The following is a 288,358-nucleotide window of genomic DNA, read 5'->3' on the forward strand; positions in this document are numbered from 1 at the left end:
ATTATGGAGTCAAACAGACCTGTGTTGAAGCCCTGCCTCTACTACTTAAGTCACTTGTCCTTCTGTACCTGCTTCTTCATCTTTAAATTGGGACTAATGATAGAGTTGTGAGGATTAAATGAGAATTCAAAAATGGTAGCTGTTACTCATAACAAGAAGACAAAGCTGAACTGAGTCTGTTGATCAAAGGAGAAAGCGTATAAGTTATACTGCATTTCAAGGAAGACAGAGGGACCATAGAGTGAACCCCTCTGACCTGGTTGTCCCCCACTGCTGTTCCCCATTTGTAAGGTAACCATACAATGTATCATCCAAGCTGGGACACTTTTTTTTTTTTAAAGAAGATGTTGGGGGTAGGAGTTTATTAATTAATTTATTTATTTTTGCTGTGTTGGGTCTTCGTTTCTGTGCGAGGGCTTTCTCTAGTTGTGGCAAGCGGGGGCCACTCTTCATCGCGGTGCGTGGGCCTCTCACTATCGCGGCCTCTCCCGTTGCGGAGCACAGGCTCCAGACACGCAGGCTCAGTAGTTGTGGCTCATGGGCCTAGTTGCTCCGTGGCATGTGGGATCTTCCCAAACCAGGGCTCGAACTCGTGTCCCCTGCATTAGCAGGCAGACTCTCAACCACTGCGCCACCAGGGAAGCCCACAAGCTGGGACACTTTTGAAAGTAAAAATAGGCTATTAATTATTACACCATGAATACAGGTATAAACTGGGACTGGCCCAGGGCAAACCAAGGTGTATGGTCACTCCACCCACAAGGAACATGGTATAACATAAGATAAAGACCCCAACATTGTAAAGATAAAATCCATATGGTTTGAATCCATAAATCCATGGTCTTGTCTCCTGGGACCTTGGGAAAATCATTTTGCCTTTCTGAGATTCAATTCACACATCTTTAATTGCAGACTGAAAAATCCACTTCACAGAATTGTGGGTGAGGATTAAGTTCCTTGAAATTTTATGTAAAGTAACTGACAGTTCCAGGTGGCTAACAAATGCTAGTTCCTTTCCTCTTATTTTCCCTATGCCCTCAGGACAGGGTCCCAGTACCACTGTCTCTCCAAGCCCCAGTCTCAACTCAAAATGCCCAACTGGCCTCCAGCCTCATAACTCTGGACCCAAGTCCTACCCATTCAGAAAGCTCAGCTGTTAGCAACCCAGTCTCCTTTTGCCTGGCCAAACTCAAAGGATCTGAGGCTAATTATCATGATCCTATCTGCCCATATGTGCTCCCAGTCTTGCAAAATATTTTCTCATGCAACATTTCATCACTATATGTCCATGCCACTCTCTCACTTCATCCCAGCTTGGTGCTTTGTGACCACCTAGAGGGGTGGAGAGGGACGGTAGGAGGGAGATGTAAGAGGGAGGAGAGATGGGGATATATGTATATGTATCACTGATTCACTTTGTTATAAAGCAGAAACTAACACACCATTGTAAAGCAATTATACTCCAATAAAGATGTTAAAAATTTTTTCATTAAAATTAAATCAGTATTCCTACCCTTAACTCACCATGAAACTCAAGAATGGTCTTAAATGGGGACATTTGAAACCATCAAAAAGAATACATGTTACTGGCTATCAGCATGACTACAAAATCCTGGGCCAGTATTTCACAGTATTCCTGGGAGAAAGTGATGAAATGTTGGATAAGAAAATATTTTGCAAGACTGGAAGCACATATGGGCAGATAGGATCATGATAATTAACCTCAGATCCTTTGAGTTTGGCCAGGCAAAAGGAGATTGGGTTGCCTTTTCTCCACACCCTCTCCAGCATTTACTGTTTCTAGATTTTTTGATGATGACCATTCTGACTGGTGTGAGGTCATACCTCATTGTAGTTTTGATTTGCATTTCTCTAATGATTAGTGATGTTGAACATCCTTTCATGTGTTTGTTGGCAATCTGTATATCTTCTTTGGAGAAATGTCTAGTTAGGTCTTCTGCCCATTTTTGGATTGAGTTGTTTGGTTTTTTGATACTGAGCTGCATGAGCTGCTTGTATATTTTGGAGATTAATCCTTTGTCAGTTGCTTCGTTTGCGAATATTTTCCCCATTCTGAGGGTTGTTATTTCATCTTGTTTATGGTTTCCTTTGCTGTGCAGAAGCTTTTAAGTTTCATTAGGTCCCATTTGTTTATTTTTGTTTTTATTTCCATTTCTCTAGGGGGTGGGTCAAAAAGGATCTTTCTGTGATATATGTCATAGAGTGTTCTGCCTATGTTTTCCTCTAAGAGTTTTATAGTGTCTGGCCTTACATTTAGGTCTTTAATCCATTTGGAGTTTATTTTTGTGTATGGTGTTAGGAAGTGTTCTAATTTCATTCTTTTCCATGTAGCTGTCCAGTTTTCCCAGCACCACTTATTGAAGAGGCTGTCTTTTCTCCATTGTATATCCTTGCCTCCTTTATCAAAGATAAGGTGACTGTATGTGCATGGGTTTATCTCTGGGCTTTCTATCCTGTTCCATTGATCTACATTTCTTTTTTTGTGCCAGTACCATACTGTCTTGATTACTGTAGCTTTGTAGTATAGTCTGAAGTCAGGGAGCCTGATTCCTCCAGCTCCATTTTTCATTCTCAAGATTGCTTTGGCTATTCGGGGTCTTTTGTGTTTCCATACAAATTGTGAAATTATTTTGTTCTAGTTCTGTGAAAAATGCCATTGGTAATTTGATAAGGATTGCATTGAATCTGTAGATTGCTTTGGGTAGTAGTATAGTCATTTTCACAATGTTGATTCTTCCAATCCAAGAACATGGTATATCTCTCCATCTGTTTGTATCATATTTAATTTCTTTCATCAGTGTCTTATAGTTTTCTACATAGAGTTCTTTTGTCTCCAGAGGTAGGTTTATTAATTTTAATGAAATTTGATGTGTCATATTCTGATTGTCAAAGAAATACATGCTTCATTGTAGGATACTTGGAAAACACAGAACAGTGTAAGGAAGAAAATTAAGAATCCCCTGAAAGCTACCATTCAGACACAGCACTGTTTCCTTCCAGACTTTTCTAGTAGTGTGAATAATAGAGTAATAACTAGTAATATTTAGTGAGTACTTACTATGTGCAAGCACTATACTAAGGGTTTTGTATTTATTATCTCATTTCAGTATTCACAACAACCCTATGAGGTACATAATAAACTGAGGCACAGATAGTTTAATTACTTGGCCAAAGTTACCACAACTATTAACTATTGACACTGTAGTTTGAATGCAGAAAATCTGCCTCTGGAGTCCAGCGCCTACCCCTATGCTATGTAGCCTTGTATGTTAGATATTTCCTACCTAATGCTTCCTACAAGAAGGCAGACAGAACATGCAAAAAGTAAATTGAAACTTTGCACTAACCATTCTTTGCCACATCTGTTCCTTTTCTCCAGAGCTGTTCCCCTTCTAGGAGATGGGCTAGAAGCCACAAACTGGTCCAATACCATGCAACAGGAGGAAAACAGAGGAAGAAAATGAAGGTCTGGATGAGGTGGCCTGCAAGTTGAAGGAAGCCAGGATCAGACAGAGTAAACCACAAGAAGCCTATCCTCTATGAGCTCACACTCTGTGACAAATACTTTTGGCAGGCATTCTCCTATCTTCTTGCTAACAGAACCCCAACATTGATCAAGTCTCCAACAGAGAACTCTTGACCTCAGGGAGGGTGGGCCAGCACTAGGGGATGAGCCTGTGATTGGTTTATGAAAGTTACAGCAGCACTCTTTTCCTTGACCAGTGATTGGTGCCAGTTCTGGCCAGTGAAGTATAAAAGGATGTCAGCTAGGAGACTTCTGGGAAAAGTTTACATCCCTTTCCTAGTGACCCAGATGCCTCCCTAAAGACTTCCCTGTGTATAGCATTAGGGACAAGAGTGAAAAGTCATCAGGGAACATGAAATCCGTGCAACTCTGCAGGACAGAATATAAACACTACTAAAGCCCAAGGTAAAGCCTTAAAGGATGGGAGGGGTTGAATGGCCAGATCATGGAGGGAAGAAGGATTCCAGAAATATGATAAATGGCAGGGCTGAGCACAGTGAGCTTAGCCAGGGGATGAGGTACCATGATCTATTCAGCTTGGATCGTGTGTCCATCATCCTTATGGTCCAAGAAATAGAATCTATTACCAGAAAAAAATAGAGACAAAAGGTAGTAGACAGAAACAATCGATGACCATTATTGGGATCATCCACTATTTATATTTTTTCAATAATTTCTCATACATTATCTGCTTTGAGAAGTCTGCCAAACCCACCAACCCCATTCTTTGACAACTGGATCCTTCCCCTCATAGGGGTAAGGTCCTGGCATCCATGTTGTAATCCTGACTTCTGGGTCAAGCTGATTGAACCGTACAGGATCCCTGATCCAATCTGGGACAACCAGATTCCATCCTGAGAATTTGGAACTGGAATACAGAGATGCTAGTCAGTCTCTGCTGGTCACTTAAACCTAGGACTTGTAAACCCAATAGGGAAGCCCTATTTAGTCAAGTTCATGGAAAAACAGAGAAGTCAGGATTGACTTCTGACTGTGAAGTGAAGACTGAAGCAGATATGGAAAGACAAAGACCACATGGACTGAAAGCATTATTAAAAGAAACAGAGAATTACCTTGATTCCTGATAACTTTCTAGTTCACAGATTTAGTCCCTCCTGAAACATGGTTGCACTTAATGACTTTGTGTTCCATGACACTCCCTATACCCTACAATCAATGTCTCCCTTTTAACTAAGCTAACTTAAGTAGGTTTCTCTTGCTAGCAACTGGAGGAGCCTTGATGAAGATATATTGTTTGCTCTTCAGACCAAATGAAGTAAGGGCAGTTAGTCATCATCCTCATTTCACACATAAGGAAACTGAGGACTCTCAGAGGTCAGCCATATAGTTTCCACTGAGGCAACTCACAGAACCTTTCTGAACGTAAGTTTGTGGAAAATGTCTGTGAGTAATGTCTGTATCTCTTGAGTTCCTTCAATTAAAGACCCATTGTGTGTGTGTGTGTGTGTGTGTGTGTGTGTGTATATATATATATATATATATATATATATATATATCACAATTTCTTTATCCATTCATCCATCAATGGACACTTTTGTTGTTTTTGTATCTTGGCTGTTGTGAATAATGCTGCAATGAACACAGGGGTGCATGTATCTTTTCAAATTAGTGCTTTTGTTTTCTTCAGATGAATACCCAGAAGTAAAATTGCTGGGTCATATGGTAGTTCTATTTTCAGTTTTTTGAGGAACCTCCATACTGCTTTCCATTGTGGCTGTAGCAATTTACATTCCCAACAACTTTCTGAAGAGAACATAGGAGAAAATCTTTGTGACCTTGGGTTAGAGGAAGACCTCTTAGATATGACATCAACAGCAGAATCCATTAAAAAATAGATACATTAAACATTTTTATTTTTTTAAAAAAATTTAAAGTCTCCTATTGTATTCCCATCATTTTAAAACTTTTTTTAAATTAAAAACTTTTTCTCGGTGGGAAAACCTTGTTAAAAGAATGACAAGACAAGCCATCAACTGGGAGAAAATATTTGCAAATCCCCGATCCAACAAAAAACTTGTACACGGAATATATAAAGAACGTTCTAAAATTGAACAATAAGAAAACAAAGAATCTGATTCAAAAATTGGCAAAAGACTTGAACAGACACTTTACCAAAGAAGACGATATGGATCTAAAAACACATGAAAACATGTTCAACATCACTAGCCATTAGTGAAATGCAAAGTAAAATCATAATGAAATATCACTACACACCTATTAGAATGGCTAACATGAAGAATACTGACAATATTAAGTGCTGACCAGAATGGAGTAATTCGAACTCTCATAACATTCCTGGTGGGAACAAAAATTGGTAAAGCTACTCTGGAAAACACTCCGGCAATTTTGTACTATAGGACTCAACAATTGCACTCCTGGGTATTTATCCTAGAGAAATGTAAACTTATGTTCACACAAAAAAAAGTGTAGATGAATATTCAAAGCAGCTTTATGTGTAATTACACAAAACTGGAAACAACCCAACATCCTTCAGTGGATGAACGATTAAACAAATTGTAATACAGCCACCCAATGAATTACAACTCAGTAATAAAGAGAAACAAGCTGCTGATACAGGCAGCAACAGGGATGGATCCCCAGGGGCTTATGTTGAGTTAAAGAAAGCTAATCCCTTTGTGATTCCATTCCCTTTTGAGAATATAAAATTCTCAAAAATGACAATATTATATATAGAGATGGAGAACAGCTAAGAACATATAGGGAATGAGAGGAAATATATAATTATAAAGTAGCAACATTGGGAGTTCCTTTGTTGTGACAGAACACTTCTGTCTCTTGATTGTGGTGAGGGTTATATCCATCTGCACGTGTGATGAAATGTAATAGAATTATACACAAAGACATACCCCAAAAATGAGTGCATGCAAAAACTAGTAAAATCTGAGTAAGAGCTAAGTCTAGATAATTGTTTTGAACCAGTTAATTTCCTGTTTTTGATATGCACTTTAATTATGTGAGATGTTACTGCTAGGGGAACCTGGGTAAGGGGACACAGGACCTCTCTGTGCTAATGTTGCAATTTCTTGTGAGTTTATAATAATTAAGAAATGAAAAGTTTTTTAAAAAGAAAGAAACCTAGAGTTGGTAGTTAAAGCTATGCCCTAATTTTCTAACACTCACATGGCCCTTGTTTTCTAAAGACTATTTGCCCAGGGGTGACTTTCCAGGATATAAACCTTGCCACCAGTGTCTCTATAGAGCCCTTGATCTTGGGGAACTACCAGACTGAAGAGATGGAACATTAAATATTTGGGCAGGCTCTTTCCTCTAAAACAAATGTTCTTAACCTGGAGTCCATGGACCAAGCTTTTCAAGTCTGTCAGTGCCCTCTTTGATATTTTAGAATGGTATTTTTGTTTCTTTAGAAGCTATACACACATGATAAAATATTTGTAATGTACAAATAGTTAAAATCTTAGATTAAAAGCTCTCCAGGGGACTTCCCTGGTAGTCCTGTGGTTAAGACTCCACGCTCCCAATACAGGGGGCACGGGTTCGATCCCTGGTAAGGGAACTAAGAGCCTGCATGCCATAGGGCACAACCAAAAATACCCAACTCTCCAGCCTCAAAACCCTAGTCCTTCTATCCAAATGTAATTTTACTTTTGACAATTTTGTGTATTCTTCCAGGAAAAAGAAAGATACAAGTGGTAGCATACTATAGTCACAGTTCCTACTTTTCACACTTAAGAACAAATCATTGAGATCATTCCACATCACTGTAAACTGGTACAGCCACTATGGAACCAGTATGGAGTTTCCTCAAAAAACTAAAAGCAGAGTTGCCATATGATCCTGCAATCACACTCTTGGGCATATATCCAGACAAAACTCTGATACGAAACGATACATGCACCTCTATGTTCATAGCAGCACTATTTACAATAGCCAAGACATGGAAGCAACCTAAATGTCCATCGACAGATGAATAGATAAAGAAGATGTGGTACGTATACACAATGGAATATTACTCAGCCATTAAAAAGAATAAAATAATGACCTTTGCAGCAACATAGATGGACCTAGAGATTATCATACCAAGTGAAGTAAGTCAGACAGAGAAAGACAAATACCATATGATGTCACTTATATGTGGAATCTAATGAACACAAATGAATTTATCTATGAAACAGAAACACACTTGTGGTTGCCAAGGGGGGAGTGGGGAAGGGATGGATTGGGAGTTTGGGATTAGCAGGTGCAAACTACTATATAGAGAAAGAATAAACAATAAGGTCCTACTGTATAGCACAAGGAACTATATTCGATATCCTGTGATAAACCATAATGGAAAAGAATATGAAAAGGAATTAATATATATGTATAACTGAATCACTTTGCTGTACAGTAGGAATTAACACAACATTGTAAATAAACTATACTTCAAAAAAATAAATTTTTAAAAAAGATCATTCCATATCAGCACTACAGCTCTACCTCTTGGTTTTAAATAGCTGCTTAATGTTCTCAGAATTAATAGATGAACCACAGTTTATTTAACCAAACTTCAATGATGGGTTTTGCCATTATGAAAAATTCTTCAGTATCTTTATATGCTTACACCATGACATGCTTTTGAGTATATATACATATGGTAAATTCTTAGCAGTAGTCTTGATGGGTCAAAGATACATAAATGGTAAATGCTGATGCACGCTGCAAAATTGCCTCCAGAGAACCTGTACAAATCATCCATCAACAGTGGAGGGTAGCACCTATTTCCCCTTATGCTTGCCAACCATGAGCATTATCAAACTTTAAAATATTTGTTGTCATTCTGATAGACCACAAATGGCATCACTTGTTTATTCCTGGAGATAACTAGCTTTGGATGATTATGATTCTTCTGCAGTCTTTCTCCGAACTTCCCTCTTTGTCTGTTGTCCTTTATTTTTAATTAAATAATTGTATCTCTTTTTGTTAGACAAGTGCTAAATAACATTCATTGTATAAAGACAAATCAAACAATAAAGAAGTATAGAGAGCAAAAGGGAAAATCCCTTTTCTCCTCCCCAACCCCATCAGTCCCACTCTGTCCTCAGAGCTGCAGAGACACTGCTGTGTGCCCATGAGTTTCACTCTGCTAGATGCCAATGCAACAGCACTCATTCTGAGTCCTCTCATTTGGGACTGGAATGCTTGTGCCGGGGCATGGCTGAGGTTCAGCTTTATAATATCCAGAAAGAAGTGGGGCTGCTGAGCACTTCAATGTTAATAAAGACTGCAGAGAATGGCTAAACAATGTATGTGAACAAAATGGCTTAAAAGTCCTTCAAAAGCTTTAGAAGCACCATTTCCCTACAGCAAACCATAAATAATGTGTTTATGAAAGCAGAGTCCAGAAGCACTTCAAGGAACCAAAGCTTAGTTAATTTATTTCCTATATGCTTTGAAAGTAGTGAGATGGTTATTTAAACAGAGAGGGAGAGAGAGGAGGAATTAGTAAGAAAAGACAAAAGCATAGTCTACATGTATAGAGACAGACTGGGGTAAATTATTTGACCCTTAATTTCCTCACATCAGATGGGAATAATTAGAAAATATCTAGCTCATAGGGCTATTATAGTAAATAATAATCTACGTAAAGTGCCTAGCACAGAGTTAGGCATAGAGTAAGTACTCTTAGCTATTAGCTACCCTTAGCTATTCCTAAAACCTGTCCTGGAAGGGGGAAGGTATTGTGGATAGGAAGCACGGAATGAATCAAAGCTTGGATTCTGTAATGGGGATAATGTTCTTAGGACAATGATGAGACCTGACCAGAAGTGGCAAAACTGTTGTGAATTAAGATGAATGGACAAAGAAAATGTGGTATATACATACAACAGAATACTATTCAGCCTTAAAAAAGAAGGGAATCCTGTCACTTGCAACAACATGGATGAAACTTGAGGACATTATGCTAAATGAAATTAGCCACTCACAGAAAGACAAATATAAGTGCATGATTCCACTTATATGAGGTATCTAAAATAGTCAAATTCATAAAGAGTGGAATGGTGGTTGTCAGGGGCTGGGGGGATGAGGAAATGGGGAGCTATTAATGAAGCATAAAATTTCAGTTAAGTAAGATGAATAGGCTGTAGAGATCTGCTGTACAACATTGTACCTATAGTCAACAATACATACATACAATATAACAATATCATACCCTTGAAAATTTATAAGAGTAGCTATCATGTTACATACTATCACAATAAGTTTTTAAAAATAAAATTTAAGAAAAGAAAGAATCCCCAGACCCTGATGCCTAACTATTTAAGGTATTAGGAAAGAAGGGAGAAGAGAAAACTATACTTGTTTGCTGAATGGCTAGACGGCTGGTTTTACTCTAGGTGGAGAACTGAGGCCAGCAGTCTGTTCCCTACATATTGGGTATGTGTGCAGTGACTGCAGAAGACTCCAATTAGTAAGGTTTGCCTAGAGGTAAAATCAACAAGGCCAAGGTCTTCGGGTCTCCTTTCCGGAATTTCTGGCCTCTAAACAGTTCTGATTCAGAATGGCTGACACGACTATTACATGTAACCAAGGTTGCTAATTTAGAAACACTGACTATCCTCCTCAGACATTGTTTTTCACATGCAGATTTCAGCACTATTCCAAAACCCCAGTCCCAGGCCTGGTGGACCAGGGGTTTGCTACATCAAGAAGGCTGCTTTGAGGCCTGACTCCAAAATGGTGCCCATTCCAACCTATGGTTTCTCTGGCCTCAGACTGGTTATAGTCCAGAGATCTAGACCCTTGCTATTTCAAGTGTGATCCAAGGACCAGCAGCACTGGTATTACCTGGGAGCTCATTAGAACTGTAGAATCTCAGGCTCCACCCCAGACCTGCTGAATCAGAATCTGCAGTTTAACAAGGTCCCCACATGAAAGTCTGAGAGACACTGACCTAGAGCATGGTTTTGGGAGTCTGACAGGTTTTGGATTCTTTGGGGGCAGGATGGGGAGAAAATGACTTTGAATGCAAATGTAAAATAATGTTGTGATGAGTCCCAATTTCAGAAATTTGAAAAAGATACCAAACCATAGAATTGAGGAAATGTGGTAGTTATATATTCAATAAATATATTATTACTTCTGTAACCCAGCTAGATGATGATATTAACAGTTAACATTAACTTTCATTGAGCACTTACCTTGTTTCAGGTACTATTCTAAGTACTTTCCAGATAGGTTCTCATTTAACCTTCAAAATAATTTTATGTCTCACAACAAACCTATGAGACAGGTACTGTTATCATCCCTATTTAACAGATGAGGAAACTGAAGTACAGGGTATTTAATTGACTTGCCCGAGTTCACATAGCTAATAAGTATTGGAGCCACATTTTCAAACCAGTATATCTGACTCCAGAGGCCACAGGCTTAAATTCCATATGTCAGTTGACAAATTTTCCCCTATCCCAGACCTGGGAAGTTGGACCGTCTCTCCAAGATGTCTATATTCTCAATGTCACTTGATCACTTTTGGCTCGAAGAACCCGCTGTTACTGAAGTACTCTGCATCTCACTTGTATCTTACCTCCTGTGGCTGATCTCTTCTCCTTTCTCTGAAGCAACCCCTCCATGAGACTCAGTCCCCTTTCCTTAATTTCCCCCAAAATCACTCACAAAAGACATCTGCGTATGTAGCAGACTTTACTGAAAGCTCCGTTCTTCACTTTTGGCATTGATCATTGGATCATTATTAACCTTGGGTCTTTCTTTTTTTTTTTTTAATTTTTTTTTAAATTTTTTTTAATTTTTTTTTTTTTTTTTGCGGTATGCAGGCCTCTCACTGTTGTGGCCTCTCCTGTTGCGGAGCACAGGCTCTGGACACACAGGCTCAGCGGCCATGGCTCACAGGCCTAGCCGCTCCGCGGCATGTGGGATCTTCCTGGACCGGGGCACGAACCCATGTCCCTTGCATCGGCAGGCGGACTCTCAACCACTGCGCCACCAGGGAAGCCCAACCTTGGGTCTTTCTTATCACCCAGTGCCCATTTGCATTCTCTTGCTCCCACGCCACAAATCATAGCCTATGGCTCTCGTGCTATTGCTGTGCTTTAGTAAAAATGGGCTTGAATTTGTGACTTAAGGGAGTCACAGATTCTGGTTCACTCCTTCTACCTGTTCCCAGAGCTGTCATTTCCTCTCATCTTCCCCAGTGAGGTTGCAGGTGAAAACAAAGTTATTGAACAGTCACATGACCTGAGGCAAGTCCACAGGGGGCAAACCTCCTTTGGGCTTGGAGCCAGGGCCTGAAACAGGCTGAAGCTGGCTCAGAATAGGCTGGAGAACAGGAAGTCAAAAGCCCAAGAGAGAAATCATTCTGGAGGAAAAGACATCTGTGGAACGCAATCTGCTCTAATAAATATTAAATGGGAGAAAGAAAGAATATAAGGCACTATGAATCAGCATCACTCTAATTCTGTGTGTGTATGTACAAACTGTCATATATAGAAAAATACTAAAAATAAATTCACCAAAACCTCAACAGTGGTATCTCAGAGAGAAGGAATTATAGATAATTTTACTTTCTTCACTATGATTTTCTATATTTTTTGACAATGATCCTACATTTTATAATCAGAGAAAACGGAACATTATAGTTTTAAAAAGCAGACTGTTGCTTTTCACATGTCCCAGTGTCATCTGTTGAGCAGTTGGGAACTGAGAGAGGTGGGTTCTGATCACTAGATTCTAAGAACTTTACCCAAGGAAGGTGTATTAGTCAGCTCAGCCAGCCATAACAAAAAATACCATAGAATGGGTGGCTTAAACAACAGAAATTTATTTTCTCATTGTTTTAGAGGCTGAAGTATGAGATCAGGGTGTCAACATGGTCAGTTTCTGATGAAAGCTCCCTTCCTGGTTTGTAGACAACCACCTTCTCATTGTGTCCTCACATGGATGGCCTTTCCTCAGTGAGTACACACAGAGGGAGCAAGAGAGGGTGAGCTCTCTGGTGTCTCTTCTTAAAGGGACACTAATCCTATTGGGTTGGGTCCGGGCCCCACCCTTACAACCTTATTTAACTCATTACTTCCTTATTCCAATTACAGCCACAATGGGGGGTCTAGGGCTTCAGCATACGAATTTTAGGGGGACACAAATAGTCCATAACAGAAGTAAAGGGACAGGATCTACATAACTACTAAAGACCAGGCAGTTTAACAAATAATCTTACAAAATTCTCACAAAAATCTTGGAAGACAAGTGTTGTTTTTCCTCTTGTATATGTAATAATAGCAACAGTAAAATTTATTAAGTATTTACCATGTGGCAGGCACAGGGTTATGGGGGAACCCCTGTTAAGTAGTGGAAAAAAAGCTTATTGAAATTGTTGCCTGAAGTTAATGTGGAAAGTAGAACACGAAAGTGATAAATTTGCGTATTTGCTCAACAAGACTTCCAAGCAAAGTGTTGAAGGTGTGGCCTGGTATTTTCTTGCTACCCATAGTAAAATGTGAGAGGGGAGAAATAAGTTAAGAAAAGAACTGTTAAAACTAGAAGGAACCAGTACATGATTGATTCTCAGCCTCTCCAGATGGCAGAAGATGCAAAAATTAAGAAATGGCAGACTTCCCTAGTGGTCCAGTGGTTAGGACTCAGCACTTTCACTGCTGTGGCCCCAGGTTCAGTCCCTGGTCGGGGAAGATCCACAAGCCATGCGGTGTGACCAAAAAAAAAAAAAGAAAGAAAGAAAGAAAGAAAGAAAGAAAGAAAGAAAGAAAGAAAGAAAGAAATGGCTTCCAAGCACTCTTAAGAAAGCATGGCATTGAGAAAAGGCTGAGAGAGTGGCTGTACAACCTTTTGTTAAAACCTCAGAAGGATCAAAGGATCAGAGTGGTATCCACTCATACAATGGGCCCTTTCAAGAGGTTAAGGGTATGCCTCCCGGAACCTTTCAAACAATAGGGCCTCTAGGAAGCTTAAGAGCTATGTACCTAGCCATCTCAGGAGTCCAAGGTAGAGGAGAGTTTATCTTGAACAGATCTGTGTGTATGTATTTTTTCTAATGGAGTGAACCTCAGTTAAATCCACTGAAGATTCCTAAAGCTTTTGAGAAAGTTATTTCAGCAGAAACACTGTTAGCTTGGACTGAGACAGAGAGTACAAAATTAAAGAAATTTTGGACCCCCCAAAATTCTATTGGCAGGAAGCAGTCTGATAAAACTACTCAGCTGCAAACTTGTGCCACCTTTCATGAAAAAGGAAGGTTAACTCAGAGGGCAGAACCAAGTGATTCAGAACTAATCAGGGAATATTTAACATTTGCCCAGCTGGATTTCAAAATTGCCATGGACTCTTTGATGCCTCCCAAGACCCCCTGCACCCTTTTCAATGGAAATGTCTATAGTGGGTATTCTATGCCTCCCCACCATTTTCTGTTGGTTGTATAGGGGTAGATTATTTGTCTCTTTAGTTTTATAGATCATCATATTGAGAGGAATTATACTTAAAGGACCACATCCACACCTGGACCTGATTTAAGTGATGAGACTCTGGACTTTAAGCAGATACTATAATGGGATGAGACTTCAGGGAATTTTGGGAGGGAGTGAATGTATTTTGAATGTGTGAGGGATGTGAATCATTGGAAGTCAAGAGGTGGACTGTGGCAGGAAGACTCTAACATGGCCCCCAGAACCCGCATCATCACCATCCCTTTGAATGCGGGCAGGACCTGTGACTTTCTTCTAACAGAATATGGCACTAGTAGCAGGTTAGCTCTTCTGTGGTTATGTTGCATAATCTTGTAAGAACCCTCCTGCTAGGACACTCTCTTCCTTACTGGCTTTGATGAAGCAAGTGGTCATGTTGGGGAGGCCCACAATGGCAAGTGTAATGGTTAGTTTTAAGTGTCAACTTGGCTGGACCACGGTGCCCAGATATTTAGTCAAACATTATTCTGGACGTTTCTGGTGTTTTTGTATGAGATTAATATTTAAATTGATGCCTTTGAGCAAGGCAGATTGCCGTCCATACTGTGGGTGGGCTCCATCCTATCAGCTGAAGGCCTGAGTAGAACAAACGATTGACCTCCCCAGAGCAAGAGGGAATTCCTGGACTTAAACTACAACACTGGCTCTTCCCTGGGTCTTCAGCCTGCTGGCCCACCCTGTGGACTTTGAATTTGCCACCTCCCTTATCACATGAGCAAATTCCTCATAACCTCCTCCCTCTCTCTCTCTCTCTCTCTCCCCTGCTCCCTCTCACTCTCCATATCTGTACACACACACACACACAATTGGTTTTGTTTCTGTGGCGAACCCTAACTAATACAGCAAAGAAGCAAGAGTGACCTCTGGCTGACACTAAGCTAGGAACTGATGCCTTCAGTGTGGCAGCCCACAAGGAATTGAATGTTACCAATAATCATGTGAGCTCGGATGTGGATTCTTCCCCAGGTGAGCCCCAGATGAGAGCCCAGCCCTGGCCAATACCTTGATTTCAGCCTTGCAAACAACCCAGCTAAGCTTTGCCAAGACTCTTGATCCACAAAAACTGTGAGAAAATAAATGTGTATTGTTTGAAGCCACTAAGTCTGTGGTAATAGTCTTACACAGCAACAGACAACTAATAAAAGAAGGTATGGAAACTTGGAGATTCCTTTCTATTTAATGAGTCCTATTTTTTCTTTCAAGAGCTCTCCTAGGGGGCTTCTGTGGTGGCGCAGTGGTTGAGAGTCCGCCTGCCGATGCAGGGGACACAAGTTCGTGCCCCGGTCCGGGAAGATCCCACATGCCGCGGAGTGGCTGGGCCCGTGAGCCATGGCCGCTGAGCCTGCACGTCCGGAGCCTGTGCTCCGCAACGGGAGAGGCCACAATGGTGAGAGGCCCGTGTACAGCAAAAAAAAAAAAAAAAAAAAAGAGCTCTCCTAGCTTTCAGTAAGTCAGTCCTGTGTAATGCTTCCTTAGCAAAAATAGCCTATGGAAATATTGAAGCATCGTGGTATTATAGAAAGAGGCTCGGGAGTCATACAGACCTGGACTTGAATTCCACCTCCACCACTTCCTATCTGTATAACCTAGGACGAGTCACTTCACCCTCCCACCAGCATGAGCATCCCTTTCCTGAGCTTACATAGGGTATAATAACAATATGTGTTTCTCAAGGTTGTTGTGGGGATTAAACAAAATAATAGATGTAAAGCTTGGAATCTACCACTTCAAACAAAGCAAGCACTCAATACGTGGAAATTTTTTAAATGCTAATTTGTGGAGGGTTCCTAAGCCTGCAAGACCCCAAGGATGAACACCATTGCCTATGGCTGCCCCAGATGCAGGGCTACTTGGTCATCTCAGGTAACAACTGGTAGTGGCATGATGTCACCATTCTCTCTAAATAGCAAAAGCCTGGAAGTACCAGGCCCAATAAATATTTGCTGAAAGAGTACAAGGAAAAGAAACAAAAAGTCTCTACTAGCCTGTAAGCCCTGTGAAGACAAGGACCATGTCTGTGTTGTTGGCCACTGTACATCCAGTACTCAACACAGTGCTTGGGAAAGAATTGATGTTCAATAAATAGTTGCTGAATGAATGAACGAACAAATGAATGAATGACTACCTCATAATGGGGCATGAAGGGAAGTAGCTTGGGTGTTTATTTCCAATGTGTGTCTTCTCCACCTGAATGGCTCCCCAGAGATCCCTGATACAAGTACTGGGGCCATCCAGGGACTCCCTTTAGACCAAATTATTTCTACTACTGTCTTGGGGAATGGTTAATTTCCCCCAAAGAGAGGCAAATAACTGTGAGAAGAAGGGCCCTGGTTATTTAATTAGAGCGAAATAGAAGTAGAATACCTTTTTTTTTTTTTTTTTTTTTTTTTTGCGGTATGCAGGCCTCTTACTGTTGTGGTCTCTCCCGTTGCAGAGCACAGGCTCCGGACGCGCAGGCTCAGCGGCCATGGCTCACGGGCCCAGCCACTCCGCGGCATGTGGGATCTTCCCGGGCCAGGGCACAAACCTGTGTCCCCTGCATCGGCAGGCGGACTCTCAACCACTGTGCCACCAGGGAAGCCCCTAGAATGCCATTTTTTAAAGCATTTACTGGGTACCAGGCACTGCTGAGGTTTTTACACACATTACCTGTCTCATTTATTTCTTACCACAACTCTCTAGGTTAGGTATTAACATTATCTCCCTTTGGCAGAAAAGATTACCGAGGTACAGAGAGGTTAGGTGCCTTGCCCAGGATCACACAGCTAGTAACTGAGAGCTAGGACATGAACTTAGGCCTGTCAGACTCCAAAGCCTATGCTCTTTCTACTACAGCAGTATTGGGATCTGGCAGTAGCCACAGACTTTTAGAAAGACAGCGGGCAGGGACCCTATCTTATTTGCCTTTGTGCCTCGAGTTCTGTCAGAGTGGCTGTCAAGTAGTAGAGATTCAATAAATGCTTAATAAACAAATCTATCAGTGAAGAACTCTTCCTATTCATTTGATCATTCATTCAATAAATATTTATTGAGTGTCTATAGTGTGCCAGGTACGTCTAGGTAGAAGCTGGGCATATAGTGGTGGACAAAAATCCCTATGGAACTTACATTCTAATTGGGGGAAATATACTATAAACACATAACTAAGAAAACCTCAGATGACGATGACTACTCTGAAGAAAAAAGAGCATGAAGTAATTAAGAATGACTGGGAGGGCTTCCCTGGTGGCGCAGTGGTTGAGAGTCCACCTGCCGATGCAGGGGACACGGGTTCGTGTCCCGGTCCGGGAGGATCCCACATGCCGCAGAGCGGCTGGGCCCATGAGCCATGGCCACTGAGCCTGCGTGTCCGGAGCCTGTGCTCTGCAATGGGAGAGGCCACAACAGTGAGAGGCCCACATACCGCAAAAAAAAAAAAAAAAAAAAGAATGACTGGGAGGTGAGGGAAGCCTTCTGTAAGAGAGGTCATTTAAACTGAATAATAAGAAGGTACTAATCATGCAAAAGTCTGAGGGAGGTACATTTGAGGAAAATGAAACAGCTAGTGCAAAGATCCTGAGGCAGGAATAAACTGGGTGTGTGAGGAACTGAAGAAAAAAAAAAAGGTAGTGTGCTGGTAGCAAGTGAGAGAGAGGCTGAACACTAAGAGATGAGGTGTATTAGGTTGTTGGGGCTGCCATAACAAAGTGCCACAAACCAGGTGGTTTAAACAACAGAAATGTTTATTGCCTCAGTTCTGGAGGCTAGAAGTCCAAGATTAAGGTGTTGGCAGGGTTGGTTCCTTCTATGGCTGTGAGGGAGAATCTGTTCGTGCCTCTCTCCTAGATTCTGGTGGTTTGCTGACAAACTTTGGTGTTCCTTGGCTTGTAGACACATCACCCCGATCTCCACCTTCATCTTTACCTGGCATTCTGTGTGTGTGTGCATGTGTGCGCGTGTGCATGCACGTGCACTTGCTTCCAAATTTCTCCTTCTTATAAGGACATCAGTCATATTGGATTAGGGCCTGACCTACTCCAGTATGACCTCATCCTAATTTGACTAATCACATCTGCAAGGGCCCTATTTCCAAATAAGGTCACATTCTGAGGTACTGGGGGTTAGGACTTTTAACACATGAATTTTAGGTGGACACAATTCAATGCATAACATAAGGTTAGCAAGATAGGCCAGATGAAGGTCATGGAAGGCCTCAGAGGCCAGGGTAAGGGGTTTGGATTTGCTCTGGATGTAATGGGAAGCTACCAAAGGGTTTCAAATCAGGCAACTGACATGATCTGATTTATCTTTGAAAAGGATCATTCTGTCTGCTGTGTTAGAATATGAAAGAAAACAGCCCCTGTGCCTGCATGAGTCATATGGCTCCCCTGCTGGGGATGGGAATTCTCATCATAACAACCATTTACTGGACCTGAGGCTTTAATTTTCTTTATTTATCATTAGTTTGCAAGAAAAACAAATTTACCTTCCAACTGATGAGATGAACACATATTTATAGCCACATATAAAAATAGTTTTCTTTCCTGGATGTTTACTTTTAAAAAATTATAAAAGTGACATATGCTCCCAGTAAAAACTTCAAATAATATGAAGGGAAGTCAATTAGTAAATACAGGCCCCCCAGACACTGCTCCCCAACCCCAATCCATCCCCACTTCTCACTTTTCTACACAAGCACATTTGAAAAAAAATCTCTTTGGAGATCCCCTTCCTAGGATTGCTTCTGATCACCTCTGCACACCTCTATACAGATTCTTACCCACAGTAAATTTTTAACACTAGGCCAACTGTCCAACCAGGCAGGCTCCTGTTACTCTCTTCCCATCAACTGGCCTAGAAACAGTCAGGATGAACAGGAGCACATAGCCATAAGATTAGTCTGGACCTGGGGTCAAAAACACTGAGTTCCAGCTTCTGTTACAACACTTCCTGCCTCTGAGATACTGAGCAAATCACAAACAAGTCTTAGTCTTAGTATCCTCATATTTTGCCTATCTCACGGGGTTGATGTGAAGTTCAAGGGTATTTGTGTAACAAAATATTTCTAAGTATATTGCTGCTAGTGTAGACAACCCTCCTCTCCACTCCCCATATTCACACAGCCACATCTGTTGGTATTCACCCACATACGAGGGAGTAACTAGAACTAGAAAGAGAAGTTATGCTGGAGGAAAGGGTACAATCGACTTTCTCAGTCTGGGTGATACCTGGGGTAGGGAAGGGTTCTCTGGGTGGCTTTGCAGGCTTCAGTTGTGGTCAAGTGGGGGCTAGAGCTAGAGGGAAAAAATGTAGGTGCATCCCTCTTGACAACCATAGCTGACAGATTGGTTTGAGTGTAGCTGGGATGCCCTGATTCCAGAGTCTCAGAGGCAGAAATAATTGGAAACCATTTTGGTGGGAGAGGAGGTGCCAAGATTCTGCTAATACTCAGCAGAGGCTGCTAAGCCCACAGATATCGGACTTGGAAAAAAATCTCTTTGTCATTAGAATAGACTGCTGGTTGATGCCACTCTTAACTGACTGTGTTTTGGATTGTCATCTCGGGAATGGGTCTATTTTTTTCCTTTTATTGAATCTCCATTGTCTAGTGGTGCTCAATAAATACTGGTTGAACGAACTGACTATTCTCATACATTACCTCCTTTAGCCCTCAGGACCAAATGAATAACAATGATGTTTGTGTAGCCAACTTGTAAAACCCAGTTTTCTTACCTAGTTTCATTCATTTCACTGTCCAATCAGGCAGGTTTTATCATCATTACTCCTTTACAGATGAGGTTACTGAGGTCACAGAGGTCGAATCACATGGTGAATAAGTAGCAGAGCCTGAAATAAACATGCTCTTCATCACTTACAGAGGGTTGTATGAGATGGTGATTATCAGGTTGTGACTTGTAGTATAAATTATAAGAATTGCTTGGGGGCGGGTAAGCCTGGTGTCCCTGGAAGGTGGTATACATCTAGGGAAGAGATATATCTTCAGGCAGGAAACAGGAACTAAGAGGGCAAGTTTTACACAGGCTGCTGTTCTACCAGTACTGCATTTTCAGAGGTCTTGCTCTGTGCTGGGCGCTCTATCTGGCACTTGGGATACAAGAGTGAACAAGAGGAGGAACAATGAATTCTCCCAGGTGGTACTAAGTTGATGCCCACCATGTAGAAGTCTGATAAGGCTTCAGGGCAGGGTGAAGCCTGTAATATCCCCCATATGGTTTTTCAAATACTAGTCCAAGACCTGGCACCAAACCACCAAGAATCTATATTTTAATACCCATTTCAGATGATTCTGCTGCACAGTCAGGGTCAGTCCGATGAGTTCATTGCACATCACGATGGCTTCATTTTCCTCAAACTTTTAAATTAAAAGTTCTACCTCTGTCTCGGCTGTGCTATAGAGGCACTTTCAGACTAGAATATTTAAAAGGAGTGATCTCCACTACACCCCAAGGCCAGTGAGGTAACCAGAAAGATTGTCTCAACAGGAAGGAGAATCTTATGGAACACACAGCTGCACTGTGTGGTCCAGGAGCCCCTTTTCAAGAGAAGACTCTTCCTCCAAGGCCAATCTCAGAGAGCCTGAGTTTTGTTTGATGGAGAAAGGTAGCAATTCCTTTATAGGAAGCCTGAAGCCCAGGTCCCCTGGCTCCAAATTCTATGCCTTTTCCATTCTGTCCATCTTCTATTCTATCTGCAGCCTCCTGAATCAAGATCCTAAAATGTCTACTTAGAGACACTAGCAGTGGGTAATGTATAGACACAGAACTTCCTCAACCCAACAGCTTGAAGAGGCCTAAAGGAACCCAAAAGCCATAAGTGTCTTTTTCTTACCCTGAATGTTGCTCTCTGCTCAGAGTCCTATTATTACTTTTGAGAATAAAATTTTATTTTTTACTTGTGGTTGTCTGAACACCTCTCTACCCCATGTCCCAGTAGCAGTTAAGATGAGATTGCTTATTATGAAGGAGGGAAGAGAGGCCAGGAGAGGGGCTTTGGGAGCTCAAGGGAAGGGCAGAACCTTTGATCCTAGGGAAGGAACTTAGGAGCCCTGGAGCTAGAGACCAAAGGACAGGAGCTGGAGATGCCTCAGGAAGAGGGCGCGACCACACTTCTTGGTTTGCCAGTGTTATCACTGGATGTTTGTGTGGCCCCAAATTCATACATTGAAATCCTAACTCTCAATGTATTTGGAGGTAGGGCCTTTGGGAGGTGATGAAGTCAGGAAGGTGAAGCCTGAACATGAACAGGATTAGTGCCCTGATAAAAAGGACCCCAGAGAGCGCTCTAGCTCTCTTTCTGCCATGTGAGGATACAATTCTGTAGTCTGCAACCTGGGAGAGGGGGTCTCACCAGAACCCCACCATGCTGGCACCCTGATCTCAGACCTGCAGCCTCCAGAACTGTGAGAAATCAATTTCTTTTGTTTATAAGCCACTCTGTCTATGGTCATTTGTTATAGCAGCCTGAGCTGACTAACACACCTGGGATAGTCCCAGGTTGTGCCTGTTGTCCCTGGGTAATTATTAACACCACCATCCCACCGTCAGAAGTGTCTTAAGTCACACAATAAATTATATGGCAATCCTAATGAAGGAAGAACTGGAGTCCTTTCCTCATTGTTTTTATCTGAGGCACTGCTTCTAAAAAGAAACTACAACTTTCAGACACCAGGACGATAGGCTCCTTAAAGGCAGGGACTGCCATGTGATTGACTTGTTTTAACAATAAGAAAAACACAGTTTATTATATACGTTAAAAAGAGAATATCTGATCAACTAAGAAATACCTTGTGATTGAATTTTGTATTCCCAGCATCTAGCTGTATGTATGAATTAACGCTTTTTGCCCTGCCTACCCTCAGACACATTTTTTTTTTTTCTGACCAAACCAGAGCTATACCAGTACTTTAATGATTGCACTGACATCTGGTGGTCATTTCCAGGTTCTTCTCTGGGCAGCTCCTGTACTAGGTGATGGATTAATCTGTACCTTGTACTACATCAAAGCCATTTTTATCTGAGCCCTACAGCAACTAGTCCTGATACTCTAATTCTTCGCAAGTTGTTGAGAGCTGGTAAGAGCTAGATGCAGTGTTTTTTTCTTAGAAGGTATTTAGATTAGAGGCAGGGATGACGATAAGTGTGGAAGGGGTCCAGTAAAATGATAAATAACATCAAAAACTGAAGTTTCCTTGTGGAATTTCAGGCTTATGAGGGAGTTATTTATACATACAGGTGTCCTTCCTGAAATGATACCAAGTAGGCCAAAGTCATTAAAGTCCTTGGTAGCAACAAGGTATCAAGTCAACACCAGTGCAGATGTAATCAAATGTCAACGGAAGAAACTCTTAAATGAAAACTTGGACACACAGTAAACTGCCTTCCTGGTGGTCTGGCTAACAGCGAGAGGGAGGGAGAGGGGAGGAGAAATCAGATGCAGGAAAAATAGAGCGAGAAAGTAGGAAAACCATACTTCAAAGTATAGCTTTCCTTTGTTTTCTGGGTTCCAGAGAGGTGTGAAAAGGAAATGTTTGCATATTCAACCACTTCCCCGAAAAGCCCCACTCCTCAGTCACTTCATAGGGTTTCCCACAGAAAACATTTTAATCCCAACCCACCATAACGAGGATACTACTAGCCCTACTATTCATTGGAGGAACATTTCCATCACCCATCCTACTCCTTGTAAGAACTGACGATAGGCAAGAGGCCTGTCAAAGCCCATAATCTTACATCATTAAAAGCTTAAAAAGAGAGAGAAAAAACACAGCTCCAGCTAATCCTCATTTCATCAGGAAAGGATCACCAATGTATGAGACAGGAACATTTAAGTAGCCATAATGAATGAGGTATCTGGAATCTCTCAGAAAATACAAGGTGCTCCTCATTTGTCTCCTTATGGTAGAAAGTATTACTCGATCTGTAAAACTAATTAAGTCTTTAATAAATCATTTTAAGAAGTGAGCCTACTAGCAGGAATTTGCAGGTACCTTTTACACTACCCTCCCCCAACCTCCACACCGAGCTTTTATGATCAGAAATCAATAGCTACAAAATTGAGGGTCTTCAGAAACACACCAGACACCAAGTTGAATAAGGCTGTGCTTTATTACATGCATAATTACAAATCTGTGCTAAGTGAAAAGTGTATAAAGCAATGGCGACCTGGGTTTAAGCCACACAGAGAAAGGGCTGGACAATCCCATTAACCTTTCTGCCAAAGTCCATTCCATTGCCTTTAACGTGATTGTTTCCTTTTCTTACAATTTGCATAGCACTTACTTGTCAAAGTACTTTCCTTTCATTGTCTCAGTTTATCCTCACAACAACCCTGTGAGGTAGGTAGGGCAATTAACACTATCCCCATTTTGCAGATGGGAACACTGAGGCACAGAGCGGTTAAGATCTCGAGGCTAGTTAGTAGAAGCATAGGGAATAGAAACCAGGTCTCCTAACTCCCCAGCCCACATCTTCCTTTTTAGACTATGTTGCTATGCTTGACCAGGGAGCAGAATGAACTGTGCAGTGAGCCACAGCTTTGGTACAGGCTGTGCCTATGAACAGGGACAAATGTCTCTAAAAGTTAGAATAAAGCTAAGAAAGCGTGGCTAAAGGGTTGGCAACACTCAGATAAATAATTGCTCTGAACAGCTCAGCACCAAGTTTCCTGTGGAAACTCTATTAGCTTTAGTTGACTCTAGCTTCTGGATGCCTAGCTACTGCTAATGTCTATACCTTAGCTTCAGTTGAACTTTTACCAACTCTCAGGAACTAAAATGTCGAGTTAGACAGGTTTTCTTTGGCTACTGCAGTTGGAGCCGGCCCTACAAATGAGCTTATTACAGAGACATTCATATAGTGGCCCATGGGCTGGAACCGGCCCCTCTGACCCTCCTGGCCTCACTGGCTCACCCGACAGGTGGTATTTTTCCCACAGCCAGAAATGAATGGACAGAGGTAAGAGCAGGAGGCTGGCCTTGGTCACATGAAGAAGAGTCACCATCATTACATCAATGGCATCCTTAGGTGACATGACCAGGGTGCTGTCCGTCAAGCCCAACTCCTTTCTGGCCTGTACCTGGTTAGCAGCATAGCTTCAAAAGACAGTTTAAAAGAACAAAATATTAAACACGTCATTTTTTACCTAGAATGAAATTAATTCTTAATCATTATATAGTCCCAAGGGACCAAATATATAATAAAAAGTAAATATTTATTAAAATCTGAGTGCTAAAAAGGCAGGACAATGGGAAAGAGAGAGAAAGGATAAAGTGAAATGGAGGAGGGAAAAGGAGCACTCTTGAAGGACCATATATTTGAGGTACACTCAATAAGATAATGAGGCTAAACATTCCTACCCTGACAAAACCATCTCAGGCCATTCCCTCATCTCCATTCTGCCAGGTGGCATTTCACTCATCAAACCCTAGACCACCTCTGACTTTCAACAGATTTGGACCCATTAGATGATAAGAAGGTTTAGCAATGAATACTTCACATGTCTGCATTAAGATGCTAAAGCCCTGGACACCGCCAACAGATACCATTGGCTTTAGCCCCTACAGTGGAGCAAAGCCCCACTGGCCCCATCAACTCAGAAGTATCTTCCATTCTCTACTCTCAGAACTATCCTCTCCCTCCCCAAGGTCCACATTCAAAACAATACACTTAAGAGTAACTGAGAAAATTTTGAATTCAGGGTATTGGGGTGAGGAGAGAGAGACAGAGAGGCAGGGGTGGGGAGGAAAGAGGAGGAGAGGCAGAGATCATTTATTTAAACCCTCATATTTTTATACCATCACACACTTTTTTCCCCTTAAAAGGCCAAACTTTAGGCAAGGCATTCATTCAATGAGTGTGCACCCAGAGGCTGAAGACCCTTTGGCAGGAACTTAGAGGTAGGAATTTATGACTGCGGGATTGGGCTGGATGACCTGATAGGTCCCATCCAAGAAACACAAACTCCGCACATCACAGACCTTCTTTCTTTCTTGGGTGATTTGGCAAAATCAGACTACAAGGTGGAAAAACCGATTTTGCTCCCTACGTCACTTCAAAACTTTGCCGAGATGCAGATGTTTAGAAATGAGACTGTGACCAGCAAACATTTAGGGAGTAACTTGAAGTTGCTAACACCTACTAGTCCAGGAACTCCTCCCCTTGGGGCAAGCAACCAAAATTGAGGCTGAGCACAGCTCAGTGGTTACCACAGGTCCACCAGACCAACTTCAGTTCAAATTTACATAGCTCCCTGAGCTCTGAGAAATCCTCACTTTTTTCTTTTTAATCTACAATAAGTACCTACCAGGGAGGCTAACAATATAGACTTTTAAAATATTTTGCTATCAGAATTCAACATAAGCTACCTAAAGCTTATCACTTAGGCAATGGCAGTAGAAGCTGTCCTCCTCCGCAAGAGGTCTGGTCTTGGGTCAGCCCTCTCCACAAAAGTAGACTGCCTCCACCAAATGCTGCTTTGAGCCTCTTGGTTGCTTGGTCTTTGGGAGACTACAAAAAATTTTCTCTCCTTGAGGCACATGATCAAGCAGTTTATAAATGTTGGGGTGTTTGGCTTGGGGCATGGAATGGCCTTCCTCCCACCATCTTACAAGAACTCGTATACTTGCTTACTAGGGTTTTTCCACTGCCATAACTTTCCATTCTCTCTCCAAAGGGAATCCAGGTTATCCCAGAGGTGGTTAAAAAAAAAAATCAAGGTCATAGGACACTGAAGTTCAGACCACATATTTAGACATCTTTTTTTTAAGGACTCAATATTTCACCTCCCCTTTACTTTCTGAACTCCTAATTTTTCTCAGAGTTTTTAAGAGCTCAATACTCTATGCACCACCATGAAAGATGCTCTCCTGCTTTCTCTGAACAGATGAGTGGCCTGCGTTTGGCTCTAATCCAGTGAAAGTAAACCAGTTCCTCACAATACAATGTGGTCAGTCATCAGTAAGTACTCTGGCAATATAAAACACACTGGTCATGTCAAATTTTCAATTGTTTTCACTATTATTTATTAAAAACTCAACTTCAAAAACTGCACTCCTTGTGATTTATTAAAAAACAAAACCAAGAGATACTGTGGGGTAACAAGTACACCTTCCTACTCATCACCTAACTAAACAAATCAAGGTCAGGATCCAACCAGGACAGGTGATCCAAATACTTAAAACATACAGCAGTGATTACATTCCCTGATCGACTCTCTTGCACACTGTTTTAAAAAACATATTTGCTCCCCCAACACCTGAATGGGTTCATAAATTCATAGTTAAGAATTACTTCACAGCCTTAGACCACACAAAGTCCCCATTACTTTATTATTCTCGTGTTCAAGCACAATTGAAGACTTGCTAGAGACATTTATGCTTCTTCTCTGCTCTTCCTGTAAAGGGTTCAGATTCAGCCTCTGGTGCCAAAACAATGGAACTGCTTTGCAGTTCCATCAGCAAATTAATCGACTGCTCTGCCAGCTGGCAAATCCAAAGTACCATCAATGTCAGATTATCCACCAGAGGATATCTGCTCTGTGGATTATACCACCTCTACTCCACAGCTGGGCTGAGCCTGAAGGACACCAGAGCCAGAAAAGAGGGGGAGTGTCTGAACATACATCCAAATAGAAGTGATCTTAAAAGTAGCCATTATTTTGCTTGTTCAGTCCCCTGCTTCTGCCAATGGCATAACTAATCATGCCTTAACTATTTCGGCTTCTTTAATTCTTTACATCACAGATCTGAAGATACAAAATATAGCAGTTAGACTTTTACAAATCCATAGACTTTCATTCCTTTCGTGGCCTGGATGCCTACCAGATATTTTGCCTTGGAAAGGCCTAACTCACTCTCTCGAAGCACTTATTGGCATTCTTTTGTAAATCCTTTCCGTGTGTCGGGAAACTTTCTTTCTTATTACCAGAATCGACTGGTCTCGGCTCATACTAATTTTTAAATCACAGATTATCCAGTCTTTTGCCATTGAGGTATGTGGCTATTTGAGATTACTGACAGACCCCCCTATATCAGCTTTGTTGGTTTAAGTATGTCCAACTGCTGAATTGGCAATGGCAGAAAGAACATTTTCCTTTGCCTCAAGACAAGAAACTCTGAGTGTTAAGGTGCTGAGCTAGCAGTCTAGCAGAGAGCTCTACCACAATTAGCCAAACTTGGAGCCAAACCATCGGACTGGACATATAATGGATACCATACACTACAGCTACTTCTAGCATATGAGTTACAAGGATTCCTGAGAAGCTGAGGTTAATGAATGAGATTTATCAGGAGTGAGGTATCAAAGGGATATTATTCTCTGGAGGGCCAATCGGTGCTTAGTATCTAGAAAGTATACCTTGGCACAGTGTTATCTGATTTCTTGAATTTATTCTCTGAAGTAGCACCTGAACACTGGCTCATCTGTCTCAAATCAAAAACAGAGCCTAGAAGAAACACAAAGGCAAACTTAGACACCCTCCATATCACTGCTGTACTATGAAATGCGACCAAGCCTTTCACCATCATCAAATACCAGAAATACTAACATTTCCTGTTTTGCAAACTTTAGTTGGACGGCTGATAAGAAAAGACAGGTAGTGAACTAGAAGTACACACATAAGAACTTTGATTTGTGCACAACAGACGCGGTGGTCAGGCAAATAGCCTCATCTCGTGTGAGGGAATCAGTGGTACAGAAGGGACAAAAGACGTGAAGTTACTGAGTCGTGACTATAATATAATATAACCTAGGGAGGTTTTTGTCTTTTTCATTAAAATGCTAGAGTGATATACTTAAAAGGAGAAACTCTGGTGACTGCCTTGATATTTTAGAGATAAAAATCAAAATAAGCCTTGGCTCTCCAGTTCTAGGCAATAAAAGAATTTCAGATTTTGGAAAGATAAGAAACTAGGGGTAAAAAGTCCTAGAATTGGAGATTGGCAACTTTTAAAATGAGGTACGCTGAGGTGCTTGGAGTGGGAGGAGAGGCTGTGCCGCGTGACTGCTGATTCTAGGCTAGAAGGATGGTGGGAAGCGCTGGGAACAGACTTGTAAAATGGGAAAGGCTCAACTCCTACCCCTAGCATTTGAGTCTCACTGCTGTGGGCGTCAGCGTGGAAATGGAGCTACTGGGCTATAGAGCAAAGCAAGTGGTTGTGCGTCACCTCTGGTCCTTAGGCTGTAAGATTGTAGAGGCTGGGTTTACAATTTAACTAGCCCTGGGAGTTATTTTTTTTGTAACAGGAATGATTAACCGGGCACACTACTCAATTCCAAAGACAGGACTCAGGACTGAGGCGTGGGAAAGGGAGAATGGAGGGGGAACAACGGCACGGGGGGTAAAACTGTAGAAAACGAAACAGTAGTTGGAACGATGATGGTGGCTCTGTAACTCCACCAGGTGTCCCTAGAGTGTGATGTTTTCTACTGCAGTAAAGGTGGTAGGAAATTGAGACAGGCACCTTTTCAGTTGTATACAAGCACCTTTGGTGTCACCAAGCCTTGTCCACACCCCTGGGTCTCAGGATGGTTCTGCATTTTATTTAGAATTCTAAGGAGCCTCAAGGGAGTCACAGCTGCCTATCCTGTTCCAATGCCTTGAATATACCTGAAAGTACCCCAAGCCTAAATTCATGATCACGGGGACAACACTGGCCTGTTATATATATGTACTTAACACTGGGAGGAGGCATGAGTGCCCAGTCATTTTAGTACTGGTGGTTGTTATGAAGGAATGCATGAGAACGCAGATACAGCTCGGGATCTTCCCTGGTTTACCAGTATGAAGTCTAGACTTGGTTCCCTTTACTATTCTTACATATTCCAGAAGCCAAAAGCACCATCACTCATGGAGGTGGCATCTGGGTAAGAGTTGGGACCTCACAAAAATGTGAAAGTCCTGGTCATTGACTTTGCTTAGAACTTTACTAATCATTCGTTTCAAGGAAGATGGAGAAATCATTCCTTGCTACTAACAAATTCATGGAGAAATCATCCCTTGCTACTAACAAATTCATGGAGAAATCATTCCTTGCTACTAACAAATTCATGGCAAAGTCCTTGTCTACTAGCTAACAAAGGCCATCTGGAAAATTACCCTTTTTGCAGACAAGGAGAAAATTCTATAACTTATCTTTTGTGCACTTCAAAAGAGTACCAGGAACAAGCAAGCTATAAAAGTCAACCTCTCTACATTCATTTAGAGGAGATTAACCAAAGCAGCATTGTCTTATAATCAGATATTAAAATTAACATACACATACACACACATAAACTAATAATGCTAAATATTGTAACAAGAACAAGATAACATTTGAACTGAATTCACAGTCTGGAAAATACCATTACTATTTTCCTTCTGGCTTTCCTTTCTGTGGTTGGAAAAGCAAAGTCCCTGGTTTACACTTCATCTTCCACCAATGACAGAGTCCAAAAAAGTGACTTTTTCATGAGCTTCCTGCAGGCTATAGGTCAGGACGGTTGGAATTTTTCTTGCATAGTTTTCAGTGATTGCATATTGGCTAACATTTATGTTTTAAATTAAAAAAATCTTTAGAAAAAGAAAGAAAAAGAATTAAACCATAGCAATCTTGTTTACTCTTTCATGAAATCTTCCTAATGCAATATCACAGAAGCCTAACTGAATTTTCTCCTAAAGAGAAGATTAATTTCCAGAGATTATGTAGTGCAACTGGTTAACTTGTAGGAAAGAGACAACACACTAATATAACTTCACCATCCAAATGTGGGAAATGTTTTTTGGGTACCCAGTTAATAAAATATATCCATGGTCTGCAATGTCCTTCCTGTTTTATATCCAGTACAACCCTGTGATTCTAGTTGAAGAGAATGGAATCAGGATCTTGGTTCGCCATCTGTGCTATATGCTTTAGCACATCCTTTTTGGTAATGATTCCAAGCAATCGCCTAAAAGACAAAACAAGACAAGACAAAAATTAATCTGTAGTTAAAATAACATTCTCAAAGGTGACACTTTTTGTGGTCTTTTTAATCTTTGTCTTTGAATACTATCTGTACTTACAGAATGATGACAGGACTAGATTACATGTACCAGGTAAATGGGACAATGCATGGGTCCCTAAGCATGCTCTAAGCACTTCTTCCTCTAGGTCTTAAATCCTGCTATTTCCTGTGGTTTAAATATTCTTCTCTATATATACAAATCTTACCTTTTGCAACCCAGTTCAAATGTCCCTCTTCCAGAACACCTTCCCCGATCCTACGAGCCAGTAATAACTGTGCCTTCCTCCTGGGAACAGCATGTTCTGTGCACACCTCTTCCGTAGCATTTGTCCAGTTTGCTGTGTTCTCAGCTTCCCTATAAACACTGTATGCTCCTTGAGGGCAGAGAAGGGTCTCATTGCTTTTTGCCTCTCCCCGGAATCTAGTGGAATGCCTTCTTACATGAAGTACAGATTCAGTAAAGGTTGAATGGATCAGTTAGGAAAAGTCCCTTACTGATCTCAATCCTGCAAGACATCTGCTATGCTATTCAGAAATTGTAGAGGGCGAAATTCTTTTATAATCACTAGATTAACATACCAGGGTCAACAACAACAACAACAAAAACAAAAACACCCACCCTTCTCCTCAACCTCCTTTCTTTTCCGATAAAAATAGCATGGCTTCCTTTACTGGATAAGAAATATCCCAGAAAGAAAGAGCCTTAGCCTTGGAAGTCAGAAGACTTGTGTTTAGGGAGTTCCCTGGTGGCCTAGTGGTTAGGATTCCGGGCTTCCACTGTGGTGGCCTGGGTTCAATCCCTGGCCCGGGAACTGATATCCCGCAAGCTGCGTGGCGAGACCAAAAAAAATAAATAAATAAAGCCTACCACTACTAGACAGTAACTGGGGGTCCTTGTGCAAATCTTTAAACTTCACTGGAACTTGGTTTGCTCACCCTCAAATACTATACATATACTACCTAATACCATTATAATTTCAGTGCTGCCTGTTCATGAGAACATAGTTGTTTCCTTTGTGGGGGAGGAACTGAGTTATTTATAATGTGCAACCAGCAGTTCACATCTCTCAAACCCACTATCTTCCCCAAACTCCTTTTCTATTAATTATGACAAAAAAAGAAACACATTCATCTTCATCTCAGAGCTTCAAAAAGGTCTATAAATGTTACAAATATTCATGTGAGTTGGGTTCTTCTTTCTTTATCTCTCTACATTCTCTTTTCCTCCCAAATCCAATTTGCCTTCACCAAAGAGCTCTCACCCATTGTGTGTAACCAGGCACTGCCGCAGTCCCAGCTTGCGGAAGATATCTACCACGATCTCCATGGGTGTAAGGTCAGTCACAGTGAAGGGGCTGAGATCCAGGATGTTCCGAAGCTTGAGGGTAGGTGGGGTGTATGGTGGCACTGGAGGAGAATGCTCGGTGAAATAAATGACAGAAGTGCTCACAACTCCATCCTGTTTTTTTCGAGCATTTTCTATTTGAAAAGTAGAAAAAAAAAAGGTTGAAAAAGGAAGGACTACTTCTAAACTTCTGACCCCTAACCAGTCCCCTCTCCACTCTGTCCTTCCCCTTTTCACGCATGCGTGCATGCTTAGTGATTGATTGACAGCTGATTTACAATGTTTTGTTAGTTTCAGGTGTACAGCAAAGTGATTCAGTTTTATATATATGTATACATATAATTATATATATATCAATATATATAAACATTCTTTTTCAGATTCTTTCCCATTACAGGTTATTACAAGATACTGAATATACTTCCCTGTGCCATACAGGAGTTCCTTGTTGCTTATCTATTTTATATATAGTAGTGTGTACCTGTTAATCCCAAACTCCTAATTTATCCCTCCCTTCCCCTCATTCACATTTATTTATTTCCATAGTGGATTCCCTTATCCCATTTCTGAAATCCTTACCAATTGAAATAATGAGGTCTCTTCGGAGGACAAAACCCACAAGTCTTTGGGACTCCCGGGACACCACAACTGGGAAGCCACTGTAAGTGGTTTCACTGATTATGGTCTCTACGTCTTCCACGGTCATACTGTCCTGAGTAAGGACAGTCAACAAAGGATCATTTCTCCGGGGTTTCATCACATCCATTGCCAGGGTCTTGTGAGCAAACTCTTCTTTGGCTTCAAGAAAGGGGTATCCATTGAGACGGATGTGGGCATCATAGATGCCCTCCCGCCCAAGAGCATCTGCCACCCACTTGCTTGTCATGGCTGCGGCCATCAGAGGCACAATGTATTCCAAGCCACCAGTTAGTTCAAACATTATGACAACAAGAGAAACAGTCATCCGAGTCACCCCGCCTGCAAAAAACAGACACAGGCTACTTACTGAAGGGAGCAAAAGTATAGAATTCATTACAGTTATGGGCCTGTCACAGGCCCCATCCAGAAAAAGCTACTTACCAGAAACATCACTAAAAGGAGGCCTCACCTATAGACCCCTGCAACTGCATTCAAGCAAGTTTACAATGAACATGAGTCAGACTTCTCAAAATAATCTCTACAAAAGTACAAGATACATCCTTCATTCTTCTTCTTTTTTTCATTCGTCTGTTGCTCCCCACCCCCCAATTATACAAGTAATTGCATAAGATCTCTATGATTTGTGTAACACTACAGATACGAGAGGTTCTCTGGGATGTGCAGGCCCACTGTGGAAAGATCAGAAAATACATATATTTTTAAAGTATATAAAGGAAAGCCATTATCCATAAGCTCACTGTCTAGAAATATGCTGAGTAAAAATTTCAAATGACTTTTTTCAAAAACGTATGTTTTTATATAGATGAACTTGTATTATACGTTTAAATTCCCCACCATGCTTTTTCTCCTAACTTTATATTAGGAATACTTTGTATATTAGTACAAATGTATTTAACATTGTATTTAAAGATATTAAACCTATTAGCATCACATTCAGTGGTTGCATGGTATGGTATTATATGGAGGTACTATACCATAATTTATTTAACCAGTCCCTTATTGTGCTTTTAGTTTGATTCCAGTTATTTGCTATTACACATAATACCATGATGCACATTCTTGTGCAGATCATCTTTGTCCAAATTTCTGATTATTTCCTCAATATGACGGAATTTGAGAGAAGAATTACTCCCAAAGGGGAGGAATGGAGATATACGGTAAAGAATGCTTTCTTAAAGCACTTGAAAATGGCAAGCCCAACAAGAAACGGATAGTCATCTTTAAAAAAATCTACAGTCAATTGTGTTTAATATCACTCATCTTTATAATGCCACCTGGGTAGCAATCTCTTTGAAATAAATCAATGCAAACAGTACTCACCCAAGCAGGCTGCAGCCCCAACCATTGCATAAAGGCCAGGGGTGATACAATCCGCTCCTTGACTGCACCAGCTATTGAAGATGGCCCAGTCATGGTGGTAATAAGCCAGCTGTTCCATCCCTACTCCCAAAAGCCGACCCGCTATAGCACCAACAGCCATGCTAGGGATAAAGAGGCCAGAAGGGATCTGCAAAGAGAAAGCAAAAGATGGTCGGTGAGAAGTGACGTGATCGTCCGGCACATGGTAAGGGCTAGAGGACTGACCCTCTGCAAAGCGAACAGGCCAATGACAATTTAACTATGCACTATGCGAGCAAGTGGCCGCAAAGATTTGTGTAACACTACAGGGACTAGAGGTTCTCTGGAACGTGCAGGCAAGGACGACTGCAAAGACGCTTACCCTGATTCGGGGTCCATCAGGCAAGAGCCTGAACTCTCCAGACCAACACAGAACTGGAGGCAGAAATTAAGCCTTTCCCAAAGAAAAAGGAAAATAGATGGAGTTTCTCATATATGCAGACATTTTCCCCAATTTTGAATTCTAATCAACAACAATTACCCTTTATTGACTATCTACAATGTTCTATGCTGGATGCTCTATGGACCAGATTTCATGGGTTCTTTACAACCACCCCAGCAGGCAGGTGTTATAATTCCCAACTCGCAAAGGACCTAAGGTGCAGAGAGGTTAAGGAACTCACCCAAGGCCAAGATTTAGTAAACGCTGGTGCTGCGGTTTAAATGCAATGCTTGTAACCACTCTCATGTATTGAATCTTGACCCATTGCTCACACAAAAAGGATGGCACATGAGGTTTCAGTTTATTTTAACAGTATAAAGAAAGAATAATTAAGTTTTCTTAATGAGATAGTGACTATGGTTGCATGACTGTCCCAAAAAGGAACCCCCATCTGTCTCCCCACTCTTTTTTTTAACACCTTTATTGGAGTATAATTGCTTTACAATGGTGTGTTAGTTTCTGCTTTATAACAAAGTGAATCAGTTATACATATACGTATGTTCCCATATCTCTTCCCTCTTGCGTCTCCCTCCCTCCCACCCTCCCTATCCCACCCCTCTAGGTGGTCACAAAGCACCGAGCTGATCTCCCTGTGCTATGCGGCTGCTTCCCACTAGCACTCTATTTTACGTTTGGTAGTGTATATATGTCCATGCCACTGGAAGCAACCTAAGTGTCCATCATCGGATGAATGGATAAAGAAGATGTAGCACATATATACAATGGAATATTACTCAGCCATAAAAAGAAACGAAATTGAGTTATTTGTAGTGAGGTGGATGGACCTAGAGTCTGTCATACAGAGTAAAGTAAGTCAGAAAGAGAAAAACAAATACCGTATGCTAACACATATATATGGAATCTAAGGGGAAAAAAAAGGTCATGAAGAACCTAGGGCTAAGACGGGAATAAAGACACAGACCTACTAGAGAATGGACTTGAGGATATGGGGAGGGGGAAGGGTAAGCTGTTCCCACTCTTTTTTTGACTCCTAGGATACAATAGTGCATTCTCAATTTTCTGTGCTAAGAGACAGAAAATGATGACAGAGATAATCCAAACAGCAGATTATTTTAAAATAGCTTGTATTCAATTCTGGAATATATTTGAATCAGGGTGTGTCTGATGGTCTGAAAATTCACTTTAGATGAAAGAATGAAGCCACGAGGTGAAAAGTAACTCAAGAAGCACTGCAAATCTGTCCAGGGTGTTGAGGAGGATGCATATCAATTCAGAAATTACAGTACTGCCTAAACCGACTTGCTGGCTCTTATTTTCTGTTTTGAATCTCCATTTCCCTAGAGAATAGAGGAAATACCTTGGTAGCTGAGTGCTAAAGAAAAGAAACAAACAAATGAAAACCAAGGAAGAGAAGGAAAATACTTTACAAATTTTCCTTCCTGGTTTCTTCTGACACATGGAAATGATAACGGGTATTGAAAATAAAAGATGCTGGCCTAATACCAGCTGTTGATAATCTAAATACTAATTTAGGATCACCTGTGAAGTTCTTGATAATTGGACACTGATAACTGTAAAAAATACATTTAGCTACATATTGGGTTGAGCCATATGAAATTGCTATTTTAGTGGTCAAAATGGTTGGCAACTTCTTTTGGTTCAACCTACTATTTTGCTTTATTCGTAACTCTAAAGCCACTTTATAAGGACCAAAAATGTGTTGGTCAGATATTGTTTTGATATAAAATGCACTGGAATAAATACCTCAGCATCCTTTTTGAGAGGCAAAATATGTTTTCCACAGAAAAGGAGAAAATGTTTCTACTTGAAATCTCATCACTGAGGTTTGCATTTGGCCTAAAACTGAGCTTGCACAATTTTAGATAGAGGTACAATCATCTAAGAAGTTATGAAATAAAAGGGCCTTGGGTCTTTCAAGTTGGACACACCACACGAACTATGAGAATTGCACAATATCTTGGCTTTGCCCTCCAAACTTACAGCCACACAAATATCCACCAAGGACCAAAAGAATCTCCTCACCTTCATGCCAAAGGTGAATATAGTGATGACAATTTTCAGTATGAGTGTCAAGGCCAGCTGCCACATTGCGCTGTAGACTCCCACACCAGCCGGTCTGTCGGGCAGCTCACCCGCCTTGCTTGTGTTGAAACGGTTCTCATAATCACAGAGCTTAGAGGAGTCCAGAAGGCCACAGTCATTGAACAGCTCAGAAATGAGCTCACTTGTGCTCATACGGGTGTACTCATTGGGGAAAGCCAGGATGGCAGTGATGGCCGTCATGACAAGTACCTCTATGACAGGATACTTGCCCAACTGGGTGGTCTTACGCTTCCGACACCAGGCGATGTTGGCGCGGATAAACAAAGCTCCCCACAGACCACCAAATATGCCCAACAGAATGAAGGGCACGAGCTCAAAGAGATGCCACGGGGTATGAAACTCCACATAAAATAGAACCAGGCGGCTATTCCCAAACGGATTGATGGAGCGTAGAGTGAATGCTGCCACTAAAGCAGCAAAAAACGAACGCCACAGTGTTTTGAGGGGAAAGTAGTAGCTGACCTGTAAGAGAGAAAATGAGAAAGTAAACTCAGTCAACATGCATAAACTGGGGTGAAAACTGGTGCTGCAGGAATTAGAGTTGAGGATGAAAATGGCCTGGAGATCTCCGGCCCCGTGGCAAAGCACTGGAGTTGGGCAGAGCACTTTGGGACTGCAATGTACACAGACAATGGCCAGAATTCCTGGCACAAAATCATGTGCGTGGCTCTACAGACAGATAAAAGTATTACCTCTTCTAGGCTGAATAATACTCCGCCAATAGGTGCCCCAAAGGCTACAGATACACCGGCTGCAGCTGCAGCTGACAAGACCTACGATGCAAAACCCAAAATTAGTGAACAGATCAAGGCCACTTTCCTACCTTCAATCACATTTTTAAAAGGAATGTTAGTGGTTACTAAACATAAAAAAACAATTTTATATGCTTCATATCCAGTTTATCGAAAATGAAGTTCAATGTATACTTACTTTGAGAGCAAACACTGTATGCTGAATCTTGAACACATGGTTCACATGCTGGAACATGTAGAGGGCCTTCCTTCATAATTAATTTAGGCATGTACTTGATCTCAAATTATGCCACCATCCCCAACACTCCCAATTCCGTAACTGATTTTGAGTCTGCAGACCTATTTACCACCGAAATGAAATACTTCCAGTGATGTATTTACATAGCACTTTCTTTACAAAGGAAAGCTTTTAAAATGAGATTTTAAAGGCTCTAATGATACAAAACTGAAGTAATGATTGGCTCACAGCTAGTCAGAAGTTGAAAATATTCAGACAATAAGTATTTAGAGTTTCCTGTACTATGTGCCCTACTCCATGCCTAGTGACCTATGGAAACAGAAGTAGGGGGGGCGACTAGAGGCAAAATTGGGGATAGATTTTGAAAGGAAGAGAAGACCTAAATGTGTTTAGGTGTGGCAAGGAAAAGGGTGAGGAGGGAGAGGAAGTAGAAGAAGCTGTCAGAGAGAAGTTAAAAGGGACAAGGAGATGGGGAAAGAGAGCAAGTGATATTTTGAGAGCACCATCTTTTTATGTCATAGGCATTGGCGTGTGTATGTAAAAGGTGCATGACAAACACACCAGAATTAATAGAAGGATAAAGTCCTTTCATTGGATTCTGGTTGCTGTGGGGTGGTATATAATTTGTGGTAGTGAGGAACTATTTTTAAAAGGAAGTTGAATAAAATTAAGAGTTTTTGAAGAAAAAATGGTTCTCGGCAAAAATAAATAGGCAGGTTTCTCTGGGAGTTCAGGATGGCCAAAGAAAATGAAGGGGGTGGGGGGAAGAGTGATCTCTGGTGCTAGCTGGGGAGGACTTTGAAATTCAAGGCTAGAATGACTTTCATCTGAGAAGGATGAGGACATTCAACATGGAACTTGAGAAAGGGGATTTCAGTGACTTTGTTTAGGATGAATTATGAGGGAGAAGAAAGAATCGAAGTGGCCTGTTTGCCTTCATATTATGTTGTAGAGTAGGGTCTATCTACACCCTACCTTCTCAAATCTCTATTTTACTCTCAACCATCTGGTCACTTTGACAAGGCCCTGGGACATAAGAGGGTTACTGCTGATGGTGAGAACAACAGGAAAAAACAACTGCAAAGTCTGAATAAGCGATAGGAACTGAATGACATATTCAAGTATTCATGAGTTTAGTTAGAAATATATATGACATCTGTACAGAGCAACAGCCAGATCAAACTCCTCTCTTATTTTATAAAGAACTATTTGAACAAAAATGCCAATTTTTATGGAATGAAAGTAACCAACAATCTACAGTTTCAAAGTTACCTCTACCTATGCAAAACCAGCAACAATCAACACTTTACTCTTGACAGTTAAAATGTTTTTTTTTCATGTCTTTAGCTTCTGTTATACATTACTCCTGTCTAACAACCTCACTAATTTAATACTGCCTTTATGTCCCTCTAAATTTGACAGATAGCTAAACAACCTACTCAGATATCCCCCTCTCTCTCCTGCTAGCCTAACTCTCCTGCCAGGAACTTTCCCCCTTGAACTATCAAAATGTATTCCATATTTGAAATTTCAACATGTTTGAGTTTCCTTCTGAGTCTTACAGTGAATTTTGTTTTGTTTTGTTTTCAGAACAAAATCATTAGGTTCCAATTTTGTGAAAAATCCTTTCTAATGAAATGACCTTGGTCTCGACCCATTCCATATGTGATTTCTTTGTAATTCAAGGAAAATAGAGCAAGAACCATTTTCTTAAATCCTTAATTATAGCAGGACAAAAGTAACCAATGACTTGGAACTTTTTAAAAAATGTTCTTCCTCCTCAAAATGACATACATTAACAACTGTATAAACACGAGAACAACTATAGAGATGCTGCAGCGGGGTTAATTTAGCGGGGTTGAGCCAGAAGACAGGGAGAGAGAGATCCAATACAGAGAGAAACCAATGCAGCGTGCTGTTATGTAGAAATAAAAGATGGAAAAGCTGGCATCTGAAACACATGCTGAATTTTATATTCTTTCACAGGGATAAACAACTTTCTTTTAAAATAATCTTCCATTAGTTTTGTACTTATTTTGTACTAGAAATAGCACACGCTTGTATAGAATTATACATAATAAAAGTTGACATCCTTACTTCTCCCTCACTTTCCCCCTCACCAGAGGTAGACATTTTTTAACAGTTTGGGGTGAAACCACTTTCCAGCCATTTTCTTTCTAGGTGCATATATACCTACTTTTCAAAAACACTAACTGATTTTTACTATACACATTATTCTGAGATTGGCTTCTAAAAGTTTAATGGTATTTTATAGCCATCATTCCATGTGAGTATACATAGCATTATCTCATTCTTTTTAACAGTTGCACAGTATTCTAGAGTATGGACAGAATATTGTTTATTTAATCAGTCCCCCATTGATGGACATTTTGATTGCTTCCGTTTTTCACGATGTTGACAGATGCTTCACTGTCTATCCCTATACACCTTTGTGCACACATGGTAGGATGTCTGTAGGATAAATTTCTAGAAGTGGAACTGCTGGGTCAAAGGGCATTTGCATTAACACTGGTAGAATCCTTCAACTCTCATCCCTAATGTTGTACCATTTATGCTCTCACCAAAAAAGAGACTATTAAGGCCGTTTGTTATTACCTCTCTGCGTTTGGCTTCATTCTTCCTGTATTTGTTGAAGCAGTGGCACAGGATGTTCCCACAGCAGCAAGCCACGTGCACTAGGGGGCCCTCTTTGCCCAAGCTCAGGCCAGATGACACTGCCAGCACCAGTGTTATGGTTTTGATAATCAGGGTCCACTTACCCAAATAGCCCCTAATAATGAAACCACTCAAGATAGTTTTTATCTGCAGGTCAAACACAGAGAGATTGAATACAGACTAAGTAAGGAAACAAGGCTAACAAGCAATAAATCTGGTCCTCGTTATAGAAACTGCACCTTTTGAAAACAACTGATATATAAATGCTTGACCCACAGTGATCCCAGTTTGGGAGGGAGCCCAGCAGCCCAAGAAAGTGAGAAATGTTCTTTAAACTTTCATGTTCCTTTTTTTCTTTTTGCCCATGTGATAGCTGGGCAAGGTAGTATTGTAAGTATGAGAGTGCACAGTATGGAGAAGGGGCGGCAGAGATGGAGGGTGGTTCCCTTACTTAATCCTGACAGGCTAGTATAGCCTTGACTCTCTACCAAGGAATCTGTAACTATGACTTGGTCAGGAAACAGAGAGGAGGCAAGGTCATCCAGGTAACCTAAAATCTCTGTGGTTTCAGTCACTGTCAAGCAATCTAAACCAAAAGTACTTAGAAATAGGGTTTTAGTCACCCTCCTTCTAGCCCAAATCATATTGCAGGAAATGTAGCAAAACAGTTTTATTTCTTCTGCTCTAACAAAGTTGACAATACCACTATTTTTTCAGACCAGAAGCCTGGGATCTACCCTAGGAGCTTCTTGGTTAGGGAGTCGGGGAGGTCTTCAGGGGCCTGGTTCACCAGGAACCCGGAGGAGGCTAGGAATCAACTCCCTCTATTTATTTATTTTTAAAATATTTATTTATGGCTGCATAAGGTCTTTGTTGCTGTGCTCAGGCTCTCTCTAGTTGCGGCGAGCAGGGGCTACTCTTTGTTGCGGTGCACAGGCTTCTCATTGTAGTGGCTTCTCTTGTTGCGGAGTATGGGCTCTAGGCGCACGGGCTTCAGTAGTTGTGGCATGCGGGCTCAGTAGTTGTGGCTCTCAGGCTCTAGAGCGCAGGCTCAGTAGTTGTGGCACATGAGCTTAGTTGCTCCATGGTATGTGGGACCTTCCCGGACCAGGGATCAAACCTGTGTCCCCTGCATTGGCAGGCGGATTCTTAACCACTGCCCCACCAGGAAGTCCCTCAACTCCCTTTAATGTCCAGGTAGCCCAGCCTGGGAGGAGACTTAAGGGAAGATCTAGAGAGGCCCTAGATTGCCTCGTGATCTGATCCTGCTTGATAGTCAACTGTGGTATGTGCTGGAATACATATTAAATCATTTTAACTAAAAAGGATTCATTATTGTTACCATTTATAAACCATTTTAGAGACTCACCTCAGGGATTCCGGAGCCACAGGCGTACGGTGCGAACACCTTGACAAGAGATACGGCAAGGAAGGCAAATAGGAGAGCCCAGAGGACATACATGAAGTAATTGACTATGTAAGCAAAGGCTCCCTGGAACAGGGGAAAAAGAAAGACGCTTGTTTTAGCTCAGACAGCCTCAGTGAGGCATGCAGCTCTTCTGAGTAATGGGTTTTCAGGAGAGGAGGTCAGAAAGAAAAAAAAAAACAGTATTAAATTGCTCAAGATGTTCCTTCCCAGACTGTCAGCAAAGCAACTGTCAGCCCACTTGCTACTGAAAATGAGAGGCTTTGTTACACCCAGAGGACACTGACAATGCCTTCTAAGGATGGACAAGAACGAAGAAGCAAATTCACTTTCTATATGAGTGCTTTGATAGATTTTGTAGTCAAATATATATGATACTATGTCAATTTCATTAAGAGTCTTAACAGCCCTTTTATTGGAATGGCTGAACCTTGACTACACATTAGAAGTGAAGACTGGCTCCAGAGTTCCATTAAATTCATCCTTGCCTACTACCTACCTTGGTGTCAAATTCTCATAGGTTAGAGTATCTAAAATTCTTGGGTGTTTTTCTTAAAATAAGCAATGACATTCTGTAGAGACGATCACATCTTTGAGAGAATTTTGCCACTGTTGTAGCAAAGGTGTAGTTGCTGAGTGGCAACAAGAAAATGCAGTAGAAAGTTTTGGGCTTTGACCATCAAACAAAATCCGTGAGATGTCAGATATCGCAAAGAATAAAACAGCAACAGCTATTTTTAAAAATGGAGAGAATATACTTATGAGACTATCCCCCTATTATAATGAAATCTGCCAGAAATCTAATTTTGACCACTAGCAAGCATTCACCAACATTAAAGGGCTCGCAAAATAGCTATGCCTTACAAAAAAAGATATTTTGAACACTACCAGATGATGCTTGCTCATAGAAACATTTGAAGTTGAAACTCACTCAAATTACATGAAATACAAAACTCAAGGGACTTTCGACTTTTTAAAACCTAAAACACTATCAAAATAATTCATTGACCTAGACAAGGAGAACCAAAATGCTCAGGTTTTTTCTGAGTTATAATTTTGACACAGGTTTCCCATTACTTTAGTCCCTCAGAGGAACAAATAATTGCTCTCTCTTGGCCTTTAGAATGTAGCTAGGGAGGAAGAATACTCTAGAAGTAGGAGACAAAGAGGAAAAGGGAGGGAAAGGGGAAGTAGCTGAAACTGACTAGAGGCAGAGACCAGGAGGTCAAGTTCTTGGCAGGAGAACTCTTCTTAAAACCTAGAAGACTGTTTCCCCAGGCAAGAATTTCATTCATTAAAAGGAGGGCCAGAGAAAGTTGTCACTTGTGCAAATCTCCAGCTCGTTTGAAAGTTATGGTTGGAACACTTAAACACATGCACACAGCTCTCAAGGAGTAGCATGGGGGAGCCTTGTTGTGATGGAACAGTAGTTCTGCATCTTGATTGTGGTGGTGGCTACACAAATCTACGCATGTGCTAAAACTGTGGAGAACTACACACACACACACACACACACACACAAACACAGACTCACCCTAAATCTGGAGCTTCTCAAACTTTTCTACCCAAGTACATACTTCTAATCTAGGAGAGAGGATAGGGGGTGGGGTACCCAGAGCAGAGCTGAAATAGATATTCTGTTTTATCTTAAACATAGGACTTTTGCATTCCTTTTTAATGATTGTTTACATTTAATTTTTGAAAAAATTTTCTTCCAAATACTGATCAGGAAAAAATGATATTCTGGGAAAGTACATAGCATGTATCCTGAGGTTTCAACATACCCTCTGGTACGCTGACCTAACCCCAGTCTGAGAAGCACAGACTTAAACCCTCTCACACATATAGTATGTAGCTAACCCAAGCCAATATGCACAGTCAGATATATGTACATAAACACTCTTATTTCTGACTTTATTATTTTCTTATCCTTCTTTTACCTTCACTGAATCTGTGGGGGGTGTGCCATTTCAAATTGTTTGTGGACCAAAGTCGGTACGAAAATAAATTTTAAAAGTACAAACAAACATCCTAGTCTTCTCCCCCTCACTTAACCAACAGAGCAGATGAGGAGTGAGCTGAGATAGTACCTGTTTTAGTTGGTGGAAGCCAGAGTGGAATTGGGAGTTGAGAGTTGTTTTGTGTGCTTTCGTGTTTAGTAGGAGAGATCTAACATGCAAACCAAATGGTAAGAGAAAGGTAAGGAACCAGAAAACAAAGTTACTTTTACATCCAAAAAGATATGCTAAAAGACAAAGACAAATGAAAATTTTAATTTAGTCTCAAAATGTATGGTCAATTTTATTCCTGGGTTTCTGTTATTTTGCTATGGAATGTATCATAATTTTTTTAATGTTCTAATGCAATGCTCAGGGAAAAATCACCTAAACACATTTTTAACCCATTTCGTCCTTTGTTAAGAAATGATAGCTTACCTGTTGGCTGACTCTGACATTTCCACAGAAAAAACTAGAGAAAGATTCAGTCACACGGTGTACTAATAACTAAGAAGAAACATCAGGCTTGTTTAAAACAAGCAAAACATTTTAAGTTGTTGTGTAAGCATCAAACAACTCCACATGTCAGAAGAGATAGAAATAGGGCTGCACTTAAACCACAGAGAAAGGCAGCTGGCACTGGTTCCCCTTTTTATGAAAAGGAAAATAAAGGAAGATTCCACAATTGCCACGAGGACAGTATTAAAAATGAAGTAAATGTATGAATAATTAAATCAGTGGTTCAGAAATCTTCACTACGTGTTACCTCATTCGTGCTGATGATAAGCTGGGACCAGCTATTCCACTCTGGGCATTTGTCTCTGTCTTCAAAGGTGACGTGCTGGGAGTTCCAGCAACAGTGTTCATGGTTAAACCAGATTCCCCCTGTGCATATACCTTCTTTTAAGTCTGTCATCCAGTGAGCAGAGATGTCTATCAAGCCAGCTAGGGAACCTGATTTGAGGGGAGGGAAGGAAAGGCCACAGTTGTAAGAGAAAATAAGGGAAAAGGAATCAAAATGATGGACAAGTATATGCTTTCTCATTCTATTTGCAACCTCCTTCTGATTCTCTGTCTGCTTGCTTTTCACCTTTTATCTCTAATGGATTTTACCTGTTATTAAATGCCTGTTCAAGAGGGGAAAACAACAACAACAACAACATTGTCTGCATTAAACACTGTGTGTGCAGGATCTTTATTGTATATGGGAAACTTAGAGGAGAGCAAAGTGGTTGGGTGGGAGCAAGGGGCGAGTGGATTTGACTTTTAGCTGCTTCCCGTGGCAAAGACTCTGCTTTGACTTAGAGTTGATGAATACCGGTCCATAAAGACGGTCAAGTTTCTTAAAGTTTATTTTATTATCACTTTATACATAAAACTGAGAAACTGTGAATTGCCCATGTTGAAGAATATTATATGATATTTATTTGAGATGGCTTGCCAAGGGCAGTTGATGAAGACTATGAGGAAAAGGGCTCAGTCTCCATACTAATTTGGCTCCAGTGGCGAGGGAATTTGAGCGGTGGCAGGAAGGCATTCTAGGCTAAGGGAACTGAAGTTATAAAAGCACAAACTGTGATGTACATGGAAGATTAGATGAAGCTGTAGGTAGGCTGAAGCCTCCTGAGCCTAGGATGTGAACATCCTGAAGTTTTCTTAGTGACAAGGAGCAAATAGTATTTTATACAGAACGTTCCTCAAAGAAAATCATGAGAAAATGAATGGGGACTAATGCACTGCGGCTAATAGACTGATAGGGTTAAGATAGTTATAGTACTTTCAATTCTGCCCTTCTCATCATTTCTGCCGTCCAGATGAAGAAACGCTGGCATAAAGAAATTAAATGGTCTAGAATCGTGCTTTAGGGAAATAGCAAAGACATCATAAAATTCACAGCCCCTGAATTCCGAGACTGTTCCTGCATTCTGACACACTGCTTCTATTGTTGCTCTCCAATGCTTAAAAACAAAATACCCTGTGTGTATGAGGGAAAGAAAAATATTCGCTGACCACCTAGTGACAAGACATACATTAAAAAGTTGAGGATATTACGCCTACGTTCCAACAGGCTGGAGGCCATGTCATGTGTATGTTTTGGTAGGTGCTAAGAGTGCTAACACACTCTCTTAGTTATTTACATATTTGAATAACCTAGTCAAATCTAACAAATTGTTTGACACCTACTCTTTGCCACTCCAGTTCCCGCCGTCTCTTCCTTCTAACTCCTATTGCACTTACTGCCTGGATTCAGAAAACTAACACGATGTTAAAGAGTTTGGCTAATTCTCTGGTTGTTTCACGCGTGCATGTCTTATTCTACCTAACACTGGTACCCTCTATCCTATCTTCCCGTCTACATCTCCTTCTCCTTCTTTTCCCAATTGGCTCTTTCCTCCCTGGTTACAAATATTAGCAGGTTTCCCCTGCCCTAAAGAATGAAATGCTTCCCCTTGTCCATGCTACCATTTCAAGCTTCTGTTCTTTCTCTCCTTCCAGTGACTACCCAGTATCCCCAAAACTTCTACAATGGTTGCCTTCCCTTGAAATCTGGCTCCTGGGTACTCCCTGGTAATCCAGTGGTTAGGACTCGGCGCTTTCACTGAAGGGGCCTGGGTTCAATCCCCGGTAGGGGAACTAAGATTCTGTAAGCCGCATGGCGCAGCCAAGAAAAAAATAAGAAAGACATCTGGCTCCTCATATTTATCTGAGATGCTTTTTCAAGGTCACTGGTATCCTCCTAACTGCTAAACTACATAACCTTTTCTCAGCCCCCTTCCTTCTCGTCGGCTTCTGTGCAATACTTGACATTACAGGCCACTCAGTCTACTATGAGCCAGCTCTAAATTGTCCAGACCACGTCTCTCTTCTGTGTGAGCCAGAAAAGGGACATCATTAACACCCTAGACCATGGGTTGGCAAACTATGGCCCGAGGGTCAAATCTGCCTCTGTGTTTTTAAATAGAGTTTTTCTTGGTCACAGTCCAGCTCGTTTATTTTCCTACTTTCTATGGCTACATTCTTGCTATACAGACCATTTGGCCCACAAATCCTAAAATATTTACTATTTGGCCCTTTACAGAAAAGGCTTGCTGACCCCTGGCCTAGATAATCTTTGAAAACTCTGCTATGGATGAACCATTTCTCATTTGCTGTGATCATTTTATACTCCATGGCTCATGAATTATCTCTAGGTAGCAACAGCATTGTGAACAACTGGGCACTGTGTTGAGTGCTGTATCGCTGTATTTCATTCAGTTCTCGCAACAAACTTGTAATATAGGTACTCTTATTATCCCCATTTTACAAGTCAGTAAACTAAAGCTTCCAAGGGTTAAGAAACTTGCCTGAAGTTACAAAACTAGCAAGTGGTGGGGCTGGGATTCAAATCCAGGTAGCCATAAACTAGAGCCTGTGCTATTAACTACCATTCCATCCCAACTGCCATCCAATTTCCCACCTTTTATTTTAGCTCAATATTCTAAATCTTCCTAGGCCCATCTTCTAATGCCACAAGGATATAAGTCTCAGCATCTCTGCCTGGTATTCTTGGCTTTCTGCTTTCCCCATGGGAGGGGAAGCCCGCTTGGGAACCTGCTTTAAAGCTGTATTGCATAGCAAGTGTGCTATTCCTGGTTAAGATTATATATTATTTGGAGTGGCTTAGGAGGTTGATGGAGAAGATAGGAAAAGGTGGTACCATCCCAGTCCTCGGCCACCATGAAAGAGTAAGAATTTAGGCCCCCTAAGGGTATAAGCCATATCTTATATGCTTTTCTTTACTCCCAAATGAGAGAGTGTATATTTAAGAAATAGCTACAAAAATCTCTCAGGAAGTCCTCTTCTACATGTTTTTTCCTAAACCCCATGCTTACTAATATGTTAAAAAAAAAAAAAGGGAATTCCCTGGCTGTCCAGTGGTTAGGACTCAGCGCTTTCACTGCTAGGGCACGGGTTCAATCCCTGGTCGGGGATCAAGATCCTGCAAGCCACGCGGCACGGCAAAAAAATAAAAACAAAAAACAAACAAAAAAAACCTGTCTCTAATAGAAAGGTTCTTCCTCAAGACAAGCACCAAAAGGCAGTACTAACAGCACCTTAAACTGGATACAATATTTTATAGCATACAAATGCACTTAAATGCATTTCCTCATTTAACCTCATTTATTTAAGGAAGGAGATGAGGTATTAGTATCTCTTTATAGACGGGGACATCAAGCTTCCCAAAGGTCCATGAGCAATTCCGTTCATGTAGGAAAACAGTAAAGCACAGCATTCAATTCAGTTCATGACGTGGGAGAAGGGCACACCACAATTTTAGGAGATTTGTTTAGAAAGCTAACATGGTTTACCATACCTGATAAAAGCCCAATAAGTAGCATCAACAACCAGCCAGAAAAAGCATCGCTCACACTGTGAATTAAGGCCCATGTTGACTCCTTGCTTTTATTGGTAATCTAGGGAGAAATGAGAAAACATTGATACATTCTACACACACTTTTGCTTTTTTACCTCAAAATGTGCGATAAAGAAACACAAAGACAAACCTATTCATTGGGAACAGAGTCCAATTTAGAGTTACTTCTCAAATCTTTGGCTGAACCAACGCCACCACGAACTTTGAGCTTTATTGAACCCTGTCTTACTGAACCCCACCTTCATCTCCAGTATTGCAATGTCTGCAAGTACCTTATTCAGGACTTCCCTATTAGCTGCTAAATTCTTATAACATCAATCTGTTTTGCTTACTGCAGCGGTTTCTTTCTAGCCTGGACATCAGAGTCCAAAGATGGTCTCTTGACTCACAGCAAATAGTTTGATTGTTTTTCAAAGAATAAACAAACACGGGCTTATTTGAGGGGTTAAAAGTACAATTTGTGGTTTTCTACCTGGGGCTGTGCTTCAGGTCAGGCAAATTCCAAGACTTGATACCACAAACCTCTTACTGTACAGTGATCACAGATGCTAAATGATATCAGGGATGATCTCTTTCATTTTCAAAAACCTGCTGGGAATATCTGCAGCTTTCAAGAGGTGCAGAAACTTTTACCTTTTAGGTCCTAGTCTTGTCAATTTAACCCTTCAGTGCCCACACTTCAAAACCAAGCATTGTAATAGCTTTGTCATTAGTACTTCCTCCTTCTCTGTACCTCTATTTCTTTCTTTCTTTCTTTTTTTTTTTTTTTTTGCGGCACGCTGGTCTCTCACTGCTGTGGCCTCTCCCATTGCGGAGCACAGGCTCCGGACGCGCAGGCTCAGCGGCCATGGCTCACGGGCCCAGCCGCTCCGCGGCATGTGGGATCTTCCCGGACCGGGGCACGAACCCGTGTCCCCTGCATCGGCAGGCGGACTCTCAACCACTGCGCCACCAGGGAAGCCCTGTACCTCTATTTCTTATCTTTGAAACTGTAAGTTAGCTACCCCATCTTGATCTGCAGTGACATCACAAGTAATAAATTATTATAAAATTTTAAAAGCAGTTTAAAATTTCATTTTGACTTATGACTTTAAGTTTCCAATTTAAGTGCTGAAAGTGGATGAGGTGACACTTTTCCCTATGACAGTGTTTCCATTCAGATGATGAACAGTTAATGCTAAAAAAAGGTCACCTTTGAACATTTGATTAACACATTTTAATTGATTTTAAATTATTATTAGCTGATATAATGTGTCTCAGATGCAACCATTTTGATATAATGGGAAATGTGCCCTTGTCATATCACAGGTGGCTTTCACAATCTGAGTAACATGTTGAATAAGCAAATGGTGACAAACTGAACTCTGAATACAGATAGCAAAAATTCTAAAGCTGTAAGATTCTATATTTTAAAGGCTGCCTGATGAATTGATATAACAGAAAGAATATGTGTGTATGTTCCCAAACAGCAGGAATCTTATAAAAAACAGAATGTTTTATAGAGATCACCTTTTTGAGTTAGGAGAAGAAAACTCTATGGGATTATGACAAATCCAAGGACTACAAAGAAATTTCCCAAAACCTGTACCTGGGACAACCTGACTCCTGGGTTTAGGTGGTCTTGAGAAAGCCAGTCAGGAGCTCGGAAGGGAATGAAAAATGATCTGAACCTGACTGCTCAGGAGATTCACTCAGGTCTGAGAGGAGGAAATCATGAATTCAGGAGAGAATGGAGTCAACTTAAAAATCGAATTTTAAATTTGGAATCAAAGCAGAAATAGTAAGAAAGAAAAAATAATCATACTTACTGTTGGCTGAAGAAATGTTCCCTACTGAATCAGGATGACTGGGGCTGGGGCCCTACCTTTTGAATAAGCTCTCTATGTGCTCCTGACACAAACTAGAAATTGTGATTCCCTGATTTAAATGATACACAGCAATAAGTTAAAGGCAAATGACCTTGGCGGACTGCTCTGAGAAGTTTTCACAGTACTTTGAAAAGAGAAAAGTAGGGAGATTCTCTTGTCATATTCAAAACAAACTGGGCCATTGCTATAAGTACCATCTATCACCTAACATATTAATATCATTGATCTGAATTTGATTGGTCTTGTGGTTTCGTGTGAGTTGAATGCATAAATTTGCTTTGGTTTTATGGTTGTACAAGAGCTATAATCACGGGTTTACCCTGTAAGCTTCAGTAAACACTACAGCTCTGAGATTTTTTTCCCTTTATTCCTTTAAAAAGAGCCCATTTACTTTTCTTAGGTGTAAAAATCCTGCTTCAAGGGGAAACCATAAAAGAGAGATGAGATGGGGAAGGAAGATCTTTGAAATTTAATTTGGTTCCTCCCACCAACTTTGTTTTCACCTCTCTGCACAGGCATTTATACCCAAGGATCCTTTTCAACCACTTACTATCAGGAGATAAATCAGCATTAAATATAAATTCTTTTCAAAATCATATATAAGATACCTTAAAAATAAAAATATATTAAAAATAAACCCTACATGTCCAACAGAAAACAGATTCAGCCACATCCAGGGTTGAGGGAAAGAATACGTATAAAGAATCTATATCTTCAACTTCTTCTCCTGAAGTTTCCTAACACTCACTCACAATGCATCTTTCGTCTTACCTCTCGGTGCCTATCCCGGTCTCGAGACTTCTCTCTCACCCAATCAATTGTATTGAAATCATCATAGGTCCCCACACCAGGGATTGGCTCCTCCAAGAAGTCCATCATCCTATTTGAAGAACCTATTCCTCCACCATTGTATGACTTGTCCTCTGGATTGAACAGAAAACAGACATTAGTACTTCAGACACTCTGGACATTTTTAATACCTCTTTTCTGAGCACCAAGAGGTGAGTCCTTAAACTATCAGATGACTACTGTTAGGGTGTGCTGATAAATCAGAATAATCACCTGGCAGGAACATCCATCACACTCAGAAGTTTCTGTGGCTTAGGCACAAAATGATGAGCATCTCGAGGCAGTGTGAATGGAAAGGGACGTATGAGAGCCACAGTACAAAGGGAGAATTGACAGGGGTTGAAGTTCAGTGGGAAACGATTTGTGAAACAAAAAACAGGAGCTTGGAGCAGCTTAGGTATTTCAGTTTCTGTTCTAGGATGAAGACAAAAGGGTCAAAGGTCTTTGCAGACAAATCAAGTCAGAAACCATTTTACATTTATAAGGCAGTAATTCCATCCTCAGAGGTGGCTTTTGCCTGAGTGGGGACTCCAAAGAAAGCATGTAGGTCTCTTCTAGAGTTAAGCTGGTTGGAATGTACATATTTCCCTTCCATAGATATAAGACTTTGATTCCTGATGCCATGGGTTTGTGGAAACTTTTACTGAGTATGCCAGGACAGTCTTAAGATTTCCAAGTAGAGATTTAAAGAAAAGTGCATGGCTCAGAGATGACATGTCCCTCCCTGATCCTTCAACTGGAAGAAACATATCCTTTTGGCCAAAAATCACAGTCCTTCACCTGCTTCGTTTTTAGCACTTCTACTCTAATTACTTAAGCAAATGCTTTATCTTCTTTTCTAAACTATAAGCTCTTTGAGGGTAGCCCTATTATCTGATTTACCATTGCCTTCTCCAGTGTCTAGCACATAGCCACGACCCAATAAATATCAGCTGAACCCAGGTTTGTTTGATGAACAGTTGGGATGAGGGAGGAGTGTTCAAACTCAGAAGTTGCACTTACACAAGGTTCCTTAGTATTGCTTAACAAACTTCTTCAAAATTTCCACAATCCTCTGGTGGAACAAGATTTCACTATTAAACATAAAATGTAAAATCGTATTCAGGAATGCATGCAAATGCACAATGAGGAAAAATGCAGAGTAATGCCATCAATGAACTCAACCAGCCACAGCTCACATTTGCAGCATCAACCTTGGCAGGGACAAAGTTCTATCGAGACTGGTGATGAATTCCTCTGTGAAGAAGGCCAAAGTGGGCCTGAGCTGACCTCCTCTTCCCCCATCCATACCCCCACCTTCACTCTAAACTCCTAACAGACAACTTGAGCACCCTCAAAGGATAAGTTTGAATTAACACCCAAGTTGTACCTGGTTTACAAAGTCTAAGTCTCCTGAATACCTACCTGGTTCAGCGTACCTTTCGCAAGCAACACACACACATGAAAGGAAAAGCTCTGCAGAATCCAAGTCATAGTAAGGGTGGGGGTGGGGTGGGGGTGGAGTGGAGGAGATGAATAAGTTAATCTTAAAACCCCTAACCAAAGTCCTTTCCATATCTTCAAGCATACCTGGCTGTAAAATGGTTGACTGCTTAATCACCAGCCCAGCATTTCCTATCATGTCAGTGGCATACTGATAAAGATTAACGCTGGTGTGTTGTTTGAGAGCTTGGAGGGAAACAGCCAGCCGAGAAATGAGGGCAGAAAGAGACTAAAGTATGTGGGGCAGGGGGAACCAAGCTGTTTCAGTTCTCAAGACAAATGCTGACATGAACACAGGACACCAACCAACCAGAAACTGACTTTTTAAAGCAGGTTAATGCTTCAGTTGAATTTGGTCTGGTTTAAGTGTGCTCCTTTCAGGAGAAATTTTCAAAGGATTTTGTGAAGCTGATTTTTAAAAGCACCTAATAGTTACCTAACGTTACACTATATATCAAATGAGGCCCCCAGCTGGAAGAATATTAAGACAAAATGAAGATCTGCAACAAGCTTCCTAACAGGAAAGAAAAAATTCTATTACATCACTAGGTAACATGAGCACTGCATCATCCTTCTTTGTAGATAGTCTCCTATTATAAATGCAAATTGTCAGGCAGCTCTAAAAGAGCAGGCAGTGATTAGAATCCGACAACAGACTGCTTGTGATTCTCCAGATCCCCTTCTCCCTGGGGTCACGCTTCGGTCCTTGGCCAGGCTCAAGTCTGCTTACCTTCAATCACAGCTTTCTTTTTTTCTGCCTCAAGGAAGAAATAACCTTGGCAGCCCGCATTAGCTCATTTAGGTTGAGGAGCTTTTACAGAAGGAGCCCCTGTCTGAACAGCTTTAGAAGGGCACTTGCTGCATTTTCTGCCTTTCACAGGAACAAACGCCACCTAAAGAACCACCAGTGTTCCCTGGCGGTCAGAATGTGATGTCACTGTTGGAATCACGTGACCAGACCCTTGGACCAGCCTTGGAGAAAGGAAGATTTTTAACCGAGCACAGAAGCCTTAAAGATGTAGTCTCATCTAAACAAATGTCATCAAACTTGGGGCAGTCAGGTCAGTTCAGAAAACTGGGATCCAGAAAGTTTTAGTTTTCAGACCTCATTTAGAAGAAAATCTATGAAGGCAAAGTAGAAATATCGGAAAGCATTTAGAGTTACAGGGACCCTAAGTTTAAAAAAAAAAAAACGAGGCAGGGGAGACAGGCAAATACAGAAAGGCTTTTTAAAAAAGGGCACTGGGGGATTCCCTGGTGGTGCAGTGGTTGAGAGTCCGCCTGCCGATGCCGAGGACACGGGTTCGTGCCCCGGTCTGAGAGGATCCCGCATGCCGCGGAGCGGCTGGGCCCGTGAGCCATGGCCGCTGAGCCTGCGCGTATGGCCGCTGAGCCTGCGTGTCCGGAGCCTGTGCTCCACAACGGGAGAGGCCACAGCAGTGAGAGGCCTGCGTACCATTAAAATAAATAAATAAATAAAAATAATAAATAAGTAAATAAATAAGGGCACTGGATACTAATAACAGATAAAATCTCACAAACGTAACAAGCTAAATAAGTGAAATGAGTGACAGATGCCGGACACAAGAGAGCACATAACATGATTCTATTCATGTAAGTTCAAAGTCAGCCAAACCTAAATTATATCGTTTTAGGACACAAATATAAGTGACTACATTCTAAAGAGAAGCAAGAAAATGACAGAAGTAAAGACAATAAAGCCAGAAGTAAAACCAGAGGAGAGAGGGGCTCGCCATCTGGATGGAGCACATGGTGAGGGTGGGGCTTCTGGAAGGCTGGCAATTTTTCTTAATCTGGGCAGGGGTTACCTGAGTATTCACATTATAATTATTATTTAAACTGTACACACATGTTTTATGTCTTTCTATGCACACATCATAGAGAAAATTATGAAAAACTGAACCACATATGAATTTACTATACAAAGTCAGTTCTTTAATACCACCTAGTAATTTTGAACACTCAGAAAGCAGTCAAGAAAATGAGGTGTGTTAGTGGTAGTGCTCTAGCTAGAAAGCAACATCAAGTCTGATCTCATTCATCCAACCTGAGTAAAAGTAGCTATTTCAGCCATGAAAATTAATTCACTACTACAGTCGCATTGTTTCAAAGGCTTTCCCTTCTCTTGTCTTATTCCGAAGGCTATTTTTAAGCAGGTTTTAATAAACTGTGCAGTAAGGCTAGTCCAGTAAAGAAGAATGAAATTGCCACCTCTCACTATACCTACCACTGCTGTATGATATATAGGAAAGTTGTTAAGAGAGTAAATCCTAAGAGTTCTCATCACAAGGAGAAAACTTTTTCCTTTTTTCTTTTCTTCTTTCTTTTCCTTTTATTGTATCTATATGAGAAGATGGATGTTAGCTGAACCTACTGTGGTAATCATTTCACAATATATGTAAATCAAAGCATCCTCCTGTATGCCTTAAACTTATACAGTGATGTATGTCAATTATTTCTCAATAGAACTGGAAAAAAGAAAAGAAAAAAACTGCCATCTCCGAACTCCCTACGTGAATCCACAGGACAGCCACTGTTGAACATTAATCTAGTCAGTGTGCTCCAATAATCAGACTTGAATGTAGGGCTTTAAAATGTTGTGATTACTCTCATCAGTTCTTAAGGCCCAATGCATCCTGAAATGTCAGTACAACAAAACCTTAGGAAATGTGAGGTGCTTCATGGAACCTGTATGCTTTTGGTCTGTCCATCACTATGATGACATCTCAGTCTCTTGATGAACTAACCTAGCACTAATGAGAAGTAAAATGAAGTGGCAATGGAGAGTATTGTGGCAAAGAACTAAAAAGCTTAAAAACAAAACCTATGGCCCAAGTGTGACTGTCTTATACAATTACACTTTTAGAAAAGTATGTATATCTTACATAGAGAGGATGACAGGGCCAACCTCACAAGCCTCCTTCAAAGTTATTCTTTACTCAATAGGATTCTGCCTATAGTATCTGAAGACGACTACAGAATTAACTTACTTTAATAAGATTTACTTTATCTTTTTAGATTATTTTATACTTTAAGATACTATCTATCTCTTTCGGTACTTAAAAAGTGTGTAGTTCTTCAATGTACAGTGATTGGATTGCATAACCAGTACCACATCAATAACTTTTGATGAAAGTTCATGTGTTTTACAAATACTCCATCAGTGCTTCTAGGGGAGGAACTTTCTTATTCCATGTAAATTTACCTCTTTTGAAAACTAGAGGGCTGATAGCCATGACACAGTCCTCATACTAAAATGAGATTTAATTACAATTCAGATTAAGAAATGAGGCACTAGATTTGCAGCAACATGGGTGGACCTAGAGATTATCAGACTAAGTGAAGTATCTCAGAGAAAGACAAATAGCATATGATATCACTTATATATGGAATCTAAAAAATGATACAAATGAATTTATTTACAAAATTAAAACAGACTCACAGACATAGAAAACAAGCTTATGGTTACTAAAGGGGAAGGAGAGGGGGATAAATTAGGAGTTTGGGATTAGCAGATACACATTACTATATATAAAATAGATAACCAACACAGACCTACTGTGTAGCACAGGGAACTATACTCAATATTTTGTAATAACCTATAAGGGAAAAGAATCTGAAAAGGAATACACACACACATACACACACACACACACACACACTAAAATTACAATGAGAATTGTTGTATTCAATTTTTTGGCTGTAATTTATGCAATTGCTTTTTGTGATTTTTTTAGAAGAGGAGGCACCTGTGTTACTTCATTACTGTAAAATTTTCTTAGCCAAAATTTGGTGAATTTTAGTAGTCAGTCTACCCCACTTTTTGCTTATGATTCTAAATTGTTTTAAGTTGTGTTTACAGTATGTTCTTGTCCTTTAGCTTGGTGAATGTAGTAAAATTCTCTCCCATCCCCCCCCAAATATATATGAATCACTTTGCTGTACACTAGAAACTAACACAACATTGTAAATCAACTATACTTCAATTTAAAAAAAAAAAAGAAATGAGGCACTGGTATTCAGAATTTGACATTATATTTCTTTTACTCTTTTCTACCCCTCTATTCCCTTCTCTGCCAAATTTGTAATCTCTAGCACATGTTTCTTTATACAGACTGCCAGGTCAACATATTATTATGGAAATAAGAGAAAGAAATGCTTACCAATTTTTAATGCATCCTATGACAAAACCACAATGATAAAGTTAATATTTGGGGACAAACAGAGTTATCTTTGTGGAACACAGATCTGATCAGATCATTTTCTGTTTCTAACACATTAGTGGCTCGTACAACAATGTTTTTAAAACTTTCAACATAGGAAGACCACTTAATGAGCATTTGGCAGAAGTGTGGACTAGGAATTATAAGATATTCATTATAATTTTTAGAATAGGAAAAAATTATTTTATTTTTTTAAATAAGTAAATTTTTTTTAAAAAGAGAGCAGTGTTATTTAAAAAACAGATTTTGAAATATTTTTCCAACCACTTTGGAAAAAAATATTTTTAAATGTATAATAAGGATGATGACAATGACACTACTAATTTTTTAAGGTTTTACCAATGAGAGGGATGAAACTGCACTCTTTCACAGAGGTATCTATATCTGACTTGATGACAAACAGCTTAAGCTGTGGCTCTTATTCCACATCCAATTGGTTTCCTTTCTTACCATTTTTATTACTTAGCAGAAAGAAATATTAATGTCATAATACTTAGTTGTCAGGAATGGCAGTAGAGATTATTCCATTCAGGACCAACTACTGAGGTACAAAGAGAGTAGTAAAACGCAAAAGGCTTTTCAAAAAACAGTGTATTAATAGTTAAGCTTCTTTAGATAAACAAGGACCTACTGCATAGCACAGGGAACTACAGTCAATATCTTGTTATAACCTATAATGGAAAAAAATTTGAAAAAGAATACACACACACACACACACACACACACACACACACATATATGAATCACTTTGCTGTACAACTTGAAACACTGTAAAACAACTATACTTCAATTTTAAAAACGGTAATTAGGGGCTTCCCGGGTGGCACAGTGGTTGAGAGTCCGCCTGCCGATTCAGGGGACACGGGTTCGTGCCCTGGTCCGGGAAGATCCCACATGCCGCAGAGCGGCTGGGCCCGTGAGCCATGGCCGCTGAGCCTGCGCCTCCGGAGCCTGTGCTCCGCAACGGGAGAGGCCACAACAGTGAGAGGCCCGCGTACCGCAAAAAAAAAAAAAAAAAAAAAAAAAGGTAATTAAAATAAAAGATTTAAGCTTCTGGTGTGTAAATACTCTACCAAGGGAAGAAGAGTAAAATTAAACAACGACCCTAAATATCAGATTGGGGTGCTTATTAGGCAACTCTAGATTCTTGACTCTATACAAAAAAAAAGAGTAAAACTTAGGTAAGTTTTGAAGGCATAGTGTGCCCTTCAAAGTAAGTTATATTTAAAATGATTTAATGCTCTAGCAGGAAAATGATTCAGGTTAAAGTACATCTAGCTCTTAAATGATAAAAGTCGCCCGAAAGCTAACCTGGATTGCCTGAGTCTGGGAAAAAATGTACAAAAAACAAGTCAGAAAAATAAGTCAACCTTGAAACAGCTTTCCCGGTAAGTTACACTTAGGTCTAAAAACTTAATTAATGGGTGTTTAAAAGCACACTGCTTGAATGAGGAGGCATATAAATGAATGTATTTAGCTCATTTTCCTTTATGGAAACCACTTTCTAATTTTTTTCTAAAAATCACATGATGCTTAAAACTGGAAAACCCCTTAAAATACAAGAAAAGAAACTCCAATTTGAGAATAATGTTTATTTCAATCCCTAACCAATATGCCATTAGACATTTCCCTGAGGAGCTGAACAGTAACTGATTAAGTGAATTAGTTAAACACTAACAAAGACACAAGGGGAAAGAGGATAGAAGGAAACCTCGTGCACCCTGAAGTACTGCTTTAATGATAACCACAGCTGCATGAGGGCTCACTTATTGGCAGCAGCCTAAAGAAAGAAATAAGCACTCAAAGAAATGGAGCAGGGATATTGGTACGTATCACAGGACTTGAAAGTAGTTCCATTTTTAGAATGTATTTCAGTTTTTACAGGGATATATTGTATTTTTGCAAGGCTAAAAGCACGTATACAAAAAAGTCAACACTTGACCTAGCACACATCAGCAGATATTCATCCTGCAATCTTTTAAACTGTACCTTCATTCAACAGCAAGTACTAAGGGTCTATTATGAGCCACTTCTCACTTCCATACCTGCGCCCTTTTCCCTTCTTGTATTGGTTCATCCATTCCAGATCTCCCAATAAGCCATGAACCCTTTCACATTCCATTCATCTCTACGTTTGAGAATACATTACCGTTGAAGCCCCAATAATTAGTCAACATTTTTAGGACCTTTCTATATATCAACTTGTGCCTCCATTTTGCTTCCCCACTTACCGAAACCCAGTGGCTGAAAAGCAAATGCTTTTTTTTCTCTCCCGGCCACACCGCCCTGCTGCTTACAGTATTGAACTCAGGCCCACAGCAATGAAAGCACAGAGTCCTGACCACTGGACCGCCAGGGGATTGCCCAGAAAAGCAAATGTCTTCCTGTGTAAGCCCTGGAGAATGTCACAGGACCATGTTATGTTTTAATATACTATCTTAGTTTGGCCCTGGAACACTTATTCAGGGCGACTATTCCATTGATACACATCTGTACAGCCATACTGGTTGTTAAATAGTGAAATACCTGTGGCTTGTAGATAAATAACTACTCTTTCCCAAGGACTCTCCTCCCCCACAGCCATCCCCCAGAGGCTCCTGAACTTTCCCATGATGCAGCAGCTGGAACACCAGGAGGCTCCAGAACACTACCCGCAGCTATATCTGACATCCAATCTGACGGGTCAGTGCCTGTGTTGTTTTGACTGTCACCCTGCACCCATTTCATTTAAGGACTGACTGCTTGGTTCCTGCTCACAGCACGTTGAAATGTGAAGCTAAGAGGCAGGAAGGACAACAAAGAGGAAACTCTCTATCCCAGCTCTGCTGAGCTAGACAATCAGAGAGGTGGTGAGAGAGGTGGGGAACGGGACTGCAAAAACAATAATGAATCTATGATATGTACTATTAAAATGAAGTGTGAGGGCCATGAGAAGTATATGGGAAGGTGGGGCATGGGAGAAAGGGATAGGGAAAAGGCTTTCAAGATATGCGTGAATCTAGATTCTTATACCACCTTCAGACTCCTTGGTTCCCACTGGATACAGCTCTGCCCCCACTGGGTTGTAGACATTTGCTTGACAGTGTACCTTTTGTGCCTTCTATTGCCAGCATCTGCTCTAATGCGGAAGTTCCCCACCCAAATCACTTTCATTACCAGTGGAGCCAGGGTGCTAATTGCCAGAGTTACCAATGTTATGAAAAATAGCTTGAGGAGTATGGCTTGGTATCTGCAGACCCCCACTGTACAAAATCAATGTAGAAATAGAAGTAGAGGGGATAGGTTTGAGAACGTTGCTGAGAGGGTTGTCCACATAAAGAAAATAGCCCTCTGCTCTATTACTTGCTCTTCATTCCTTCCTTCTCAAATTTATACATAAAAGGGACTGACAAGAAGGCTGGTAAATGTAAAGGGTAGGGAAACCCTGCTCTAAAATGCACATTCCATACCAGAGTGTTGAGAAAGCCTTTGGCTAGCACGATCCTCCTGTGTGACTACTTGTGCTTATTATTTTAGAAGCAGCATTTCTCCAGTTCTTCTATATTGAGTCTGCACTGGTTTCTCTCTATTAATCTCCAAAAGGAAGTTGGGGACAAAAGATTAGCAACTATTCTTTAGCAGGGGAAAAAACTTCAAGAGAGGAAATACCAAGTAGGAGATTCTTCTTGGATTCATGGGAATAGTGTGATGTTGTGGACAAAAAAAAAAAAAACAGTTAAACACACACATACACACACACACACATATAATCTAGGAATTGCTCTTAAGGAAACACTTGTATCTGTGCACACCAATGTATGTATGCTATTCACTGCAGCACTGGAAACAATGAAAGAGTTCAGTAATGGGGGAATAGCATAAGGAAAGAAGTAGACTGATGTGTACTGAAATAGAAAAATCTCCCAAACTTACTATGTGATAAAAGCAAGTTACAAAATAATAAGTAGATTTTTTTAAAAAATTAAAGTGTGTGTCTCTGTGTTAACTGGATAGAAAAAGAATTGAAAGGGTCATAACTGAGTTATTTTGAAGGGTTATCTCTGGAGTGGGAAGTAGTGAGGGGACTTTCACATTTTATATACATGTGTATTGTTTGAATCTTTAACAGTGAGGTGTATTTATGTGTTATATAAGTGTTTCTAAAAATAAAAATAATGATAATGCAGCTAGAAGAGTAGAGACAAGACATTGCAAAGGGAAGACTTCCATTCTGAGAGGCAGACCACTGGGGTATTTAGAAACAAAGCAGGTGACAGTTTCTGTAGAACATTGGGAGGAAAGCACCAAGAGGAAGATGACTTACTAAATTTTTACATGAAAGTCAATGGGAGGACTTCCCTGGTGGCGCAGTGGTTAAGAATCCTCCTGCCAATGCAGGGGACACAGGTTCCATCCCTGGTCTGGGAAGATCCCACATGCCCGTGGAGCAACTAAGCCCATGTGCCACAACTACTGAGCCTGTGCTCTAGAGCCCGTGAGCCACAACTACTGAGCCCACGTGCCACAACTGCTTAAGCCCATGCACCTAGAGCCTGGGCTCCACAACAAGAGAAGCCACAGCAATGAGAAGTCCACACACCGCAACGAAGAGTAGCCCCCACTTGCTGCAACTAGAGAAAGCCCAAGCACAGCAACGAAGACCCAACGCAGAAAGGAGAGAAAGGGAAGGAAAGGAAGGAAAGGAAAGGAAAGAGGGGAGGGAGGGAGGGAGGGAGAGAGGAAGGAAGGAAGGAAGGAAGGAAGGAAGGAAGGAAGGAAAGAAGGAAGGAAAGAAGGAAGAAAGAAAGAAAGAAAGAAAAAGTCTTTGTGATCAGACCCATTGTCCAGCAGTGAGAAGATACAGATTCCAACCCTAGCTCCATAACTCACTAATTGTGTCACCCTGGGCAACTGTCTTAATCTCTGTGGGTTTCAGATTCCCCATCTGTAAAAATGAGGGCATATCAGCATGTATGATTTTTACGGTCCTTTCCAACTCTCATACTCTAATTTTAGCAATGGTTATTTGTGGGTCATTCGTACATTGTGTTGAATGACTTCTGAGAAGATATTAGCTTTGAGGAATTCCAAATGGTATTTTGATTGCATAGTTATCACAGAATACCCTTCTGGCAAGATCAATAAATGGTACTACCAACCCTTAGAAAAGTAAGATTCAGTTGAGCAGTGAAGTAGAGCACAACCTGGGACCCAACACTTCCAGTCTGTGCCTAACTAGAGCTATACCAACATGGCCACGGTACCTCTGGAGTACCTGCTAGCCACAGACCCCGGAAACACCCAGCACACATTCCTGAAACATCACAGCAACCCTCTCCTCTACCACATAATGCCATAAATCAGAACAAGGTGAGGTTCATAATAATCCACTCAGGATTTATTAGAGGCCAAATGCCCTCTAACTTCTTTCTCCCTTTGAGAGGGGACCAAAGTGGTCTCACTAATTAGAAAATAAACGGGGAGCTTCCAGATTCAGCTCTGGCAAGTAAAAAGCTCAGAAATTGTCTTGCTGTACACTTGAAACTAATACATTATAAATTAACTATACTTCAATTAAAAAAACAAAAAAAAAGATGTTGCTCCCATTCGTACAGCAAGAAAAAGCTAGACAAACTGAAAAATCAATAACTTTTCTTGGACCCACCGGAGAATTGCTGCAAGGGAAACTCTGACCCCCAAATCTGAAGAGACAGGCTTATCCAAAAAACACAGAGAGATCTGCTTACCTGGAGTAGAAACCGCTAGAAACATAACTGGTAGGGCTACTTAAACGGCAACTTTGACGAATAGCTGAAGGCTGTGTGTGGACTTCTGTGAGAGTAAGGAACTCCTGAGCCTATACTTCGGTGGGTTTTATCTCCAGGAACCCTACCAAGTTCTCAAAATGAAGAGCTAAGAAACGTGTCCTCCTAGCTCAGAGGAGGAGAAGTGAAGAGCTATCATTGTGAAATAGGCCAGACCTGTCTCTGTAACAAAGGCCTATGCTCCAGGGGAAAATACTTTGCCTGAGCCTTATCCCAGTTGGGGGAAGGGCATTCTTCCCTCTCCAGCCCCAACCCGACCCTTCTAGTCTCACCTACGGGGAAAAAGCAAAGTCAGTAGGGGTCTGGGCTTCCTGGAAATGGGCTGGGAAAAAGCAAAGTCAGTAGGGGTCTGGGCTTCCTGGAAATGGGCTGGGAAAAAGCAAAGTCAGTAGGGGTCTGGGCTTCCTGGAAATGGGCTAGGAATGCTGAGGTCAGAGACAGGAGCAGGGGGCAGGGAGAACAAAAAGCTATACCACCGGATTACACTTTGTGAAGGTCAAAGACACAAGACACAGGTCCAACAGACACTGCAATTTAATCAGAAGATTATAAAATAACCTGCTCCCCCATACCATACAAGCACACCAATGGGGCTCCCATATCTTATTAACAGTGGATTACAGCTGCAAGACACAGAATCTCTTTCAAGGAATTGTACTTAAGGAAACTAAAAATCAAGAGGGGAGACAAAAACAAGGACACTACAGGAATTTAACCCCTGGCACCAATAATGACCCCAAACATTAAACAAAGCCCAACTCCTAGCCAGTTTAACATAAATCCTAACACAAGGGAATTAAACTAGAAACCAGTAACAGAAAAACAGCTGGAAAATGACCAAATACCTGGAAATTAAGCAACATACTTCCAAATAACCCATGGGTCAAAGAAGTCTGAAGACAAATTTTAAAACATTTTGGAGTAAATGAAAATGAAAATACAACATAACAAAATTTGTGGGATACAGCAAAAAGCAGTACTTAGAAATTTATAATATTAAATGTATATATTAGAAAAGAAGAAAGAGCTAAAATCAAAAGATCTGAACATCACCAAAGAAGACATACAGATGGCAAATAGCAAATGAAAAGATGCTCAACATCATTTGTCATTAGGGTAATGCAAATTAACAACAAGATCCCACTACACACCTATTAGAATGGCTAAAACCTAAAACACTGACAATACCAATTGCTCACAAGGATGTGGAATTACAGGAACTCTCATTCATTGCTGGTGGGAATACAAAATGGTACAGCCACTTTAGAAGACAGTTGGGCAATTTCTTATAAAACCAAACATAGTCTTACCATATAATCCAGAAATTGCATCTATATATTTACCCAACTGACTTGAAAACTTACGCCCACAGGAAAAACTACACACAGATGTTTGTAGCAGCTTTAGTCATAATTGCCAAAAGTTGGAAGAAACCAAGATGTCCTATAGTAGGTAGGTGAATGAATAGACAAACTGTGGTATATCCGGACAATGGAATATTATTTAGGGATGAAAAGGAACGAGCTATCAATCCACACAAAGACATGGAAGAACCTTAAATGCATACTGCTGAGTGAAGGAAGCCAATCTGAAAAGTCTATGTACTGTACGATTCTATTTATAAAGACATTCTGGAAAAGACAAATTTATAAAGATGAAAACGGATCAGTGGTTGCCGGGGCTCAGAAGAAAGGATGCTGAATAGGTAAGACACAGGGGATTTTTTAGGGCAGTGAAACTATTCTGCATGATACTGTAATAGTGGATACATGTCACTATGCATTTGCCAAAATCTATAGAGCTTTACAGCACAAAGAGTGAACCTTAATGTATGCAATTTAAAAAAATCCCAGGATGGAATGCAGAATGTGGCAAAAGAATCCAATTATATTACAAATTTGAGAAACAGCCTCACTAAAGGGGTAAAGGAAAAAGATGCTGACCCAAGTAACTGGAAATGAGTGGAGTTTGTAAGACTAAAGGTAAAAGAATTTTGTATAAGCACTTTACTATAGTTGATAAAGTAGTTTCCCATGGAGGGTATGGGTTAACAATTTGAAACCATGCACGTACACTGGAAATGAACAGTTAAATATTGGATGGTGGATGGTGGGAGCCACGTTTCTCACGACCTGGAGGGGAAGGTTACAGACAAGCAAGGGGAGGAGGCAAGAATGATCCATGTGGTAACGGATTACAGTTAGAGACACCAGTATGATCTCATGTTTAGCTTCATATAGATGCAGATAGTTACATACAGATAATCTCTTTACAGGTATGTGTAAATACGTGGGTCAGAATACACATATATTTATATTTCCTTACTGAGAGGGCCTAGAAGCAACAACGCCCCAACAGAAAAAAGCACACCTCATGCCCAGATCTTGCTTTCTTTTTTTTTTTTAAGTTTTACTTATTTATTTTTGGGTGTGTTGGGTCTTCGTTTCTGTGCGAGGGCTTTCTCCAGTTGCAGAGAGTGGGGGCCACTCTTCATTGCGGTGTGCGGGCCTCTCACTGTCGTGGCCTCTCTTGTTGCAGAGCACAGGCTCCAGACACGCAGGCTCAGTAGTTGTGGCTCACTGGCCTAGTTGCTCCGTGGCATGTGGGATCCTCCCAGACCAGGGCTCGAACCCATATCCCCTGCATTAGCAGGCAGATTCTCAACCACTGCGCCACCAGGGAAGCCCCCCAGATCTTGCTTTCTAATACTAATCTCTGCTGAAAGGAACTAGGGCTCCTTGGAGAAATGGCTGATTCTAGGACTGAGGCAGGAAATATATAACATGGGCCTGGAGCATACTGTAGTACCAGAAAGTAAATAAGTGCTCAAGAATCCTGCACAGTGACAGGGGTATATCAAAGGGAGACAGAGCCAATTGAAAGAGCTCCAAATGCAAAGTTAGAAAAATTTGAATAAAATAAAGTAATAATGGATTATAGCCCAAAGTATTAAACAGATGAGTCCCTACTGATATAAATAAGTGATGAATAAATAACTGAGAATAGAGAAATCTCCAATGAAGAACAATTCCAAATAGTGTTTGTAGAGACTTCACCCTCAAGGAGGTAGAGAATAACTTCCTTATTCTTAAGTGTCAGCTACGCAGTGACTTCCTTAACCAAAGAACACATTATGGAAAGGATGAAAAAAGAGTAACTTCACAGTGGAGAAAACTGACAAACACTACCTCAGCCACGTGATCAAGGTGCAGTGATGAGTCATATTGATGGTATATACCTTTGATATGATGTGGTAAGAATGACACTTTACCTCTAGTCTCCTTCCCCCAAGCCCCAGTCCAATTATGAGAAAAACATCAAACAAATCCCAACTTAGCAACATTCTACAAATACCTGGCCAGTAATCCTCAAAACTGTCAAGGTCACCAAATACAAAGAAGGTCTAAGAAACCATCACAGCCAAGAGGAGCCCGAGGAGACAGGACGACTAAATGTAATGTGGTGTCCTGGATGGGACATTAGGTAAAAACTCAGTAGACCTGAATAAAACATATACTTAAGACAAAAATATAAATATATAAATGGGGGAAAGAGTAGAGGGCATACATTCTGAAATCTGACCAGGTATTTTCCCATTAAGGAACCTAAAGGAAGCCTTTACAGCCTGTGGACCATCACCATAGGCCTCATTTTATGGGGTCAGCATATTAAAACAGGTGAGGTTTACGGCCCCATGGAGCTTTTGATAAGGGCTACTTTTTCTTTTTTTCAAGCTCAAAAAGCAGCGATAACAATTGCCATTCTCCTAGGCTGAGCGTTTAGGGAAGTTTGAATATTATGAGGGTGACGGTTCCCAAATTCCCTTTCCTTCTCCTCCTGGCACCATCCACACAAATGAGTCAGTTTGGGAGAGCCTAACTGAGATGATGAAGGGAGGATTCTCCATGAGCTGAAGCCCAAGATGGTTTTGTTTTGTTTTGCGGTATGCGGGCCTCTCACTGTTGTGGTCTCTCCCGTTGCGGAGCACAGGCTCCGGACGCGCAGGCTCAGCGGCCATGGCTCACGGGCCCAGCCGCTCCGCGGCATGTGGGATCTTCCCGGACCGGGGCACGAACCCGTGTCTCCTGCATCAGCAGGTGGACTCTCAACCACTGCACCACCAGGGAAGCCCCCAAGATGTTTTATGTTTCCCTCTGAAGGAATACTATAATCTTTCTTTACAGTGGGGAGGAACAAACAGAACTGTTTCACAGCTTCCATGGTGGATTTCATGCACTGTCATGTTTTTCATTTTAAAAGTTTTTTCCCTTCCCTGGGACATCGGGAGGTTATGCTGAGGCTGGCAGGGGTGGTCTGGGCATGTTCTCACACGTGAGGGGGAAATGGCCTGCTCATACTCCACCTGGGCTTTGAAGTCATCTGTGACTCTTCTGGTTTATTCTCCATGTCTAATTGGTCCTATTGATCCCCACTCTGAAATTTCTCCAGAACTTATTCTTTCCCCCTCTCCATTTCCTGCTGCCTTAATTCAGGCCTTTGCTTTTTTGCCTAGATTGTTCAAAAATAACAGTTTAACTGGTCTTCCAGTCTCCAGCATACTCTTCCCCTGAATCTATCTTCCACACTGCCATAAATTCTCTAAAACACCAATCTGATCACATCATTCCTCTGCTTTTAAATCATTTGGTGACTCCTTGGTTACAAGATGAGGTCCAAAAGCGCAGACAATCTGGACCCCACCTAGATTTCTAACTAGATCTCCCAACCTATATCCTGCTCCAACTCTCACCATCCCCACCCTTGGAGTCTCAGGCCTCAGACACACAGACTCTGTTTCTTGAACAGAGGATGCTCTCTCACGCTGCTGTGTGCCTTTACCTGTGCTGCTCTTTCTGCCAGGAATGTCTCCTCATTCTGCAGTTAGGGAGTAGCAGCAAGGCATGCTAGGTAGAAAGACAAGGAAGCGAGGGGGAAAAGAGAATCGAAGAACATTACCAAAACAACACAGTTCGTATCTGGGTGTTCCATAAATGAATGAATTGCTGAATTGCTGACCAGGAGTTCCAGGCTGCGGAGGCAGGCGAGTGAGAACAGATGGACTATGAGAATAGCTCTGAATTTTTTCCTGTTACTCAAACCCTTTTTCTATTTGCCTCCTCCTCCCCTTCTTTCAGATCTCTGTGTTTATGTTTCTTCTAATTTACAGACTACTATAACACTACCTCAGATGCATTTAACCATGCCATGCATAATTTATTTATTCATTACTCATAAATCAATCCCTCCAGCCATCTGGAAAACAAGGACCACTTCTACTGCCTTTCAAGCTCCTTTTAACTAATCTTTTTAGTACGTGCCATTGTGCCTGGTACAAAATGTAATATTTTATGCACAGTTTCACCACCAAATATCAAGGACTTTATGACCTTTTTTTCTGTTGTTGTTGTGTTCACTAGGAAATCCCATGTGAAAACATTAAATAAAATAAGAACAATTAAAAAGCAAAGCAAGAAAATTATATCACTACGGAGTATTATAAGTGGACTGATTTTTGTGTGTGGCTCATGGAAAACAGCCTCATTATTATACGGTCAGACCTTGGAAGCCACAAGTAGTAATTCTCTTGTAAAGGCTAGTGAAAAGTGGTGAAGGACTACTCACGTGAAACTATATTCCACAATCATAAGCAATGTCAAAATCTTGTCTGCCTCAGTTTTCTAGTTTATTAAATAGGAATAATGGATACTTGCCCCAATCACCTACCGAGAGCAACGTGAACACAGAAAAACTACTTTGGTCATACAGATGCCATATGAAATCATTTTTCATTAGAAGCAATGATGATAACTAAGCCAAACCACTCTGGTTTAGCCAGAAGGCTTAAGTAGAGGTAGCCAGTTTAAGCTAATGGATACCCTAACTGACCACTTCACTAGAGCCAGTAATTGGTATGACTGACTCACTGTGGTTGTAAGTACTCATAAATGGACATGATACGCACATGTCCCTTTTATATTAGTAGGCAAATAGGAAAACCCACTAAATACCAAACCATGAGTACCTTTCTTTTATGAACTTTAAATTCAGGGGCTCTCTTCTACTGTCACTGCCCTGAGGTACCTTTACCAGGCAAATTTCTTGTTATCCTTTTGAACCTGTGGTTTTCTTACTTGTATATTCATCCCAAGTTGGGCACCTCCCCTCAGAGGAGCCTCCCCTGACCTTTCCAACTACTGTGGTATTCCCCAGTTATCATCTATTGTCATTCAGTTTATTTCCATCCTCTACTTATCACAATGTGTAATTAACTAGGGAATCTGTTTATTTCCCCAACTAGATCTAAATTCCAGATCGGCTTGGATCTTATCTATGTTAATCCTGCCACTGTATTCCCAGTGCCTACAGCAGTACCTGGCTCATACCAGGTGCTCGAAAAGTATTTGTTGAATGAGTATGTGAAGGAGTTTTGTCCTCACAGTGATAATAAGGTTAATTCAAACTTCTTAGTATGACATTCAGGCCCCAATTTACTTATTTGGGCTTATATTCTGCCTTTTTATACCTCTGTATATTATGCCTGTTGCTATCTCTGTAAAAGCTTGCTTTCTGCCTCAAATGCTCTTCCTCCTTCCAAATAACTTACCTTTCAAGGCCCTTCTCAAACACACCTTTTCTGTGAAATTTTTTCCAATCCTACACACACACACACACACACACACACACACACACAGAATGCGTCCTCTGCTAAGTCCTTGTAATATAGGGTTATAATAGACATAATAATGATGATGATTATGATAGCTAACATTTTATTGAGCATTAACTCTATGCTGGGTACATAAGCACTTTATATGTTATTATCTCATTTAATCCTGAAAACAATTCTTAAGAGGTAGGTAGGTACTATCATAAGTACTTAGGTGTCTGTTAGGCTAGCTAGAATCAACTTCATGAAGGGACGGTGACTTAAAGCCTTGCTAATTCCCAGAACCTAGCAAAATATCTGTAATGTCATAGGCCCTTAATACAAATTTGCTAAATAATGAATTCTGACAGTAGTTTCTTGTCCCCTGATTTCACTTTGAGAATGGCAATCCCAATCACTTAAAGAACCAGACAATAAAGTATATAAATTCAACCTTAAAGTGATACAGTCCTTTCTAATTATAACAAGAAACACAGAAGTAATAAAAGAAAAGGGTTATATACCTAGCTATACAAAAATTTTAAAAATTTGTAGATTAAAAAAACAAAGTTAACAAAGGCAAACCAGAAATAGAAAATATACATATTCAACCTATATTAGACAAAAGATTAATAATAATAATATAAAGGGCTCTTATAAAAAAATAAGAAAAGATAAGCAGCCCATTAGAAAGACAGGAACATCATATGAACAGGAAACTTCCAGAAAAAGAAATTTTTTTTGGCCAGACCGCACAGTTTGGGGGATTTTAGTTCCCTGACCAGGGATTGAACTCGAGCCCTCGGCAGTGACAGTGCAAAGTCCTAACCACTGGACCACCAGGGAATTCCCCAGAAAAAGAAATTTAAATGGTTAATAAACATGAAAATATGCTCAAGCTCATTAATTTTAAAAAGTGAAAATTAAAACAATAATAGGGATGCATTTATTTATTTATCATATTGTAAAGATGAAAAAAGAATTATAATATTTAGCACCAGCAAGGCTGGTGAAAGGGGAAATAAGCACTCTTACATACTCATGCCACAGAAATGCTCTCATACACTTAAAAGATACACACACACACACACATACACACACACATGCACATGGTTGTCCATTGTGGCATTGTTTGTAATAGCAAGAGATTGGAAGCAATTGAAATGTGCATCAATAGAAGCTTGGTTAAGTAAACTATGGTACAGCTATACCATGAAACTGTATGCAGCCAATGAAGAGAATGACGTTACTGCATAACCAAATAATAGATAAGGGGAATTCTCATTTTATAAATATATTCCAGATAATAAGAAAACAATTATAAAAAGGGGAAAGGATTTGAACAGACACTTCATCGAAGAGGATATAAGGTTGGCAAATAAGCACATGAAATGATGTTCAACATCATAAACCGTTAGGGAAATGAAATTAAAACCATGATGAGATAACACTACATAGCTGTTAGAATGATTAAAATTAAAATTACTGAAAATACTAAGAGCAGAACAAGTGGAAGAACTACCATACATGGCTAGTTCAGATGCAAAATGGTACAGCCACTCTGGAAAATGGTTTGGCAGTTACTTACAAAGTTCAGCATACATTTATCACACAGTCCAGTGATCCCACTCCGGGGTATACTACTCAGCAAGAGAAAGGAATGAACAACTTAAATGAATCTCCAAGGCATTAAGCTGAGTGAATGAAGTCAGTCTCAGAAGTTGAAACTATGTGACTCCATGTATATGACATTCTCAAAAAGGAAAAACTATGGGACAGAGAACAAATCAGTGGTTACCAGGGCTTGGGGGTGGGGGAGGACTGACTGCAAAGGGTAATAAGAAGGAATGCTTTGGGGGTGTTGAACTGTTCTGTATCCTGTCAGTGGTGGTGATTACAAGTATCTACGCATGTGTTAAAATTCACAGGACTGTGTGCCAGGAGATAAATAAATGTTATTGTATGTACATTGGAAATAATTTTAAAAAAGATAAATTGTCATCAGCAGTAATGATACCTTCTATTTCTCCATCTAAGGGAGGAACATCATCTCTCATGGAGAAATCCATAGCTGTCCCTGGTATGTCCATCAAGTCCTCATCACTGGAGCTGCTCTGGAAGCTATTGAAACTCCCCTGCTGAAAGCCTCTGTTATCCATGGCTCCTGTACAGAAAAAAAAAAAAAAAAAACAGGAGGCTTATTACAATGATTTCCAAGCCCCTTACCACTTATTCTTTTTTTATTGTGGTAAATACACATAACATAAAATTTACCACTTAAACCATTTTAAACTGGCAATTCAGTAGCATTTAGCACATTTACAATGATGTGCAATCATCACTATCAATTTCCAGAAATTTTTCATCATCTCAAACAGAAACTCGTTACCCAGTAAACATAACTTCCCATCTCCCTTCCACCCCAGCCCCTTATAACCTCTATTCTCTTTCTGTGTCTGTGATTTGCTGATTCTGGATATTTCATATAAATGTAATCATATAAGATGTGGGCTTTTGTGTCTGGCTTCTTTCACGTCTCATAATTTTTTCAAGGCTCATCCATGCTGTAGCATGTATAAGTACTACATTCCTTTTTAGAACTGAATAACACCCATTGTATGGATATACCACATTTTATTTATCCTTTTATCAGTTGATGGACATTTGGGTAGTTTTCACCTTTTGGGTTACCACTTATTCATATGTCCTCTTTCGTGCTCTTATTTTGACAGTATAGACGTACAAACTACTTAGCATAGTCAGTTACCCTCCAGATATAACATACCGTTACCCTTACCATGTAGTTGATATTGGGTTTTTGAGAACCATTGCAAATAAGCAAATCAAATGAGGACATGGGTACAAAACTCATGGGAGTTCACAATAAATAAAAATTTGAAATAAAAACTAGACAGCAGTATTCAGAAATGTGCTAGCCATCTGGGAGTGGAAAAATATTATTTTATGCCTCTGGCTCTCCCAGAGTTCTTAACACAATATAGATGCACAGAAATACTGGGAAAAAGAGGCATACTGTGCTGTTCAATGTTGTTCTCTGCTCAAGAATTTAATATTAAAGATGAAACACTTTCCACATGCCAAGTGGGAATCCTCAGATCATAAAATTTTATTCAAAAAAATCTTAGTATATTGATCTTTAAAAAAAAAAAACCAAACAGCATTACAGCCAACTTTATCTAGCCCTGCAGCACAACACCCCCAGTTTTTGATGAAATCTTGATCAAGTTTCATAGTCAGCAAAGTTCTATTCGATTAGGCAAATAATACTCTTTTTTAAAAATTTCATTCATTCATTCATTTTATTTTTGGCTGTGTTGGGCCTTTGTTGCTGTGTGCAGGCTTTCTCTAGTTGTGGCAAGTGGGGGCTACTCTTCATTGTGGTGCACGGGCTTCTCATTGTGGTGGCTTCTCTTGTTGTGGAGCATGGGCTTCAGGAACGCAGGCTTCAGAAGTTGTGGCCAGCAGGCTCGGTAGTTGTGGCTCATGGGCTCTAGAGCACAGGCTCAGTAGTTGTGGTGCACAGGCTTAGTTGTTCCATGGCACGTGGGATCTTCCCGGACCAGGGCTCGAACCTGTGTCCCCTGCATTGGCAGGCACATTCTTAACCACTGCACCACCAGGGAAGCCCTAAATAATACTCTTTTAAGAAACTTCTTACTCTGGGTTAACAGAATTATGTGCAAGAATGTGGTAAAGACCAAATACGTTAAATTAAACTTTAGGGGGACTTCCCTGGTGGTCCAATGGTTAAGACTCTGTGCTCCCAATGCAGGGAGCCCGGGTTTGATCCCTGGTCGGGGAACTAAGATCCCACATACTGCAACTGGAGAGCCCGTGCGCCACAACTAGAGAAGCCCGTGCACTGCAACAATGACCCTGTGCAGCCATAGTTAATTAATTAATTAATTAAAAATTAATTAATTAAATGTTGGGCCTCAAAAATTGGAATCACAGCAGTTAAATTAAATATTTTAAACATTAAGCATAAAGGAGAAAGAACCAACATTTACCAGGACTTCAATTAATTTTCAGGCCCTGGGCCATGCACTTAAAGTGAACTCTTTCACTTAATTTTTCCAGCGTTCCTAAGCTGTGGCATTAGCACTCCTAGTGCAGATGAGGAAACCAAAGCTCAGAGAGACTAAATAACTTGCCCAGTTAGTGTTTTTAGAAGAAGGTAAGCTCCAAATCATGTGCTCAATTTCACAACATCTCACTTATGATAAAGAGGTCAGCCTGATGGAGGAGGTCAGCATGAGTGACATTTATGAACCACCTATTATGTATGAAGCATTGTGGGATAGTGGGACAGATACAGAAATGATGCTGAGTAGGCCAGATGAGATGAAGATTGAGAGGCAAAGACTTGGGAGTTATCAACATCAAGGTGATGACTGAAATCAAGAGAACAGATATTCTAAGGGAAATCTGCCATTCACTTATGGATAAGGATGAATATAAATAAAAGAAACACATTCTCAACAACCTTCTTTAGTATACACCAACAGCTTGAACTCTGTGCAGACATGAATCTAAACAACAGGTTCTCCAGGAACATTACCATGCTTCCATGGTGACATATGGTCAGGTGGAGAAGGTAGGGTCATTTACCCAGAGGTACTAATAATTTAGAAAATCATCTATCATAAAACCATTCCCTCAGCTACAAAACCTCTAACCTTCCTATGTGGATCAAATGTTTCCTAGGATACTAAGAATCCATGCTTTGCATCTTCAGCCCAGCTCCCTCGCTTCCAGCCAATCCTTCATCCTTGCTAGACTCTTCCTCCTGCTCTATCCTGCTTCCTTCACGCCCCTTCTCTGAGCACACCTGCAAAAATGCACTTACACGAATTCCTCTGAATTATGATTCTAAGCAAGAAGGTGACAAAAGCGGCCTCTGCCGCTGCTCCCAAGTCTAACCTGACTACCATAGGATCCTTAGGCAGGTTTTTCCTATTACCAACGACACATAGGAAATTCTGAAACTCTCAGTCTTCCCTCCTGTCATCCAGGAAGAAGTGTCTTTAATCTTTAAGAAAAAAATTAGTCTCTCTACTTTGCTCTTGATCTGACTAAGATAACAGATCCTTACCTGCCTTACTCTGAGTTACTTTATCTTATCCTTTAAGGAAACCTACTATCTCTAGCCCTCATCTCTATCTCAAGCTCCAGTCCTTAATTCCCAAGAATTCCATTTGACACTTCTGTTGCTGCTTCAAACTCAACAGGATGAAAATGAAAAACAAGCAGAAATAACATTAGCCTAAACACAAATAACAAAATCCAAACAAGGCATGTTTCCTGTCCTCACATCAACTTTCCCTTTTAAATGTAGGTGGCATCAGAGTCATTAGTTGCACTTAATATTTGTCTAACTCTGGGATTTACTACATTCAACGAACTTATAAAAGCAATCTCAAAAGTAGGTATTCCAGGTTTCTAGAAATCTTAATGGAAAACAAGCACCATTTTAGCTGATGAGAAGAACTTGAGAGATTTTCTTTCTGTTTAAATTCATCCAACGCCCGTGAATTCCAGTGACTAGCACTGAACGTAGGCAAGAAAATTTGCAAAATGATGCAGAATCCTTTCCCTCTCTCTTCACTGGTTATGTGCTTCATTCAGGAAATGATTTAAAATACACAGTTCCAGCAACTCTACATTAGCCACACAAATCATAGGGAGAAAAAGTATGGGGAGTCCAAAAATAATTTATATTTGGCTTTGGAATATGTCCTGTAGTCATATTTTCAGAAGGTGTACCTATTGTTCTGGGAATTCATTAAAACAAAATAATGACGCTACAAGATGAAGACTCAACAAAGGAGAAGCTGGAAAACTCTTCCGTTTCCCCATTAGGACCTTACAAACTCCTTCCTGTAACCCACTGACACAGAACAATCCAGCTAAATTGAGCTGCCTCATTTCAAACATTTCGTGGAACAGTTATCTGGCTCAGTGTTTGGGTTATAAAGTGCTTCCTTAATAAGTACATAGAAATAAAGGGTCAACAAAAGAAAATTAGAAGCAGCAAGCAGATCAGGCAAAACAGATGCAACAAACGAGTTCAACAAAGAAAAAGGACATAATCAGTAAAACTCAAAGTGATATTTTGCCCGTGGATAATCCATTCTGGTAGTCGTTGGTTTTATTTTGCAGATATAAAAAAGTTCCAGACAAAAAGTTAAAGCAGCAGAATAATGAGGAAATAATTTAAAGTTCCTCAAAGTTGAGATTTGATCCTGCATTTAGTTGAACTCCAAGCCTATTGCTCTTTCCATAACACTCTGGGGCTTCCCTATGACATGTCAGTCCAGAGAATGGCACATCTGGAATAAATCAAACCTCTAGATGGTCACAAGCCTGAGGTCAGCCAGAATTTAGGGTAGACCAGGAACAAAGTAACAGGATTTGATTTATTATCCCAACTAGTGGATTACTATAGGGCTTGTCATACATTGAAGGGTTATGGGGGGAGGGCAAACAGGGAAAAATGTTTGGTTGATATCTGCATTACATAGCTGACACTTTCAGTGCCTTTTGTCACCTTCTTGCTTAAAATCATAAGCTGGTTCCCCATTGCCTTTTGGGTCAAGTTTACATTTCTCTGTATGGTATTCAGAGCCCTATCAAATCTAGATCCCATCTACCCAGACAGACTTATCTCCTGCCATAGATTTGTTATACTCCACATAGGCCATGTACTTTTACACCTCCATACCTTTGCTCAGGCCATATATTCTATCTGAAATCCCACCCAGCCCCCATTCTCTTTTTAGCCTGGTGAAATCCCCTTCAATCCATCTAGGGCCAGCTCAAACAGACTTTCCCTCAACACCCCCTTTGTTCAGACATCTATGCTGATTGCATAATCTCTTCCACTTGAGTCTTGTGACTACACCATATCCTTCTCATTTTTGTGGTCTTAACAACTCTAGTGTTGTTCCAGAGAAGGTATTCAATAAATGCTTATTGAGGAGGATTCTAGTTGGGGAGGAATGGTTAATAGCCAGTCAACACATTTATATAGCCAATACTCAATAAATCTATGCCTTGCACTATGAGGGTAGATGATTAAGGATACAAAAAGCGTTTGTTACCCTGTCACTGCTCTCAAGAATTTATGATCTAGTTGAGGAGGAAACTTCCGCATAATGTAATTATACAACAGCTAAGTGTTAAACTGTTAGAATAAAAGTGAAACTGGCATTTAGAAAATGGAAGGGAGGGCCTCCCTGGTGGCGCAGTGGTTAAGAGTCCGCCTGCCGATGCAGGGGATACGGGTTCGTGCCCCGGTCTGGGAGGATCCCATATGCCGCGGAGCGGCTGGGCCCGTGAGCCATGGCCGCTGGGCCTGCGCATCCGGAGCCTGTGCTCCGCAACGGGAGAGGCCACAACAGTGAGAGGCCCGCATACCGCAAAAAGAAAAAAAAAAAAAAAAAAAAGAAAATGGAAGGGAGATTGTAAGCTAGAGAAGGCTTCATGAAGGAAAGAAGGTATTTGAGGACCAGGAAACAAAATGGCCAAAGGCTTGAGATGAGACTGAGGCTGGCATCTGTGCTTCACTAGAGGACAGGGTAGCTGTATGTGAGCAAATGGTTGGGAAGCCAATGGAGTCACTGCAGTTTTTGAGGAGCAACATGATAAAAACATAATTTTAGGAGGTAAGTGTGGCAGCAGTGGACTGGAAGAGAGAGGATGAAAGGCTAGGAAGGCAGTTCACCACTTCCAGTTTCAATGTAGGTCACTTAGGATGGAGGAAGAAGGGGGAAAAGGGGAAGAGGAGTGCATATTCCCAACAGCTGTACTGAAAGAGCCAAGTGGGGATGGGGTGGGATGGTGCTAATTTGTGGTATGGCATACTAGCATCTTGTTTAAATAGTGACAGCAACACATGTTGGTACAAACAAATTAATACCTCCATCTCAACTAGCCCATTTGGCAAAAGCAAATGTATAAACCAATGGGCATGCTGATACACATGACCCTTCAAATAAAAATATAAAGTATATCACATATTCCAATGCTAACAAGCACAAAGAAGCAATAAACTTTTCTATTTCTTATTTTGGTTCAAGAACGATAACTGTTGACCTGCACATGGTATTCCGTGTACGTAACATATGCCAGATACCACAAATGTGGAAAAGGGAGGATGCAAAAGGAAAAAAAGGGTAAGAGAGGCATTATACAACCTACCAAGATACGAGTATTGTTTTATCATTTAAAAGAAAGAACATTAAGTCAATCCTAAGTGTAACATTGAAGGTGATAAGAACTGGCACATACATAAAATCACCCTTTCTCTACCCACTATACTTTGAGCTACTTGAGGACAGGGTGCCTTAAATCTGTGTTCCTAAGTGCCTGACACAAAGAGCGAACTCAGGGCTTCCCTGGTGGCACAGTGATTGAGAGTCTGCCTGCCGATGCAGGGGACACAGGTTCGTCCCCAGTCCGGGAAGATCCCGCATGCCGCAGAGCGGCTGGGCCCGTGAGCCATGGCCGCTGAGCCTGCGCGTCCGGAGCCTGTGATCCGCAACGGGAGAGGCCACAACAGTGAGAGGCCTGCGTACCGCAAAAAAAAAAAAAAAAAAAAAAGAGAGAGAGAGAGAGCTCAGTAAATAATCTAGTTTATACTCCAATTCCAGTTTTAGTTACTTTATTTTGAGAGGCAGAAATGAAATGCAAATCTTGGACAGTAGTCTCTGAGGTGCCTTATTTCAGAGGTTTGGGCCAATCCTTAGCCCAAGGCACCTTCTCTACCTGTCATAATTTCAAGTAAAAAGTCCCAGGAGGAAATAACAGTGCTTCTTCTCACAGTGTGGTCTTCATCTGGGAGTCATCCTCACAGACAAGTAGGGGTTATGAGAAAAAACAGAACTCAGAGCAGGCAGTACGAGAACAGCAGTTCTCAAACTTTTTGGTCTCAGGATCCCTTTAGCCTTCAAAATTATTGAGGGACCTAAAGAGCTTTTATTTATATGGGTTCTATCTATAGATATTTACTGAATTAGAAATCAAAACCCAGAAATGTTCAAAATAAATATTTATTAATGTATTTAAATATAATAATACTCATCCCATTATATGTTTACGTTAACTTTTGGAAAAAAAAAATCTATATTTCTCCCCCAAAAATTCGTGAGCAGCATTTTGCAAATCTTTTTATTTTTTAGATTTTTAATTCTTTCTTTCTTTCTTTCTTTCTTTCTTTCTTTCTTTCTTTCTTTATTAGCCTCACCATGCTGCTTGCGAGATCTTAGTTACCTGACCAGGGTTCGAACCCGGGCCCCCTGCAGTGGAAGCTCAGAGTCCTAACCACTGGACCACCAGAGAATTCCCACAAATCTTTTTAATGTCTGCCTTAAGAGGACACATATTCCATTAGCCATCAGAGCAATGACATCAGCACCTGTCATACAGCCTCAAGAAAACTCCACTGCATATTCATGAGAAAATGAGAATGAAAAAGGCAAAGAAAGTCTTAATATTAATATGAAAATAGTTTTGACTTTGCAGACCCCATGAAAGGGTCTTAGGAAGCACAGACCACTCTTTGAGAATTGTTAAAGGAGAGAAAGAACACAGAATGGAGAAACCATACTTGGGCAACACTCATGAGTGGTAAGAAGGAGGAAGAGGACAAACCAGTCAGATGAGACCGTGTTGACAGATGAAGGAAGTGGAAGTGAAGCAAACGACAAACTAATATTTCCTATAAATATTTTTCCAAAGGAGAAATAGCCTTGATATATAAAGAGATTGTTCAAATCATTAAAACTGAATCCCAACAGATGAAAGGGCAAAAGATATTGGTAAGTAGATAATTTATTAAAGAAAAGGGGGAAAGGGGTTTTAAAAATTCAGAGAAATTAAAATTGAAACAATAATATGCTATTGTCCCTTAGCATTTCTTCCATTTCATCTCAGAGATTGATTCTTTTTTTTTTTTTTTTTTTTGGCTGTGCCACATATATTGCAGGATCTTAGTTCCCCAACCAGGGATCGAACCCAGGCCCCTGCAGTGAAAGTGCCAAGTCCTAACCACTAGACCACCAGGGAATTCCCTCAGAGATTCTTCAAATATGATAACACTCTGATAGAAAGGCTTTCAAGAGTGACAAATAAGATGGCTAGAGAAGCACCCTGAAGTTCAAGGACAAGAGCCTGCCAGGCCTGACAAAGACACCACTCATATTTTATAGATCACTTTCACTTTGGAATATATGAGTAAAGCACCAAAATAAACTTTAGGAAACCGAAATATAGCATTACATTGAAAGATTTGCCTACTATAAATAAGGAGAGTTTATTCCAAGAACACAAGACTGATATCACAAGGAAAATTGTCGACATCATTTATCAGACTAACAGATAAAATTTTAAAAGCCATAATTATCTCAACAGATGTCAAGAACAGATTTTAAAAGTTTATATTTATTCCAGATTAAAATATTTAAAAAATATTCCGGGTGGAAAATTTGTTTCTTGACATGATACAGAAAATTTAAATTAAAACCAAGAAGCAAAATCTCATTCCCCTTAATACAGGAAGATAATGATGCCTCCTGTTGCCTATTATATTTAACATGGTAAAAGAAAACTTTAAGAGGAAAAAAGTGAAGAATGCATATAGGAAAGGAAGAAATATATTTTGATGTTTGGATTGCATGAATACATATCTATACAGCTCTAAGAATATTAACTAAAAATAACTAAAGGTAATAAATGAATTCAGAAATTATAAGGCAAATAGACAAAAAATAACTGCATTCCCATGGACTATCATAGAACTAGAAAATACAATAATTTATTTATGATAGAGACATACACTTGAAACACAATATTACTGTAAAATTTATAAAGTCCAAGTAGGAGGAAAAAAAGAATGACATAAATCAACAAAGAAGAATCATGCTCTTGGATAGAAAGTCTAAATATAGTAAGAACAAAACAGACACTAATCTGAATTGTATTACAACTATATATTAATCTAGAGTCCCTATGGCATCCTTTAGATAACTTGAAAGATTGATAGTGAACTTCACCTGGAAGAATAAGTAGGCAAGGATACTAGTGTATATATTTTCTTAAGTAAATATGGCAAATATAACCTGTCAGATTTTAGTCTTCTACAAAGAAACAATCATCAAAACCTTATGGCACTGGAGTAAGAATAGAGATTCTAGCAGTGGACACACACTATTTTACAAACTTAATAGCTGATAAACCAGAAGCAACACAACTATAAGGAAAGAATCAACCACTTTTTAGTAAATAGTTGAGGAACTGCTAGATATCAAAATGGAAAACAACGTACAATTACAACATATACCACATTGTGATAAATTCCAAATGGGTTTTTTTAGGGTTGATTTTAAAAATAACACAGAATAGTATATTCATTCCAGATGTGGTGAACAGGCAAAGTTATTTCTGACCATGGACAGATACAAAATGGATTAATTAATATGTACTAAAATAAATAACTTTTTGCATCAGGGAATGTATGCAATAAAATGAAGTGAAAAGAACAGAGGAACAAATCTGTGTCATCATTGATAAAGGTAATAACAAAGGTGGATGCACATATTCTAGTAAAGATTAAAGGAGGATTTCTGGTCAAGAATGTAATAAGGAACTTGGAAGTTCTCAGTCTCATCCTCACAATGAGAAAAAACTGAACAAACTGAAAATCAACAACTCTCCTTAGATCCATCAGAGAACTCAGATTACAGGACAAACTACCGTCCCCAAACTTAGGGAGACAGACAGGCAGATACAGAGAATCATAGCTTACACTAGCGGAACCCTCTTTGAGAACCAGTGCCAGGGTAGGAGAACCTAAACTGTAATTGAAGAATAGCTAGAGGCTTAGTGTGGACAAATTTGAGAGTTAAGAACTCGAAAAGGCCCAGTGAAGACCAGAGAAAAATCCCCTCGTGCTTCCGGTAGGGGCAGGAAAATAAACAGGGCCTTCTCTTCTTTTCACAAGGCTGGCCCTCAAGAGAAACTATTTTACCAACACTTAACCAACTTAGCCGAAAGGAAAACTGAAGTCTAGCTCCATCCAGCCTTCCTGTCTCACGTAAAGGAGAAAAAAACAAAAGAAAATAAAACTGAGAGGCACTTGTGAAGTTCAAAGCCAAGGGGGCACAGGCTTGCTAAAAGAATGAAACCTAATCATAGGACTATAGAACACATCCCTTCCTCCATGGCTTACTAACACATCAACGGGGCTCATGAATAACAATAGGAGAATACAACTATAAGAACTGCAAAACCCAAATACATGTGAGAGACAAAAACAAAGACATTAGAGAAAATTTTAGCCTCTGACACATACAGATACAGCAAACAGTAAACATATCCTAACCCCCATCCAGATAAACATAAAATCTCACACTAAAGGCCTATTTACTTTAGTTAGTTTTACCCAGCATATCATTGTCCAGCTTTCAAAAAAAATTCCAAGGCATACTAAAAGACCAGGGGGAAAAATAAACAGCATGTAGAGACAGAGCAAGCATCAGAACCAGAGTCAGATGTGGAAGGAATGTTGGAATTTTCAGAACAGCAATTTAAAATAACTATGATTAATATGCTAAGGGCCTTGGAAAAGGTGAACAACATGCAAGAACAGATGGGTAATGTAAACAGAGAGATGGAAACTAAAAGAAAAAATCAAAAGGAAATACCAGAAATGAAAAATGCTGTAAAAAAAAAAAGGTGAAGAATGTCTTTGATAGATGCATCAACAGACTGAACACAGCAGAGGAAAAGGATCAGCAAGCTTGAAGAAATGTCAGTAGAAACTTCTAAAACTGAAATGCCAAGAGAAAAGAAGAATGAAAAAAATGAAAAGAATATCAAGAGCAGTGGGACAATTACAAAAGGTGTAACAAAAAAAAAAAACAAACAAAAGGTGTAACATACACATAACGGGAATAACAAGAAGAAAAGCTGCAAAAGAAATATTTGAAGCAATAATAATGAAGCAATAATGAAGCAATAAAAACCACAGGTCCAGAAAACTCAGAGAACATGAAGGAGGATAAATATATACATACATACATACTACAACTAGGCATATAATACCCAAACTGCAGAAAATCAAAGACAAAGTCTTGAAAGTAGCCAGAGGAATAAACACCTTACCTATAGAAGAGCAAAGATAAGAAATACATCAGACTTCTCTTCAGAAACCATGCAATCAAGAAGAGAGAAGAGTGAAAAATATGAAGTATTGAAAAGAACCACCAATCAAGAATTCTGAATCCAGAGAAATTATCCTTCAAAACTGAATGAGAAATAAAGACTTTTCTCAGAAAAGCAAAAATTGAGGGAATTTGTCAGCAGTAGACCTGCCTTGCAGGAAATGTTAAAAGATATTCTTTAGAAAAAAGAAAAGTGATAGAGGTCAGAAACTCACATCTATGTAAAGAAAGGAAGAGTGCTAGAGAAAGAATAAATTAAAGTAAAATAAAATATTTTTTAATCCTTAATTGATCTACAGACAACAGTTTGTGCAAAATAATAACAGCAACAATATTCAGTGATGATATCTTATGGATAAGTGAAATGAAAGACAGGAATGTTATAAGGGACAGAGGGAGGAAGTGGGAATACTCTGAAAATAAGGTACTTGCATTATTACTCATGAAGTAGAATTGTATTATTTGAAAGAAGACTTAGATTAGTTGTAAATGTATATTGCAAACATAAGGGCAACCACTAAAAAAAGTAAAAAGATAAAAAGGAAAGGAAAAAGTATGATTAATATGCTAAGAAAGGAGGAAAAGTGGACTCATACAAAATGTTCAATTAAAACTAGAAGGCAAAGAAAGAGTAGAAGATAAAATAAGAAAACGACAAGGGCAACAAATAGGAAACGGTAACAAATATGGCAGATAGTGTGGACTCAACACATAAGTAATCACTTTAAACATCAATAGTCTATTAAATATACCAATTAAAAGGCAGAGACTGCCATAGTGGATAAAAATACAACACCCAACTATGTTGTCTACAAGAAACCATGCTAACACTAATTAAAAGGAAGCTAGAGTAGCTATATTAATTTCAGAAAAAGCTAACTTCAGAGCAAGGCAAATTATCAGGGATAAAGAGGTACATTACAAAATGATAAAGGGGTCAATTCTCTAAGAAACCATAGGAATCCTTAATGTGTATGTGCCTAACAACAGAGCATAAAAATACATGAGGCGAAAACTGACAGAATGGCAAAGAGAAACAGATGAACCCACCATTATAGTTGGAGACTTCAACAGCCCTCTACTGGAAATGGACAGATCCAGAACCAGAAAATCAGTAAATACATAGCTGAACTAAATAGCACCAACCAACTGAATCAAGTTGGCAAATATAGAATCCTTCATCTAACAGCAGCAGCAGAATACACTTTCTTAAGCTCATATGGATCATTCACAAAGACAGATGACATTCTGGGCCCTGAAATACACCTTAACGATTAAAAAAAAAAACAGAAATCATGCAAAGTTTGCTTTCAGATCATAATGGAATTAAACTAGAAATCAACAACAGAAAGGTAGCTGGAAAAACCGAAAATACTTAGAGATTAAAGGACACACTTCTAAATAACACATGGGTCAAAGAATAAGTCACAAGAGAAATTAACAAACATTTTGAAGTAAATGAAAATTTAAAATCAAAATTTGTGAGAAGCAGCAAAACCAGCACTTAGAGGGAAGTTTATAGCATTCAATGCATATATTAGAAAAGAAGAAAGGTCTAAAATCAACCCTCTAAGTTTCCACCTTAGGAAACTAGGAAAAGAAGGGCAAATTAAACCCAAAGTAAGCACAAGAAAATAAATAATAAAAATTAGAGCAGAAATCAATGAAACTGAAGACAGGAAATGAATAAAATAAATCAACAAAACCAAGAGTTGGTTCTTTTAACAGATCGATAAAATTAATAAACCTCTAGCCAGGTTAACTAAGAAAAAAGAGAGAAAAGATACAAATTAATAATGTCAAAAATGAAACAGGAACCATCACTATTCATCTTATGGACATTAAAAAGATAATAAAGGAATATTATTAGAAAATCTATGCTCACAAATTTGATAACCTAGATGAAATGGACTAATACCTTGAAAAATACTATCTACCAAAACTCACACAAAGAGAAATAGATCAGTGAATATGCTTATATCTATTAAATAAGTTGAATCATTAATAACCTTCCAAAACAGAAAGCACCAGACCCAGATGGAATCACTAGTGAATCCTACCAAACATTTAAAGAAGAAATTATATCAATTCTCCACAATCTCTTTCAAAAAATAGAAGCAGAGAGAATACTTCCTAACTCATTTTATGAGACTAGCATTATCTTAATACCAAAACAAGACAAAGACAAGAATAGAAAACTACAGTATCTCTCATGAGCACAGTTGCAAAAAGCCTCAACAAAATATTAGCAGATCGAATCCAACAACGTATAAAAAGAGTTATATGCCATAACCAAGTACGATTTATTTCAGGCATGCAAGGCAGGTCCACCATTAAAAAAATCAATTAGTATAATGCATTACATCAACAAGGCTAAAGAAGAAAAATCGTAAGAACATATCAATCGATGCAAAAAACAAAAAAAGCATTTGACAAAAATCCAACATCCATTCATGATAAAATCTCTCAGCAAACCAGAGAACTTCCTCAACTAGAGCTAACATTTTAAACTTAATGGTAAGAACCTAGATGTTTTCCTGCTAAGACCAGGAATAAGATAAGGATGTCTGTGCTCACCACTCCTATTCCGCATCATACTAGAAGTCCCAACTAATGCAATAACAATTAAAGGAAACAAAAGGTATACAGTTTGGGAAGGAAGCAATAAAACTGTCTTTGTTCACAGACCACATGATTGTCTACATAGAAAAAAACTCCTGGAACTAATGAGCAACTCTAGCAAGGTTGCAGGATACAAGGTTAATATACAAAAGTCAACTACTTTCTTGTATATCAGCAATGAACAAATGGAATTTCAAATTAAAAGCACAATGCCATTAGAGCTGTAAAATGTGCAGCTGTGGGGAGGACTAAATGAACCAGAAATCATTACTCCTTCTAGCCTGGAAAATCTCCAACATTAGTTTACACCATAGGAAACTATCTTTTTTGCCTGTATCATGAACAGCCACTCTGGGGTAGTTGAAAGAGTTTATAATGAAGTTTTTCAGTTGGAGATTGTGGCTATAGAGATACTCATCAGAGAACTATAACAACGTTAGTGATTCCCAGAAAGTCATCGGGCTTGGAGGGCAGGAAGCTTCTCCACGATGCATGTCATCTAGGAATAGATCATGTCATGAAGTCTCTTTCTACACCACTCTTATAGAGAACCTGGCAGTGTTTTCCTAAACAGATGCCCTAGTATCAAAAGCTCAACTGATGGAGTGAGATGTAAACCCCTAGCATAGTAGGAAAATACACATAAAGGACTGGAGAGAAGGAAAGAGTTCAGGACTGGTTGTCAGGAAACCCAGTCCTGTGTCCCTTCCTCCTCTGCCTCTCTAAATATCAGTTTTCACATTTGTAAAATGTGAGGATCAAGCTGCTCCCCCACCCTACCCACCAAGGATTATAGACTCTTTGAGGGCAGTGCTAAGTCTTAGCTCCAGAATCATACATCTAGGTTTGGCCAAGAATAAAATTGTAAAAAAATAAAAAATAAACACAGTGCCATTTACATTAGCAGCAAAAATATGAAATAATTAGGTATAAATCTAATAAAATGTGTACAAGATCTATATGATGAAAGAAATCAAAGATCTAAATAAATGGAGACATATTCCATGCACATGGACAGGAAGACTCAATACTGTCAAGACGTCAGTTCTTCCCAACTTGATCTATAGATTCAATGCAATCCTAATCAAAATACCAGAAAGTTATTTTGTGGATATCAACAAACTGATTCTAAAGTTTATATGGAAGGGCAAAAAAGTCAGAATACCTCACACAATATTGAAGGAGAAGAACAAAGTCGGAACACTGACATTACCCAACTTCAAGACTGATTAAAAAGCTACAGTAATTAAGACAATGTGGTATTGGTGGAAGAATAGACAAATTGATCAATAAAACAGACTAGAGAGCCCAGAAATAAACCCACACAAACATAGTCAACTGATCTTTGACAAAGAACAAGAGGCAATTCAATGGAGAAAGGACAGTCATTTCAACAAATGGTACAGGAACTGGACATCTACATGCAAAAGAGAAAATGAATCTAGACACAGACCTGCAACTTTCACAAAAATTAACTCAAAATGGATCATAGACCCAAATGTAAAATGCAAAACTATAAAACTTCTCCAAGAAAACCTAGGTGACCTTGGGTTTGGAGATAACTTTTTAGCTACAACACCAAAAGTATGATCTATGAAAGAAAAAAGTTGATAAATCGGACTTTATTAAAATTAAAAACTTCTGCTCTGCAAAAGCCACTGCTAAAAGAATGAAAAAAACAAGGCACAAATGGGAGAAAATATTTGCAAAAGACACACCTGATAAGGGACTGGTACCCAAAATATACAAATAACTCTTAAAGAAGTTTTTTTTTCTTTTCGCCGCACTGCGCAGCTTATGGGATCTTAGTTCCCTGGCCAGATACTGAACCCGGGCCCTCAGCAGTGAGAGTGCGGAGTCCTAACCACTGGACCGCCAGGGAATTCCCAAGAACTATTAAAAGAGTTTACACATAAGGAAATTTTGACTCTTAAAAATCATCCTGTGGAACACAGAAATCTGTATTAAAGTTATTTAAACCAGTGGTTCTCCAAGCACACCGTGCATCAGAATCCCCTGGAGGGCTTATTACACAGACTGCTGGGCCGCCTACCCGAGCCCACCCCCGATTTTCTGATTCCCCAAGTCTGAGGTGGGACCTGACCATTTGATTTTCTAACAAGGTCCCTGAGAATGCTGATGCTGCTGGCCCTGTGCATCAAAAAAGATGTAAAGTCTGAGAAAAATAAGAGCAAGGCCGAGCAGCCACCAAAATGGGGTTTTAGAGTACACAAAAAGTTACAGGGCACATATTAAACAAGTTGAGTCTTTTTTTGCAGAGTATATTAGGCGAAGTTGGGAGAGAACAAGTCCCACTTATTTAAGAGCTTGAGAAAGAAGACTGAAATGTTGTGTTTGTCTTTTCCTATCATACTCTTTCTCTCTGTGTGTCTCTCTCACCATCTGTAATACTGTATTGCTATACTGACCTGAAATCATAAATCTGTAATGGGCAATGGGCAAAGGCACTAAGAAAGGTAGGAATGAATAGACCAGCCTAGCTGAAATGGAGAGTGCACTGGAGAATACTGCTAAGGCCACCTAAAAATGCTAGACTAAACCTGCATTCTCCATCCCCTCCCTCTTTACTCTTAAAGATTGATCCTAGATAGCATAACTCATTGGACTATCCCTCATTTCCAGGAGACAAAACAGGCTGCTGATAAGCAACTCTGAACTCTGGCACAATACCCTCTGCCTCTCTCTACACCCAAACATGTACGTAGTCAAAAGGTGGATGGAGAACATAAGAAGAGTTTCTAAGAAACTCCTAAATGTGCCCACAAAGCCAAACATCCAATGCTGTCTATTACATTCACCTCAGTTTTTCTAGCAACCAGCATAGTGGCTGGCACATAGTAAATGCTCCCTAAATAATTGCTGGAAGAGTGACCAAATCTGAGGGAAGTGATGTAAAGCTGAACGGTCCTCCTATATGATCACAATGCACACTTTCCTTAGACCCAGGCATATAGATGATGGGTTCAGAAAGCCCAGCACCTACATGCAATGAATATGAGGGAGGGAGCCAATCAGAAGGCTCAGGTATGGGAACAGTGTGTGTACATACACGTGCAAGCACTTCCACCTACCTGCAATGACAAGGCCCATCCCGACACACTACACGTGTACATAACAGATAATGATGAAATCTACTCTTCCATATGCTTCCAACAGTCTGTTAAAAAGAAGATTCGCCTTTCTGTGCACTGAGAGGATGAAACACAAGGCTTATTTCCTTGCACATTGAGCATGCAGACATAATGATAATAAAGATGTTTATTCTCACACAAATCCCCTAGACAGTAAGGCCACTGCATCCCCCCCAGAAGCCACTCAATAAATATTTACCAAAGAAATAAATGAATGGGAGAGACTGGTAATCTAAGGGCACTCTGCACTTGTCCATGTCAGGCAAGGCTCACCCTCTTAGAATCCTTGTACTGGGGCACTGCACTGAGAGTACTCGGGCCCAGGTACCAAGGACAGGAGAGACGGAGTAAATCCGAACATGCACCTGCATGTCCTAGGTGAGCCAGACAGGGACACACAGACAGAGACAGAGAGAGATGGAAATAGACAGATAGTATGATAACATAAAAATCTAGGCTGTTCTCATCTCCATACTGTGTGGTATGCATATAAGATGAGCAATAAGAAGGGCCCCCTGCCCCTGTCCCCCACCCAATACAAGAAGAGTCTGTGGTAGGCATCTTAAGGAAGCTTACAGTCCTGTCTGCAAGTCCTGGGAGATAAGGGACAGCTTATGAGTGCAACTCCTACACATCCTATAGGCAGGAAGCTTCTCCACAACTGTGCGCACCTCTCCATCCCCAGAGGAGAGGGGGTGAGGGTGCCCTCGTGAGTTGGGGGAATATCAAGACTCACTCTTTGGCACCCCCAACATTCATGCCCATCTGCACTGTGGATCTGAAGTTCGCTCTCCTAAAGGTGCTCACCAGAGGGCAAGTCCGGTGATTCTGCCTGTCTCATTCCTTACTGTATCCTTAACACTCAACACAGTGCCTGACACGTGGCAGAAACTCTGTACATATTCAGGAAGGCAAAAAGGGAGACAGAAGAACGAACTCGGTCCTGCCCTATGTAGGCAAAGCTCCATCTATGTGAAGCCCTGACTGGAGACAACACTTGAGGTAGCGCTCACTTCTGGGCTGAAAGGGAGGGAAGGAGGGAGGGAGGGGGTGGGAAGGCTCTGGTCCCCGCCCACCACCCCGGGTGGAGAAGGCAGGAAGGGAGTAAAAGGGAAGCTCACTCTCTAGCACTCTGCACCTCTGAGCACATAGACATTATTTAATAGGACATTTCTTCTAGAACACTGGCAAGCCCACTAGACAGAGAGCCCCAAGTCCCTGATTATTCTGTTTTCCTGTGCTTTCCCGATATCCACCAGTCACTCAAAAACTCTTACTGGGAAGGAAGAGGGGAGGGAAGGAGGGAAGAAGGGAAGGAGAGAAGGAGGGAGGGAGGGAGGGAGGGGTGATTTATAGACTGTCCTTCTTGGTGCAGTTCAGCCCACCCTCTCTGAATCCTTGCTCAGGTGCATTGCATCAAGACAGCATTAGCACCCAGATAGCAAGGATTAGAGAGGGGGAGCAGGGCAGAAGGCTCAGGCACCTGAGTGCTCAACACGGAGAAGGCTCTCTATTACCTAAGTCTGTGCAAGAGCAGGAAGCAGAAGTCTGCACACTGTGTGCCCTGGGAGGGGGATTCCTAAGAAGCCCCATTCCGCAGCTCACCCAAACTCAGCACGTGCAGGATATTAGGTGGCACAGAAGTCCACTCACCTACGCACATCCTTTGAGACAAGGACCACATCCATCTTCTCAGCCCATTGCTCAGCCCAGTGTCAGCACACTTGCTCAGTAAGTACTTGAGGAAGGGAGGGGGAGGGGAAAGGGAGGAGAGGTGATTCACAGGCGCTTTGTCCTTCCACCTGTAGAAAAGGGCCCCCGCCTGGGGTCCTGGAGTAGGTGCTAGCACTCACATCTGGGGCTCAAGGGAAGTGGGAACAGAGCAGAAGGCTTGGAACGTGCACACCACAGGCGCATCTGTGTGAGGGGATAAAGAGAAGCCCAGTCCCCGCACGCTGAGCCTGTGTATCCACAGGCACTGTCGTGAGAAAACCGACTGTCCCAGGGCCCTCTAGACAGTGAGGCTGGAGTCCCTGACCAGCTAGCTCACCGTGGCACCCCCAAAGAGCAGGAGCTCAGTAAATGTGTTAAATGGATGAACAAAAAAATGCACACACAAATAACCGACTGAAAGAGCATCAAGCACAGGAAAGCAAGTGCTGTACAGGCTTCGTCCTACACGGAGACCAGGCTCCCCATCTCGCATCCCTGCGCAAGCTCAGGGCACAAAGCCGGCACTCAGCCTAGGTTGCGAGGAGACGGGAGCGGAAGTGAAAATCACGGTGCAGGCAACGCCATACGTGCTTTTGAGTGTGTGTGCACAACAAGGAAGTTCGAGCTTCTACAGATAAGTGTAAATACTAACAAAGTCTCTCTCCTGCCTTTCAGTTTGGGGCAGAAATGTTGTCTCTACTTAGGTGTGTCTGTGTGCCTGTGCACGGGGGCACGTGGGTACGCACGGCACAGTGAGAGGCCTCAATTCCTGGCACACCCTGCGTGCCTGTGTTCTAGGCTTGGGGAAGTTTATTCACCACACACCTCCACCTGACAGGAAGTCCTGTAAAGAGAGAAGCTATCCCGTATTCAGCAGGATGCTCCCAGCCCAGTTCATGGCACATAGAAAGGGATCAATACACATGTAATGACTGGATTGTTCAGCAGAAGGTGCACGATGACAGGGCTCGCCCTCCTGTAATCCATGCACATAGGAGGTGCTTTGAGAATTCACAACTCCGATATGCAATGGGTATGGGAGAAGGAGCAGTTCGTTCTTCTGCACACCATGTGTGTGTGTGTGTGTGTGTGTGTGTGTGTGTCTAGTGTTAAGTGCATACCCTGAAAGGTAATGATAAGGCTCTTCCCTGATAAGTCTTGGCTGTGACTTCACATAACCTCCTCTGCTCGCCAAGTGTGTGGCTCTAGTCATGAGCACATGTACCCTCTGCCACAGCTCGCGGGGACACAGCACTGGGCACATACATGAGAAATGGGGAAACGTGTTCCCTTCCACCCTCTACGGGCTAAGTCACTCGGAGGCTGATTTGCTTGTCACTGCATCCCCAGCACTTCCACTAAATCAGTGACTCTCAAACTTGAGTGAACATCAGAGTCAGTGGGAAGGCTTGTTAGAATACAGATGGCTGTGGTCCATAATTTAGTAGGTCAGGGGTGGGGCCCAAGAATTTGCGTTTCTAACAGCTTCCCAGGTGATACTAATGCTGCTGGTCCAGTGACCATGCTTTGAGAGCCACCATTCTTAAAGATTTTTTTTTTGATGTGAATCATTTTAAAGTCTTTATTGAATTTGTTATGATACTGCTTCTGTTCTATGTTTTGGTTTTTTGGCCATGAGGTATGTGGGATCTTAGCTCCCCGACCAGGGATCGAACCTGCACCCCCTGCATTGGAAGGCGAAGTCTTAACCACTGGACTGCCAGGGAAGTCCCAAGAGCCACCACTGTACATGGACATGAAAGAAATGAAAGCATGGGACGGGTGATGTAAAGACTCTCTACTATTTTAAGCATGGATGAGATTCACTTTCTATGAAATTTTGTACAAGGGCAATGGACTGGGACAGTATTTGTCTCCAAGTACCAAGAATGAGAGAGGGACCTGAATAGAAGGCTCGGGGTTCTTCAGACCTAGTCTATCACTTGTGTGTGTGTGTGTGTGTGTGCAGGTACAAGAAACATCACTCTCCTGCTCACAGGTGATTTTCCTATGACTGTGCAAAGATGACATGCCCTTTCTGCATATGCATGTGTGGGATAAGCAATAAATAAGGGTGACTTCCACCCAGGCTCCAGCTGTGGAAGAAGCGTGCAGAAAGCTCACTGTCTTGCACACTGGATATGGGCAAGAGCACACTGCCAGTGACACTTAGTATCCTGCACACTCCGTGGATGCAGCTCTGGGTACAGGGGACACACCTTCTGTGTTTCTATGCCTGAGTGCTGTGTGTGTGTGTGTGTGTGTGTGTGTTTACAGGGAAGGCTCACTTTTCTGCATCCAGTGTGTTCACATGTAATCGTACAGAAAGGGAAAGACAAGGCTCTCTCCCGCACACAGCAGCATGAATGGGAACAGCAGTGAGAAGGCCTCCCTCACTGAGTCCCTATCCATGGGAGGGTTAGGAAAGCTGATGGGTCTGCACGCTGGGGTGGCAGTGGGAAGGCACAACAGGCTCCATCTCCTGCCCTTGCTGTAAGCGGGAGTCTCTGCACACAGGTCCACATCGCTGAGCATATCTGGAGGCTGGGATGTTGAGTAATCTTGCTCTGGCATATCCTGCACATGTTTGTGTCTGCAGAATGGGCAGCAGGGAACATAGAGATCTCCTTCATTCCTCTGAACAATGGCCTATTAGTGCACAGCATCCATGTGTCATAGTGTGTTTATTAGTCCCCCACCAGAATGTAAGGGTAGTAAACATGTCCGTTTTGATCCCTGCTACATCCTCTGTGATGACATAGTAACTGGCATTTAGTAGACACTCAAGTATCTGCGGAAGGAAGGGAAAGAAGGAAGGAAAGTTGCTGCACAGCAGCTCTGTCCTTCTAAATGGAGACATGGCTCCTTCCCTTGGAGTCCTAAACAGGGGCAGTGACTCAAGACAGCATGGGCTCCTAGACTGAACGAGGGAGGGTGGTGCACCCAGCCGGGGCACATGTCTGTGTGTGTGCACCCAGTTGGGCCCTTCTCCTGCACACAGCGCATTTATGTAGGACTGTGCTGAGGCTTAGAAGATTCTCCTACACACATCTGGCTGTGACCAGGACTGGGGGTGGTGGTGGCCATGTCAAGTCCCAGTGTGCAGCCTGCCCACCCTCAGGACGTGTGGGCATGATGAACGAAAAGGGGTCCATTCTCCAACCTGCAGGGACGGACCAGACGCGGCTCATTCTCTCGTGGGCCGGTTGCCCAGCACAGCACCTGAGCTAGAGCAGGTACTCAGTAGGTAGTTGTAGAAAGGAGGAGAGGAGGACACAGAGGCACTCTGTCCTATGCGAAGGTGGTGCTCCCTCTCTCAGAATCCTTGCCCAGGTGCATTGCATTCAGAAAGCACTCTCACCCAGGTAGCAAGGATTAGAGAGGGGGAGCCAGAACAGAAGATTCCAGCACCTGCATGCCTTGCATGTGTGTTTAACAAGGAGGCTTACCATTCTTGCCCAGTGCATTTATGTAGGATTGAACTAAAGTTAAGAGAAGGTTCTCCTACACAGATCAGTGTGAAAGCGGTAACGAGAAGTGTCATACTTGTATGTTGGGGTGGGGTGGGGTAGGTAAGTCCCGGACGTAGCCCACTCACCCTGGGTACATGCAGGGGTGATGGGTGATGACAAAGTCCACTCTCCTCCCTGGACTGTAAGATCCAGGAGGGCAGGGGCCAAGTCTGTCTTGTCCATCTTCTGTGTCCCATGCCCAGCACGGTGCCTGATAAATATTATTTGTAAAATGAAAGAATGAATGAGGGACAGACGGCAGGCAAGCATGCAGCAAGCAGCAGAGAGGTGATGTCCATATCCTCTGTCCTGCTCCATGCAGAGCAGGCTCGCCCTCAAGAATCTCTGCCCCGGTGCACTGCATTCAGAAAGCGCTCTCACCCATGGACAAAAGAGAAGAGGGGGGAACAGAGCAGACAGCGCTGGTGCTGGCACCCTGTATGTGTGCAGATGTACATAGTTAACTCTCACGGTCCCATTCCCACAAAGTATCACTATGTGCATGTAATGAGATGGATCCCTTTCCCCAGCATGTGCATGTGTACTCATCTCCATGCACGAGGTCCCATGGCCATTCTCTCTCAGACAGAGCCTCTGAATACAGACCGTGAGCAGGTCTATTTTTCAGATCGTACGTGAGAGTTTATGAGTGTTGGCTGTGTGTTTGGGGGTTACCAAGAAGGCTGGGATGATCTGGCGGGGGCACCAATGTACACGCACATGCTGTAGGATGGTACAGTAAAGGGGCTACTTTGCCCCCTTCCATTCCTCTGCTAAACTATAAGCTCAGGGAGGGCAACAACTGGTTGCGGGAGTCTCGTCAGCCACTGGATGTTTCTCCGTTACAGTGTCTGAACGTAGGAAGCCAAAATAAAGAGAAAGCTCATGCCCTGACGTAGGTGGAAGCCTGCCCCCAGGGAATGATGCCCATTCTCCCACATGTGCCCTCCAGAGAGCCCAGGGACGAGGACTCTGGGCCAGTCCATCTTATTCACCAGTGAATCTCACACCCAGTGCAGTGCACCTCACAGCAAATGCAAATATTACGACGACGGTGGGACGGTGGAAAGGTGATATAGAGGTGCTCAGTCCTTCTCCATGCAGACCAGGCTCAGCCTCTTTGAATCCTTGAATAGGTGTGTTGCACTAGAGAAGCACTCACACCTAGGTTCCAAGGATTCGAGAGGGGGAGCAGACAAGAAGGCTCAGGCACCTGCAGTGTGTGTGTCTGTGTGTATGTGTGTGTGTAGCTATGACAAAGAGTCTTGGTCTCATGTATATACATTGATGAGTGATGGTATAGAGCGGCAGAGAATGTTCCACGTCAGATCAGAGAAGGTTCCTGATTTTGTGTACTTGTGGGTGACAGCAGCAATGAGAAGGCCACTCTGTGACCACCCACTCTCGGGGCAGGTAGGGGTAATGGCTGATGAGGAATTCCATTCTCCTCCCTCAACTGTAAGCAACATGAGGGTAGGAAAGCAGTGTGCCTTGTTGACGACTGTAGGCTCACTGCCCAGCTTAGTCCCATGTATAGAAGAGGTGATCAATAAACATTGCTGGGATGGCTGGAAAGAGGCTGGAAAGGTGCTCTGTCCTGTATGAAGATGAAGCTCTCACTCTCAGAATCCTTGCCCAGGTGCATTGCATTCAGACAGCACTCTCACCCAGGTAGCAAGGATTAGAGAGGGGAACCAGAACAGAAGGCCCCGCGTGGATTTAACCAGAGGGCTCACTCTTCTTCACAGAAGCTGCTTAGTTGTGGCACAGAAGTAAAGATGAGGTTCTGGAGCTTCACACTGAAGATGTCCAGTTGAACAGATATTTTGTCTGTTCTCTCAGATAACAACAACAAAGAAGTATAAACCTGTTAGGACAAAGAGACCAGGAGGAGAGAAGAGTGTGAGAGGAAAGAGAAAACAAATGAATATCACTGAGGCTCATTATCCCCCAAATCCTTGGTGTGAACGTGTGACCACATACAGTCAAGCACAGTTGTTCTCAAACTCCAACATGCATCAGGATCACCTGGAAAGCTTGGTAATACACAGGTTATAGGGGTTTCTGACTCCATAGGCCTGGGGAAGGGCACAAGAATTTGCATTTTTAACAGGTTCCCAGGACCTGCTGCCACTGCTAGTGTCTGGGACTACAGTGGTGTGCTGGGAGAACCATACACCCTGTGAATACTCAGGGTATTCACATTACCCTGGTTTGAATCCAAGCTCCACCACGAATGAGCTTAGAGAATCAACACTTTCTGAAAAATGGGGTCAATAAAGCCTACCTCCTAACAATGCCAAGAAAACGAAACAGGATGACAAATAAACGCAAAGTGGACTGCAGCACCTGTCACGCGGCTGTCGTCACTTCTACTTCTTACCCTCCACTTATATGTGTCTGTGTATTTGAATGAGTGTGCATTTTTAAGGGTGGGGGTCACACTCCTGCACGCAAGGGACACATGAGAGGGAAGAGGCCTGAATACCTGTGAGACTGAGTACCTGCAGGGGTGGGGGATGAACAGATTCATTCTCTTGGATTCCTTGTGTGTGCGTGAGTTGACGAGTCTGTCTCTCCCTCAATCTCCCTTATCAACAAAGTTCACACCCCATCATATATAAAGAATATGAAGGGAAATATCAGAAGTTTCCTCTACTCTGTGTGCGCGTGTGTGTGTGTGTGTGTGTGTGTGTGTGTGTGTGAGAGAGAGAGAGAGAGAGAGAGAGAGAGAGAGAGGCGCAGTGGGGAACCACTGCAACAAGAAGATGCACCCTGGCACCCTTGTGCAAACGCAACATATAGGAATGGGGTTTAGAGAGCTCATTGTTCAACTGCAAGAGCAGTGGAATCAGAGGGCCTGTGCCTTTGTACTGGGGATGCACTATGCATGAAGTTCTGCATGCAGGCGTGGGGGGCGGGGGCAGCACATACGTCCGCACACCAGAGTGGGGCAGCTGAGGCTTGCCCTCCTGAAAACCCTGCACGTTAGAGGGCATTTTAGAAAGCTCACCCTCCCAGGCAAGGGGTGTGAGAAGGAGCAGGTGAGGAGAAGAAGTCAGAAAGTGAACTCTTTGAGTGAGAGTCCGTAAGTGCCTGTGGTGAGGGGTGGGGAGGGAAGCAGGGGGGAGAGAGAGAAAAAAATAGAGAAAAAATACAAGTGGGTGAATGAGAATGGGGCATTTGCCCCTGTGAGTATAAAACCAAAGGCACCAGTTGTCTCCCGTCTCTGAAAGCTCACCTGCCTGTCTGCGCTGGAAACTTGGCCATGCGCGGGCCTCCTGTGCACGCTCACCCTCCCGTCTATCTTGCTGGTGTGTATGAGCATGCTGGTATCTGTGTATCTGCGAACGTGAGAGCAAGCACTAACAAGCGAGTGCACCTTCATTCAATAACTTCTCAAGGGAAGAACCCTGCGACAGCTCACTGCTCTTCCTGGGAAATATGAGAGAGCAGGGTCAAGGGCAGGAAGGCTCCATCCCTGCTCACCCCGCCAGCGGGACTCTGTGCATGCAGGTCCACACCCCTGCGTAGATGCCCGGCTGTCCTGGGGGTGAGGCAGGATGCTTGGCGAGTGGAGACTAAAGAGTAAAAACTCATTCACTAGCATGTGTGCACACCTGCGCAGTGGGTACAAATGAGGCTCATTCTCCTTTATGCGCCCACTAGCCCGTATACTCAGGGGAATATGAGTGTCCTGTTTGCTGCTGGCTCCCTACAGACAGTGGACTGTCTGGCACATCGTAGGAGGTAACGAAATAATGGCAGGCAGGAAGGAGAGAGAGGTGACATACAGGCACTCTGTGCTTCCATCTGCAGATTAGGCTCAGCCTGCTCTAAATTCCTGCCCAGGTGCACTGCGTGTAGAAAGCACTAGCAACCAGCTACCAAGGATTAGAGAGAAGGAGCAGTGAGAGGGCTCCCAAGGGTGGTGTGGGAAGGACAGAAAAAGCTCACTTTTCCCAGCCCCTTGAACACATGAAGGCAGGCTTAACGGGAGTGAGGAATGTTATTCTGTAGCACAAACTCACAGGACAGTAAGCCCAGGGCCCCTGATGCTTTGCTAGCTTCCCAAACCCAAGAGATGTTCAAAAAGATCTGTGAAAGGAATGAGGAGAGGTGACAGATAGGCGCTGTTCTCTGTGTAGAAGACACTCACCCTCTGAATCCTTGTTCAGGTACACTGCACCAAGACAGTACCTCCATCTGGGTATTAAGATTAGAGGGGGGAACAGAGCAGAAAACTCAGGCACTCACACAAGCAGTGTCAGCACAGGTGCCCAGCTGATACATGAAAAAGAGGAAAAAGAACACTTAATCTTTGACCCCTCTTTCTCTCATACGTCACATCCAATATATTGGTAAATCCGATTGGCCCTAACTTTAAAATAGATCCATATCTGACCAGCTTTCACCACCTTCACCACTATCACCAATACCACCATGTCTCCATCAATCTGTCCCCTGAATTATTTCAATCGTTCTCCCTGTTTCTGCACTTGCTCCCTCTTATAGTCTATTCACCACACAACAGTCAGCATGATACTTTTGAAACAAAGGCATGTAAAACCCCTGTTATCTGATTTTGAATTGGAAGTGTAAGAATGATCTCATGTTTTTGTTTTTGTTTTTGGCCGTACCACGTGGCTTACAGGGTCTTAGTTCCCTGACCAGGAATTGATTGAACCCACACCCTCGGCAGTGAAAGCAAGGAGTCCTAACCACTGGACGGCCAGGGAACTCCCTGATCTCATGTTTTATCTAGAAACAAGACAAAGCAACAACAATAAAACCTTTTTTTTTGTTCTGGTCATTAAAGAAGCCTGAAAACAATGACCAATCCAGGGGCAATGAGCACCCCTAGGGCCTAGAATGTGGTCTCCAAATACCATGTCTAATAAAAGGAACCAAGGCTTACTGAAGACATGGCAGATTCCAGGTCTGGGGAAGGAGATGTCTGAGATAAGCCTGGAACAATTTTTCAATCCAGAAAGCAGAGAAGCTACTGAATCAATACTGGGGCCATGTCAAAAGAACTCAGGAACCAAGTTGAAGGTCTCCTGGCTAAACATGGGACATTTGAGCTTTACTGAGGACAAGAACTGCAATGGAAAGATCAAATATATTTAAATCCATGAGTTTATCACAATAATTTTTTTAAAGATTCTCTTTGGAGTAAGCTAGTGAGGCAACTCATTATTTTGAGTACTGATAAAGAGAATCAAGCATGCATCCTGCCTTTTCTATAAAAACTGTACCACTGGGTAACCAAACAGTAGTTGAGGGGAAGATTTTCTTTACAGAAGTATTCCAGCTAATAAATGAAGACAGAATATATCATCATTTTGCAAACCTAATGAAATAATGGCTCTAGGAATTGAGTATCAATGGCAACTAACATCACAAAAGGGGGGACAACCAACCATTATGTGCCTCTTGATAGAAGTACTTCTGCCCCCTTCCCCAAAATGAAGCCTGAATCTGATCAGGCTTCTAGATACAACTATCAATTTACAGGAAACACAAACAAGGAAAAACAACAAGTAAACTACACCACAGGGATGCAATCAGAAAAATCCAGCCTGTGGGAAACTGCAGAACAAATAGCCCACTTTCTTCCAACAAATAAATTACACTCAGAGAAAAAAGATAGATGGTGGGAAAAGGTATAATTCAGAGACTTCAGATACCTATCAACCAAATGCAATGTATGGACTTTATTTGGATCTTAATTTTTTTTTCCTTTTTTTGGCCACTCCGCACGGCTTGTGGGATCTTAGTTCCCCAACCAGGGATCGAACCCAAGCCTTTGGCAGTGAGAGTGCGGAGTTCCAACCACTGGACCACCAGGGAATTCCCTGGATCCTAATATATGATATTCTTGAGAAAACTAGACATTTGAACAATGAGTATTTGATGATATTAAGAACTTATTAACTATTATTGTGTGATAATGGTACTATGGTTATGATTTTTTAAACAAGAATTCTCATCTTCTAGAGATACATACTAATCATCAGCTTTCCATTTCCTCCATCAGATCTTACTACTTCCCATGCCACAATGGCCTCTTTGTTGTTCCTAGAACACAGTAGCCCTCTCTTTTTTTTTTTTAATTTTTACTGGAGTGTAGTTGATTTACAATGTTGTGTTACTTTCTGCTGTACAGCAAAGTGAATCAGTTATACATATACATATATCCACTCTTTTTTAGATTCTTTTCCCATATAGGTCATTACAGCGTCTTGAGTAGAGTTCCCTGTGCTATACAGTAGGTCCTTATTGGTTATCTATTTTATATATAGTGGTGTATATATGTCAATCCTAATCTCCCAATTTATCCCTCCCCCTCCCTTACACCCTGGTAACCATAAGTTTGCTTTCTACATCTGTGATTCTATTTCTGTTTTGTAGATAAGTTCATTTGTACCATTTTTCTAGATGCCATATATAAGCGATATTATACGACATTTGTCCTTCTCAGTCTGACTTACTTCACTCAGTATAACAGTCTCTAGGTCCATCCATGTGGCTGCATATGGCATTATCTCGTTTGGCACTTATCACTAATTGACACACTATGCGTTTTCCTTGCTCACTTTGTTCACTGCCTGTCTCCCTCCCACTAGGGAAGGAATTCTTTTCTTTCCATCACTGATGTTTCCCTAGTGCACAGGAGACTGTCCGATACATACTAGATGTTCAATAAATATTTGTTGAATGAATGAATGAATGGCTCACTGAATAAGCTGCAAATCCTGCATCTGGGAAGAGAACAGAGAAGGCCCACACTCTGATTCATGTCTATGGAAACGTCTAAGAAAACAGACCTTCACACACCCTCTTGTGCAAATAAATGTGCATTGGGGAAGGCATGGGATAGTGAGGGAACCCCACTTCCTGCACCCTATATGGATGTGTGCGTGTATGCACACTTCCATATGTGTTAAGGAACGGATACTTCTTAATTTCCCTCACACCTTGGGTTTGTGAGAATCAGCTAGAAGTCTCCCTTTCCATCACACCCCATGTATGGGAATCCTGAAAAGGCTCTCTCTCCTCCCCGCTAGGTGCTGACAAGGAAGGAACAGGTCAAAAGACTCACCCTCCTTCTAAGTTGTCCTCATCCCTGAGTATGAGGACCTGCACTTTGTACAAGATACAGGTAAGAGAAAACTCCCTCTCCTGCAAGATCTACGTATGACTGAGATGGGAGAAAGGACATAGGGCAGAGGGTCATACTCCTTCCCACTGCTGGTGGATATGTCCGTCTTTTCTGAAGGTGTGTGTGTGTGTATGCGTAAAGGCACAAGAGAGCAAGGAAAACCAAGGCTCACCATCCTGCAAACCCTGCATGTGGGAGGGGTTTTCAGAAAGCTCACCCTCCACCATGCAAGGGATGTGAGAGAGGGAGCAGGGAAAGGCTCACTCTCTTGGCACAAGGTGTGGGTACCCTCTAGAAAGTGAGATACAGCAGCGTGGGGGTTGCCCATGGACAGCAAAGGAGCGAGGGAAGAGTGCCGGGGGGTAAGCCAGGAGGGGCACACATGGAGCAGGACAGCCATGGTGGGGGGTTGGTGTAGTGCACACTCGGCTTAGGAGGGAGGGGTACATCAAGACCCGGATCACCACAGTGTCTATGTGTTTGTGCTCATGTTTGTGCACTGCAGAGGGAGGAGAAGGCTGGCCCTCCTGCAAGCCTTGGGTGTGGGAGGGTAATTAAGACGCCAACGGTCCTACACTCAAGGCATGTAAGAGAGAAAGCAAGTCAGGAGATTCGGTCTCCTGTACACTGTGTGTGTGTGTGTGTGTGTGTGTGTGTGCGCGCCCCAGATACTTTGGACAGGTATGTATGTGATTGTGCCCCATATATAAAATGTTTCCCATTTTAAAGAGACTGTGTGTTTGTGTGTCCATGCACAATATGTACCTTCAAGAATGTTCACTATTGCCTATTTTTTTCCATTTTCCTTCTTTCTCTTTCTTTTTATTCCAAACACCAGTATGGCATTTATTATTTAGAGGGCACTGTTCCAAGTGCTTTTCATATATTAACTCATTATATCCCCATAAAATATCTACAAGGTAATCATCACTCTATTTTATGTATGAAACAACACTGGACCATTCAGAGAGGACACGTGATAAGAAAGCTCAGAATCTTAGATGCTGCTGTTTAGAAAGAGGCCCCACAAAGGCGGTGCAACCTGCTGACAATTGTATGCATATGAGGGAGTGAGATGGCAGGAATCCTAGGCTGTGCAAGGCATAGGCGAGCGTCTCATTCCCCTTGTGCTGCATGGAGGGAAGGACGTGTGAGTGTGAGAAAAGGAGGTGGAGGAGATCTGTGTTCCATGTGTGCTGTATGCAACAGGGAGGCTCATTCTCCTGCTTATAGTAGGTGTTAAAGTCCACAACCCTACACACATGGCATGAAAAATGATAGGGTCTGGGTGTGGGAAAACAAAGCACAAGAGTGTCAGAGGGAGAGACAAGGTGATCAATTTGCTAAGAAGGCTCCCTTTGGTGCCAGATCATAAGAGGGAGATTCAAAAAGTACAGCTTTTGGGACTTCCCTGGTGCGGCAGCAGTTAAGAATCTGCCTGCCAATGGAGGGGACACGGGTTCGATCCCTGGTCCGGGAAGATCCCACATGCCGCAGAGCAACTAAGCCCATGCTCCACAACTACTGAGCCCACGCTCTAGAGCCCGCGAGCCACAACTACTGAAGCCCACGTGCCTAGATCCCATGCTCCACAACAAGAGAAGCCACTGCAATGAGAAGCTCATACACGGCACTGAAGAGTAGCCCCTGCTCGCCGCAACTAGAGAAAGCCCGTGCGCAGCAACGAAGACCCAACACAGCCCAAAAATAATTAATTAATTAATTATTTTTAAAAAGTACCGCTTTCTGCAGGCAAAGGATGTGAGATGGAAAGAGAACAGAAGAAAAGCCTTATTTACTGGCATGTGAGCAAGGTAAGCCAAGGTTCCCTCTCCTGCATGTCGGCAGTGGTTTCAGAAAGCTCACCCTCCACCGGGCAAAAGATGCAAGCAAAGGAGGTGAGATGATTCACTCTCCTGAATACCTGTATGTATGTATGTGTGTGTGTACATGCTCCAAACAAGATGAAGAAAGAATGTGGAGTGTGTAAGCCATGGGTAGGCAGGTAGAAAAGCAAAGCCAGGGCCTGGGCCAAATAAGGTGGCTCATTTTCCTGCAGGCCCGTGTCCCTGCACTATGCATGTGTGGTGGTGGCTGGAAGGCAGGGGAGGGGCTGCAATAAGCCTCCCTTTTGCTCAAACTGCATATGGGGGCAGGGTCAGAGGACAGCTGAGTGTGGGAAAAGGGAACAGTGAGAGGAAAAAGACAGAACCAGACAAAATGGGAGAGAGGGAGGGGGAGGGGGAGGGATGAAGGAGGGGGAGAAAGGGAGAGAGGCCCAGCCTGGAAATATCAATATGGAAGTCATCCACATAGGATGGTGTTAAGAACCACAGGACAACATGAGAACTGCTGAGGATTAATGAGAAGTAGAAAGAAGTCATCCAAAGACTAAGCCCTGTGCCTCTCTAAGGTTTAGAATTCAGGAAGAAGAAGAGGAGCCATCAAAAGAGACTGAGAAAGAGAGGCTGCTGAGGTAAGAGGACAATAAACTGAGAGACAATGGAGTCCTGCAAACCAGAGAGAGGCAACGAGCAACTGTGTGTGGATCTGTCAAAAAAGACGACGAGATTGTCCAATGAACTGGGGGGTGCGAAAGGCATCAGGGACCTTGACAAGAGTGATTTTAGTGGTGTGGTGAGGATTAAAGCCTTAATTGGAGGGCGTTCAAGAGACAATGGGAGAAACATAAATGGAGTTAGCTCCTTGAAGGAGTTTTTCTGTAAAGTGGAACAACAAAATGGGGAGAAACTGGAGGAGCTTTTAGGGTCAAGGAAGGAGGTAGTGCCTTTTAGTTCTTTAATTTTTTTCAATTTAATTTTTTTCAGTTTTTAATACATATATATTGTGGAAATTGAGACAACAAGAGGAAAAGTCGCTTGTCCAGGATCACGAAGCTGGTAAGGGATCATACCAGGATTCCACCACAGGTGATCTGACTGCCAAGACAGCACACCCAACCACCAAACCCCAAGCTGTGTGTGCCCATGCGCGTACGAGAACCACAGGTAATAAGAACTCACTTTCTGTGCATCCTGGGCACACATGTATGGGAGAGGGAGCGGGGAAATAGAAGGGAAAAAGATGAAGGATGTATCCTAAGAAGGCTCAAGATGCTGTTATAGATGTGTGGGGGTGGGCACAGAGAAAGGAGTAATAGGGAGACTGACACTGTAGCACAAGCAATGCGTGCGTTGGGAGGCTGTAATAACAAGGTTAATTTTGTCACTGTAACTCACGCATGGGGTGGGAGGCAGGCAGTACTAGAAGGCCCCCAGTCCTACAACGCTGGATGAAATGAGACAGCTCACGTGTCTCTCTTACACGCAGACTACACACGTGTGCATGTGAAAGAAAGAAAGAGGACTGCGGGGTAAGAGAGAGAGGCTAGTGGGACGGGGTTGGGAAAACACACACCAACCAACAGGATACGTAAGAAAGAGAATACGTTGTCAGCAGGGTCACTCGGTGTGTGTGTGTGTATGTGTGTGTTTGGGTAAGCATGCTTAAAGAAAAAGCAAGTTCATAGTCCTGCATGCTCAAGGTAGAAAAGATGGGACAATTCAAGAGGCTTGCACTCTTGCATTGACAGTGGAGGGTGGGGGGTGCTGAGGGGAAAGAAGAGGCAGAGATGGGACAGGTATAAGAAGAATGCTTACTGATGAATCTTATAAAAATGTTAAAACAGAAATATTCACACAATTTTTATGATGTAAACACTTATTTGAACAAAGTTCCAAAACCTTTGAAACAACTAAAAGATAAAGGGCTTTTAATGTATAGACTAAGCAAGCAAACTTATCAGCTGTAGGATGATTCTCATACTCTTTTCCTTACATGTCAGTTGCTCGACAACGCTAATTATAGTGTAAAGAGCCCAATGTATATTCACCTTGACACTTTTTCTTTAGTCTTCAATCTTGTTGGCCAACAGATGAAAGCTTAGAAGTTCCATGCCATCCTTGAAGGATAAACTCCAGTTTCTGATCCTTCTGTTTTCCCCACTAAGTTAAGAGGGGCAGATAGTTTTCATTCTTCCACACACTCCACCATCCGAGACAAATACTAACAGGCAGAAGGATTCTTCTCCCTCGCTTCGTGTGTGTGTGTTTGTGTACACATCTAAATACATATGTGCCTGTGAGTCTAAGGCAAAATTTTTTTTTAAGTTCACTGCTGTTCTACAAAGCATGCTTGTAAGAAGGGAACTTTAAGGCAAGCTGGGTGTAAGAGACAGGGCACAGCTCAGAAAGCATGTATACCTATGAAGCTTGTGTGTGGGAGGGGACCTGAGACAGCTCACACCCAACACGTGAGGTAGTAGAGCCCAAACAGGTCAGGAGGCTGCTGCTCCTCAGACAGAGGACGGACGTGCACCGACACAGGTACAGGGAGGCAGGGGGGCGTCATCAGGAGCCTCCTCCTCTCACCCACCGGTGTATATCATCTCTGTGTGTGTGTTGGGGCAGGGAGGGTGTCACTGTAATAAAGCTCAGTCTTCTGCAGCATGCCTACGAGAAGGGCATGAAGAAATCTCCGTCCTGCCTGCTGGGCGAAGGCTCACTTCTGCAAACTCCGCAGCTGGGGGTGGAATTCAGAAAGTTCACTCTCCTCGGGTTAAGCCATATAAAAGGGTGATGGGGTCAGAAGGCTCTTCTCTTGGGCTCTCTGTGTGAGGAGACATGGAAAGGCTCATTTGCCTGCAAACCTTTGGCGTGGGAGGCAGACTGAGAAAGTTCACACTGTTCAAAAGTTTTTTTTAATTTTTTGGTGAATTAAAAACATTTTTAATTCACACTCTGACATATATAAGGCCTGTGAGGTAGCAAGCAGGTCAGAGAGTGCATGTGCTTATACACCTGAGGTGAGAAGCCTTGTTTCTCTGCACCTTTTTTGGGGGGCTGCTCATGAGACGGTCCATCCCTCTGTGCAGGGATGTGCAGGTGCCCGCTCAGTGGCAGACGGTAGGGCACCTGCACATCCCAACCATTCACCTCCTCCCTTGTCTGGGGCCAGAAAGGACTTGTTAAAGAAGGGGAGTCCCAGACTCCACTCTGTGCTCAACAACCTGGGGCTCAGAGAGAGGGAGAAAGAGAGAACTAAGAAGATAGACCCAGGGGTGGAATCTGCCATACAAATGTTCACTGTTTTAATTTTGAAGTAAAGGAGCTGGCCAAATGGACTGGAGACCGAAATGGCTGTATGTACGTGTTTTGGAGGAGAGGAAGGGCGGACACTGTACAATGGGGACAGGACACATGGGAGGCAAGATAATAAAGTGGTGACTCTGATGGCTCTGCAGGAAACCCTGGTGATCAACAGGATAGGCTAGATAATGAGCTCCTGAAAAATCACGAGACAATGGCACATTTAAAGGCATCCAGAGTGCAGAAAACCCTAAAAAGGAGCCATATGTTCGAGGCTTGATATGTATAATGTGACTGCTTTCCTCAAGGAGCTTGGAGTCTTTACACCAAGTAAGTCCTAGGCAAAGTTCTTTAAGCGCCATCCCAGCTCTCAGACTTTGTGATGCCCTAAGGACAGACTTAAGCCAGATAAAATGAAATGCTGAACTAGTGACACAAGGCAGTAGGTGTAAAATGCAGGAGTTTAGAGGAGACACTGCTGTAGATCACATGGGTTGGCTTAAAGAGTGACCAAAGAGGATGGGAAAGATGCTGACAGGTCAAGAGGAAGAGGAGGTGAAGGAGGGTATTCCAGAAGGTGGACGAGAATATGTTAAGGTGCTACTTAAGAGGCCACAAATAAACCAGTTTAGCTGGAGCGGAAAGTTCTGCCAGGAAGATGAGGGTGGATAAGGCCAAGGCCATGCTGTGGTCCTTAAATGCTGCAAGAATAATAATGAGTTGGACTATCCATGCGGTGAGCAACCACTCTGGAGAGGGAACTCTTAACGCGTCCACTTTAGTGTCAAAGAGGAATAAACTAAAACTAACTCCAACTTGCATTTCTATGGCGTTTATTGCTTGAGATGAGACTAAAAGAGAGATTTAATTTTTTTTTTTTTTTTTTTTGCAGTACGCGGGCCTCTCACTGTTGTGGCCTCTCCCATTGCGGAGCACAGGCTCCGGACGCACAGGCTCAACGGCCACGGCTCACGGGCCCAGCCGCTCCGTGGCATGTGGAATCTTCCCGGACCGGGGCACGAACCCGCGTCCCCTGCATCGGCAGGCGGACTCTCAACCACTGCGCCACCAGGGAAGCCCGAGAGATTTAATTTTTAAAAAGAGCTGATTGAAAGGAAGATAACAAGTCCGGATGGACATGAAGATTGTGAAGGCAGGATGCAAATGACTAGGATGCCTGCAAAACACAGCTATAGGCAATGGGCAGTTCCCAGCGTTTTATAAGTTGGAGAACAAAATGCTCCTTCAGGAAGTTTAGTCTAGCAGCAAGTGGAAATATGGATTGGCACGAGGGGGATCAATTTAAAAGCTCAGCTCTCATGACTGACAGTTGTGAGAGGAAGTGATGCTGGGCAGGGTGGTGAGGAGAGATTCGGTAGATTTCAAGAGCAGGAATTGGCAACTCACACTATGCGGTGTTTTATGAACATGAGTCTTGTGACAATGTTTGAAACAAGGATTGATGAGGGTGGTAGCTGAGTCAGTATAAATGCGATGGGCATGAAGGATGCTTTAAACAATCTACAGAACTTGGATGATTAAGCTGGGGCATGATTACATCAGAAAATGCCAAGGATTCCAGCGTTAACACACAGATAATGGCTTTGGGCTAAGCATTAGGTATCTGGGGTCTTAGCATCCCTCACTGAAATGGTCATGTTGTATTGCAAAGCACTAAACAACAGAATGCCGTTTGCTGCACAGATACCGATGTATTTAATATACTTTTGCTACTCTGAATTCTGGGCAAGCCACCTATCTGTGACAGTGTTCCCAAGGTGAAACACTAATTTTTCCTCTCATTTCCCAACCCCTGTAGCTCGAAAGCCAAGATATAACACGTGATAAAACTGGCAGTTGAGTGGATTTTATTTTATAGCTCAAGGGAAATTTAAACAAAAAATGACAACTTGGAAGGACTTGACTCATAAGCTGAAGTCCCCTCTAAAAATAGACACAGTTACACCATTCATTTGGTACATAAACTTATTACGTCTTACAACTTGGAGGACTGGCAGGATGAATAGAGTCATTATGTCTTCATTTATGCTTTTCTTAGTAGCTGTCAGGCCTTTGCACTGTCTCTCCTCTGACTGGCTCCCATAGCACGTACACACACTCGGCCTTGCGTTCCAGTTATTTGCACTGTGCCTTATCTCTCCCGAAGGGAAGAGACTGACCTTAACTTCACTTGGAGGCCTCAGATATAGGGTAGAAGCTCCATAACTATCTGTGAGATGAATCCGTTTGCTTTTAACCTAAGTAGAGCTGCTCCGATTCTGTTTGAAGTACTGCCATTACAAGGCCCCACAAAGGTCATATCAGCGGCTCTTCAAATTACTTCCCCTTCCCCATTATTGTGCACGAAGATATGGATAAAATGATTTACTCATTCAGGAAGATTTCAGGGTGTGTCAGGTTTGGGGACACACACATACTCCATTCTTCAGTCACTGTTCTGCCTAACCACCCACGCAAGGAGTGGCAACTACTAGCCTGACAAATTACCGCCTACACCTCACTCTGTAATTCTAAAATGTAAGCTTATGAATAAGTCTTGATCTGAATTTAGTTCCAAGAGATAAGATATATAGAGTTGAAGGTTAATCCTTATTTTCTCAATGGGCTAGAAGAACAAAAAACATATTAACCAATCTGGGGAACTGGATTCTAGTTCCAACCCTGTCACCGATGTCTCCATCTCAGCTACTCATGGTGATATGACTGAACATTTGTTTTGGGGAGAAAATAGTCTGCTGAAACTTTGTGGAAAAATTCACCCAATCTTGTTTAACTTTTGTGCCCTATCGTATATATTTGAAGATAACATGCATAAGCCTGTGTTCTATGCTGTCCCTCAGGTTTATGCAGCAGAATGGAGTCATGGGTAAGATTCTTCTAGGAATATCTACCTTCTTAGAATGGAGTCCAAGACTGTATCAAATTCTACACTATTAAAAGTTGTGTTAGGGCTTCCCTGGTGGCGCAGTGGTTGAGAGTCCGCCTGCCAATGCAGGGGACACGGGTTTGTGCCCCGGTCCTGGAGGGTCCCACATGCCGCGGAGCAGCTGGGCCCGTGAGCCATGGCCGCTGAGCCTGCACGTCCGGAGCCTGTGTTCCGCAACAGGAGAGGCCACAACAGTGAGAGGCCCGTGTACCGCAAAAGAAAAAGAAAAAAAAGTTGGTTATAGTGAGATTCTAACTTTACCAGGTCAAAGGGGCTTAATAGCTTCCAGAATCTAACACAGCTAATGGGAATTTTTTACACTTCCTACTCTTCTCATTTTTTTCTTTTAAGCATCTGACATAAGGTGACTCCCCAATCCTTGAAATGCCCTCATCTTCGTTTGTGTTATCCTGTACTGTAGTATGATTCTCCTACTGCTTCTCTGAGCTTTCCTTCTTTTCAATCTTTGTTGCCACCTCTTCCTTCTTCAAGGTTCCTACTGTTTGTCTTCCCTCCTCCCCCACCCCTCCTACCCCCTGGCAAAAATACATCCTTGGCTTTCTAATCATCTCTCTGAGTTCTATTTCGGGTTTCAGACGTCATTATTCTCAAACAAATTCTAAGTATCTATTCCTGCTCTCCCATTCAAGCCACAGGATATTTCAAAGCATTTGTCACAAAATAAAAAGGCTGACACCTAAAAAACATACCTAAAGCTAAACTCACTACTTTTCCCCAAAGCAAATTTCCTTAACCCCCAAGTTGCCTGCAGTCGCTATTGCTATTTTGAGCTTACCAATTTAGAATGTTAATTATCTTTTGCACCCTCCTACTGTCATCTCTATATTTAATTAGTTACCAAGCCCGAACTTTCTGGTTTGCAATGTTTCATATTTGTTCCTTTACTTTCTATCCCCACCTTTCTCACAGGAGTCTGGCCCTGGCTGCTTTACACCCTTCACGATCTGTTATTCCTCTCCAAGACCGTCCCCACTGCCACATTCAATCTCAGACTCCCCTGCCCTCCTACTCAGAATCTCTACAATCCTCTTGCTCAGTCACGACAATTTCCTCATGGTCAACCCCCACCCACCCCCAACCAAACTTGTGTTACTGGGCCAGACTGGACTGTCACCTCCCCTTTCTGCATGTCCAAATGCTAACTGTTTTAAAGGCCCAGCTCAAGACTCACTTTCAAGACACCCTGCTTTTCCTAAATTCCCACTGGACAGTGCTACTCACTTGTTGACAATATTCTCATCCTCTACCCCCCTTGTTGTTTCTTGAATAATAAGCCCAAGAGAAGCCGGGTTGGGGGCATTTTTCTCTTATATCCTCTTCCACAGTGCTAGACATATAACGAGTACTCAGGAAGTGCTGTTTGGTTATGCAATGATTAACGTTCAAACTATATTATTTTATTTGAAAGCCTCTGCTCTAATTTCTCTCCTCAGTGATCACATATTGAATCTAGAAGGGCCCAAGAGGGTCATGACACTCTGGTCCACCTCCCTACTCCTCTCCTTGCCTTTAACACATGAAACATAACACACGAAAAACATACATATGGTACTAAAAGTCTGTAATTTGAGAACTTTAGTAACAAAGGATCACAAAATACAGCTAGATACTTCCCTTAAATGTGAAAAACTGCTTTCCCGCCCACAGGAGTCAGGTTAAACAAAGCCCTTAAATTAAAAAGCAAGGACAACCGGAAACCTTTCCTCTTCAGGTCCCTGGGGAAATGCTGCTCTGAAGCTGACACTGGTAGTGGAGAAGGTGGGTGTGGGGAAGAAACTAGAATCTAGGGCTCAAGCCAAGAGAGGAAGAGACCCAAATCCACTGGGGCCCAGCACATCTTTCTCTAACACCAGAAGTTCAAGGGCGGGGGTCTCATTTCCTAATTTGTCTTGCTGTACGCTTAAATCTCTTTAAGTTATTGTACTGCTTATCGCATCACCCACCAGCCACCAAGTAACAAGCCCTTTCTAGTTAGCTGAAGGAAACAACAGCACACCAGTCACACACCCTTCTGTACACTGCCTAAGAGTAACTGCAACAACTAGTTTTTTGTGGGCCAGCAGAACTTACATAACTATGTTATAAACCAAGGAAAAATTATAGCTCCACATATATGCAAATCTTTAGATTTTCAATATGTTCCTCAATTAACCATAAGGGCAAGCAAATTACTTGCATTAAAAACAATCTCTAAAAAAGCTGCTGGGGGGCTTCCCTGGTGGCGCAGTGGTTGGGAGTCCGCCTGCCGATGCAGGGGACACGGGTTCGTGCCCCAGTCAGGGAGGATCCCACGTGCCACGGAGCAGCTGGGCCCGTGAGCCGTGGCCGCTGAGCCTGCACGTCCGGAGCCTGTGCTCTGCAGTGGGAGAGGCCACAACAGTGAGAGGTCCGCATACAGCCAAAAAAAAAAAAAAGTTGCTGGCTTGCTGCAAAATTAATATATCATTGAGTAAAGAAATTATTGCTAGGGGGAGAATGAAGAAAACAATGTGCAAAACACTCAGCATATTGTAGTAGCAAAGTGCAAGTTTTGCTGCAATAGATTTTAGGAGTGTGGCCCTTTTTTTTCCTTGACACAAACCACAATATTTAAATATTTCTTCTCTTTGTTCCTTTTTAATTCCTAAACAGAGGTCTTGGAGATTCTGCCAGTGATGCATCTGGATGGTCACTGGGTATTTTAATGTGGGTACTGATTAAAATGCCAACCCCACAAACCACATAGGACCTCGAAGAAGAAAACAGGCAGGTTTCCCAGCGCAGGTACTTTATGAGCACTGTGTCTTATCCCACGGTAGGACACATAAAATACTGGCTTGGCCAAAACGTTCATTCATTTTTTTCTGTAAGATGGCTCTAGTAGCACTTAGTTGTCTTTAACTACATTCAAAACAATTTTGTTAGATTGTACTGTGACAGCTGTCACATCAGCGTGCATTTTTTAAAAACTTATCAAAATTGGTGAATTTCTGTGTAGCCATTTTAATATTGAAGATGGAAGGAAAAGCAATATTTTCAGCATATTATGCATTATTATTTCAAGAAAGGTAAAAACGCAACTGAAACGCAAAAAAAAAAAGATTTGCGCAGTGTATGGAGAAGGTTCTGTGACTGATCAAACGTGTCAAAAGTGGTTTGCGATGTTTCGTGCTGGAGATTTCTCGCTGGATGATGCTCCACAGTCGGGCAGACCAGTTGAAGTTGATAGCGATCAAATCAAGATATTAATTGAGAACAATCAACGTTATACCATGCGGGAGATAGCCAACACACTCAAAATATCCAAGTCAAGCGTTGAAAGTCATCTGCACCAGCTTGGTTATGTGAATCGCTTTGATGTTTGGGTTCCACATAAGGTAAGCAAAAAAAACCTTCTTGGCCATATTTCAGCATGTGATTCTCTACTTAAACGTAACAAAACCATTCCATTTTTAAAACACTGTGATGGGCGATGAAAAGTGGATACTGTACAACAATGTGGAACGGAAGAGATCGTGGGGCAAGTGAAATGAACCACCACCAACCACACCAAAGGCTGGTCTTCATCCAAAGAAGGTGATGTTGTGTATATGGTGGGATTGGAAGGGAGTCCTCTATTATGAGCTCTTTCCAGAAAACCAAACGACTAATTCCAACAGATACTACTCCCAATTAGACCAACTGAAAGCAGCACTCAACTAAAAGCATCCGGAATTAGTCAACAGAAAACCCATAATCTTCTATCAGGGTAACGCAAGACCGCATGTTTTTTTGATGACCAGGAAAAAACTGTTACAGCTTGGCTGGGAAGTTCTGATTTATCCACCGTATTCACCAGACATTGCACCTTCGGATTCCATTTATTTTGGTCTTTACAAAATTCTCTTAATGGAAAAAATTTCTATTCCTTGGAAGACTGTAAAAGGCATCTGGAACAGTTCTTTGCTCAAAAAGATTAAAAGTTTCAGGAAGATGGAATTACGAAGTTGCCTGAAAAATGGCAGAAGGTAGTGGAACAAAATGGTGAATACACTGGTCAATAAAGTTTTTGGTGAAAATGAAAAATGTGTCTTTTTACTTAAAAACCGAAGGAACTTTTTGGCCAACCCAGTAGTATGTCAGAATTCATCGTTTGAAAGCCCAAAGAAAATAGTAACCATGGAAAGATAAGGATGTGGGAACCTTTTTATAATTTTTCCAAGCTGAAATGCAGAAGGCAAAAGAGAAAAAAAATATAGACTGGGGTGGGGCAGGGTGTAGAGACCGACCCCAATATCTTTTTGCACCTTTTGCAGATTCTACAGCACAAGTTGAGAAGATGTAGCCAGCCAGCTCATAAATTTGCCACTAACCACAACTAAATATAATTCAAAACACCTGGAAAGCTTTTTTATTTTTTTTTTAAAGAAGTGAACTGAAAGACCCTATAGATTTGGGCAGTTGTTCAGAATTTGTGCTGCCAGACAGATGGCGTCAATACTCTCAGGACAATGATACAAGTCAAAGGCTTAATTCAGTCAACTGAGCAGCACCTCTGCATATGGATTACAATTTACACTTCATAATGTACACTCCCACTAACACCACATGTTTAAGGAACCATCATTGGGTTTGTGAAAGGAAGTAAGTTCCCAAATTCTCACCACCCTTGGTTACACAGGTGTGTTCACTTTGCGATAAATCTCTAAGCTGTACCTTTGGATTTGCACACTATTTTGTTGGTGTGTTATAATATAATAGTTAGAAAAAAACCTTCCCGGCATCCTCTGACTAAACTAGTAGCATCATTAAACACCTTGCTGCAGAAACACATAAATGGCATAGCATTCCAGTCATTTGGAATAGACTCGCTGGTTGAGATAGAAACATAACCACTTGTGAACTACTGGCACATGGACGATAAGAACCAACCCTGCATCTAAATGCATAGGGGAGGACTTCCCTGGTGGCGCAGTGGTTAAGAATCTGCCTGCCAATGCAGGGGACACGGGTTCGAGCCCTGGTCTGGGAAGATCCCACATGCCATGGAGCAACTAAGCCCGGGAGCCACAACTACTGAGCCTGTGCTCTAGAGCCCGAGAGCCACAACTACTGAGCCCGCGTGCTACAACTACTGAAGCCTGTGTGCCTAGAGCCCGTGCTCCACAACAAAGACAAGCCACCGCAATGAGAAGCCTGCGCACCACAACGAAGAGTAGCCCCTGCTTGCCACAACTAGAGAAAGCCTGTGTGCAGCAACGAGGACCCAATGCAGCCAAAAATAAATACATAAATAAATAAATTTATTAATAAATAAATAAATGCATAGGGGAGAAATTATTCATTGATTAAGGGGTGTGCAGACTGGGCCACTTAACCCAGAACAGGGCAATCCAGCAATTTCCAAATTTGGGGCAACTGTAATACTCTCTCAGTTTAAAGTTTCCTCTAACCTCTAAAGGGAAAAAGCATTGCATGGTGTGTAAATGTGTAACAAAAATTAATAGAAATTGGGTGAATAGGAATCAATTTTTGAAGTTTCACAACATTCTTAACATGTGACACTCCATGGAATCATCAAATCAGGGCTGAGAATAACTAGTCTGAATCAGCAGAAAATGCCTGTGTGAGGCAGTACACCTAACCAAAACCTGTGCCATAGTCAACCCTATACAGTGGCCAATAGGTTATGTAACAGGGCAGTATTGGAAAGTGAGTACTCTGCATGTACCCAGACTATAGTCAATTTAATATATTTTTAAAATACATGTTTTAATCAAGTGCCTACTCTGCATTGTGGAAGACACATTTTAGGGGGAGAAAATGTTATTTTTATTTGGATAAAAGAAGATTCATTCATTCGTTCAACCAATATATATTAAAGAACTTACATGGCTAGGTGCCAGGATACAATTTTTTTTTGGAAGACACATTTTATACTCTTTAGCATCTCAGGCTACTTGGGAAGGCAGGAGGGTGGGCGGTATTAGCAGAGATGGAACAACTGTAGAAAAATAAAATATGGTGTGTAATCAGGTGCTAAGTGGTGCAGTATTAACTGTAAGTAGAGCAGCAGATTAAGGAAGGGGTATATTCAGTATGGCTTAGTATAGCTGCAGAAGTGGAGGAAGGAGGGGGCACACAGTCTGGATCTTCTAGCATGGGCAGGTAAGATTACTGAAAAATAGGGCATTCTGAGCCAGGGCAGGTACATCTAAGCAAAGGGCAAGGCAGTGTAAATCAGCAGGAGGCAGAGCTGTGGTACACAAAGTATAATTCAAAGCCTAGTGCCAGGCCCCAAACTTTATTACCAGTGTTCACCAAGGCAAGTCCAGAAATTAATAAGCATTTAGAAACTTTGACAGAGTAATTTTATGTTTCATGACTCTAATAATAAATACGAAGCTTTGTATGTCTTTATTTTCCATGTCTTTATAATTTGATTCTCTGAATGATTTTTATTGTATTATGCAAAAGTATCAATTCACAATGGGTTAGAAGCTAAAAAAAAACAAAAACAAAAAAAAAACAGCGGGTCTTTCAGCACAGCTCCTTGAGAAGCACTGGTTAAGATTGATGATACGTCTGACTCAAGGGGCTGGGGTGTGGAGGAGAGGTAAAGGAAGACAAAGATGAATAAATGAGGTGAGGCAAGATAATAAAGACCTTGAAACCCAAACACATGGAGTTTACACTGGAGACAATAAGCATTGGAAAATCACCCTAGGTTCATCAATAACGAAGTGACATGAAGAAAGCAGTTATTTTGTAGGGCAGAGTCCATTGGTTGGGTTGGATTGGAAAGGACCTCAATCTCTCGGGAAATAAAGGGATTGGAGTAATTTGAAAATCTGGTGAAGAAGCTGAACTTGATTCTCCCCTAGCCTGGGGTGATGGACAATCGCACTGTGGAACAAGGGGTAAAGTTTAGTACACTAGCTATCTGGGGGGTGAAAAAGGTGAAACAGGACTCCAAGGTTTCTTGCTGGAGGCCAGACACAAAGGGACCTCATTTCTCTAAAAGGAGAAACTAAGCCTTGAACAAGGATGACAGGTGAAGACAGACTAGTAAGGAATGTGGGGGACCCAAAACACTTACTTGGAAGATGGAGGGCTTTTTCTGGGAGTGGGGGAAGGCAAGGGGTATAACCATGGGAAGCAAGTAAGGTCTAGAAGAGTAACACTATAAACACTGAGACTATGTATCTGTACCTCATCAAATCTGTATAATCTATAAACTAACCTATGCAGTTTCTACTCTGAGATTCCTCCGCACTGGAGTTAGTGTATGTTAAAATGGCTGCACTGTGGGGCAGGGGCCTTTCTGTAAAGGTCTAAATAGCAGACCTTCACTGAGCTTCTTCTCACAGGCACAGGCAAGAGAATGTTACCTGAGATTTAACAGGAGTCTAATTAAGATGGCCTCTGCTTGAGGATTTCCAGGGAAAATGTTTTATAATGACTTGAAAGCATCTTCATACAAAGTTTACAATTATACCACCACTGGTCTGTTAACATTTGGTCTTATATAAAGGGCAGTGATTTTTCCCCCCTTGCCGTAAGTATCAACCCATGTACCTGTCAGGGGTTGATTCTAATGGATTTAATAAGCAATATTTAATATACTGCTTCTATATAAATATATTACTGTTAGTAACTTTCCAAAAGGATATACAGACAAATTGCTCCCAGAATCTGGCTGAGAGAAGTCTTATCAGATATCACCTATCTTGTACAAGAAATGTGTTGTTTACACCACCCACCAAGGGGGTAATAGGGTGGACCACAAACAACCTTGGACAGGTTCAGAAGATAAGAAAGCATTACGGGGCTACAGTCTCCTAAGGGGTCAAACTTCTTGAAACTTCAATAAACAGGCAATGTCAATGAACTTTTGCAAATGAAATATTTTAGAGACATAGGGTGGGGTGAGGATGAGAATGTCATTTCAAAAATGTGTTGGGTAACATAAGCTGGTTCTCCTGTCAGCACTCAAGCTTTTAACCTAGTCTACACCTGTGTTAACTGTTGAGTGTGTCTTGCATTTTTCCTTATTACATAATCTTCTGTTTTTGAAGATTATCAAGTCCAGCAGCTTCTTCTGAATGAGTGCAAGTATATATTCCTTAGACCAGCATTTTCTAAACTGAATTATGGAACACCTGGTTACATGAGATGTTACCTCAAAAAAATTTTTTAAGTATGATTGCTCTATGGTCTTTAAAAACCTTTTCTGCCCCTCTTAGAATGCTTCTGAACCTCCTGGAAAACATTGTTTTGTGTAGGAAGTGCTGCCTTGCCTGAGCACAGTATTTTAAAATCAGTATTTAAAAGTCATTTATACTAGGTATTACAATTCATTTCATATTTTTAAAGTATATTTACTTTCCCAGCTGTACTTTCCATACTTTTCATTTTTAATCCTGACACTGGGGGAGAGCATTTGCCAAAACATCAGACAGGCGGCAGGAGGAAGACAGGTGGGATGTAAATTTAGCCACACACTGTTCATTCACAGAAAGACGTGACTAAGGATATATTTTTAAAGCTTATAAATATATATATTTATGATATTAGTATTACATATATATTACATAATTGTATTTTTAAATGTTAAGATACAGTGTAATAAGCAAGCTAGAAGACAATATAGTCAACTTTGCTTTTCAGAAAAAAAAACTGCTGTATTCTGCTAAATTTTAAGAGTTTCTTAGAGCTGCTAGTGCAGACAGGAAGGTAGGTTTCTAATGTTTTCTTCAATAACTGACATTTTTCTAAATTAAAAATGATGAGAAAAGATGGAAAATTAAACCATAAATGCAAAGGGAAACAGTCATCTTTAAAGGTTTGCAGCATATGAACGTGCTAAATATCACACCTAAGATAAATATTTTTTAAATTTAAACAAACAAATCCTTACATACATTTGACTTAAGGAAAAAACAATTTATTTTCATGTCCTTAGAAAAAAATTCCACAGATGCTTTAAAAACATAATACCAATTGTTAATAGTAGAGAAAATGAATAACTAAAGCTGTACAAGAAGCCAGACATCTCAGCAGATATGGCAAAACAAAAGCTCCTTTGAAATTAAACACATTAGGGCCTCCCTGGTGGCGCAGTGGTTGAGAGTCCGCCTGCCGATGCAGGGGACACGGGTTCGTGCCCCGGTACGGGAGGATCCCACATGCCGTGGAGCGGCTGGGCCCGTGAGCCATGGCTGCTGAGCCTGCGCGTCCGGAGCCTGTGCTCCACAACGGGAGAGGCCACGACAGTGAGAGGCCCGCGTAACGCAAAAAAAAAAAAAAAAAAAAAGAAATTAAACACATTAAATTTTTTTTCAAATCTCAAAGAATAATGAATATTATTCATTAAAAACTAATCAAGATAGGATGCAATTACTATGGTATCTTTTCTCTTCATCTATAAAATGGAGATAATAATATTTATTTCTTGGGTTGAGGAGGGGATAATATGTAAACCACTTAGCACCACACCTAATAAAGCTCATAAGTACAATGTTCAATACATATTATTTTTAATTATTTTTATTTATTTAAACTAAAACAACCCCAAAAAGCAGTTCACCGATTTTTCCCACCTCACACCCCCTGCCTCTAGCAACCACCAATCTATTCTCTGTATCTATAAGCTATAATATATATATATATTATATATATTAGATTCCACATATAACAAAGACCATATGATATCTTTGTCTGACTTATACTTATTTCACTTAGCATAATACCTTCGAGATCCATCCATGTTGTTGCAAATGGCAAGATTTCATTTTTTTTAATGGCTGAACAATATTCTATGTGTATGTATGTATATGTGTATACACACTCACATACACACACACACCACAATTTCTTTATCCATTCATCCACCAATGGATGCTTAAATTGTTTCTATATCTTGGCTATTGTAAATAATGCTGCAATGAATGTGAAGGTGCAAATATCTTTTCAAGCTAGTGTTTTCATTTTCTTTGGATAAATACCCAGAAGTGGGATTGCTGGATCATACGGTAGCTCCATTTTTAATTTTCTGAGGAATCTCCATACTGTTTTCCATAATGGCTGCACCAATTTACATTCCCATCAACAGTGTAGGAGCTTCCCTTTTCTCTACATCCTCCTCTACACTTGTTATTTCTAGTCTTTTCGATAATAGCCATTCTAACAGGTGTGAGATATCTCATTGTGTTTTCTTTTTTTTTGAAGTATAGTTGATTTACAATGTTGTGTTAGTTTCAGGTGTACAGCACAGTGATTCAGATATATAATTATAAATATATATATATATCTTTTTCAGATTCTTCCGCTTATAGGTTATTATAAAATATTGAGTAGAGTTCCCTGTGCTATACAGTAGGCCTTTGTTGGTTATCTATTTTATATATAGTAGTGTGTACACGTTGATCCCAAGCTCCTAATTTATCCCTCACCCCCCTTTCCCCTTTGGTAACCATAAGTTTGCTTTCTATGTCTGTGGATCTAACTGTTTTGTATATAAGTTCATTTGTATCTTTTTTTTTGGATTCCACATATAAGCGATATCATATGATATGTGTCTTTCTCTGTCTGGCTTAGTTCATTTAGTACAATAATCTCTAGGTCCATTCATGTGCTGCAAATGGCATTATTCCATTCTTTTTTATGGCTGAGTAATATTCCATTGTATATATATATACCACATCTTCTTTATTGATTCATCTGTCGATGGACATTTGGGTTGCTTCCATGTCTTGGCTACTGTAAATAGTACTACAATGAACATTGGGGTGCATGTATCTTTTCGAATTAGAGTTTTATCCAGATATATGCCCAGGAGTGGGACTGAAGGATCATATGACAACTCTATTTTTAGTTTTTAAAGGAACCTCCATACTCTTCTCCATAGTGGCTGTACCAATTTACATTCCCACCAACAGTGTAGGAGGGTTCCTTTCTCTCCACACCCTCTCCAGCATTTATTATTTGTAGACTTTTTGATGATGGTCATTCTGACCAGAATGAGGCGATACCTCATTGTGGTTTTGACTTGCATTTCCCTGATGATTAATGATGTAGAGCATCTTTTCATGTACCTGTTGACAATCTGTATGACTTCTTCGCAAAAAATGTCTATTCAGTTCTTCTGCCCATTGTTTAATTGAATTGTTTGGTTTTTGCTATTGAGTTGTATGAGTTCTTAATATATTTTGGATATTAACCCATTATCAGATATATGATTTGCAAATACTTTCTCCCAAGCAGTACATTGCCTTTTCATTTTGTTAGTGGTTTTCTTTGCTGAACTGAAACTTTTTAGTTTGGTGTAGTCCCATACGTTTAGTTTTGCTTCTGTTGCTTTTCCTTTTGGTGTCAGGTTCAAAAAATCACTGCTACGACCTATGTCATGAAGCTTACTGCCTATGTTTTCTTCTAGAAGTTTTATGGTTTCAGGTCATATGTACAAGTCTTTAATCCATTTTGGGTTAATTTTTGTGTATGGTATAAGACGGTGGTCCAGTTTCATTCTTTTGCATGTGCCTATCCAATTTTCCCAATACCACTTATTGAAGAGGCCATCCTTTCCCCATTGAATATTCTTGGTTCCTTTGTCATAAATTGACTGTATATGCATGAGTTTACTTCCGGGCTCTCTATTAGGTTCCATTGATCTATGTGTGTGTTTTTATGCCAATACCATATTGTTTTTATTTCTCTAGCCTTGTAATATAGTGTGAAATCAGCAAGCCTGATGCCTCCAGCTTTGTTCTTCTTTCTCAAGACTGCTCTGGCTATTGGGGGTCTTTCATAGTTCCATACAAATTTTAGGATTGTTTATTCTATTTATTTGAAAAATGCCATTGGTATTTTGATAGGGATTGCACTGAATCTGTGGATCACTTTGGGTAATATGGACATTTTAACAATATTAAGTCTTCCAATCCATGAGCATGGAATACTTTTCCATTTATTTGTGTGTCATCTTCCATTTCTTTCATTAATGTCTTAACAGTTTTCAATATACAGGTCTCTCACCACCTTGTTTAAGTTTATTCCTAGGTGTTTTATTCTTTTTGATGCAATTGTAAATGGGATTGTTTTAACTTCTCTTCCTGATAATTCATTATTTATAGAAAAGCAACAGATTTTGAGTGTTGATTTTGTACCCTGCAACTTTACTGAATTTGTTTATTAGTTCTAACAGTTTTTTGATGGAGACTTTAGGGTTTTCTATATATAATATGTCATTTGAAAATAGTGAGTTTTACGTCTTCCTTTCCAATTTGGATGCTTTTATTTCTTTTTCTTGCCTAACTGCTCTGGCGAGGACTCCCAATACAAGCATACCTTGGAGATATTGCAAGTTCAGTTCCAGACCACAGCAATACAGCAAATATCAAAATAAAGCAAGTCACATGAATCTTTTGCTTTCCCAACACATAAGAAAGTTACATTTACACTGTATTGTAGTCTATTAAGTATGCAATAACCTTATATCTAAAAAACATACATACCTTAATTTTAAAAATACTTTATTGTTAAAAATCGCTCACCATCGTGTGAGCCTTCAGCGAGTCATAATCCTTTTGTCAGTGGAGGGTCCTGCCTCGATGTTGATGGCTGCTGACTTATCATCACTGAAGGCTGGGGTGACTGTGGCAATTTCTTAAAACAAAACAACAGTGAAGTTTGCCCCATCAATTGACTTTTCCTTTTGAACACCTAGAGGCTATTGTAGGGTTATTAATTGGCCTAATTTCAATACTGTTAATGTCTCAGGGAATAGGGAGGCCAAGGAAAAGGAGAGAGACAGGGGAACAGCTGGTCAGTGGAGCAGTCAGAACATACACAATTTATCAATTAAGTTTGTGGTCTTATATGGGCACAATTCATGGCATCTCCCCAAATTACAATAGTAACATCAAAGATCACTGATCACAGATCACCATGACAAGTAATAATTAAAAAGTATGAAATATTGTGAGAATTACCAAAATGTGACCGAGACATGAAGTGAGCAAATGCTGTTAGAAAAATGGCACCAAGAGGCTTGCTTGATGCAGGGTTGCCACAAAACTTCAATCTGTAAAAATCACAATATCTGCAAAGCACAATAAAGCAAAGTGCAATAAAACAAGGTATGCCGGGCCTCCCTGGTGGCGCAGTGGTTGAGAGTCCGCCTGCCGATGCAGGGGATACGGGTTCGTGCCCCGGTCTGGGAGGATCCCATATGCCGTGGAGCAGCTGGGCCCGTGGGCCATGGCCGCTGAGCCTGCGCGTCCGGAGCCTGTGCTCCGCAACGGGGGAGGCCACAGCAGTGAGAGGCCCGCATACCGCAAAAAAAAAAAAAAAAACAAGGTATGCCTGTACTATGCTGAATAAAAATGGTGAGTCTGGGCATCATTATCTTGTCCCTGATCTTAGAAGAAGTTTTCAAATTTTCACTGTTGAGTATGATGTTAGCTGTGGTCTTGTCATATATGGCCTTTATTATGTGGAGGTACATTCCCTCTATATCTGCTTTGTTGAGAGTTTTTATCATAAATGGATGTTGAATTTTGCCAAATGCTTTTTCTCCATCTATTGAGATGATTATATGATTTCTATCCTTCATTTTGTTAATGTGGTACATCACATTGACTGATTTGTTGATGATGAACCATCCTTGTGTCCCTGGAATAAATCCTATTATGATCCTTTTAATGTAAGTGTTGAATTCAGTTTGCTAATATCTTGCTGAGGATTTTTGCATCTATGTTCATCAGGAATATTGGCCTCTAATTTTCTTTTCTTGTGGCATCCTTATCTGGTTTTGGTATCAGGGTCATGCTGGCCTTGTAAAATGACCTCTCCTATTTTTTGGAAGAATTTGACAAGGATTGGTATTAATTCTTCTTTGAATGAAATGAAGCTGTCTCCTTTGAATGACCAGTGAAGCCTCTGGTCCTGGACTTTCATTTGTTGGGAGGTTTTTGATTACTAAGTCAATCTCCTTGCTAATAATAGGTCTGTTCAGATTTTCTCTTTCATCAGTCTTGATAGGCTGTACTTTTCTAGGGATGTATCCATTTCTTCCAGGTTGTCCAATTTATTAGCATGTAATTGGTTCATGGTAGTGATCCTTTGTATTTCTATGGCACCAGTTGTAACATCTCCTCTTTCACTTGTTTTTATTTGACCTCTCTCTCTCTTTTTTTGTTGGTGAGTCTAGCTAAAGGTTTGTTAATTTTATTTATCTTTTCAATGAATAAGCTCTTAGTTTCACTGATCTTTTCTACTGTCTTTTTAGTCTCAATTTCATTTATTTCTGTTTTAATTTTTGGTATTTCCTTCCTTCTATTAATTTTGGGCTTTTTCTTTTTCTAGATGCTCCAGCTTTCTTTTGGTTTCCATTTGCATGGAACATCTTTTTTCATCCCCTCATTTTCAGTCTATGTGTGTCCTTATATTTATAGTGAGTCTCCTGTAGGCAACATATAGATGGGCCGTGGGTTTTTTTGGTTTGTTTTTGTTTTTTTTAATCCATTCAGCCACTCTCTCTCTTTGGATTAGGGAATTTAGCCCATTTAAAGTAATTATTGACAGGTATGTGTGTGTTGCCATTTTGTAGTTGTTTTTTGTCTGTTTCTGTAGTTCCTCTCTGTTCCTTTCTTCTTTTCTCTTCCTTTGTGGTTTGATGACTTTCTTTAGTGGTATGCTTATATTCCTTTCTCTTTACCTTTTGTGTATTTACTATAGGTTTTTGCTTTATGGTTACCATAAGGCTTACATATAACAACTTATATCTATAACAGTCTATTTTAACTTGATAACAACTTAAGTTTGATCCCATTTTGAAACTCAACATTGTTACTCTCCCCCTACTATGTTTTATGTTTTTGATGTCACATTTTACATCTTTTACCTTGTATATCCCTTAACTAATTGTTGTAATCATAGTTATTTTTACTACTTTGTTTTTTTAAGCTTCATACTAGCTTTATAAGTGATTAAACCACCTTTACTATATATTTACCCTTCCAGTGTGATTTAGTCTTTCACATGTGTTACTAATTAACACCCTTTCTTTTCAGCTTAAAGAAGTCCCTTTAACATTCTTATAAAGCCAGTTTAGTGGTGATGAACTCCTTTATCATTTGCTTTTCTGGAAAATTCTCTCTCTCCTTCACTTCTGAATGATAACTTTTCCAGGTAGTATTCTGGGTTGGAAGCTTTTTTCTTTCAGAACTTTGAACATATTGCACCACTCCCTCCTTGCCTTCAAAGTTTCTGCTGAAAAATCTGCAGATAGTCTTTTGGGGGTTCCCTTCTATGTAACAAGTTGTTTTTCTCTTGCTGCTTTTAATATTATTTGTCTTTAACTTTTAACATTTTAATTATGTGTCTTGGTGTGGGTCTCTTTAGGTTCCTCTTATTTGGAACTCTCTGGACTTCCTGGATATGGATGTCTGTTTCCTTCCCCAGGTTAGGGAAATGTTCAGCCATTATTTAAAAAGCAAGCCAGGTCCAAGTAAAATGTTTCACAACACTAAAAGCAAATATGCAAAGTCACAAGGACAGAGTGAAAACAGTAGCAATTAAGATAGTATAAGAAAAACAAATATAAGATAGATGGCCTAACAAGTAAATAAGAAAGACTACCATTCGATGGCAAATAACCATTAGATTATTAAAAATAAAAGAATCACTGAGCACATCTATAAGAAACTGAGGCAATATTATAAATTAAGGAATTAAGGCTATCCTTCCACATCACTGAACCATCTCTTAAATCTATTAAAGCATGAATTTAAAAAGAAAAAAAGTTCATTGCTAAGTGAAAAATACAGGATAATTACAATGCTAAATTTTATGCAGTAAATACAATAAAAATAATTATAGATTGGTTTAAATAAAATCTGACCCTAACTGATTACAAAAATACATTTTTTTTTTAGGCCGCACCGTGCGGCATGTGGGATCTTAGCTCCCCAACCAGGGATCAAACCCGTGCCCCCTGCATTGGGAGCGCAGAGTCTTAACCACTGGACCACCAGGGAAGTCCCTATAAAAATACATTTAAAAAACGTCTACTCCTGCAAATGGCAACAGAAACAGACTCACGGACATGGAAAACAAACTTGTGGTTACCAAAGGGAGAAGGGAAGGGAGGAGGGACAGATTAAGGGTATGGAATTAACAGATACAAATGACTGTGTATAAAATAGATAAGCAACAAGGATACAATGTATAACACAGGGAATTACAGTCATCATCTTGTAACAGCCTATAATGGAGTATAATCTGCAAAAATACTGAATCACTATGCTGTATACCTGAAACTAATACAATATTGTAAATCAACTATACTTCATTTTTTTAAAAAAGGCTACTCCTTTTATGTTTGCTAATGTAAATTAAAAGACATTAGTCACAGAATTATTTTTTAAAAAAAACAAATTTTAAACCAAAAACAGACATTTTAAAATGATTTTTTTTTTTTTTTTTTTTTTTTTTTGCGGTACACTGGCCTCTGACTGTTGTGGCCTCTCCTGTTGCGGAGCACAGGCTCCGGACGCGCAGGCTCAGCGGCCATGGCTCACGGGCCCAGCCACTCCTCGGCATGTGGGATCTTCCCGGACCAGGGCACGAACCCGTGTCCCCTGCATCGGCAGGTGGACTCTCAACCACTGCGCCACCAGGGAAGCCCATAAAATGATTTTTTAAAGCTCTAATGATTTTTTAAATATCCTGGAAATAAAAGAAAAGCTAATGATTTTTTTACAAAACAACTAATCAATTTAACATGACAAACACAATTCTAGTTAGAGAACTGTTCCATTTTTTGAATGTGAGAAATCAAATTAGGAACAAAAACAATGAATCAATATATCTAAACAAAACAATCAATACAATTATCAGGTTTATCATAATATTCAAGTGGAAAATTTTGAGAAAATTTTTTCACAAAAAAATTATCATATACTCAGACACAAAAACATTCTCAATAAATATGAAGTGGCAGGATTTTTACATAGCACAAAGCAGTAAGATAAAAGTGGGACGAAAGAATACAAACCACATGGAAATTATAAAATATATCTTTCTTAAATGACAACTAAATCAAGAAAGTAAGGGACTATTTAAAATTCAAATATGAATCAAAATATATCCATAGCTCTACATGCCTCTCATAAGGGCGATTTAAAATAACTAATAAAATTGAGAAATTGGTAGTACAATTCAATGAAAGTGAAAAGCACATAAATTACTGACTTTAAAGATATATAACTCATGCAAAGATGATTTATACTATTAGGGCACTCCATATGCAAATATGTTTTTTTAAAAAAAGAAAAGGAATAACTTTCTACAAAAGAAAAGCCCAAGTACCCAGAGTGAAATAAGGAAACTAAATAGACCAAAGAAATAAGCAACATTATCAACAAATTTCAAAAGAAACAAAAATGGCACTTAAATGTCTAAACAGTAAATGAATAATAATCCTATTACACAAATGTTTCCTAAAAGTGTTGTATCAAATTCATTTTCATGAGGTGAACATCAGCTTGATTACTAAACCTGACTTATGGCTAAACTCTGAAAAGGAAAATTATAGTTTTGTCTTATCTGTGAACGTAGATGCAAAATTCTAAATGAAATTTTAGCAAACCATATACCAGCACTTTAAAAGAACTGATCTTCATGGGCATTCAGATTTTAGCCTGAGGTTGCAAGGCTGATTTCTTAATAAGACCAGTGATTCACAAGAAAAATAATAAACACAAAATTAAGTGAATAAATATGGTTTAAATAATCTGAAAATTCAATATTCATTTCTGATTTTTAAAAAAAGGATTTTCTTTTAACTATAAATATGATATGTCTGAAAGAAGTCAACACTGTTCTTAAAGCAGACACACTGGAGGTATACATCCCCCAAAAAAAGCAGAAAAACACAAAGATATCTAGTCACCATTCCTAATTAATCATGTTAGAAAACTGGACCACTGTAACAACACATGAAAAATGAGCAAGTAGTATAAGGAGATAAAACTAAAACAGCACTTTTTGCACATTATGTAGCTATATAACCTGAAAGACCAAGATATTCAAGAAACAAAATTAAAAGTAATGACTTCAACAAAGGGGCAAATTATAAGATAAAATCTCAAAAATCTATTGCATGCCAATAATAAACATCTTCAGAAATTTGTTTTACCACAGCAACAGCCACCAAAAAAAGTTAACCCAAGAGTTACCCTAACTGGGCCACCATATACTTTGTGGGGACTAACTATGGCAAAGATGACAACAGTTTAATACAATACAGAAACGTTTAGGCCTTCATTTCTGCCTAGACGTTCGCTGAATCCTGTCAAGTTTACTTCTGTAATGTGACAGTATGATGTACAAACCACAAGTAAATGGTTACTTAGTACCATATTCACCCACTGTGTTAGTAAAAGAATAAAGCCAAATGACTGTGGGCTATTGGGATAATGAAGACACACTCAAATGCTATTGACTATACTACCCCATAAACCAACTGTCTGACCCAGTACTCTCAGTTCAGAGACAGGTCGCCCCCCTCCCCAAAGTAAATCTCTCCTCTCCCATTTATAAAGGGTGCTTTGTACAAAAGATAATTGTCACAATTGCATTCATAATCTTTTTTAAAAATCCCAGAGATGTGATTAAACCAACTCCGATATAGCACTTATTCCCCTCACTCACTGATTGTTCATTTCAAGTGATACACACATGAACGAAACATGCACTCTCTAATATCAAGGAACTTGGGTGATATTATTTAATTCAACCATTTAAATAAGTGTTATATCATGCTACATGATACATGGAAGTGTAAAAACTAATGTTAGCTGAAAAGGTCTATCAATGACAAAAACAAAAAACTGCATAACCAATGGTAAAAGCAATGTGGAAAGATTTTCTCTCTATACACACAAACAGAAACAAAGGAGAGAGACAAGAATGTGTAAGAAATGGACAATAATATAAACAGTTGGTGTTTTAAATCTGTGGAATACTTTTCCACACATGCATACAAACTTGCACTGCAACTTCTATAATGCTTTCAATGGCAAAGTTTGGCATTATCTAGCTGCTTCTGTTTCTATTTTTTACAGGGAGACCAGCCTTTATGTAAATGTAACTCAGTATTCCCCTCTTTTTCCTTCTCCTCCGTTTCTCTTCTAACTACCAATAACGTAAAACCCAAGTACTTCTTGTAAATTATTGTACTTGCTGCATTTACTGAATAGGGGGTTTTATGTTCCCTTTTTCTAATTTTAAAAACAGATGAATGGAACATGTTATATTTTTTTACTTTTAAAAAGTTGCTTTTTTAAACTTGTGATCCTTAAATGAAATCTTTCAGTGGGTCAGTGACCCTTGATAGAAAAAATAAAATACAAGTTCCCTCATCCTGTTTTATATGATGCTACTTGTTGGAATGTAAAAAGGAATCCTGAAAGTCGACATTACAAGTTTCCCACCAGGGGGCAAGGGGCTCCTCTACATTTAGGCTCCCCCTGGCCCTTCAGGACATTTAAAGGAATTTTATATTTAGTCTTAAAACTTCCAACTTATTTTGTTCCTAAATGTCACCTGCATTAAAAACAATGTTTTGTCTCTGTTGCCACTTTGAAAAACAGCTCAAAATTAGGAGATCAAAAACAGAGAAAGAAATGAACACGGGTGATAACGGCTGTCAAAGGGAAAAGAGGAACGGCAGCAAAAGCCAAGATAATTCCCCCGGATTCCCGCACCCGTATGGCCACTGGCTCCAGTGAGAAGCATCACAAAGTCTTCAGGCTCAGAGGCAAAGAACACAGGACCCAAGGACTTAGACTAATTTCCTTAATGACGCCACTGAGAGTTTGGTGAATTTAATCTTTAGAAGGTTTATTCTATTGGTTTCAGCTTCAAATTTTAGCTCGAACACAATTAACGGTACTCCAAATACATTCTCTGTGTTCTTTGCTATTCTCTCAAAAGCTCAACAGCTGCTGCTCTCTGGCTACTAGTAACAGAAAGAAATGAATTTAGTAATATTTGGATTTAAATCCTGAATCTTGAAAGGTCTGACTTCTGTACTTAAAAACTTGACTTAAAAAATAAGTAAATAAATAGAATAAAAATCTGCTAAAACTGAGACACTAAGGCTGAGGCATGGAAAAATAAAATAAAATACCTATGGTATCTTTCCATGCAATTTCAAGATGCAGTTTTTTTGTTTGTTTTATCACTGTTTTTCATTTGGTTAGGGTGTAGTATAGGGTTGAGTTTCCAGAATAAAAAGTAGGGAAATATTTTTTTTTAAGTAGGGAAAGATATGTATAAGGCTCAGAGATGGAGGAATGCATTTACCATGAAATCTGAAATTAGAATAGGATTCAAGCAACTTCAACTATGTGGGAGAATGGATAGCAGAAAAAGAATTCACACAATTCTTTGAATTACAGTGTGAGAAATGATGGTTCATTGGGGAAAGGAACTTTCGATAAATGCTTTTGAGAAAACAATTAAAATTCATTCCAGATGAGTCAAGGATTCAGTTTTTTTTAAATTATGAGACACTATAGGAAAATGGAAAGGTACATTTATAATCAATGTGTGAAAGAATTTTATTAATACCAAAGCAAAAGAAGAAATTATCACCTATGGGTGATGAATATGACTAAATAAAAATAAAGCTTTTCGTACATTAAAAACATTATAAAGTTTAAAAAGAAAGCAATACAGATAAAAGCAGCCATGATTTTGATGGAAAAAGAACTTAATACCGAAAATAATAAAGATCTGATACAACCTGATAGTTAATACTACTTTCCTTTGGGTAAGTAGCTAAAAAATATAAAAATCTTACATCAGTCACCAAGAAAGGAACACTGAAAACTGTTTAGCCTCATCAGCTATTAAAGCCCTACCTATTAACTCTGTAATAAAATTCAATGCTACAGCCACATTTTATTCTCCTGACAAATGATACTAGTTTTTAAGGTTACAGTACTCTGTTGGCTCCAGATGAATTAGTTAAAGCAACAAACAGGAGAAAAATCCATATTTTTTGGTCACTGGCATTTTTTATACTATTTCCATGCACCACTAGGATAGTTCTGTAACCTTTAGGGCATGTTTTTAGCATTTCAGTTCCTTTCAGATTTTTTTTTAATTTCGGGTTTTTAGTCATTTATGCCTAAATCTGTTTGGCAGTCTTTCATAAATATTTCTCCATTTTATTTCTGCCATTAAGTGAAACTGCTTTTGGAAATTTGGTTGAAAATATTTCCAGTCACAAGCTCCTTTATCAATAAATAACTTATACACTTTCTGGTGATTTTACAACATTTAAAACATACTTCTAAAAAGGCATTTTGGGCTATTTTAATCATTTTGTTTCATTAAAGCCTATATTATGAAGAGAAACAAAGCTTTCAACATTGCTGAAGGACTGGCTGAATTTATTCTAAAAGTGGCATTAGATGTTGAATATTATTTTATGATAGAGTTGTTAGCTAACACTACCGTGGTAACCATATTGCAATATATACATGTATCAAACCAACATGCTGTACATCTTAATGTTATATGTTAATTATATCAATAAAAATAAATGTTATTTTAACTCTGTAATATAAACTAAGAGATACATATAGATATATAATTAATTCAGCATCCCAATAATCATAAGAATATTTACATCTTTAATCCTAAATACATTAGACAGTACTAGACCTTTAATGTGACTAATTAGAATTTATTAAAGTAAAGTTGCTTCAATACAAAAAAATTATAGGGAACAAAAAGTAGAGAAGGCATAGCCAAAGAAGTGAAGCAAGCAGAGGAGCTAAGAAGTCACCTAACGCTTACCTAATAATGGAGGATATTTTTTTTAATTCACAAAGACACGGCCAAACGAGTAGATATGTATAATGGGCTGAAAGTGAATTATATTTTGTTGAGTCTGAAGAATGGACAGAAATAATTCAAGGCAGATGAAAAGCTTCAGAACTATCCTGTGATACACAGAAATGAGCAATGTGAGAAAACTGTGGACAAGTTCATTCGTTCAAAGAAATCACCTGCTTCCCCAAAGTTTTAAAATCGGTAAATGGTTAAATAAACTGTGGTATATAGTGACGGACTAAAATCTAGCCATCAGAAATGAAAAAATGATAAATGTGTGGCCCGTGGTGGAGGGTGTGAAGAGAAGTGGGCTGTAGGAAAGACTTTAATAAAATAAAAGATAGAACACAAAACATCTGTCTTTCACTAAAAATCACAAGGACACAGAGGTAAGAGTTGTGGGGAAAATACTGCCCTCTTTTCAGGTATATTAGTATACAGTAAAGAAAAACATATGATATTCAACCTATTTTTGCTTGTTTCAGAGGACGAAATTCCCCCCATCCTCTGCAAAGTTGGCCCCCTAACCTGCATTTTGACTATCTTCTTCCTCACCTTTGTGCGGGCCTTTGGTTCAACTGCCTCCAAGGGACCCCTATATCTCCAGTGACACATGGTCCACTCCTTCCATTTAAAACAGAACCACAAACACTCCTTCAATCTTGCTGTCCCCTCAAGTAATATACACCCCACTCCATCCATAGATACTTTGTTCCTACCTTTATCTTCCACCTTGGTTGGAAAAAATGTCCATCCTTTTGGGAGAGTCTACAGACCAAACATACCCAACCACTACTTTATCCTGTCTCCTGGTCTTCTATGCAAAATAACTGCTTCAAAAAAAAAAGTAGTTAAGGGATCAGCTTACCCAATGTCACACCGTTGATTTGCAACAGAGAGAAAACTGGAATCCAGAAAGCTTGACGCCAGTTGCCCATGGCCACAAAAGACCCTTTTGCTCCCTGTCCCTCTTCCAGGTGATTGAGATCTGCTAGTTATGGGCAACTGGAGAGGAGCAGCTGTCACCATCACAGCTGAATTGGCTTGAGGCTGGCTGGCCCAGCCCTGCCCGCCACCTGCTCCACACTCTAAAATCAGCCTTTGTACAGTCTGGCTTCTGGGAAAGAGGAGGCACTAGGAGGAAATGGGGGTGGGGGGAAAGTGGTTCTTTTTTTTCAGTCTCCCTCCATAGATCCTCTTTGGGGGAAGTCTAGACACACATATTTTGAAAACTCCCCTTGTGGTCCTGATGTTCAACCTTGGGTACTGACTGTAGTCCAATAAGGAGAGGTATGAAGATATATCAGATACCTCTAGGAAACTGATCACTATAGCAACTCTGTTGCTATGTTAATTACAGTAGACTTGCAGAAAAACACACCAGGGTTTAGAATTCTAGCCCTGACACTTACTTGCTGCCTGACTCTAGGCCCATCATTTTACTTCTTATAGCCTCAATTTCCTCATCCTACAAACTGGGGATACCACCATTAATTTCCCTGGCTTATTAAGTGTGCTTAAAGATTCACTGCACTGTGCCTGACACACATATACTCATGAAGTTTCTGTTTAAAGAGAATTTTTTAAAGCCTTCTATGGAAAATAACTGCTTTAAAAATTATATTCAATGTCAGCATTTCTCTAACATACTCAACTTGTTAGGGAGAGAAATCCCTAATACCAGCACCTATTTTAACTCTCCCTCCCCCAACACAGACAAGGCTCTAAAATTCTTTTCTACCCTCACGCCCACTCAATAAAAAGCTTCTTTAGAAAACTATCCAATCCGAGTCGCTCCGAGTATCTACTATTTATGATACAAGCTTTTCCCCTGAAGGAGACTTTTCCTCCCCCATTGTCTTATCTATATCCTTGACTTCCTTAATGAGGCTTGAGAAAAATTTCTGTTCTGAAGTTGGCTTTTTTATTGGTTTCTTCCCAGAGAACCAAAATTAGCCTAAGGCACCTGCTTAGCTTTTTCTAGGACCTCCAAGTCCACCAAACCACCCTTCCCCCAAGCAGAACAAACTGGCCATGGGATCCAGTTTACCTTTGCTGCCTACCACTCTGGCATAACCTTTGAAAACACCTTTTTATGTACTGTTACAGCAACAGTCCACTGTAAAAATACTTATATACAAAGACAAAGCCTGAAAGAAAGCACAAAAATAATAAGAGCTGCTGTGTTAGAAGGATGAGAGTCCTGGCAAGTTATTTCCAGAAGCCTAACATTAAATACAAATTTTAACAAGCAGTTCTTTTGCATAGATGACTGCAAACTGAAAGCTTTCAGGTCCCCCCTACTCAAACCTGTCACTTCTGAATGACATTATCCTCGCCTCCCTCCACTTCAGGAGTCTTAACTATTAGCAGCAGTCTCACCTCCCTTTGCCTATTCTCATATTTAGCAGTTCTTCAGGAATATCTGATACCAAGGACCACTTCACCCTGGAAACCATTACCTCCTGTGGATTGTTCTACCATTATTCCTTAACCACCACTCCCACACTGGGAGTCTCTTGGGATTTTTGCTCTGGCTCTGTTACCAACCCGCTCCCCCCCACCTCCCTGCCCCCCACCTGCAGTGAAAGCACAAAGTCCTAACCACTGGACCATCAGGGAATTCCTGCTAACCCACTTTTTGACTTTAGAAGTGGTTCTCAAATGTCAGCCTGTACCAGAACCCCCTGGAGGGCTTGTTCAAACAGAGTGGGCCGATCCCTGGAGTTCCTCCTTCAGTGGCTTTGGGGTGGCACCCTAGAATTTGCCTTTCTATCGGTTCCCAGGTGGATGCTGCCACTGCCGGGGGTGGGGGGCCACACTTTGAGAACCACTGCTTTACATAGAAGAGAGCTAAACTTGGTTAGACCAGGGTTTCTCAACCTCAGCGCTACTGACATTTTGGGCTGGGTAACTTGTGGTGGGTTGCCTTGTACACTACAGAATGCTTAGCAGCATCCTTGGCCTCTACTTGATGCCAGTAGACACCTGCCCCCTCCCCCCAGTCAACTGTCACAACCAAAAATGTCCCCATACATTTTCAAGTGTTCTGGGCTGGGGGTGCCGGGGTAGGCAAAATCACCCCAGGTTAAGAACCACTGAGTTAGACTGACAGCCAAGCTCCCTTTTTAATGAAGCGATGAAGCCTCCTCCTCTTGTTCATAAAATGCAGATTTTTCTCCAGATGTGATCATTTTTGTTTAATTCATCCACGCATCTATCCTACTATGTGTCAAGCACTGGGGGGCTACTCAGTTTGATGAACAGGTCCCTGCTCTTAAGGCACTTACAATTAATAGAAGAGCCAGTGTGATCAGTAGACCCAGGAAACTGTGGGGATATGGAACAAGGGGTCACAGCAGACTTTCTGAAAGATTACGATAAAGATGGGCAGGAGTTGGCTAGACAAAAGGGATGAGGGAGGAAAATTCCAGGCAGAGGTCATGGCACACTCAAAGGCATGGAGGCAACAAAGCATGAGAGTCAGGGAACTACTAGTTGTTCCTTGTAGCTATAGGCAATCATCTTTTTCCCCCATGTACGAAGGGGTTAGTTAGGGGAAAACAACATTATCAACTCTTCAATCTTTCTATCTCCTGTATCCGTCTCTGGTAATTCTCTGTCCTTCCCCCATTTGTACCTTAAGCTATAGCCATTTTGTTTTTCTAAATTTGTTTTATTGAAGTATAGTTGATTCACAATGTTGTGTTAATTTCTCCTGTACAGCAAAGTGATTCAGTTATACACACACACACACACACACACACACATTCTTTTTCATATTCTTTTCCATTATGGTTTATCACAGGATATTGAATATAGTTCCCTGTGCTATACAGTAGGACCTTACTGTTTATCCAAGATATAGCCATTTTAAACTTCTTTCTAACCCCAGAGCCTCATAGAATCACTTTCTCCGGGCGCCTGAATTAAATCCATCTCCTCACTTCTATCATGACACCCATTACACTTAGTTATAACTGTTTTTGTCTGTCTGCCCTACTAAGCCCACAATCTCCATTAGGGCAGGAACCATGACTAGGCCTTTTTTCAATGTATCTCCAGCATCCTGAACTATGCCAGCCACAGACCAGCCACTCAAATTAAGTATCACCTGAATGAATGATGTCCTCAAATTCCGTATGTCCCAAACTGAACACTCACCAACACCTTCCTTCCACAAACTAGGTTCTACTTCTATATTCCTCTACCATCCCCTTCCACCTCCCAAATACCCCATTCATTTATTCTCATCAAAATCCTGGCATAGGGCTTCCCTGGTGGTGCAGTGGTTGAGAGTCCACCTGCCGATGCAGGGGACACGGGTTCGTGCCCCGGTCTGGGAAGATCCCACATGCCGCGGAGTGGCTGGGCCCATGAGCCACGGCCACTGAGTCTGCGTGTCTGGAGCCTGTGCTCCGCAACGGGAGAGGCCACAACAGTGAGAGGCCCGCGTACCATAAAAAAAAAAAAATCTTGGCATAATCCCTCACTTCTTATTTTTCTCACTCCATACATTCATTTTGGTGTCTTCAGTGAGAAGCAAGATCTGTCCTCTAAACCTCAATAAATATTCATCTGGTAGACAATCTATGGAAAGAGCATGGGCTTTGGAATCAAATAGAAGTGGGCTCATCTCACATCTGCCTCTTAATCACTAGGTGATTTTGAACATGTTATAATCTCAGAGCCTTAGTTTCCTTATCCTTAAATGGGTTTAACAGCACCAACCTTACATAGGTTTTTATGAAGTTAAACGTGAAGTACTTAGCACTTCAATGTTACTCAATAATGTTTCATTTCTCCTCACAGCATCCCTGACAGGAGTAAGCAGCGGTCAGGAAGGCATGTAAAGAGAGAAATAAAAGGTCAATAAAATGGGAGAGAGCGAGAGGGATAACATGGAAAGCCAAATAAGAAATAAAAATTTAATTCCCTTAAAGAATCATGTTCACTTTTCTATTGTTTTCTTTTCTGAAAATTTAACACATAACATTTATATTGATCAAGGAACACAATTAATATCCAAGAGAAATGAAAATATATGTCCACCAAGAAACTTGTATGCAACTGTTCATAGCAGCATTATTCATAATAGTATACAAGTGGAAACAACCCTAATGTCCATGAACTGGTGAATGGATAGACAAAATATGGTACATCCATACAATGGAATATTATTAGGTAATAAAAGGAATGGAGTACAGTTACATGGATGGACCTTGAAAACATTATGCTGAGTGAAAGAAGCCAGACGCAAAAGACCACATATTGTATGATTCCATGTATATGAGATGTCTAGAATAGGCAAATCTATAGAGACAGAAAGTAGAGTAGTGGTCTCCTAGGACTGGGGGTGAACATAATTAAAACCATTGAATCATATACTCTAAATGGGTGAGCTGATGGTGTGTGAATTATATCTTAATAAAGCTGTTAAAAAAGAAGATAGAAGACCAGCTGGAGAAATGTCCAAAAATTTTTTTCCTACTTATTTCCTTCCTACATCCTAGTAGATTATCTTGTATATCCTACTCTGAAGACTGCCACCTTTGACTAAAGAGAAACTGTCTGGCTATAGAGAAAGTTTCTCTGGCACTGGCCATGACAAGGCCATGACAAGGCACTGCCAGAGAGGTTGGTGAGAGCCAGGCTTGAGTAGAAGTGAAGGGTCAGTGCCCTAGACCAGTGCTTCTCAGACTTGAAGGTACACATGCATCACCTGGGGACTTGTTTTCCCAGGGTTGGTGTGGATCTAAAATGAAAGAATGTATTAAAATGCATTATAATTGGTAAAGCACCATATAAATGTTGCTATTAGTCAAGTCAAACATTTCTGAGGATATGTGGGGGTCATTGTGAGAGGAGGAAGGGAAATGGCAGTAAGGTTTCCTTTTTCCTACTTTGCTTAAGGAAGTAACAGCCACTTAACCTCACTGAGCCACAATGTCTTCAAATCTGTATGTTGCAAGCATCCGGCACAGGCTGTAGAATCGTGTGATTTTAAATGGCTTTAAAATTCCTAAGTAGAAAAGTCACATGTAGACAGCTGAGAGCTTATTCAGCAAGGTCACTTGGTGTGGAAACATATGAACTCTGGGGTCAGAAATCCTGGGGTTGAGGCCCAGGTCTAACACTCACTAAGCTTTATATCTTTAGTAAATTCCTCAGTGTTTCTCCATATTTGATAGGGGTGGGAAAATATATCTTGCCTGCATCACAGGGTGGTGGTAGGATCAGCTGAGCTGATAGTGAAAGCATTTTGTCAAACTCTGGATGGGTTGCTTCACAAATCTTTTTATTGCACACGTCTATCAAGTAGAAAAACATTCAGAAAAGAATCTGAAAAAGAATATATGTATGTATAACTGAATCACTTTGCTGTCACCTGAAAGTAACACAACATTGTAAATCAACTACACTTCAATTAAAAAATAAATAAATAGGGACTTCCCAGGTGGGGCAATGGTTAAGAATCCGCCTGCCAATGCAGGAGACACAGGTTTCATCCCTGGTCCGGGAAGATCCCACATGCCGTGGAGCAACTAAGCCCGTGCACCACAACTACTGTGCCTGCACTCTACAGCCCACGAGCCACAACTACTGAGCCCACGTGCTGCAAATACTGAAGCCCACACGCACCTAGAGCCCATGCTCCACAATGAGAAGTCACCACAATGAGAAGCCCATGCACCGCAACAAAGAGTAGCCCCCGCTCGCTGCAACTAGAGAAAGCCCGCGCGCAGCAACGAAGACCCAACGCAGCCAAAAATAAATAAATAAATAAATTTATTTTAAAAAATATGTACATATAATGACACAAATGAGTTAAAAGTAAGAGACAATTTAAGGCTACAATGAGATACCACTATGCACCTACTAGAATGGCCAAAGTCAAATACGCTGACCATATCAAGTATTGGGACAGACGTGGAGCATCTGAAACTCACTGACTCTACCATTTTACATTACCATCAGCAACCACTGTGGATAACAAGTTGGCAGTTCCTTAGAAGTTAAACATACACCTACCATATGACGCAGTCATTCCAATCTTAGCTATTTACTCAAGAGAAATGAAAGCATATGTCCATAGAAAGATTTCCTCACAAATGTTCATAGCAGCATTATCCACAGTAGCTAAAAACCATAAATAACTCCAATGTCCATCAGCAAGGGAATGGATAAATAAACTGTAGTATGTCCACACAATAGGATAATAAAAAGCAATGGAGGGCTTCCCTGGTGGCGCAGTGGTTGAGAGTCCGCCTGCTGATGCAGGGGACGCGGGTTCGTGCCCCGGTCCGGGAAGAGCCATGTGCCATGGAGCGGCTGGGCCCGTGAGCCATGGCCGCTGAGCCTGCGTGTCCGGAGCCTGTGCTCTGCAATGGGAGAGGCCACAGCGGTGAGAGGCCCGCATATCGCAAAAAAAAAAAAAAAAGCAATGGAATGTTGGTATGTACAACACGGCTGAACCTCAAAATAATTATGCTGAACAAAAGGAGCCAAACAAAAGAGACTACATACTGTATGGTTCCATTTACATAAAACTCTACGAAATGCAAATTAACACATAGTGATAGAAAGCAGATTGGGAGGGGGGCGGTGGTGGGGCAGTGTCCCCACTGGCTGAGAAGGGAGGAATTAACAAAGGGAAACTTTTGGAGGTAATGGATATTTTCATTGTCTTGATTGTGGTGATGGCTTCACAGGTGTATACATATTTCAAAACTTATCACATTGTACACTTTAAATATGTGCCATTTATTGCGTGTCATTATGTCTCAATAAAGCTGATTAAAAAAATAGATAAAGGGCTTCCCTGGTGGCGCAGTGGTTGAGAGTCCGCCTGCCGATGCAGGGGACACGGGTTCATGCCCCGGTCCGGGAAGATCCCACATACCGCGGAGCGGCTGGGCCCGTGAGCCATGGCCACTGAGCCTGCGCGTCCAGAGCCTGTGCTCCGCAACGGGAGAGACCACAACAGTGAGAGGCCCGCGTACCACACACACACACACACACACAAAGATAAAAATCACATGTCTTCAAGGCCGAACAGAATCTTACAAATCATTAAACCAATCCTGGGCAGATCCTTCGGCCCCTCTGTCACTTTGATGTTCCTGGTTTAAGCTGAGGAGTATGAGCCCGTGTGTTCAACTTCCAAGTGGAATGAGCAGCACGAGACAACATAAGACAGACCTATTTCAATCCCCCTGCTGGCTGCCCTGGAAGCACATATGCTTTGTTGTATGTGACACAATTTTCAGTCATGTAGATATTGATGAAGTTCAAGAAAGGTTTTTCCTTGAACTTGGGACACTCGGTCACTAACAGACTGAGGCAGGATAAAAATCATCCCATGTAGGGTCTGTAGGAATCTGCTGTTGAGGGAGCGATGGAAGAGACAGCTTGTGGAACTGAACACTCTGATGGCTGAAAGAATGAGCCTTGGAGACAAGTGCCTGGCACATAGTAGATGCTCAAAAAATAAGCAAAAAATAATAAAAATAACAAAATTAAAAAATAAATACTAATAATTCAGAATCTGTCATAATCTGGATTATAGCTAGGTAGAAAAATATCTTCAAAAAGGGAGAAAGGAGTTCAATAAACAGATCAATAGCATAAGTAGGATTTCGGGGGCATGACAAATTCAATTAAGCAAATTAAACTTACACGTCCTTCAGAAAGAATCTACTTGCAGCTTAATACAGGTAGCACAAACTGCCTGTATTTCAAATCCTAACATCATGACTTAATATCTTGTAACCTTGAACAAGATGCCAAACCTCCATGTTTCTTCACTTATAAAATGGAGGTGAAAATAGTATTTACCTCACAGGGTTGTTGGGGATTAATGATTTCTTATTTGTAAGGTGCTTAGAACAAAGCCTGGCACTAAATTGCTACTTGTTCATTAAAGCTGTAACTGGCAAAAGTTTGTTTCAAGGTACACTTTTTGCTAAAATACAGTGACTTTACCAACAATTGGATGGAATTAATGAAGTTTTTTTCAAGAAGTAATCTCTCACCTACTCCTCCTGTAACAGTTCTTTCAAAAGAACATACCTTGTTTGCTGCTCTAATTTCAACAAAAACAGCTCAATTATTCAAAACATTGCTTGATATTTTCTGGCACACAGTTGGTGCTCAATAAATGGTTGCTGAACAAATATTCTTCCAGACCAAAGCAAATGTACCATAAGTAACATTACTGTTTTTATAGTCAGAGTTAAAAATGCAACACGCATCCCATCCAAATAGGAAATAACCCAAAAGAGGTAGAGTTACCACCTAACCGGTTAACCAACTTCAATGAAGTTGCCCAAGATAAGAAAGGTGCTAGTTCACTGCAAAAGCAGCAGAATTAAGGCTTTGGTTTAAGCCAAAATGATGATGCAATGTAGGCATTCCTTAGCACTTTTTGGTGAGAACAAGAAAAAAAAAGACAGACTTAATGGTCCATAAACAGGAAGAACATGGACTGTACCCTAAATGGTCTCACTGGGAAACAGCACAGGTCTTCAAAGTAACTGACATGTGGACATCCCTGGTGGTCCAGTGGCTAAGACTCCATGTTACCAATGCAGGGGGCCCGGGTTCAATCCCTGGAACTAGATCCCGCATGCTGAAACTAAAAGATCCCACATGCCGCAACTAAAGATCCCGCACGCTGCAACAAAGATCCCGTGCACGGCAACGAAGACCCGGTGCAGCCAAATAAATAAATAAATATGTTTGGAAAAAAAAGTAAATGACATGGAATTCACCTGTCATCCCTCTTTTGCAGGGAATACTGAGCTGGTTTGTAATGTTTGTCCTGAGATACCTTCTAAGGTGGGAAATCAAATTCCCTTTTTCCTAATGAAAGGCTGGAATCAAGCAGGAAGAAATATTTCCTTGCTTTGAGTGGCCCAGGTGAGCAGAAGTTGAAAGCATCATCTCCACAGGTAGCAAGTAAAGTGTCCTCAAAGAAGCAGCCAAGTGGTTACCACATTGTCCTGGGTACTGCCAGACATTTCTGTTCGTCCTCCTTTCTAGACTACTTTTACATTACTGTGATGGCCACCTGCTGCAATAGTCTCTTCTTAAATCTTAATCAGCCTCTCCCCAGTCCTCAAACCATGTACTTCACTGGGAAGAGAGATCAAACACAGCTTTCTTGTTCTTTGCCTCTCCAGTCTCAAGGGAAGGGTTATTGCTTCAACATGACTTGTTCATTCCGGCTTCCATCCTCTTACACAAGTCATTCTGCTCTACCCAGAATCACTTGCTCTTGCCCCCACCTCAAGTCAAACACTTCCTTAAAAAAAAAATTTAAACCAACATATGTCCCTCACTTTTTTCACAATCCACCTCTTTCTGGAGTCACTGGCTGGCTGTTCATTAAGTCTGCACCCCTTTTACCATCACTTGTAGTACTGGCCCAGGTATGTCAGGTCCATAATCTCATTCCAATACTGGATTTTCAGCTCATGCTATTGCCTCTAGGCTAAGATGGCACCCTATCAATCTGTTATCAGCACTATACCTGGTTGGGCCAGGAAGAGGGTGGGGACCTTCATTCTCAAGGCAGAAAATATGGAACTGGGCCAGGCTTGAACTTCATTAAATAGGCCAAGCTCTCATCTGGGGGAAGTTCAAGGTGAGAATGACGTTTCAAGCTTAATCACCTAGAGATCACCAAGGACAAGTCTATAGTTTGACAAAGTCAGATTTATTCATGCATCATACGGGAGGGCACTCCAGAGGAACCACGGGATACTGCTCAACGAGAAGAAGGGAAACATCTTTCAGGGATGTTTCTGAATGATTCTGAGGAGGGCCTAAGGAAAGTGGGGATCAGTTCTGGATTGGTTATTATTTTTGAGGCAGGATTAGGAGAAGTGGGGATAAACTAAGGGTTGGGTGCTCTTCTGAGGCAAGGGCAGCTCAGCAATTGTGAATCCCCAGGAACAGATGGGAACAGCAAAGTGGGTCTGGGGCACCATTAACAAGAAAGCAGTATTCATTGAAAGAGTGTATCTTTATGGCATTTTACAGCTGCTGCCTGACTTTGGGAGAAACAATGTTTCCTGTTAACTTTGCAGTTGTCTTCATTGGTGTCTGTCCTTCCAGCCCAATTAACAGAAAGAGCTGACTTTTTTTTTTCAGTCCCAGCTAATTCTCCCATCCTGGACTTTTTTGACTCTTTCAGTGAGATGGACATGGATGCCATGCACCTTCCAGTTTATTTTCAGTCCTGAAAATGTCTAGGTCTGGCAACAAATTATACAACCAAGAAGAACCTGGACTATATCTACTGACTTTGTAAGTTTAGGCAGAAAACTGAAGACCTTAGGGGCATGTGGGAGCTTTCTACCTCTTCCTTGTTGAAGGTCATGACTCTTGACCAGAAGGGAAGATATGGGAAATGAATATTGCTACTTAGATGATGTCAAAGAATAGGATGCATTTCTCTGGATAATCACTTAAGATCTCAGAATGATGAACTTCTAGCAAGGGAGGGGGAAATTTCACACAGATAAGGAAGAAATGATTTTGCTGGAGATTCATTAACATGATGAATATGGACTTAAGAGAAAATGTTAAGGAAAAGAAAAAAACACCACCAAAAATGTGACATAGAAAGAAAAACCATAGTGGAAGAGACACCCTCTGCTCTTCAAGAGAAAACCAGACAAAAGAGCTAGAATCGAAACTGACACACCACTGTAGAGCAGTTATGCTCTAATAAAGATGTTTAAAAAAAAAGAGCTAGAATCATGCCTAGGGCTTTATAAGTCCTCAGACTGATTTAAAGAGTAGTAGTAATACACAAAGTCACTGGGGCACTTCAAACACCAGAAAGCAATGATCTCACAGTTACCATCATCAAGAGCAAGTGAGATGGCATCTGGCACTAGATCATAGAAGGCAGTAAAGTATAATGGTTAAGGAGTGGTTTGAAGTCAGGCCGACCAGGGTGCTGGCTCTTGCTTGTCACGTAATCTTGGTTAAAACACTTACCCTCTCTGAACCATCACTGGCCCACCCATAAAATGGGTATTAGAATATTTACTTCACTAAGCTCTTATGAAAACCAAAGGCTATACAATACATTCAAATATCTATCACAGTATGTGGCACAGAGTAAGCACCCCAAAGGTGGCCATTATCATTATCATCACCATCATCATCCTCAACATCATTTGTAGTAAAAAGGCAGTAGTACTTTCTTATGGAATTTAATAAACCAGATGGTGGAAACACAGTGAACAACAGTTGAGAATAAAGCAAAGAGAAAGAAGTGATGTTATTACATCATGTTATTTATGAACTTTTCTGGAACAGAAGAAAGGTATAGTATATTGAATTCCATCCCCTCTCCCTGATACTTCTTTTCCCGTACACACACACACACCCCTTCCTTCCCTCCTCTGTTTTCTGTACCTCAGGACATCGAATCCACACAATCTGAATTTCAAAGTCAATGCTGACCTATGAGAGGTCAGTTTTCACTAGACGGGAGGGTGCACAAGCCAGATTTTATGAGTTGAAGGCTGAAAAATGAGGAAGCATAGATGGCTCTTTCAAGAAATTTTCAGATAAAATAAAGGAAAAAGATTTCCCATTAGTCTGTAGGGATGGAATTTGGGGGAAGTAAGTGAAAGAGGGATTCTTGGATATGTGCAAGTAGAAGAAAAAGAGTTCTTTGAGGAAAATACTAAAGACACAAGAGACAGAAGGAAGAGATGAATGGAACAGAGAATATCACTAAGGAGGCATCGGGGGATAAGTAAAAAGCCTTGGAGGGCTTCCCTGGTGGCGCAGTGGTTGAGAGTCCGCCTGCCGATGCAGGGGATACGGGTTCGTGCCCCGGTCCGGGAAGATCCCACATGCCGCGGAGCAGCTGGGCCCGTGAGCCATGGCCGCTGAGCCTGCGCGTCCGGAGCCTGTGCTCCACAACGGGAGAGGCCACAACAGTGAGAGGCCCGCGTACAGCAACAAAAAAAACAAAACAAAACAAAAGCCTTGGAAAAGACGATACGAGAATGAAGATAAAAGTAGCCACGGAAATAAATGTTTCAAGGGAAAGAGAGTCTGTGACCAGTGGGCTCTATCTTTTCAGGGAAGTATGTAACTAGATTATCTGCTGAAAGGAATTGGGGATAGGGAAGGCTAAATTAGGGCACTGGAGGGGTGCGGTAAGAAAATGGAACAGATGCTGTGGGAAACTGGAAAAGGAACCAACTAGGAATGTGTAAAAAAGGATTAGTGAGCAGCCGTTGAGGATCCAGCTGTGGTCAGAAATCACAGTTTGGTCATGGATATAATCAGCATGGTGAGGTGATCTTCCCGAGGACGACTCAGCAGCCTGGGAACAGGACGGAAGAAAACATATGCTAAAATCCATCGAGGTTCGAGGATTGGCAGGGCAGGTGCAGGGGAACAAGAGGGACGTGAGGTAATTGAGGATACTGGTGGGAACTGATATCAAATGACTGGCAGGGTTGAGCAGGGGTGAGAAATGGCTGACTGAGTGGGAAAGACCGTAGAAGCAGGAGAGGACTGAAAGTCAGGAAGAAAAGAAAAGGGACCAGAAGTGTCGATGAGGTCAGAAAGGTTCTGTGAGAGGAACGGAATATGGGATGTGGAAGTCTAAAGGTACTAGTCAGAAACTGAACTTCAGAGTTTGAAATACCAGAGGTAGGACAGTTCCAGCTGGTGACAAGGCCCAAAGTGTGGCCATAAGATGAAGTTACTGAAGCAGACCAAAAATGAAGGTCACAGTATTGGAGGTCAAGGAAGTGTTATGCTGGAGCATTTGATGATGCATCAGTGTGGCCACTGACATGGTCTAGGATTATGCCAGGAGTCAGGAAAGCACAGAACACTAAGCTAGGTGCCAGAGGTCTCGAAGAATTTGAGCAAGTAAGCCAGGGATCAGATTATGCCAATGAAGAGAGTTGGTACACTACCCAATGGCATGTGCATTCAAGAATAAGGAAAAGGAAGGTGTTGAACAACATCCTGGCAGCAGAAGCCAGCTTTGAGATTGAGGAACTATGAGAGAATGAGCAGCTTCCATTTAAGAGGGCAGTGAAGAAAATAGTGTCATCAAGGCAAAGAGTTCCGGAAAAATAGTTGAGAATATACGGACATTTCCTGACCAAAGAACAGGAGTTCTGGAGGCCACAACGGACCTGAGAAGGGAGTGTCAGCCAGGGAACAATATGCCTATGAAAGGGGAAGGGCTGTACTGAACTTATAAGAGGGAAATTTCATCCTTTAGGATGCTGAGGAAGCAGCAAGAGGAACTACAACTCTGTGTAAGTTTGACCAAGAAAGAAGAACTAATTGGTAAAAGTAGAAGTTAAAGAAACTTGAGGAGATACAGCCATGTCATCTTAAGTACTGTTGGGTAATGACCAAGAACAAAAAAGTGTGATAGGTACCAAGATATTCCCCAGATATTGAGGATGGACATTTCTACAAGAGACCATAGTGACTCTTAAGTGGACTACTGTTTAAGAGGAATAAAAGATTTCAAGGGGAAAGTTCTCATAATATCATCAATCGCCCATGATCCTGAAAGGGAAAAAGGAGAAATGACTAAAGAACCCAATGTAGCTACACAGGAAACATGCTGGTAGGCTACAGGAACTAATGTAGCTCTAGCAAGCTCAGATTTTTCAAGGTAAGATCATCGACCCTAAATAGAAAATATATGTGAACAGGTGACAAAGAGAGCAAATGAGGGAGCAAGAACACCAGTGGGATAACTCAGTTCCTATTTTGATTCCGTCTTAAATGATAAGGATCACTTACAAATTGAAAATGGTGGCACAAATGTGAACAATAGTTTGTCAGAGCACAACAGATATTGAAATATTGAGACAAGCAAACAGTTTCAAATCAGTTTGGGTCTTTTGGGTCTGTCAAGAATACCACATGCTACTGAGATACCCAACATTCCTGATTGAGAAGCCGCTACTGGTATGTCTGAAAAATCACAGCCAACTACAAAAATGAAGGAAGACTATAACTGGACAACTAACTGCCCAATTTTCAAGTCAGATATTTCTAAAACAGCTCAGAAATCAAAGACTGCTGATCTTGATGAAAAACAGTCTACAATGGGGTATTAAACTTATGGTTATGAGCAATGATAAGGTAGTGAGACTGGTAGATTGAGGTAATGCCACTAAGTGTTTTCCCCTGTAGAATATATTCACATGAGACAGCGAGATATGCTCTGCACTGTTATACAGATAGGTTGATTTATGATTGATTGAATAATCTTACTCAAAAAGAATACTAATGGAATACTCAAAAAGAATGCTAATGGAATGTTATTCAGCAACAAAAAGGAACAAACTATCGATACATGCAACAACTTGGATGAACCACAAGGAAACTTCACTGAGTAAAAAAAAAAAGCAATCTCAAAAGGATACACACTGCACAATTCCATTTATGTGACATTCGTGAAACAACATAATTATAGAGAAGGAGAACAGTTGCCAAGGGGGTAGACATGCGGGAGGGGGAAGAGATGTGGCCATAAAGGGGTAGAACGAGGGAGTCTTGCACTGATGCCAGAGTTAAGTATCTTGATCATGGTGGTGGTTACACAAGGCCACACGTATGATAACATTTCATAGGGCTAAACACACACACAGACACACACACACACAATCTGAATTAAGCTCTACAGATTGTACCAAGCTCAATTTCTTGATTTTGATATTGTACTATAGTTGGGTGAGATGTTAACACTGGGAGAAGCAGGAAGGAAGTGTGCACGGGACTTCTCTACACATTTATTTGCAATATCCTCTGAATCCATAATTATTTCAAAATAAAAAGTTTTTTTTATGGGAATTCCCTGGTGATCCAGTGATTAGGACTCGGCGCTTTCACTGCTGGGTTCTAGGCTCAATCCCTGGTTGGGGAACTAAGATCCCGCAAGCCGCACAGTGCAGGCAAAAAAAAAAAAAAAAGGGTCTTTTTATTGGTTTGTTTTTATAAATTTACTTATTTATTTATTTATTTTTGGCTGCACTAGGTCTTCTCTGCTGTGTGTGGGCTTTCTCTAGTTGCAGCGAGCAGGGGCTACTCTTCGTTGCGGTACATGGGCTTCTCATTGCAGTGGCTTCTCTTGTTGAGGAGCATGGGCTCTAGGTGTACAGGCTTCAGTAGTTGTGGCACGCAGGCTCAGCAGTTGTGGCTCACAGGCTCTAGAGTGCAGGCTCAGTAGTAGTGGCGCACGGACTTTGTTGCTCCGCGGCATGTGGGATCTTCCAGACCAGGGCTGGAAACCGTGTCCCCTGCATTGGCAGGCGGATTCTTAACCACTGTACCACCAGGGAAGTCCCAAGGTTTTTTTTCTTTAAAGAGCACTAATTAACAAATCAATGTCCACCTCACAAAAGGAGATCTAGCTGCTCATCTCAGGGCTCTGTACTGACACAACTGAGACACCATTTTTAACCCAACAAGTTAGGGAACACAGAGAAAGCATGTTGATCAAGTTTATGAATGATATAAAACATAGAGACTCAGCTAATCTGGTTTCAAACAAAACTAGAATCCAAAAATATCAATAGGCTGTGCTAGGGACTGAAATACAGTAGAGACAAAGGTGGAGCCCACCATATTATATCCCAAGCACACAGCACCATGCCTGGCACAAAGAAAAGGGCTCAAAAAATGGTGAAAAAATAAGTGAAGGCAAGTTTTAAAATATTCAACAGGTTTAACGGGAGTTCACTTGAAAACGCCCTTAGGGACTTCCCTGGTAGCACAGTGGTTAAGAATCCACCTGCCAATTCAGGGGACACGGGTTCGAGCCCCGGTCTGGGAAGATCCCACATGCCGCGGAGCAACTAAGCCCATGAGCCACAACTACTGAGCTTGCGCTCAACAGCCCATGAGCCACAACTACTGAACCCACGTGCCATAACTACTGAAGCCCGTGTGCCTAGAGCCAGTGCTCCGCAACAAAGACAAGCCACCATAATGAGAAACCCGCGCACCACAAAGAAGAGTAGCCCCTGGGGCCTCCCTGGTGGCGCAAGTGGTTGAGAGTCCGCCTGCCGATGCAGGGGATACGGGTTCGTGCCCCGGTCTGGGAGGATCCCATATGCCGCGGAGCGGCTGGGCCCGTGAGCCATGGCCGCTGAGCCTGCGCGTCCGGAGCCTGCGCGTCCGGAGCCTGTGCTCCGCAACGGGGGAGGCCACAACAGTGAGAGGCCCGCATACCGCAAAAAAAAAAAAAAAAAAAAAAGAGTAGCCCCTGCTCGCCACAGTTAGAGAAATCCCCCACACATCAATGAAGACCCAATGAAGCCATAAATAAATAAATAAATATTTTAAAAATAATAATAATTATAGTGTAGATCATGATATAATTATAATATTAAATACTCCTTTGGAGGTAGCATAGCATTTTACAATCTACAACGTGCTTTCACACTGTGTCCCTACCTGTCCAATATCTGAATGGCTGGCAAGTAGGGAAAGGGTTAGATTTTTTTCTTTCTGTGCAGTACAGTGGTTAGAGATTACAAAGATAGATACTTCAGATCAAAATAAAGAAGGATTTTCAAACATTTCAATATTCATGACAGTGAAATACCAATAGCAGTAAGAGCAACAAGAAAGTGCTAGAAGGGCTTCCCTAGTGGCGCAGTGGTTGAGAGTCCACCTGCCGATGCAGGGGACACGGGTTCGTGCCCCGGTCCGGGAAGATCCCACATGCCACGGAGCAGCTGGGCCCATGGGCCATGGCCGCTGAGCCTGCGCGTCCGGAGCCTGCGCTCCGCAACGGGAGAGGCCACAGCAGTGAGAGGCCCGCATACCGCAAAAAAAAGAAAAAAAGAAAGTGCTAGAAGATATAGTAAGTACTATACGTTATCTGATTTAATCATCACAACAGTCTTGTGAGGTAGGTACCATTATCCCCATGTCACATATGAAAAAAGTAATGTACACAGGGGTTAAATAATCTGCCCAAGGCTAAAACCACAGCTAGTGAAGTATCAAAACTAGAATTCAAATTCAGGCAGCCCCACTCCAGAACCACTACATGTGGGGTATTTGGAACAATCACCCGCTGAGGCCACTGCAGGGTGAGTGGACTGCTACCCTGAGTCAGAGGCTGGACTAACTCAAATGTAAGCCAACAGGATTCTAGGAATCTTAGATGACAGGCTAATTTGGACTGGAAATACAAAGTGGTGCCCTTCTGAAAGTGGTATGGCTCTAGTACAAAAAAAAAAGTAACATTTTTAAAAGAAATATATAGTTTACTAGGAAGGTAAGGGACATTGCTGTCAAAATATTTCTTACACATATATTTTTAATCTTGTAATGGCTGTTTATGTTATTTCCTTATACATCTGCTCTCCTTTGTTTTCTTGCAGAGTATTTTGACCATAATTCTATAATTTCAGTCTTATCCTAGATTTATGAATGAGGAAAACAGCATAATGCAATGTGCATAGTAACTAAAAGAGCTATGCTATTGTGTGTTATGTCCACATTGCCCCTAAGTTGAAAACAAACAAACAAACACAGCAAAACAAGAGGGAAGGGATATGGGGATATATGTATACTTATAGCTGATTCACTCTGTTGTACAACAGAAACTAACACAACATTGTAAAGCAATTATACTCCAATAAAGATATTTTTTAAAAAAAGCAAAACAGGGCTTCCCTGGTGGCGCAGTGGTTGAGAGTCCGCCTGCCGATGCAGGGGACACGGGTTCGTGCCCCGGTCTGGGAAGATCCCACATGCCGTGGAGCGGCTGGGCCTGTGAGCCATGGCCGCTGAGCCTGCGCGTCCGGAGCCTGTGCTCCGCAACAGGAGAGGCCACAACAGTGAGAGGCCCACGTACAGCACACACACACAAAAAAAGCAAAACAAGCAAACAAAAAAATACTAGCTCTAAAGCAGGTTGTTTGAGAGTAAAGGCAACAGGATAAGGCCCAAAGAGCTAAGACACCTTGGAGGTAGTGGTACAGTTCTCTACATATTCAGATCAGTTTTGGTTTCATCAAAATCTGCAGTTTGAAGATCTAACAGAAGATGAGTGTCATCATAACTGAATCACAAAAGTACCTGGGAATTATTTCCTATTTCAACCCCTGCCCCCATCAACTGATGCAACATATATTAAACTCGCAAAGCTCACTCCACTTTGACAGTTTTAATTAACAAGTTTTCTCTGCTTGAACATAAACTGAGATTTCTATCTCTGGGGAAATAAAAGTAGGGTTTTCCTTCATTAAAGATTAAAAAAAGAAAGAAACCTGCCATGTTGAAAGTCAGTTTAATAGTTGGTAGGCTGAACTGTCTTTGGGGTATGCAGTATATGATTAAAAGTAGAGAAAGAAGATAAAAAGTTGAGTCAAATCCAGATGAATTTCTGAAAAATAAGTTAGATAGAGAAAAATAAACCAAGGTTGTCACAATAAGCAACCTGTATTCAGCAGCAGCCAAATTATCTCAGACTTTTACCAATGGCTATGCTTACAGCATCTCAAGGGAATTGAGGGCTGGGGTGACTGAATAGCTCATTAGAAGCCTTAAGAAAAACAAAACCATGCCAATTCTGTAAAATAAAAGTATTCATCAGTGAAGGACATGACAACGATTTAACTCTCAGGATGTTCATGGTGACACTGGTAATGATAGACAACAACTGGAAACAAATGTACAACAAGGGATTGGTTAAATCAATCATGGTACAACAATACAATGGGGCATTCAGAAGTGTTATTGTAAATGAAGAGATGACAATAGAGAAATAGGTCCATGATGTAAAGACGAAAAAAGGTGGTTTATAAAGTGGTACAATTCGTTTTATTGTTAAAGTTACACACACAACCTAGAAGCCTACACACATGGGTGTTAAAAATGTTCTCTCTTTTTAAAATTTGGGATGTTAAAATTTTTCTTTGTCCCTTATTTGTATTTTCTAGTTTTTAAAAACTGGTTACAATAAAAATGAATGACAATATTTTTTTTTTTTTTTTGCGGTATGCGGGCCTCTCACTGTTGTGGCCTCCCCGCTGCGGAGCACAGGCTCCGGACGCGCAGGCTCCGGACGCGCAGGCTCAGCGGCCATGGCCCACGGGCCCAGCCGCTCCGCGGCACATGGGATCCTCCCAGACCGGGGCACGAACCCGTATCCCCTGCATCGGCAGGCGGACTCTCAACCACTTGCGCCACCAGGGAGGCCCGACAATATTTTTAAGAGAAGAGATGGATTATCATTTCTAAGGGACTTAGTTACACTAACATTCTACAACAGCATCCCTTTCTGGATTTACCATTTTGGACTCTATGAAAGGAAAAACTAATGAACTGTATGGTATCCTCTGGAGAGCAGGAAGGAGTCACTGCAGCATCTTGTACATCAATGGGGCAAAACTCTATTAGCATAAAACAAACAAACAAACAAAACCTTCCTAGAAGATAAAGGCCCTGCAAGTATAGGGTGGAGACTCCCCACCACTTAAAACTATAGAGTTCTTTCCTTTCGGAATTTTATCTTGAAAGCAATATTCTTCACACACACCCCACCACCGCCCCACAGTCTTTTAATGCCAAATGACTTCCACACAAAACCAAAACCAGTCAATATGATGCACAATTGGTAGGTGGCAGGACAGGAGAGAATTAAACACAGTGGTATTGGTGGGGGGAGAGGGGATGATTTTATTTTCTACTTCTTCCATTTCAAGGTAGAGAAGCTTCTGTTAGGATAACATTTCTGGCCTCTTTCTACCCCCTTACTTACTCCTCCCCATGGAAAGAGCTACAATTATTTTCTTGAGAGATTCAACAACAATTTATAAGAGTAAATTGGTGTTAAATGTAAATTTCAAGGTTGGTCCATTGTAACCACAGTTTAAAAACAATTTATCTGCCTGCCCATCCATCTAAACATACTTAAAAACATATGCACAGGCACGAGATACGTGCTTAAGCAACACTTGCTCTCTGGCTAATCCAGGAGATTAGAAATCAAAAGACTTAGATAAGTAGGCTGTTCCAAAAGTGGAAGTTTCCAGGTCTGTGCAAGAAAAGGATCTGCCAAAGGAAGGCACAGCAACACAAACGGGTCCTTAACAAATCCCCATTTCAATGTACAGGACCTCTTCTCCATCTTGTGCCACACAGAGCTTCCGTCTGGTGAGCAGAAAACCATGCCAGCTCAATGAACTGTCACCGATTTCTGCATGTCATTGGGAGTACAGAGGGGACATCTATTAAAATCCTATTCATCTTTCTCCAACCAGCTCAAATGTCACCTCCTTCCTGAGCCTTCCCTCTTCTTCACCACAGCTGCAAATAACTTCTTGTCCTCTTAAGATTCTAAGCCCTTTGTTTCTATTCTACCACTCATTACATATGACTTTATGTAGAGTCGCGTGGGTACAGGTTCTTTCACTATCAGTAGATAATAAGCTTCTTGGTGGCAAGGTCCAAGTCACTGATTTTTATCTGAGCCATACTCTCAACACAGTGTCTTCCACAGTTATTCATTAGATGTGCACAGGACTAAAACTTTAGAACTTACATAAGTTTAAAAGCATCTTCCCTCCCCACCCCTTAATGCAAGCATTAGAGAATAGCCCTGAAGTTCCCCCTTAGAGACTTACCGGTGACAGCAGCAAACTTTAGCCCAAGGTATTTAATATTTTTGCCTTCCTCAGCTTTTAGCTTCATGTACATAATAGGGTGAGATATCACCCACCAACAGGAGCTAGCCTGATAAAACTCTCTAGCACAGTGTCATCTAACAGAAATATAAAAACATATGTTAACTTTATGTCAACTTTAAATTTTAACTTTATGCCAGCCACATATATTAACTTTAAATATTCTAGGAGCCATGTTAAGAAAAGTAAAAAGAAATAGGTTGAAATTAATTTTAATAATAGATTTTATTTAACCCAATATATCCAAAATATTATCACTGCAACATGTAATCAATATTAAAAAGTATTGAAATACTTTATTTTTTTATCATATTAATTCTTTGAAATCCAGTGGGTATTTTCCACTTAGAGCATATCTCGATCCATATCGGGCACTTCTTATTAGCTATAAAAGCTAGTTATTTAACCTCTCTTTACATCAGGTTCCTCAATTTTAAAACGGGAATAACAATATTCACCTTATAGCACTGTACTGAAGTTTAATAATATGTGTAAAGGGCTTAGAACGGTACCTGGCAAATTGTAAGGACTCAATAAATATTAACTACCTGTAGGAAGTTAAATAAATAGTTCTATATCACCCAAAATAGCTCTGTGAGTTTCGTTTTTCACATCTGTAAAATAACATAACATGGCCCACTTTGTAAGGTAATTATGATAATTTGAGATAATGTGTGTAAAGAACTTCTTATGTTGTTGTTGTTATGACAATTTACAAACCTCATACCCTTCCAACCTTTGTGGTTCTAACAACAGCATTGTACCTTTGGATGTTCTTAATCCTCAGTAAAAGATATCTATAATACTTTTAAAAATTAACTACTTTTGGGGCTTCCCTGGTGGCGTAGTGGTTGAGAGTCCGCCTGCTGATGCAGGGGACACGGGTTCGTGCCCCAATCCGGGAGGATCCCACATGCCGTGGAGCGGCTGGACCCGTGAGCCATGGCTGCTGGGCCTGCGCGTCCGGAGCCTGTGCTCCGCAACGGGAGAGGCCACAGCAGTGAGAGGCGCGTGTACCACAAAAATAAATAAATAAATAACTACTTTTATCGTTAACATCCTCCATTTACTTTATGAAGGAACTGAGCATATGAAGAAACTAAGTATATTTCCTAAGTTCATAATGCAAATCAATACTGGTTCTATTCCCTTTTAAATACTCATCTATTAAACTATGGTACTGGCACACAAACAGAAATATAGATCAATGGAACAGGACAGAAAGCCCAGAGATAAACCCACGCACATATGGTCACCTTATCTTTGATAAAGGAGGCAAGAATATACAGTGGAGAAAAGACAGCCTCTTCAATAAGTGGTGCTGGGAAAACTGGACAGCTACATGTAAAAGTATGAGATTAGAACACTCCCTAACACCATACACAAAAATAAGCTCAAAATGGATTAAAGATCTAAATGTAAGGCCAGATATTATCAAACTCTTAGAGGAAAACATAGGCAGAACACTCTATGACATAAATCACAGCAAGATCCTTTTTGACCCACCTCCTAGAGAAATGGAAATAAAAACAAAAATAAACAAATGGGACCTAATGAAACTTCAAAGCTTTTGCACAGCAAAGGAAACCATAAACAAGACCAAAAGACAACCCTCAGAATGGGAGAAAATATTTGCAAATGAAGCAACTGACAAAGGATTAATCTCTAAAATTTACAAGCAGCTCATGCAGCTCAATAACAAAAAAACAAACAACCCAATCCAAAAATGGGCAGAAGACCTAAACAGACATTTCTCCAAAGAAGATATACAGACTGCCAACAAACACATGAACGAATGCTCAACATCATTAATCATTAGAGAAATGCAAATCAAAACTACAGTGAGGTATCACCTCACACCAGTCAGAATGGCCATCATCAAAAAATCTAGAAACAATAAATGCTGGAGAGGGTGTGGAGAAAAGGGAACACTCTTGCACTGCTGGTGAGAATGTAAATTGATACAGCCACTATGGAGAACAGTATGGACATACCTTAAAAAACTAAAAATAGAACTACCAATCGACCCAGCAATCCCACTACTGGGCATATACCCTGAGAAAACCATAATTCAAAAAGAGTCATGTACCACAATGTTCATTGCAGCTCTATTTACAATAGCCAGGAGGTGGAAGCAACGTAAGTGTCCATCATTGGATGAATGGATAAAGAAGATGTAGCACACATATACAATGGAATATTACTCAGCCATAAAAAGAAACGAAATTGAGTTATTTGTAGTGAGATGGATGGACCTAGAGTCTGTCATACAGTGTGAAGTAAGTCAGAAAGAGAAAAACAAATACCGTATGCTAACACATATATATGGAATCTAAGGGGAAAAAAAGGTCATGAAGAATCTAGGGGTAAGATGGGAATAAAGACACAGACCTACTAGAGAATGGACTTGACGATATGGTGGGGGGAAGGGTAAGCTGTGACAAAGTGAGAGTGACATGGACATATATACACTACCCAATGTAAAATAGATAGCTAGGGGGAAGCAGCCGCATAGCACAGGGCGATCAGCTTGGTGCTTTGTGACCACCTAGAGGGGTGGGATAGGGAGGGTGGGAGGGAGGGAGACACAAGAGGGAAGAGATATGGGAACATATATATATGTATGACTGATTCACTTTGTTATAAAGCAGAAACTAACACACCATTGTAAAGCAATTATACTCCAATAAAGATGTTAAAAATAAATAAATAAATAAATAAATAAATAAATACTCGTCTATTAAATCATGCAGGGCAGCTGTGAGCAACGGAAAATCATATTTTTTACCCATTTAAAATTCCAAAGTGCTAGCCAAATGGAGCTTGGGAGTCAGTCCAAAAGGCAACGTTCTTCAAAATGGTAGCTTAGAGAAATGCCATCCAGCTGTATTATACTAACAGTCCTTTAACCCTACCACTTCCTTTAAGCTCCGCCCCCCATTTGTGTAATATTGCATCCATGTTAATTGGTGGAGAAGTATAACTCCTTGAGTTTTACTCTGCAGTATTTTAGGTTATTTTTGTTGCTTTTTTTTAGATAACTTGTGAGGTTGAATATTCTTGCAAAAATTTGCAAAATGCCCAGCACCTAAGACTATCCAATCTTGACATACTTGATTGTGTTATCCAGGAAAAGCAGCAACGCAGAAGAGATGGCAGAACTGAAGGAACAATAGCCTAGAAATCAAGAGACGTGATTTCTGGCCCAGGGTTTATGATTAAATCACTATGTGACCTTGGGCAACTTAAACTCCTGAGCTGTATCTCAGTTTAAGATAAGGTCACCTGCAGTATTTAGGACTAAGAATTAGAACACCAGAGCAATAACTGAAAACTGCATCAGGTCTTAGCATTCTTGTTTATCTCTCTTTAAGTGTTCTGGCAATAAGTTTACCTTGAAAAAATGAGTATTGACAAAGTTTGGGAATAATTTCCTTTAGTATCTAAATAATTAGAATAGCTAGAAAAGCAAATAAGGGTCATTTATCTGATATTTATGCTGCTATCACTGGAATCCAGACAATCGTCATTATCTTCCAAGGTAAGAATTACAGGACATCAGCATAAATACAAAGGGGCATCAATGACCACCTCCATGGATCTCTCTCAACCCCAAATTCCCTGGTTTCTCAACTTCAGCGCTGCTGACATCTTGGGTCAGATCATTCTTTGTTGTAGGGGGCTGACCTTTGCTGTGGGGGGCATTATAGGATATTTAGCAGTTTTCCTGACTTCTACCCACTAGATGCCAGTAACATCCCCCGCAGTTGTGAAAACCAGAAATGCCTCCAGACAGTGAGGTGACCCTCAATTCCTTTGTAATTAAGCTTATACTGAGACCTGCAATTTTCAGTGTGTCATCTGCTTATGACACAGCTTCATTAATATGACATGGAGTAATCAACTTCCACTGGCAATCTGGATTCTCAAAAGGCATGACCTTACCAGTAATTTTGCATTTAATACACATACAGCGGAAAATACTTTTGTAAAGTGACCCATTACACTGCAGAGCTTATCCATATATCTTTTTCAGAGCCAAAACCATGTTTTCACACAAATAGTGATTCTGGTAGCTAATATTTTAGATTAAGATATTTAAGTTTTAGAGCCCATGATATTTTTCTTTAACGTTAGAACCCTGGCTTTAATTTACTGATCAAAGTTTCCAATAAACTATCCATCACTTTATTCTCCTCCAACAAATCCCCATGCTTCCTCTTACTCACCTAACCGCTCACAAGTTCTGGTTCCCAGTGACTGGGCCCTATACCCAGTCATCCACCTTTTCATCCAAAGTTTTGACAGATGGTTATTCTACTTCTTTGGGATTAGAACTGGGAAGGAGTACTAATGAGAGCTTATCAGCCATAAAATAATAGGATCAACCAAACATATAAGGAATATCTTTAATGTGATGGGGACACAAAAATAAATACATATTAGACAATGAAAGAACCACAGAATAGAAACAACCACAGAAAGAATCACATCAACCACATGCCCAAAGTCATTCAGCTAACTCATTTGATAGGCTGATAGTAGAGTGTTCAAGTTAAGGGTATTCAGATTGCAGTTATAGATGAAAAAGTAGAGTTTAGAGCTAAGTTTATGGGTTTGGGACTCAACACCTGGAAGGTAGGACACCAACATGATAATGGTGGTTACCTCTGAGGAGGAGGTTGAAAGAGAACTTTCACTTTTTACTCAAGATGCTTCTATATTATTTTTTTAAGATAAACACGTAATCATGTGTTACTTCTATAATTAAAAACCAAAAGAGGTAAAGCCAGAAGAGAAGACGAAATTTCACAGGGAGAGAATATAAAGGGAGAAAAGGCAAAGAACACTCCCAAATATGGATATAATTAGGGGGCAGAAGGAAGCAACAGCAGGAGAGGCAGGCAGAAAGAGAACTAGCAGAGTACAACAACTCTGTGGCCAAGGGAGGGAAGTTTCAAAAAGGAACTGAACTGTCAGCAGAACCAAAAAGGGAAAGGGGGAGAAAAGTAAGATGACAGAACAGAATTTAGATCTGAAAGAGGCTTCTTAAAAATCATAACCTTCTCCCTATATTTTGCCACTCAATCTTTGAGAAAATTGAGGCCCAGAAAGGTTAGGCTGCTTGCTAGATAGGTGTTAGTAGCTAGAGGGCACAGCAAAGGGAGACCACAACATGTTTATGGATAGTCTAGCGAATGAGTCCAGTGGAAAGAAAGAAAAGATACCAGAAGAAAAGGGGGGGATAATTGGATACAAGCTACCTAGAATAGACAGGAAGAGATGGGACTGAAGACAGAAGCAAACAAAAATAATACAACTTTTCCTCTGAAGCGGGATAACTTGTTTCCTTTTTCATTTGGGTTGTTAGACTGGGAGGTCAGGGGACTCACTCAGAGTACTTGGGTTTCCCCAGAACTTCACCCTTGGCACCATTCCCCTCTCAAACTATACACACACCCTAGACTCCATTTACCATCTTTATATGAAAGACTCCCAAATCTCTATTACACAGCCCAAACCTTCTCGTAAGCCCCAGACCTGGGGGAGATGAATCTCCACTTGGATATCTATAGGCATCCAAACTGAAATCTCCGTCTCCACAAGTCTACTCCTGCTCCAGTGCTCTTTGTCTCAGTGGAAGGCCCCACATGATGAATGATATTAGGTAAATTACTGAACATCACCTCTCACTATACCTTTGTAAGCAAGATAAAAAAAAAAACATTCACTGGATGACAATAGAGTCACAGCTGTTAGAGCAGCCTTACTCAGTAAGTGTCCCTTAATGTCTTAATGGTAAGTTGCACGTCTTCAATTAGCCTCGTTCAGCTCTATGCCAGGTGTAGCAGTCAATTGTAGACCACCTCCAACCATTTGTACCTCCTGGTGTTCATGCCCTTGCCTTGAGTGTGGGTGGGACCTGTGAGTAGCTTCTGGCCAACAGAACACAGCAAGGATGATGGATGTCACTCCCATGATTATTATAATTCCTTCTTGCTGTGGTGACATAGAGACTTTATGGTTTGCTGGCCTTGAAGAAGTAAGCTGCTATGTTGTAAAGTGCCTTTGGAGATGGCCATGTGGCAGGGAACTACAGGTGGCCCCTAGGATCTGAGGGCCTCAATCCTACAACCAACTAAAGAACTAAATTCTGCCAACAGCCATGTAGGCTTGGAAGAAAACCCCAAGGCCTCAGATGAGACTTGTGGTCCCAACCAACACATTGATTGCAGCCTGAGAGACTGAGCAAAGGACCCAGCCAAGCCATGACAGACTTGACCCACAGAAACTGTGAGATAATAAATGGGTATTGTTTTGAGCCACGAAGTTTGTGGTAATTTATTATGCAGCAAAAGAAAACTAATACACCAAGCAAAATTTTATTAATTACTTGGATAAAGATAATCATAAAATATGTATAATAATAATGCAAAAACTAACAAGACAAACAAGAAATAAAAATTTAACTACATTAATGTTTAAGTAAAAGCCTAGGTAGAAAGGTTTTTGTAAATAAAAATAATTAAAAAGAGAGAGAGAAAGAGACAGACAGACATAGACATACTTGGAGTAAGAAGTAGGCCTTAGGCTCATTACAAGCTCATAGTAAGATGTAGCTGCCAAAAACTCAATACTATTTGAGGCCATATTAATAAAGTATAATGGACAAAACAAAAGGAGAGCAGTCATACTGTACCATATGAACTGGTCAAATCAAATCAATAACTATTTCCTGGGTGCTTCTATTTAAGGCATTAGGAACATGTATGTTCCTGTCCCTCAAGTATTTTCCACTCTATCTGGGGAGCTAAGATAAACATTTCAATAAGTTAATCCATAATAAAGATCTTAAGAAGCAGTTTAAGACAATGATAGAAAAGATATTATAAGGCAGGCATTAGAATTCATCTGGCAGTTAGTTAAAGGCAGTAACAGAAGCAGAAGTTCAGAAGAGGGAGACAACACGCCATTAACAATATTATGATTATTGTTTTGCTGATATAATATAAAAGTGAATGTATTCAACACTGGGATTCAGTTTCACATTACTGAGCACAAGTTCTCAAATTTTGAAAAGATGGAGGTAAAAAAAACCATTCAGACAAGCTGTGTTATTTCAGGGGCTTTTTAGTGACAGATAACACTACATTTTACAGATGAGTAAATATTGGCAAAGGAGGGTTAAATAATTTGTTGATTATAACCCAGTAAGTCAACTGTACTGAGAAGCAGATTTTCTCTTAGTCTAGAATGCTAATGAAAACTCACATTACCTTTCTACATTACAATGGCTACTTTTGGTTAACAGTGTTTTCACTAAATAATTTGAAATCCTGAGTTGTCCTTTACTCTTCTTCTCCCTCCAAAGTTGACCAGTAATCAAGCTTTGTCATGTCTTCCTTTGTGATGGCTCTCACATTTATCCCTTCCTTTAATTCCCCCAAATTAACTTCTTATATCCAGGCCCTCACAATGTTCTACCTGAATCTCTTTCAGCGATCTCCTAACTAATTTCTGCAATTCCAGTATCTCCTTCCCTTCTGCCTTACATAGTTCTAACCATGACATTCTCTGCAAAAAGCCCTTCAATTGCCCCCCGCCGCCCCCATTGCTTGCAGAATGAAGTATGGACCTCTTATTTTGTGAGCCAGAGTTGGAATCAAGTCCTGGCTCTACCACTTCCTGCTATGTGACTTAAGAGCCTCGTTTTTCTCATTTGTTAAATGAGGATAATACCAACTGCCTCATATGTCTTGGTTTTCCTGGATCAGTCTCTGTCTAGACTAATGCCATTTGATTAAAAGTGTCCTGGTTTTGACATTAAATCATTTGGTCAATAAAGGGTTGTTATGAGGAATTAATGAGACAATGCATATAATGCATGTAACAGGCCTGGCACAACACTCTTTCTCATTCTCTCAAATGTACCTTGTACTTTGCTGCCTGAAATCATATCTCTAACATCAATAACTATAGAAGAACTTACCCCATACTACCTGGTCTACCTCAGGTGCCACCTCATCACCTTCGCCTCACTCCTATGGTATTCTAAACCCCTCTTATCATGTGCATCTAACACTAGCTTGGGTCATGGTTATTTCTACACGTTTTAACTTACCCAGAGATTAGCTGTGGGGAGGACGGTGTTTACTTCTAATTCCTCTTAGTCCCACTTGTGACACCTAGCAGTGTCTTTCACACAAAAGATACTCACTAAATTACTTAAATTTAGGAAGAATCCAGAATTTTGGCCACAAACTTCCATTTCACTTATCCATCGACTGTTTATTCAAGCCTTCTGCCTTCTTACTGCCTTGAGATCATTTCACTTCCTCATTAGTACCACAGCAAGGTCACTAGAGCCAGACTGCCTTGGATCTAGGCTCTATCAGTTACCAGTTAAAAACGCATGAAACAGGACTTCCCTGGTGGCACAGTGGTTAAGAATCTGCCTGCTGAGGCAGGGGACATGGGTTCGAACCTGGTCCAGGAAGATCCCACATGCCATAGAGCAACGAAGCCCATGCGCCACAACTACTGAGCCTGCGTTCTAGAGCCCATGAGCACAACTACTGGGCCCATGTGACACAACTACTGAAGCCCGCGTGCCTAGAGCCCATGCTCTGCAACAAGAGAAGCCACCGCAATGAGAAGCCCGCGCACTGCAACAAAGAGTAGCCCCCACTTGCCACAACTATAGGAAGCCCATATGCAGCAATGAAGACCCAGTGCAGCCAAAAATAAATAAACAAAATTTTTTTTTTTTTTTTTGCAGTACGCAGGCCTCTCACTGTTGTGGCCTCTCCCGTTGCGGAGCACAGACTCCAGACATGCCGGATCAGCAGCCATGGCTCACGGGCCTAGCCGCTCTGCAGCATGTGGGATCTTCGCAGACCGGGGCACGAACCCGTGTCCCCTGCATCGGCAGGCAGACTCTCAACCACTGTGCCACCAAGGAAGCCCTAATAAATTTATGTTTTTTAAATGCATGTAAGGCACTTGGAAGAAGCACACAGCAAGTACTGGATAAATGATAGCCGTTATTATTTGTTCTCTTCTGTTCCTCGACCTTAGTCAAATCAGAACACTTTACTATGGAGAGGCCTCTCAGCAACATTTTCTACACAGGGCAGTCAACTTCTGGCTCTCAGCAGATACAAACTCCAGCCCATTTGTCACTCAGGACCTTCTCTGTCTTTCTAGGATTTCTGTTTCTTGTCCCAGTTTCCCCCTCCTTTATGACTAGTCCAACATGGGGCTGTTTCTTACACCTTCTCTGATCACTAGCGAAGACAAGAATCTTCCTGTCTGGTTCTCTAAGCATAACTTCCAGGTCCAGGTTCAGGTTCAGTCTAAAGCAACACTCCAGGCAACTCCTCATGCTCTACAGTTTCGCCAACCAGAAACATCTCTCAAAAGTTGCACTCTTAATGATTCCAGTCTTTCTACACCAATCTACAGCCTGAAATTGCTTAGCCTTTCTCACTCCAGCCTCTGCCACCTGCCCAATTACACATATAATTATACATCCTAGAGTAAAACATGTCTTGCTTCTTAACCCATTTTTAAGTCTTCTACCATTCATCACCTGGCTAAAATTCCAAATATTAGAGAACCAGGGTCAGTTAAGACTGGCTAGTGACTCGTCTCTACGTGCACACAGTTGAGTGAAGGAAATATTCATTACACCAAATCAAGAGGACATTCAGCTAGAAATTCCGTTTACCTCTTGTAGCTCAGGCAAAAGCCTTCTTTTGGTGGGGGGAGAGCGGGCTAAAATGAGCCTGAAGCGTTTGAGGATTTAATTTAATCAAAACTTTATTGCATAAATATAATCAACTTAAATCTTCTCCGCTTCAAACTTAAGACTATACCTGCATTCCTCCTTGGGTCCTTAAGCAAGAAGCTCGAGAAACTGTAGCCGAGCATTCACTTACAATATTTAAACAAGTTGAACAAGAACAACAACTATTTATCCAGACACTGAGACACTTAATTGTTTAATTGTGTGCTAAAATACAATTACTATGCAACTTAGGTATTAAAATACCCACAGATCAAAACTAATGACATAATTAAAATTGCTCCATCAAAAAAAAAAACAAACAAAAAACCTGGGCTTCCCTGGTGGCGCAGTGGTTGAGAGCCTGCCTGCCAATGCAGGGGACACGGGTTCGTGCCCCCGTCTGGGAAGATCCCACATGCCGCGGAGCGGCTAGGCCCATGAGCCATGGCCGCTGAGCCTGCGAGTCTGGAGCCTGTGCTCCGCAATGGGAGAGGGCCACAACAGTGAGAGGCCCGTGTCCCACAAAAAAACAAAACAAAACAAAAAAAACCAACCTAACAAAATCCTGATTTTTACCTAATTTTATCTCACTTTCTTAGCATTAAGCTTTAAACAGAGCCACACCCATCCCACGCCACACCTCAAGCCTCCTGGTCATGATGATTCCCCCGGTAGCTTTCCAAGGCCTTAGATTTGCCCAAACTCTGCCTCTGGTGCTTCAGACTTGACCTCTCACCTCAACCACTATTACACCTTTTATTTCTTAGTATAATAGTGTCAAGAAAAGAATTGTGTGGAATACAGGTTTTATTTAAAGTTTATTATTTAAAGGCATTATAGCTTGTTGTAAGCAAGTCAAGCAGTATAGAAAAGTGTCAAGTGAACATGAAAAAGCCCTAGCCATCCCTAATCCACAAGTAACAACTGATAATTGTTTCATGTGCATCATTCCAAAAAATGTCTATGCATATGTAAGTATACATATTTACAAAGTTAGATCTATCTATCCTATAACTCTCCCCTTCTTTTTGCTGTACAGATGGGATCATACAATACCATTCTGCACCTTTCTTTTCCCACTTAAAATGTATCTTGGACATCAACCTCTGTCATTATATAGAGAGCTACCTCACTCTTTTTAATGAAATACATTCCATAGTGCGTATACACCATTATTAATATAACCAGTCTCTCATGATGGACATCATGATTATCGACAGTGAAAAAATGGCAACAACGAGGCAACTAAAATCTTTGTAACATATACCTTTGTGCATCTCCTTTTTAGACTAGATTCACCGGGACAAAAGGTGAATTTTACATTTTGATAAGGACTTCCAAGATGCCTTCCAAATAGGCTGTAACAATTTACACTCCCACCAACACTGCACAGAGGGTGGGCTTTTTAAAATCAACCACCTGGTCTGAAGTTCCTGCAGCTCAAATAAGGGACTAAATATTTAACACAAAAATAGCAGCACACTGATGATTTTGTTACATCTTTTACTTTATTTAACACAGTCTAGAAAACCAGGTGCGATGGCTGGTGGCAGCCACACCTTGCCGTGATTAGCCTGATTAGACTTGCCCCATCCAAATGCAAATTCAGAGGTACTATTCCTCACAATTCATCCAGCTCTTCAATAATGAATTCTTTAGGCTCTTTAGGCTCGGAGATTTTATTGAGTGAATTCAGCACAGAAGAGAAACCTATACTGCTCCTGGCAACACAATTATCTCTAACACCAGAGAGATTTTGCCAGTTTAATAATTTGGTTTTTTTTTCCCCCAGTGGTAGTGAACATCTGTAAGCATCACTGCACAGAATCTAGTGAATCGCATCTAGAATAACACTTGTTTAACATTTTACATTTTGCAAAGCACTTTAGCATATCTTACCTTCTTTAATCTTCATGGCAAACGTGGCAGGAAGGCCAGGCAAGTATTACTCATTAAACAAAGGCTCAATGAACCCATAGTATGTGGCAGGCACTCTCTGCTAGACAGCTGGTATGCAAAGGTGAACGAGACACTACCCTCTCCTTCACTGATACCCTGCCCTGTCCAATCTATCTGCAAAGCCTCCACACTGCACTTAGGATACTTCATTACATGGCCTACAAAACCCTGTATACCAGCCCCTGCCCACCCTTCCAATTTCTTTCTTTCTTTCTTTCTTTTTTCCTTTGGCTGTGCCACGTGGCTTACAAGATCTTAGTTCCCTGACCAGGGATCAAACCTGTGCTCCCTGCAGTGGAATCGTGGAGTCTTAACCACTGGACCACCAAGGAAGTCCCCACCCTTCCAATTTCATCCCGTGCCCCTTTATACCTCCTTCACTATGGTACAGCCCCACTGGGCCATGCTAGGGAAGAATTCAGGTGCTTTCCACCTCAGGGATTTCCACTTTGTTTCCTCTGCCTGGGATGCTCTTCCCCCAACTCTTCACCTGGATAACTCCTGCTTATCTTTCAGTCTCAGCCGAACCTGTCACTTCTTCCCAGACCCTCCCTCCCAATAAATTATGTCTCATTTATTATTCTTTTTCAGAGGACATTATAGCACTCATGACACTTCACAATGAAATATTTGTGTATTTATTTGTTTGCATTCCAACTCCCCATATGACTGTAAGACTTAGGAGAACAAGAATCATGACTTTCGTGGCCACTACTATACCCCCAGTGCCCACCTAATGCAGTGCCTGGTGCATGGCAGACACAAAAACAAAAGTACTAAACAAAAACAGTCAATGCCTTCAAGGGATATACAATATAGTGGGGAAACACACAAAGAGAGGAAAGGCGAATTTTACCAGAGGATGGGCGAGGTTTCAGGAAAGGCTATAGAGAAGAGATGACCTCTGAGCTGATGGCTGAAAGATAAGTAGACGTTTGCCAGGAATGTGACCTACTGAAATGCTCTAGGCCACCAAAGGTGGACTGCACATGGGGAAGAGCAAGGACCATGTGATGCCACACAGAATTTGGGCTTTGATATCTGGGTAGATGGTAGTTCAATTAATACAGCGAATGTAAGAAGAGGTTCTACTATTATTATTTATTATCAGGGTCCAGAACCCAAGGAAAGCAAGCCCTTGGCAGAGTTGGGCATTTGGATGGTGGCCATTCCCCTGCCAACCTGCTTCTCATCACTCTCAAGCTAAACAGGAAAGATCATGATTTCAACCTGGGAATATTCAGTGCTTAGTCATAGGTGGCCACACAGCAGGCCAGGCCAAGGAAGGGCAGTGGAAGCACCATAAGACCCAGTACAGACAGGGCCGGGGGTTCCTCTACATCTGAACACTTTTTATGGCCAGGAGATGTCAATGATGTAATTTAGTGTGCTTATCTTTTTGTGTGGGGGCCAGAAGAAGAAAAGAAGAGGTGGGGAAAAAAGGGGAAAAAAATTTTCAGTGCCCAGAATATCTCACTCGCCTGATAACGTCTATTTCATTGCCACTAGATCGGCCCTGTCCCGGATTTATTTCTATGTTGCAATTTCTGTGATGCTCTTCATGGAAGGAGTCAGGGCAGAAATCCTAAATAAATACAATAAAATGCTACCTCACCCCTAAATGGTATTGGGTTGAAAAGCATGAAAATATGTCATTACTAAGGGGGTTACCTCATCCTATTAACTCCTCAACAGCTTCTCTGGTCTGACCACAGGTCTATAAATACCTGCGTGTTAACAGAAGGTAGGAAGAAGAAGAATCTGGCATTTGTTGCCATCTGTAGTGAAACTTTCTAGACCCTCCTCCCCCTGCCCCACCACACACAGAACAGCGTTACATGAAACAGGAAGCTTTGAATCATAATTCTGGTAAAAACCTAAGGAACCTATAGTTTATTTCAAAAATGCTAACAGAGGCACAGGAAAAAGAAAAACACATCCTGGAAACCTCAATGACAAAACAATGTTTTGGGGGGAAAAAACCCTAAACTTTCCAAAGCAGCAATAAAGCAGGAAAAGCAATAGCAAGGAAAGACTAACACTTAGCAGAAAATTATAAAATAGCCAAGCCTGGGGGAATGGGGGCAGTGAAATGCAGTAGGGCTAACAGACTGGCATTCCCACGTGACAGCTGTATGACCCAGAATGAGTCTCCCTGGGCCTCAGTTTCTTCCTTTGCAAGATGAGACACTGGAAACAGATCACCTCAAAAGATCCTTTCCAGTTGAAAGATGAAAACTCTAATTCAAAAAGATACATGCACCCCAATGCTCATAGCAGCACTGTTTACAATAGCCAAGACACACAAGTAACCTAAGTGTGCATCAACAGATGTATGGATAAAGACACACACACACACGAATATTACTCAGCCATAAAAAAGAATGAAATAAAGCCATCTGCAGCAGAATGGATGGACCTAGAGATTATCATACTAAGTGAAGTAAGTCAAAGACAAATATTATATGATATCACTTATTCGTGGAATCTAAAAAATAATACAAATCAACTTATATACAAAACAGACTCACAGACACAGAAAACAAACTTATGGTTACCAAAGGGGGGGGGAAAAATTAGGAGTATGGGATTAATAGATATATGCTACTATATATAAAATAGATAAACAATAAGGATTTACCGTATGGTTCAGGGAACTATATTCAATATCTTATAATAACATATAATGGAAAAGAATCTGAAGCTGTATACCTGAAACTAACACAATACTGTAAATCCACTATAGTTAAATAAAAAATAAAATAAAATGGGGGGGGTGCTTCCCTGGTGGTGCAGTGGTTAAGAATCCTCCTGCCAGTGCAGGGGACACAGGTTCGAGCCCTGGCCTGGAAAGATCCCACATGCCGCAGAGCAACTAAGCCCGTGCGCCGCAACTACTGAGCCTGCGCTCTAGAGCCCGCATGCCACAGCTACTGAGCCCACGTGCCATAACTACTGAAGCCTGCACACCTAGAGCCCGTGTTCTACAATAAGAGAAGCCACTGCAGTGGAAGCCCATGCACCACAACAAAGAGTAGCTCCCCGCTCGCCGCAACCAGAGAAAGCCCGCGTGCAGCAACGAAGACCCAACACAGCCAAAAATAAAAATAAATAAAATAAATTAATTTAAAAAAATAAAATAGGGCCTCCCTGGTGGCGCAAGTGGTTGAGAGTCCACCTGCCGATGCAGGGGATACGGGTTCGTGCCCCGGTCTGGGAGGATCCCATATGCCGCGGAGCGGCTGGGCCCGTGAGCCATGGCCGCTGAGCCTGCGCGTCCGGAGCCTGCGCGTCCGGAGCCTGTGCTCCGCAACGGGGGAGGCCACAACAGTGAGAGGCCCGCATACCGCAAAAAAATAAAAAAATAAAAAAATAAAATAAAATGAAATGTGGGGGAACTTTTCATTATAAATGAATTCTAGCTTAAAAAAACAGAGGGATGATAAAATTAGAAAAATTATCATTTTTCAACAATTCAGGTAAAGATCGCCAATTAATGCTAAAACTACTGGATGAATGATTTGGGAAACAGGATATTCACAAGGTCTTAAAGTACCATACCACAGATTTTTTAATTAATTATCTATGAAAAATAGAACCTCAGCAATGAAGAGATATGGCAGACACCTCCTTAATGAGTGATGACCTTAGCATCACCAATAATGGGATAAACTGACATTACATGTCTTCAGCCAAAATGTAATGCAGTGGGACATACACAACATCATCTATGTAATTTTCTTGCCAAAAGCACAGAACTGGAATCTAATCTCAAGAAAACAGTCACACAAAGCCAGACTGAGGAATGTTTTACATGACAACTGTCCTGGACTCTTCAAAACTGTCAATGTATTGAAACAAACAAAGGAAAAGGAACAGGGGATTAAAGGGACAGATAATCAAATACCTCCTCCTTGATTGGATACTAAATGCCCCCTCAAGAAATGCTATAAAAGATATTTTAGGATAATTGAGAAAAATGTAATTATAGGCTATAAACTAGATAAAACTATTGTATAGATGATAATTCCCTATGTCTGAACACTATTATTGTTATGTAGGAGAAAGTCCTTGTTCCCCTGTTCTTTTTTTAATTAAAATTTTATATTGAGGTAAAAACTTTATTTGTAGATTCACATGCAATTGTAAATAGTACAGAGTAAGGCCATATACCCCTTGAAGTATGATTATTATTAACCCCATTCTACAGATGAAGAGGGTGAGGCCCAGAGATGAAATAACTTGCCCATAGCTATCAGTGACACAGCCAGGATACAAACCCAGGGAGTCTGTCTCCAGAGACTACACTTGACCCCAGAGGAGACAATTGAGGCTTTTGGAGCTTAGGGAACTCTGGCTACCAACTGGCAGAGCTGGGTTCAGATCCAGGTGTATCGGATTCCAAGGCCCATGTTCCTTCCACACTGTACGCTTGGGAAGGAATGACTGGCTCTTACAGAAAAAAATTCTGAAAGACTGGTTTTAGTTACCCCCTATTCAACGTTTTTCATCATAATCCTTCTCCCCCGCCCCCATTCTGCCCTGCTGAGGAGTTGTGGAAGGGCAATAATGCAGAGAGACAAAGAAGTCATTTCTTGTACCTGTCGGAGATGAGACACACAGATACTAACGTTTTGATCAACAGAACAGAACCAGATGGCTTTTCCTAGGTGATGGTGGTCCAACTATCAAGCCACACAGCCATCTAGATTTCACACTGAAGTTCTATTATCAACTCACTGACTGCTTTGTGATGCTCCCCTTGGCCCCCAAGTGTTAGCTAAATCACAGTGTTTACAAATACACTGTGATGTGCTTAAAAAAAAACCTGCAAAGTTGAAACTTACTTCCTTTGGATGTGAAGCCAACAGAACAGTTTCTCATTGCAACTGTTTTATTTTCACCCTTAACCCCTGACATATTTTGCCACTTCACCTTATTATGTAACTCCCACACTAAATTAAGTGTAATTTCTCCATTTTAGTACACATTCCCTGTCCCCAAACTCACTCTCAAAGAGGTTTTGGAGTCAGTAGGAGAGACAGCTAAAAATTACAAGAGTACTTGAGGAAGTATTAGTAGCAAAAAACTGCTCTAACAAAACCCTCAGGAGTTTGGGTTTTTTTCTTTAATTTGGAGGCAGAGGGGGCACAGAGAGGCTGAAACAGTTGTCCAGAAGCCCACACAATTCACTCCTTGTTGGAGGCACTGCTATTTTATAGCTCACTTCCAAATTTTTAAAAGTAATACATATTTATTACATAAAATTTGGAAAGTAAAAATAAAAGGGGAAAAATATAAATGCATCCTACTATCTGGGGATAGCAACATCAACAACTTTGGATAATCCCCATCTATTCTGTATTTATTGTCACACTCATAGGTATTTTCTTTTTTGAAATATATTAGATTTGGTTTTTACTGCAGAGCACACATATCAGGGCAAAGTGCTACACACACAACTACAAATCATTCTGGGGAAAAAAAGCTGTCAAAAAATAAAACTGCAACTGCTTTAGTTATGCAGTCCCAACTTGAGGAATCCACGCTGGCAAAGGTGGATATATACATTCATAGGTATATACGTAACATGTAAAGACAGAGATACACACAAACCCCCACTTAAATTGAAGACAGAAAAGGAATAATCCCATACTCTTCCATTATGTCATGAAGATTTTCCTCAGCGTTGGTCTGGATTTTTAATCTGTGGACCTGCCATAATTTACTACCATTCCCCTACTATGGAAATTGTCTTCAGTTTTTCACCATTTATAAATACCTTGGTATATAAAGCTGTGTACATATATCTGATATTTCCTTCAGAAATTATACCTTTAAAAATTAACAAGGAACCCATGTTATGTACAGAAATAAATGGAAGATACAAATAAGTAAAAATAAAGTCAACCGTAATTTCTTTTTAAAATACTCGTGTGTCTATCCTCTTAGACTTTTCTTTGTACAAAACATACATGGACACACCACATATATTAATATGGGACCATACTATTAATAAGAAAAAGTAACAGTTACTAATAATAGTTATCATGTATTAAGTACTTACCACATGCCAGGCACCGTGATTTTCTGATTTAATCCTTTCAACCGTCCTATATATTAGCTCAGCAGTTCCCTAACTTGTCTGCACACTGGAGTCACCAGGGGCTTCAAAATTCCCGGGGAGCTGCATCTCATTCCCAGAGATTCAGATTTAATCGGCCTGTGTGAGGCCTGGGTTTGGGTGGGCTTAAAAGATCCCCAGGTGATCCTAATGGACGTACAAGTTGAGAACTGTTAGGTTCGCTGCTATTTTATCCCTCTTTTAACAGATGTGGAAGTTTGAGGAACGCTAAGGTAAGTAACTTCCCAAAACCACGAAGCTCATAAAGCTGGGATTTCCATCCAGCTCTTAAGCCCAGAGGCCACACTGTTAACTACTGATAATTTGGGATGTGCTTCCCAACCCCACCATTTAACACCATATCATGAACCTATTTCTGTGTTAATAAGTATAATAACTCCACAGTATCATTTTTAGTAACTATAGTATTGCATTGTATCAATGCATCAGAATGCAAGTTATCAATTTTCCCTAGTATAGAAAATGCTGCAATCGATATCCTTATTGATACATCTTTGTGCACATCCTTCATTATTTCCTTAGGATGAGTTCCAAGAAAAGGAACTGCAGGGTGAAAAGGTAAACATGGTTTTTAAAGCTTTTGATGAATATTGCCAAATTGACATTCCCACCAGAAGTGTATGCAAATGCCTGCTCCCTCGGGTCCTTGCCAAAGCTGCGTTTTGTCATTCCTTTTTAATCACTGCAAATTATATTGGAGAAAATAGTATGCCATTTTAATTCCCCCTTTCTTTGACTACTACTGAGATAGAACATTTTTTCATGTTTATTGGCCATTTGGATTTCTGCATATGTATTTTCCTACTCCCATGCTTTGCACATTTTTTCTAGTAAAATACTTTTATTTTTCTCATTGAGCTGTTAAGTCTTTATATATTAAGGATAATGAGTCTTTTTGCAACTGTTTCCAGTTTTCTCATTAACTTTATGGTTTTGTGCAGAAATTTTAAATTTTCACACAGTTAAAACTGTATTATTCTACCTTTCATATTATGCATACAAAGATCTTCCCTATCCCAAGATTATATGAGTATTCTGTATTTTTTCAGTTTCTTTATAATTTCTTTTTTTATCTTTTAATTCTTTACTGCAGCAGTTCCCAAACAGGATTACACATGTGAATTGCTTACAGCACTTCTTTAAATGCTCAGGTCTTAAGACTGAATCACAATTGTGGGGGATGAGAACTGAGCAGGAATTTTTTTTAACATCTTTATTGGAGTATAATTGCTTTACAATGGTGTGTTAGTTTCTGCTTTTTAACAAAGTGAATCAGCTATACATATACATATATCCCCATATCTCCTCCCTCTGCGTCTCCCTCCCATCCTCCCTATCCCACTCCTCTAGGTGGTCACAAAGCACCGAGCTGATCTCCCTGTGCTATGTGGCTGCTTCCCACTAGCTATCTATTTTACATTTGGTAGTATTTATAAGTCCATGCCACTCTCTCACTTCGTCCCAGCTTACCCTTCCCCCTCCCCGTGTCCTCAAGTCCATTCTCTACGTCTGTGTCTTTATTCCTGTCCTGCCCCTAGGTTCTTCAGAACCATATATATATTTAGATTCCATATATATGTGTCAGCATATGGTATTTCTTTTTCTCTTTATGACTTACTTCACTCTGTATGACAGACTCTAGGTCCATCCATCTCACTACAGATAACTCAATTTCGTTACGCTTTATGGCTGAGTAATATTCCATTGTATATATGTGCCACACCTTCTTTATCCATTCATCTGTCGATGGACACTTAGGTTGCTTCCATGTCTTGGCTATTGTAAATAGAGCTGAGCAGGAATATTTTTAAAAGGCAATTCCGATGCACCAGCCTCCTTTATTAAGAAACCCTATTTTAATCCTTCTAAATTTACGTTGGTGTCATTTTTCCAAGTTACTTCAGCACATTTGTTAAATAAAGCATTTCATAAGCTTGAAATGCTACTTTTATCCTCGTCGGTAAGTTCCGTGAGAGCAGAGCCCATACCTGTTTTTACTGACCACTGCATCTCTAGAGCTCAGCATAGCGCCTGGTGCACAACTGGTGCTTGATGTTAATTGAATAAATAAATGACACCTGACAACACAAGTCTCCACTCTCATCCCGCCCTAAACTGGCTAGTATTCTCTTCAATATTTCCTTGACCATTAGATCAATGAAACTGATGTTATTAATGATGACCCTAAGTTATCAAAGATATTAAATTATGCTCAGTACACTCTGTTTAAAATGGCCAGGAAATGTCTTAGAGGACTCCATCAAACAAAGTCAAAAATAATAATGTTGGCCATGTTTAAGAGGCATGGGAATTCGGATCCAATTCTCCATGAAGGAACTAGACAGGACTGACCCAAGAGACTAATGACACTTGGCTTCCTCTAGCTTTTAGAGTTCCTCTATTAGATCCAGAGATTGACTCAGAGCTCCCTTGAGCTGCGGACAGACCCACACATTCCCTCTTCCACGAGTTCATGGAAAGAAAACTGGAACAGAGAATCAGGAGACCTGGGTTTTAGTCCTATCACTACTATTAACCTGTTTGACCGTGGATATGCCACTTAACTTCTAGGGGTGGGGCTAGACGTTTTCTAAGGATCTCTTCATATCTAAACCTCTACATAAAGACCCAAACAGACGACTACAGGGCAGGCCTTCCAAGGACAACCTGAAATTCCCTCCACAGAACAGGGTGCCAGGCCCACTCCAGGCTATAGCAAATAATGATGATAGCAGTAGAAGCAGTAGTAGTAGTAGTAATAGTAATGGAAGTAGTAGTAATAATAACAGCTATTGCTAAATTTTACTAAGCACTTATATGATAGACAATATTCTAAATGTCTTACTACTGCTAATAATGGCACACATTTATATGACACTTACTATGTTCCAAGTGTTTTGTTTAATATTAACTAATCATCACAACAGCCTTATAAGGTGAGTGCTATTGTTATCCCCATTTTACAAAAGAGAAAACTGAGACAGAGAGATTAAGGGACTTGCCCAAGGTCTCACAGCTACCAAGTGACAGAACCAACAGAGTTGAACCTAGACCCATACTTTTAACTACTCTACCATACCACCACCCAAACTATCATTGTACTATGCTTGTCACTTCAGAGGTTGCAGAAAACAAGGAATGGTTGCAGTTACTTCTGTGGAATACTCCCCTCTTCACTAATGCTAGAAAAATTGTTTTCCTCCAATGTAATCTTCAGCAGATCGGATTTCAGGGCCTGAGATAGCAAAATATATTACTTATTAAGAAATTATGACATTTTTATTAAGAATTGTTATCCATTAAAATGTTTTTATTATAAATCATTAACTACTGATGACATTTCCATTAAACAGAGAGAAAACACACAAGCTCTTTATGCATCATTAGGAACAAAACTTTAGCTCCCCACTTACACAAACTCTAATTCTATACTTTCAGGACTGTCTTTTAAACATGGACCTGACAGCTCACAGGTGTCTCAAACAAAACAGGCCAAACCAAACGCGGCACACTAACTTCCCACAGTCCCCATGCCCCTCTCACTACCTCCCATGTTCCCCATCTCAGTGAATGGCACCACCGGCCCCAGGCACCCAAACTGCCTGTCAACCCAGCCTCGGTTCCTCCCCGCATCTAGTCACAGGACGTTTCTAGAATTCATCCCATTCTCTGTATCCTTGCTGCCCCCGCTTCTGCTCAGACCCTCACCATCTCTTCCCTAAACCACTATACCAGAAACCTCCCAACTGCCTCTTGGCTTTCATTCTCTCCAGCCCCAACCCCACCTCAACATTGCTGCCAAAGTAATCTTTCTAAAACAAAATCTGATTATGTTACTTCCCTGTTTAGAATCTTTGTCTTCGGGATAAAGTGTAAAATCCTTCCTAGGACATACAAGGTTCTTTGTTATCCAGCCTCCGACTACCTTCCGTGCTTCATCTGAGGTCGTGGCCCACACATCTCACACAAGGCCAACAGAGCAACTTGGAAGTTCCCAAACAGTGCTTCTCTGTCTGCCCAGAATGCAATTCTCTCAGTTGCCCATCTGGCAAACTCCCACTCATTTTTTTTTAGCCCAGCTCAAAACTCACAGTTCATCATGCTTTTCTCTGGATGTCCAGCGCATTTCGCATCTCTCCCTATTATAACACTTACTCAACCTGACACAATTATTTGTTTGTATGTTTGTCTCCCCCGTAAGACAAGGAACCCTCTAGGGTTCTGCATCTTACTCATCTCTGTATTCTACTTGTTGAATGAAAGAATGTCTCAGGATTTAAACAAGAATATTCAAACTCCTCCTGATAAATGCCCATTGTGTGAGTCAAAGCAGGGATACAGGCCGAATCTCACGTCAAAAAAAGTATCTTTAAATTGACAACCCTCCCACATCAAAAATTCTTGTTATGGCTGTAACCAACAGGAGACAGTTTTAAAAGATACATTAGCCCACCAACAAACCTACCTATTGAATATTTATGGACATTCAAGCTCCTTTCATTCTACTGCATATAAGTGGCCCTTAACCTTTTGTGGGTCACAGAACAATTTGGGTAGTGTTTGTCTACCATTTCTTAAACCCATATTCCCTTCTGATAAACATAAAAATCCCACACACCCCTGGAGATTCTGATACTCTCCCAAAGGGCACCATCTCCAACCCCACCAAAAAAAAAAAAAAAACAAAAGTAACTTTATATGTGGTAAGAATTCACAGGTTCACAAGAGCTATAGTCTATCAGGCAAGACATCACTGAGCTTTGCTCTCAAGTTGTTCCATAATATTAAAACAGGCATTTCCCTTCTATCACCAAATATAATCATTATAACGCTAAATATGCTTTCAAGTCTTTACTGGGAAGAGGAAGTCAAGGAGGTGCTGACATCTGTCTCCCCCACCTTTGAAAACCTTATGATAGAAATTTGCTGGAAACAAATAAAAAACAGAAATATGAAAAAATATCCTCCATCTCTTCACCTATAACCCCCACGAGTACATGTTCAAATGAAGGGAGTTCTTTGAAAATGCTCCTGGCACTTCATTTTCCCGCTACTCCTACCCCCGCCCCACACACACACCCCTCCACCCCTACTTTAAAATAATCTGAACTTCCAGCTAGCAGTAACTCCTTTTAAACCCATATGCTTTGTCCTGGCGAAGACAAAGGGTTAAGTTAAAGAAACCGCTGCCTGGCTGCCTGCCACTGGCTTGAAGGGTTGGGCTGGGATAGAGAATAGAGGAGGAAAAACCAGTTGAAGGCCTAAGTGCTAACTTCTTACCCTGCCACGTGGCCATCTTGATCCTATTCTCTCCCACGCTGGGGTCACAGGCTCAGAGTTTCCCGGACCCCCCAGTTTTGTAGGGAGACTCGACTGGGATGTAGATGGAACAGCAGCTGTGTCGTCTTGTTTTCTGCAAGATGCTCAAGCCAAGAACCTGAAAATATCAACAGGAAAACAAATACCTAAATGAAAAACATTCAAATCCTTGAAAATCAACTCCTGTCCCTCTCTGGACCTCTCTTTCAAAGATAAGCAGACATGGACAGTGTTAAGTTTCCACCTAAGCGACAAGGTATCACTGAAAAAAAAAAACGGGGAGATCTAGAGTCAGTTAATATTGCCCTTGAGTGCTGTCCAATTCTGCATGAATCACTGCATCTTCAGTAAGTGGGTTTCAGAATCTCAAAGGATGGGTGATTGGATGAGATAACCATTAAGTGTCTCTCCTATCTCAAAGTTCCACACTTTGGGGAATGAAGAACAGCATAATATCTGATGCCCTCCCCAACCTCCCCAAAACACCCAACTCTACAACAAAAAAATTTGTAGAAAGGAGAGGACATTTTGTGACTAAAAGTTTTAAAACAGATCTCGTATAGGAAAAGAAAAGAAGGCATAATAAAAACTGAAGAGCGATGCCCTCGAGGTCGTGGTGCTTCCTCTCCGCTTCATTATATTTTCCCACATTTTGCCAATGTCCTGTAGAGAGCACAGACTGCTTTTAAAATCAGGAAAGAAAAGAACCAAAGGAAAAGAAAAATGTAAAAAAAAAAAAGAATGCTAATTTAAGTAAAATCAAATTAATTCAGATAATTCCTATTTTTAAAATGTCAAATTCAGTCTTAGGACAGTACTACTTGGAAGGATATGAAAGGCGCTAGAAATGGGAGAAAAAAATGAAAGGTCTGACTACTTCGTTTGATTCAGAAGGTGAAAATATTAAACGCTTTTCTTGTCCATTTAAACAAGTTCTTCATTAAGCCTTCCTTACGTAGCATACAAGCCAATCTGCTTTTTCTAAGAAAAAGTCCTCACCTTTTTGACCTGGGGAACTTCAAAGCAGATTGCTATTTCCATAGCTTTCATACAAGCAACACCTCCACCCCTTAAGTGAAAACGCTAACGTATACATACTGAAGACTAATACGAACTTGAGAGCCATCATTTTGGACTTTTTTAAATACCTTTTTTTAAAGGACTAAAGTGTGAATGTGTACACTAATCCCAAAAAGCCGATAGAGAAAAGACAACGCTTTGGATAAAGAAAGGCTTGCAAAGTCCAAGAAAACTAGGAACTCACAAAGTCCCAGGATGAATTCACCAGGAAAAAGCGCTCCGATGACTTATCTGGAACCTAGGACAGTTTGTTTTGGTTTGCCTTTTTTTTCCCTCTTATTTAGCGCGCAGTTAAATAGTACCAATCCGCGCCTCTTGGGACGAGGAGAATTTAACATCTCCGTAGTCAAACCCGGGTAGTTGCTAATAAATGTATGAAGCGTTCATAAAGCAGATTCTTACTGGCTTTTTGTACTCCACACTTCTGGATTTCCCTCACTTATTCGGGGTAGCTTACACTGACGTTATCACATGGGCACACGTACAACTTCACTTGGCACTCCTGGAAACTGATTTGCTCTGAAATATTAATAAAGTACACGCGCATCAATGTGAAGGTAAAGTTTTCCCCTTGGGGTGGGTGAAGGCGCTCAAGCGCAAGCCTGTAAAGTCTAGAGAGAACCAGCTCCCCGCGTTAAGTGGGAAAAGGAAAACACAGCAACGACTTTTCCGAGAGTGTGGACTCGGCTTCGCTACGACCCACACAAACCTGCCAGTCCAAAGCAGGATGGATAAGAACGGGGCCTCGACAGGGCTTTACCAACCAAAGCCACCCTGCCTCAGTCCTGGAAAGGGGACGCCTGCAGCTAACCTCCCCCATTCAAAAGCGGGGCGGGCTTGGCGCGGCTCCGCTAGGAAACTTCACTGGGACAGCGCAGGGACCCTGGCTCGGAGAATAGGGCTGGGCTCCCTGGAAGATGCCGCCCTGCACTGGCTAGAACTGGCCGGTCTAACTCCTCCGAGTGCCAAGCGGCAGCGGCCGGGCACGGGGAACCCCCATCTCCTGGGGACGAAGCCAGCGGGGGAGCGCTTCCCCTGTGTCGCTGAGCCCAAGGGGGTGCTCCGGGGGTGGGCCGGGGGCCAGCGGCCCGCCAAGGACCTGCTGGGGTAGAAACAACCCATTTGTCTTTACCTGTCGCCGAGGTCCGGAGCGGCAGAGTCCGTGCCCGCCGCCGGCGGGCCGAGCGCTCAGTCAGCTCTGGCGTCCAGGACACTAAGTTGAGCTAGCGCCCCACGTAGCCTGCAGAGCTTCATTCACAGCCCAGCCGGGAGGAGGGGGAGCGGAGCAGGCGCGCGGCTCATGTGACAGACGCCTCGCAAGGATCGGCCAAGCACGGCCGCCGCCTGCGCGTGCGCGCCCCGTCCAGCCCTCTCCCCACACCTCTGCCGAGGCGCGGAGGAGGTGATGCCCGCCCAGGAGGCAGCAGGGCGGGGAGAGCCGCGGAGAAGGCGGTGCTCAGAGGAGTTTCCGCGTGCGCAGCCGCAATAAGTCGGCCCTGCTCGCTGCCATATTTAATGAGGACTGGGCGGGTCCTAACCCAGTGCTGGGCGTGTCAATTGCTTTTGAAAAAGAAATGCTCCTTTATGTTTCACTCTTTCGAGCCTACGGTATGGTTTTTTGGTTTTGTTCTTAAAACAAAACTGTTTACCCTGAGCTTCTGGCCCACAGAATAGTTAGTGGTAGAAATCTAATACTAATTACATTAGCTCACGTATTTTGAGCCTCTAATTATATGCCGGGCACTGTTCTAAGCCCTTTACTTTTTTCATCTCATTTAACATGCACAATAACCCCACTGGGGTACGTACTATTATTTCTCCACTTTTATTCATAAGAAAACAGAGGCACAGAAAGGTTTTCCGAGCTCACATAATAGTGGTAGTATGAATAGTGATCAAATGTAGTGATGCTTCTAACAGCCAACTCGATCCTCATAGTAACGCTGGAAAATCTACACTGCGGTTTTTGGTATTGTCTCCATTTTAATAATTACAAAACAGAGGCTCAGGAAAGCAAAAATTACCGGACTGGTAAGGGGTAGAACTGGGACTCCAACCTAGGTCTACCTGACTCCAAAGCCCTTTGGCCTAGGTTTGGAAGAAACAGCCCCTCATTTTACAAAAGAGAAAACAGGCCCTTGGGGTTTGTTGACCTACTTAACATGATCCAGCTAATTATTTACTGGCAGAACTGAGACTAGAATTTATATAATCAATCCAGGTAATCTAAGTAGAACCCCAGGACGCTAATTCAGAGTCCACTGTAGTGAACAATTTTGAACGCCTGCTTTGGGCAAGCTAAGTGGTGTGAGATACAAAACCTGTATCCTAGACCAGTCAGCACTAGGCCACCAAGGACAAATCCATAATCGAAAAAGTCCGGCTTTTGGACCTATTGCAGCAAGGGAGACAGCACACCAGAGAAACCATGGGACATCTTACCAAACAAAGAAAAAGTCACTATGGTGTTGGGGGGAAGGGTGGAGTTTAAGTGAATTTTAAATGAAGCATTGTTTTAGTAAGCTCAAAGCAGGGCTGTGTGAAGGGGTCAACATCAGGTCTGGACTTCGAAGTGAACCCAGAGTCCTGTTTCCTTGGGAACCACAAAGTAAAGATAGATGTGGAATGTTGTGTCCAGATACTCCTTATCTGAAGCTCTGCACCTGGATTGGAAATTGAGGCTGCCTCTCTGGATACAAGAAACGTATGTACTCCAGACAAAGGTGGGATGTCTTATTCTCACTGATATGATTTCAAGCAGCAAAGTTCCTGATAGTCTATGACTGTAGAAAACAAAGTTTCTCAGTGAGTAAAAAACATGGTAGTCACTCAGATAAGGCAACTGTTATCCTCTTACAGCTGCAGCATGTCTTTGGGAGAAATATTGTTCCCCATTAAATTTACAGCTGGTTTTGTTTGTGTCTGTTATTCCAGCCTGATGAAAAGCCAGGTTTTTGCTTTCTCAGTCCAAGCTAATTTTTACTTTCTCACCTGAGAACATTTATTCTCTGCTTTCAGGCACTGGCAGTATATAGGTGGGTGGGTGCATGGGTGGGGGATAGCCACAAGCGACTAGAAAGAATCAGGGCAGGTTGTGCTGAGTCCTCTGATGATGGTAAATGCAAGCGGAGGTAACACCTTGTACAAAGGCAAGAAATCACATATGAGGACCTATGAGTAGTCCTCCATGGTTGAAGCTTAGGGTGAAGAAGTGTATGGAAGTTGTAGGCGATGTAACCAGAAGGTAAATTGAGGCCCAATTTTGGAGAATTCTGAACGTTGGACTGAAATTTGTACTTAATTCATAAAGTGATTGAAAAAGCAGGTTTTTGAGCAAGGTAATCCCTTTATTGGGACGCTTCTTTTTTTTGTAGTTGAGGAATAATTGACATATAACATTATATTAGTTTCAGGTGTGCTGACTCGCTATGATTACCACAATAAGTCTAGTTAATATCTGTCACTCTTCTTTAAGAAGGTGAATTTGGGGCCTCCCTGGTGGCGCAAGTGGTTGAGAGTCCGCCTGCCGATGCAGGGGATACGGGTTCGTGCCCCGGTCTGGGAGGATCCCATATGCCGCGGAGCGGCTGGGCCCGTGAGCCATGGCCGCTGAGCCTGCGCGTCCGGAGCCTGTGCTCCGCAACGGGGGAGGCCACAACAGTGAGAGGCCCGCATACCGCAAAAAAAAAAAAAAAAAAAAAAAAAAAAAAAAGAAGGTGAATTTGGAGTAATTGTTCAAGGAGAGGTTGGTTGGTTGCTTGGTTTTTGTCATTGCAGGATAGGAGAAACCAGAGCTTACCTGTAGGTTGAGCAGGAAGAGACACTAGTGAAACAGAAATTGAAGAGGCTAGAAAAGGAGGGGATAAATAGTGGAGTAAAATACATGAAATAGAAATGAGATGCAAAATACAAGCTAAGCTTGGAAAAGATGCATTTCCATATGAGACAAGAAAAAGATGGTTGCAGGATGGCAATCTGTTTGGAAGTCCCCACTGTAGAGCGAGAAAATACTGGCTTTACTTGGAATAGGGGTTTATTTGGGAGAGCTTGGGCAGGAGTGATTTATGGAGAGTATGAGGACTGCAGTACAGCGAGATGACCACGTGGTGTCGCCACTGACCGCTGACAGCTCGGAGGGCTTCTGTTTTAGGAGCACACTTCATAAAAGAACATTCTATCTTTTGCGAATTGCAAAACAAAACCAGTTACGTGAATGGACTCTGGAGCCAGACTGCCTGGGCTCAGAACCAACCAGACTCAGACACTTATTAGCTGTGTCACGTCGTTCAAGTTTCACTCTCCTTCAGGTTTCTTATCTGTAATATGAATAATAGGATAAAATGTATTAATAGATTTTAAATAGTTGGAAAAGGTTAAGTGCTCAATAAATGTGAGCTAGTATTACTATTAATGGTGATGATGATTAATAAGGCTCCTTTGGATCCACAAGTTTTGCAGGAGTTATTTATGTGGTGAGTAATAAGTGCCTATACAACAATACCTTCCCAAGTGAAATGGTTAGAGTGTGGTGCTAATGAGGCAAAGTTAATAATTTAATCAGGAGGTATGGATTCTGTTAACTCTGTTCTCTTCCCCATGAGAACCTTAGCCAGGTGCCCCACAAGTGTGTGTACACGGTCACAAGTGGATCTGGCCAAAAGAGTGTAGATAGATCAACATAAATGAGACCCTCTGTTCTCCTCCCCCATCCTTGGAAAAACTTGAAAAATTGTTCCCACCCAACCCCCCACAGTGGTCAGCAGACTTTTGGTCAAGAGCCATTTCAGGTCTTACAAAGTAAACAGTAAACACAATGTGATCTTAAAAGTTCATTATAAAGATACAATAAAACAGTGGAGGGCTTCCCTGGTGGCGCAGTGGTTAAGAGTCCGCCTGCCGATGCAGGCGACTATGGGTTCGTGCCCTGGTCCGGGAAAGGCCACAACAGTGAGAGGCCAGCGTACTGCAGAAAAAACCAAACAAACAAACAAACAAAAAAAAACCAGTGGATTTCTCTGTATAATAAAATGTAGCATTTTAGAGTTAATTTTACAAAAGAAAAACCTTTAGAGCAATAGGTCACAGTGGCACCTAAACTGTCATATCTAAAGCAGCTTTATCTTTTTTAACCATTTTTTTAAATTGAGGTACAGTTAATTTACAATGTTGTGTTAGTTTCAGGTGAACAGCAAAGTGATTCAGATATATATATATATATATATATATATATATATATATATATATGTATATTATGTTTCAGATTCTTTTCCATTAGGGAGTATTACAAGATGTTGAATATAGTTCCCTGTGCTATGCAGTAGGTCCTTGTTGTTTATTTTATATATAGTAGTGTGTATATGTTAATCCCAAACTCCTAATTTATCTCTCCCCCCCTTTCCCCTTTGTTAACCATAAGTTTGTTATCTATGTCTGTGAGTCTTTTTTCTGTTTTGTAAATAAATTCATGTGTATCATTTTTTAGATTCCACATATAAGTGGTATCATATAATATTTGTCTTTCTCTGCCTGACTTACTTCACTTAATAGGATAATCTCTAGGTCCATCCATGTTGCTGCAGATGGCACTATTTTATTCTTTTTTATGGCTGAGTAATATTCCAGTGTGTGTGTGTGTGTGTGTGTGTGTGTGTGTGTGTGTGTACACACATACCACATCCTCTTTATCCGTTCATCTGTTGATGGACATTTAGGTTGCTTCCATGTTTTGGCTATTGTAAATAGTAAAGAAGCTTTATCTTTAATTTTGAAATTGTCATTGCAAATCCAGAGTGAAATAGTTACATGAGTACATAGCCATGTAAAGTAGTAAGTGAATGTTTCTGGTATTGTTCTTTATTTGTTCCACATTTTGTTCGAGTCTTTACTATTGTGCCAGGCACTGTGTTAGCCCCTAGGGATACTAGCTTTAAAATAAAATAAGTGGTACAGGCTACTATATATAAAATAGATAAACAACAAGGTCCTACTGCATAGCACAGGGAACTATATTCAATATCTTGTAATAACCTATAATGGAAAAGAATATGAAATATATGTATGTATGTATAACTGAATCACTTTGCTGTACTCCAGAAACTAACACAACATTGTAAATCAACTATACTTCAATTAAAAAATAAAATAGGGCTTCCCTGGTGGCGCAGTGGTTGAGAGTCCGCCTGCCGATGCAGGGGACACGGGTTCGTGCCCTGGTCCGGGAAGATCCCACATGCCGCGGAGTGGCTGGGCCCGTGCACCATGGCCGCAGAGCCTGCGTGTCCGGAGCCTGTGCTCCGCAAGGGGAGAGGCCATGACAGTGAGAGGCCCGCGTACCGCAAAAAAAATAATAATAAAAATAAAATAAAATAAAATAAAATACCATGCATAAATAAAATAAAATATCTGGGGTGCCCAAGGAATGCCTGGAATAGTTCTAGAAAAATGGGGCAGAATAAAAGGAAATGAACAAAGTTCTCTAGCTCAGGGGATCTCTCAAGACAGTAGGTTAAGTCTGAAAATAGAGTGATCTAGGATCATTTGCAGTCACCTTGTACTGGACTTCCCTGGTGGTGCAGTGGTTAAGAATCCGTCTGCCAATGCAGGGGACACGGGTTTGAGCCCTGGTCCAGGAAGATCCCACATGCCACGGAGCAACTAAGCCCATGCAGCACAGCTACTGATCCTGCGTGCCACAACTACTGAAGCCCACGCGCCTAGAGCCCATGCTCTGCAACACGAGAAGCCACCACAATGAGAAGCCCGCACACCACAATGAAGAGTAGCCCCCACTCACTGCAACTAGAGAAAGCCTGTGTGCAGCAACGAAGACCCAACGCAGCCAAAAATAAATTAATTAATTAATTAATTAAAAAATAAAAAACAAAAAACAATCACCTTGTACCTAGAGAGCTGAGTATCAAAATTAACAAATGGTTTCTAGGACATAATGGTAGCTAACCTCATGACTGGAGAAGCACTAATGAAAACCACAGTGAGTTACCCTCAGTAAAGCATAAAAATGTTGGTAATATACTGTGTTGACAAAGCTGGAGGTGGGAGGAGTCCTCTCATAAATTGCTGGTAGGAGTGCAATTAGTCAATTGAGGGCAACTTTGCAATAGCAATAAAAATTTCAAATAGATGAGACTTTGATCCCCAAATTCCATTCCTAAGAATCTCTCCTTCAGTTATGTTTGCATAGGTGTAAACTATTGTGTGCAATTGTTTGTAAAAATAAAAATTAAAAACGACAAGATCTCCATCAGAAGAGGATTGATCAAATAAATAATGTAATTTTTAACTTTTTTGTACGATGTTGTGTTAGTTTCAGGTGTATAGCTGTATAGCACAGTGATTCAGTTATATATATATATATATATATATATATATATTATTCTTTTTCAGATTCTTTTCCTTTATAGGTTATTAAGAAATATTGAGTATAGTTCCTTGTGCTCTACAGTAGATCCTTGTTATCTATTTTTTATGCTCTTTATGTACTTATATGTAAAATTCTATGAAAAAAAGGAAGGTGTGGAACTGTGTACTTTCTCAATTTTGTGCCATGGAAGTGTATTACCTATTCAAATATGTATCTTAAAAAGTAATATAGAAAAATTTTTGAATAACCTGTCATGGATGATATTTAGATTGAAGAGCAAGTTGGTCAGCTTCCTGCCTTAGTGTCAGCTAAAGAAAGATCCTGTTAGCCTGTGAGCATATACTAGAAAGTCTATGTTGTGCAAAACCTCAGTCTTTATAGTTCTCTAATTGGGCCCAGCAGAATTTTTGACAGATGGTTTTCATGAGAAATTTTACTTTGTAAAAATCCCACATCAGGTTGCCCTCTATTTGAGAGAAGTCCAATTCTATTTAGATTAGAGCTGCTAAGCTCTAAGGGCGCAAATAAGAGAGTTCATTTAGAGAGTGGTTTTGAGGATGTGCAGGTCTCTACTCTGTATTCCATCCAGATCTGTATTGCCTTCTTTTCCATGCAGCAGTGCAAGCCCACAGAGTAGTGGTGGTGTTTTCTCAGAACCACTGTGATGCCTTTTCACCTACTACGGTGAGAGCTCCTTGAAGACACGGTCCATGTCCTATATTCCCTTTATATTCATCACAGCAGAGCTTTTCAAACCATTTGTGGTGAAGGACCACATTCCCCCAAATCCATTGTGTACCCATACTTTTATATAATACAATAAAAATGAATGACTAGAAAAATGAAATCAAAATGAAAGAGAAATACAAGCCCAATTCTTTTCTGATTATATTCAACAGACATAAAATTACTCTGTCAATTTTCTGTTAAGGTTTTGAAACATTTACTCTCAATTTCTTGTCATAGACCAGCAATAAACAGTTGAATACATCATTCTTCCAGTGTTTCCTATTTTGCAGAGTGTTTTCACATCTCTCTCCCGATTCTAGTATAACACGACCTTCGGAATTAAGTGGAGCAGATTTTATCATTCCCACTTGACAGAAGAGGAAGATGAGGCATGCAGATTAAATGATTTGCCTGGTCTGAAACAGCCCAAATTAGTCTCTGACTCCTATTGCATTTTGCGGCAGCTGCACTAAGAAAGCCCTCCAGTCAAAGAGAGCCTCCCAAGAATTCCACCAATTAGAAAAACTTGCCTTAGGCTTTCCAAAAGACCGCTTGGCGTGATGGTGTGATGGAAAGCACAGAGATTCTGGAATCAGAGAGGTAGTTTGGAATCCAGGCTTGAGCAAGAGATTTTACCTCTGAGCCTGACTCCTTATCTCTAAAGTGGGGATAATGATAGCTTCTCCACGACGCTGCGCTAAGAACTAAATGGTGAATGTAAATAGCCAGGTACATAGTTCAGAAAGAATGGTTATTATTAAAATCAGGCTCGGTTTAGAAGGGCCCCATTGAAGGACGCGCTCTGTAATCTAGTCACGTGGAAATGTGCGCCATCTACTGGTGGAGTAAAGAACATGGCTCTGAGAAGAGAACGTTGCTCTCTGCTAAGAATGGGATCAGTAAACTGTGCCCTTCTTGTCTTTCTCTTTTTACTCCTTCCCAATAGTAACAGGTGCCTCTCCTGCCTCACAGTGAAAACAAGGTAGGAAATATGGTCTTTCACCTCTAACTGGTAGTAACAAGGACGCATCCCCTTTCTGGCATGGTATCAGAGGAGGTCAGCTCAACAGATGATTTAAGTAAGATCCAGAGTCCCATCACATAATGTCAAAAATGTCCAGGATACAAATGAAAATAACTTTTCATAACAAGAAACAGGAAAATCTCAAATAAGTAAAATCAACCAACAGATACCAAGACCTATGTCACACAGATGTTGGAATTATATGACAAGGATTTTAAAACATTCAACATAAAAGTGCTTCAAAGAGCAGTTCTGAACAGGTTTGAAGTGAATGAAAAAACAAAGTCTCAGCAAAGAAATAGATGACATAAAGGAGAACCAAATGGAAATTTTATCCTTAGTACAGTTTTTTTAATTGAAATATAGTTGATTTACAATATTATATTAGTTTCATGTATACAGCATAGTGATTCAGTATTTTTGCAGATTATACTTCATTATAGGCTATTACAAGATAATGGCTGTAACTCCCCGTGCTATACAGTATATCCTTCTTGCTTATCTATTTTATAAATAGTAGTTTGTGTCTGTTAATCCCATACCCCTAATTTGTCACTCCCCTCGTCCCTCTTCCCTTTACTAGCCACAAGTTTGTTTTCTATAGCTGTGAGTCTGTTCCTGTTTTGCATAGACATGCATTTGTATTTTTTTAGATTCCACATATAAGTGATATTATACAGTGTTTGTCTTTCTCTGTCTGACTTATTTCAGTAAGCATAATATTCTCTAGGTCCATTCACATTGCTGCACATGGCAGAATTTCACTCTTTCTTACGGCTGAGTAATATTACAGTACACGCACGCACGCCACATCTTCTTAATCCAATCATCTGTTGATGGGCACTTGGGTTGCTTCCACGTCTTGGATATTGTAAACAGGGCTTCTATGAACATTGGGGTGCATGTATCCTTTCTAATTAGTATTTTCATTTTTTCCTGGATATATACCCAGAAATGGAATTGCTGGATCATATGGTAGTTCTATTTTGAATTTTTTGAGGAACCTCCATACTGTTTTCCATAGTGGCTACAACAATTTACATTCCCACCAACAGTATATAAGAGTTCCCTTTTCTCCATATCTTCTCCAACATTTCTTATTTGAAGACTTTTTGATGATAGCCATTCTGACAGGTGTGAGGTGACATCTCATTGTTGTTTTGATTTGCATTTCTCTAACAATTAGCAATTTTTCATGTGCCTGTTAGCCATCTGTTTGTCTTTTTTGGAAAATTTCTATTCAGGTCTTCTGCCCTTTTTTTTTTTTTTTTTTTTTTTTTTTTTTTTGCGGTACGCGGGCCTCTCACTGTTGTGGCCTCTCCTGTTGCAGAGTACAGGCTCCGGACGCGCAGGCTCAGAGGCCATGGCTCACGGGCCCAGCCGCTCCACGGCATGTGGATCTTCCCGGACCGGAACATGAACCCGTGTCCCCGGCATCGGCAGGTGGACTCTCAACCACTGCGCCACCAGGGAAGCCCTGCCCATTTTTTTATTGGATTGTTTGTTTTATATTGAGTTGTATGAGCTGTTTGTATATTTTGTATATTAACCCCTTGTCGGTCACATCATTTGCAAATATTTTCTCTCATTCAGTATGTTGTCTTTTTGTTTTGTTAATGGTTTCCTTTGCTGTGCAAAAGATTTTAAGTTTAATTAGGTCCCATTTATTTATTTTTGTTCTTATTTCTTTTGCCCTAGGAGACTGATCTAAAAAAATATTGCTACGGTTTATGTCAAAGAATGTTCTGCCTATGTTTTCTTCTAGGCATTTTATGGATTCCATTCTTACATTTAGGTCTTTAAACCATTTTGAGTTTATTTTTGTATATAATGTGAGCACATGTTCTTGCTGTTTTACACATAGCTGTCCAGTTTTCCCAGGACCACTTGTTGAAGAGACTGTCTTTTCTCCATTGTATATTCTTGCCTCCTTTGTCATGGATTAGTTGACCATAGGTGTGTGGTTTTATTTCTGGGATCTCTATTCTGTTCTATCAAGCTATGTGTCTGTTTTTGTGCCAGTACCACACTGTTTTGATTACTGCAGCTTTGTACTATAATCTGAGGTCTGGGACAGTTATACCTCCAGATTTGTTCTTTTTTCCCAAGATTGATTTCTCAAAATGTCATGGGTATTTTGATAGGGACTGCCAAATGGAAATTTTAGAACTGGAAAATACAATGACTGAAATTTTCCAAAATTTGGGAAAAGACATGAACCTACAGATCCAATGGCTGAGCAAATCACAAACAGAGTAAATGCAAAGAAATCCACACCAAGATACATCATAATCAAACTTTTGAAAACTAAAGGCAAAGAAAAAAATCTTGAAAGCACCAAGTGAGAATTGACACCTTACTTAGGGGGAGGGGAACTATTTGAATGAAGGCATGGTTCTCATCAGAAACCATGGAAGCCAGAATGAAATGGCACAACATTTTTCAAGGGCTAAAAGAACTGAATATATAAAGAACACTTGAAATTGAACAGTAAAATAAAACAAATAATCCAACTAGAAAATGAACAAAAAACACGAAGAAGCATTTCACTGAAGAGGATAAATGGAAGGAAATAAACACCTAAAAAGATGTTCAATGTCACTAGCATTTAAGGAAATGCAAATTAAGACTATGGTGAGATATCACTAGACACTTCCTAGAACTGCTAAGCTAAAAAAAAAAACAGTGATAATACTAACTGCTGGCAAGGATGTGGAGAAACTGGATGTTTCATAAATTTCTGGTGGGGATGTAAAATGGTACAGCCACTCTGGAAAACAGTTTAGCATTTTCTTAATAAACTAAACATATACTTAGCATATAACCAAGAACAAGCTCAAGGTGCTATATGAGACGGAACAGAAGAGGCCTGTGACCACCCTGTGTCACTGCAACTGCCATCTGGTATCAGCCATCAGCCAGAAGAGCTTCCTGTGGAGCCTGTGGGCCAGCAAGCTGAGGGGCATGGTCTTCATTAGCGCCCAACTGTACTTCCACCAGGTAATCAGTGTGAAGCATTTCATCTTGGCCATGGCTGTCCCGAAGAGCATCTCACTGCTATGCTACCAGTAGGACAGCAAGACTCTAAGCCTCACATTCTGGGATGACAAGACCCCTCAAGGTGTACAACGTGGACCTCATGGTGGACAATGCTCAGCTGGGCTTCAGCGTGTCTGTCCAAGACCGCAAGCTCATGGTCTACCTGTACCTGCTGAAAGCCAAGGAGAGTTCTGGGGGCATATGCCTGCTGCAGTGGGCAGACGTCCACGTGGGCACCCAAGTGAACACGATCTGGAGGACCCCAGGTGGAGGGTCACCTAGGGGCCCAGCAAAAAGTCAGTAGTGTGGGAGAACAAACATTTCACGTGGTTTGTCACACTGGATAGTGGCATCGGGCTTCAGCAGCTGCTGAAGCTGCAAAACAGGCTGACCACTGTGCTGCCACACCTGCACTGGCCACAAGTCCTGCAACGGGTGGATGCAGCATGTGGACTATGTCCTACAGAACGTGGTGTTGACCTTCCTCGCCCCAGCTTCTCAACCGCTGTCTTCACTTCAGAACCGTGGAGCACTGTGAGCTGGCCAAGGTCAGCACCATGTCTGGCATTGTCGTGGATGACCTGATTGAGACCTATGGCATCACCACCCATTTCTAGACCCAGGAACGCTGCCACCGTCCTCATGCACTGCTTTCTACCACTTTTTTGTATAAAACACAGGGAAATGGGTAAGCGGGGAATGATTGATACATGCAATAACTTAAATGGATCTCAAGGATGGTGAGTGTAAAAAAGCAATCTCAAAAGGTCACATATTATAGGATTCCATTTACTTCAGATTTTCAAAACGAGAAAATTGTAGAGATGGAGAATAAATTAGTGGTTGCCATGGATGAGGAATAGTGAAGGGAGGGGAGTGACTAGAAAGGAATAGCATGAAGGAGATCTCCATGGTGATGAAACAGTTCTGTATCTTGATTGCAGTGGTGGCTACACAAATCTACACATGTGATAAAAATGGCATAGAAGTATTCACACACTTGTACCACTGTCAATTTCCTGGACTGGATATTATACTATAGTTTGTAACATGTAACTCTGGGGGAAATCTGGGTGAAGTTTACAAAGGACCTCCATAGTATTTTCACAACTTCCTGTGAATCTATAATTATTTCAAAATTAAAAGTTTTTTTAAAGAATGGTAAAAGAGGAATTGTAGACATTGAGTATAGACAATTCTAATGAGGAATTTTGCTGTAAAGGGGAACAGAGAAATCAAGTGGGTAGAGAACACTTGAGGGAAGTGGCTCAACAGAAGACGTTTAAAATTTTTTAATGGGAGCAATAACAGCATGGTTGAAGCTAATGGGAAAGACCCTATAGAAGGGAAAAAATTATGCTTGAGGGGCAAGGGAGGAGAAAATTGCTAAAAGAGGAGTGGAGGGGTTGGCCTCAGCTAAGAGCAGGGAAAGTTCATCCATAGTCATAGGAGAAAGGGTAGAATATATACATAGATTTAGGTAGGTAAGTAGATGCAGTGGTAGAAATTTGTGAGCTCTGTTTTCTGATTGCCTCTGTTTTCTCAGTGAAATTGGAAGCAAGGTCATGAGCTGAGAGTGAGGACGGGTGCGGAGATGTTAGAGGTTTAAAGGGAGAAGGTATGAAATAGTTGTCTAGGAAACAGGGAGAGTAAATGGACTAGGATAATATTATGTGATTTCCTGGCAACATTAAGTGCCCACTTGAGGTTCGTGGTCTTGAATTTAAAGCAAGAGTGTCATTTTGTGTTTTTCTCCAGCCATGTTCAGCTCCAGTGATATAGGAGAGGGCTAGGAGTCATTGGTAATGACAAAATGGAGGCAAGAGACTGCAATTAGGTGGAGGAGAAAACTGGAAGAGAGGATTTCAAGGGACTGAGAGGCTAGGGTGTTAGAAGGATCAGGTATTGTGATATTGAAATCACAAAGAATTAAGACAGGATTAACTGCAGAGAGTTACAGTGAGACAGAAACTAAAATGTTATATAGCATATATAATATATTTAACATACTCTGTGCCAGAAAGTCAAAGATGGGGATTTTTTAGGGAGGAGAAAGGGAGAATGACTTGAAAATAGCAGTGAGGGACCTCAAGCTGTGGCAATAAAAGTAACCACTGCTCGAGAGGGCTGTAACGTCCTTGGGTAGATCTAGATTTCATTCAGATTAAGAAGGTGAGGGAAGCATTCAGCAAACTGGGAAAGAATATAGAGGATTTTGCTGAAGACTTTGAGTACTAGTTAAGATGACTATATAATTTATCATCCAATCTGGAATACTTATGAGAATGACAAGTGTTAAACTGGGCAGGATGGTGGCACACCATGTACAAACTGGAATTGTCCTGGGCAAACCAGGACTATGATTCTAGAAGACAAAGTGGAAGGATTTCAGGGCTAAGAGATGGGGATAGAACATGAAATATTCAGATAGTGAGCAAGGAGTCCCAGGGTTTTTGTGATGACTGGCATAAACAAAGTTGGAAGGCATAAAGAGCTTAGTTCTGGTGATACTAAGGCAAATTATAGTGGCAAGTCTGTGAGTGTTTAGAGGGAGAAATGGGTGGGTGTTCAGGGCCTGCCCTTCACTCCTACCAATGGAGATACAGAGTCCTGGGTACGGGAGTTCTATTCCCAGCCAGACAGCAGCTGGATCCTAAGCCCCACTGAGGAATACCTTGATATTTCTGAAACTCTTTGTGCTTCCAGTATGAATTATTTGGGGAACTGGGACTGGACTGACTGCAGCTAAGGAAATTAATAGACCTAGCTGTGAAAAGATGAGGATGGGAGAGACAAGGGACTCAGTGGTATTTCCAACAGAAACTAAAGGGAAAGACACTAACATTGACAAAAGTAGAAAATACCAAGCTGAATAGGAAAAACTATAGAGTCCACCACTTAGATCTAAAAACCTAACTGCACAAGAACAGAATGGCTAATATGCTGCTGAATTACTCAAGGCCTCTTATTCCTCTTTTCTTTTCTATGTTCATTCCCTAGGTGAGTTCATCTAGTCTCATGGTTTTAATTACCATTAATATGCTGATGACTTCCCTACATATACCAAATGCTGGAGAGGATGTAGAGAAAAGGGAACCTCCTACACTGTTGGTGGGAATGTAGATTGGTGCAGCCACTATGGAAAACAGTATGGAGGTTCCTCAGAAACTAAAAATAAAGTTGCCATATTGTCCAGCAATCCCACCCCTGGGCATATATCTGGACAAAACTATAATTCAAAACCCCTATGTTCATAGCAGCACTATTTACAATAGCCAAGACATGGAAGCCACTTAAATGTCGATCGACAGATGAATGGATAAAGATGTGGTATATATATATATATATATATATATATATATATATATATATATATATATATACATACAGTGGAATACTACTCAGTCATAAAAAAGAATGAAGTAATGCCATTTGTAGCAACACGGATACACCTAGAGGTTATCATACTAAGTGAAGCAAGTCAGAAAGACAAAGACAAATATCATATGATATCACTTGTATGTGGAATCTAAAATATGGCACAAATAAATTTATCTACAAAACAGAAACAGACTCACAGATATAGAGAACAGACTTGTGGTTGCCAAGAGGAATGGGGGTTGGGGAGGATGGATTGGCAGTTTGGGATTAGCAGATGCAAACTACTATATATACATATAACTGAATAACTTTGCTGTAACCAGAAACTAACACAACATTGTAAATCAACTATACTTCAATAAAATAAAATTTAAAAAATATGCTTATGACTTTCAAACTTATCACTCTAGACCTAATATCTCCCCTAAATCTCAGATCATATAACTGCCTGAATGAAATCTCAACTTGGATGTTTAATAGGTGTCTCAAACTTAATATGTTCAACACTGAATCCCTGATTTTTCCTTAAAAATATGTTCCACCCCCACTATGCCTCATCTCAGTTGATAGAAAACTATCCTTCCAGTTACTCAGGCCAAAATACATTGGCCATAGCTTTAACCCTAACTGTATCCCCAATTCTGTTTGGTTGTCTCTTTTTCTCACACCCTGCATCCAATGTATTAGCAAATCCTTTTGGTTTTCTCTTCAAAATGTACCCAGAATTATACACTTCTCACCTTCTCCACCACTACCTCACCGTTCCTAAACACCATGATCTCTCAAGTGGATTACCATAATATTCTCCTGACTGGTCTCCTTGATTCTACTCTTGCCACCCTATATTCTGTTCACAACACAGAAGTCAAAGTGATCCTTTCATAACACAAATCAAATTATGCTACTCCTATGTTCAAAACCCTCCAATAGCCTCCCCATCTTACTCAAACAAAAATCCATACACCTTATCATGGCATGCAAGAAAGGCCCTATGATCTGTTCCCTGCACAACTCTCCTCTAGACACACTAACTTTGTATTGCTGTTTTAGATCTGCCATACTCTTCAACCTCCGGGCCTTTGCACGTGCTGCTCTCTCAGCCTAGAAAGCCCTTCCTCACCCTCACCCTCACCCTCACCCTCACCCCTACCAGATATCCCCTTGGCAAGCTCCTCACTTCATTTGGGTCTCTAGTCACATGTCTTATCCTTCCTTTCTACCACTCCTTCTAAAATGCCACCTCCTTTGTCATCAATTCCCTGGATTTATTTTTCTTCAAGCACTTTTTACAAGGCTATATATTTTACTCATTTCATTTATTATCACTTCTTCCCACTAGAATGTAAGTTTCATGAAGGCTAGAATTTTGTCTCATTTATCACTACATCCATGGCCCTAACAACAGTGCCTGGTACATAGTAGGTACTCAAAATTTTGATTGAATGGAGACAAAGGTATAAATACTTAAATAGATAGAAATAAATTTTAAATGGTATTATATGTATATATGTTATTTTAAGAAAAATACTTGTTTTAGATTTATTCTTAGATACCTTATAAGTTTTTTTATATTGAAGATGAGATCCTTCTTTAAAACTACATTTTAACTGCTAATTGCTACCATACGGGAACTCTATTGACATTTATGAGAAATTCTTATATCTAGCAACCTTGTTGAATTCTCTTATTCTAATAGTTTTATAGATCCTCATAGATGTTTTACATAGACAGCCAGGTCATCTGTGAATTATATATTTTATCTCCTTTTTCAGTTTCTATTCCTGTTTTTATTTCCTTTTATCATCTTAGTGCATTGTTATAACCTCCAATTTAATGTTGGATAATAATGGCGCTGGGTTTCATGTAGGTTTTGGGTAGGTACCCTTTTTCAACTCTACATCTCTTATGTTTTGTTGTTTGTTTGTTTTTTTACAAATTTAATCAGTTATACATATGCATATGTTCCCATATCCCCTCCCTTTTGCGTCTCCCTCCCTCCCTCCCTATCCCACCCCTCCAGGCGGTCACAAAGCACCGAGCTGATCTCCCTGTGCTATGCGGCTGCTTCCCACTAGCTATCTACCTTACGTTTGGTAGTGTATATATGTCCGTGCCGCTCTTTCACTTTGTCACAGCTTACCCTTCCCCCTCCCCATATCCTCAAGTCCATTCTCTAGTAGGTCTGTCTCTTTATTCCTGTCTTACCCCTATGTTCTTCATGACATTTTTTTTCTTAAATTCCATATATATGTGTCAGCATAGAGTATTTGTCTTTCTCTTTCTGACTTACTTCACTCTGTATGACAGGCTCTAGGTCCATCCACCTCATTACAAATAGCTCAATTTCGTTTCTTTTTATGGCTGAGTAATATTCCATTGTATATATGTGCCACATCTTCTTTACCCATTCATCCGATGATGGACACTTAGGTTGTTTCCATCTCCGGGCTATTGTAAATATGGCTGCTATGAACATTTTGGTACATGTCTCTTTTTGAATTATGATTTTCTCAGGGAATATGCCCAGTAGTGGGATTGCTGGGTCATATGGTAGTTCTATTTGTAGTTTTTAAGGAACCTCCATGCTGTTCTCCATAGTGGCTATACCAATTCACATTCCCACCAGCAGTGCAAGAGTGTTCCCTTTTTCCCACACCCTCTCCAGCATTTATTGTTTCTAGATTTTTTGATGATGGCCATTCTGACTGGTGTGAGATGATATCTCATTGTAGTTTTGATTTGCATTTCTCTAATGAGTAAAGATGTTGAGCATCCTTTCATGTGTTTGTTGGCAGTCTGTATATCTTCTGTGGAGAAATGTCTATTTAGGTCTTCTGCCCATTTTTGGATTGGGTTGTTTGTTTTTTTTCTTATTGAGCTGCATGAGCTCCTTATAAATTTTGGAGATTAATCCTTTGTAAGTTGCTTCATTTGCAAATATTTTCTCCCATTCTGAGGGTTGTCTTTTGGTCTTCTTTATGGTTTCCTTTGCTGTGCAAAAGCTTTTAAGTTTCATTAGGTCCCATGTGTTTATTTTTGTCTTTATTTCCATTTCTCTAGGAGGTGGGTCAAAAAGGATCTTGCTGTGATTTATGTCATAGAGTGTTCTGCCTATGTTTTCCTCTAAGAGTTTGATAGTGTCTGGCCTTACATTTAGGTCTTTAATCCATTTTGAGCTTATTTTTGTGTATGGTGTTAGGGAGTGATCTAATCTCATACTTTTACATGTCCCTATCCAGTTTTCCCAGCACCACTTATTGAAGAGACTGTCCTTTCTCCACTGTACATTCCTGCCTCCTGTATCAAAGATAAGTTGGCCATATGTGCGTGGGTTTATCTCTGGGCTTTCTATCCTGTTCCATTGATCTATCTTTCTGTTTTTGTGCCAGTACCATACTGTCTTGATTACTGTAGCTTTGTAGTATAGTCTGAAGCCAGGGAGCCTGATTCCTCCAGCTCCATTTTTCGTTCTCAAGATTGCTTTGGCTATTCGGGGTCTTTTGTGTTTCCATACAAATTGTGAAATTTTTTGTTCTACTTCTGTGAAAAATGCCAGTGGTAGTTTGATAGGGATTGCATTGAATCTGTAGATTGCTTTGGGTAGTAGAGTCATTTTCACAATGTTGATTCTTCCAATCCAAGAACATGGTACATCTCTCCATCTATTTGTATCATCTTTAATTTCTTTCATCAGTGTCTTATAATTTTCTGCATACAGGTATTTTGTCTCCTTAGGTAGGTTTATTCCTAGATATTTTATTCTTTTTGTTGCAATGGTAAATGGGAGTGTTTCCTTGATTTCACTTTCAGATTTTTCATCATTAGTATATAGGAATGCCAGAGATTTTGGTGCATTAATTTTGTATCCTGCTACTTTACCAAATTCATTGATTAGCTCTAGTAGTTTTCTGGTAGCATCTTTAGGATTCTCTATGTATAGTATCATGTCATCTGCAAACAGTGACAGCTTTACTTCTCCTTTTTCGATTTGGATTCCTTTTATTTCCTTTTCTTCTCTGATTGCTGTGGCTAAAACTTCCAAAACTATGTTGAATAAGAGTGGTGAGAGTGGGCAACCTTGTCTTGTTCCTGATCTTAGTGGAAATGGTTTCAGTTTTTCACCATTGAGGACGATGTTGGCTCTGGGTTTGTCATATATGGCCTTTATTATGTTGAGGAAAGTTCCCTCTATGCCTACTTTCTGCAGGGTTTTTATCATAAATGGGTGTTGAATTTTGTCGAAAGCTTTCTCTGCATCTATTGAGATGATCATATGGTTTTTCTCCTTCAATTTGTTAATATGGTGTATCACATTGATTGATTTGCATATATTGAAGAATCCTTGCATTCCTGGAATAAACCCCACTTGATCATGGTGTATGATCCTTTTAATGTGCTGTTGGATTCTGTTTGCTAGTATTTTGTTGAGGATTTTTGCATCTATGTTCATCAGTGATATTGGCCTGTAGTTTTCTTTCTTTGTGACATCCTTGTCTGGTTTTGGTATCAAGGTGATGGTGGCCTCGTAGAATGAGTTTGAGAGTGTTCCTCCCTCTGCTATATTTTGGAAGAGTTTGAGAAGGATAGGTGTTAGCTCTTCTCTAAATGCTTGATAGAATTCACCTGTCAAGCCATCTGGTCCTGGGCTTTTGTTTGTTGGAGGATTTTTTATCACAGTTTCAATTTCAGTGCTTGTGATTGGTCTGTTCATATTTTCTATTTCTTCCTGATTCAGTCTTGGCAGGTTGTGCATTTCTAAGAATTTGTCCATTTCTTCCAGGTTGTCCATTTTATTGGCATAGAGTTGCTTGTAGTAATCTCTCATGATGTTTTGTATTTCTGCAGTGTCAGTTGTTACTTCTCCTTTTTCATTTCTAATTCTATTGATTTGAGTCTTCTCCCTTTTTTTCTTGATAAGTCTGGCTAATGGTTTATCAATTTTGTTTATCTTCTCAAAGAACCAGCTTTTAGTTTTATTGATCTTTGCTATCGTTTCCTTCATTTCTTTTTCATTTATTTCTGATCTGATTTTTATGATTTCTTTCCTTCTGCTAACTTTGGGATGTTTATGTTCTTCTTTCTCTAATTGCTTTAGGTGCAAGGTTAGGTTGTTTATTCGAGATGTTTCCTCTTTCTTAAGGTATGATTGTATTGTTATAAACTTCCCTCTTAGAACTGCTTTTGCTGCATCCCATAGGTTTTGGGTCGTCGTGTCTCCATTGTCATTTGTTTCTAGGTATTTTTTAATTTCCTCTTTGATTTCTTCAGTGATCACTTCGTTATTAAGTAGTGTATTGTTTAGCTTCCATGTGTTTGTATTTTTTACAGCTCTTTTCCTGTAATTGATATCTAGTCTCATAGCATTGTGGTCAGAAAAGATACTTGATACAATTTCAATTTTCTTAAATTTACCAAGGCGTGATTTGTGACCCAAGATATGATCTATCCTGGAGAATGTTCCATGAGCACTTGAGAAAAATGTGTATTCTGTTGTTTTTGGATGGAATGTCCTATAAATATCAATTAAGTCCATCTTGTTTAATGTATCATTTAAAGCTTGTGTTTCCTTATTTATTTTCATTTTGGATGATCTGTCCATTGGTGAAAGTGAGGTGTTAAAGTCCCCTACTATGATTGTGTTACTGTCGATTTCTCCTTTTATGGCTGTTAGTATTTGCCTTATGTATTGAGGTGCTCCTATGTTTGGTGCATAAATATTTACAATTGTTATATCTTCTTCTTGGATCGATCCCTTGATCGTTATGTAGTGTCCTTCTTTGTCTCTTCTAGTAGTCTTTATTTTAAGGTCTGTTTTGTCTGATATGAGAATTGCTACACCAGCTTTCTTTTGGTTTCCATTTGCATGGAATATCTTTTTCCATCCCCTTACTTTCAGTCTGTATGTGTCTCTAGGTCTGAAGTGGGTCTCTTGTAGACAGCATATATATGGGTCTTGTTTTTGTATCCATTCAGCCAATCTGTGTCTTTTGGTGGGAGCATTTAGTCCATTTACATTTAAGGTAATTATCGATATGTATGTTCCTATTCCCATTTTCTTAATTGTTTTGGGTTCATTATTGTAGGTCTTTTCCTTCTGTTGTGTTTCTTGCCTAGAGAAGTTCCTTTAGCATTTGTTGTAAAGCTGGTTTGCTGGTGCTGAACTCTCTCAGCTTTTGCTTGTCTGTAAATGTTTTAATTTCTCCATCAAATCTGAATGAGATCCTTGCTGGGTAGAGTAATCTTGGGTGCAGGTTTTTCTCCTTCATCACTTTAATTATGTCCTGCCACTCCCTTCTGGCTTGTAGAGTTTCTGCTGAGAGATCAGCTGTTATCCTGATGGGGATTCCCTTGTGTGTTATTTGTTGTTTTTACCTTGCTGCTTTTAATATGATTTCTTTGTGTTTAATTTTTGACAGTTTGATTAATATGTGTCTTGGCGTATTTCTCCTTGGATTTATTCTGTATGGGACTCTCTGTGCCTCCTGGACTTGATTAACTATTTCCTTTCCCATATTAGGGAAGTTTTCAACTATAATCTCTTCAAATATTTTCTCAGTCCCTTTCTTTTTCTCTTCTTCTTCTGGATCCCCTATAATTCGAATGTTGGTGCATTTAATGTTGTCCCAGAGGTCTCTGAGACTGTCCTCTGTTCTTTTCATTCTTTTTTCTTTATTTTGCTCTGCATCAGTTATTTCCACTATTTTATCTTCCACCTCACTTATCCGTTCTTCTGCCTCAGTTATTCTGCTATTGATCCCATCTAGAGTATTTTTTATTTCATTTATTGTGTTTTTACTCGATGCTTTATTCATCTTTAATTCTTCTAGGTCCTTGTTAACTGTTTCTTGCATTTTGTCTATTCTATTTCCAAGATTTTGGATCTTGGAAATAGAATCTTGGATCATCTTTACCATCATTATTCTGAATTCTTTTTCAGGTAGACTGCCTATTACCTCTTCATTTGTTAGGTCTGGTGGGTTTTTATCTTGCTCCTTCTCCTGCTGTGTGTTTTTCTGTCTTCTCATTTTGCTTATGTTACCATGTTTGGGGTCTCCTTTTTTCAGGCTGCAGGTTCGTACTTCCCGTTTTTTTGGTGTCTGTCCCCAGTGGCTAAGGTTGGTTTAGTGGGTTGTGTAGGCTTCCTGGTGGAGGGGACTAGTGCCTGTGTTCTGGTGGATGAGGCTGGATCTTGTCTTTCTGGTGGGCAGGTCCACGTCTGGTGGTGTGTTTTGGGGTGTCTGTGGACTTATTATGATTTTAGGCCACCTCTCTGCTAATGGGTGGCGTTGTGTTCCTGTCTTGCTAGTTGTTTGGCATAGGGTGTCCAGCACTGTAGCTTGCTGGTCGTTGAGTGAAGCTGGGTGCTGGTGTTGAGATGGAGATCTCTGGATGATTTTCGCTGTTTGATATTATGTGGAGCTGGGAGGTCTCTTGTGGACCAGTGTCCTGAAGTTGGCTCTCCCACCTCAGAGGCACAGCACTGACTCCGGGCTCCTCAATTTGGGATGATTTGTTGTCTATCCATGTATTCCACAGATGCAGGGTATATCAAGTTGATTGTGGAGCTTTAATCCGCTGCTTCTGAGGCTGCTGGGAGAGGTTTCCCTTTCTCTTCTTTGTTCTCACAGCTCCTGGGTCTCAGCTTTGGATTTGGCCCCGCCTCTGCGTGTAGGTCGCCGGAGGGCGTCTGTTCTTCGCTCAGACAGGACAGGGTTAAAGGAGCAGCCTCTTTGGGGACTCTGGCTCACTCAGGCCGGGCGGGAGGGAGGGGCACGGAGTGCGGGGCGAGCCTGCAGCGGCAGAGGCCGGCGTGATGTTGCAGCAGCCCGAGGCGCGCTGTGCGTTCTCCCAGGGAAGCCGCCCCTGGATCCCTGGACCCCGGCAGTGGCGGGCTGCACAGGCTCCCGGAAGGGCGGTGTGGACAGTGACCTGCTCTCGCACACAGGCTTCTTGGCGGCGGCAGCAGTAGCCCCAGCATCCCACGCCCATCACTGGGCTCCGTGCTTTCAGCCGCGACTCGCGCCCGTCTGTGGAGCTCCTTTAAGCAGAGCTCTTAATCCCCTCTCCTCGCGCACCAGGAAACAAAGAGGGAAGAAAAAGTCTCTTGCCTCTTCGGCAGCTCCAGAGTTTTCCCGGACTCCCTCCCGGCCAGCTGTGGCACATTAGCCCCCTTCAGGCTGAGTTCTCGCCACCAGCCCCAGTCCTCTCCCTGTGCTCTGACCGAAGCCCGAACCTCAGCTTCCAGCGCTGCGCGCCCTGGCGGGCGAGCAGACAAGCCTCTTGGGCTGGTGAGTGCCGCTCGGCACCGATCCTCTGTGCGGGAATCTCTCCGCTTTGCCCTACCCAGGTATGTGGGGAGTTTCTTGCCTTTTGGGAGGTCTGGGGTCTTCTGCCAGCGTTCAGTACGTGTTCTGTAGGAGTTGTTCCACGTGTAGCTATATTTCTGGTGTATCCGTGGGGAGGAAGGTGATCTCTGCGTCTTACTCTTCCGCCATCTTACCCGGAAGTCCTCCTTGTTGTTTGTTTTTAAATGATGAATGGGTGTTCAATTTTAACTGTTACTTTTTCTACAACTAAGATGATCATATGGTTTTTCTCTTTTTTAACTATTAGTGTGGTGAATTACATTAACAGTTTCTTTAATTAAATCACTTTTGAACTAATGGGAAAACCCTACTTTTTCATATTTTTAAAATATACATGAGGGAATAAATCTGCTTGTATTTTAGTTAGGAGTTTTCATTTATGTTTATAATCAAGATTGGCCTCCACAATTTTTTCATGCCCTGGCTTGGTCAGGTTTGGACATTAAGTTTATTCTAGCCTCAAAAATGAGTGTCCTATTCACCAGGAAATTTAATGTTATATAATTGTTGAAGATAGTCTTTAAAAAAAAAAAAGCTATGGTAAAGTCATTTTGGCCTCATGCCTTTCCTTAAGTGGATTTTTTACTACCATTTTGACTTATTTAATTGTTAAAGGTCTATTCAGCTTTTGAAGGTTCTATATACACTTTGGATACAAGTCCTTTGTTAAGTATGGATTTGTATATATTTTATCCCAATCTGATGTTTGTCTTTTCATTCTCCTAACAACATCTTTCTAAGAACAGATTTCGATTTGATAAATTTCAATTTACCAATTTATTATTTTATAGGCCATGCTTGAGGCATTATTTATGAGAAATATATGCCTAACTCAAGGTTTAAAAAAAAAGATTTTCTACTATGTTTTTTCCCAGAAGTTTTATAGCTTCAGATTTATGACCATTTTGAGTTAATTTTTATAAATGGGGAGAGGCATGCATCAAAGTTTACTTTTTTGCAGGTGGATATCTAATCATTTGAGCACCCTTTGTTGAAAATGCTATCCTTTCCTAATGCATTGCCTTTCATCTTTGTCAAAAATCAATCCTGTGGGCCTATTTTTGGACTCTCTATTCTGTTCCATTGATCTATTTACCAATATTCATGCCGATACCACACTGTCTTGATTACTGTACCTTTATAATAAGTCTTGAAGTCAGTTGTTGTAAGCATTCCAACATTATTCTCCTTTTTCAAAATTGTATTTGAATATGTGTATCAAATCATCACATTGTACACCTTAAACTTACACAATGTTATATGTCAATTGTATCTCAAAAAAGTTGGAAATAAATTTAAGCAGACACCAAGATAACTCAGTAATAAATAGTGGTTTATTACAGTATTTTTAAAAATCAAAATTAATGTAAAAATCCATATTGAATAAAAATTTAAATGAAGATACAATCTGACCCTGGACTCAATTGCATGCCCCTTAAAAAATTGTATTTGACTATTCTAATTTCTTGGAATTAACATAAATTTTAGAATTTGCTTGTCAGTTTGTACAAAATTCTTTTAGGATTTTTATTGAGAATACATTGAATCTTTAAATCAATTTGAGGACAACTGACATTATAACAATACTGAGTCTTCAGATCCATGATGAGGATATACCTCTTGATTTATTTACATCTTTTGTAATTTCTTTCAGCAATGTTTTCTAGTTTTCAATGCATAGATCTTGCACATATTTTGTTAGATTTTTATCTCCAAGTATTTTATGGCATAGTTTTTTTAAATTCAACTTCCAATAGTATGCAACTTGTATATAAAATGCAATTGATTTTTGTATATTGATCTTGTATCCTACAGTGTTGCTAAACTCATTTATTAGTCCTAGTAGCTTCTTTTGTGAATTCCTTAGCATTCTCTATGTAGACTATCATGTCATCTGACTATAGAATTTTAACTCTTCCTTTCTACTCTGTATACCTTTTATTTCTTTGTCTTGCTCTATTGTACTGGCTAGGACCTCCAGTAAAATAACAAATATAAGCAGAGAGTAGATATGCTTTCCTTGTTCCTGATTGGACTCAAAGCATTCCATCTTTCACCATAAATATAATGTTACATATAGGGGGTTTTTTGTGGGTTTTCTTTAATGGATTGAAGAGATTCCTTTCTTTTCCTAGTTTGCTGAGAATTTTTATCATGAAAGGATCTTGGATTTTGTAAAGTACTTTTTCTGAATCTGCTGAAGTGATCATATGGTTTGTTATTTTTTCATCTTTTAATATTGTGAAAGACATTGGTTGGTTTTCAGATATTAAATCATCTTTGTAGTCTTGGAATAAGTCACTTGTTCATGATATTTTAGATTATTTTCTAAAATCTTAAGAATTTTTGCATCTATGTTTATTAGAGATATTGGTCTGTAGTTTTCTTTTCTTTCTAATTTATTTGTCTCATTTGGGTATCAGAGTAATGCTGGCCACATAGCATTAGTTAGAAAGTGTTCCTTCATCTTAAATGTTTGGTAGAATTTGTCAGTGAAGCCCTCTTGGCACGAGTTTACTTTGTGGGAAGGTTTGTAATAAAATTTTAATTTCTTTATTAGTTATGGGTCTGTGTATGTTATCTATTTCTTCTAGAGTGAGCTATTGCCCATAATATTCCCTCATTATCCTTTTAATATGTCTATAATATTGTCCATAATATTCCCTCATTATCCTTTTAATATGTCTAGGATCTGTAGTGATGTTCCCTTGTGTTATATCTGATACAAGTAAATTGTATCTTCTCTTTTTTTCCCTACTCAGTCTCAGTGGATGTTTATTTATTATATTGACTTTTCTCAAGGAAACTGCTTTTGGTTTTATTGATTTTTTCACATTTTATATTACAGTGATTTCTGATCTAATATTTACTATTTTTATCCTTCTGTTTAATGTGTGTTTGATTTGCTTCTCTTTTTCCAGTTTCCTAAGATAGAAGCTTGGGTCATTTATTTGAGACCTTTATTCTTTTATAAGTAAATGTTTAGTGCTATAAGTTTCCCTCTAAGCACTGCTTTGTTGTTGCCCTTATATTTGGTAAGTCATATTTTCATTTTCATTCAGCCCAAAATGCTTTCTAGTCCCCCCTGTGATTCCTATTCTCTGACCCACAGGTTATTTATAGGTGCATTAATTAGTTTCCAGATATCTTGGGATTTTCCAGATATCTTTCTGTTATTGATTTGTAATTTAATTATTTTATGGTCAAAGAACATACTTTATATTACTTGAATCCATTTAAAATTATTGATACTTTTTTATAGCTCAGAATTTGGTGTCTTGGTCATATTCTGTATGACCCTTAATAATGTATATTCTGCTGTTTTGGGTGAAGTGTTCTATAAATGTTAATTAGGTCATGTTGGTTGATAGTTTTGTTTGTCTTCTATACCTTTATTGATTTTCTGTCTCCTTGTTCTATCATTTTTTTAAATTAATTTATTTTTATTTATTTATTATTTTTGGCTGTGTTGGGTCTTCGTTGCGGTGTGTGGGCTATCTCTAGTTGCAGCAAGTGGGGGCTACTCTTTGCTGTGGTGTGGGGGCTTCTCATTGAGGTGGCTTCTCTTGTTGCAGAGCACAGGCTCTAAGCATGTTGGCTTCAATAGATGAGGTGCATGGCCTCAGTAGTTGTGGCTCATGGCCTCTAGAGTGCAGGCTCAGTAGTTGTGGTGCACGGGCTTAGTTGCTCTGCGGCATGAGGGGTCTTCCCGGACCAGGGCTTGAACCCGTGTCCCCTGCATTGGCAGGTGGATTCTTAACTACTGCACCACCAGGGAAGCCCTCTATCATTTATTGAGAGAGGGGTGTTGGAATCTCATACCTGTGAATTTATCTTCTTCTCCTTGAAGATCAAAAGTTTTATTTCATGCATTTTGAAGTTCAGTTATTTGATGAATTGACCATTTTATCATTATGAATGACACTCTATCTGTGGTAAAATTCTTTGCCCTGAAATCTATTTTGTCCTGCACTAATATAGCCACTCCAGATTCCTTCTGATTAGCACAGAATATCATATTCTATCCCTTTATTTTTAATATAGTTGTGTTTTTATATTTATTTTTTTAAGTGTGCAGCAGTTTTATTTTTTTAAGATTTATTTACTACTTATTTATTTATTTTATTTATTTTTGGCTGTGTTGGGTCTTGGTTGCAGCATGTGGGATCTTCATTGAGGCATGCGGGCTCTTCGTTGTGGTGCATGGGCTTCTCTGTAGTTGAGGTATGCAGGTTTTTCTCTTCTCTAGTTGTGGTGTGCAGGCTCCAGGGTACGTGGGCTCTATAGTTTGCGGCATGTGGGCTCTAGTTGAGGTGCGTGAGCTCTATAGTTGTGGCAAGTGGGCTCAGCTACCCTGCAGCATGTGGGATCTTAGTTCGCAGACCAAGGATTGAACCCTCTGTCCCCTGCATTGTAAGGCGCATTCTTTACCGCTGGACCACCAGGGAAGTCCTATCTTTTTATATTTAAAATGATTATCTTGTAGGCAGCCTATATTTGGGTCATGCTTTTTCATCCAATCTGGCGATCTCTGCCTTTTAATTGGGGTATTTAAACCACACACCTTTACTGTGATTGTTGATATAATCATATTTAACTCTGCCATCTTGCTATTGATTTTCTCTTTATCCCATCTGTTCTTGTTCCCATTTTATTCTTTTATTATTTGTTTGTTTGTTTGTTTGTTTGTTTGATTTGGCTCTGTTGGGTCTTTGTTGCTGTGTGCTGGCTTTCTCTAGTTGTGACGAGTGGCGTCTACTCTTCGTTGCAGTTCACGGGCTTCTCACTGCAGTGGCTTCTCTTGTTGCAGAGCATGGGCTCTAGGTGTGGGCTTCAGTAGTTGTGGCACATGGGCTCAGTAGTTGTGGCACACAGGTTTAGTTGCTCCACAGCATGTGGGATCGTCCCAGACCAGGGCTTGAACCTGTGTTCCCTGCATTGGCAGGCAGATTTTTAACCACTGTGCCACCAGGGAAGTCCCCCCACACACTTTTATTATTTTATTGTCTTCTTTTTGGATTAATGAGATTTTTTTGGATCCCATATTATCTCCTTTTTGGCTTATTAAATATAACTTTTTGTTGTATTACTTTACTGATTGTATTAGGATTTACAGTATAGTTTAACCTATCACAATCAACCTTGAGGTAATAACAGTTCATGTACAGTATAAGAACCTTACATCAACATCCTTCCACATTCCCTCTCCTTGCCTTTGTGCAATTGTTTTCATACATTTTGTTTCTACATATGTTATAAGCCTCATAATACATTGTATCCTTTTTGCTTTAAGCTACCTATGATCTATTCAAGAAATTTGTAATATATGGACAAGAAACAGTATTTACCCACATAGTTTCCTTTTTCAATCTCTTCATTTCTTTATGTAGATCCAGGTTTCCACTGGGTATTTTCTTTCTGCCTGAAAGACTTCCTTTAGCCTTTCTCATAGTACTGGTCTGCTGGTGATTAATTCTTTCAGCTTCTATGTGTCAGCAGAGGTCTTCATTTTTAAAAATATTTTTACTGAGTATAGAATTCAATGTTGACAGTTTTTTCTTTCAGTCCTTTAAAGATGTTGCTTCACTGTTTCCTGCCTTTCATGGTTTCTGGTGAAAAATATGTATAATTTTGATATTTGTTCCTCTGTATATAATGTGTCTTTTCTCTTGTCTGTTTTAGTATTTTTTTCTTTATCACTGTTTTTTGAGAAATTTGATTTTGATGTGCCTTAATATAGTTTTCTTTATATTTCTTGTGCTCACAGTCTATTGAGTTTCTTAGATTTATCATTTTTGGGAAATTTGGGGCCATTATTTCTCCTAATTATTTTTCTTTGCCCTCTTCCCTCTCCTCTCCTGGGAATCATATATATATTAGGCTACTTGCAGTCATCCCATAGCTCACTAGTGTTCTGTTCATTTATTTTCAGACTTTTCTTTTTTGTGTTTCTTTTTTGAATCATTTTAAGTGCTATGTCCTCAAGTTCACTAGTCTTTTTTATTGACGTGTCTAATCTGCTCTTAATCCCATCCACTGTATTTTATATCATAGATGTATATTTTCATCTCTACAAATTCAATATGGATCTTTATTTATATCTTCCTTTTCTTTCCTTAACATACCCCTACTTTCCTCTACATATATGGAATGTATTTATAGCAGTTGTTCTAATGGCCTTATCTAGAAACTCTATCATCTGTTCCATTTCTGGGTCTGTTACTATTGATTATATTTTCCTTAATATGAGTCATATTTTCCTACTTCTTTGCATACCTGGTAATTTCTTATTGGATGCCAAACATTATGAATTTTATCTTGTTTGGTACTAAATTTTCTGTATTTCTCTTAATGATTTTTAGCTTTTTCTGGGATACAGTTAACTTACTTGGAAAGAATTTGATCCTTTTGAGGGTTGCTTTTAATCTTTGTAAGGTAAAATCTGGAAAAGTAAATAAAAATAAAATTGAACTTCCCCTATTGCCAAAAAGGAAAGAGATCTTTTTTCTCTCCCTTTTCTTAGAGTTTTTTCCTTGAGAAACCTAGTATTTGTGAATTCATTCTCTGTTGCTTTGTTATGTATGTAAATCTTTTTAAAGGACTAAATAAGCTTCTTGCCAGCCTTATAATCCAGAAATGTTTTTCTGAAGGGACTGGGAGCCATCTCTCTGAAATGTAAACATCAAGGAAGGGGCTTCCCTGGTGGCACAGTGGTTAAGAATCCACCTGCCAATGCAGGGGACACGGGTTCAAGCCCTGGTCCGAGAAGATCCCACATGCTATGGAGCAATTAAGCCAGTGTGCCACAACTACTGAGCCTGCACTCTAGAGCCCACGAGTCACAACTACTGAGCCCACATGCCACAACTACTGAAGCCCACACCTAGAGCCCGTGCTCTGTAACAAGAGAAGCCACCTCAATGAGAAGCCCACACACTGCAACGAAGAGTAGCCCCTGCTCACCACAACTAAAGAAAGCCCGTGGGCAGCAATGAAGACCCAACACAGCCAAAAATAAATAGATAAATAAATAAATTTATAATTAATAAATAAATAAACATCAAGGAAGATAGCACCCCTATATTTCTCTGGCATCCTGGGAGTTTAGCCTAGGTGCTTTGCCCTAAGCTGTAAGCACCTGCTTGTTACAGAGATATGAGAAGCTGTATTTTTCCTTCAGATAAAGGCAATTAACTAGCACAGATGGCTACTCCAATTACCAGGTGAACTTAGGATGAACTATGAAAGAATGTGTAGCAAACAGTACTTTCAAGTCCTCTTACATAAGGACACGTTATAATTTAAAAACATGTATGTAATAGATACATGGCATACATAAGAATAGGATTTATTTCTTTCTTTCCAATCTCATTAGCAGATTGCCCGTAATGCATCACAGTCTGGTTTAATGCCTATTCAATAATAAAACTGTTTTCTCTCGTCTAGATTCATGGAGAGGATTTCCTGGATTGGCAGAAAATTGTACTTTTAGTTTTTCTCCAACAGATCAGACAGCAGTTTAAGGCTAATATTGTCCTCTACTGTGGCACTATTCTTCTGAGTACTCTACCCAAAGCTCTGTGTATTACAAGATCTCTCTACTCTGGATATTGGGGATATGAAATCTTCCCAATCCAGTTTGAGCTCATAAACTTGTTCTCTATTTTCATTTCTTGTAATTCATTTCCTGGCCTTGGGTGGTTTCCTCACATATATGTGCTGATCAGTACTCAGCTGAAGACTCTAGGAGAACCCACTGTATATTTCCAGAGCACTCAAGTATGCTCTCTCTCTCATTCTTGGTCTCTCTCTGTGTGTCTCTGTCTCTGTCTCTCCCTCTCCCCTTCCCCCGATCCCAATACTATGTATGCCCTGTGAATCTAATCACCTTGTACTCCTTGAATTTTCATCTCAGTCTTCTTGACTCAGGGAGAGTGCCAAGCTCTGTTTAGATTGCCCCTGCCTGTGCTGTGACCTGAAAACTCTCCAGGCAGTAAGCTGAGGTAATCATAGGGCTCACTTTGTTTGTTTCCTTTCTCTCAAGGATCAGTGTCCTTTGCTGCCTTATGTCCAATGTCTGAAAAAACATTGTTTTATTTATTTATCCATTCTTTTTAGTTGTTTAAGGCAACAAGGTAAACCCAGTTCCTTTTACTCCATCATGACTGGAAGAGAAAGTCCCTGTGTTATCTTTGAATCATAGTTTCTTCTTTTCCCCCCTCTTTTTCTGCCTCTCTTGGATTAATCACTTTTTAAAAAATCTCTAATGATTTTGAAGTTATTCACTATATGCCCTTTCTTTTATAATTGACCATTTTCCACCTATTGTCTTGGACAAATGATGAGCTTCTTTGCTGTATTTCAGGCCCTGTGGGTGAAATTTTACTAGTTCCTTTTGTGTGAAAGGGCTCAGGGCTTAATGGATAGAACTCAATTTTTGCTTTGTGGCCATATCTTCCATCTCTGGAAGAGTATTATAACTCCAGTACCTAAAATGCAGCGATTCTCAAACTTTTTCATCTCAGAACCTATTTACACTTAAAAATTATTGTTCTGTTTTGCTGAGTTAGAGTAGACAAATTCCAAACTGTCTCTCCCACTAAATATAGCTGTAAAACCTGGACAGAATGCATGCAACAGCTATTTGAGTACTCTGAAAGTAAATAATACAGTAGATAGGGGAAGAAGACTAGATTTTGTAGTATTACTGAATTATCAGTAAGTTTACCATTTTATTTCTTCTGGTGTAACCTGGTGTGGACTCATGGAAGTCCAAAACCCAAGAGTATGCTGAAAATTACTAAATGCTGATGGAAGAAATCAGAAAAGCCCTAAATAAATGGAGGGACATATCATGCTCATGGATTGGAAGACTCGACATAGTAAATATGCCAGTTCTCCCCAAATTAATCTATACATTTAACACAACTCCAATCAAAGTCCCAGCAATATTTTTTGTCAATACTGACAAGCTTTTCTTTTTTTTAGATTCCACATATATGTGTTAGCATACAGTATTTGTTTTTCTCTTTCTGACTTACTTCACTCTGTATGACAGACTCTAGGTTCATCCACCTCACTACAAATAACTCAATTTTGTTTCTTTTTATGGCTGAGTAAGATTCTTTATCCATTCATCTGTTGATGGACACTTAAGGTTGCTTCCATGTCCTGGCTATTGTAAATAGAGCTGCAATGAACATTGTGGTACATGCCTCTTTTTGAATTATGGTTTTCTCAGGGTATATGCCCAGGAGTGGGATTGCTGGGTCGTATGGTAGTTCTATTTTTATGAAGAACCTAGGGGCAGGACAGCAATAAAGATGCAGACTTAAAGAATGGACTTGAGGACACGGGGAGGGGGAAGGGTAAGCTGGGACAAAGTGAGAGAATGGCATGGACTGATAAATACTACCAAATGTAAAATAGATAGCTAGTGGGAAGCAGCCACAAAGCACAGGGAGATCAGCTCGGTGCTTTTGACCTAGAAGGGTGGGATAGGGAGGGTGGGAGGGAGACACAAGAGGGAGGAGGTATGGGGGTATATGTATATGTATAGCTGATTCACTTTGTTATAAAGCAGAAACTTACACACCACTGTAAAGCAATTATACTCCAATAAAGATATTAAAAAAATATTGACAAGCTGATACCAAAATTTCTATGAAAAGACAAAGGAATGAAAATAGTTAAAACAATTTTGAAAAGAATAAAGTCAAAGTAATCACACTATCTGATTTTAAGACTAACTGTGAACTTTACTTTGAACTTACAGAAATCAAGGCAGTGCGGTATTGGTGAAGGGACACACACATAGATCAATGCAGGATAGAGAGTCCAGAAGGAGAACCACACCAATATGACCAATTGATTTTTGAGAAAGGTGTAAAGGCACTTTCATACCTTCCTAAAGTGGAGGAAAGGTAGTCTTTTCAATAAATGGCATTGGAACAACTAGAATTAGATGTACAAAAAATGAATTTCAACCTTAACCTTACACCTTACAGAAAAATTAACTCAAAATCAAAATATATCTATATGTAAAACATAAAACTATGAAACTTTTAACAGAAAACGTAGGAAAACTAGCTTCATGACCTGAGGTTAGGTAAAGAGCTTTTTTCACATGACATCGAAACATGATCCATAAAAGAAAAAATGCTAAATTGGACTTCGTCAAAACAGAAACTTTTTGTTCTGTGAAAGACACTGTTAAGGGAATGATAAGAGGAGCTACAGACTGGGAGAGAATATTTGCAATTCCCCATCTGACAAAGGACTTGTATCCAGCACACATAAAGAACTCTCGTAACTCAACAGATAGAAAATAAAAACTCCATTAAAAAATGGCCATTGTATGGAAATGTTAATATAAATGTTTCAGACATTACATGAAATTTCTAAAAATCTTATATGTTCTGGTATAATGTTATAAGTCATAATTCTAGTTATTACTTTAAAATGTATATCTCAGAAATAAGTAAATTTCCTTGGCAATTGCATTATTATGAACTTTCATCAAATCTTTAACCGAGGTCATTTTTTTTTTTTTTTTTTTTTTTTTTTTTTTGCTGTACGTGGGCCTCTCACTGCTGCAGCCCCTCCCGTTGCGGAGCACAGGCTCCGGACGCGCAGGCTCAGCGTCCATGGCTCACGGGCCCAGCCGCTCCACGGCATGTGGGATCCTCCCGGACCGGGGCACGAACCCATGTCCCCTACATCAGCAGGCGGACTCTCAACCACTGCGCCACCAGGGAAGCCCTAATCGTGGTCATTTTTAAGTCTTTTGTCATTTACAGACAGTTCTGGGTGTACTCTGATGCTTTTGCAAAAATGTTCCTATAAAAGGGTTTCATCTTCAAGGAATTCATGGAAAAGGCTCTGACAAGTACAAGTTTCTGGTAACTGACTATACTGCTGAACTGAATGAATAAGCATTTTCAGAACTCTAATGGAAAACTGATGAATTCATAAAAGTGCTAACAAAAGATCAAGATAAAAAAATTAATTACATGGGACTGAGTGAACTGATGAGGATAATTATAATTTTTGTGAATTTCTGTTTGAATAAAAAAAAATCCCCCCCAAGAAACAAAATGGCCAAAAGGCTTGAACAATCACATCAACAAAGAGGATTTATGCATGAAAATAAACACATGAAAAGATTTTCAACATCATTAGCCATTAGGAAAATATACATTAAAACCACTTCATATCTATTAGAATGGCTAAAATGAAACACTGACAAAACCAGTTGCTAGCAAAGATGCTTTTACATTGCTCTTCTAAATGCAAAGTGTAACAGCCACTTTGGAAAACAGTTTAGAGTTTCTTATAAACATACACTTAACATATGGTCCAGCAATCCCATTCCTGGGTATTTACCTTAGAGAAATGTTCACATGAAATCTGTACATGGAATGTTCACAGTAGCTTTATTTGTAACAGCCCCAAAGTGGAAATAACCCAAATGTTCTTCAGTGAGTGAATGGATAAACAAACTGTGGTACTACTCAGCAATAAAAAGGAATGAACTATTGATTCGCCCAACAACTGGAATGGATCTCAAAGGCATTATGCTGAAGGAAAGAAGCGAGTCTCAAAAGGTTATATATTGTATGATTCATTTATATGACATTATCAGAAGGATGTAACTATAGTGACAGAGAACGGATCAGTGGTTGTCAGGGCTTAGGGGTGGGGGGATGGTATGATAAAGGGATAGCACAAGGGAGTTTGGGGGGTAATAGAACTTTTTTTATTATTCTGTTTGTGGTGATGGTTGAATGAGCCTATACAAGTGTTAAAATTCACCAAACTGTATGCCAACAAAATCAATTTTACTATATATTCATTTTAACACGAAAATTAAAAATTATTGAACATCCTAAAGAGCTTTTGTTTATGTGGTTTATATCTATCAATATTTGCCATTATAGAAGTTACAAGTGATTTAAAAATTAAATATTAATTTGTTAATTCATTTAAAACAACAATACTGGATACATGCTACATGTTACATAAATAACAAACTTGTAATGAAAAGTGACTATATATTCCAAAATATGCAAAAAATGTAATCTCATTGTTTTACATCTTTGCAAATCTCTTTCATGTCTGGCTGAATAGAAGACAGCTGGATTCTCATATCTGCTCTGCATCAATCTGTTGCAGTATCATAGGTCATGTAGCTTCGGGAAAACTGCTAAACACTTGATGGAGACAGTGATAAATGAGAGTGATAAATGCAAAGAGAATCTCAGCATTCCTGTGAAAATACTTTTGACTTTGTGGACCCCTAAAAGGATCTTGGGGACCCCGAGGTGTCCCTAGACCTCCCTTTCATTATCACTGCTAGTGTATGCCAAAATCTGATACCTGCTTAGGTCATTTTCAGCTTCAGCTCGGTGTCACTGATCTAACTTGGGCTTCCCTCTTTGTGTATGGTGCTTGGGAATTTCCTTTTCTTCATTCTAAACATGGCTATATATATTCTGTTTCCATTACATGTATCCAGCATTTATGTATCTGAAGTGGGATACATATCACATCAGCTTCATCTTCTTTATCAGCTGTCATTCTCTCTATATATAATCATTGTGCTATTGATCTTTTCTGTTACGTTTGGTGTGATTTCCTTGTGCCTTTTCACAGTGTTTCTACCTTTTCAGTTGTGGGGTTTCTTTTCTTGTTTGCTTCTAATGTGGCTTTGTAATTTATTTTTCTTTTCTATTTTGTTTTGAGATTTAAAACTTGTTTTCTTAATTTCCTACTGTTTTCAATATTTTCTTTTAACCCTAGTATTTTTTCAGTTGTTCTCTTTTTAAAGAGCCATCATGATACCTATAATAACTATATACCATCATGATAACCTATGGTATCTATATAACATCATGATATCTATAATACTTCCAGTGTTTCTTTGGTACCCTTTCTCACTGTGTATGCTCTTCATTTGCCTTTTGCTTATGTTCCTTTCTCTTTTCCTCATTTCCCCCTAGTTTCTATGCATAGGCCTCGAATTGGTTCCTTTTTGGTTATCACTCATATTTTGATGGGTCAGCTACCTGTTGCAAAATACTATAAAGCAGTCTACATCCTTGATATAGGTTTATTGTATCAAATACCTTGTCTCAAATCATATTAATTTATTTGTTCTAGGAGAACACCTCTATCTTTATCAAGCCCTACCAAGGGCAAGGGTAGTGGGAACAGCTTTCTGCACTGGGTGGCAAGGCAATAAAGGAGTGTATTGTCTTTAGATAATTTAAAAATAATAATAAAAAACAACTAAAACTCAATTTGATTTTTATTATCACCAAACATCAGAAATTCTAAATAAATATCAGTGATAAAATACTCCTCCCCAAGCCCCCGGGAATGCTCCCATGGCCCTCCCCCTACTCCCCTCCCTGGCCATGCATCTGATTCATCAGATCCATGTGAGTCAAGCCCTTTAGTGACACAATATCTTTACAAAGGGGCCTTCCAGTTTTTGCTGGGCTGCTTATGTTTATTTCCATTGCAGATCTATAATCCATTCCCCTGTCTTCAGTCCCACTTCTCATTCTACCAACCTCCAAATCCTCTTTAGGACTCCACTGGCAAGATGGGCTTCAACCTCTACTCCAGCCTCCTCATAAAAGTACTCTGGAGTTAGGCTTCTTCTCCTCTTCCACTCGAATATAGGCTCCGTGAAGTCAGGGGGTTTTATTCTGTTTTTTTCACAGATAGCAAGGACACTGCTATTTTCCCAGTGTCCAGTACAGTGCCTGACATGTAGTAGGTGATTATCTATCTATCTATCTATCTATCTATCATCTATCTATCTACTTGACCATGGTCATATGTTTATCTGTATTGCTGTGTGGTGCATCTCAGCAGATGGTACAGTAAGCAACATTACAAAAGACTTACACGTCCCACTGTGGCATGGACTTACCAGATAGCCACCAGACTTCATGGGGCTGTAAGGCCCAAGATTTACTCAGCAGCAAACTATGGGGACAGATGATTGAGGACTAGCTGCCAATCTCCGATATCCTGGCAGTGTCTAAAATATCAGGCAGGGAGGGATAAATTAGGAGGTTGGGATTACCATATACACACTACTATATATAAAATGAGCATTCTCTATTATACAGTGTATTAATTATTAATTCTGTCTTTATTGGAAAAATAAGTATAAAGTAAAAATAGATCTTTTTGTTCTCTAAAAAATAGAATAATAATTCTAAATAAATAAACAAACAAACAAATAAATAAAATATCAGGATTGTAGCACTGACTTGGTGGTAGATAGGGATAGGTCTGAGATAGTATTACTGAAATGGGGACTCAGGGACAGAAGTTAGGTTGAATTATTGAAATAAAGTTGTATTTATTTCACTCAAGTTTGTGGACAACAGGTTAATACTACATACACATATATATAGCTAACATAATTGAAACCATCTTTGGAATAGATAGTACATTCACATGTGATGGTGTTCATATTTACTGTTCTGTACTTTGCTTTTTTTCACTTAACATATCTTGACAATTATTCCATATGAGTACATAAAGAGTTTTCTTTTTAACATCTGCATTTTAGCCCATTGCCTAGAGATACCATAATTTATTTAACCAGTTCTCTATTGATAGACATTTAGGTTGTCTCCAACATTGCAATAAATAACCTTATATATCATTTTGCCTGTATGCAAGTATGTCGATAAGATAAATTCCTACAAGTGAAATTGCTTAGTATAAATATACGCTTTTGTAAATTTTTTTGTTTTGTTTTGTTTTAAACATATTTATTGCAATAACTTTGACAACTTATAAGAAACAGACCAAGCCCTAGAAGATGTGGCACGTATATGCAATGGAATATTACTCAGCCATAAAAAGAAATGAAATTGAGTTATTTGTAATGAGGTGGATGGACCTAGAGTCTGTCATACAGAGTGAAGTAAGTCAGAAAGAGAAAAACAAATACCGTATGCTAACACATATACATGGAATCTAAGGGGGAAAAAAGGTCATGAAGAACCTAGGGGTAAGATGGGAATAAAGACACAGACCTACTAGAGAATGGACTTGAGGATATGGGGAGGGGGAAGGGGAAGCTGTGACAAAGTGAGAGAGTGGCATGGACATATATACACTACCAAACGTTAAATAGAGTGCTAGTGGGAAGCAGCCGCATGGCACAGGGAAATCAGCTCCGTGCTTTGTGACCACCTAGAGGGGTGGGATAGGGAGGGTGGGAGGGAGGGAGACGCAAGAGGGAAGAGATATGGGAACATATGTATATGTATAACTGATTCACTTTGTTATAAAGCAGAAACTAACACACCATTGTAAAGCAATTATACTCCAATAAAGATGTTAAAAAAAATTTACAAAACCAAAAATGGCAAAAAAAATAAATACCTGAATAGCCCTATATCATCTGAATAAATGAAATAACTTAAAATCTTCCAACAAAAAATACCCTAATTCCATATGCATTCACTGGTAAATTTTATCCAACATTTGAGGAAGATATAATAGTTGTCTTACAGAAAGTTTCAGAAAATAGAGGGAATACTTCTCAACTTATTATGAGTCTACCATTACTCTGACACCAAAAGTAAAGCTATCACAAGAAAAGAAAATTAAAAACCAATCTCTCTCCTGAGCCTAGTTGGAAAAGTTCCTAATAAAATATTATCAAATCTAACTTAGCAACATATAAAAAGGATAATGCATCATGACCAAGTGGGATTTACCCCAGTAACAGAAAGTTGGTCTAACCTTTTAAAAATAATCAACGAAATTCACCATGTTAACAAACTAAAAAAGGAAATCCACGTGGTTCTCTAAATAGATTCAGAAAAAGCACTTGATAAAATTTAACACCTACTCAGGAACAACAACGACAACCAAAAACTCTCATCAAATTAGGCATAGAAAGGAATTTCCTCAAACTTTTTCTTTCTGGGGGCCATTAAAGAATATTTAAATAAGTTGAGAGATATACCAGTCATGGATTAGAAGACTCAGTATTGTTAAGGTACCAGTTCTCTCTAAATTAGAATATAGTAGATTCAATGAAATCTCAATCAAAATCCCAGAAGCCCTTGTGGTAGAAATTGACAAGTTGATTCTAAAAAAATTTTTCTTGGCCGCGCTGCACAGCTTGCGGGATCTTAGTTCCCCAACTAGGGACTGAACATGGGCCACCGCAGTGAAAGCGCCAAATCCTAACCACTGGACCGCCAGGGAATTCCCTGATTCTAAAATTTAGGTAGAAATACAAATGATATAAAACAGCCAGAACAAATATATATAAAAAAAAGAACAAAGTTGGAGTGCTTATATTTTCTGACTTCAAGACTTACCATAAATTACAGTTATTAGGACAATGGATTTTGACTAATTGCTCTACACAGAGGCTGTATCCATTTAATAGCTACTAACAATATCTCTCTGTCATCCTCACCACTATGGTGAGTTAGTAGACTTTTTTAACCCTTGCCAATCTAATATAGAAAATATGGCAATTCAACTTAGTCTTAATTTGCCTTTGTCTTATTATGACTGAAGTTGAGAAACATTTACATGTAGGAGACTTTTATTTCTTTTTCTGTGAACTGTCAATATTCTTTGCCCACATTTTTTTTTTTTTTTTTTTTTTTTTTTGCGCTATGTGGGCCTCTCACTGTTGTGGCCTCTCCCGTTGTGGAGCACAGGCTCCGGACACGCAGGCTCAGCGGCCATGGCTCATGGGCCTAGCCGCTCCACGGCATGTGGGATCTTCCTGACCGGGGCACGAACTCGTGTCCCCTGCATCGGGAGGCAGACTCTCAACCACTGTGCCACCAGGGAAGCCCTTTGCCCACATTTTTTACTGTGGTCTTTTTCATATGGATTTGTAGGAGTTCTTTGTATTTTAGGAAAATAAGCCCTGTGTGATATGAATTGTAACTATTTTTTATAGTTTGTTATGTCTTTTGGTGTTGCTTATGGTGGGTTAGAGCAATAAATCACACTTATTATAAAATATTACAAACATATGGAAAAGTGCACAGAATAATATATCAAATTCTCATGTACCCTAAATTTTGTTATTTGGGCATGCTTACATACTTTTCTTTTTTTTTTTTTGGCCTCACTGTGCGGCATGTGGGATGTTAGTTCCCCAACGAGGGATTGAACCCGCATCCCCTGCATGGAGTCTTAACCACTGGACCGCCAGGGAAGTCCCTATTTGTCTTTTTAAAGAAATAAGATACTACAGATGAAGCCCCTTTTTGTACTCCTTCCAGACCCACTCCCCTCTCTCCCTCCCCCAAGGTAATTACTATTCTGAAATTTATCTGTATTCTTCCCATCAATGTTTCTATACTTTCACTTACAGGTATGTGTCCATAAAAACAATGCTTAGTACTATTTGGTGTATTTTTAAAATTCTATATAAATAATATCAAACTGTATGTATAACTTCCAAGTTTGTTTTTTACTCAATATTATGTTTGTAGGATTTATCCTTGTGGCTACATATAGACCAAATTAACTGATTTTTATTTCTATAAAACATTCCACATGTTAATATACCAACATTTAGTCATCTCATCTCTCACTGGTGGAAATTTTACTATAAAAAGCAACACTCTGTGTGCAAGAGTTCTCTAGGGTTTATACCTAGAAGCCCAGTGGCTGGCTAGTACCATGTCCCTTTCAAAACCTGTGAGAAAACAAAATAAAACAACCAAACTCCAAACTATTTTCTAAAGTGGTACCAATATATACTCCAGCCAGCAGTGTATGAAAATCCCAGTTATTCTAACATCCTTGCCGATGCCAACTTGGTATTCTCAGACTTTAAAAATTTTTCAGTCTGATGAGTATGAAAATGGTGTCTCAATATTTTTTAATTTGCATTTCCTAATTGCTAGTCAAATTGAATATCATCCATCTGGGTTTCCCCTTCTGTGAATTGCCAGTTCATATCTGTTTGCTCATTTTTCCCATTGTATATACTTCTTATTGCTTTATAAGAGTGATTTCTATATTCTGGATAATAGAGGTACATGGAACACACATGAATGACGTCCATGTTCAAAGTCAAGGCCAAAGCTGAATATCATTATCATAGCATAAACTCCTGAATTACAAGAATAATTCTGAAATTTTATCAGTAAGCATTTTTACAATTACAATTTTATTAACAAACTTTTAACAATTTGACATTATAATGCAGGAATATGAATTTCTCAGTGCTGTCAGCAGCTAGACTCCTCCTGTGCTTACTAGAGTGCACATTTTCAGTACTAAACACTACTCACCTTCCACTGAGATCAGTGGAAAAAGAAGATATTTACACTTATATGTGGAATCTAAAATATGACACAAATGAACTTATCTACGAAACAGAAGCAGACTCACAGATGTAGGAACGGACTTGTGGTTGCCAGGGGCAGGGGGAGGGGAAGGGATGGATTGGGAGTTTGGGGTTAGCAGATGCAAACTATTTTATATAGGACGGATAAACAGCAAGGTCCTACTCTACAGCACAGGGAGCTATATTCAATATCCTGTGATAAAACATAATGGAAAAGAATACGAAAAAGAATGTATATGTATATATATGTATAATGTGAATATATGAATCACTTTGCTGTACAGTAGAAATTAACACAACATGTAAATTATATTTGAATAAAATAAAATTTTTTAAAAAGAATAAGATATTTAGGGCGCTTCACATTTTTCTCTAAAACTTTTTTCTTTTGAACTCTTTATAATCTTTATTAAGTCTGAACTAAAGGTGATTTATAATAAATGTTGTTATACATGATTTTGGAGTTTTTCTACCACATGAAATTTTGACATGGAAAAGATGACATTTTGCTCTTAATCCACCTTCACAAGCTATGAGGAATTCTCAAATAAGGCTTATAGTCTAAATGGAACTAAGCAACTAAAAATTAAATATAATTCTTAAATTTTATTTTGTTTAATGTTATGAATGCTCTATGTGGAAACAACTCTTACAAACAATAAAATTATTGTATAATCAAGTATCTATTACTCTGCCTTGGATTATTATATAAAATAACATAAACATCTGTTAGTTCAAAAGGCATATAATGCCTTTCCTAAAATTGTCTAGCTAACATACTCTCTCTTAATATTGGCATTAAAGGTCAACCTATGTCCCTATTTAACTATTTGAAATCTCTTAATCACTTTTTGACATAAAATTAACAGCTTGCCCAATCATTAATTATTGCAGAATTTGCTCTTGCAATAATAAATAAAACTTTATTCTTCAAGGGACTGATAGAATTTCAATATATAAAACAAATTTTTTTAGCTTCAAGTTACATCTGGAATATTTTCCTTCATGCCTTTTGCTGTTTATGTTCTTTATAAGAAATCCTGAAGTTATAATATTCTCCTGTATTTTCTTATGAAGGTTTTAAAGTTCTGTCTTTCACATATAAGACTTTAACCTATCTGAATTTTTTTTCAGGGTTACGATGTCAAGTAGTGGCTTAATTTAATTTTTCCATGTGAGTAACCAATTGTCCCAGCAGATTTATTAAATTTTCTATCTTTACCCACTAATTTGTAATGCTCCCTCTGTTGAATACAAAGTTTCCATATGCGTGTGGATTTTTTTTTCTGGATTCTCTATTCTGCTCCATTGATCTATTTATCTATACCTTCTTCTCCTTCAAAATTATTTTGGCTGTCCTTGGCCCTTTGTTTTTTCATATAAATTCTGAAATTTGTTTTCCCAGTTACATGAAAAAATCTTTGGATATTTTAATTGGATTTGTGTTGAATTTTAAATTAGTGAGATTTTTTTTAAATTCCATGAACATGCTCTATTTCTCCATTTATCTAGGTCATATTTATGTGTTACAATGAAATTTTTAACATATTCCATGTAAGTTTTGCATTGTTGATTAGATATTCCTAGGAACACTATATGTTTAGTTGCTATTGTGAAAGTCTTTTATTTTTATTTTTAATTTATTTATTTATTTTTGGCTGCATTGGGTCTTTGTTGCTGCGCGCCGGCTTTCTCTAGATCAGGGGCTACTCTTCGTTGCCGTGCACGGGCTTCTCATTGCAGTGGCTTCTCTTGTTGTGGAGCACAGGCTCTAGGCGCACGGGCTTCAATAGTTGTGGCACGTGGGCTCAGTATTTGTGGCTCGCGGGCTCTAGAGCGCAGGCTCAGTAGTTGTGGCACTCAGGCTTAGTTGCTCCACAGCATGTAGGATCTTTCCGGACCAGGTCTTGAACCCGTGTCCCCTGCATTGGCAGGCGGATTCTTAACCACTGTGCCACCAGGGAAGCCCCTGAAAGTTTTTTTAAAAAAACATTTCCTAATAGGTTGTTGCTTGTACATAGGAATGTTCAATTTCTGTACACTGATCTTGTCTCGAGCAACACAGCTGAACTCTCTTGTTGGTTCTAATAGTTTGTTGTAAACTCTCTCGAATGGGGTGCTGTTGATGCCCTGTCCCATACCCCATGACTCATCTCTGTGTTCATCTACAGCTGTGGTAGAAGGAATTTGTCAAGCTGACTACTTTCCTCCTAAAAGGCATGAGTGTCTCTGCTTCTTTCCTTGAGGGCTTTGTCCAGAAAAACAAGAGCTTGGAGACACCACCAGGAAGGCTGTGGGGGAGCTAACACCTCTGGGGTAATATTCGACCAATGGGGGTGGGGAGAGTCAGTGGATAAATGCTCCAATCTCCCTGTCCTTCAGCGGAGTGGTTCTGACACATGTGCCACATGTGTGGCACACAGAGGGTCCTAGTGAGGTTGATTCCCAGATATGCATAGTGCTAACCAGCTCATTAATACATCTTGTATTGTTTTTTCTCCCATTCCCGTGTAACTTCCTCACTCCCTCACTTGTGCTTATTTGCATCACCTCTCAAATGAACTACCTGCCCTCAAATCCTACTATCTAAGGGTCTGCTTTTAGGAGAATCCTAACTAAAATAAGTGGTTTATCTAGTTAATCTTATCATCTTTAAATAATGAGTCTTTTCCAACTCCTATACCTTTTTCTCCTGGTCTTACAACACTGGTTAGGAACTCCCCCGCCACCAGTACAGACTAAATATAAAATAGAATGTAAAGTCAAGTGATAAAGGCATCCTAGTCTTATTTCTGAAATTAAAGGGAATGCTTCTAATATTTTATTTTCAAGTATGATGTCTACTGTAGAGTTTTGGTTCTCTATCAGGTTAAGAAAAATTTCTCTACTCTTAGTTTGAAATATTTTAAAAATCATGAATGGGTATTTTGTTAAATGTTTTAAATGTATTTATTAATATCATTTTTCTTTAATTTGTTAATGTGATAAATTTTATAGATTTCCTTTAAATAATTTTTAAATTTAGATTTGCATCTTATCAAAGTTATATAAGCATTTAGAGTCAAATAATTCTACAAGGCTTTTTATGAAAAACTACATTCCCCCCTAGCCTTCCCCCATTTCCCACTCCCAAGAGGCAACAACTTCCAACTCATGTTATTTTATTTTGATATTATTTAAAAAAAGAGTATTCTGACACTTGTTAAAATGGTAAGGAAGACTTTATTCAGGACTTTTGTGATAGGTGTCAAGACTATCACAATAGGGGAGAGAGATTGGACTCAACTCTGAATACAACAAGGATAAGTGGGGATTTATAGCCAGTGGGCAGAATAAGGGGGTCAGTGGATGAGAAATTACTAAGAGGAGACATCATGGTAGGGGGATTCTTGTTAAACTGACCTAACAGGATTCTTGCTGAAGGCAAGCCAGGGTGATCAGACATCAAAGTTGGGGATTCTCTCTAAAATAACTTAGCAGGATTCCTGGTGAAACTGGACTAGGCAGGCAGATGACAGGGCCCAAGGATGAGATCTAGTCCAAAAGAGGTCTCAGAGGAGCCTGACTAAAGTTTGGTCAAAGAGAAAATCTTTGTCAGTTTTTACCTTGTGGCAGAGATTGTTAGTTTTGCTCATCCAAATCTAGCTGGGCACACAGCATTTTTGCAGCTTCCCTTGCAATTAGGTGGGTCATTTGTTCTGTAAAATTTCACTTAACCCCCTGTTTTCAGGATATCACCCCCATCTTCAACTATGTTTTTTGTCCCCTGGTATGGAGATCCTTTTTTACCCTCTCCAAAGAATAAATCTCCTTCCCAGCTTAGATGGGAGAGAGGAAGTTATATGGTTGAAGACAGGAAGAGGGGATAGGTTCTGGGGTATAACTAACGAAGCCGAATCCGGCCTCTGTACCCCAACACCGAATTAAATCTCAGACACAGAGTTTTGGATGAAGTAGAAAAGAATAGCTTTATTGCTTTGCCAGGCAAAGGGGGCCACGGCAAGCTAATGCCCTCAAAACTGTGTGTCCCAACCTGGAAAGGGTAGTGAGAAGTTTTATAGTAATGGTTCAAAGGGGGCATGATCAGCTCGTGGACAGTCTTATGATTGGTTGGTGGTGAGGTAAGTGGGAGTCGGCATCATTAACCTTTTGGTTCCAACCTGTCGGGGCTCTACGTGCTTGTGGGTAGCTTTGGGCAGCATACCATTGTTAACCGTTAACTTCTCTCACCTGGTGGAGGTTTCAGTATCTGCAAAAGGGCTCAAAGATACTGTTGTGTGTCTCCATTGGTGGGGAACCAAGACGTTGCCCCAGGCCTGCACTATTGTTTCTCTTGACTATTTCTCTTTGGTTTTGCATCCCCTCCCCTAATTAGCAACTGTTTGAACCTGCCCATTGGAACTCAGGGAAGGTCATGGAGGCTGAATGAAGCCTATTTCCTGTAATCAAAGAAATGGGGGACACAGGAAGGCTTTTGTGCCAAGGAGCCCCACAGGGTCCTGCTTGGTATCACTACTGCTTCTTCTTCTTCTTCTTTTTTTTTTTGAAAGAATTGCATCTTTAATTTATTGAATACTTATGATAGTGTGATGGTGCCAGGAATTCTGCTGAAGACTAAACATGCATTATCTCTTTGAACCTTCACAACAACTCTTTGAGAAAGATTCTGTTATTATAATCTACCTTTTAAATTTGAGGTACAATTCACAGGCTATAAAATTTACCCTTTTAAAGTGTACAATTTGGTGGGTTTTACTATATTCACAGGATTGTGTGCAACAATTACCATTATCTAATTCCAGAATATTTTCGTCATCCCCAAAGGAAACCCTGCAACCACTAGCAGTTACTCCCAGTCTCCCCTCCCCCAGCCCCCAGCAACCATTAATCTCTGTCTCTATGGATTTGCCTATTCTGTACATTTCACATAAATGGAATCATACAGTAAGTGATCTTTTGTGTCTGGCTTCTTTCACTTAGCATAATGTTTTCAAGATTCACCCATGTTGTAACAAGTATTGGTACTTCATTCTTTTTATAGCTAAATAATATACTATTTTATAGATATACCACATTTTGTTTTTCCATTCATCAGTTTAGGGTCATTTGGCTTGTTTCCAGATTTGGGCTATGAGGAATAATACTGCCTTGAACACTCATGTACAAGTTTTTGTATGAACATGTTTTCACCTTTCTTGGGTATATTCCTAGGGGTGGGATTGCTGGGTCATATGATAACTCTGTGTTTAACTTTTTGAGGAACTGCCAAACTGTTTTCCAAGCAACTGCATCATTTTACATTCCCACCAGCAATGTACGAGGGTTCCAATTTCTCCACATCCTTGTCAACTCTTGTCTGTTTTTTCTTGTCAAATCCTTTTTCTACATCTACTGAGAGAATCACCTGTTTTCCTTCATTCTATTAATAGGGTATATTACACTGATTGATTTTCATATGTCGACCCAACTTTGCATCATGGGATAAATCCCACTTTGTCATGGTGTATAATCCTTTTTATATGCTTCTGGACTTGGTCTACTAGTATTTTGTTGAGGATTTTCACATCTACTTTCATAAAGTATATTACTGGTCTATAGTTTTGTAATATTTTTTCTGGCATTGGTATGAGTGTAATACAGACCTCATAGAATGAGTTGGGAAGTGTTCCATCCTCCTGTATTTTGGAGGAGAGTTATGAAGGATTGTTATTCATTCTACTGTAAACACTTGGTAGAATTTACCAGTGAAACCATTTGCTCCTGGGCTTTTCTTTGAGTACTAACTGCTTCTTAAATTTTCAACTAAGCCGTCTATTTTTAGTCTCACCATCACCCCTAATTTCAGAGGTCCTTGTTGACATCAATTCCTGAGTGTTTTGAGAATTTCTTGGCATAAATTGGGTTGGCTCTCTACTTGCTCCACTGCCATTTTAGGATTCAGCTTTCATTGGGTCTGCTAAGTCAGTTGTCATTCATCCATCTGCTTTCTCTGGCTTCTTTCAAGACTTTCTCTGCCTTTGGTTTTCTGAAGTTTGAATATGCCTAGGTGTGGGTTTTTTGTGTTTTATTTTGTTTGGTTTGGTGTTCTCTGAGCTTCCTGGATCTGCAGTTTTGTGTATGTAAATAATTTTGGACCATTTTTGGCCATTATTGCTTCAAATATTTCTTCTGCATACATACATATATCTATCTATCTATATATATATATATATTCTCTCTCCCTCTCCAAACTCAGTTTTCAGCAATATGTCAAAATTACTGATCAAGTAAGTGGTCTTACTGCTATGGCTTCCACTGGCCTCTATTCCAGGTAAGCACATCTTGGGTGCTGAATCTCTTTGGATCCGCCTGTCTCTCTAGATTTCAAGATGGCAGTTTGCCCTGTGACTTCAGTTCTCTGATGGTCTAAGAAAATAATCTATTTTCAGTTCACCCAGCTTTCTTGTTGTAAGGATGGGAGTAATAACTTCTAAGCTTTTTACATATTGGTGCTGAAACCAAAGCTACTTTCTAGATCTCCCAACTTTATTGCTCTTATATACTCTCTCATTCTCCTTATCTTTGTGGATTTGTTGCTTTTTAAAATTCCTTTAGGGACTTCCCTGGTGGTCCAGTGGGTAAGACTCCACACTCCCAATGCAGGGGTCCTGGGTTTGATCTCTGGTCAGGGGACTAGATCCTGCATGCGTGCCACAACTAAGAGTCCACATGCTGTGACTAAGAAGCCCATGTGCTGCAACTAAAAGATCCTGTGTGCCGCAAATAAGACCCGGTGCAGCCAAAATAAATAAATACTAAATAAACAAACAAATAAATAAATAAATAAAATTCCTTTACTATTAATTTAGTGGGGTCTTGGGAGAGAGGAAGAGCTAATGTGGGATTCAACCCTCCATCTTTAGCCAAATGTCTCAATAGATTTTCTAGTATTAACCCATCCTTGCATCCTTTGGACATGATATACTTTTTTCATATACATTGCTAATTCAGTTTGCTAGCATTTTGGGGATTTTTGTGTCTAGGTTTCTAAATGAAGTTGGTTATTATCCATAAAGATTATATATTTTTTGCACATAATGATGTGGAAGTATTCCATCCTTTTATATTTCCTGGAACAGTTTGTATTAGGTAGATTTGGTAGATCTCACCTTAGAAACATATTTTTTAATTTAGTTTAGGGGAGAGAAGATTTTTACTAACTATTGATTCAAATTTTTAAAATATTTATATAACTTTTAGGCTTTCTATTCTCCTTAAATAAGTTTTGCAAAGTTATATTTTTTTAGAAGATTGTTCGTTTCATCTACAATTTTACATTTATTGGTAGAAAGTTGTTTGTCATATTTTAAAATTATTTTTAAAAATCCATTGTACCTGTAATTTTGTCACTCTATTCATTCTTTTTTTAAAATCAATTTATTTATGTATTTATTTTTGGCTGCATTGAGTCTTCGTTGCTGCATGCAGGCTTTCTCTAGTTGCAGTGAGTGGGGGCTACTCTTTTTTTTTCTTTTTTTTAACATCTTTATTGGAGTATAAATTGCTTTACAATGGTGTGTTAGTTTCTGCTGTATAACAAAGTGAATCAGCTATACATATACATACATCCCCATATCTCCTCCCTCTTGCATCTCCCTCCCACCCTTTGTTGCGGTGTGCGGGCTTCTCATTGCAGTAGCTTCTCTTGTTGCGGAGCACAGGCTCTAGGTGCACGGGCTTCAGTAGTTGTGGCACGCAGGCTCAGTAGTTGTGGCTCACGAGCTCTAGAGCGCAGGCTCAGTAGTTGTGGCACACAGGCTTAGTTCCTCCGTGGCATGTGGGATCTACCCGGACCAGGGCTCGAACCCGTGTCCCCTGCATTGGCAGGTGGATTCTTAACCACTGCACCACCAGGGAAGCCCCCTATCCATTCTTAATATTATTCACTTGTGCCTCTTGTTTTCTTGTTCAGTCTTGCTAGAGGTTTATCTTTTCTAAGAACCAGGTTTGGGTTTTATTGATCTTCTCTATTGCTTTCTTGTTTTCTATTTCACTGATTTATGATCTTATACCTAGCTTATACCTTTGTTGTGCTTTCATTACATTTAATTTGTTGTCAGTTTTCTAACTTCCTGAATTAGATGGTTAAGTCCTTAAAATTCATCCTTCTTTCTATTAAAAGTATTAAAGGCCATACAGTTCCCCCTAAGTTCTGCTTTAGCAGTCTCTCACAAGTTTTAATATCGATGTTATCATTCAGTTCTAAATACTTTCTAATTTACATTATGATTTTTCTTTAACCCATGAGCTAATTAAAAGTGTTTTTTAAACATTCCAAACAATTTTTAAAGCTTGTTGTTGTTGTTTATTTCTAATTAAGTTAGTTCAGGGAAGGTGATCTGGATGAAACCAATTCTGTGGTATTTATTGAGACTTACTTTATAGCCAAGAATGTGGTCAATATCCCAAGGCTGCTTGAAAACAAAGTGCATGTATTAACTCTTACGTGCATGGCAATATATTTGTGAGTGTGTGTTTGTGTATGTATATATATATATGTGTAATATATATTATTGTGTGTGTGTGTGTGTATATATATCCATCCATTAGATTGAACTTGATAATTGTACAGTTCAGATATATGTTCTTATTGGCGTTTCTGTCTGATTAATCTAACAGTCTCTAAGGAAGGTATGCTAAAATCTCCCACTATGATTATAGATTTGTCAGTTTATCCTCATAATTCTGACCATTTTTCCTTTATATATTTTGAAGCTATGTTACTAAATATATAAAATTTAGAATTTTTATATCTTCCTACTGAACTGTTCCTTTTATCATTACATAGTGATGCTCTCTATCACTAATAATGATTTTGGTCTTATAATCTATTTTGTGTGTTATAAACAGAGCTACACCAGCTTTCTTTCATTTAGGATTTTCCTGAATATCTTTTTTCATTCCTTAATACTTCCAACCTGTGACCTTTTGTTTTAGATATGTCTCTTTTAAAGAGCACATGGCTAGATTTTTCAAAATCCAATCTGACACTATTAACTGGAGAATTTAATCCATGTGGATTATTGTTGTCTTGTATTATTGTATTTGGATTTGTTACCACCATTTTTATTTGTGCTTTCTATTTACCCTAATTTTTCAGCACTTCTTTATGTTTCTTCTCCTTTTTTGCCTTCAGTTTGATTGATGGGGGTTTTCCCGTTCAGTAGTTTGGAAGTTATATAGTCTTTTTTGTTGTTGTTTGTTTTGGTTTCTGTTTTTGGCTGTGTTGGGTCTTTGTTGCTGTGTGCGGGCCTTCTCTAGTTGCAGTGAGTGGGGGCTACTCTTCGTTACAGTGCGCGGGCTTCTCATCATGGTGGCTTCTCTTGTTGCAGAGCACGGGCTCTAGGTGCACAGGCTTCAGTAGTTGTGGCACGTGGGCTCAGTAGTTGTGGCTCATGGGCTCTAGAGCACAGGCTCAGTAGTTGTGGCGTGCGGGCTTAGTTGCTCCACTGCATGTGGGATCTTCCCGGACCAGGGCTTGAATCTATGTCCCCTGCATTGGCAGATGGATTCTTAACCACTCTGCCACCAGGGAAGCTCTATATAGTCTTTTTTAAATTATTCCATTTTCTCCCTCTACTAGTGTGTAAATTAGGAAATTATGCACTGCACTCTGTTTCTATTTTTAATGGTTACCTCAGAAATAATGACACACATAATTAACTTACAAAAGTCTAAAATGAAAAGAAAATTCCTTTACCTTCCTTCCAGATAATACAAGAGTTTAGAACATTTTAACTCCATTGACTGTCCCAACTCACATGCTTATTATTGTCTAGTATTTCAAGTCTAGACTACAAATGATTATTGTTTAATACCTCATATTTATTTACATTTGTCCACATGTTTACCATCATCTTTACTTTTCATTCTTTCATTCATCCCATATCTTCCATCTGGGATAATTTTCCTTCTACTTTTTACTCACAATACACTCCTTTGAATTTCCTTCAGTGAGTATCTGCTGGTGAGGAACTATCTCAATGTTTGTGTGAAAATGTCTTTATTTCACTCTCATTCTTTAAAAAAAAATTTTGCTGAGCATAGAATACTAAGTTAACAATCAGCAAATTGAAGATCATCCCACTATCTTCTGACTGTTGAGACGTCAGCTGTCAGTCTAATGACTGTTCCTATGACATGATCTGTCATCTTTCTCTGACTTCATTTTCTCTCTCTTTGGTTTTTTGCAGAGTCTGGGTTAGACCTCTTTTTATTTATCCTACCTAGGATTTGTTGGGCTTCTTGAATGCGTGGGTTGATTTCTTTCATTAGGATGAGAAACATTCTCAGCCATTATCTCTTCAAATATTGACTCTGCCCCATCAATATTCATATTCTCTTTCTCTCACACTATAATCAGATGTGTGCTAGACTTTCTCATTGTATCCTCCACGTCTCTTACTCTCTTTCCTGTATTTTCTATTTCGTTTCCTCTCTCCGTACAGCATTCTTGATCATGTCTTCAGGTTTATCTTCTAGTTCATTAATGCTCTCTTCACTTATGTCCACATTTCTGCCAGATATATTTACTGAGTTGGTATTTTTCACTTCTAGAAGTTATTTTTCATTTTTTCCCAATATGCGATATCACTTTTTATAGATTTCTCTTCCCTGTGGATATTTTCAAATTAACAATTTGTTTCTTTAAACATGTATACATAGTTGTTTTAAAATATGGGTCTGGTAATTCCCTTATCTGAAATCTGTGTGAGTCTGTTTCTGTTATTTCTCATCCCTGCTGTTTCTAACTCAAGTTGCCTTGTTTCCTTGTATGCCAATTTTAGTCTGTTTTCTGGTCACTGTGCCCTTGAAAACTTATTTTGGGGGGTTCCCTGAGGCCTGGAATTGATAGATTCTCCTCCAGAGGCTTTGTATTTCTTTCTACTAAGTATATGGATTACTACCTGTCTGGAAGCCACTTAAATCCAAAGTAATAGCTTGAAGTTCCCTGGCTGATTCAGGCCATGGGTGATAGGGGTGCAAATCTGAGGACTGGAGTGTGGCCTCATTTTCTCAGGGATGATTTATTTTTTACCCACTCCCCCCTTTTTAAAAATTTTATAATCTATTTATTTAATTTTTATTGAAATATAGTTGATTTACAGTGTTGTATTTGTTACAGCAAAGTGTACAGCAAAGTGATTCAGTTATACATATATATATATATATATATATGTAATATATTCTCTTTTTAGATTCTTTTCCATTATACGTTACTATAAGATATTGAGTATAGTTCCCTGTGCTATGCAGTAGGCCCTTGTTGGTTATCTATGTTATATATAGTAGTGTATATATTTTAATCCCAAACTCCTAATTTATCCCTCCCCTTCCCCCTCTGATAACCGTAAGTTTGTTTCCTACATCTGTGAGTCTATATCTGTTTTGTAAATCAGTTCATTTGCATCATTGTTTTTTTAGATTCCACATATAAACTGTATCATATGATATTTGTCTTTCTCTGTTTGGCTTACTTCACTTAGTATGATAACCTCTAGGTCATATTGCTGCAAATGTCATCATTTCATTCTTTTTTATGGCTGAATAATATTCCATTGTGTATATGTACTACATCTTCTTTATCCATTCCTCTGTTGATGGACATTTAGGTGCTTCCATGTCTTAGCTATTGTAAATAGTGTTGCTATGAACACTGAGGTGCATGTATCTTTTTGAATTAAAGTTTTCCCCAGACATATGCCCAGGAGTGGGATTGCTGGATAATATGGCAACTCTATTTTTAGTTTTTTAAGGAAACTCCATACTGTTCTCCATCCCACTCCCCTTTTTTATACCCTTTATTTTTAGCAAGAGAGCTCTGCTTGGTGCCTAGACAGCCTTTTGTACAGTTTTCTGGGACTGTTGGGAACAGGGGCAGATTTCATTCTGGTTGGCCCTTACACCGCTGATGTAGCTCTTTGGGGTCTCAGCTTAATGTGGAGAGGGTCTCCTATTAAACCCCTACCATGGGCTGGCCCTGAGCCTTAACTTCTCTCCCTCCACCGCTGTGTGGCCACTGGTTCAAAGCTCAGGTGGGCAATGTAGGCAAATGCCCTCAGAGCAAATTGGCTTTGGTGTGCCAATACTCTACTTAACCTGTCTGGTTACAAGCTTTCATCCAAAAATTGGCCTGAAAGTTTCCCTTTGTCCTCTCAGCTCTTCAGTGGTCTTGAAAATTTTTATCCAGTATATTTCATTACTTCAGTAGGAAAGTTGAATGAAATAACCAAGGCTGCCATTGCCAGAAACTAGAAGTCCACACTCTTAAATGTTTAAACATTCATACTTGACTTAACAAGGTCCAAACGCAGGCAATATCCCTACTCTCCTCCCAAACAATACAAGAGCCTTAGAATGCTTTAAATATTAATAGCCTCCTGCTGTTTTACGGGTTTTTGTGCTCTAGTGCCAGTTTTTTTATACCTCCATATGATTCAACATTATTGTTTTATGCACTTAATGCTTATTTAGATTGCCCCATGTTTACCAATTTTTGTTCACTGTTCCTTGCCTCCTATTCATTCCTCCTCTCCAATTTCAATTTCCTTCTTCCTGAAGTATATCTTTCAGTAGTTATTTTAGTTAAGTCTATTATTGCTGAACTTTCTTAGGTTTATTTTTTCTGAAAACGTCCTTATTCCACTCTCAAAAAAAAAAAGAGTAGAAGTCCATCTCATCAGTATTTCTTGGGAGTACTAATTCTCCTCCGTGTGGCAACTGGTGACTCATCTTCATGGCATGTCATTTCTTTGCAAGTACAATCTTTTTATTGTTTGTTTCTGAGTACATCTTGGGCAGATATTGTCTTTTTCTGTGGGATTCTATGTGCCCAGTATTGTAAAAATGTGCTTGCTTTTCTTGAGGTTCTAGAGGTTTGAATTGTTCTGCTCCAATTTTTGTTTTAATTTTTCAGCATGTGATTCCCATAATACACAGTAGGGTAAATTTAGACCCCATATCCACATATGACATAGGCCTGGGATTTTTATTTCTTCTTGTGGCTCCAGAGAGAGCATAAGACTTTTCATGGCTTACTCTCCAAACCCCTTTTTAATGAACAGAGAAGCTACTAAAGGCTTTATCCAGAGGCTTTAATTACAGCTTCTCTGCCTCTGGTGGACCTGAGGCTGTGTTGCCAGTACCTGCATGAGCACTAGATTCACAGCTCTGAGCCCCTAGCCCCTACGGCCTGATATCTAGAACCAATACCACAAATAGGTTATTGCAGTGTCCATTTACAATTACTAGACTGGCTTTTTCTTTTTTCTCTGGAGATTTTACCTTTTGTTTTTTTAAGCTCAGCTGTAAGTTAAAATTTTTGTTACAGTTTATCTAGTGTTATTATGTGTTTGTAGTTGAGGGGGGTGCTATTCATGTCATCTTAGTGTGCTATATTTCCAGAAGAAAATCATACTTTATACATATGATTTTGTGCTGTAGTTATACTTAAGCATTTTCTCTTATCATATCCATCCTCATAAATACGCACTTCTCTGAGTTCCAAGGAAATTAAGTCCCCTTCAGGACCATCTAGATTAAGGGTACATATGAGGCCAGGTCTCTGTAGCATGTTGGATCATTCTCCGGATATACCACCTATGTAGTTTAAATACATCACTCCCCTGGGGTCTGAAGTTCCTTAGCAGAGTGATTTTCAACTCCACAAAATTTTAGTAGCAGAACTCTTTCTTCAGATATTACTTGGAACCCCCAAATATAAAATCAATAACTCCCTCTTATTGATTTTATATTTCAGAGTTCCTGATTCTCACCAATTTGCCCCTCCTCTAGCTCCCCAAGGTGTTCTCCAGGGCCATCTTCATAGATTCCTTGGGCACCAAGTACCACAGTGTGAAACCAAATTGAATGTGGTCCTCAGAGTGTGGTCCCATAGCCAGAAGCATGAGCATCAACTGGGAATGTGTTTGAAATGCAAATTCTCAATGCTGCCCCCATCCCAGGACTACTGAAATCGGAAACTCTGGGGATGGGACCCAGCAATCTGTGTGTTAACAAGCCCTCTAGGTGATTCTGACACACGTTTAAGTTTGAGGCCTCACTAGAATAGAGAGTATCCCATTCAGGAGCTATTGGAACAGGGTTGGAGTATTGTCCAAAATTAACATTTCTGGGTGCCTAAATAAGCCCAAACTTATCTGGCAGGCTGTTTTCCATCCACTGTTTTCTTGTACATGAAGGTGATTAAAGACCCTCTCAAGGTCCAACTTTGCAATGGCCTGGGTCCCTTTGAATTGGTTCAATAAGTGAGAAATCACTAGGAAGAGTAGGGAACCCTTAGTTTTAGTTCATTAGGCAGAAATAATGACACTCTACATAATTTTTCTTGACAACAGGACTTAAGATCTGAAGCTCATAAAATAATGTTGAGCAAAAGAAGCCTGACACAAAAGTGTACATACTGAACAGTTCCTTTTATAGATGGTACTTTAAAAGGCAACACTAATCTACAGTGAAAAAAGTCAGAATAGGGATTACCCTTTGGGGTTATTGACTATAAGGAAGCAGAAAGGGGGCCTGACTTATGGGTAATGTTCTATTTCTTGATCTGAGTGCTGTTTACAGAGGTGTGTTCATTTTGTAGAAATTCATGAAGTTGTACCCTAATGATATGTGTATTTCCTGTATATTTGATATGCTTCAATGCAAGAGTTTAAAAGTAGCATTAGGTCACCTGCAGGGGAAGGTCAGTGTGTAAATGACACACTACTGTGTGTGCTCGGCTACATACTCTCAGAGGACCAGGGCCTTTGCTTCTGGGTGTGAAATACACATTTGGTGCACACATAGGTTCCTGGCACCAGGTCTATTGCGTTATGACAATGAGTAGTATGGGGTCCATTTTTGTTTGTTTGTTTGTTTGTAATTTATCTTTATTTTTATAGCGGAGTAAAGCTCATTTACAATGCTGTGTCTTTCTGGTGTACATCCACTTGATTCACTTACAGAGAGACATATATATATATTCTTTTCCATATTCTTACCAGTCTTATATATTCTCTTACAGTGATTACAGTGTGTTGAGTCGAATTCTATGTGCTATACAGTGCTTTTTCTTGATTGGAAAAGACCTCTTGGTTGATGGCATCCCTGATCAGGATTCCCTGTGGATGGGGAAGAAGTGAGGCAGTTACCAAATGTGAACTATAGGCCAGAGTAAGTTTCAGCACCTGGCTACTCCAGGAAATGGGAAGTGATAGGGTTCTGGATTTCCAAATCCAACTGGAAATTGGATTTCCAATTTCTTAGGCCAAGAAACTGTGGGAAGCATGTGTAGTGGGTAAAAGGTAAGTACCCCATTGTTTGGTCCCTCATCCTGAGCTCTATGGGTGGATAAGGCCCCCAATTGTGAGCACCCATCTTTTGCCTGTACCCTTCTGGGCCCAGATCATAAATCTACATATGAACTGAGTTTCCCTGGCTTTATCAGCTTGTGGAAGTAGAGAGTCTCAGTTAAAGAATTAGCTTAAATTTCACCAGCTCTTGGCCACATCTGCTCACACAGGAATTCCAGCCCCCATGTAAAATAGCCCAATTGTGTCTGAAAGTCCCCAGTATGTCACAAACCAATCTGTTTTGGGCATCTCCCATGTTCTTCCTCACTTATTCTCGGCCCCATTTTTGTGTGCTTTGCCCATGAAGGTGCTTCAGGAGTATTTACGCCCTCCCTGCCACCCCACTGCTGCTGTGCCCACCATGGGAATATTGATGAAGGTGCCAAGGGTGCTACCTCCTGATCCCCCTAGAGGCCCCAACCATGGAGGTGCCCGCCCATGTACCAGACATGCTCAAACATGCCTGAATGGCATTTGAGCTCAAGGTAACACATACCTGCCAAATACATGATGCCCTGGTTCCCACAGTGATGTGATCTGAAAGCAGGCCCTGCTGCTGTTACACTCCATGGCTCAATTTGGGGGTTGATGATGGGTAGGGGCATAGGGCTGGGCTTGAATGGCTCCCCTGTTGCTGAGGGACAATGGTGTTTTCCAGACAGAGGTGAATGCTTCAATCAGGAACTGCCAGGTACAGCTGCTCCCTCTGGTGGTCTGTGCCTTCCACCAGTGGAGACAGGGAGATCAGCTTCAGCAGTCTCGCGCCATTCATATCTCTTAGAACTATTCCTGAGTACAGGGTATTTAAAAGACAGTTTCTGTATCAGACAAACCCAAAATGAAGAATATTCTATTAAAAATGCTAATGCCATACAAGATGCAGAAAGGCTGTGAAAATATTCCTGATTAAAGGAGGCTAAAGAGACATGACAGCTAAAAGCAATAGCTCGTCCTGGACCAGATCCTGTGATGAAGAGGAAAAATGCTATTAAGGAAATTATTGGGTCACCAGACAAAACTGGAGTACAAATGGTAAATAATAGTAATATACCAATGTTTAACTTACTGAAGCTGTTAACTATACTGTGATGTAGGGAACATGCCTATTCTTAGGAAGTGCACACTGAGGTACTCAGGCATAAAGGTCCATGATGTTATCTGTCCTCAGTCAGTCCAAACACACACACACATACACACACACACACACACACACACACACACGGGAGTGCATACATGAAAACGATAAAGCAAATGGGGTAAAATGTTAGCATTAGGTAAATCTGTTCTTTATACTATTTGTTTTTTTTGAAACTTTCCTGTAAGTTTGAAATTATTTCCAAATGAAAATGTTTTACAAATGTAAAAGACAGCATCTGTGCAAGCAGTCAGGATCTGGTGGCACATGCCCGACTGAACTCTTCCTGTGGCAGAGATGAGGAAGGAGGACATGGCGGTCTTCCCAGGCAGGGCTCCCGCACATCCCAAAGGGGAGTCAGATACCTGCATGAAGGTGCCAAGTGGCATCTGAGGCCACTTACCTCTTGCTCTCCCCCAGCCTACAAGATATCAAAAATAACACTTTTTATATTTTCTCCTGAGGATTACGAGCCTTGGGGTGGGGGGATGATGAAAATTTGGTTATGAAAGGAAGGTGATTTGGTTAATTCATCCATCTGGAAAACGTTTCAAATACTATGTGCCAGGGTCTGTGCTAGGGGCTAAGGACATAGCCCACGGTACAAGAGGAGACACAACCCCTGTCCTAAAAACGCCTATGAGCTAGCGGGGGATACATCTACAACCACACAAATAAATATATATTTCCAAATGAGCTGACCATGAAGTAGACTTGGGGAGCCCTGGAGGAGCCCAGCCTCTTACCAGAGCCAGTGAATCCAAGCCCCATGGGTCTGAAACATTCAGTTCCCCTCCTCCCCCTCAGGATTTTCTAGGTACTAGGTCCTTTTGTATCTGATGCTGAGGAGAAAAGAAGGAACCACCACCAGTGCTTAACCCGTCCTGGGCACATCCCATCTGTTTGAGCTTAGCCCTCCACAGGCCACTCTGCCCTCCGTGAGAATCAGAGAGGAGGCCGACATGCCACTCCCCCACTACCCCTGGGCTGGTGGACCAATGAGCTTTGGAAAACAGTCTTTCTCCTGATCTATGCCTGTAGGTGAACAAAGCTATGCCCATAATGCTTTTGGAGGGCAAAGACCACCAACACCCTCACGTGGAAGCCCGTCAGCCTACTGGCCCTGAGTCCCATCACTGGGGTGCTGAGTCATGATAACAACATGACAGTTTTCCAAATGGACAGAATAATGACTTTGGGGGGACAGCTGTGGTTCTCCCCCCAGTCCAAGGTGTGGAACTGACTGGGATGCCCTGTACACAGGGAAAATGGTGGGATCCACTGCCTTGGGGCTTCAAGTAGACAGTACTGGGGAGGGAGTTATAAGTGTGTGTGTGTGTGTGTGTGTGACTACATGTGACACAATGTGTGTCCCTTCTGTCCATGGGTCTCAGGTAGGGCTGACCCTCACCTCTAATGCATTCTGGTCCTGGTCCAAAGAAGTTTCAGATCCAACGAACACTTACTGAGCCCCTACAAAGTTCCAAGCCTTTTTACTTTATACTTTGACACATTTTATATCCTTTAATCTTTAACAGTAACCCTTTAAGGTAGGAATTATCTGCATTGTACAGATGAGAAAACAATCGCAAAGAGGTTCATTGATTTGCTCAAGTATATCATACAGCTTTTTTTAAAAAAAAAAAAAAAACACTCACACACTATACTCTTAGCTGAGGCCTGTCTGTGTTGGTGGCTTATCTTACAGTGTTTCTTGTCTTCTCTACCTTTGGAGCAATTGCTCCCCTTATACAAAAGCCCCCTTCTTTCTTGTTTCACAGGCCCACGTGGGCTTTTCTTTGTTTAATACTGCATTTAATAGCACAAAAAATCACGAATACAAAGAAACTGGCAAAGGTGTTTGTCAATGAGATATCCCTGCCTCCTCCACTTTTCCGCTTTCAAACCCATATATGTAATGGGCTACATTTGTATGAACTTTTCCTTTTTCCCCCCAGACATATAACTGTTATGTGATTGGTCAGTTGAAGCTGAAACACCCATGGAGAAAGATGTTTTACGGTTACAAGGGCACACACCCCCCCACACCACCCCCCTCCCACCCCACACTTTCCCACACAATCTTTTGGAGGAATATAGGATATGTACCAGTGTCAGGATTTCCCTGCTCCTGCCTTCCCCACCCAGAGCATCCTGCCATTTAATCTTCCTTTAAATGACTGCTTAGACTAGAGCCTCTTCTCCCGCCCCTTCTATTTCTCTTCCAATCAGGACATTTTAGACACTGGGAACTGTTCAATTCTTACTCTGTCAGGCCCGTGGGCCATGCAAGTAGGTCCTTTAAATCTCAATGCCAGTTGTAGTATGGGTGCTGTCATCTTCCATTACAGGTAGGTAGGTCTGTGTGTCACTTCAGTAGGCTTGTGTATTCACTTCTTTCACTTTTTCTGACTCATGTTCCAGGACCTGTTTGTGATAGAACAGTAAATACCCTTCACTGTCCAGAACGTCCTTAATACTGGCCTTGGTGATGACGGCATCATCACACTTGAACCACTGGTCCTTGTGGTGCCGGATGAAGCTGGTGTAGTGGCCACTCTCCAAGGTTCCTTGGTGATTAACCACAGCAAACAAGGAATACTTATTCTCGTCGTTTCCACTATTGGTTGGCAGCTGCAACTGTCCATTCATCCTGCTCTCTTTACTCGAGGCCATGAACGGTGTCATATCCAGCTCCAGAGGAAAGGATATGTATGTCGTGATCTTGCGCCTCTGTTTGGCTGAGTGTTCAAACCGTTTGAAATGAAAACAGGCAACGACAGGTAATTTATTCATTGTGAGCTGTTTGGTAGATTCCTGGTAGCTTTGGCAACTACCGCACTTGATTTTGGCACTGCTTCCTAAGTGCTCTGGCCTCGTAAACCTTCGCAGGCAGTCCGTGAGGGTGGTGATTCCTGGTATGTGGCTTTCCCCATTCACACTGCTCTCCCTCCCTGGACTCATAGGCCAGAAGGAGGTGCAAGAGCCAGGCAAGTCCAAACTGATGTCCCAGCATGGGTCTATCGTGGTGGAGACACCATGGCAGGCTTGACAGGTAACATCAGATTGCAGGCCACCTGTGAAGATTTGGTCAATGATGCAGTTACAGTGGTTGGGATTGTTGGCTGCCTTCCCGGCATCATCACCTTTGCAGTGCCTGTGCAGGACATCTAATGCTGCGATGAGGAACTCATGGGCATCCTGTTGCCTGTACCCTGCTAAATGCCGTGCGTGTATCCACACCAGGTGCAGTAATTTATAGGGAACGTGAGGAGATGGATTTCCAGAATACAGCTCCCGAAAAAGCGAAGACATCTCACAGACCAGACACAACTCGGGACTTGGCATTTCACATCTGTGCCTGTCGGAGAGGAAGAAATCTCTCAGGATCGGAGTGTGGGTAAGGGCCTGGACGATGCAGTTCATAAAGCAGGTGTTGCCAAGATTGATTAGTCCTCTTAAACCGATGGTAAAGCTAGAGGTAATTCTTCTTCTCCTTGGGTTGTGGCCCAGCAGTTCTAACTCGGGTTTGGTTGTCTCCCAGGTTGGATACTTCTCACTGAGGCCTGGCATTGAACACTGCTGGTGAGAAACCTCGGTTGAGGTGGAAGCTTGTAATTTCAAAGCTTCCCCTTGCTCTTCTTTGGCAATTTGCTCAATGTCTTTGTCATATACATAATCCTTACACATAAAGCAGTATATACCTCCGTAATAAAGGTCTACAGCTAAGTTGTGTTGTTTTGTCTCGGCGTGCTCATGAATGTGTTTCTCTGTGAAGCAGCCAAAGAAGACACAGGAAAGGCAAGAGTGAAGTCTGTTCAAATGGGTGCCACACACATGGCAGATGCACGACTTTGCCTTGCTTTTCCTGGTCTCTGGGGTTCCACACCAGACGAAGCACTGGTAGATCACCCGCAGTTCCTGCCTCCAGTTCTCTCCCACCTTAAAGCTGTTCACGTGGGAACAGCCTGGTGGACCCACAGCGAAATCCACATCCAGGCATCCACCCCCAGGGCCGCGCCGGGGCCGGGGCCGGGGCGGGGGCCGTGGCCTAGGCTGCGGCGGGGTACGGAGCCGGGTCTGCGGCCGCGGCCGGGGTCGGCGGCGGGGGGCACGGCTGCGCCGCGGGGAGGGATCGGGGGGCCGCGGGGGGTCGGAGGGAAGGGTGGGGAGAGGAACCTCGTCGCTGCCGCCGCCACCGCCGCTCCTCGCCGGGTTCTCATCCTCTGGCTCCCGCTTCGGCTCCCCCTTCGGCCCCTGCTCCGCCTCCCGTGCCGGCTCGGGTTCGGGTTCGGGCTCCAGCTTGAGCTCTAATCGTTGGCCCGGACCCTCCGCCGTCTCCACCTTCCCGGCAGCGTCCACCTTCCCTGCCGTCTCCACCTTCCCGGTGGCGTCCACCTTCCCGGCCGCCTCCACCTTCCCGGCCGCCTCCACCTTCCCCTCCACCGTCGCCTCCGCCTCCACCTTCCTCTCCGCCTTCTCCGCCGTCTCCGCCGTCTCCGCCTCCTCTGCTCCTCCGCCTCCACTGGCGGCGGCTCCTCCCCCTGCTCGCAGGGCTCAAGCGGCCACTGGGCGTGGCGGCGCGGGGGCCACGCAGATCTGGGGTGTCCCCCGCCCGGCCTGAGGGAGCGCGGTGGCTGTGGCAGCTGGACCCAAAAGGGACTTTCACTGAAGGAGGCGGCGGCGGAAGCAGGCGACGCCCCCGGGAATCCTCCCGCCGTAGCCCTCTAGCGGAGGCCGCTCTGCAGCCAGGCCCCGTTTCCTTTAATTCAATATTTCCCAAACTTGCTTGTTCACGAGAATCACGTGGGGAGCGTGTTAAAATTACAGATTCCTTGGCTCCACCCGCAGCCCCACTGAATCAGAGTCTCGAAGGGACGTGCTCCGGAACCTGTATCTTTAACTAGGGCCCAAGAGGATTCTTATGATCAGGCAAGTTTGGGAAACACAGCTCTAATTCATTGAGGCTGGCGGGAAGGGGGGCGGGGACCGCGCAGTCTCTTTAAGGCGCTTCCAGTTCTCGGCTCCAATCGCTGCTCTGACCCCCTTCATCGTCTCCTCCCCTCTCCTCGTCCTTCCCTTCATCCATGTATCCTCCCCCAGCCCTGCGGGGCCAGGGACGGAAGGGTAGCCAAGTCCAGAAACGCCCCTGGGGCTGGGCAATGGCCCCCCAGAGGCCGGGTCCTGAGGAGCGCTGGCAGAAGCTGTGATAGGCCATCATCTTTGAGACTGAGCGTGTCCCCATCCCTGTCCCAGGCTCCCCGCCCACCCCAGGTTCTGCTCTGCCCCATAAGGATGAAGCCCTAGCTCCATTCTGGGACAGGCCTGGACCCCAGATGCAGGGGGGTAGAGCTCCCAAGGCCACCGGGCCCAAAGAGGCATGTCCCACGCCCATCTTATCGGAGCCCTGCACAGTCTGTGCCTGCTGCTCGCCTCCTCTTCACCTTTTCCTCGGGCTCCCAAGGCCAAGGGTGGGCTGAGGCTTTGGCAGCCGGCCTTTTGGCCCAGCAGACGCTGAGCCGCCCCGGGAGCAGTGGGAGGAACAAGGCACAACAAGGCCACGCCTGCTGCTGGCATCTCCCCTACAGCTGAGAGAGGGGCCTGAACTACAGGACACTGTCCCAAGACCCTCAAGCCCTAGCAGAGACCCGGGTCGGGCAGCAGGTGGGAGGGGCGGGAAAGCAGCTTCTATCCGTGGAGCTACCGGTGCGGGGAGTGGGCGGCCACGCGTCTGGGAGGCGCTGCTGTGCTGAGAGCTGCTGGCGGTGGGCAGCAGCACCAAGGGGCCCACGAAGACTGAGCCCAGAACAAGCGGCTTAGGTCTTGGGCAGCTGGGGGATGTTGGGAAGCGACCGCAGGTGCTGGTTCCGGGGAGTGCAGCCCAGGGCAGGCGTCAGCACCAGGCTCAGGAGAAGCAGATAACCCGTGCTCGAGAGTCAGGGAGACTGTGTTCCAGGAAGAGTCTGGCCCCTGAGTCCTGGTGAAAGCTGGCCTTGGCCCAGTACACACTGCACTGCCCGGCCCGTGGGGCTGTGCTGCCTGATTACATTGTGGCCGAGTTCTCTCTGGTTAGCGGGGGATATCACCCCTCCACCTGGCCCCTTCCTCCAGGTAGGGGGATGTGCCTAGGCCTCCTGGGGTCAGCAGCAGGAGGTGGTTGTCGGGAATCAGGAGCCCCTAAGGAGGATAGGATGCTGGTTCCCATACACCTGAGGTCCCCAGAGCTGCCCTGGTGCCTTCCCTTTCAGCATCCTTCCAATATATGCCTGCCCTTTTTGGCCTGCAACAAGATGAACTGCAACTAGAGCACCCACTGAAGGAATCCTGCTCCTGCAAGGGTGGGGGTGGGGAAGCACAGGAGATACTCTCATCCCACCTCCACAGAGTAACAGACATGAAAGAGACCTAAAGATCTCAGTGCACCCAAGGCTATCTGCCACTGAAGACTGACCATGGCAACCTGACTGCTTTACAGATCATCTTCCTGCAGAAGCCCCCACGTCCAGCATGTTCTGGAATGGAAGGGGGCGGCTCTGCCATCATTCACTCACTAGACAAATGTCTATCCAGCGCCAACCCAGACCAGGTGTTGTACTAGGAGCTGTACCAAACACACTTGCTCCAGGGCCAGAATCAGGGCTGGGTTCCCCAAAAGGTAGACTGAGGAAGTGTCTAGGTCACCAGCAGAGAAGAGACACCAAAAACAAAAGAATCAAGAAAAAAATATCAGAAACAGTTTGACATTCAATTTTTTTTAAACAGTCCTCATGGGAAAAGTCAGAATTTTATTGTACTTCCTTACATTCCTTTCCTGATTGCATGTTGCTTTTGCTCTGAATCACATGCGGGGGCGGGTGGGGGGGTCAGCATAATCCTTTCGATGCTTCGTGCTTGTATGGGTCTGGATTCAGTCCTGGGCGAATGCCACCATCTCTGCCTCACAAAGACCTGACTGAAGGCTAGCCAGAGGGACTGACCTAAGAAGAGACCCCCTCCTCATTACAGCTGCCATGCCTAGGGTTGAATACAACTCTGGCCACAAGGTGGCAAAAGAGTATATGATGCTCCCTCTGATATTTGTTTTGTATGTTTATATAAAACTTGGTTTATATCAAAATGCTCTCTAAAATATTTTTTAATGTTGTGCTCCTTCACGCACATTTAGGTTGACATCTCAAATTTTGCATCCAAAATGTCAAGCTTCAAATAATGTGATTTCTGACAGATATTAACATTCACAAACAAAACGTCACAGTTTTACGTGAAAGCAGTGAAACCTAAATACGTTAGTGATTTGAGAGCCACCGTCATGTTTTAAAAATTCATAACCGAGCTCTTCTTTGATAGTTAGGAGGTGTACATTTTCCCTTTTCTCCCTGGATTCTCAATTCCATTTTATTCTTCTAATAGAATTTTATCTTTATAATATATATTTTTGCACTTGAAATGATTTTATTGATTATCCTATCGTATTTCCCTGCAGCAAAAATATGTGCATATTCTGCTATTTAAATGCTTTTTAAATGTTCCTGTGATCCTAAAGTTCTAAGTGTTGTTCAAAATTTACTTTTGCTCAAGTTATCATGACAATTAGTATTGGAATATGATAGATCAAAAAAATTGTAAACATATTACAAAAATTGTAAACATATTACAAATTTTGATGGGTAATTATTAAACATAAAAACAAAAATTTACTAAAGATAGATAAGTCTTTTTTTAAAAAAAGGTTGGTGTATCCATAGATAAATATTGCTTATTTTTAGAGTGAGGCAGGATTCAGCATCAATTCGCTTCCTACTTTTTTTTGGTTAAATGTTAGCACACAGCAACCTCTTTTATATAAATAAGTAAATGGGAATGGACATTTTGTTTTAGCAATATCACTCAAGTATTTGAACTCCTTTGAAGATATATGGGGGGAAATTACACAATGATTTACCTTCAAAATTATTTTTCATGATTAGCCAGCTGACAGCTCCATTGGGTTCGCTTTCAATTTTACTGGAAGCCATCTGAATTGCAAAAGGATTTGATACCAATATATTCATTTGTTAGAGCAATTTGTTTCTTCACCATCGGCAGCAGTGTTTGGAACTGTCTCTCTGGTTCCCTGAGGAATTTTTCAAAGATATGCTTTTCTTTTGTAAAGTGCAAAAAGGACTATGGTGAAAAGGGAGATGGAAAAAGAGATCCAGCTTGATTCTTCCACTGCTAGTGTGTTCTCTGGCAGATCAATTTTAGGAAATATGAAAATGAAATTTGAGGATGTAGAAATCGATCCCCTTAAAACTGTAAGTGCTTATTTACCCCTTGGAAAGTCCTATAGCCCCAGGGTAATACACACTCCACTTTTAAGGTTGCTGGTTTATATTTGTTATTATAAAATAATATATACATTGTATATATTATTATATATATAGTAATATATACATTGTATATATATATATAGTAAAATATACAATATTTGTGGTTTTTAAAAGGGGGATAAAAGAAGGCATAACATGAAAAGTTAAAGCCCCTCTCTCCCCTGCCAATCAAACCAGTTCTATTCCCCTGAAATAACCACTTATTAACAGTTTGTCATGTATCCTTTGGGAAATTTTCTATGCAAATACAAGCATGTTTTATACATTTATCCTTTTTATGAAAAATAAATGAGACTGTAATATACGTATGGATCAGCAACTTAGCACTATATGCTGGACATTAGGCAGCACTCTCTAAGTTGATCTACACAACCAAGGCAATGCCAATAAAAATTCCAATGAGTTTTTTGGAGGAGAATTTTACAAAATTAATATGGAAGAATAAAAGCCATTTCCCCCTTCTTCATTTCTCCTTCTTCCTCCTGGAAATGAGAATTTAATGGCTATAGCTGAGTAGCCATCTTGCAACCAAAAAACTGATTACCTCAGGACCTAATCTTACATGAGAAAAAAATGCCATATGTTACCAACTCTAAAAGGTACATCTCTTCATGCTTCAACATCTCTGAAATCTTTGAATGACAGCTTGTGGATTATATTTGCCAGCATTTTTTCCTCTTTCTTGGTACATCAAATAATGACGTGTCCTAGAATCAATATAACACTTGAAGGGCTTCCCTGGTGGCGCAGTGGTTGAGAGTCCGCCTGCCGAGGCAGGGGACACGGGTTCGTGCCCCGGTCCGGGAAGATCCCACATGCCGCGCAGCGGCTGAGCCCGTGAGCCATGGCTGCTGAGCCTGCGTGTCTGGAGCCTGTGCTCTGCAACGGGAGAGGCCACAACAGTGAGAGGCCCGCGTACGGCAAAAAAAAAAAAAATATATATATATATATATATATATATATATATATATATATGTATATAAAACACTTGAAACATCATCCTATTTAAGCCTTTGTTATTTGGATCCCTGTTATGCGTAGCTGAATACATTTCCCAAGTGACAGCAGGCTTTCCACTTCACTCTTAGTGAAGTCCCAAGTCCTTATCCTGTTCTGTAAAGCCCTGTAGAATCTGGCCTCAGTCTCTTAGACTTCACTTTCTATCAACTCAGCCTTGCCTCAAACAAACTATACGTACTGTTTTTCCTTGAATAAGCTAAGCTGGCTCCTGTTTCCAAGCCTGTGCCCTTATTGTTCACTCTGCTTGGAAAGCTCTAGCCCTAGAAATCCTCATGGCTTTCTCCCTCACTTCTTCAGATCACTGCTTAACTATCACCTTATCTCAGAGCCCTTCCTTGGCCTCTATATAAAATGACACCCCATCCCTGCTTTATTTTTCTTCAAAACACTATTACCACATGATGTATTAAATATTACACACACACACACACACACGATTACTATAATGTAAACTCCATGAGAGTAAGATGCTCACGATTCTATTCCCAATGCCTCTTTGGCACTTAAAACATATGTAAATACATGTGAAATAAACAAATTAATGCTTTTCATCATGAGTGAAGTCAACCATATTTTCAGGTTTATTGATTATTTTGTATTACCTTTTTTTGTGTGAAATGCTTGTTTACATCCTTTGCCTAGTTTTCTTTTGGCTTCTTAGTAACCCTCATAATAAGTAAAACTTACATGGTGCTTGAAGTATACCAAGAGTCATTCTACTAAATTGCTTAACCCTCACTACAATATTAAGAAGTAGGTGTTGTTAAAATCCCCATTTTACAGATGAGGAAACTGAGGCATAGAGAGATTGAATGAAACCCAAGGTGACACAGCTAGTAAATGATGTACCTGGGATTCAAACCCAGCAGCTGGAATCTAGAGTTTAGATTACTAGGTATTAGTCCTTTGGCTGTCATATGTTTATTTTCCCAATTATCATTTAACTATTGTATTTTATTTCATTTTTTCACCATATGGTGTTTAATATTATTATGTAGTCAAGATTCACAAACTTTATGGATTCTGGATTTTTAGTTTCTCAGGTTTTTTGTTGTCGTTTTGTTTTGTTTTTCTGAGTATAAACATGTAGAGCAAGTGCAAGGTCCTGAGACAAAAAGCTTGATGATTTTAAGAAATGAAAATATGGCCAGATTGGCTTGAATTTGGAAGATGGAGAGTGGTATAAGATGATGAGTATAGAGATGTAGGCAGGAACAAGATCACCTGCAGCCTCATAGACCATTGTATAGGATTTGAATATTATCCCAATTATGATGGGAATCATTGGGGGGGTTAGCAAGGGAATGACATGATATAATTTATGATTTACATACAAGAATTATAATCAAATAATAGTAAAAGTAACTAACATTTATTGTTTCTGATACTCCAGGCACCCCTATTTAATAAGTACTTTACTAAGTTATTTAAACTTCATAACACCCTGATGAGGTAGGTCCCAATATTATTCTCACTGTACAAATGAAACCAAGGCACAAAAACAATAAGTACCTTGAATTTGCTCATGCTTACTCTCTGCTTCTATACCTGTTCCCATTCAGAATATATCTACTATCAACAATAAGATATCTGACACCTACTTTTTCCAGGCCCCTGACGTCCCACTAGTGGTCCGCAAGTCTTCACTGGGCTACAGAAAGGGAAAAAGGCAAGTTCACTCAGCACTAAGGCCCTCAGGTCTGGGAGCTGGTCAGCTGGGCTCTTCCCATCCCATTTGGGCCATGCCAAGCTGCCCTAAGTTCAGGAATAGCCAGCCTCCTGGCCTGGTCATAATGACCAAGGTAGCCAGCTCAGCAGCCCTGCTCATCGTGTAGCAGGACAGGGCCTTGCACCCTGCATCCCCAGAGCCATACCAGCAACCAGGGAACTAAGTGATGGGCTCATCAGGATCCACCACAAGGTTCCGGGAGATGCAAGCCCTACAAAAAGAAGCAGCAGGCCTAGTGGTGTGGAAGGGGGCAGAGAATGGAAGTTAAGGCCTTCTTCAAGCACACATCGAGCCCTGGGTAACCTCACCCATGTGATTCCAATGGCCCAGGCCTTTTGTTGGCTGAAAGAAAGGAAAGGCTCATAGAGAGAGCAAAGTCAGGCTTGTGAGGGATGACAGCAAAGACGTAGGTTATATACTGCATCATATGCTGACCAGCCATTTTCTCAGTTTTCACCACACATTGTTTCCAGTAGTCTGTTACTTAGCTTCCCTCAGTCTTCAGCAACTCTGACTATACCTCTTCAGACTGCTGCCCCATTTGACTTATATGTTTTTTCTTTCTTTTTTTGTATTGAGTTATAGTTGATTTATAATGTTGTGTTAGTTTCAGGCATACAGCAAAGTGATTCAGTTATACATATATATAATATATTATTTTCTCAGATTCTTTTCCATTATAGCTTATTACGAGGCATTGCGTATAGTTCCTTGTGCTGTACAGTAGGTCCTTGTTATTTATCTATTTTATATATAGTAGTTTGTATGAGTTTGTATCTACTATCCCAAACTCCTAATTTATCCCTCCCCCTGCCCTTTCCTCTCTGGTAACCATAAATTTGGTTTCTATGTCTGTGAATCTATTTCTGCTTTGTAAATCAGTTCATTTGTATCATGTTTTTTAGGTTCCACATATAAGTGATATGATATTTGTCTTTCTCTGTCTGACTTACTTCACCTGGTATGATAATCTCTAGGTCCATCTGTGTTGCTGCAATGACATACTTTTGATTCCTTACCTCTCTGCTTCATAACATGGGCTCTGAACAGCCTCCTGCATGCTGGTGCACACCTGGCCAACCACCTATCTTACCTCTGCCTTTTAGAAAAACACTGGAATCCCAAAACCTCTTTCCAGTGCTGGAGGTTGGCCCTGTGGAATATAGCATGGCCCTGGGTCTGAGTTTAGACAGAGGCACAATGAAGAACATATTCTCCCATTTTATTCACCAAAGTGTGGAGTCTGACTTCCTGTGCTTGTTCTAAATGTCTCTTTCAAGTTCAAAGGGTGGGAAGGGTAGATCTTGTAGTATTGTACCAAAACTGGTACTTAAAAATCTTAATCACACTTTCTCTTCTTTTTTAAAACCTTATTCCTATTTTTTAAATTCTTATTTATTTCATTTATTTTTATTGAAATATATTTGACATACCACATTGTGTCAATTTGAGGTATACAATGTGTTGATCTGATGCATTTATATATTGTAATAGGATTGCCATTGTAGAGATAGTTAGCATCTCTATCACATCACATAATTATCTTTTCTTTCTTGTGGTTGGAATAATTAAGATCTAGTCTCTTAGCAAGTTTGATGACTATAGTACAATATTGTTGTCTATATTCACTACACTGTGCATTAGATCACCGAGATCTATTTATATCTACTAGTTGCAAGTAAGTATTGTTCCTTTTTAAAACCACAAAAAGCAATATAGACAAAATTATATAATCTCAACAGAGGGGAGTTTAGCAATGTCTAGCAAGATTACATATGCACTCACCATTTGACTCAGTAGTCCCACTTCTAGGAATCTAAACCAAACATACACCAGCAAAAGTACAATGACACATACACAAGGCAACACTATGCACAAAGTGCAACACTATGCACAAAGTGAAAAATGACATATGCACAGGGCAACACTATGTGAAATAACAAAAGACTGGGAGAAAACGAATGTCCACCACTAGGGAACCAGTTGAATAAATTATAGTGGAGCCATAAAATGGAAAGCTGTGAAAAAAATTTAATAAAATGAAAGGGAATACTATGGAATGAGATAGATTTCTATATAATATTTAGGAGTAATATTTGGGATATATTGTTACATGGAAAAAGCAAAGTATAGAATATTATATATACAGTAGTATGTTGGCTTTTGTGTAAGAAAGATGAGGAAATACAAATATTTACAGAAACATTATGAACTTATGATTTATTTATTTTTCTCTTCTAAAAATAAATATTTCCTAGCTCTGTCCACTGAAAAGATATAGCAGCAATGACAACCTACTAGCAGTGTGTATATTTAATGCCTAGATTGTGGTCTCCAAATCTCATTTCCTACCAAAAGGAATCAATCTTCCTTGAAGAAATAATTGTTTATAGGTATTTAACAGGAAATGTACAAAATGATCCTGGGACATCTTTTTTTTGTCAAAGAGCAAGGAAGATATCAAAGACTAAAGTAGTCATGTCAAAAGAACACAGGATCCAAGATGAAGGGGCGTTCCCATTTGCCTATATTGGACAACTAGAGCATAAAAAAATCTGCAGTTAATCAACCATCAAATGTATAAAATATGAGTTCATAATGACATTAAAAAACATTGGTGGGACTTCCCTGATGGTGCAGTGGTTAAGAATCCACCTGCCCATGCAGGGGACACGGGCTCAATCCCTGGTCCGGGAGGATCCCACATGCCACGGAGCAACTAGCCCATGCACCACAATTACTGAGCCTGCGCTCTAGAGACCACGAGCCACAACTACTGAGCCCACGTGCTGCAACTACTGAAGCCCGCGTGCCTAGAGCCCGTGCTCTGAAACAAGAGAAGCCGCTACAATGAGAAGCCAGCTCACTGCAACAAAGGGTAGCCCCCACTCGCCGCAACTAGAGAAATCTCACACACAGCAATGAAGACCCAATGCAGCCAAAAATAAATTTAAAAAACCAAAAAACAACAACAAAAAAAAACATTGGTCACCCCTGGGTGATGCTAGGGCACCAAATTATTGTTTCAAAAATTAATAAAGATAAAAATTAAGAGCTTACCCACCTTTCCCATAGTTAATTATATTCTTCTTTATGCAATAATTCCAGATAGCAAATGCAGAAGGAATGATGGAATTACTATATCACTATTTATAATCCCTAGTGAAATAATAAATCTAGGCCATGGTTTCTCATCCCCAGCACTATTGACATTTGGGGCCAGATAATTCCTTATTTGGGGACTATCTATGCATTGTAGGATTTTTAGCAGCATCTCTGGTCCCTACTCCCTAGATGCTATTAGTACCACACACACACACCCAGTTGTGACAATCAACAATGTCTTCAGATATCGTTAAATGTCCCCTGGGGGACAAAATCATCTCTGGTTGAGAACCACTAATCTAGGGCAATGATCATGAATGGATTAAAAAAAAGATTAGGCAAATGATGATGGAGAACTTTACAATGGAGGGATCAGGTTGATACCACATGAACCCACTGATCAATTTTAGCATCACTAAGAGTGGTACAGCTAGATATTATGTGTCTTCTGATGTGATGCAGTAGGAATCATACAGCATCACCTATTATATATTGATGCCAAAAATAAAAAAAACTGAACCTAAATCTAATCATGTATCTAGCTCTAATTCCCAGTTGATGGTGAATATGGGAAATAGAAGAACAAGTTCAGTGTCACCACTAAGAAACAATCAGCAAAATCCAGAATGTGGAATTTTTAATAGGAAAAATGACCCATTTTTAAATGATAAATGGCATTTAAAAGAAGATGAGGAAAACAATAAATGTTTAAGTAAAACAACAACAACTACAAGGTAAACTCATACTGTATGATTCCACTACATGACATCCTGGAAAAGGAAAAACTATGGAGACAGTAAGAAGGTCAGTGGTTGGGCTTCCCTGGTGGCACAGTGGTTGAGAGTCCGCCTGCCGATGTGGGGTACACAGGTTCGTGCCCCAGTCCGGGAGGATACCACATGCCGCAGAGCAACTGGGCCCGTGAGACATGGCCACTGAGCCTGCGCGTCTGGAGCCTGTGCTCCACAACGGGAGAGGCCACAACAGTGAGTGGCCCGCATACCGCAAAAAAAAAAAAAAAAAAAAAAAGATCAGTGGTTGCCAGGGGTTAGGGAGAGGTAGGAATGAATAGGCTGAGCACAGAGGATTTTAGAGCACTGAAAATACTCTGTATGATACTATAATGGTGGATACATGTCATTATAAATTTATCCAAACCCAAAGTGTGTACAACACCAAGAATGAACCTTAATATAAACTATGGACTCTGGGTGATCATGATGTGTCAATGTAAGTTCATCAATTATAACAAATGTACCACTCTGGTGGGGCTGTTGATAATGGGGGAGGTTATGCATATGTGAGGGATGGGGCTATATGGAAATTTTCTGTACCTTTCACTCAATTGTGCTGTAAACTTAAAACTGCTCTAAAAATTAAAGTCTATTTTTAATTGAAAAAAAAAGAGAATGAGGAAAAGAAAGATGGGAGACTTACAAATTCTTTTCTAGCTTTATTGAGGTATAATTTGCAAATAAAAATTGTATATATTAAGGTGTACAATGTGATATTTGATATATGTATACATTGTGAAATGATTACCACAATGAAGCTAATCAACATATTCATCACCTCACATAGTTACCTTTTTTTAATGGTGAAAACAGGTAAAATCTACTCTCTTAGCAAATTTCAAGCATACAGTACAGCATTATTAACTATAGTGACAATGCTGTACATTAGATCTCCAGAACTTATTCATCCTACATAGTTAAAACTTTGTACCCTTTGACTAACATGTCCCCATTTCCCCCACCCTCCAACCCCTGGAAACCACCCTTCTACTGTCAGCTATATGAGTTGGACGTTTTTAGATTCCACATATAAGTTACACCATGTAGTATTTGTCTTTCTCTGCCTAGCTTAGGAAATTTAAAGATTTTTTAAAGAGACTTAAGAGAGATAATGACCAAATGCAACATTACATTTGGTTTGGGTCCTATTTTGAAAAAAAATCAATTTTAAAAATATTTCTTGAAACAATCAGGAAAATTTGAATATGAATTAGTGTTTAATTACATTAAGGAATTATTGTTAATTAGTAAATTGTGCTAATGGCATTGTGGTTATGTAAAAAAACTATTTTCTCTTATAGATACACACTCACATTGAATGAGATAATATTATACCTAGGATTTGAGTTAAAAGACTGCAACAAACCTTGGGGTGTAGAAAATAAATAAAACATGATTGACAAAACATTGAAAATTGTAGAAGCTGAGTAAAGGGGATTCATTCTACTAATTTCTCTACCTTTGTGTATGTTTAAATTTTTCCATAATAAAATGAAGTTTAAAAACAAACCGAGTGAGACTTCTGTTTCTAGAAAGATGTGGTAGGTGTACTTCTCTCTATTTCTCCTGCTAAGTACAGTTTAAAACCCTGGACACTGGTTATAAAATAAACATAAAAAGAGTCTGAAAAGTAGGCAGAAGAAGGCAGACTGGCTATAGAACTCAGAACCCAAGGAATGATAAAGCAGTGAGTTCCCTGAGGTTTTGTTCTGTTTTGTTTTGCTTCATATATCCTATACTGGGTGCTGGAGAAGCTGAAAACCTGGAAACATCAATGGGTATAGGAAAAAAAGAAAAGAAAAGGAGAGGAAATGAAAGGAAAAGAAAAGAAGAGGAAATGAAAGGAAAAGAAAAGACAAGGCAAAGAAAAAAAGCCTTCTCTCTCTAGGCAGAGGACCAGGAAAGGGGCAACCTTGCAAGACAGAAAAGTTTTAGATAATAACCACTCTACTCCAAGCAAACCCCAGAGAAAAAATTGAGCCACCATCCATGCCAACAAAGGCCAAATGGAAAAGTTAAACTTCCACCCTTGGCAGGCTGTAATATGCTAGGATGGTGTCAGAGAAAGACAAGTTGGGAGCCTGAACGTTCACTCCTACTGGGCAGTAAAAAGGCCCCTTTGATGCAGTGTCAGTGGAGACTACATGGAAAGCCAGGACTTCATGCCCACCTGGTGATAACAAGGGGCCCCTCCTCTTCTCCCCACTGGAGTGCTATCAGAGGAGTCCCAGTAGAGAATCAGCACTTTTACTGCCATCTAGCAGTAACTAGCATCCCTCCCCATTCCTGGTGCCAGTGGCAGTCATGAGAACTACAACAAGGCATTCTTGCTCCTCTCAGCCAGGGTGAGAGGGTATCAGCAGAGGCATAGGGGAGAGCCAGAACTCCCACCTTGCCAGGTATTATTGAGGAGACCCTCACCCCCAGGTGTCAATGGAGGCTGAATGAGGAACCTGGACTCCACTCCACCTGGCAGCAATGAAGTGGCATTCCCCTAACCCTGCCAGAGCAGTGTCAGAAGCATAATAAAAATAAGATATGTAAATGCGATCCACAGTCTCATAACATATTATCCAAACTGTCAAGATTTCAATCAAAAATCAGTCATCGGGCTTCTCTGGTGGCGCAGTGGTTGAGAGTCCGCTTGCTGATGCAGGGGACACGGGTTCGTGCCCCAGTTCGGGAAGATCCCACATGCCACAGAGCGGCTGGGCCCGTGAGCCATGGCTGCTGAGCCTGCACGTCCGGAGCCTGTGCTCCACAATGGGAGAGGCCACAACAGTGAGAGGCCCGTGTACCACAAAAAAAAAAAAATATATATATATATATATATATATATATATATATCAGTCATCATATCAAAAGCCAGGAAAATCTCTGCTTGATGAGAAATGACAACTAAAAGACACAAACAGTATGACATAGAAGTTCATTAAGATGCTTCAATAAGCAATTACAAACATAATAGAAACAAATTTTTAAAAAGAAAGTCTCATCAAAGAAGTAGAATGTATAAAAAAGAACTAAATGGAATTTTTAAAACTAAAAAATGCAATAACTGAAATTTTAGAAATTAATAGATGGGCTCAGCAGCAGAATAGAAGAGACAGAGGAAAGAATTAGTGAACTTTCAGAGAACTAGAACAAAAAGTTTCACAATTTGTATGGAAACACAAAAGACCCTGAATAGCCAAAGTAATCTTGAGAAAGAAAAATGGAGCTGCAGGAATCAGGCTCCCTGACTTCAGACTATACTACAAAGCTACAGTAATCAAGACAATATGGTACTGGCACAGAAATAGAAATATAGATCAACAGAACAGGATAGAAAACCCAGAGATAAACCCACGCACATATGGTCACCTTATCTTTGATAAAGGAGGCAATAATATACAATGGAGAAAAGACAGCCTCTTCAATAAGTGGTGCTGGGAAAACTGGACAGCTACATGTAAAAGTATGAAATTAGAACACTGCCTAACACCATACAGAAAAATAAACACAAAATGGATTAAAGACCTAAATGTAAGGCCAGACACCATCAAACTCTTAGAGGAAAACATAGGCAGAACACTCTATGACATAAATCACAGCAAGATCCTTTTTGACCCACCTCCTAGAGAAATGGAAATAAAAACAAAAATAAACAAGTGGAAACTAATGAAACTTAAAAGCATTTGCACAGCAAAGGAAACCATAAACAAGACAAAAAGACAACCCTCAGAATGGGAGAAAATATTTGCAAATGAAGCAACTGACAAAGGTTTAATCTTCAAAACATACAAGCAACTCATGCACCTCACTATCAAAAAAACAAACAACCCAATCCAAAAATGGGCAGAAGACCTAAACAGACATTTTTCCAAAGAAGATATACACATTGCCAACAAACACATGAACGAATGCTCAACATCATTAATCATTAGAGAAATGCAAATCAAAACTACAATGAGATATCATCTCGCACCGGTCAGAATGGCCATCATCAAAAAATCTATAAACAATAAATGCTGGAGAGGGTGTGGAGAAAAGGGAACACTCTTGCACTGCTGGTGGGAATGTGAATTGGTACAGCCACTATGGAGAACAGTATGGAGATTCCTTAAAAAACTACAAATAGAACTACCATATGACCCAGCAATCCCACTACTGGGCATATACCCTGAGAAAACCATAATTCAAAAAGAGTTATGTACCAAAATGTTCACTGCTGCTCTATTTACAATAGCCAGGACATGGAAGCAACCTAAGTGTCCATCATCAGATGAATGGATAAAGAAGATGTGGCACATATTCCATACAATGGAATCTTAGCCATAAAAAGGAACGAAACTGAGTTATTTGTAGTGAGTTGGATGGACCTAGAGACTGTCATACAGAGTGAAGTAAGTCAGAAAGAGAAAAACAAATACCATATGCTAACACATATATATGGAATCTAAAAAACAAAAAAGAAAGAAAATGGTCAGAAGAACCTAGGGGCAAGACGGGAATAAAGATGCAGACCTACCAGAGAAAGGACTTGAGGATACAGGGAGGGGGAAGGGTAAGCTGGGACGAAGTGAGAGAGTGGCATGGACTAATATATACAACCAAATGTAAAATAGATAGCGAGTGGGAAGCAGCCGCATAGCACAGGGAGATCAGCTCAGTGGTTTGTGACCACCTAGAGGGGTGGGATAGGGTGGGTGGGAGGGAGGGAGATGCAAGAGGGAAGAGATATGGGGACATATGTATATGTATAACGGATTCACTGTGTTATAATGCAGAAACTGACACGCCATTGTAAAGCAATTATACTCTAATAAAGATGTTAAAAAAGTTAGTGAACTTGAAGATAGAACAACAGAAATTATCTGGTGTGAACAATGGAAGAAAATAGACTGGGGGCAGGGAAGGATGGAATGAACAGACCCTAAGGAATGTGTGGGACTATAACAAAAGTTTGAACATCTGTGTCATCACAATTAGAAAAGGAGAGGAGGAAAAAGATAGAGCTGAAAAAGTATTCAAAGAAATAATGGCTGAAAAATTCCCAAAAGACGTAAACCAATAAGTTCAAGAAGCTGAACAAACTCCAAACTGTATACACATAAAGAAATCCATGCAGGGCTTCCCTGGTGGTGCAGTGGTTGAGAGTCTGCCTGCCAATGCAGGGGACATGGGTTCGTGCCCCGGTCCGGGAAGATCCCACATGCCACAGAGCGGGTGGGTCCGTGAGCCATGGCCGCTGAGCCTGCGTGTCTGGAGCCTGTGCTCCGCAACGGGAGAGGCCACAACAGTGAAAGGCCCGTGTACCGAAAAAAAAAAAATCCATGCCATGACCCATCATACTCAAACTTCTGAAAACAAAGGGCAAATAAAAAGGCAGCAAGAGAGATGATGCCTTGCCTTTAGGGGAAAAACAACTTGAATCACAGAGGATTTTTCATCAGAAACCATGGAGCTCAGAAGAAACAGATACAATATTTTTCCAGAGGTGAAGGAAAGGACTGTCAATCAAGAACTCTATGCCCAGTGAAAATATCCTTCAGGAATGAAGGGGTAATCAAGTCATTCTCAGATAAAGGAAAACTAAGAGAATTTGCCACCAGCAAACCTACCCTGAAAGGATGGCTAAAAGAAGTTGTCTAAACAGAAAAGAAATTATAAAAGTGGGAATCTTGGAACATCAGGCGGGAGAAAAAGCATAATAGAAAGAGTAAAAATATGGATAAATACAACAGATTTTCCTTCTCCAATTGACTTCTAAATTATGTTTGATGGTTCAAGCAAAAATTGTAAATACTATCTGATGTGGTCTTCAATGTATGCCATGGAAATATATAAGACAATTATATTATAAATGAACTAGAATAAGGTTTCTACATTTCATCCAAACTGGGAAAATGTTGATACCTGTAGATTATGATAAGTTATGTATGTATAATACCTAGAGAAAAAGCTCTCTCTTTCTAAATAGGTGGAGAGATGTACTGTGTTCATGGGTTGGAAGACTCAACATATAAAGATGTCAATTCTCCCTCAGATTTATGTACAGCATTATTTAATGCAATTCCTATGAAGGTCCCAGCAAGATTTTTTTTACAGATGTAGGGAAAGTTATTCTAAAACTTATATTAAAAGGCAAAAGAGGGGCTTCCCTGGTGGCGCAGTGGTTGAGAGTCCGCCTGCCGATGCAGGGGACACAGGTTCGTGCCCCAGTCCGGGAGGATCCTACATGCCGCAGAGCTGCTGGGCCCGTGAGCCATGGCCACTGGGCTTGCGTGTCCGGAACCTGTGCTCTGCAACGGGAGAGGCCACAACAGTGAGAGGCCCGCGTACTGCAAAAAAAAAAAAGGCAAAGGAACTAGAATAGCTAAAACAATATTGAAATAGAGGAATAAAGTTAGAGGAATCACAATGCCTGATTTTAAGATTTCCTATATGGTAATCAAGAATGTGTAGTATTGGCATGGAGATAGACATATCAATGGAAAAGAATAGAGATCAGTGGTAAAGAATCAATGATCAGTGGGATAGAATTGAGAACACGGAAATAGCCCCACACAAGAATGGCCAACTGATCTTTGACCAAGGTGCAAAAGCAAACCAATGGAGGATAGTCTTTTCAACAAATGGCGCTGGAGTAATTGGATGTCCATAGGCAAAAAAAAAAAAAAAAAAAAAAAAAAAAAAAAAAAAAAAAAACCTCTACCTAGACTTCAAACCTTACACAAAAATTAACTCAAAATGAATCATAGATTTAAATGTAAAACTATAAAACTCTTAGAAGAAAACAAAGGAGAAAATCTTCAGGCCCTAGGGCTTGGTGAAGAATTCTTAGACATAACACCAAAAAGCATGATCCAGAAAATTAAAAAAATTGATAAATTATACTAAATCAAAATAAAAACTTTTGTAAAAGACTCTTAGGAAAATTAAAATATTAGTTACAGACTGGGAAAATTATTTTCCAAACGCTTATCTGACAAGGGGTTCATACCTAGACTATATAAAGAATCCTCAAAACTCAACAGTAAAAAAAAAATCCAATTAGAAAGCATACAAAAGACTTGAAGAGATAGCTCACTGAAGAGGATAAACAGGTGTCAAATAAGCATATCAAGAAATGTTCAATATCATTAGCCGTTAGGGAAATGCAAATTAAGACTATGATGAGATATCACCATATACCTATTAGAACAGCTAAAATTAAAAATAGTGACAATACCAATATTGGTAAAGATGCAGAGAAACTAGAGCTCTCATACATTGCTGGTGGGAATGTACAGTCACTCTGTAAAATAGTAGTTTCTTAAATGACTAAACTACCATATGACTCAGTAATCTTACTCCTAGGCATTTATGCCAGAGAAATGAAAACTTCCACCCACACAAAAATGTGTACTTGAATAGTCATAGCAGCTTTATTTGTAATAGCTTAATTTGGAAGCGACCAAACTGTCTTTTAATAGGTGAATGTTTAAACAAACTGTGGTATATCCACACTATGGAATACTATTCAGCAATAAAAAAGTCAAACTATACACACAATAATTTCGACAGATCTCAAAGACATTATGCTGAGTGAAAACAGTCAATCTCGAAAGGTCGACTCCATTTATATAACATTCTTGAAGTGACAAAATCAAGAGATGGAGAACAGGTTAATGGTTTCCAGGGGTTAGGTATGGTGGGTGGGAGGGAAATGGGTGTGAATATAAAGGGTAGCAGGAAGATCTTCATAGAACTTCATAGAATAGTTTTGTATCTTGATTGTGGTAGTGGTTACACCAATCTACACATGATGAAGTGACATAGAACTATGCACACACATTGTTCAAATGCCAATTTTCTGTCACACAAGATGTAAGTTTTGGGGAAAACTGGGTTAAGGTTATACAAAACAAATATAATCTCTTGAAAAAGGAATTTAAAATAAAAACAAGAGGAAATTGAATTCACAGCAATAATTTTCTATCATGTTGTTTTTAACTAGAATGTTAGGGTTTTTTCCTGAAAGCAGAGGTTCCCAAGTGTCTCCAGAGGCTCTAATAAGCCTGACTCCAAGGGTCTATGTGACAACATGTCTTTTGCTGCTCCCCTGGGCAACACTGGTGGAATATAGGAAGCCTAGGCCTTCATCCAAGACCACAGCTATAGGAGGAGCTTTCAGAACCATGCAGGCTCTCACTAGACATGATTCCACAACAAGGAGACTTAGCAGACTGACTCAGTTCTCTTTTGTTGTGCTGTAGGCCATAGGCCTCCAGCTAAATCAGAGTTAAATACCCTCCAATCCAGCCTAATCAGTGACTGGTGAATACTAGATCTTTTCATACAAACATGCTCATTCATTCACACCAAAGTGATTTGTATAAATTAAATATAACCCCATGTCTGCTATCTTGGCCGGCACTCTGCTACTTCTTGACCACCATGTTGTCCTGCTAGGAGGGATGAAGTGAGGAAATGGTTTCATGAAGTCACACTGTAGGTGAGCTTAGGCAAGATATTTAACCTGGATCTCAGGACCTGGAGTTGAGAGCAGTAGAAGATCCAAGTGCTGCTCTTTCTGTCTATCGTCGTAAATGCCTCTGTGACTTTTATTATAAAAACAACAAAAACAACAACAAGGATTTCATTTACCCAGTTATAAATTCATCCTTTTTAAAAATTATTATTATTTTTGAGTGGAATAGTAGCAGATCAGAACTAGGTAAGCCCTGAGTCAGCAAATTTATCAGGAAGACCTCCCACAGAATTGGAAAGCTCTCTAACATCTTCACATTGTCAATATGGGTTTGGGGAGCCCTAAGAATGCCAGAAAAATCTGCTGCCAATAAATGTGACATGGAGGGGAATTCAGCATCCTGGAGAATTTTGGAGTGTTTCACTAAAAGCTGAGTGATCAACTGGGATGGGGTTTCTTAAGAAAGACTCATTCCTAGGATGAGCTTACTTTACTTAAGAGTCAGATCAAGATAGATCAGGGAGGGATGGGCAGAAGATTCTGGAACTACATTCTCTTGTGTGAAGACAATGTCCCTAGTGGAGGGGCAGGAAACCAGGAAAGTTAAAAACAGAGAAAGGGATCACATTACCAGAATTTGGGACAGAGCTTTCCCTTTCCATGAGATGGGGAGAGGGAGCATGAACAAACTGAATAAAGCATAGTACAATACTGACAGATTTCTTGTGGACAGATGAAAATGGCAGGCCAGTCAGTTTCAGTTTTTAAAGGTCAAAGGGCAACAGCTCTAACAAATGGAGAGAAAATTGTGAGGAGCTGGAGCGATAGTCTCAGTGATACACTAGGGACTCCACCCCAAGAAGTAAATGGAAAGAATCTGCCTGAAAATTATGAGGTATTTGAAGAATGCCAAGGCAAGGAACAAACCTCTTTTATTATGGTGCACCCACCACCAGTTGTGCTTCACTAGGAGGGCAGGTCTGCACATGAATTTGTCAAGGTGAATCAAACAAGGAAGATGATTTGCAAGGCAGACAACAAACCCGCAGGAGGGAGGGGGGACAGAGCAGCCTGGGGAAACACCCCCAAAACCAACTCTGCTCTGCCATCCACCCACACTGAAGTGGACATTTATCATTGAAAACCTTGAAGTCCAGTGAGTCCAAGAAGGTTTTCAAGTTCAGGGAGGGTGCCCTAAGAACTGAAAAGTTTTCCAAGTGACTGATGGAGTGAGCTTAGGTATGGAGCAACATAACACTGGAGACAAGAGGAAGTTATGGGGGCCATTGCCCAGACAGTTGATATGGGGATCTGTAGAAGGAGGTCAGAGAACATATAGGGAGTGTTTAGGGATTGTGTCAATTACAAGGCAATTGTGAATCAAGAGAGAGATCCTCATGAGAATCACTAAGAAACCTTTTTGCTGATCATCACAAGGGCTACACACTGGGTAGCCATGCCATTCAGTTAGGATGGAAGCCCTGGTCTTCCCAACCCCAAGAATGGCAATAGACATTCAAAGCCAACTTGAAAATTCAGCACTTGCCCCCAGTAATGTGAAATATGGAAAAACTATATGACTTTCCAATTATTACAACCAGAAAAACTAGAAAGTCAAAACAAATGGTTGATGCTGATACTTTCTAGAAACCTTCTAGAAAACAAATTTTTGGTGGTGAACTAAAGGCTTGGGGATGGTGAATCCCTGCAACAAGCCCACAGTAGTTATCTTTTCAGAGAGGAATGGACAGATACTAGGGAAGAATAGAAGGGTGTTAAGTTTCTTACAAAGTCAAATATATACTTATTATATGACTCTGCAATCCCACTCCTAGGTATGTACCCTAGAGAAATGAAAATTTATGTTCACACAAGAACCTGTACATGAATGTTTATAGAAGTCCCAAACTGAAACAATCCGAATGGATATATTGACTTTGGTATGTCCATACAATAAAAGGACAATAATTGTCAACAATAAAATGGAGTGAACTATGGATACACACAATAACATGGATGAATCTAATATGCATTATGCTAAGTAAGAGAAACCAGAATCAGAAGGCTACATCTGTGTAATTCTATTTATATTCTGGAAAAGGCAAAACTACGGGGATAGAAAACAGATTAGTGGTTGCCAGCGTCTGGGGGCAAGGAGAGGGATTGATTACCAAGGGGCTCAAGGGAACTTTTTGTGATATGGAAATTTTCTATATCTTGATTGTGGTGTTGATTACACAACTGTATAAGTTTGTCAAAACTCATGCAACTGTACTTCTGAAAAAGGTGAGACTTACTACATATAAATTGTATCTTAATAAACCTTACTTTTAAAAATGCTGAGTTAAAACGTATTTAAAACTGATTATCCAGGGCTTCCCTGGTGGCGCAGTGGTTGAGAGTCTGCCTGCCGATGCAGGGGACACGGGTTCATGCCCTGGTCCGGGAAGATCCCACATGCCGCGAAGCGGCTGGGCCCGTGAGCCATGGCCACTGAGCCTGCGCGTCCGGAGCCTGTGCTCCGCAACGGGAGAGGCCACAACAGTGAGAGGCCCGTGTACTGAAAAAAAAAAAAAAAAAAAAAACTGATTATCCAAAGAGGCTACATTGCATCAGATAGGCCAACCTGGTTGGTTCCTGTTTGGACCTGGTTTCAGATCAAAGGCAGAGCCCCAAACCAAAAACCCATGTGAACTCATCTATCATCCTTGGGAAGAGACCTGTGTCTATACTCTTCAGGGAAAATGGATATATTCTAAGGCATTATGATGAGCAGTACATTTTGCCTGACTCTTGTTGCACTTTACATATGGGACTCTGCATCCAGAGGGAAATGGAAGAAGTTATTTTGGTTCTGAGCCAAGAATATTCAGAAACATCTGAACATTCAGGCCTCGCAAATTTCAAGCTAAGAAAGCAGGAGTAGTGGGTTCCCAGCACATAATTACTTCCCAAGGCCACAATGGGCTTGTTGAGAAGAATACAGAAGGAATAGATACCTGGACTTACCCACTGAATCCTGGGTACAGATATAATTTATTTAAAACTTCTCAACTGTAGGTATTGTTTATGGGATGGGAAAATTGGCAGGAGTACCTGAAATCCCACAAGCAGCACCCAAGATTGAATTGGGCTTAAAGTGAGCATGTCTTAGGAACCTCAAGGATTTTTTTTATTCTTCTTTTTCTAACCTAATAGAGTCATCAATTTTTGTAATAGGGTGTGGAGAAAGAAACAGCTGCCACAATATGATTAATTTTGATAGAGGAATCAGCTAGATGGTAAGTCATGTATTCACATTTGAACTCAAGTTGGTATAAGGACTATGGATACCCCAAACTCCAACAGAAACATAACCCCAATGCTGTTGATGTCATCGAAGAAATGAGGACAGTAGTCCAAAAACCTTTGGCTTGGAAATAGCACTATTACAGGGTTCATCCATAACCATGCCTGCCTGATTTGGAAGCCAAATGGAACTTGGTGAATAACTACACTCTATTATGGAGGTTTCAATTTGTTCATAAAACCCCTGGCACTAGTGGTAGCCTATGACCATTAATTGAGTGGAGAAATTCTCAGAGAAGCCTCCAACTTCTCCATGGGAAATAGCTATATCAATATCAATCAATGACTATGTTTCTGTAACGTATTTATTATTATCTTCTAAATAACCTTGGGAGAGAACTACTAACTGCAGGAGAAAGCAAATTATATTTTGAGGATTACTCCTTTGTACAAGGAAAAGCTGGAATGGGAGTCCAGGGACCTGGGATTTCAATAAGCTACCTTGGAAAATGGAATTGGATCTAGGAGAGTGAAATTGTGGCCTTGGGGCTTCCAAAAGAGGAATCCATTTTGAAGATGTCAAAACACCATGGCAACAAAGTCAGCCTATATATTTCTGACAGTCAGTAGGTTGTGGGACTACTGAAACGTCCATCCCTTGGTGAATTCTATTTGCTACTACCTCTGCCATGCTTCCTGTTCGAGAAGGAAGTAGTCTGGCATAACAGTTCAGTGCAGACTCTGGAGCCATTGTTGCCAGTGTTCAAATCCTATCTCCGCCATTCCCTGGCTATGGGATCATTGGCAAATTATTTAACATCTCTGTTCCAGTTTCTTCATATGAAAAAAATAAATATATTATACTAATGCCTCCATTTTAGTATTGTTGTGAGTCGCAACTTTATAAATGTAAAAGCACTCAGAAAAAGCAAGAGCTCTCATAAGTATTATCTAGTAGTATTACTATTTTTATTTCCAGGGGCCCAAAGTACCAAAGCAAGTGGAGAAATAAGAATTGGGAACACTGGATACCTTGGCCAAAGTGTGCAGCGAGACTCTTAACTAGTAAGACTTCAGAACCAGAGACCTGAGCTGGATCCTCTTCTTTGCATTTTTGTTCCTGGAAAATAAAACTTGGAGAGGGCCAGGAACATCACAGTATTGCACACATTCCTCTCTGATGGGTAGGCCGCAACTTTCCCCTTTATATTTCTGGAAAGTCCTACCATAACTAACCAAAGTCAGTATAGGCATCTATGTTAGTTTCCTAGGACCGCCATAATAAATTAACACAAACTGGGTGGTTTTAAACAATATAAATTTATTCTCCCACAATTCTGGAGGCTAGATGTCCAAAATCAAGATATCAGTAGCACCATGCTCTCTCTGAAGGCTCCAGGGGAGAATACGTTCCATGCCTTTCTCTTAGCTTCTGATGTTGCCGGCAATGGTTGACGTTCCTGAGCTTATAGACATATCACTCCAATCTCTACCTCTGTTGTCACATGGTAGTCTCCCAATGTGTCTCTGTCTCTGTGAGTCTTCTCCTCTTCTTACAAGGAGACCAGTCCTATCGCATTAAGGGCCCACCATAATGACTACATCTTAACCTGATTACATCTGCAAAGATCCTATTTCCAAATAAGGTCACATTCAAATAAGGTACTGGAATTTAAGACTGCAACATATCTTTTGGGAGACACAGCCCATGACAGGATCTAGGACAACAAACATTTTAGTATACCTGAAACAATTATGCCATCACACATACTGGATGGTGGAAAGAAGTAAACATTGAAGGGGAATGCTAGAATTCTCCCTGAGATGGCCCCAAACCAACCTCTCTAAGAATTCCTTTCAGGCAACCTCTAGTTGGGGGCATAACTTAAGGTAATCTTTGTAAAACACTGTTCTTGGTGGTAGTTCACAGCCATTCTTGTTGAGTTGAGGCCATTCTAACTATGAAGGAGGTTTTCCCCCCCAACACCCATACTGGAATTCATCCAATTAAGATATTTTGCTACTAAGGCAAGGGGGGATACTTTCAACTAAGAAACACCCTGATAAACAGCAAACCTCACAGAAAAGGATGGACAATCACACATATCTCTCACATCCTCAATTCTGTGGACATGATAGAGACAATTAATCAGGTCTAAAGTTGATCTGCCTAAGGGCTGTCATGTCTTTTAGGGCTTAATTGGGCTAAATCCCTTCCTTTCATGTTGATAAACCTGAGAAAGCAAAAACCATACATATTAAGGCCTGGCTGACTACCTTGTGTGGAGGCCTTAATACATTGAGAGTCCAAGAAAGGGAGTCAGAGGTAAAACATAGTTTGGCAAAGAGTTACAAAAGTTAGTCCAGGGTTTTACATTTTAAATCAATAAGGTGTATGGTAGAGTCTAAGGTCCAGGCCAGGGCTCTACACAAGCCAAAGAGAAGGCCCTAAAATGATTGAAAGTTGGTCATGGCACATTTCTAGGTCCCATTCTTATTCCCAAACGTGAGTGAGGGGTGGAAGATGAGGGAGCCTTTCTCGGTAACGTGGAAGCTCATACTGGGTGTATTCAAGTGGCATAAAAATATCCCTGGTTTGTCCATGCATTGCACTTAAAGAAGCATAGGCAGAAGCCCTCAAACCTTTCTCCAGGGGTCAAAACCAGGGATAGATGCAAGGTTTGTTCATAGAATGCCACCTGTAGTAGCCATAAAAATGTACCACTGAGATCTTCTAATGCAGGAAGCATGGTTGACTACTAGCCCCAGCTTCCACCCAACTTGGTCCACCACCAAGTTTGCACCAAGACCATGCTTCCCCCAGGCTGCCAATAGCACTGACTGAACATGGTGCAAATACTAGTGCTGGCCCATTCTTGTGGTACACAATATTTCGCTAACCTTTCTGATAGGCTCAAACTTTCTTTGAACTGTGCTACAGACTGGAACTCTCTCTAGTCAATCCTTTTCCTCCCACTCTCCTTTCACTGGTGTCAGACCTACATTGTAATCTGAAAGCTCTCCCTTGCCTACATCTACTTCTTCCTCTTTATCACCCACAGGCATTTCTCCCAATAAGTTTCTTGCAAATCTAATCCCATCTTGACATCAGCTTCTTGGAACATTTGAATAGACATAAAGTATACTGTTGATGGGATCCAAGAAAGTAGATGGTCAGATGGGTTTCGGGGACTGGATCACTCACCACCTGTTGGGCAAAGAAGATGCCATCCTGAGTTGTAGATGGGAACAGGTATTCCTTTCCACAAGGCGGTAATGCAAATGCTGACTCTTTCATCAGTAGTGACCTAGGAAAACGTCCAGTGGAAAGGAACACTATTGCAGGTATGATGATTCTGGCATTTGAAAGAAAGGTCAGCAAAGTTGGCTGGTTATTACTAATTTGTATTAATGTCCTACAAATGGATAATGAGATTGAGGGCTGTTAACAAGCAATTGACGGCTAAGTGTAAGAGCCAAAGGATCTTGTTGACAGCTTATAAAGACACACTTTTCTCCTTCAGTAGAAGAGCATGTAATAGGGAAGAACAAATATGACTCCATATTGGATCTGTTTCTTTTTCTTTTTCTTTTTTTTTTTTTTTTTTTTGCGGTACGCTGGCCTCTCACTGTTGTGGCCTCTCCCATTGCGGACCACAGGCTCCGGACGTGCAGGCCCAGCGGCCATGGCTCATGGGCCCAGCCGCTCCACGGCATGTAGGATCCTCCCGGACCGGGGCACAAACCCACGTACCCCGCATCGGCAGGCGGACTCCCAACCACTGCGCCACCAGGGAAACCCGGATCTGTTTCTTTTACTTTAACCTTTGTATTCTATTGCTTTTGCTACAAGTTAATCACTAAAGGAATGTTGCTTATAGCTTAAAGTATACATAATGCCCATCTCCCAGAACACTGCCTTCCCATGCCTGAGTGTTAAGCTGAAATACCTTTGTTTAAGCTCACAAGAAACATCCTGACTGCAGGAAAGATGAAATTAACACAACCCTCCCCAGTCTGGCTGGAACCAGGAAATAGTTACAACAACTGGGCTTCCCTGATGGCGCAGTGGTTGAGAATCTGCCTGCCAATGCAGGGGACACGGGTTCGAGCCCTGGTCTGGGAAGATCCCACATGCTGCAGAGCAACTGGGTCCGTGAGCCACAATTACTGAGCCTGCGCATCTGGAGCCTGTGCTCTGCAACAAGAGAGGCCGCGATAGTGAGAGGCCCGTGCACCGCGATGAGGAGTGGCCCCCGCTTGCCACAACTAGAGAAAGCCCTCGCACAGAAACGAAGACCCAACACAGCCATAAATTAATTAATTAATTAAAAAAATAGTTACAACAACTTATTGCCTTTCTTACTTTACCTCCTCACCTCCCCCTCTTTCCTCTGTAAAAGAAACTAGCATCCAAACCCAGGCAAGATGGCACTTTGGGACACCAGTCCACCATCTTCTTGGTCTGCTGACTTTCAGAATAAAGTCGCTATCCCTTGCCCCAACAATTTGTCTCTTGATTTATTGGCCTGCTATGCGGTGAGCGGTAAGATTGTGGACTCAGTAACAAGCAGACACATCAGAGGAGCAGACTCTAGACTTGATAGCAAAAACCTCAAGATGATTAAATGCCTATCCCAGGCAAGTCTGTCATGCTAAAGTCAGAGCCCTGGTTGGAAAAACCTGGGACCTGAAAAGTAGGATAGAGACATCTGGATGGATACTTCTAAGATGTTGGCTCTGTAGAAACTGAACTCTCAGAAACTGCAGAGGTAGCTCACCCTTCCCTAGTAAGAACTAGCACATCTCTCATGCTAGAAGATGTCAACAAGTTCTCACCCCACAAAACAAATGGTTTCCCTTTCAGGAGCTGCCCCAATCTTTTCTCCTGGCTGCCAAGATAATAATCTTTGTTAAATCCCAGCATAACCCAACTGGAGATATGCTGGGCCTGATAAGGAAGGAAATAGATTGTATACTGAAGGAGTTGGAAGAATTAGCTAACAGAGATTGGCATGAGCCAGTTTAAGTACCCCTGAGTACTTAGTGAGTACTTACTCAGTGACTACCACTGAGACTAGATTTTGAGCTGCTCGATCAAGGTAGCTGGAACATAACATTGAAGAAGCAAGAATTTATCAATTTGAGGGTACTTTCTTAGGAGGTTGATTTAACACCCTAGCAAGCACCCCAGGGATAGGGCAAAGTCACTGCTGAGGTGGCTCGTAGAAGCCTGGAGTAGACAAAGGCTCATGCTGGATGAAGTGGAAATGCCTGTGTTACCTGGAGGATGGTAGAGGAAGGAATAGAGAGGCTGAAGGAATTGAACATGTTGCAATGGACAGACCTTGTGAGGTCAGAAATACTACCAGAAGATTATGTTCCATGGAGGGGCCAAGAAAACTCACTATTCACCAAAGCCATCAAGAATGTACTGGTGAGAGGGGCACCAGCATCACTGAGAAGCTCAGGGGTGGCTCTCACTTGCTGGCTAGGGCTGAGGGTAGGAGAGGTGGTTACTGCTCATTAATGTCCATGGGAATCATGGAGCCTTGAATTAACAGAGCCAGGCAGCAGCAATTAACTGCCAGAAGCCAGGAGGCTGCAGTCACCATAATGACTGACAATATTTTTAAGTTAGAAGAGGAGCCAAGGGGACTTGTGATGTAGGGTGTTGTGGAGATGGTGAACATGGCATGCTTAGGAGGCAAAATAGACAGGTAGTCAACAAAGGCACTGCTTAGCACCTACAACCAGATAAAGCCAAGAATGGAGGAGAAGGCTGAGTATTTGCCCCCATAAAAAGTGTGACCATAAAGGGGTAGCATGAGGGAGATCTTTGTGGTGACAGAACATATCTTGATTGTGGTGGTGGTTATACAAATATATACATGTGATAAAATGTCATTGAATGATCCACAAGCATACAAAATAAACGAGTGCATGCAAAAACTGGTAAAATATGAGTTAAGGTCTGTAGTCTAGTTAATTGTGTTGTGCCAATTGGTTTCCTGGTTTTGACAATACACTATATGCTGTGTAAGATGTCACCATTGATGGAAGCAGGGTGATGAGTATGTGGGACCTCTCTGTACTCTTTTTGCAACTTCTTGCAAGCCTAAAAGTATTTCAAAAGTTAAAAAAAAAAAAAGAGCGAGCTTTGGAGCAAGTTCAACTCTCAGAGGCATATTAGCACAAAGAGTAATGGCCGCCCTCGGGCTAGAAATGGTGATCTGTGTAGCTGCGGTTTGTCATGAAGCAATAGATACCTGAAAAATGGAAAAAAGATTGCAATTCCACATTTTCATGCAGGGCAACAACAAAGTGTATTTTGAATCCAAAACAAGGAAGATACTTACACGTAGCTGAAACACTCGCTGTATTTTGTTGTACAGATAGGGTCAACCAGATTGCTTTTTACAAGCCGAGCGAGCAAGCCAATGTCCAAACTTGTAGCTTGGAAGCAACTTGGAAGAAAATCCCCTGGACATTTCTTTTAAGAAATGCTACATCACCAACAATCTTGATGGCACAGAGGACAACATCGTGTGGGAAAACATGGACAATTCCAACTCTGAGCTGAAAAGTGATTCAGAATATTCAGATTATAGATGTGAAGGAATTTTAGAAATACTTTAAGCAATTTATATTCTTTATATTTTTAAAACACTCATAAGAGTGATATCTGAAGTGATTCAGAATATTCAGGTTATAGATGTGAAGGAATTTTAGAAATACTTTAAGCAATTTATATTCTTTATATTTTTAAAGCACTCATAAGAGTGATATCTGAAGTGATTCAGAATATTCAGGTTATAGATGTGAAGGAATTTTAGAAATACTTTAAGCAATTTATATTCTTTATATTTTTAAAGCACTCATAAGAGTGATATCTGATTAGATACTATGTCTATATAAGACTAAAATAAATCTTTCAATAAGTAAAAATTTTAAATTATAAGTGCAAAGAAAACATTATGGCATGGTTTAATTGGCAGCCTTTTTACTTTCTTAGTGTAGTGATACATAAAATAATGGTACATCTTACACTCAAAGGCAGATTTGGTGAAATACAGTATCTGGAAATAGCCCTTAACTAGACTTGGGTGAATATCTTTGCTTCCTACAGCCCAGCTCTGACCAAGTCATTCACCTCTGACCTTTACACCTTGAGGATGCTCATACCTAGATCAGGACCCATGTATCAGCTACTCCTGGAATGAGGCAGCCCACCCCAGACAACTCTCACCTGACCATGATGTAGCTCCATTCCAGACCAGCCCTGCCTTCTGCTCCCCACAACATGAAGCACTTGTTCTCTTCAACTTCCTCCAATCCCCAGACTTGGACCTCACCTTTTCTCCATCAACACCCCCAATTGCTCCAGCCTTTGGTCTGCCTATGGAAGACATTCACAACAAGCAAAAGAATCTGTGAGTCACCTCCAGCAGCCAACAAAGGGGAAAAAGGCCAAGGTTGACCATCATCACCCAGCTGCAGCAGCCATCTGGGAGCAGAAGCAGGTAGGGTTTTCGTCCCATCACATCACTGTGATCTGGCACTGCCAGAAGCTCTGTACAAAGCTCCTGGTTCAATCCAGGGTGAGAGAATGCTACTGAGGAGGGTGGGGGCACCTAGGTCTGTTTGGAAACTGTTGGGGTCTCTCTTGGGTCTTGCTATGGGCAAAGACCCACATCTTCATGGTGTGAAGAGCAGACTTGAGAGTTTTGATTTTGGCAAACTTGTGTCATGGTGTGAAAGGCAGAAGTGAGAGCCCTGAACTTTGTGTGGACTGTTGCTGTTTATAAGTGCCAAAGGAATGCCTCCTGGCCTGCTCAGCTGCCTAATTGGGTGGGGAATTTAGTTTGAATAGGGTACAGGGGAACTTGGAAAAGAAGAAATTTTAGGGTGTGGCAGTGTTCAATTTGGGCAAAATTCTCAAATTTTTAATTGCTTTGAAATTAAACATTTCCAATCAATAACTAGGATCTTTCAATAAATTTGAATGGTTTGGGGTTTGCTTTTCAATGATTTTATGAGTCAAGTAGACTTGTTTCAGGTTTTTTGCAGAGTCATTTCCTTGTTGTGGCTCTTTTGATATTATTTTTATTTCAATTTCATTTTAAGGTAAGTAATTTTATTCTGTTTGATTTCTAAAGTTTTTATAAGCCTTTTGAGTTTTTGAATTGGCTCAAACCAAATATCTCCCAACTGTATTCATTTTTTATAAGTTTATTTATTTTATTTATTTTCATTTTGGGCTGTGTTGTGTCTTCGTTGCTGCTTTCTCTAGTTGTGTCGAGCAGGGGCTACTCTTTGCTTTGGTGCACGGGCTTCTCATTGTAGTGGCTTCTCTTGTTGCAGAGCACAGGCTCTAGGCGTGTGGGCTTCAGTAGTTGTGGCATGCTGGCTCAGTAGTTGTGGCTCGTGGGCTCTAGAGCGCAGGCTCAGTGGTTGTGGCGCACGGGCTTAATTGCACCGCGGCATGTGGGATCTTCCCAGACCAGGGCTTGAATCCTGGTCCAAGAATCCGCCTGCCAATGCAGGCGGATTCTTAACCACTGCACCACCAGGGAAGCCCCGACTGTATTCATATTTGAACTATTTTATGTTACTGTTCTGGCATCAAAACACTTTTTCATTTGTGGATTCTTAAAAATTCACTTATAATTGAAACAATGATTTTGTTTTGAATGCTTCTTTCATATTCAGTAAGCTTTTCATTTCCACAATTTTATCAGTCTCTGATATTATTTTGATACCATACACTGTTCTATCAAAATTGAGGATGTGAACATTCCTAGGCTTTCCATTTGGATGTTTGACTAATTTTTAAATGCTGTGTGGCATTTTCTAAGCTTTTTAAAATTTATATATTTGCATGTATTTCAGAATTTCAGGAGTTATTTTCTTTCTATTAATTTTTAAAATTGAGATATAATTGACATGTAACACTGTAAGTTAAAGGTGTACAGTGTGTTGATTTCATATTGCTATCACTGGTTAGATAACACCTCTATCACCTCACATAATTATCACTTCTTTTTCGTGGTGGGAATAATTAAGATCTAGTCTCTTAGCAAGTTTGATGATCATAATACAGTATTATTGTCTATATTCACCATACTGTGCATTAGATCTCCAGGACTTATCTACCAGTTGCAAGTCTGTACCCTTAAACAACATCTCTCTTATTCCCCCACCCCCAGACCCTAGTAACCACCATTCTACTCTCTATTTTCATGAGTTCAGCCTTTTTAGATTTTACATATAAGTGAGATCATACAGTGTTTGTCTTTCTCTAACTTATCTCACTTAGTATAATGTCCTCAAAGTTCATCCATATTGTCACAAATAGCAGGATTTCCTTCTTTCTCATGGCTGAATAACATTCCACTATATATATCTCACATCTTCTTTATCCCTTAGTCCACTGGTGGACACTTAGGTTGTTTCCATATCTTATGTATTGGGAATAATGCTGCAACAAACATGGGAGTGGAAATATCTCTTCAATATCCTGCTTTCATTCCCTTTGGATATATTCCCAGAAGTGCAATTACTGGATCATAGGGTAGTTCTACTTTTAATTTTTGAGGAATCTCCATACTGTTTTCCACAGTGACTGTGCCAATTTACATTCCCACCAACAGTGCAAGAGGGTTCCCTTTTCTCCACATCCTCACCGACACTTGTTATCTCTTGTCTTTTTGATGATATCTATTCTAGCAGATGTGAGGTGATAGCTCACTGTGGTTTTGATTTGCATTTCCCTGATAATTAGTGATGTTGAAGATCTTTTCATGTACTTGTTGGTCATTTGGATGTCTTCTTCAGAAAAATTCTTGTTTGGTTTCTCTGCCCATTTATTAATCCTATTGAGGATTTTGTTGTTGACTTGTATGAGTTCTTTATATATTTTGGATATTAACCCCTTATCTGATATATGATTTGCAAATATTTTCTCCCATTTTGTAGGTTGCAATTTTTACATTTTAAATCTCATTTATTTAAGTAAATTATTCCTGCTCTTTTTAGCAGTGTTTTCGTGAAATTTTCAGTTGCAAATTAGTTTAAAATGCATGCCTCCAATCACCAGTTAACACTTTTGGTAACTTTAATGTATCCTATTTAGATGTTAAAAAAACAGGAGTTGGGACCTCCCTGGTGGCGCAGTGGTTAAGAATCCGCCTGCCAATGCAGGGGACACAGGTTCAATCCCCGGTACCGGAAGATCCCACATGCTGCAGAGCAACTAAGCCCGTGTGCCACAACTACTGAGCCTGTGCTCTAGAGCCTGCGAGCCACAACTACTGAGCCTGTGTGCCACAACTACTGAAGCCCGCGTGCCTAGAGCCCGTGCTCTGCAACAAGAGAAGCCACCGCAGTGAGAAGCCCACGCACCACAACCAAGAGTAGCCCCCGCTCGCCACAACTAGAGAAAGCCTGTGTGAAGCAATGAAGATTCAACGCAGCCAAAATAATAATAATATTTTTTTAAAGCAGGAGTTGAACTATTCATACCACACAGATTATAGCACACTTTTATCATCACTCAGTACAGGCTATTCTCTTTTTAAATTTTATTTTATTATTTTTTTCTCTTTTACCCTAAATCCCTACTCTCATTCTCCTCTCTCTACCACAGACACTCTAAATATTTTTGAAATATATCCTAGATGTTTGTATCTTTAAAAAAATATATATGTATGTATGTATATTGTGTTGCTTGATGTCACAAATTTTAATGCATTTTTTTCTCAGAAATCATTTTTCAGATTTTAGGGGTTTTTCCAGACAGTAATGTTCACTTTATAAATCTAGCTTTGTTATATTTCTGATTTTATCATTTATGTCAATGCAGGCTTTAGTCAACATAATGTTCCCAGCCCAATGACATTATATTGCTACTTTGTTTTGCTTTCAAAATTGAAGCTTTTATCTAATTGGGCTTGTTTCATATCATGAAAGGCCAAGTGTCAGGGGCAGGGATGAGGGCTTTTCTCTGGGCAGGGAATGACTGGTAGTGAACTCTGTAGAGTGGCTTGCTGAATCTCTCTTCTAACCCTTCTCTGGTACGCCTTCCTTTATGACACAAAATAGCACTAAAAGCTGTATTTTCTCACTCCTTTGAAACCAGGAAATGGATGTAATTTATATTATTCTAATCATATATACTCCTGTGAAAACTGTCTTTGAAAATTTAGTCAAGTGGAGAGAGAGGTGGCAGTATGAGAAGCCTCCATTCTGCTGCTGGCACAGGTGGCTCTGGAACAACAGATGTGATGGCAGCTTCCTGATCTCAGGAGCATAGCTAAGGTAGTATATTCCTAGAGTCAACGGTCGTGATGGCAGATTCCTGATTCCAGGATTGTGACTAAGGTAGTGTGATCTGGACCCAGCTGTCAGGAAAGAAACTTCCTGATTCCCCAGCTTCCTGACTGTGACAGAGGTAGCCTTCTTCCTACTGGGGCAGTTCATTTTATTGTTCTAGGAGTCATTTCTGGCAACTGAGCCTAGAGGTTGCTTCTTCAGCCCTTCTGATAATTTTGTAAGCCCCTTATTCCCTCTGTTCAATCCATATCCTGTTAAAGTAACTAGAGTGATTTCTGTTATAGGCAACTGAACTTTGACTAATGCACATGCTGATCAAAATAAACTTCTTCCACAACCTAAGTGTCCAGCGACAGATGAATGAATGGATAAAGAAGATGTCATGTATACACACACACACACACACACACACACACACACACACACAATGGAATACTACTCAGCCATAAAAAAGAACAAACTTTTGCCATTTGCCGCAACATGGATGGAATTGGAGGGCATTATGCCAAGTGAAATAAGTCAGACAAAGAAAGACAAATACTCTATGATATCAGTTATATGTGGAACCTAAAAAATACAACAAACTAGTGACTATAACAAAAAAGAAGCAGACTCACAGATACAGAGAACAAACTAGTGGTTACCTGTGGGGAGAGGGAAGGGGGAGGGGAGTAAGAGGTATAAACTATTAGGTATAAAATAATCTACAAGGATATATTGTACAACGTGGGGAATATAGCCAACATTTTATAGTAACTACAAATGGAGTATAACCTTTAAAAATTGTGAATCACTATATTGTACACTGGTAACTTATATAATGCTGTACAGCAACTATACTTCAATAAAAATAAATAAATTAATTTTTAAAAATAAAGTTCTTCCAATAGGAACACTCTACTGGGAATACCAAGACTAGTGTCCTTTCAGACAACCACTCCCACAAGTTGTTCTTATTTTTAGGGACCTTCATTAAGGCGTGTCAGGTACAGAGCCTCTTTCATCACTCACAAATCCCAGACTACTGACCAGATGAAAAGAGTCTATCACATGTGGATGGAGAAACTCCTTTCCTCGGGCAATTAGAACCCCTTATCCTCAATGGAATTTTCTTTTAGTTACTGCATCTCCCATCTCAGAATAAATTGACTTAATAGAAAAATGTCTCAGTCTTTTTTGCTCAGGACCCTGACACCAGAGGCTGAGTCCAGAAAGGGAGGAGGTGGGGTTTCCCTGGTGGCGCAGTGGTTAAGAATCTGCCTGCATGCAGGGGACACAGGTGTGTGCCCTGGTCCGGGAAGATCCCTCATGCCGCGGAGCAACTAATCCCATGTGCCACAACTACTGAGCCTGCACTCTAGAGCCTGCGAGCCACAACTACTGAGCCCACGTGCCACAACTGCTGAGGCCCGCACGCCTAGAGCCCGTGCTCCACAACAGGAGAAACCACTGCAATGAAAAGCCCATGTACCCCAACAGAGAGTAACCCCAGCTTGCCACAACTAGAGAAAGCCTGCACACAGCAACAAAGGCCCAATGCAGCCAAAAATAAACAAATAAATAAATAAATTGTTTTAAAAAGGGGAGGACGTGAGGGGAGAAGAGTGGTATCTACACATCAACTTTAGCAGGGCATCAAAAGAAAAAGAGCAAAATTTGTAAGCTTCAAGGACTTGAGATGTGGGAGCTGGGCAGGCAGGCTCCGCCTGTCTCCTTGGGGCCATCTGGAACTGCACAAGCTCTGGAAGCCTCAATCTGCTCAGCCCCTTCAGGGTGAACAAGGCTGTCTACTCACCAGCCCTGCTCTCTGCTTGCTTGGCATCCTCACGTCCATCAATTGTCCCATCAATCTGAGAAAGAGGAAGGCATGCTGCTATGTAGAATGCTTGTATGTGCAATGCTTCCTGATGTTCGCTAAAGGCTTGATGGATTGGGAGGCCCCTGGGCAGCCCAAAGGAAAGTATGCAAAGGGTGCTAGGCCACACAGACAACTATACAAATGGTACTTCCACCAAATCAGGTCCTAACCAGCCCTTCCCCACCTCTGCATTCATAACATCCCCAGCTGTTCTGTTACTTATCTTTCTTCTGTATTTTTAAGCTTTACTTGCTTAGGCTGATACCCTTGTTTCACCTATACTCTGAGTTTTCTACCTTTTAATTGTATTTCCTAGGCTCCTATTAACTGACTGCCTGTTAGGATTGTGTCTTTTCCAACTGATAAATTCCTAAACACCTTCCTTTGGGGCCCAGCCCTGGGTTTACTTGCCTGTGACCTTTCTTGAAAGGTAACCCTGATACAACCTGAGCCAGCTCAGACTGAGGGCTCACCAAAGAATACCAACACCCCCAGCCCCCAACCATCACCCCAGGCATTATTTTTGTATGGCTTTCTGAAATGCATTTCAAAGTTAGAGGTTTTGGAAAGGCAGAGTGTATTCCAAGGTTAAGCTCTGTGTACAAGATTGATGATTGACCGGAGAAACCCCTGTACTGGTTAAAGTAATGCTAGCTACTGTAATAAATAAACCCTGAAACAATTTCAGTGGTTTAACACGATAGATTAGATTCTTGCTCCATAAACCCAGTGATGTTGTTCTTGCCTGGAGGTGGCCTCCTTCTAGCCTGTGACCTCACCCTTCCCTAGGGCCCCAGGGTTCCCTCCATTAAGCTGGCAGATGGGGAAAGAGACCACGGAGAACACACAGGCCCTTATTTGGCCATGCAGTTACTCATATTCTACTAGCAAGTACTAGTCACCTGGATGGAGTAGGGGGATGGGGGCCCTGAGAACTGTATCCCCGACTGGGCAGCGGCTCTTAGCCACAGTTCCATTGCCATAGAAAGAGAGCATGAATCTTAGGTGGCCACTGAGCCATCTCAACCACACACGCCTTATTCCTTTTCAAATAATTAGCTTCTAAATCAATCATAGCTGAAGATAAAATGTTAACTTCTATAAAAAGGCAGTGAGGCAAAATTTCCTGGAAATAAATTCGAAATAAACCCTCTTAATATCTGAAAATTGGCCCAAAATGTATAAGTGGACTTGAAAAGTTTTAAGACTTTTTCATGGTGCATAAAAAATAACACCCTCACTCTTCACCAACATTTAAATAATTGGGCACAACGGCTGAAAGGTAAAAATTATCAAAAGTCCTGAAGCTCCTTGATACATAAATTTTTCAAATATTTGGAAAACATTGATGATGAAATAATTGTTGACTTTTGTGGTTTTTTTAAGACAGAATGTATGCTTATCCCTGCTGATAAGCTGCTCTTCTGAATCTGGCAAAACTATCCCCAGCAGGGGTTTGCCCTCCTGAGTACATCTTTGGGGATCATGAAGCCCAGGCCCATTTCCAGGTGGTCAGATAGGCTCGCATTCAAGGAGACTCCATCTGGGTCCTCCCCATGCCTCCCTGGCCTGTGGTCCTCCAGCTAGGCACAGTAAATACCCTCTACCCTAGCCTAACCAGTGGGTGGTGAACACTAGGTCTTCTCATGCAAAGATATCCCTTCATTCACACAAGAGTGTCTATAAGCCACATGTCTGCTACCCTGACCCATAGGCTCTGTTTTTCTCCATATCTAAACCTTCAAAACAGATTTTGTTCATATTCCCCATAAAGAATCCATTCCCATCAAACAGTGAGGTTTGTAGAATTAAATTGTAGAAGATTTCCTAAGGGGAGATATGTTGGGGTTGGGGGTTGCTCCCATAGAATTTAACTAGCAAGTCGCCATTAGACATATTTCTTCTCTCACATCTTTCTTTTTAGTCTCTAGCGATCAGCTCCCCCTCGTCCCCACTGCCTGCACCTTCTCCCAACACCCTTCCATTTTCCCTGGCTTCATTCTCTCCTTCAGAGGATCTTACCCAGGTCCTCTTGATCTTTCCTCTTGCTCTTTCAGGGAAATTATCGTCTCCTTTAGCTTCTCCTTCTAAACTTGTACACTCCACCCACTACTGAAAGGTCCCCTCACTCCCTGTGACAGGCCATTAATTATATTAAGGTTAATGACTTTGTACCTAGCTCCCCACCCCACCCCCCAAAAAACCCTCTTCTGTTAATAGACCTACCCTCCTTAGAAAGTCGTGTGGTATTACATCTAATTTTCTCTTCTGCTACTTGTGCAGCATAAACATCCTGGTATTGTTCAGCTGATTTGTAGGGGAGATGCTGTGTTTTGGGGCACTGGATCTGCAGAAGCCATTCAACTGGATATTGTCAGATATCAAGAGGGGAGGAAATAAAAACTATGGACCATATGTAAAACACATACGACATATTTTCACCGAAATCTGGTCAATGTGCCTACTGTTGTGACTGAAAATCAATGACTGACCCATGAAACTGATCGGGCTGTAGGGGAATCCAACGCCCCACAGTTGTTTGTTTACTCCAGCTCTGAGAATCAGACAACTGCCCTGAAGTTCTACTAGATGAAGAAATGGTACAGTGGCACAGATTTATTTAAAAAGTGATTCTTTTTAAAACTGGTTGATGAGGTATATAAAAATACTAAGGTTATATACATTGTAGAACTAAGAGTATGAAAGACTATGACCAGGGCAGCATGTTTGAGTTGGGTTACGTAAAAAAAGGTAAACAAAGATAACCTTGAAAAAAGACACTGCCTCAAATAGTACATTTGCCTAGGTGATTCCTGGGTCCCAAGTCTCCTATGGATCCTGGGAACGTCATGGGGTCCTGGTCCTGGGGCAGAAAGGCCGCAGGAGCCAGCCTATAAAGGTGGGGGCTGGGCTTGCACAAGAGGTTTCTTTCCTCAGCTATATCCTTCCAGTCTGGGAGAACTGAAGGCCAGAAGAGCAGTCTTGAGAACTGACTTCCCTAAACTGCTATAAAAACAGACAGGAGCTTATTGGGGATGCCCAGCAATGAGAACAAAATAGGAAAGCTACCCTTAGGGAAGGGATTAGTTCTGAGCTAGAGCAGCCTCTAAAGGGCTCCTGAGAGTGCGCTGCGGGCATCTCTTTGCAACTCCACATGCTGTTCATGACATCATGTTGGCAGCTTGAAATCAGCCCTAGTAGGAGCATTTACACCATGGAAATCGGGCTAATGCTACAAATCAGGGGTTTTCTCTCTGTGAGAGCTGTTTCACCGGTATACCACTGCCTGTGGGCATGTGTTTGTCTAGGGAGGAGACAGGCCTCCCCCATGCAAGCCCCTTTGAATGCCTAGCACCTACCCACCCACTACCTGGAGTGGGCATCTTCTATTGATATTTTCTGTCTGCTGCATCCCTACTTGCTTTCCTTTTGGTACTAACACCCCCTGTTCTTTTCCTTGATCCTGATTATTTATAAATTCCTGTTTTACTCCATGGATTCGCAGTGGGCCCACTCACTCTATGCATAAAGAAAAGTGGGGCATAACTGTACAAATAAAATCCAACCTGACCACGACATCAGGGCATTTTACTGCAGAACAAGGAAAGTTATGGTTCCATCACCTCCCATCGCCCTTATTAGTATAGGTTACACCTACTGAGCCCTTACTGTGTGCAGGTGCTTTCCATGGATTTTCTCCCTCAATCCCCACAACCACTGTAGGAGCTGGGTGTAATTATCCCCCATTTTACCCATGGGGAAACTGAGACTCAGATCAGCTTCTCTAAGTGAATAGCTAAAGGATACATCGAGCCAAATCCCGAGCCTGAAATTGAACCCAGGTCTGCATGACTGTAAATCCCATGTTTTGTAACCACTTCCTTGCTCCGCTCTTGACACATTTATCAGTCATCATGATAACAGCGCTGTGGGGGAAGATAGAAAGCGTTTGGGGACCGTTATCCTGCTTTGCCCAGGCTCAGTCTCATTATACTTCAGACAGTGTGTGGTGAGAGTGCTAAGGAAAAAGAGCCAGCTGACGCGTGGGATTGCCAAGCAACAGCTTATGAAACGAACTCAAACCATGGCAACCAAACACTGCGGACCCAGCAATAGCCTCATTTCATTTACAAGAGTAAGAGGAGGGCTTTGTCAACAACTGATGAGATAAATGAGAAGACTACTAGCTATGCAAGTACAAGGAATTATCATCATCATCATCATCATCATCATTATTATTTTTAGAGCACACGATACCAAATAATCTATGAAAACTATTCCTTGAAAAAATATAGGATTAATCACATCACTATGTCACATATAAACTGCGTACACATACATTTTTTTTAAATGTGTATCTCTGATAGAGAAAATCTCAATCAATTGCCCATTATTTAATAGGGTTATTCATTTTGGGGTGGTAAAGAGGGCTAATACATGAATACCCCTCATTTAAAAATCAATTTATTTACAAAGCACCTTCTAATTAATTCCTCACAATAACTCTGTGTGCTTGGTATTGTTTTTCCCACTCCACAGACAGGGAAAGCATGGCATGTGGTTTGTAAATGAGTTTTCATAGGGTGCACAGATAATAAAGCACAGATCCAGGACACCCTCCTGCAAAAATGTCATAAGTCTCAGAACCCTCTGAGAATCTGATCACATCCACTGCCCCTCTTCCTTGAAAAATGCACAAAAATCAACTTATACACTACAGTTTACCTGTAATTCAGTGGGACTCATGGTTCCCGCTGATGTACATCCATGCAATCCAGCTGGAAGAAAAATATTCATTTGTTTTTCTCCACGCTACACAGTGCTCTCAGGGTCTTTTTATTTCTTTTCTTCAGTGCTTACATGAAGCCTACCCAAAATTCAGAGGGTTGTTAGCTAGAAGCCACAGAGAGGGTTAGCAGTTGCAGGCAGAATGGATTGGACATCACTGAGTTGTTCATAATTTCAATCTGCCCCAATTTTGGTGCCTCAAAATTCCATCCTGATATCACCTTTTGCGCACCGCCTTGCTAGGCACGTATCCACCAGAAATGTAGGAACCTGACATCTTTCTGTGAACAACTAACCCCAGAGTCACTGGCTCTGTCTCTGCCTGGATGTGTTTTGTTCACCTGTTGTGACCTGGACATTGTCTCCGTGCTGTCAGGAAACCTCATGACTGTTCCCGTAATGGGAGGAATGGAGTCTTTTTTTTGTGTGTGTGGTACGTGGGCCTCTCACTGCTGTGGCCTCTCCCGTTGCAGAGCACAGGCTCCAGACGCGCAGGCTCAGCAGCCGTGGCCCACGGACCCAGCCGCTCCGCAGCATGTGGGATCCTCCCGGACCGAGGCACGAACCCGTTTCCCCTACATCGGCAGGCAGACTCTCAACCACTGCGCCACCAGGGAAGCCCAAGGAATGGAGTCTTTACTTGATAGTGACTACTACACCAGTAGGGCAGTGTATCTTTTTCTCAGAGGACCTAAAGTGGTTTGCTGCGGACCCACACCAGGCAAACTCTCCACAGACTCTTTTCCTCTCTCAGTCCTAAGGCCCAGACTAAAAGCTAATTGAGTGGCCTTTCTGGTACTCCAGGTCATGTGATTGTGATATTTGCAGATGAGAAGGAACCAAAATCCTGTGGGGGTGGGGGTGGGGGTAGGAAAAGACAGAGAGAGAGAGAGAGAGAGAGAGAGAGATCAATCTGCTTCTCCTTAAGGCTTCAGTGGAGTCTGAAATGGGGTGGGGGATGGAGTCCCCTGACCTTGGATGTCATCAATATCTCCCTGCCTCCCTCTCAGCCCTCCCTTCAGTGTGTGGGATTTTTATCTAGTCTGGGATGGCTGGAAGCCTTTGGACAGACCACATATTCTTCTATGCCTGTAGATAGCCCGGGTCCTTATCTCTTAGTATTCAGAAGACCTAAGATCTCAGGACTCAAAAAGCCTTTCTTACAGTCCTATTTCCTCTGCGTAAATTTTCTGAAATCTCTTCTGAAACTCAAAAGCTGATCTTGGGCTCTTTGAGTGTATTTGCATTTCTGCTAAAATAACTCTACCCTGGGGCAGAAGCCTTGGACGTGCTGAGTCTGAGGCAGGGCCGTGAGGACAAGGGCAAGCTGGAGCTGAGGGGGAAAAACAAAGGTTAATAATTCACAATGTCACACTTTCACAGAAAGAAAGAGAAATAAGTTTGTCAGTAAAGAGATAGGGCTCAAAAGGAAAAAAAGACCAAGGTAAGTTCTAAAAGTGATCCTCTACCTATTTTATTTCTCCCCCAAGAGGAAGCTCCATGTGGAAACAGGAGATTTTAATCTTGTTTTACCCCCACTGGATGTCCTATCTCCTAGCCCACTAGCCATTATGATCTGGAAGGTATTGTCTTCCACATGGGTTATGTGCATTCTCTCATTTAAATCTGTAAGATAGTGTTGTTATGCCTATAAGCAGATGAAGAAATGAAAATCACAGAGAAATAAGTAACTTGCTTTTGGTACATAGCTAAGAATTTAAACTGGAATCTACTTTCTGCCAAGCCCAATGCTAATAATCACCACAGCCTAACAGTTTCTTTGACCTTGACTCCTCTCAGGGTTGGAGGGGTGGGGAAAGAGACAGCCTGTGCAGCCTCAAGGTTAGAGTGTGTCTGGAGCATAAGGGCCTCTTTGTGCACTTGGCCCTGGGACCAGTTGTCTGTGAAGTCCAAGACATTACAAGCACTAGAGGGGCCACACACTATTGGAAGGTGGTGTCACCTATCACTCATAATGTCACCTTCTTTTAGTATGCATGGGTGTGCAGAAAATAGTTAATACAGCAGACCTGAGACCTTGAATTGACTTTAGACAACCTTGAGCTGTCTTTAGAAAGGCCTGCTTTTGAGGTTGGCTGTTGGCTGGCATCTGGGAACTTGGCAGTTGAAGGCAGAATACTATCTGCCTAAAGATGTCCACGTCCCTGGAACCTGTGAATATGTTACTTGGCAACATATTCAACATATATGGCAAGGGGATTTTGCAGATGTGATTAAAGTTAAGGGGTCTGAGATGAGGAGATGATCCCAGATTATCTGGGTGAGCCTAATCTAATCACGTGAGTCCTTAAGAGTAGAGAGACTTTCCCAGTTGTGGCCAGAGAGATGAGATGATGGAAGAGGGGTCAGAAAGATGTGCCTTGAGAAGGATTTGACTCACTGTTCTGGCTTCTAAGATGGAGAAAGGGGCCATAAGCCAAGGAATGTGGTGGCCTCTAGAAGCTGGGAACAGCCCTCAGGTTATAGCCTGCAAGAAAACAGGGACCTCTGAACTGAATTCTGCCAACAACCTGAGTAAGCAGGAAACAGACCCTCCTCTAGGGCCTCCGAAAGGAATGCAGCCCTGCTGACACCTGGAATTTAGCCTGGTGAGACCTGTACTGGACTTCTGACCTACAGAACTCTAAGAGAATAAATTTGTATAGTTAAAACTTCTAAGTGTGTGAAAATTTGTCACAGCAGCAATAGAAAATTAACACAGCACCCTATCCGTTCCCTAATTGATAAGTGTAGTTCTCTGTGCTTAACCTGGTTGTACAGAGTCATTTATGCCGAACACCTGCTTTCTTTCTAAGAGTCTGGAATGTTGGTACGTGCTAGGTAGAGGGTGTCCAGTGACCATCTCCCCCCCACCCCACCCCCCCAAAAAAAAAACTCTTGGACACTGAGTGAGCTTCCTTGGGCAAAAACATTGCCCACATATTGTGTGTTTTCATTCCTGGGGAAGAGTGGAGTTGATGCGCCCCCTCACAGGAGGAAGAGAGCAGAAGGAAGGAAGGAAGGAAGCCTCCAGACCCTACCTGTGTCTTTTTGTCCTTGCTGATCTTATTGTAGATCCTGTTGCTGTAATAAATCTTAGCTGTGAGGACAATTATATACTGAGTCCCTCGAATCCTTCTAGTGAGTCCACTGAATGTGTGGATGGTCTTGGGGACCCCCAAAATGATGAGGGATGACAGGTGGCATTTTGAGTGGCCAGGAAGTTCCAAAGGGCTATAGAAGATGGGATCTGAAGGCAGGCCTTTACATTCCATGTCTCACTCAGGGCTGGTGACTGGTAGAGGCAGGGGCCCTGCACGACTGGTTTCTCTGTTGCCGAGCAACAGTGGTATTTTCCAGAGCAAAGGGTGGGGGGGCGGAGGTCCAAACAGGAAGGGCTATGATCCACCACAGCAGAGGCACACCTGCTCCCTCTGCTGGTCTGTGCCTTTCAACAGTCTCAACCAGAGATGGGGACTCACCACTCAGTGATGAGTAGAGCAAATCCCATTTGAAGCCACTGGCTAAGCCTAGCACTGGATGCCAAAGTTCAATTCCAACAGGCCTTCAGACCCAGCCAACTTGAGCAATTCCACTGCATACTGCATACATTCCTCCTGGAAATATGTTTTTTTAAGGAATCAACTCCCATTTATTCAACTAATTTTTCACAAGCGTGCCAAAGAAATTCAATTTAAAAAGAATAATCCCTTCAACAAGTGAGGCTGGACAATTGATATATGGAAAAAAGTGAACCTCAATACCTGGGTTTGCCAGCCTCCATGGAAATATGTTCTGAGAGCAGAATTTTTTCAAGAAAGTACCTAGTTGGACAGTAAAATCTGGTGGCACACACTTGGTTGTCCTTTCCCTCTGAATGGAGACACTGAATGTGTCTGCTTGGGCAGAACCCTCCTGGAGGAGAATCAGAAACCTTATGTGAATCTGCAGTTTGGTGTGAGTGAAGCTACCTCTCTCTGGATCTCCCTTATCTAACAAGACATCCCCAAGACAGCATCTTTCAGGCCTCTGCTGAGATTAAGGGTCCTAAGAGTCACTGAAAATTTACAACTCATAAGGAAAGTGGCCAGCTTAATTTGTTCCTTCATTGCATCGTTCCTTTAATCATGTATGGAAGCACTGAGCTAGCTGCTAGGGATACAGTGGTAAACCAGGCTCCCTGCCCCCATGGAGGGCCCAGTCTAAAAGAACCATCCCATCTGGTCTCGCCATGGTCTGCCCCCTGGATAATCAGTATGGACTCTGACCACAGACTCAGGCAGACCTAAATTCCTGGTAGTGCCTGGACCATATCTAGAACCTGTTGCTAGACAGGAAGGGACATGGGTTTCTGAAGTACATACACTCAATATCCTCTCCCTAGGGACAGAGCGTCACCCCCTGCCCTATCCAGCCCCTTCTGAAAAGCCTTTCTAAACTTGCAGAATCCCCACACTAAGAGTTCTGCCTCCGTAAGGTGGAAACCAGAAGTCAGCTGAGGGAGGGGTGTGAGCCCTGGGCTCCACCAATCAGATGTTCCCCATCAAGACTTCAGGTCAGGACTGCCCTGGTGGCACAGTGGTTAAGAATCAATCTGCCGATGCAGGGGACACTGGTTCGATCCCTGGGCCAGGAAGATCCCACATGCCACGGAGCAACTAAGCCTGTGTGCCACAACTACTGAGCCTGCACACCCTAGGGCCCACGAGCCACAACTACTGAGCCCCCACGCCACAACTACTGCTCCCATGTGCTGCAACTACTGAAGCCCACATGCTCTAGGGCCCGTGTGTCGCAACTACTGAGCCTGAGTGCTGCAACTACGGAAGTCCATGTGCCTGGAGCCCATGCTCCGCAACAAGAGAAGCCACCGCAATGAGAAGCCCACACACCACAACAAAGAGTAGCCCCTGCTCACCACGACTAGAGAAAGCCCGTGCGCAGCAACAAAAACCCAATGCAGCTTAAAAAAAAACAAAAGACTTCAGGTCAGCTAGAGAGTATCATACTAAGTGAAGTAAGCCAGAAAGTGTAAGACAAATACCACATGATATCACTTACATGTGGAATCTAAAATATGACACAAATGAACTTATCTAAGAAACAGAAACAGACTCACGGACATAGAGAACAGACTTGTGGTTGCCAAGGGGGAGGGGTGGGAGAGGGAAGGATTGGGAGTTTGGGATTAGCAGATGCAAACTACTATATATAAAATAGATAAACAACAAGGTCCTACTGTATAGCACAGGGAACTATATTCAATATCCTGTGATAAACCATAATGGAAAAGAATATAAAAAAGAATACATATATGTATAAGTGAATCACTTTGCTGTACACCAGAAACTAACACAATGTTGTAAGTGAACTATTCTTCAATAAAATATTTTTAAAAAGACTTCGGATCAGGAGAGAGAAACAAGTAAGGAGACAATCATCCAGTGGAATCCATGCCTGGTGAAATGGTAGAGCATGGCTGAGAGATGCCAAGTTTTCCCAAGCAACTGTAGTAGATGCTCCAATGGCACAGTCCTGGGTTCAGCCTCAGCAGTACCTGTCCCCAGAGGAGGTGGATTGCACCAACTTCTGACTGCCTAGCCCCCAAGCCAGATACTCTCACCTGTCGGAGATTTCCTTGTGCTCTACCTAATAGCAGTTTTTAAAAATCCCTTTTCTACCTGAAGAAGCCAGAATGGGTTCTGTCGCTTGCAACTAAGAAGGCTGATGGATAAAGAGAGGCTTGAAAACGAACAGAAAACCAGTCAATGCGCCGTTTCTCATCGACACTTTCAGGGCTGGGAATCCAAATAAGTAGAGGACAATAAGTCTCATCTAGCTACCTATTTAGAAAGTTGCTTGTTTGTTTGTTTGTTTATACTCTTTTTCAATTTTAAAAGTCATAGGTCCGCCACCCTCACTAAGGCCAGAACTCATACTCTCACCTACCCAAAGGGTTGAAAAGATGCTTCTTATTGGCATTGACATTCCTGCATGGCATACACTGACCACAAGGTGGCAAAAGAGATTATCACATCCAGCCACCCTGTCTTCCTCCGCATCATTATTGCACTAAAGAGAACATTTATTGAGCACCTAGTGTGTGCCAGAAACTGTTCCAAGGGGTTGAATGCATTTAGTAATTTACCCCTCACAGTAATGCTGTGAAATAGGTACCATTTCATATGTGAGGAAACAGGTGCGCAGATATGTCTGTGTGTCTGTCTATCCTCTAGCTCATCTTTTATTTATCTATCTATATATCATTTATCTATATCCGTTTTCTATCATCTGTATTTACAGATCAATTTCTCATCTATATCTTTTGATTTAAAGTTTTCTTTATTATAAAAGTAACACATGCTCATAGTAAAAATATTCAAACGATAATGATTGGTAATTTTTAAACTCTCCTCTTCTCTCACCACCCCAGTTACACTGCCTAGTGATAACTACTGTTAACAGTTTCTTGTGTTCCTGTCCATAAATTTACATAGAAATGAAAATTATGTACTCTTCCATAATCATATACAATGAATATGCAAGCATATTTTTATGTATATCCTGCACACACACATACACGGAACCATATCCCACACACTGCTCTACAGCATATATCTCTGTTTAGCACTTCATCCTGGACATCAGATGCAAGCTGAGGCCACTGTTCCTAAGGACCTTGGGTGTGACACTGTCTGCACTCTCCTGTGCGCTAGAGAGCAAGTAGTGTGGTCTGGTGTGCTAGAGCCCCAGGTGACAATGAGTATTGGAGAGGATGGGAGTTGACAGGCAGAAGGGTGTGGGGAGATGTGATGGGGTGTGAGGCAAGTCTGTGAGTGGATCACAAGTGGCTGGCCCTCACTTCTAGTGTAGTCGGGCCTCTATCCCTGGTCCTAGAAAAATTCACGTTTGGATACAACCAACATACACTGTGCCTTTAGAACAGGCCTAGCTCTTTCCTTTGCACACTGCCATTTTTCATCTCATTTAATCTCTGTGGAATCCCTGTGAGGTAGGAATTATCTCTAGTTTACAGGCAAGAAAGCTGACACTCAAAGAGGATCATCTACATATTACAGGTAGACACATAGCTTTTAAGTAGAACCACAAGCCAACTCAGTTCTTTTGATTCTCATTGAGGGCACTGTCCACTGCACTTCACCAAAGGCTTCTGGGGAGAAATTACCTTGTATCTCATGCGGTATTCCGGGAGTACGGGCTTTGTGCCCCCTTATACAACCCTGATTTTCCTGCCCTGTACTTCCCTTCATCCATTTATCCTCCCCCAGCCCTGCGGGGCCAGGGACGGAAGGGTAGCCAAGTCCAGAAACGCCCCTGGGGCTGGGCAATGGCCCCCCAGAGGCCGGGTCCTGAGGAGCGCTGGCAGAAGCTGTGATAGGCCATCATCTTTGAGACTGAGCATGTCCCCATCCCTGTCCCAGGCTCCCCGCCCACCCCAGGTTCTGCTCTGCCCCATAAGGATGAAGCCCCAGCTCCATTCTGGGACAGGCCTGGACCCCAGATGCAAGGGGGGTAGAGCTCCCAAGGCCACCGGGCCCAAAGAGGCATGTCCCACGCCCATCTTATCGGAGCCCTGCACAGTCTGTGCCTGCTGCTCGCCTCCTCTTCACCTTTTCCTCGGGCTCCCAAGGCCAAGGGTGGGCTGAGGCTTTGGCAGCCGGCCTTTTGGCCCAGCAGACGCTGAGCCGCCCCGGGAGCAGTGGGAGGAACAAGGCACAACAAGGCCATGCCTGCTGCTGGCATCTCCCCTACAGCTGAGAGAGGGGCCTGAACTACAGGACACTGTCCCAAGACCCTCAAGCCCTAGCAGAGACCCGGGTCGGGCAGCAGGTGGGAGGGGCGGGAAAGCAGCTTCTATCCGTGGAGCTACCGGTGCGGGGAGTGGGCGGCCACGCGTCTGGGAGGCGCTGCTGCGCTGAGAGCTGCTGGCGGTGGGCAGCAGCACCAAGGGGCCCACGAAGACTGAGCCCAGAACAAGCGGCTTAGGTCTTGGGCAGCTGGGGGATGTTGGGAAGCGACCGCAGGTTCTGGTCCCGGGGAGTGCAGCCCAGGGCAGGCGTCAGCACCAGGCTCAGGAGAAGCAGATAACCCGTGCTCGAGAGTCAGGGAGACTGTGTTCCAGGAAGAGTCTGGCCCCTGAGTCCTGGTGAAAGCTGGCCTTGGCCCAGTACACACTGCACTGCCCGGCCCGTGGGGCTGTGCTGCCTGATTACATTGTGGCCGAGTTCTCTCTGGTTAGCGGGGGATATCACCCCTCCACCTGGCCCCTTCCTCCAGGTAGGGGGACGTGCCTAGGCCTCCTGGGGTCAGCAGCAGGAGGTGGTTGTCGGGAATCAGTAGCCCCTGAGGAGGATAGGATGCCTGGTCCCCATCAGGTTGCCTCTGTACTGGCACTCCCAGAGGGCCAGGAGGGTTGCCACCCCTCAGGTGAGGTAGACAGACAGGGGGTGCCATATCCTCCATGCTCTGGGGTTTTGTTTCACACACCAGGTCAAGAGGGACAGAACCACCACAGCTGAGGTCCCAAGAGCTTCCCTGGTGCCTCCCCTTCCTAAGCCTACTCTTGCTTCAATTTGTTGAAGCACCCCAGCATCTTTCCAACAAATGCCTGCCCTTTGTGGCCTGCAATGAAATACTAAAATTGGTTCCCTGCTTTCATGAGGCACCAGTTTAATGGACTCTTCCCATCCATCTGGCATTTCTCTCCTGCCCCCAGAGGACAGATACGGAAATTGAGCATAGCATCCAGGTGATATTAGGTTTCCTTGTATCTTACAGCAATCCAGTGCATGGTGATGGACTGGGAGGGGTAAAAACCTGAAGAAAGGACCAGTATCAGTGCTAGGTTACCCTAAAAACCAACTAAGCAAGTGTTTAGCTCACCAGAAGGAAGGGGGCTCCCAGCAATGAGAAGGAGATTGTTAGAAACATTTGATACTTGAATTTGATATTCAAAGAAACAGCAGAATCAGCATCATGAGGGAAATATAAAAACTTTACCATCAATTTTTATCATGAAATGTATTGATACATGGCAAGTGTAA

At 40.9% G+C, this 288,358-nt stretch overlaps 2 protein-coding genes, 1 non-coding gene and 1 pseudogene across 6 annotated transcripts; 1 reads left to right on the top strand and 3 right to left on the bottom strand.

Annotated features, from left to right (window-relative positions):
* Window positions 1-23,119: 23,119 nt before the first annotated feature.
* Window positions 23,120-177,103, bottom strand: CLCN5 (chloride voltage-gated channel 5). Of its 4 annotated transcripts, XM_060086777.1 has the most exons (15): window positions 176,866-177,103; window positions 176,136-176,252; window positions 174,615-174,771; window positions 70,343-70,489; window positions 50,072-50,223; window positions 47,373-47,472; window positions 43,785-43,972; window positions 40,965-41,087; window positions 39,536-39,742; window positions 36,622-36,702; window positions 35,849-36,391; window positions 33,325-33,511; window positions 31,924-32,322; window positions 31,262-31,478; window positions 23,120-29,942 (listed from the first exon to the last, which is right to left on the bottom strand). In XM_060086777.1, the coding sequence occupies exons 3-15, from the start codon at window positions 174,628-174,630 to the stop codon at window positions 29,852-29,854; spliced, it is 2,451 nt and encodes an 816-aa protein (XP_059942760.1). In that variant the 5' UTR covers window positions 174,631-174,771; window positions 176,136-176,252; window positions 176,866-177,103; the 3' UTR covers window positions 23,120-29,851. The 4 variants fall into 4 exon arrangements, with proteins under 4 accessions (XP_059942760.1, XP_059942761.1, XP_059942759.1 ...); XM_060086778.1 differs by lacking the exon at window positions 176,136-176,252 and having other exon boundaries at window positions 23,120-29,565; window positions 31,315-31,478; XM_060086776.1 differs by lacking the exon at window positions 176,136-176,252.
* On the bottom strand, window positions 69,099-69,171 carry TRNAD-GUC (transfer RNA aspartic acid (anticodon GUC)). The gene has a single exon. It is a non-coding gene; the product is annotated as a tRNA-Asp (tRNA).
* Window positions 177,104-182,679: 5,576 nt separating the features above from the next.
* Window positions 182,680-188,523, top strand: LOC132481695 (cleavage and polyadenylation specificity factor subunit 1-like; annotated as a pseudogene).
* Window positions 188,524-234,142: 45,619 nt separating this feature from the next.
* On the bottom strand, window positions 234,143-239,948 carry USP27X (ubiquitin specific peptidase 27 X-linked). Its single transcript, XM_060086520.1, has 4 exons — window positions 239,597-239,948; window positions 239,147-239,341; window positions 236,821-239,097; window positions 234,143-234,207 (listed from the first exon to the last, which is right to left on the bottom strand). Exons 1-3 carry the CDS (start codon window positions 239,946-239,948, stop codon window positions 236,927-236,929), a joined length of 2,718 nt encoding a protein of 905 aa, XP_059942503.1. The 3' UTR covers window positions 234,143-234,207; window positions 236,821-236,926.
* Window positions 239,949-288,358: the final 48,410 nt, after the last annotated feature.

This window comes from Mesoplodon densirostris, chromosome X, assembly GCF_025265405.1.
Source record: "Mesoplodon densirostris isolate mMesDen1 chromosome X, mMesDen1 primary haplotype, whole genome shotgun sequence".
NCBI lineage: Eukaryota > Metazoa > Chordata > Mammalia > Artiodactyla > Ziphiidae > Mesoplodon > Mesoplodon densirostris.

Coding starts and splice junctions, on each gene's coding strand:
- CLCN5 (XM_060086776.1), bottom strand. Junction 50,224..70,342: donor CTTAGATGGAGAAATAGAAG/GTATCATTACTG, acceptor TGTTCAATCCAG/AGGACAAGTCATACAATGGT. Junction 33,512..35,848: donor TATTCACCTTTGGCATGAAG/GTGAGGAGATTC, acceptor TTCTCTTTGCAG/ATCCCTTCTGGCCTCTTTAT.
- USP27X (XM_060086520.1), bottom strand. CDS start 239,948: ATGGGCGTGGGACATGCCTCTTTGGGCCCGGTGGCCTTGGGAGCTCTA. Junction 239,342..239,596: donor GGGAGGAGACGATGAAGGGG/GTCAGAGCAGCG, acceptor CTCGTGAACAAG/CAAGTTTGGGAAATATTGAA. Junction 239,098..239,146: donor GGGGGACACCCCAGATCTGC/GTGGCCCCCGCG, acceptor CCCTGCGAGCAG/GGGGAGGAGCCGCCGCCAGT.